Genomic DNA, 216155 nt, shown 5'->3' on the forward strand with positions numbered 1-216155 from the left:
GTGAGGTCGCAGGTGCATCTCACCCTGTCCCACCTGCAGAAGGTGGGATCCCACCTCGGGAGGTGCCAGTGCAGGGTCTGGAGGGGTTTTACCCTCCCTCCTCCCAAAATATTCCAGGTTAGGGGTGCAGAGAGGCAGCGCTGGTCCCAAAGAAAGGTGGTCTCGTCCCTCCCCAGGCTCTGCCCCATTTATCCCTGTGCCCCAAACCTCTCCTCTCCTAATTCCTGCTGTAACCCTATCAAGGTGACGGATTAGAACATCCCGGTGAGTCAGCGATGAGGTCAGGAGCGTGGCAGCCGGATCCTCTGCGCTCCAGCCCTGCTTGTTCCCCCCTGGATTATTTGGAACACTTTGGGAAGGCACAGTGGGGGACACGAGGACACGGGAGGTTTTCTCCTTCGTCACCCAGCAGCGGCCTGGCCCTGCATCCCGGGGGTTTTCCATGGGGAGGTGTGTGCCGGGATGCAGCAGGTGCCAGCACAGCCTCAGTTTCCCCATCCATAGGGACTGGGATGCGTCAGCCCCTCGGAGCAAACGGGGGCTGTAATTCCCGTGGGGAAGAGCTGGGAGAGGCTGAGGAGTGCAACGACTCTCCCTGAGCTCTGGGGAAGCGGGAAAAAACCACAAGTTACAGGATTTTTTTCTGACAGCACTTTATTCCAGCTGAGGGCTCCTCCCCTGCCTCTGGCACCCGGGGTCATGTGCAGGGAGTGGGGCTGGGAGCAGGTCCCGGGGTCAGAGGGGGACGATGCTGGGGGTCAGAGGGGGTTTTGGGGGGTCAGAGGGAGTTTTGGGGTCGGAGGGGGCCGAGCAGCAGATGGGGCCGAGCGGCGAGCATGGCATCGTGCCAGCTGCTGGCACGGAGTGCTGGAGCGACGCTTTCCCAGGGAAAATTAAGATACTTCCCGTCCTCCCCCCCACCTCGGTGTGAACCGGCCTCCCCTGACAGGCGATGGCTCCCAGCTGTGTGTCCGTCCCTCCGTCTGTTCCCGTTGGAGAGGCCACGGCGGGGCCGGTGACACTGCTCTGCCCGTGTCCCTGGCCAGTCTGAGGTGACTCGTGGCAGAGCTGGCACCTGGGCCACGCTCTGGTTTGGGGCTTGGGGGGCCCGGGGGTGCTGCTGGTGCCTTTAGGGGGACCCCCGGGGTGCCTCTCGTTGCTGTGGGTGAGAACAGGGGGGATCTGCTCCCTCGGGCAGAGCGAGGCTCCGTTCCACGCTCCCTGGAGCACATCCCTTGTCCCTCTCCCTCTGCTGTGCCCCTCATCCTCATCCTCATCCTCCTCCCTCCCCGCTGGCAGCAGCGGCTCGGCCGCTTTCCCCGAGCTGCTCATTCCAAGGTTCATCATTTCCTCTGGGCTTCCACGGCCCCGGTTGTTTGCTCCTCTTGCCGTGGTCACTTCAGCTGCAGCTCCCAGCCCCTGGCTCTGGGGCGGGATATTTTCTTCCCGGGAATGTTGCCCGTGCTGTGCCGAGCTCTCTCTCGTGAGTCACCTCTGGCTCTGCCCAGCCCGGTATCCCGTGGGATTCCCTGCACCTTCTCCAGCTGCTCAGCATCCCCCGCTGGCTGCGCCCGGGGTTTTCCAGGCTGGATTTATGTTGCTGCTTTGTGCCCAGACTGCTCAGGGGCTCACATCCCCACGGAGCAATCCAGGTGATCCCACTGTGTCTCCTCTGCAGGAGGACAACCACAGCTACTACGTGTCGCGGGTGTTCGGCCCCGGGGAGGCCCAGAGGAAGGGGCTGTGGGTGGACATGGCAGCGGCCAACGGGAGCCAAGTGAAGATCCACGGGATCCTCTCCAACACTCACCGCCAGGCCTCGGTGAGCGGCCCTGTCCCCGTGTCCCCTCTCCCAGCAGGGGGGTCCTGGTGGCAGCAGAATCCCTTCCACATGCCAGGACGTGGGAAGTGTTTGGGTCCCCCCGCCCGCTGCGGGGGTGAAGGGGATGAGCACCCACAGGACCCCACTCCCGCCCCTCTCCCACCCTCCAAGCACCGTCCAGGGCACGGATCAGTCCCCCCCACATTCCCTTGGGCGTTTTCCTGAGGGCTGAGCGTGGTTCTCACCTCACCTCCCCTCCCTCCTGCAGAGGATCATCCTCTCCTTTGACTTCCCCTTCTACGGCCACCTCCTGCGGCAGGTCACGATAGCGACGGGCGGTGAGTCGGGATGGGATGGATGGGATTCCTGCAGGGAGGGGATGGACATGGCTCTGGTGCTGTCTCTGACCTCCCCCCACAGCCCCAGGGAGCTCGGAGAAGGGGATACAGCCCTTCTGACCTTCTCCCTGCACCCCCAAATCTCCCCCTGCTCCGCTGCTGCTGTCTGGGGACTCGGGTGCTGCCGGAGCCTCTGGTCCTCCAGCAGTTTGGGGGGGGGGTCACACAAGCTTGGAGGAAATCCAGAAGGGGACTCTGGGGGTAAAAATGGGGCAGGGTGGTGGGAGGGAGGGTCCTGGGGGTGGTTTGTGCTGCTTCACCCTCTGCCCGCTTCAGGTTTTATCTTCGTGGGGGACGTGATCCACCGCATGCTCACGGCCACCCAGTACATCGCCCCCCTCATGGCCAACTTCAACCCCAGCTACTCCCGCAACTCCACCGTCCAGTACCTGGACAACGGTGAGTCCTGCCCTGGGCACCCCCTGCCCCGGGCACCCCCTGCCCCGGGCACCCCCTGCCCTGGGCACCCCCTGCCCTGGGCACCCCCTGCCCCGGCTGCCCCCGCTCTGGCCTCATCCAGCCGGGCACAGCTCGGCTCTCTGGGCCAAGGTGGGGGTGTGGGCAGGGCACATCAGGGGCTGTTCGGCCCCCAGGGGGGTTTGGGAGGGGTGTTTGGCCCCCCAGGGGGGTTTGGGAGGGGTGTTTGGCCCCCCAGGGGGGTTTGGGATGGGTGGCAGGGGGGTCTGCTCGGAGCAAAGTGCTGGAGGTTGAGGGATGAGATGCCTTGGAGGGCAGAAGAGGACGGGTCAGGCTGGTGGGATGAGGAGAGGCCTGACCCGCTCTGGTCACAACCCCCCCCTCCAGGGACGGTTTTCGTGGTGCAGTGGGACAAGGTGTACCTGCAGGGGAAGGAGGACATGGGCAGCTTCACCTTCCAGGCAGCCCTGCACAGCACCGGGAGGATCGTCTTTGGGTACAAGGAGGTGAGAGATCCTCCCCCTCCTGGCACACCTGGGGGCATCAGGTGCCTCCTCCTGCAGGGGAAGGCAGGGCAGGAGGGTCCCCATGGGGGTCCCTGTGGGTTTAGGAGGGGGGGGTTGGGGTTGTAGTTCACACCCTGGGGATGGGCATTCCTGGAGGCCTCTGCAGCAGCACCAGGAGCTGGGGCGGGGCTGGGATCCATCCTGTGCTGTCTCCCTGGCTGCAGATCCCGGTGCCAGTCCTGCAGATCAGTGCCACCCAGCACCCCGTGAAGGCCGGGCTCTCCGACGCCTTCATGGTCCTCAACCCTTCTCCTGACGTGCCTGGTGAGTCGCTGCCCTCGGGGGGCTGCTGGGGCAGGGAGGGAGCTGATCCCACAGGGATCCCACAGGGATCCCACAGGGCTGCCTTGGCAGCTGGGAGAGGGGAGGGATCCTCACCTTTGGGCACTTCAGGACGTGAGGATGAGCTGCTTGGAATCCCAAGGAGCAGGGGAGTGTGAGGAGGTGTGTGGGGCTTGGCTGTCCCTCATGTCCCGTGTTCCCTGGGCATCCCTCTTGGAGTGCATCCCCCTGGTGCATCTCCCCGTGGCCAGGACCATCTCTCAGCCTCGTGCTCTGGGTGGGCCTTGGTGTGTTCAGACTCTCCATGAGCAGCCAAGCTCTTCCCCAGCTGATGAGGACGAGGGGAAGAATTCAATTCTTCTCCGATTCCAAGCAGGGCTGCAGATGGACAAGAGGCTTGGGGAGTGCAGGATGCCCCATTCCCATTGGGGGGTTTGGAGGGTCTGCAGCCACCCCGCTGCTGCTCTGGGTGTCCTTCCACGTGTTTCCACGACTGGGATCTGCACCTCTGTCAGCAGCACACGGGAACACCCCCATCCATGTCCACACGCTCGTTCCACGCGTGCCGGGAGCTGCAGGCCTGGGCTGAGCTCCCCAGAAAGGCTCTTCCAGCCTCTCCAGTCACGAGCAGCCCAGCCCTGCTCCTCCCTCCCGGTGTGGTGGCTTTCCCCTGTTGTTCCTGGAGCCATCTGGCCCCGGTTTATGACCCGTTCACAGCAGTTTGTGCAGGAACCGGGGCCAGCCTGGGTGGTTCCTCCCCTCCCGCCCCACAGCTGCTCCTCCACGGGCTGCTCCCTCCACCCCACGGCCTTCCCAAGCCCTGCCCTGGGCTGTGAGGGGAGAAGAAGTGCAAGAACTGGGCATGAAAGAGCCTCACGAGGTGGAGAAACGAGGGTTGGAGGGTGGAGAAGGAGGGGCAGGAGGGGAGGGTGCTCGTCCTGCTCATCTCCTGGGCTCCAAGTGCGGAGCACGTGCCCGTGCTGGGAGGAGAGGTTGGATTGTCCACGGAGATTGATGCCAGAGGAGCACCTTGGCTGGTGCCACCATCTGGGAGAAGCCTGAATCCAAGGATAGACCCCAGGATGAAGGGGAAAGAGAGGGAAGGGGACGGGGCAGGGGGGAAGGGGGAGCTTTGGGGGGAGCCCCGGGAGGCTCCAGCCTGTGAGTCAGTGAGGAACAATGTGTTTGTTTGGAGCAAGGCAGGGCTGGAGCGCGTCCACCAGCGCAGCCTCTGGTCAGGGAGAGGGGACAGCGAGCCCTGAGCTCCTCCTGGCAGAACAGGGGGGCAGGATCTGTGCCCTGCCACCCCTCCTGGCAGAACAGGGGGGCAGGATCTGTGCCCTACCACCCCTCCTGCCCCCCCAGCCCCTCCCCGTCCCTTCTCCTGCAGCCCCCGGCCTGGGGCCACCTTTACCTTTCCCCAGCAGCCCCCCCGGCCTCCCCCACGTAAATCCCTTCACTGGGGGGGGGGTTTAGGCCTGGCTTAACCCCAAGGCTCGGCCTTGCAGAGTCCCGGCGCCGGACCATCTACGAGTACCACCGTGTGGAGCTGGACACGAGCAGGATCAGCAGCCTGTCTGCCGTGGAGTTCACCCCCCTGCCCAGTGAGTGCGGCCCCGGCCCCTTCCCTGCAGGATCTCACCCGGGGAGCACCGACTTCCAGCCGGGTTTGGGGGTGCTGGGAGGGGGATGCCATCCCTGGCCTGGCAGGTGGGATCCTTGGAGCTGTGCAGGGAGCCAGGTGGGATCCTTGGAGCTGTGCAGGGAGCCAGCAGGGCACAGTTTGCCCCTGCCCTGGGGTGCCCACCGTGCCCGGCTGTCGCTGAACCTCTCGTACATCCAGCCCTGTGTGGGTCAACCCCCTCAGAGCCAACCTGAGCCAGCAGAAACCCCACCTTGGCACACTCCATGGCCGAGATGGGAGCCTGGGATGGCAGCAGAGCTCAGAGCTGGCACAGGAATTGCTGATGAAGGAGGGATCTGCAGGGATAATCCACCTTCCCTCTGCTCAGTGGTCCAGCGGTGCCAGCCAGGATGGAGCTGCTGTGCTCTGACCTGCTCCACCAGCACCTTTCCCCCTGCTCTCCTTGCTCACCAACCTCTCATCACCCTTTAATCCCTCACTCCCTGCACTGCCAGCGATTCCCACCCGAAATTCCTCCTCTTTGCTCCGGGAGCTGCAGCTCATCCTGCCGGGCCCCGGCGGGTTCGCGCCGGGTCCGCACACGAGACATTTTCAACGCCTCCACACGGAGCCGAAATTTCTGAGAGCTGCTGCGAAACAGGCCCCATTTTTAGTGGCTGGATCCAAGGACACTCGGGCACGAGGGAGAGTCGTCAGCAGCCGGTAAATACGGGCTGGGAGGTAAATCTGCCATGGAGACACGGAGGGGCTGCACCGAACGCTCTCCCCGGGGTATTTTATGACAATTTTAACAGCAGGCAGGTTATTGCAGGCAGAACATAAATAACCATTCTGCAGTGACTCTGTTGGTTTGTTTTTTGTGTGTTTTTTTTTTTTTTTTTTCTCCTGAAGATTTGCTGGTTTGTTTTTTGCCTGGGTTTTTTTCCCCCCCGGCAGCTCGGGGAGCTGAGAGCAATGTCTGCACGGGAGCCACGGAGCTACAGAGAGCCCCACTCTGCTGCTGCTTCTGGGGGTTCAGTTTTTGGCCTTGTTTGGGGCAGAAGGGATGGACTGGCTTGCTTTAGAGGTCTGAGTTTGCTCCCTGCCTCCACATGGCTTGGGAAAAGCTCAGGATGTGAGAGGGGATGAGGAGTGGAGGCCTTCATCCCTGGGAATGTCACAGCACTGGAGCCACTCTCGGCTCTGCCTTTGAGGGGCTTGTTAAAACTGCTGATTTCCTTCTCTTTCTCTGCAGCCAAGCCCCTCCTGACCATCTTTCCTAGACAGGGGGACACCAAATGTTGGTGTTCTTGCAGAACCACTTCGTGTGGGCGCAGCACGAGGGGGGGTTCAGCTGTTTGTGCTGGACCTTCCTCCTGAGGAACACCCTCTGTGCAATGAGAAAGGGCAAAAAGCCTCACAGGTGTTTGAATTCCCAGCTAAACAGAGCAGGAGGAGGTTTATGGATGGACTGGGAGCCCATCCTGCAGGTCCATGGCAGAGAGGTTGGGTTGGACCCTCAGTGGCTGCTCCTCCGGTCCTGCCCGAGCCACCAGCTCTTGGATCTGCTCCCCTGTGCCCTCACAGATGTTGGCACCGGGCTGGAACGTCTCTCCTCTCTCTTTCCCAGCTTGTCTCCAGCACCAGAGCTGTGAAACGTGTGTGACCTCGGAGCTGACCTTCAACTGCAGCTGGTGTCACGTCCTGCAGAGGTACCTGGGCTGGGATTCCTCCCCACCTCTTCCCTTGCCCATGTTCCCAGAGCTGGGACAGGGAGCACAGGGCCAGGGTTGGTGGCTGGGTCAGTGGTGCTGGGGGTTTTTTTTAGTATTTTCCCCTCTTTTTGCCGTTTTTTGGGTTGGTTGGGTGCTGCTCCTGGTCTCCCAGTCACGGTTAAGCCCTGAGCTGATCTCCGGTTACAAGCCACAGAAAGGAGACATTTCCTGGGGTTTTTGGTCCAGGAACAGGCTGAGACCTGGAGCAGGACTCACATTTTTGTCAGTCAGCTTTAAACACGGGGAAAACTTGTCCTGACTTGGGCTGGGATCAGACAGAGGTGCAGGGAAGGGAGGCTGGGACAGGCTCCAGGCAGGTCCTGGAGCTGGGAATGCTCATCACCCCCCAGCTGGGAGGGACAAGGCATAGCCAGGGTGGGGGGCACTTGCTGCCTTGTTTTTGGGGTGACTGGAGGCTCTGGTCCTGCCCCCTGCTCTCCTCCAGCTCCAGCAGCTCCACACAGAGCACGGGAGCTTAATGAGATTGTGCTGAACTCTTTATTTGGAGCTGGTGGCAGGGGAGGGGACCCAATAACACAGATCCTCACGTGGAAATCCTGCTCTCCCAGGAAGGCACAGGCTCCTGCCCCCCTCCTTCCAGCAGGGTGTGAGCAGGGGACAGGAAAAGATCCTGAACCATCAGCAAGGCCACCCATAAATCAGCATCGATTCCCTGCCTGCTGTGGGCCTGAGCCACAGGAATGTCATTTGTCAGTGGCAGTGGTGGCTTCAGAGCAGAGGATGGGATGTTCTCACACCTGCTTTGGTGGCAAAACTGAGCCTGGGGTACAGTGGCTTCCTCTGGGTCTGGTTTGGGCTGAACCCCAGGGGTTCAAACACTTGGTTATTCCGATTGTTCCAAATTTACGGTGTTTGCAAATCTGATTTTATCATGTCAGGGAATGGTTTGGGTGGGAAGGGACCTTAAAGCCCATCCAGTCCCACCCCCTGCCATGGCCAGGGACACCTTCCTCTATCCCAGGTTGCTCCAACCTGTCTTTGGACAATTCCAGGGATGGGGCAGCCACAGCTGCCACAGCTTCTCTGGGCAACCTGTGCCAGGGCCTCCCTGCCCTCACAGCCAGGAATTCCTTCCCAGTATCCCATCTAACCCTGCCCTCTGGCAGTGTAAGGGTTCAAGCCACCCTTTTTCATCTTCCCAAATCCCAGTGGTTGGTGGTGTTTGCTCCTGTCCCCCCTGCCCTGGTGACTCCGGGCGCGTCCTGTCGCCGTCACCGCGGCTCAGCCCGAGGAGTTCAGGTTACAAATGGGAATCACACGTGGAAAAAAACACAGTGGGATTGGCAAGCTGGAGCAAACAGACCCCTATCTTTGTTGGCTTTCAGCCAGCTTGGTCTTGCAAAGCCAACTTGATCCGTCCCAAGGAAGCTGGGGGGGTGGTTCCAGGGCTGGAGCTCCATCCCGGCTCCAGCTCCGTGATTCCACCCCAGAGTCCTCTCAGCTCTCTGCTCGGGCAGTGCAATCTGTATTTTTGCCTCTCCTGAGCCCACAGTTGTGACAGGAACTGTGCTTGAAGCAAAGATCTCAGCAGGATCTGAAGCTTTCTGTGGTTGTTGGGTAAATTGGTGTTTGTGTGACCTGAGCCCCTGGTTCAGATTTTGCTCCCCCCCGAGACTTTCCAAAGGTCAGGGAGCTGTTCCATTCCCTGTTCCTGCGGGGATTTCTCTCGCTGCTGGTTTGCCTGATGTCATCTATAATTTCTTTAGTGTGTTTTTCCTGTGCAGATGTTGCTGGATAAAACCCAGCGAGCCTCGTGGAGCTCGTGGCCTTGCCCTGGCACAGAGTCCGGGGGATGGAAACTCAAACTCAGGCCATATATTTTTCCTATTTTTCTGCCTCTCCTTTTCCCTTGGACAAGTGGTGTTGACCCTTCTCCTCCTCTGGGAAAGGGGAATGTTTGGGTTCTTCCAACACAGCTGTGCTGGAAACCCCTATGTCCTTGGGTGTCACCTTGGATATCATCCTTCCCATCCTTGTTTGTCCCTGGGTCCCTACACGGGGCCCACCGGGGCAGGATTTGGGACTCTTGGGCAGCTTAGAAACCACGAGCAGTGCCACCAGCATTTCCTGCCACCTTCAATCCCACTTTTCCTCCCCAGGTGCTCCAGTGGCTTTGACCGGTACCGGGAGGAGTGGTTGTCCTATGGCTGTGGCCAGGTGAGCCCGGGGGGAATCCCTGCTCAGCCCCTGGGCTGGGAATGATCCTGCTCTGCAGGGAAATCCATGGCCATGTCCCAGCTCAAAGAGGGAATGCTCAGCTCTGCCTGACCCGTGGTGTTCTGGGTCAGACTGAGCATCCCTTTAGATATCTCTTTATTCCCTTTAAATATCCCTTTATTCCCTTTAGATATCCCTTGAGATATCCCTTTGGACATGCCTTTATTCCCTGAAGATAGCCCTTTAAATATCCCTTTATTCCCTTTAGGTATCCTTTTAGATATCCCTTTATTGCCTTTAGATATCCCTTTACATCCCTTTATCCCCTTTAGGTGTTCTTTTATTCCCTTTGGATACCCCTTTATAACCCTTTATTCCCTTTGGATAATACCCCTTTATCTACCCCTTTCCCATTCCAGCAGGACCCCTTAGCAGAGGATGCCTGGATTGGGATAGTTAAAGGATGTTCCATCCAATCCAGGGTTTTCCTTGCTGGTGCCTTTCCTGGGTGCTGGATATTCCCTGAAGGTGCTGAGAAGCTCCAGGAGTCACCAGACAGTGCAGTTTGAGCACTCTGGGGTGTTTTTCCTCCTCCTCCTCCCGGAGCATGACTCTTACTCACTCCGAGCAGGAAGGAACGAGCCCTGTTTTCGTCCTTGTGAGCACAATTATCTCCTCGTTGGATGAACTCCTTCCTTTGTCTCACAGAGATCAGCTGGAGAGAAACATCTGGTTCTGCTTTGGGCTTTTTTTTTGTGTGTGTGTGTATGTGTGGTGTTGGTTTGATTTTATTTTTTTTTTTTTCCTTGCTGAAAACTCAGCTTTGTTCCCCGTCACCCAGAGGGTTGAGTGAGGGAAACTGGACCTGCAGGAGGTCACCCAGTGATGCACAAAGTCCAGGCTGTAGGACCTTGCCAAGTCGTTGTCCTTTGTCCTGCCTAAGTGCTTCCCAAACTTTTCCTCTTCTTCTCCAACCCCTTCTCTGGACCTGTTTCCCCTGCAGTGTTTGAACCTCAGGGGGCTCAGCGGCCCCAAGCCTTGGAAGCACAGCCCTCCCCTGGCGTTCCTGGGGAAAAACAGCTGTTCTCCCTTTTTCCTTCCAGTCAGATGAAAAGACCTGTGAGGATCTGGCAGAAGGCAGCCACTACTCAGCCCCTCCTGACAGCTCCTTGTCCCCTCTGAGCGAGGGTGTCCCCTCCTCCACGGCCTCGCTCTTCATCGACAGCCTCACCACCGAAGGTAGGGGGGACATCCCGTGCCTGGGGCACGTCCCTGCCAAGGTCCTTCACTCCAGGGCCTCACAAAGCCAATTCCTGTCCAAAGGGATCCAGGAACAACGTGGGTTCTGAAGGAGACTCATGGAGTGGTTTGGGTGGGAAGGGACATTAAAGCCCATCCAGTGCCACCCCCTGCCATGGGCAGGGACACCTTCCACTAGCCCAGGTTGCTCCAAGCCCTGTCCAGCCTGGCCTTGAGCACTTCCAGGGATGGGGCATCCTCTGGGAAATCCATTCCAGGGCCTCACCACCCTCACAGGGAGGAATCTCTTCCCAGTGTCCCTTTCCAAGTCCCTTTCTCCCTCTGTAAAAGAGGAGCGACATTCCCGGGATCTGCAAAGTTAGATCATGGAATCATGGAATGGTTTGGGTTGGAAGGGACCTTAAATCTCATCCAGTCCCACCCTCTGCCATGGTCCCACTGGACCAGGTTGCTCCAAGCCCTGTCCAACCTGGCCTTGGGCAGGGGTGAGTGCAGGGGGTGGTGGAAAAGGGAAGGAAGGGCAGCCGAGGGGTGAGACCTGGGGGGATGTGGCACAGGGAGGGATGAAACCCTCCAGTGGGAAGAGTTTTAGAGTCGTTCCAGCTTTTTTTACCCATTTGTGAAGGTCAGCAGCAACCAATCCGTGGTGGGCAGTGCCCACAGCCTCCTCCAGGGGGGTTAATCCTGCAGAGTGGGGCTCAGGCTTTTCATGGGCTTGGGTTTAGCTCAGGGGCTGCCAGGACTCCCAGCCTGGAATTAATCCAGGTGATTGCCCTCTCCTTGGGAATGCTGCTCGTTCCAGCCTCGGAAAGCTCCACATAAAGCCCCGGGTTTCCCTGGAGACCCCCGTGCTCTAATCCCATTAACACGGGGCTGGCTCCTCGGCTCCTCCCGGCAGGTATCACTCCAATTTCCCTGCTTAATAGTCCCTAACGCCGCCTGCTAATTAGGATAAATAGAAAGGAACATTAGTGATTGTCCTTCAGCCGCGGGAAGGAGCTGGGTGGGGGAATGGAGCTGCCAAGGGCTGACTTTGGAAGGAGCAATTAAAGGGAGGGGAGGGGAGGGGGGGTGGAACACCACCAGGGAGAGCGTTTGCCAGCTCACCGCCAGTTCTTGGAAAAAAAAAAAAAAAAAGGAAAAGAGGCTTTTTTTCTGTGACACAGTCGAGCGTGAAGTTAATTTGGGATCTTGGAAGGAAACGAACAGGGAGGAGGGCTGGGGCTGAGGAGAGAGCAAAGGAACCAGCAACACCGGGGGGACCCAGCCCTCGGCGTCCTCCCTCGATCTGTGTCCTCCCCAGCCAGCCCTTTTCCTTGGATCCACGTCCTCCACTGCCAGCCCTTTTCCTTGGATCCACATCCTCCCCTGCCAGCCCTTTTCCTTGGATCCACGTCCTCCCCAGCCAGCCCTGTTCCCTTGATCTGTGTCCCTCCCAGCCAGCTCTTTTCCTTGGATCCACATCCTCCCCAGCAAGCCCTGTTCCCTGGATCTTTGTCCCTCGCAGCCAGCTCTTTTCCTTGGATCCACGTCCTCCCCTGCCAGCCCTGTTCCCTGGATCTGTGTCCCTCCCAGCCAGCCCTTTTCCTTGGATCCATGTCCTCCCCAGCCAGCCCAGCTCCCTGAATCTGTGTCCTCCACAACCAGCCCAGTTCCTTGAATCCATGTGCTCCCCAGCCAGCCCAGCTCCCTGGATCTGTGTCCCTCCCAGCCAGCCCTGTTCCCTGGACCCACATCCTCCCCAGCCAACCCTTTTCCCTGGATCTGCTCCTGGAGATGCTGGTGGCTGTGTCTGACTCACCAGCTGTGTGTCAGCGCTGCCTCCAGCACATGTGGAAGCCAAGCAGCGGGAATTCTGGGTCAGGATTTCACCCTGGTGAGGGTGGGGATGTGGAGACCATCAAGAGACAAAGCCTTGTACAAAATATCCTGGTTCTTCCACAGCGAGGCCAAGAATGGAAGTGGATTTTGGGCCCCCATGGAAAACACCCCCAGTGTAACATCCCACTGATTTATTTGGGATGTATTAGCCCCAAATGCTGGGGCCTGAACATGGGCACCCACATCCAGCATCCACTTATGGTTCAGACCTTGCACTCTGAGCATGTTGAGTGACCCCTTTTCCCGGGTATTTGTGCTCCAGGTGCCACCTCAGTGAAGGAAAATGATCCCTATCCCACCTGCTTTCACTGTTGTTTCCTGTGTTCCTCCCTCTTCCACGAGCAGAGATTTGAAACTATCCAGAGATCCCGTCACAGGGGGATGGAAGCAGGTGGGAAACGTGCAGGATATCGGAGAAAGGCCCTGATTTTACTTTTTTTTCTGCCCTGTTTTCTCCTTTCAGACGACACGAAGCTCAATCAGTTCGCAGGAGCAGAGGGTAAGCCCTTCACCCCCTCCCTGCCTGCTCCGAGGGAACACGGGTTTCCCTGGATTCCAGTGGTCAGCAGGGGGGACAGGGGAACCTGGGACATCATCAAGATAACATTCCTGTTGTCCTCACCCTGGTTAATGCAATTCCAGAGGGTGAAAAGTGAGAGTCTGCAATGATCTGTTTTACCCTGGTGCCGTTTGTCCTGCTGTGCAAACTCAGACAGGGAGTTTTCTCCTTCCGTGTAATTCCCTTTATTTGCCATATTTTCATAGACACAAAGCCCTTTTCCCTCTGAGTTTCCCCAACTGGGCCAAAGGGCAGCATAAAATCCAAATATCAAGTGTTCTCTCTGCTCCCTGAATCCTTGGTCAGCCCCAGTCTGTCCACCAGGGAACTGAACCGCTGCCATAATGCTCTTCCTAATTCCAGAGGCTGGGAAGGATCCAAGCCCTGTTCACTGATGTCAGGCCCTGTGTGTCCCCTTTCTCTGGGAGGAGCTCAGGGAAGTCCAACTGCCTGAACTGGGCTCGGGATTGGGCCACGGAGCCTTTGGAATCCACGTTATTCCCAGTTTGCTCCCAAATGCCTGGTGATGTCCCAGTTAACAGATGCCACCTCCACCCTCTGCAGCTCTGTGCAGTTGCTGAGGCGCCAGCACTGCTCCAGCCCCAGCTGGATCCTGTTTTCCAGGCATGGGGAGCAGCCTTCCTTCCAAGACGGCCCCGATTCCCACCGGCACCATCGTGGGGATCGTCCTGGCCGTGCTGCTCGTGGCCGGGATCATCCTGGCTGGGATCTACATCAGCAGCCACCCCACCTCCAACGCCGCCCTCTTCTTCATCGAGGTGAGTGCAGCACCTCACCCCTGCGGGCTTTGCCCTCCCTTTGCCATCCACACAAATCCCAGCCTTCCATACCCACACAAATCCCAGCCTTCCAGACCCATCCAAATCCCAGCCTTCCAGATCCACACAAACCCCAGCCTTCCAGATCCACCCAAATCCCAGCCTTCCAGATCCACCCAAATCCCAGCCTTCCAGACCCACCCAAATCCCAGCCTTCCCGAGCGGGGAGCAGGGAGCTTCACATCCAAGCTCCTTTCCGTGCTCCTCCAGTCACGGCTGATCTCCCAACCTCCGGCTGCTGGGTGTTTAAACTCAGCCTCTCTCCCTCCCACACGGTTTTATTTCTCTCCCCTTTTCACACGCTGCCTGTTTTCCCCCGTGGAATGTCGGGCTCTTCCACCTGCTCCTCGAGCTCAGCCCGGCCTGGGGAGGGGGGGAGGCTCCGCTGAATCGCCCCCCTGGATTTTTGTTGCCTAAAATTGCCAGCCTGCCCCTGATGGATGGATGCCATCAGCTGCCGTGGGAGGGCTGTGGGAATGCTCTGGAGGCAGGAATTTAATTCTGGGGGTGACGGGGGGCCCAACCATCCCCATCTGCTGCCGGAGCCGGGCCCGAGGCAGCCGGGAGTGGGCTGGATCCTGGCACGGGAGCTGCTGCCAAGGGATGAGCAACACTCAGCCCTCAGCCTTCCCTTATCCCTCCCCAGCTTGTTCCTGGAGCGCTTCTCCCCCATCTGTCCTGTTTGCAGGGAGAGGCTGCAGGGAATGGATCCGTGGGGCCCCTGCCAGCCCGGCACCGGGCACTGGGAATGTTTGAGGGATCCATCCACACCCAGCTGGGAAGGGGCAGTGCTTGGCCCTGTCTGGGGCAAGGAGGGGTCACAGTTGCAGGGAACACTCATGGGCATCCTCAGCTGCTGCTCCAGGCACAGACCATCCTGGATTTCCAGGCTGATGGGAGCCTTCACTTCCATTCCCTCCCCATTCCCCATTTTAGTAGCTCAGCGACTTCAGCGCGTTACAACAAACCCAAGCACTAAGAGACCTTTGAAAGCTCTTTCTTTCTTCCCACAAAACCCTCAGACTCTCCCCAGGACAGCACTGTCCGTGTCCCAGGGCCTGTTTTCCCCCTCGGGGTCGGGGTGGGAGGCTCTGTCCCAGCCCCTGACGTGCCCTCCTTTCTCTGTCCCCAGCGGAGGCCGCACCGCTGGCCCGCCATGAAATTCCGGAATCACACCCACCACGCCACCTACGCCGAGGTGGAAGCAGCCAGCCAGGAAAAGGAGGGATTCGTGGAAGCAGAGCAGTGCTGAGCGATTCCTCCCTTCCCTCCCTCCCCTCCTGCATCCCGAACCTGCATCCTGCATCCCGAACCTCCCGTTATCCCACTGCAAAGTCTGTCCCCTTCCTGGAGGAGGAACGGCAAGGAGAGAGAGGAAAAAAAAAAAAAGGACCCAAGAAATGGAGATTTCTTTTTTTTTTTTTTTTTTCAAGGAGGAGGCTGGATGTGCCTGGATCCTCCTGGGCACCTCCTGGGTGTGGTGGGGGGGGGGAAAGTGCAGCCAACTTTTGACCTTGGTGAGGGGTTTTTTGGGCTTTTTGTTTGTTTGGGTTTTTTTTACCTCTTCCCTCCTCCACCAGAGCAGCAGAAATGGGGGGGGGGAAATCTCGTTCTGGGGGTGCCTCGAGCAGCAGGTTCTTGGGGAGCAAAGAGAAGCTTTTGGGGGCACATTGGCTCTGGAATGCTCAGGAATGTCGTGTTGGTGCCTCTCCCCTCTCGTGGGAAGCGGGATCAGATGTTGTGGTGGCCCAGGAGGGGTCAGATTGGCTCTGCAGGGCTCCTCTCCCATCCCCTCACCCCCCAGCTCTGTCCCTTTCTCCCCTTTGCCTTCTTTAATTGACATTTAATTTTGCCTTCACGGCTCTGAAGCCTCAAGTCCTGGTCTCCTCCACCACCTTGGATCCAGCTCTGCCTTCAAAGCAACACCTTCCAGCCCCTCCCCTGGAGAAAGGGGAACCTGAACTATTTTAAGGACTAAAAACCCTGCAGAGGATTCACCTCCAGGATTCTCGCGAGCCCACGGCTTTGATGCGCTTTTTGGCATCTAATTAGTTTGCTAAATTGCTAATTATGACCCTTCCCCTAAAGGAGACGGAGAGTAGGGGAAAAAAAATCTGAGATTCCTTCAAAATACGTCCCCATGGGCACCGATCCAGTGGGAACAAGGTGGATCTGATGGAAGAGAGGGTGGGGAGAGAGCACTGGAAAACACAGGCTAAATCCTGGGGCAAATCCAAGCTCATCCATGGGCGTTTCAGATAAATAAGGAGTGCCTGGACAGCCCAGGAAATGCAGAAATCACCTGGTCGCCGTCGTAGTTTTGAGTCAGTGGGATTATTTTCCCTGATTTTTGTTTTATTTTACCTCACCTGTGACGAGCCCCAGGTGTGGATCTGGGGCTTCCAGGACCTGACCCCAAGGAAGGGCTTCCCCACCAGGACCTCTTGGGGTTTTTCTCCTCCCTCTGAGCCCTGGGAATTTGAGATTAAACCTGCAAAAAAAAAAAACCCTCTGCCCAACTCCACAGACGGGGTGTAAAGAAAGGGAGAACCCACATTTTGGGCCCAGTTAAAATTTTATTTCCCCTCCCCTAAAAAGGTGTTGGTTGATGAATCTTTCCCACTCCTCTTTTTGGGGGGCTTTTCCCTCCCCCCCCTTTTTTTTTTTTAATTTTCTCCTGCTCCTCTTTATTCTGATAATCATGTCTGGTGCAGATCTGACCCAGGGGCTGGTTCAGTCAGGTTATTATGGCCCAGAAAGTCTCTTTTTAGATATTTTCAAGATAAATTTAATTCCCAGATAAAGCTTTTAACTAAAAATTTGTTGGGGTTTTTTTTTGGTTTGGTTTTTTTTTTTTTTTTTTTTTTTTTTTTTTTTTGTTTGTTTTTTGTTTGGTTTGTTTGTTTGTGTTGTTTTTTTTTATTTTATTTTTTTATTTTATTTTTTATTATTATTTTTATTTTTATTTTTTCTCCTTCTTTCCCCAAAGTGGAAAGAATTCAGAGGGATTCTGTCACCCAGTTTTTGCCCCAAATCTGATCTCCTTTCAAAAGAGAATTTTCTCTGGATTTAACTTTTTTTGTTTGTTTTTCCAAATAGTTACATTTGAACTGTTAATTGGAGTAGTTTTAGGCCTTGGTTTTGCTGTTTTTCTGAACAGGAACGCTTGGTAACAGCAAGATTTTGATTCTTCCTCTTCCCCTGCAAGCCCTAGAAATGCTGGGAGGGATCCAAGAATTCTGAAATGCTGCGAATTTAGAGGAAAACAGGCTTTCTAAGTAGTGTGCATTTGTATAAATCACTACAGAAAAGGATCCTGGGAGGATTCAGGAGAAAATACGGGGATTAAGGAAGGATTCAGGTGGAAAAATAACACCATCCAAGTGCCATAACCCAGGAGAGGCTGAACTGGGATCTGTGGAACACCTGAACTTCGGGGAGATGCCAAGTCCTGAGTGCCTGGGGTGAAAAAAGGCTCTTGATTTTTAAATTATTTTGATTTTTTTTTTTTTTTCCCCTTTAAGGAAAGAACCAAACCATAGCTGTGCTCCAGGTGTTTGCTTTTCCTTCTCCAGAGGAATTGCTCAGGTTTTGGGGCTTTAACAGCTCCAATCCATCAGCTCTCCGAGAGCTCGTAAATGGAAAATTTATTGCCCGCGGTCGGCTCCGAGCTGAAGGTTTGGCTCCCAACTGGCATCTCCTGGGGATGCTGCATCCAGAGGAGGGAAACAAGGAATGCTCTGCCCTGCCTTTTTCCCTGTGGGTGCTGGAATTCCACCTCCAGGGCAGCGGGATGTCCTGAATATTCCCCGGAGCAGCGGAAGAGAAGCCCGTAAAAAAAACTCTGGAAAAACCCCGAGGGGGACGTTGCCAGTGCCTGGAAGGAAGAGAAAAATGGCTTTTCCATCCCCAAGTGCTGCCAAGAGGAGAGTTTGGATGCCCCAGGTCTGACCCATCGGGGCCAACCCTCCTTCCCGGTCCCCGAACTCCGGCTCCGAGTTGACCTTGGAGTCTCTTCCTGGAGGGAAGAACGTGGGGATGACATAAAAAATCAGCTTGATTTGGCTTTTCTCGCCCCCATCCCGAGGTTTTTCCCTCTGGATTCCGGTGGAACCAGCTTGATTTGGCTTTTCTCGCCCCCATCCCGAGGTTTTTCCCTCTGGATCCCGGTGGAACCAGCTTGATTTGGCTTTTCTTGCCCCCATCCCGAGGTTTTTCCCTCTGGATCCCGGTGGATTCCGGGCTCCTTTCGGTGTCCGTGGGTGTCGTGACCTTCTGTTGTGTCACCACAGAGGGGTCGGGGCCCCCCCAGCCGGGCTCAGAGGGGTGAAAAAAAGGGATGCAACCCCCAAATCTCCTCGTTTTTGGCCCCTGCTGAGCGTGTCCTCGGGGCAGGTCCCTCTCCCAGGGGGACAATTCCATCCCTTCCCGCTCCCTGGGCCCTGCTCAGCAGCTGGGAGGACACCAGACCTGGGATTTGGTTCTGCTCCCACGAAAATTTGGGGGCTCGACCCCCCCCCCCCTCCACCATTTCCAACATTTAAAAAAAAAAAAAATAATAAAAAATATTCTCCTAATAACTAAAGGCCTATTTTCCACGTACTTGAATTTCCAGCACAGTTTGGACTCTTTTGAGGGACTTTAAAGGCACTTTAACTGTCTTTTACTGCAATGTATTTGCTATGGATTTACCTGCATGGAATAAGAAGTCTGGATATGAAATAAAAACCTTCTTCCTTTTGGACTGCTTGGTTGGCAGGATTAGTGCTCGTGAGCCCTGGAGCAGGATGGGAATTCTTTTCATCTCGGAGTCTTTTAATTGATGCTACAAAAAAAAAAAAACACGGGGATTTCTTCTTTTTTTTTTTTCTTCCATTTTTTTAAATTTTTTTTTATTTTAAGGCACTTTTCCCCAGTCTCAGCACAGACACATCAATAGCAGGAGGAGTTCCCAGGGCTCACAGCTCCTGTAATTGAGCTCTGAATTAAGACTATCATTTGCTTCTCCTTTATTCTGCTTGGCTTGTTGGGAGGGTTTCTTTTTTTTTTCCTCTCATCTTGCCCAGTGGAGTTTCCTCGGAGCATTTGACTTCCTCCCAGTGTTCAGGTTTGGTGTTTTTTGATCTCTGCACCAGCCCCCAATTATTTCAAATACAGAAAGCACTTTAAAAGTCATTATCTGAGACCCCTCCACACCCAGGCTTCCTTTGCTGGTTTAGGTATCCATTTATTTCCATCAGGAAAATATAAAATATATCCACTTCTTCCCACTTTTTCCCTTTCACCTTCCCAAGCCCATCACAGCCTGTTCATCCCCCTCTTCCTCAGGAGCCTTTTCCAGGCTGGGAAAAACTGTGTTAACACAATACAAACAGGAGTTAATTTAATCATGATAAAAGAATTCTCCTGTCCTGGTGCCTTGTTCCATTTCTCTGAGTGGAGTATTAGCAGATATATAATTAAACTAAATATATTTTTTTCATTTATATATATATATATATATTCATTTTTATATATATTCCATTTTTATATATATTCCATTTTTATATATATTCCATTTTTTTATATATATATTCCATTTATACCTATTCAATTTTATTTTCCAGTTTATTATATATGTTCCATTTTTTAATGTCCATTTCATATATATTCCATTTTCCACATTTATATATATTCCATTTCTACATATACTCAATTTATACACATATGTATATTCCACATATATATTTATATATTCCATTTATATATGTATTCCATTATATATATATTCATTTATATATATATATTCCATTATATTATATATATTATATATTATATATATAAAAATGGGATCATTTTTATATGTATATTCCATTTATATATTCCATTATATATATATTCCATTATATATTCCATTATATATATATTCCATTATATATATATATTCCATTATATATATATATTCCATTATATATATATTCCATTATATATATATTCCATTATATATATATATTCCATTATATATATTCCATTATATATATATTCAATTTTTATATAAATTCCATTTTTTAATATATATATTCCATTTTTTAATATATATATATAGATGTATGTTCCATTTATACCCACACACACATATATAAGGCAATACTTTATAATACACACATAAGGAAAAAAAATTAAATAGCTCCCAACAAACAGCTCTCAAAGCAAACAACAGCCCACAAACAGGGGGAAAAATACCTCAGCCATGCAAATAAACAAGGATTTGTGCTCTGCAAATGCAACCTCGGGTCCAAAGCAGCGTTTTGAGCCATAATTAATGGCAGTGACAGCAAAGAAGGGAGCAGATTGTTCCAGCAGGGCCCGTGGGTGGAGGAATTAAAAAAAACCCCTCAAATAGATGCTCTGGATCTGCGTTTTTCCAAGTGCTGGGAAACGAAGCTCTGGGTACAAAGTGGGAGCAGGGAATTTGGGCTCCTGGTTCCTCCCCTGGTCGGGTGTTAAATGGATTTATTGCCTCGCTTAGAAAGGAGAAGCTGAGGGGTTTTGTTTTTTTTTTGTTTGTTTCTCGTGGAGAAATCAGGAATTTTTGGGAGATGCTGGCAGGGAAAGGGGTGGAATTCCCTGCGTGTTGACCCCCCTCACCCACCCAAAAAGATGTGGGGTTTTTTTTTTTCCCCCTCCCCAAAGGCAGAGGTGAGAGATGAGAGGGCGGGGGATAATTACCAGCACAATCCCAAAAAAAAAAAAAAGGCTGGATCCAAGGGAGCAGGAACCACCTGCACACTTCCATTCAGCTGCCACGGGAGGATCCTGCACCAGCCTCCATCTCCTCCCACAATTTTCCCCTCACAAAAGGGCTGAGGAAGAACCTGAGAAGCCAATTGTGAACGTTTTCCACTTGTTTTTCTTACCTTTTATTTTTTTTTTTTTCCTTTTTAACAAGTAGGTCAGGGCAGGCAGCAATTTTCCCGAGCCCAATTCCATTGGTCCCCCCCTTCCTCGACTGGAACAAAAATTGATTTTGTCACCTTTTTTAAACCCTGACAAAACCTCCAGCAGAACACACAGAAAACCCCTTTTCCCCTGCAAAAAAAAAAAAAAAAAAAAAAAAAAGAAAACACATCCCTGATAAAATTCCAGGATAAAAAGGTGGGGAGGGGGAAAAAAAGGGAAAAAAAAAAAAAAAAAGCCTTTTATATTTGCTTTTTTTGAGGACTTGAAAAGAGCAGGTTTGCTGTTCTTTTAAGGATAATGGTGGGTTTCATGCTGCAAGAAAGCACCTCCCTGGTGCCATCCTGGAGGGTTATTTCCATGATTCCTGAGGGATTTTTTAACTCCTCCACTTTACAGACCCATGGAATAATAACAGACCCCCGAGGTGAGAGTTTCTTAACTCCTTCCTTCCCTGTTTTCCAGCTGGTGGAGGTGGGGATAATCCAAAAAAAAATAAAAATGAGGCTCTGGGATTGGGATGCCTGGAGGGGTCTGACAGCTCTAACAGATGCACCAGTTGGGGTTTTGATCCTCAAAAACCAGCCTATTCCGTGAGATTTGGCATTGGGAACACGGGATTGCCTTCCTGGGAAGGGTTGGGAGGAGCCCCCGTCCCTGGAAGGGCCCAAAAAACCTGTGGATGTGGCACTTTGGGACACTTTGGGGGTGCTCAGCTGATGATCACAAAGGTCTTTTCCAGCTTTACCAGTTCCCTGATCCTGTGATTCCCAACCAGAAGCCCGAAGCAATCGTCACTCAGGTTAATTAAGATTTAATTGAATCCCTTGCTGTCGCATTTCCAGGGGATTTCCAGGCTGGATCATTCTCCCTCCCTGCACAGGACAAGTGGCTTTGGAGAGGATTTGCAGCCCCCACCAAGCCAAGCTTTTCCTTGGGGTTCCTCCAAAGGGATACCAGGCCCCCCCCAGGGCTCTCAGCCCCCGAGAACTGCTCAGATGACAAAGCAGAGCAGCTCCCGAGCTGTTCCCAAGCTTCCCATGGCTCTTTGGTGATTATCCCTGTGTTGTGCTGACAGGTTCCCATCTGTTTGGGGCTGAACGTTGCATCTTAAAAAGCAGGAGAAGGGAAAAGCACCGGCTCCAGGCTCCCTCCGGCTCCTCCTCCGACCACGGGAGCTCACGGGATGCTCAGGAATTCTCAGCAATCAGCTGCTTTTTTTTTTGGGGGGGGGGGGGTGGGGTGGGTTGGTCTCTTGTTTTTCTGCAGGATGGGAAGATGGAGAAAAGCTGGGGATAAGGGAAAATATATGGGATATTTAGATGGGAGGAGCAGGCCGGGAAAATACCCAGGCCGGATCCTCAGGAAGGGTTTGGCAACGGCAGAGGAACAAGTTTGATGTGAAGGTAAAGGATGAAGGATGAACAAGAAACCCAGGACACACCTTCCTCCACCTCTGCATCCACCCCATCCCTGCCTTCCCTCCTTCACTCTCGCATTCCCTCCATCCCAGTGTTTAGGAGCGTCCCCTGAAGGCAGGAAGCAAGAGCTGGGACTCGGGATTCTGCCTCTGGAATCTTCCAAACGACCTTGAAGGAGTCCCTCAGCTCCTCCTGCCTCGGCGTTCCGGGGAAGCCTCACACCCCCTCCACGGGGCACCTTCCCTCAGCTCCGGGATTTAATGCACTTCCAAGCATTTTAATGCACTTCCAAGCATTTTAAAACCCTTGGAAGCGGGGCAGGGCGGAAGGACAGAGCGCTGCTGGTTTGCCTCAGCCACCACCACCGTCCAAAACGAGGTGGGAGAGGCAAGAAAACAACATTAAACCCACTCCTGCCCCCACAGAGCCAGCGATGATCCCGAGAGGAATGAGGCCATCTGGAAATTCTGCCTTTTTTTCCCCTTTTTTCCCCACTTTTTTTTTTAATTCCTCTGGCTGCATCTCATCCCTGTCCCTGCACGATTCCATGAGCAGAACACCAATAAAATGATGGGACTTTGAGTCAAATTCTCATCAGCTCCTCAGAGGATCAAACCCCTGTGGGCTGGGATTCTGGGAATACACACATCCCTGCCCCTTCTCATCCCTCTGCCACCCACCAGCCCTGCTCTGGCAGAAATCCTTACAAATGCCAGCCAAGGAGGACGTGGTGATTTTTATCCAGAGAATTCATTAGGCAGGACGAGAGGAAGCAGTGCCTTAATTCCCTGTGTATCCTCACACAGGCACAGCAGAGCCTGTGCTGGATGAGTCAACAATCCCATTAATCATATATTTTTATCATTTTCTAACAAGCCTTAAACTGCTTTTTTCAAGAGGAAAAAAAATGAAAGGCTGCAGCTCAGCTCCTTAATAACACTTGAGAGAGGGGAAACATTTGGCAAACGGGGGGAAATTTGATTTAAAGAGGTAAGAAGAAGAAATTTTGCTGCCCAAGACAGCAGGTGAAGGGACACAAAACTCGAGGAATTATGTCTTTCTTCTGCAGATTATTATTATTATTATTATCATTATTATTTCCATTTTCCCATGCTTATAGCACGCTAGGTGCTGTTCTTTGGTCCTAGTGGGGCAATTTTTCCTTCATTTTCTTTTGACTCCCAGCACATTTGGTGCTTTTCTTCACGGAATCACAGGGTGGTTTGGGCTGGAAGGGACCTTAAAACTCATCCAAGTCCCACCCCACTCCTTCCACCCTCCCGGGCTGCTCCATGCAGGGAATGAGCCGTTAACACTCCAGCAGAAACGCCGGGAATTTGGGACGGAATTTGGGACGACTCAATTTTCCCCTTATTACCCCTCATCCCGTCACCTCAAACCAGTTTGCAAACACTGACTGGATTACAGGTGAAAAAATAAACCCCGTCAGTGACTCCCTCAGCCAACTGAAAGCAAACACAGGGTGATACTTTTACCTGGACTCAATTAAATCCCCGAGCCCGGTGTCACCCTCGTTACCATTAATTATCCCAATCACTCCAGTGTTTCTGCAGGTCCAGCTCTGCCTGTTAAACACAGGATGCAGCCTCAGCCTCAGGAAGTCCTTAAACCACTCTCAGGCTCCAAAAAGGTGCCCCAGGATACTCCAGATACACCCCCAAATTATATATATATATATATATTTTTTTTTCCCCAGTGGGATCTGGTTGTTTCTCGTTATTTCTGGTCTGAGAGTCTCTGTTTTCTGTTCGTGGTGCAACACAGAGGTGCAAACAGCAAAATGATGGGGGGGGGTGAACAGAATGATCCCTGATTCCACCCAGCAGCGTTTGGGAAGGATTTAGGGAGGCAGGATGCTCTTTCTTGGAGAGATATCCAGCCAGGTCCTGCTATCCCAGGTGGAAATAGAAACAGGGACAAGGCATCTGCAGGCTCTGCTTGGCTTATTCTGCTCAACTCCAAAGCACATGATTTTTGCACACTTGCCTGATTTACCTTTTCAGCCAAAATATTGCAGTCACAGTTACATCATCATGGCAGCCCAGCTCTTGTTGATTAATCAGACCATGCCACATCCTTACATATGAGGGTGATTTTTTGAATTTTTTTTCTGCTTCGGTTTTGCCGAGGAAAGTTCTTCTTTTGATGGAGTTCCTGAGAAAAAAAAAAAAAAAAAAAAAAAAAAAAAAAAAAAAAAAAATCAGAACAGGAACAAAACCAAAACAAACAAGTGTCTTCTGGGGGAAAAAAAAAAATAAAAATACCGGGTAAAAATTCCCTTAAAGCAGCTGCGGGTCTCTGCTGCCATCGTATGGGAGCTGCCTTTGGAGCAGCGAGGAAACCTCTCCCGGGAGGTTCGGTCGCTGTCCCGAGAGAAATAGTTACTCAGGGCCAGCGACTTCGGGGAGGGGGGCAGAATTTATGGCGAGAAACAGTTATTTTTAAAACCGGCCTGTAGCGAGCTGGGGATTTGCAGCTCTCACAAAGGGGGTTGACACCATTCCACGGGGAACGACGCCGTTCCACGGGGCGAAACGCGCGAGAGGCCGCGACCTGGCGTTGTAACAGCTCCGCAGGCCGAGCCGCGGGACCGCGGAAGGCTTTGGAAGGGATCCCAAAGCTCATCCCAAAATCCCGCCGGCCCCCAAGCCGCGCTCCCAGCGCCTCATTAATTATTCATTAGGTGGGCGTGACCACGCGGCTCCTGGTAACGAGGGGACGCGCTTTCCGCTACGGGAGGGGGCGTGGTTATATTTGAATATTCATGATGTGGGCGGAGACATAGGGGGCGGGAAAACCCGTGGGCTCCGCCCCCTCCCCCCTCGCGCTGAAACGCGCCGCGGGCGAAAGCGCGGGAAAGTCGTTCTGGCCCAAAATTCGCCTAAATTCGAGTAAAAGCGGGGCGGAGTTATTAATAATAACACCGACGAAACGCCGCTGGAGTAAAACACTGCCGGAGTGACACGCTGCTGTTGTTGGTGGTGATTCCACCCCTCCAACGTGCCTGCGGCCCAACCGACAACTAACGTCCTGAAATTTAAACGCTGGGTTTTTTTAATGTTTGCCAACATTTCTGCTCCCGAGTGAGGTACCCAAACACAGCTGTGCTGCCTGTGCGCACCTGCCGCTGCTGCTGCGCCCAGACCCCCTTTTAAACCCCAGCAGATCCTGAAATGACGCTTTAAAAATTTGATTTTCACTGACGATAGTAATTAAGAAATGGGGGCTCTGGGTTCTTTTTTCCCCCCACGGGGACACGGGGTTCGGTGCTCCCCACACACCCCCTCGTCCCCCCCCCCGTTCCCCTCAGAGCTCCCCGCGCCCGCCCGGCTGAGGGGCTTTGTGGAGAGCGGGTTTCCCTGAGGTGAAAAACGGCCCATAAAGTGTTTTTGCGTGAGTACCACCGACTGCGAGACCCCCTCCAGGGTCTCCACGGAGGTTTTGGGGTGCAGGTCCCCGATTTCAGCCCTCTGGCCCCAAATTTTGGCCGGCTGTGGGCAGAGGGGCCGTGGCCGGAGGGCACAGCCTGGCCCATCCTTTGGCCTAAAGGTCTGTCACAGCCCCGGCTCAATCTGACCCAAAAACACAGCTAAAAGGCCAAATATTACCCATTCCACAAAATATTGAGGCCTGGGGAGCAAATCCGGCCTGGAACGAGGGAAAAAGAAGCAGATTCTGGTGTTTCTCCTCACACCACAACCCAGCCACCACCAGCAGCAGGGCCAGAATCCCCTCAGCTCTGCTTTATATTCACATCATTCACCAATTTAGGTGCTTTGGGGAACAGATTTTCACCACCAATCTGACACAGAGACTTTATCCTAAACAAAACCATGTGTTTTTTGTAAATTTTCAGTGTAGCTTGGGGGGTAACAAGTACTGAGGTAATTCCATGGGTGCGCTCGGTGCTCTGAGGTCTGTCATCCCTCCCTTAAACTTGCACTTTTAAAGTCATTATTTTACTTTATTTTATTTTATTTTATTTTATTTTATTTTATTTTATTTTATTTTATTTTATTTTAATTTTATTTTAATTTTATTTTATTCTATTTTATTTTATTCTATTCTATTTTATTCTACATTATTTTTACACGGCAAAGAGAAAACCGTGGAAAAACAAATCAAAACTGAGCTAATATTGGAGGCGGCTGAGCTCATGCTCATAGTGATGAGGAAGGGAAGCAGAAACATCCCAAAGCAATCTCCAAAGTAAACACCCCTTTCTGCAATAAATGTTTGCCAAATGCTAACACAGGGCTCCGAGAAATATCAGCACTAAAGTGCATCCATTAGCAGGAGTTTAGCGACTGCTTAAGGGGAGCAGGGGTGGAAGTTGATGCTTTCTGCCCTGTAAACAAATTAGTTTATAGCAGCAAATGGGATGACCCTTCTTAGCTAATGTTATGAGTTGAGCTTGTTAAATATTTAACATTTACCTCTCCATTTCCAGCGTGGATTAAGCAGTTCTCCAAACACCGGTGTCCCAGCAGCAGATGGAGATGCACAGCCCATTGCCCAGCCCTGGCTGAACTCCCTAAGAAATAAAAAAACCCACGTTAAGTCAAAGAGAGGAAGCGAGTGGGAGCTTTCAGGAAAGGCTTTAAAACTGGCTGTTTGCACTCGTTTTGATTTACATTAATTTTATCTCGCTCTGCTCTACGTTAAAACAGTGATAATCAGTTTAACTTCCATCAGATTGAACAGACACAGACTGGAACTGGACAAACACTTCCGAAAAACCTCGCTGGTGGCAAAGTATTTTTTCCTTCCACATAACACAGTCACAGACCCAAGGTAAGAGTTTTTTTTAAAAAAAAAAAAAAAACAAAACACTTGAAAGATCCCATAAATCCCCACAGCACAGAAAGGAGAGTGGGGGATGAAAAGAAAGTATCATAGGATTGCAACTTTATTTCTAAAAGCATGGATGAGAAATGTGCACCAGATTTAGCCAAGTTTAGTGGTGCCTTGTTATAAACATGAGCTGCTTTGTATGTTGTACTCAAGGAATTTAAATTATCCTGAGTCCACCGTTCTGTGTACAAAATTCCTCACTTTTTCTTTGCTTTCAGAAGATAAACGTTTTTTCATATAACTTTACCCACAAGCGGTTTCTCAATCGTTCTTAAAGGTGTTAAATCGATTTTTCTCTCGTAAAATCCTAAAGAAACACTCATTTTAGCAGCAGCTCCATTTGCTCCCCGAGCCCTTGTGAAAGTTCCAGCTGCCTCAGCGAGCTGGAAACATCCCCTCAGCCAAATTCAAAAAACCAGCTTCCAGCGAAGTAAAACTTCCTTAAATGTACAATTCCAGCTCCCTCCGGAGCCAGCCGGACCCACTTTTAACAAAAATGCCCCGATTCCTTCCCCATCCCCAGCACAAACAGAGCTCCTATTGTGGATGTAGCAATTTTTCCTGCCTGGAATATTGTGAGTTCTGTTGTATAAACAGGAGGGGTGTTTGGAGCTCGTCGCCTGTAATTTTGTAAATTTTTAATCTCTCCAACAATGAGGTCTATTCTGCCCCAGAATTTCCCACTCAGGGGGACTGGGATGTCGCCCTGCAGCTTTGGGCTGGTTCCAGGGATGTTCCAGCCCCTGCTGCCAGCTCTTGTGTAATTATGCTGCAGCACTCCTTGGCAATTCCCCCAAAAGCCTCAGCTGCTGGAATCAAGGAACAGTGTGAAAAATCTCGGTTATAAAATAAAATTTCAGAGGCAGAGAGTCCCTCGCTCCCAGTGTTGCCCGACAGTGGGAAGTGTAGCTGTTCCAGAGACCCAAAACCCAGGAGGGAAATCAAATAATCCGATTTATCGATCCTTTAAAGCTCATTTTCATTTCCCCTCGTGGTTTTGGGAAAGGCTGAGTCACTGCATTTTTATTTTTTTTTTTTCCACGTAGCAATGCTGTGTAATTCAGTTTTATTATCACATATTTAGTCATTACATTAAATTAGGCCCTGTATCAACTTGGTGCTGCAGGACAAAAAGGTTTGAAGCACCACTTTGCTGCTTTCAATCTTTTTTTTTTTGTGGTCACACACAAGCACACATATAAGTAATTATCCCTTAAAGGAATCAAGTAACATGATATTTCAATAGCAGCCTTATAAATTGAGCATCCTGTCGAGTAATTAGTGTAACAAATTAAAACAATGTTGTTAATTACTGTGGCTTGTACCATCACGTGTAATTCCTCTGGAATTCCCTTTTTAGGACCATTTTCCTCATTTTCCATGTCCCACTCCACGATGTCCCCCCGTGCTTTTATCTTCTCCTCCTCCCTGAATACTCCATTCTCCCAGACCTTAAAATTATTTATACCTTTCAACGCACCAAATGATCACTTAGAACACATTTTATCATCTACACACTAAGAAACTCATTTATGAAGTCGCTTCCCTTGCACTAAATCCAAACAATTTATCCTCCACACCCACAAGATTTTCACTCCAACCGAGTCATTTCCTCTCAGCCTGATTTTTGGGTAGTTTTCTCCTCTGAAAAATAAGACTTTAATCTTTTTTTTTTTTTTCTCTCCAGGTTAACTTTATGGGCCCAGCAGGACCATGAGCTGCAGTGCAGGGAGCAGCTGCCCCTCCTTTCCCAGCCACAAACCCCGGCGGAGCCGCCGCTCCCGAGGCTGCTGGGACACCCTGGACACGGATTCCCAGTCCCTGTCAGCACTGGGACACTTCCAAACCCTGCCCTTAGAGATCTTCCACATGGTGTTGAAATATCTCTCAGGTGAGAACCTGATCAGAAGGGTGTTACCCCAATATCTGAAAATTTCCATGGCTTTTTTTTTTTTTTTCACTTATAAAGCCATTATTATTTTAAATGTTTTGGCTTTTAGCTGGTTAAAGTCATTTTTTTGTGGCTTACCCTTTAGCTTTCAGCTGGTTAAAGTCATTTTATGTGGCTCATTCTCTGAGTTTTCAGCTTTTACCTATGAAAAAACCTATGAAAAAGCTGTAGTTGTTTAGACCCAACATCTCCCACTCTAAGCAAGCCATGGAGGTTCTGAGGTGTCTTAAAATACCTTTTAAAACAATCTCGGTGTTTTGTGTTCAAAACGAAGGCTGAAACCTTATTTAAAAAAAAAAAAAAGAATTATAAGGTTTCAGCCTTCATTTTGAACACAAAACACTGTCATGTCATTCTTTCTTTAAAAAAAAAAATAATCAAAATTTAAATTACGATTACGAAGCATTTTAAGCGACTTTTGCCCACGAGGTGTAGAAAAAAACATTCCTCGGGTGTCTCCATTTCTAATTACAACAGCTTGCTGGCAGAGGAGACCCACAGTGATTAATTTGTGGTTTATTTATCCATCTCACTCCTCGGTTTGTTTTTGAAGGGGAGGGGGGGGGGGCAGTTTTTGACCCGTGATTGGAATTTGAGGATTTAGGAGCGTCCCGGGCTTTGCTTTTGCAGTGAAGGACATCAGCACGCTGAGCATGGTGTCCAAAAGCCTCGGCCAGCAGCTGATCCATTACATCTCCACCTCGGCAGGGACCCGCCGGCTCCTCCTGCAGGACTTCCACAACCTGGAGCTCCCCGGCAGGAGGGAGGGAGCCTCCATCCTGGAGCACTACAAATCCCTAGGTGAGGGCAGAGCCCGCTGAAAAGCCTCCCTCTGCTTTAGGCAGCGATAAAACGTGGCCCCCAAACCTCCTTTTGTGCAGCTCCCTCTGAACTCGGAGCCGAATAACCCACTGCAACGCCACGAGCTGGAGGGAGGGATTGCTGAAATCATTCCAGAGCCTCTTAGCTGTGGGAAAAAACCGATGTCTGCTCTGCCTGCCGTGTGTTTGTGGCTCCCTGCGAGGCGGCAGAGGGGCAGTTCCCAGCTGGAGGTGTTTCCAGATTTAGTTTGTTTGGACACCACCGCTGGAAGAGACTCCCAGGCCCGGCCAGCCGAAGGAATTTGGCTGCTCAGCCCCCCCCTCCGGGCATCCCTTTGGAGCAGCTCACATTCCTCAGGCTGGGAAATGCAGCCACAGGTCTCAGGCCCAGCCTAATTCGGGAGGGACCAGCACCAGCTGCCCTTTGTGACACTGTTGCTGGTTTTTAGAACACTTAATTCATTCGGTCCTAATTCATTCCACACTGTCCTGTCAGAGGAGCAAATGAAATTAAAACAGCATTTGATCCATATTTACTGGTCCCTGTCTGATACAAAATTGTGTTGGACAGAGAAATCAAGTGATGCCATGGTTAGATGGAGAATTATAAACAGGGTTTGAACTCAAGACATTAAATAAAGGCATTAAAGATGTTAAATTATACCTGGTAAAGAAAAGCTGTTAAACTCATTTAGACCTGAAGTCTCCTCCAAGCAAACCATGGAGATTTCGGGGGGATCTTAAAATGCCTTTTTAAAACAATCTTAGGGCTTTCTTTTTAAAAGGAAGCCTGAAAACCCATAATCCTTTTTAAAAAAAAACCAAAACAAACAACCAAAAATTAGTTTGGGCTTTGTAGTGACCTCACACAAAATGGCAACTCCTTCTTTAAAAGTAGGTGTGAACCCACCCCTGCAGCAGCTCTGGCAGTGAAACTCGACATATTAAAAATATAAAATCCTTGGCCATACCTGGGGCCCAGCAGGAACGGCTTTGTTAAGGTCAGGTGCAAAAATCAATATTTGCTTTGCAGCAGGAAAAACTGGAGTGGAAAGAAAAAGTGCCTTTTGCTCAGCCCTGTTTTTTCCTCACACCCTGACGTGCAGCTGTGTCATCCCAGCGGCTGCTCCTCGGGGAATTCCCCTCCAAAGTCTGGCCTTGGAGGGGAAAAAAATCGACTTGACTGAGCTTTGGGTCACGTCTGAGGCCGATGAATAAATTCTGGCTGTGCTGCAGGAGCTGCTTCTAAAGAAGGGAAAGGGGTCAGCTCAGAACCACGGGAAATTCATGAAGCACTTTCCAACCTTGGAAAAATGATGTATTTTCAGGAGGCGAAATTCAGGAGAAAAGTATCCTTCCCCCCCAAAAAAAACCTACATGCTTTTCCGTGGATTCCTTGACTAATTAACAACCAATATATATATTTTTTACCCTGGTGAAAGCTGTTCACCCAGTTTCCATCAGGAGTGCGGAAAAAATTCCGCTCCACAACCAGCTGTTCCCCACAACAACTCACTCCAGGCTCCGCCATCCCAAACATACCCTGGGCAGGAAAACAGATTTCCCTCCTAGCAACGTTCTACACCAACACAGCTCAGAATATTTGCTTTTTCATGTGGCTCTCCTGAAAAAAAAAACACCTTTAGAAGCTCAGCTTCCCGAGCTGTGAGGGGAAATCCAGCGTTCCACAGGGTCCTGGGGGCTGAGGGGCAACAACTCAACGCTGCTTCCCAACACTTTGAGCAGCTGTAACTCCCAACCCAGTGCAGTGATTTTAATACTGGGAGTAGCAGGGGCTTTAAGCAACACCACAAACAAGTTGCTGTGACAGTTTACCCCCAGCTGTACCTGTTTCCCCCCCCTGTCCCAGGGCTGCTGTTGAAGAGGTGCACGTTGCTGCTGCCCACCAGGGACAGGCTGAAGTTCGTACACAAGGTACTCTCAGAAGTAAGTCCTTCCACCTTCCCTCCACTGCTGTTTCTCACTCTCCTTTGCACTTACAACACCACCCCTGCAAGATAATTCCTTGCTGGATTTTGCAGTCCCTTGGCTGGAGTTTATCACCCCTGCAAAAATCAGTGTGTTGGTTTGAAATCAGCCTCTTCACACTAACAACAGCAAAAGCCAGGGAATTTTACTCCCTGAAAACAAAGGTTTCTCCTCCCAGAGGCCTTTTGCACACCCATGTGACCACAGTTTTGACTTGTTGCTAAACCATAACTCATTTCCTTCCACCACAAGGAATCTCCTGGACCTCTCTGGTCAGTATTAATGTAAAAACCAGTGTATTGGTTTGAAATCAGTCTCTTCACACCAACAACAGCAAAAGCCAGTGTGCTGCACACGAGGCTGTTCTGCCCACACCTCACATTCCAACATCGGTGGTTCTCACCTTTCCATCAGTCTGTGGACCACTGGGAATTCTCTTCACAAAAATTTTACTCCCTGAAAACAGAGGTTTCTCCTCCCAGAGACCTTTTGCACACCCCTGTGAGCACAGTTTTGGCTTGTTGCTAAACCATAACTCGTTTCCTTCTGCCACAAGGAATCTCCTGAACCTCCCTGGTCAGTGCTGAGGCACAGGAGGAGCACAGAGGATTTTCAGTCCCCACGATTATGGCCAGTTAAGATAAATAAATCCCTGGTGTTTGCACTTGCAGGTTTCCTGTTTTAAGCTCAGTGGTTGTGCCAGCCCTTTGCACTGCCTGGGGTTAAAGTGCTACGGGGTGTTTTTACAGGTACAGTATCCTTATGGAGACAAGGCAAGTACCACAAATATAGAAGAAAATTAAGGTAGTTTTCTAAATCAATCTGTGCTTTGCAAGATTTTTTAGAGCATAAGCTGGTCTGGGGGTGTAGGGGGATGGTATTTATTCACACAGTTCTCTGAATTTCCCTTCTGGTGGTGAAAGCTGCTGATTTGACTCTTGAGAATTCCTTGGCCTGGATTTCAGTCCCAACCAGTCAGGATTTTGATTAGCAGTTTATTGTCTAAGGAGACATGGGAGAAGGGCAGCATTTCATTGCACAGCTTCGAATTCCCAATCCAGGAGCAGAGATGCTTTAGTTTTGAAGGAAATGGCTCAACACACCACAGGCCAGAACAGTTCTGTTCACCTGTGCTGGCTTAAAATGAATTTTAAAAAAATATATATTAAAATTTAAAATTTGAAGAAGAACAGATGATTATTTGAGGGGGGTCATTTGTCTTTGGAGCAAATACCTGTGTGTACATTCCCACACAAGGTTCAAAACTCTTGGAGCAGCTTTTGATTCCGGGAGTCACTGGGCTGAAGCACAACCTGGGCAGCACCTGAGGAGGGGGAGCTGCAGCACAGATTGTGTTTCTCTGCTCTGAGGACTGGCACTGGGATCTAAATCTCTGCTCAATCCACTCCTTTTCACCCCATTCCTTCTGTCCCCTCCAGATCCTGACAGCAGGCTGGGATGAACTCGAGTGCCACCGGGTCTTTAACTTCCTCTGGGAGCTGAGCAGTTTGGCCAGGAAAGTGCAGACAGTTGTCAGCAGCAGAGCAGGTAAATCAGAGCAGCCAAGAGGCCTGAAGGACCAAAATGTGCCAGCACAGGGAAAGCAGGAAATGGGTCTTGATTCCTGGAATTGAGAGGGGTTTAGCTCAGCTCAGCCTTGTGGCACCAATCGGTTCCTGACCCTCACGTTCTGTTGGCTCTCTGGGCATCCTGAAGTGGGTTCTTGGCCTTCACATCAACGAGCACAGCTAGTTTTTTCTTCACCAAAAGCAAAGCTAAGTGCTCCTGTAGTGAGGAGAGTTGTCTTGAGAGGCCTTTGGGGTTTCCTGAATCATTCCATCACCAGTCCAAAGCCCAGGTTGTGTGTCTGTACGTCGACAGCAAAAGCAGGGATTTGAATCTTTCCCGCTCTCCACCAGTGAAACCAACGGGAAAGGAACCAGTTTGGGAATAAAATGCTGCAGTAAAAAGTGAGGTTTAGTATTTCTGAACCCCAACACTGAGGTGGCACAGGCCTCTCCAGAAACCCTCCTGTTGCCCAGCATGGAACAGGGACTTTCTGTGGAACACTTCACCCACAGCCATGCCAAGCTTCCTCCTGCTGCTCCTATTTATTGCCCTCTTTGATTTCCTATAAAAAAGTGATTATTTGCATTGATCAAGGCTTCACAGGTTTGCCACATCTCCCCCCCTTCTGCCCCAGGCAGTGCCAGGAAGCTGGAGCTGAGGATCAGGCTGTACTGCAGGAGGGTCCTGCTCAACCACTGGATCCACAGGAGCGACTCTGCCTTTTGGCTCACCCGCATTTTGAAGCCCTGGCCCATCGTGAACCAGGCCCGGCTGCTCTACATCATCTTTGGGCCCGTGTCCTCTCTGGATGGTGAGGAGCTGGGGGGCTCAGTGTTCAGAGTTTGGGGCCCTGAGAAGGAGATTCCCTTGCAGGATGCAGCAGAGACCCAATTTTTTATGCGAATAAAATGTAAGTGTGTTAGAATCAAAGAATAGTTTGTGTTGGAAGGGGCCTCAAAGCTCATCCAGTGCCACCCCCTGCCATGGGCAGGGACACCTTCCATTAGCCCAGGTTGCTCCAGCCTGGCCTTAGACACTCCCAGGGCTGGGGCAGCCACAGCTTCTCTGGGCAACCTGTGTCAGGGCCTCCCCACCCTCACAGGGAAGGAATTTCTTCCCAATATCCCATCTAACCCTGCCCTCTGGCAGTGGGAAGCCATTGAAACAATTGTGTTGCCAAGGAAAAAGGTTCTGCTCAACCAGACATCACTGTCATACATAAAATATATTCATTTTATATATATACATATATATACACACACACACACACACACACACACATACATATATTTCTGAGTTAAAATTCAAGTGAAGGAATTAAATGACACCTCTGTCCCCCTCTTCTCCCCTGCTTGGGGCAGAGGCAGCCCAAACCCACCTCAAACCATCATCCCTTTCCCTGAGGGAAAACGTGTTCCCTCCCTCAATTGTTAACCCTGGGTCCCTTTACACCTGATTCACACTGCAACTCCCACTGTCCCTGCTAAAAAGTGACAGAGGGACAACAACGTGGCTGTCACAGAGCCTGAGCTGTGCTGCCTGGATTCCCCTGCTCAGTTCAGCAACTCCCTTTGTTGGAAAAAAAATGTCACTTAGGGGCAGTTGTGGTTAATGTCTCACTCAGGACACGTGGTGTGGCAGAAAATGATAGAAGGACCAACAGATGAGAGCAGTCTGAAGGGTTTAGCTGAAGCAATTAAGCTGCTGTATGACACAGAAGCCAGGGAATGGACAGCAGATGATGTTATCAGCCTCGTGGATGAGCTGTCAGGTGTGGTTTTTGCCTCTGTCATTAATCCACAGGATTATGTATCCTCCAAATCCAGCTCGGGGGGTGTTTCAGACACCTGGGTGCAAACAGGCTGCGAAATTCCTCCCAGTGGTAGCTCTGGCCTGGCTGGAAAAGCCCTCACCCCGGGAATGCAGGCAGGAGGTGGGATGAGGGAACCCCAGGGTCACACTCAGGCTGCCTGTTCCCTGTAGAGAAATCATTTAAGAATCCTTACAGACCTTTAAAACTCCAGCCTTGCCTCGAATCATTCGGGAAAAATTGTCCAAGCTGAAAACCCAGGGTTTGTCCAAGCCACAATCAACAGCTCCACTGACAGCTGGGGGGGAGTTTGTCACCAGTTAGAGTGAGGAGCTGGTAGGAACTGCCTGTGGGATTTTGCTGCTCCTCTTTTGGGTCAAAGATGACTAAAATCTCCCCTCTCTCTCTCTCTCCCACCACCAAGTTGTTCCCCAGGAATGGCTCATGGAGAACAACGCTCGGCTCCTCCTCCTCAGTGGGAACAACATCTGCTTCACCTTCCTGGCCAGCAAGGCTGTGAATGGCAGGGCTGTGGAGCTGGCCAGGCTCATGGTCTTCATGGCTTTGGTGAGTACAGCTGAGCAGAGCTGAGCAGAGCCTCTCTACCCCCCAGATTTGCTCCCTCGGACTTTCCTCCTCTGCTCCCACGCAGCAGGAGCAAGCCCAGCAAAAATCTGGGTGCTCTCCCACCTTCTGATCCTTGTCCAGCACATCCCTGGAAGCTGGCAAGCCTGTCCTTGAGGGGAAATACCACCAACAAAAGGCTGAGGGGCCCCTTCATGCCCACAAGAACAACCTCTGTGCCCTCCTGACACCCCCCCCTAATTTTCCAGGCCGCGGCACAACCGCTGCAGAATCAACATTTAATGCTCAGATTTGACCTTTCCCGTGTCCCTCAGGTGTGTGAGAAGGACCTTTACTGCATGGACTGGGTGGTGAAAATGATGCAGAAGGTCTGCAGGGTTTTCAGCACTCCCTGGGAGAGAAACAACTTCCTGCAGTGCCTGGAGAACACCTTTGCCCACATGCTCATGGACATGCTGCAGGCAGTGCTGGCTGGTAAGACTCGCCCTCTGGGCCTGGAGCAGCTCTTGGATCAGGAGCTGGGGCTGAGCATGGCATGGAGGAACTCTCTGCCCTTCCCTCCCTCACCAGGCAGAGCAATCCTGGAGAGCCTGAAGGGTTTTGGTGACATAAAACCACAGAAGCATTGAATCCCCAACCGGTTTGGGTTGGAAGGGCCTTAAAGGTCCTCCAGTGCCACCCCCTGCCATGGGAAGGGACACCTTCCACTAGCCCAGGTTGCTCCAAGCTGGCCTGGAACACTTCCAGGGCTGGGGCAGCCACAGCTTCTCTGGGCAACACAAATAATCAATCGAGTGCCATAATTGGGCAGAAACCTTCATTTTAACGGGTTTCTCCTGCTGAGGGATTCCTGGTGCCAGGGGTGGTGCCACCAACAGTGTTTTAAACCCCATCCTGGGCCCGAGGTCCCTTTGGGCTGTGCCCAAACCTCCTGCTCAGCTCTGACAGGCTTTTGTCCCAACACACAGTTGTTCTTGTTGCCTTTGGGCAGGCTGGGGAAGGAATTTTGGGGAGAGTCTCCTGTGTCCCTTCCCAGCTGTCCTGGCATCAGGATCATGAATCACAGCACAGAGCTGAGGTGAAGCTGCTGCCTCACTCTGCTAAGGGACATCCACCCTGAGGGATTAACTGGCTGGTTTGGTTCCACTGACCATGTTCCATGGTTTCCTTTACCCTGCCAGGGGGGCACGACGAGGAGGACAACACCTTCCTGAATTTATTCCACCTGGTGAACGCCCAGGCAAACTTCCACAAGGAAATCCTGTTCCTGGCCATGAGGAGCAGCCCCAACACCACCTGAGCTCTGCAGACTCTGGCTCCTGGGTTTGGTTTTGAACATTTGCAAAGAACTGCCCAGTTATTTCTTCGATTCCCGTTCCAGCTGGAGTGGCAGAAGTTGGGACCATCCATGTCAGTCCAGCTGAAGGAGCTCCAGGAGCTTTTGGGGACTCCACCGTGGGGTTCCTTGAGCTCTGCTTCTCCAGGGAAGCAGCCTGAGGCCTCTCCCTTGGGAACACGAACTTCATTCTTTTCCCACTGTGCATGTTTGCACACAGAATAAAAATGACATGGTTTCCATACTCAGACACCAACTGAGGAATGTTATCTTAGTTCAGAACCCAAAACATGTTGGTCTTTAAAATGTGTTTTCTCTCGGGAATCCGAGGAGAAAGAGATGGATGGGGTCAGAGGAGCACAGCTACATTTCTCCAGCTTGCCAGGGCCTCTCTCACTGACCCAGAGGTTCTGTGGCAGAAATATTCCTGACCTTGGATGCTCAGCCACAGCCAGACATGATTCCTGGAAGCAGTTCAAGTGCTTTGACCAAGCAAGGCATTTTTTTTCCCCCTCAACCTCCAGGTTTTCATAAAGCAGAAGGAACTCCCAAATCCCTCCCCCTTGCCCCAGGTAACAACTGTTGCAGTGTTTTGGCCTCCACAGGACTTTGCCAAGTTGAAGACACCCGTTAAATGCACATTAAATTAAGTCACTGGTTCATTAAATGTATAAATGTTTCCTGCTTTAGAAAGGGGTTGGATTTTCTGCTCTGTTGCCTTCAAAACAAAAGCACGTGATGGGAATAAAAAGCACTTACTGTCCGGGGGCTGTTTCCGACGGGGCTGTTTCCTTCAGGTCATTAAAGAGCCTCTTTCTCCGCCCCGATAATCCCTTCCCGAAGGTTTCAGTCTTCCTTCGGGACCAGGGTTTGGCTGGAAGGGGAGCCACGTTCAGCTCTGGAAGCGTCAGAGCAGCTGAAGAGGGAGCGATTTATCTCAGCTGCCCCCACCTGATTCCGCCGGGAACTGAGCCGGAATGATTCGCTTGGAAGTTTTGTTTGTTTGTTAGGAATTCTCCCGCGTTTGTTGAGTGCACGATTCCAGGCGGGATCCTCGCAGGTGCCGGCAGATGGCAGAGGTGAAACCTTCCCTGCCGGAAAACCCTGGGAACGCCCCTTTTCCCTCGCTCTTTGAAGGTGATTTTTTGGGAACGCGCTGCAGCTCCGCGTGATTTCTGAGGGAAAAGAAAAACTCCGGCCTCTCGTTTCTGCTCAGAGGAACCGACCGTGTCCGGACTGATCCCCACGAAACGCGAGGAGAAAACAGACCCGGAGTGAGAACAGCGACGGGAAAACGCAGCCAAGAAGCCGCCGGGGCTCAATTCTGCGGGTCCTTGGCTCTGCCTCCCTTTATCCTCGGGAATCGCTCCCCATAAATAACCCCGGCAGATGGAAGGCAGCGGGATGGAGCAGAGCCCGGGCCCATTGTGAGCCGCGTCCCCCCGCCAGCCCCCGGGTCGTCTCCCTGGGTCGGGGACAAGGGGCCGTGAATTCCAGCCCGGCACAAGGGCCGGCATTGTGCGAGTGCAGCCACACGGGAAAAGGGAGCTCTTTGATTCCCTGGCAGCCGAGGGATCGTCGGAGGGATGAAATGCCAGCGCTGCCGGCACGAGCAGCGGATCCTCCGGGCGTGCCAGCTGGATGCGGCTGCCCGCCGGGAATTGTTGATGGCATTATTAATTGGTAGGGGCTGCACAAGAGCCCAGAGAGTGTCTGGCGTTGGTTTTTGCAACATTCCCGTCAAACAGCGGCTCTCCCTCCCAAAGGCACCATCCGGGCAGGGAAGAGCCTGGCTGGGACCACCCCTCACCTGGATCAGGGGCCCCTCCCCAGGGGCTGCCGCTCGTGCTGGGGGACACGGAGGTGTCTCATCCCGGTTTTCCAATCTCTCACCATTCCCAGGGCTCGTGGATCTCTCCACAGAGGCTGGATTTGCCCCAGGTTAATTCCACTTCCCACCCATATCCCCTGGGATGGCAGTTTGTGGTTCAATTCCCCTCATTCAACAAGCCACATCCCCTCGTCCTGCCTAACAAAAAAAAATGTGAAATCTAAGCGTCAACTCCATCCCGGCTGCTGAGTTTTTTGACCTGCAGGGTCAAGAGCAGGACTTGGATGATCCTGGTGGGTCCCTTCCCACTCAGCCTGTCCTGGGGTTCTGTTTTACTTCCCCAAGTTTCCCAGTTTGGAATAGGACACACCCCCCCTTGCAGCCTCCTTTTCCAGCATCCCCCTGGATCAGCTCTCCCAGTTAAACACCGAGTGGGGCCCGGGGGGGAACCTCGGCAGCACCAGAGGGGCTGGGACGGGGATCCCTGAGAGAACTGAGAGAACGCTGCTCTTCCTTCTGCTGCCAAATTTTACCTGCTGCCGGGGGGGTGGATAAAAGCCGGACCTCGCTGCATCCCGAGCCCCGGAGCAGCACCTCCCTCTGCCCCAGAGCTGGGGCCGTTTGTCCCTCCGCAAACCCCGCCTCGGCCCCGGCCCCTTTCCCAACCCCGCAGCTGCCGGGCCGGGTCCCTGCACCTTCCAGCCGGGAGCTGGCGGGTGTGGGGCGGGAGGAGGGCCCGTTCCGCCTTGCTGGAGGGTTTGTAAGGGCAGAGGAGCCCTCGGAGTCAGAGACAAGGGTTGTTCCTGCCTTCACACTCAGCTGAGCTCCCATTCCGCGCATTCCTCCTCTGCTCGCTGCAGATGTTGGCAGCAGGCGCAGCCCCGGGAGGGGGGGGAGGTTATTGAGAACATGACTTAACGCCTGAAGAAATTCCTCCCGGAATATTCCAGGCTCCCGATTTCCGGCTGTATTTGGGGCTGGGGGGGAGGGAGCGCCCTGGGCGGCCCCCGCGCAACGACGGGGGATTTTTCGGGAGCAAAACCACCCGGCTTTGGGTTCCTCTCCGGAGTTTCACTGACAGGAAATTGCAGTGTCAAGTACTCATCCAGCATTCCCAGGCTCTGAAATCCCTCTTTTTTTTTTTCTGGGAACACAGTCTCCTTAAAGTCACACCAGATTCCAGCCCCCTGCTCTCCCTGGGTCCTGTTCTCTCCCACCCACTTGGGGGTTCCATGATCCATGGTCCCCTAAAGGGACACAAGTAGCTTTTCCCATTGTGGATATTTCAGGTGTTTGTGGCTTAAAAAAAATATATCTCCCTGGGAGACAGCGGGCATAAGAAAACTTTGCCTTCTGGGAGGGTGAAACTTTGATTCATTGCACGTGTGTGGCTGTGTGAGGGCAGGGATTGAGGCAGGGTTTCATCAAAGGACAGGAAAAATCCTCCAAATACCTCCCCAGGCCTCTCAAAAAAAAAAAAAAAGGGGGAAATGAGGCCCTGAAATGTTCTTTCCATCCCACAGAAATTTCCATCGTGTTAAAAACGTTCCTTTTTCTACACTGAGATTAACCAGGACCTCCAGGAGCTCCCCCAAAACCACAGAGGGACCTGGGGGAGGGTGGGCACAGACACCTGGGCACCATCCAGGCAGGGAAGAGCCTGGCTGGGACCCCCCCAGCTGGATCAGAGACCCCTCCCCAGGGGCTGCCGCTCATGCTGGGGGACACAGAGGTGTCTCATCCCGGTTTTCCAATCTCTCACCATTCCCAGGGCTCGTGGATCTCTCCACAGAGGCTGGATTTGCCCCAGGGAGCCACGTGCCCCCCATCCCCGGGGATGCAGGGGGTGCCTTCCAGCATTCAACACCAGCAGCCACATCCCCTCTCCCGTGCCATTCCTCTTTATTCCATTTCATCCCACTTTATTTTTCATTAAAAATAGAAGTGCTCTCCTGAAATGAAACCCAGATGACCAGCTTCGGACGGGCTCATCCCAAGGGGGGGGCAGGACCCTCCCCGTCCCCCCGGGACAACCCAGGTCCCGGCAGAGGGGTATCCCCTCGCAGCCTCCTCCCCATTCCCCCCCCCGGCCCCTCCGTGCTCCGCGCTGGGCTCGCAGGGGTTAACGCCCTTCCAGAAGGCTCCGAGGGACACGGACCAGGCAGAGGCTGCGGAAGAGAAAGGACAGGCTGGTCTGAGCTGGGCCTGGAGCTGTGGGAGACGCCGGGATGGTGGAGGCAGCGGGATGTGGGAGCACAGGGAGCAGCCCCAGCCCCCCCTTGGCGCCGGGGAACCCCCCCTTTGCCTCCCCGGCGATGACGCAGCCGGGATCCCTCCTCGCTGCTTCGTTCCTCTCCCTCTCGGGAACAAAACCCGCGAGCTCGTGCTGCTCCCAGCGGCTTTTCCAGGTGGGAAGGGGCCGGTGAATCCCGCAGGGAGAAACCAGCGGCCGCACAATGGCCGGGGACGAGTGGCCTGGTTTATAAAATCGCCCCCTCCCCGTGCCCTCCTTCCAGCCCGGGCAGCCGAAGACAACGGAATTAACCCCAACCCGAGCCCTCTCCCCCTTCCCCGAGCACGTTCCTCCCCAGGAACTGGGACAAGGAGCTCACCTGGATGGCGCTCGGGCTGCCAGGCTGGTGCTGAGCCGCATCCCCACCCCGGCGCCTCCCTAGAGCATGTAAATGATGTAGGAGAGGATCACGAGGCCGATGATGGCGAAAAACATCAGGATGAAAATGTCCAGCATGGTGAGGGAGGAGGCGCCGGGAAGGGGCTGCCGGGCTCCCTGCGGTGGCTCAGACAGGGATTCTGGGATCCAGCTGCGCCCTCCCCTCCCAGCCCAGCACGGCTCGCTCAGGATGGAGAGATGATGCCGGAGCTGATGGAGCCGCTTTCCAGCAGGGAAATAAAGGGATAAACGCCGGCGGGCAGCCCCAGCTCAGCCCTGGGGGCCCGATGCCAGCCCTGCCTGGGAGTTGTTGCTCAGTCCCCGCTCCTTCCTTCCCGAACTTCCCAGTTCACGGGGGTGCTCGCTGTGAGGTGACCCCCGTTTGCAGCTGGGAACGGGCCCATCCTATGGAGAAAGGAGGAAAATTGGCCATGGCAAAGGCACACCAGGACTGCTCCAAACTCACCTTCCAGCCTGGTGCTCCTGGAGTGCCTCCCCATCCTCTGCCTTCGGTGCCACACACGAGGAGCTGCTTTATTTCCCTTGGTTTTTTTGGCTGCTGCTGTTCCCAAATAACACCCTCCTCCTCCTCCACACACCTTCCCGATTTTTTTTTCCCTCACTGCTAAACACTGTAGCTGCTGAAAACCCCCCCTGGAGAGGCTGAATTCCCTGGGCTCCGGGGAACCAGGCGGCAGCAGGGATGAGCCAAGGAGCTGCATCCCAGGTGGATCCCCAGGGATGCCAGTGCTTCCCACCCCCAGGGCAGCCAGGCCAGACGATGACCCAGCTCTGGCAGCCTCCCCTAAGTCCCCAAAATCCCCACCTTGTGCCCCAGGGAAGCAGGAAAAGCGACCGCAGCCAAAAGGCAGCACAATCAGCAGGTAAAAATTATACTTTTATTTTTTTTTTTTTCATCCGAGTAAACCGGGAAGAGGACGGGGTTGGATTGTTCCACTCGATGGTTTGGGACAAAAAAAAAAAAAAAGGCCAAATCACATGTTTTACTGGTGGGTGCTCAAGCCCACGGGGAAGGAGGACACGAGGACAAACCCCAATCAAGCGACGGATCCCGAAGAAAACACGTTCTAAGCTCAGCACTGAGACGCAACCGGGGAAGCTGGGGATGGACAAGGGCTATTTTACACGTGATGAGAAGCAACTCAGCTTTTCTCATTTTTTCCTTTCTTTTCTTTCTTTCCTTTTTTTTTTTTTTTTTTTTTTTTTTTTTTTTTTTTTTTTTTTTTTTTTTTTTTTTTTTTATTTTTTTTTTTTTTAAATACAGGTTTAGGTGCTTTTCGGCTATGAAAAAAAGGCAAAAAAGTGCATAAGTTGAGAGAAAAAGGCAGAAATGAAGCAGTAAGAGGTTTGTTTTCCCACGGAGGCGGGGAGAGAAGGGGCCAGGGAAGGGCAGGGGGGAGGATTAGGGACAATGGTCTCAAGGTAGCATTAAAAAAAGGTCTGTATCCCAAAACGGAATTGCCTGTGTTATTTGGTCCATTAAAAAACGGTTTATTCACATTGATACTCCCCCCCCCCCCATTCCCAGACAAGAACGTGATTAAGAAGAGGATTGGCAGGGGGATGTGGGTCCCCCCTGCCCAGCCACCCCCTCCCTGCTCTTGTGCTCACTTGTTTTAGCACCAAAATCCCGGACAGCCCCTCCCGGGGGCCCAAAAATCCCTGGCACTCTCCCCCATCCCATCGCAACCATCCCAATCCCAGCACCATCCACGCTCCAGCCCTGCAGCCCCTGTGCTCTGAGGGAGGGGACTGCAAGCAGGAGGCAGGGACAGGCCCCAAACAGGGCCAGGGAATGTCTCAACTCGGCCGCTTTGGTCCCTGTATTCCCTCTTTTCCTTTGGGAATAGCAAAGGCAGCGCTGTCCCCCTGGAATGTCCTGGTGCAGCCCGGCAAGGGGACACCACTGTCCCCTCGTCCTGCTCCTGTGACCCAGGAGAGGAGTGTCCCACTCCTCCCTCCTCACACAGGCTTCCAGTTATCCTGACCCCGACCTGCTCCGGCACCTTGGGAGCCCAGAGGAGAAGGGGACAGGGATGTGCCCGGAGATTTTGGTCCATGACATGATTCCAAGTCAGGGGTGGTCCCAAAAGCTGCCCCCGTGGCTGGGAACGAGGCGCAGGGTGGCTCAGGGTGCCCAGTCACTCCAGAGCAGGGTGCTGGAGGGGGACACTCACCCAGGTCAGTCCCAGTGTGGTGCCAGAGGGGGAGGATCCCTCACACCCGGCTCAGAGGAGGCACAGGGATAGGGGCTGATCCTGCTGGCTCCCCACACCGTCCTCCCAGCAGGTGGGGGGCTCAGGAGGGTCCCAAAAACCCGGCGGCAGCAGCAAGAGAAAAGCAGGAAGGTTCGGGGTGAATTTGGGGAGCGGCCAGTGCTGCGAGGAAGAGGCTTCCAGGGGACACCCAGACCCCGGTCAGGGGGAGCTGGAGCTGCAGGGGGGCTCAGTCCAACTCCAACCCTGGAGCCAGAGCAACCCCAAAGCTGCTCCTTCGCCCAGGGGAAATCAAGGAGGTGGAATGGGTCAGCTGGAGCCCAAGGCAGGAGCACCCAGAGCCACCCCAGGGCTGCCTGGAGCGGCCTCTGGGCATCCCGAGGACAAAGGCTTTGTTTGAGATTCTAACTGCGAATGTTTTCCTGTTTTGAGGACTGAAGGGAGCAAAGATTGAACGGGAACTGCGCAGAGGGGCCGGGAGGAGCAGTGGGATGGGCCAGAGCCGGGGCAGGTGGAGGCTTCCAGCCCATCCCTGCAGCCCAGGGTACCCTGGGGATGAGCATCCCTCAGCTCACCCGCACGGGCAGCTCTGCCCAGCCCTGCCAGGGCGGGGGGAATTTGGTCCTAACATGGTCTCTCCCTCTCTTTTCTGGGATCGCGGCAACTCCGGCTGCTCCCCCCGGCCAGGAAAGGCCGGAGCGCCCGGGGGGGCTGGAGAGGAGGGAGCCCCAGAGAGCAGGGGAGCTGCGGCCCCTCGTGCCCCCCCTGCACACAGTCCCTCCGTCCCCACGGGGCCACGACGGAGCTGCACGGGCGGGAGAACCCGGAGGCGGCTGCGGACACACGGACACGGGAGCCGGGACGTCCGGAGGCACCGGAGCACACGGAGCAGGGACGCTGGGGCAGAGGGGCTCACGCACACACACCGGGGGGGGACGGCCCCGGGCTGGGGGCTGGGCTGGACCCCCTTTCCTCCCCCCCCAGGGCTCAGATGGCCTCCACGTAGTTGGCGGGCAGCATGCCCGTGTCCCCCGTGCGCTCCACGGTGCCGTACATCCACCCGTCGTCGATCTGCTGCACGTTGATGATGGTGTCGCCGTCCTGGAAGGAAACCTCGTCCTCGTCCGCCGCGTTGTAGTCGTAGACGGCGCGGAAACGCTTCTGTGGGGACACGGGGGGCGGTGGCAGACCCTGCTCTGGTGCCCTGCCCTGCCCCGGGGCGAGGGGTGTGCCCCATCCCGATCCCAATCCCGGGGGTTATCCGGGAACGCTGGCGCAGACCCAAGTGCTCCGCCCCCTCCCAAGGGCTCCCCCCGGCGCAGGGGTGGGCAGCAGGCAGAGCTCTGGGGGGTTCTACAAGGCCAAGTGCCGGGGGCTGCGCTTTGGCCACAACAACCCCCCTGCAGGGGGGAGAGAAGGGGAGCTGGGGGTGCTGGTGACAGCAGCTGGACACGAGCCAGGGGTGCCCGGGTGGCCAAGGAGGCCAATGGATCCTGGCCTGGATCGGGAATAGCGTGGCCCAGCGGGAGCAGGGAGGGGATTCTGCCCCTGTGCTGGGCACTGGTGAGGCCACACCTCGAGTGCTGTGCCCAGCTCTGAGCCCTCAGTTCGGGAAGGACATGGAGGGGCTGGAGCACAAATCCTGTGAGGAGCAGCTGAGGGAGCTGCGGGGGCTCAGCCTGGAGAAAAGGAGGCTCAGGGGGGACCTTCTCACTCTCTACAACTCCCTGACAGGAGCAGGGACCCAGGGGGGATCAGGCTCTGCTCCCAGGGCACCAGCACTAGGACAAGAGGATCTTAAGCTGCGCCAGGGGAGGTTTAGGGTGGACACTGGGAAGAAGTTCTTCACAGAGAGAGTGACTGGGCACTGGAATGGGACACTGGGCATTGGGATGGGCTGCCCAGGGAGGTAGTGGGGTCACCAGTCCCTGGAGGTGTTTAAGCAGAGCCTGGATGTGGCATCAGTGCCACGGTCTGGGTGACAGGGTGCTGTTGGCTCACGGGCTGGACTGGATGATCTCAGAGGTCTTTTCCAACCCGGCCGACTCTGTGATTCTGTGACTCAGAACGAACCCCCCCAGGGGTGGGAAGCAGGGGGCTGGTGCTGGGGGGCTGCTCTGGGCTGTACTCACCCCCCCTGCAGACGGGGCACTGCGCTGTGTCGAGGCCGGAGCCGCCGGCTCCTTGTATCCATAGGATTGGGACGGCGGCTGCTGCTGGTACACTGCGGGGGGAAGGGCGTGAAGTGGGATATGGGGGGCACAGCAAAGCCCCTCACAAAGCCCTGGCTGCCCCCCCGCCCCGGGCCTCACCTGGGTTGGTGGGCTGGACGTGGTGGGACGGCTGGTGCTGCTGCTCGGCGGGTCTCCGGTAACCGGAGCTCTCCTGGGAATTCCTGCGCTCCGGCTCCGAGCCCTCGCTGGGGCTGGGGCCCATCCTGCTCCGCTCGAACTCCTCGTGGTATTTGATCTGCAGGGGTGGCAGAGGAGGGAGAGGTCAGGCCTCACCCAGCCTGGCCCTGGCAGCAGCTCCTCCCAATGAACAGGCAATGGGGTGAGAGGAAACGGCCTCAAATTGGGCCACGGGAGGTTTAGATCAGATATCAGGGGAAATTTCTTCATGGGAAGGGTGGGCAGGCACTGGAACAGGAGTCACCAGCCCTGGAAGGGCTAAAAACATGTGGATGTGGCGCTTGGGGACAGGGTTTAGTGGTGACATGGCAGTGCTGGTTAATGGCTGGACTCCATGAGCTTTGAGGGTTTTTCCAGCCTGAATGATTCCATTATTCTTTGAGCCTTCATTTCATCCCAGCTCATTCCTTTTTGAGACCAAGGATTCAGCATCAGCCACTCACACACACCCTCCCTGGCAGTCCCAGGGGGGCTTCTTCCCCCCCACAGAGCACAGGGACACTTGTTCAGGTTTGTGGCACGTCCTACCGGTGGGATATATGGAAATTTTTCAGGATGAGGTGCAAGACCAGGCTCCCAATCCACAGGAACACGGAGCAAAAGCCCCTTTGGGAATCCCCAACTGCAACCCCCTCATCCCACAGCCAGGGACACAGGAGGGAAGGGTTAACCCAGCCACGGGGGCACCAGTGTAAAAATTACCCCCCCCCTGGTGTTAATGAATGCATTCCCACCGGGAAGCACCTGGAGCCTGCTCATCTCCTGGTTAAACTGTGATTTCCTGAAGGGCACCACAGCAGGAGCCTGGAGCAGAGCCACCCTTCTGGGGGGGGGGAAAAAGGCCTGGAGGGGAGCACCCCACTCCTCTGGATGGTGTGGAGACCCCGGGGAAGCTGGGGACAGCCTCAGGAACAGCCTCAGGAACAGCCTCAGGAACAGGGAGAGCCTCCAGGACGGGCACAGCTCCGTTCCCAGGGGGGTTTCCCCACCTCCACTGAGGGCAGTTTGGGGCATGGCCGTGCTGGGACCCCCTTTCCTGCCCCTGTTGCTGCCCTGGCAGGGCAATGCTGAGGCTCAGACAGGCTCCTGCAGGGACAGGGTTTGTCTCTGTGTCTTCAGTAAGTGGGTCACGGCCACCCCAGGCTGGCAGGGACGCCGGGGAAGCTGCTGCCAACTGTGCCCGTGGCTGGCAGAGGGTGAGAGGGCTGAGCAGAAGGACCAGGGCCGGGCCCAGCTCTCTGCTGGGTGGTTTAGTGCCCCCAGACCTCCACACCTTCTGCCCAAACACAGCCCCTTCCACGGCAGGGAAGCTGAGCTCGGCTCCTGCCAGCTTGGAGCCCACGGAGAAGCTGCCCCAGGGAAAACCTTCCAGCCAGGTCCCTTTCCCAAGCCTTGCCCAGCCTCTCTGTCCTGGGGTTTGGTGGGTCAACAACAGCCCACAACTCCCTGAGGAGAGAGCAGCCAAGGAACTGGGAAAAGGGAGCAGAAGGAGAGGGAATAAACATCCCCCTCCTGCCCTGCTGGGGCTTCTTGGGGGGGTGTGTGAGGGGGCATTAAAGGACCCCCCGGGGCACAGGCACCCTCCTCCCTCTCCCTGCATTCCAGCGAGCCCAGACCCCTTCCCTGGCCATCCCAGCAGCTCCCACAGAGGGATTCTGTCCCCAGGGCAGGGATTCTCATGGCTGGAAAAGCCAGAGCAGCACAGGGTGCAGAGCCAGGGGCAGGAGAGGAGCTCACAGACACCACGAGCTCATGGAGCCCCCAGAGAGGTTTCTCATGGAAAGGGTTGAGTGGGCAGGGAGAATCCAGCCCTTTCCCTTCCCAGGGTTTGCCAACAGCTTTGGTGAGGAACAGGCATGACTTTCACCAGCAGCCAAAGGTTAATGGTCTCCCTGTACTCTGCTGGGGGGAGGACAGAGGGAGCCCAGGGGGATTTGGGGCAGGGACAGCCACACCCCGCTCCTGGTGCCGCAGCTGGACGTGTGTCCTCCTGTGCATCCCCCTGTGCATCCTCCTGTGCATCCCCCTGTGCATCCCCCTGTGCATCCCCCTGTACATCCTCCTGTACATCCCCCTGTGCATCCTCCTGTGCATCCCCCTGTGCATCCCCCTGTGCATCCCCCTGTGCACCCTCCTGTGCATCCCCCTGTGCATCCCCCTGTGCATCCATCCCCCTGTGCATCCCCCTGTGCATCCATCCCCCTGTGCATCCCCCTGTACATCCTCCTGTACATCCCCCTGTGCATCCTCCTGTGCATCCCCCTGTGCATCCCCCTGTGCATCCTCCTGTACATCCCCCTGTGCATCCCCCTGTGCATCCTCCTGTGCATCCCCCTGTGCATCCCCCTGTGCATCCCCCTGTGCACCCTCCTGTGCATCCCCCTGTGCATCCCCCTGTGCATCCATCCCCCTGTGCATCCCCCTGTGCATCCATCCCCCTGTGCATCCCCCTGTACATCCTCCTGTACATCCCCCTGTGCATCCTCCTGTGCATCCCCCTGTGCATCCCCCTGTGCATCCTCCTGTACATCCCCCTGTGCATCCCCCTGTGCATCCTCCTGTGCATCCTCCTGTTTACTGCGCCTGTGCATCCTCCCCCATCACCATGGCAACGCCCCGGCATCCCCAGCCATCCCCCCCCCCCACAAGCCAGAGGGAGCAGGAGAGGGACAGAGCCCCCCTCGGGGCCCTGTGCAGGGCCAGGAGTTGGAAGGGATGATCCCTGTGGGTCCCTCCCAGCTCAGGGTGTTCCAGGATCCCACGTGCTGCCCACGCTGAGGGTCCCGGTGACAACTAGGGGGGGATGGAACTGCCCCTGGCCCACATCTGCCCCCCCCCCCAAAACACCACGTTCTGCTGCTCCCTTCCCACTTTTCACAGTCAATGTGGAGCACCTTGGACACCCCTCTGGATGCAGCTGCAGGATCCAGCAGCTCGGAGGAGCAGGGAGAGGCGCAGGAGGGTCACAGGATGCCCGGGAAAACGGGCTGGAGAACTAAAGCTGCCAGGCTTCCAGGCTGCCAGGCTGTCCCTCAGCAGCTGTCACAGCCAGTGGTCCCCTCCTGGCTGCACAGCAGAGCCCCCCCAGCCCCCCCCAGCCCCGGGAATGTCACGCCAAGGGCACAGCAGGGATCGGGAGCCACTCACGTTGCTGATCTGATCCTGAGTCTTTTTGATCCTCTGCAGCTCCGGGGTGTCGGCCACCACACTGAAGCCTTTGCCCTTGTTCTTCTCAAACTCCTCCTTGTAGCGAATCTGGGGACAAAGAATGAAAAACCGGGTTCAAACGGAGGGGAAGGGCGGAGAGCACGGCTGGATCCAGCAGCTGGATCCACCCACAGCCCCTCACCGTGACCCACGGGCTTCAGGGGAGGCAGCAGCACCTAACAGGGGCTTTGCCTCGCCCAGGAGATCCCCCCCAGGGCACCCAGGAATGGCAAAACAGGGATTTTCCAAGAGCTGGAACACAAAACCAACTCCCCCTGAGCCCCCAGGGCTTGTTTCCCTTTCAGCAGGGGTTGGGGTCACTCGGGTTTGCTCCCAGTTCCCTGTGGGTTGCCAGGAGCAGCTGGACCTTGGGATCCAGTGACCCACAGCCCCAAAAAGGCACTTCCAGCCAGGGGATGTTCAGCCACCTCTGGGAAGGAAAACGCCTGGAACGAAACCAGAGCGTGGAGGGTGGAGGCTGGTGAAGCACAGGCTGTCCTTCTGTCTGTCTGCCAGCCCCTGACACCAGCACTGCCTCCCAGCACAGCCAGGAGCCCAAAAGTCATGGCTTTACTTTGCTTTTTTTTTTTTTTCCTTTTTAATACAGTTTTAAGGCTGGAGCTCCCAGCTCTACCCAGAGAGCCCCAGCCCAGATGTGCTGCCCAGCCCAGATGTGCTGCCCAGCCCTCAGCTCTGGGGGCTGCTGGCCCTGCTCCTCGCAGGACTCTGCTCCCACCAGGTCACCCAGAAGCAGAAGCAGCTTCTGCAGAGGCTGAAACCCAACCAGGGACGTGACAGCTCCAAGGGGGAAGGAAACGGGGCCCGGCAGCCACAAACCCCCCCCATTTCCATAGCAGGGGGGAGCAGACGTGCAGAGAGACACCCTGAGCCCCCCTCCATCCCCCGTGGGGACCTGGCCCCATGGCAGGGGCCCTTCTAGGGAGGAAAGAGCCGTAAGGGGCTGGATGCAGAGCCCTGTTTCCCAGGGATTCACCTCCCTGGAGCTCCCCCTGAGCTCTGCAGGTCTCACGTCGTCACTGCAGTGAAAAGGTCACCGGGGGCTCTCACGCCACCAGCACGGACACACAGCCATGCTCAGCCCTCCTGGAGCTCTCTTGGAGCTGGGCTGGCTCCACAAGGAAGGACTCTGCAGACCCCACACTGCTCCCACACGCCGGGATAAATCTGGGAAACAGAGCTGGAAGTGTGGCAGGAACGAGCCCGTGAACCCGGCACAGGCACCCCCACGGACAAGGACCTCACGTGCTCCTGCCCCTCCAGACCTCCCAGCTCTGCCTCCCAGTCCAGCTGGGCCCGGAAACACCTTTCAGGAAAGGCTGCCAAGGATTTTATAACGTTTGGAGGAGCCAAGACACACCCCCATGGCCGGCCGGGCTCTGCCGGGCTCTCCCATCTCCAGCAGAATCCAAGCCCTGCTGGAGCGCCCAGGGCAGACCATGGAGCAGGTCCTGCCCCCTCTCTGCTCCAGAATGACACAGGAAACACGAGATTGCCAGGGAAAAAATGAGACACTGTGGGTTTTGTGTCGCAGAGAAGCTGCAGGCTCAGACCAGCTCCGTGTGTCCCACACCCCATCCAGCCCTGCCAGGACCTTGGGGGGGTTTGGGGGGCACAGCACCCACCGTTTGGATTTTGCCTGGAGCAGGGGGGATGCCAGACTCCATGGGCAGACTGGATTAGTGGTACAGACACCCCAGAACTTTCCAACACACAACATTCCCTCTTCCCACCCTGTAAAGTGGGAGGAATCAAGCCGTGGGAGCATCTCCCAGCCCCTCCACCTTCCCCACCAAGGGCCACAGAACCCCTGGAAAGATGGGATGAGCTGAGTCATGCCCCATTTCTCTCTGATTTGTCATTAGAAAGCAAAAGCTTAATGACCCACAGCTCGATGGCCCTGCAGAGCCCACCCCGGGGCACTGCCACCACCCCCGGGATGCCAAAGCACAAACACAGGGCACAAACCTCCCTCTGCTTGAAGCAGCAGGAGGGAAAGAACAAAACCTCTGACCTGTCTGGGGTAAAGGACAACTCGAATTTCCCCGGGGGGAGGGAAAGAGCAGCTCGGGAGGTTTGAACAACCAGGAACTAAAGGTTAACTGAGCTGTGACACAAAACCTGTGACACAAAACCTGTGACACAAAACCTGTGACACACCGGGACAGGGTCAGGAGGGGGTGACTCAGCCCTGCAGCTGCTCTGGAACCACCAGCCCCAGTTTGCCCAGGGACAGGGGCTGTGTTTTGTCTCTGTTTCCCAAAAAGGAGAGGGTTTATCCCACAGCCACCCCCTGCACACGCACACAGAGCTGATGAGCCGTAAGAAATCCAGGCTGGAAAGATAAGGAATCACCAAGCAAGGAGCCAATCCCACTGCCAGGCAGTTCCTCTGATCAGTTCTGCGTTTTCACCCTCCTAAATCCCACTCCCCCCTGTTTTTGGGATACAGGAATTCAGCCCTAAACCCCTGCAGGATGGGGATGCCTGGCTGCATCCCCGTGACGATAATCACGTAACAGGAATAAAATGGCATCCACAACGAATCTTCCCAGAGGAACTGTTCCCTCTCCACGCTCCTGACGACGTGTGCATCCATGTGTTATCCAGAGGGAGCCGGAGAACAGCCCTTCACACATCACAGCCCTTCAGCTCGGGCACATCCAACCCCCCTCCCCGCGCCACGTCGGCGCTGTCACCGACACCGAGGTGACAACGGAGCTCCCGGAGGTGCCAGCACGGCAGGAACGGGATCCAGGCACCTGCTTCCCACCCACGGGCCCCTCCACCCTGGGGCAGGAAGGGCTGTGCCCCAAACCCACCCACGGAGGGGCTCGGAAAAGGAGCCACGGGGGCCGGGAACCTGCAATTTGCCCGCCGCGCGTGGGCTGCGGGAGCGGCCCCGCGGGCACCGGAGCTGTCACTTCGGGGACACGTTTATCCACACAGGACAAATCAGCCGGCAGCTCCCAGTGACCGGAACGGGAGACGCCTCCCCGGCGGGACACAAATAGCGGAGAGACGTGACACTGCTGGGGCACTGCTGGGACACTGCTGGGACACTGCTGGGGCACTGCTGGGACACCGCTGTGGGGATTGGCACGGGGGGGCCTGGCAGCCCGCCCTGCACCCCACCCTGGGCACCTTGGCCCTGCCATCCTGCCCCTGCACGTGTCCAGCACCCCATCCTTGCCACCCCATCCCTGCAGGTGCCCAGGATCCCATCCCTGTCACCCCGTCCCTGCAGCTGCCCAGCACCCCATCCCTGTCACCCCATTCCCGTCACCCCCTCCCTGCACGTGCCCAACACCCCATCCCTGTCACCTCATCCCTGATATCCCGTCCCTGCAGTGCCCAGCACCCCACCCTGGGCACCTCATCCCTGTCACCCCATCCCTGTCACCCCATCCCTGATATCCTGTCCCTGCAGCTGCCCAGCACCCTGTCCCTGTCCCCCTGTCCCCATCCCCCCATCCCTGTGCATCCACAGCCCCTTTCCCAGCGATGCTCCCGTGATCCAGCCCCTTTCCCAACCACCCCAGGGCAGAGCAGGGGGGTGTTTCTGGTGGAGGGAATGTAGGATCAGCCCCCTCGGGATCATCCATGAGGAGCCCGACTCTCCAACCCCACAGGAGCCTGGCTCCATAGGAATGGGAAAAGCTTCTGGGGAGCATCCCTCTCACTGCCCTCCCCCAGCTGGAAACCCCTGGCAGAGGACACAGACCCAGCAAACCCCCTTTTCCCCCTGCAGGGAAGCCCAGCCAAGGATTCTCCAGAGGGACACAGGACCAACAGCTCGGCCACGGCTGGCTTTGGCTGACAAACACAAGCAAGATGTGACAGTTCACACAGCCCTGATCTTACTCCATGGGGAATTTTACCCCTGGATGCACGTGCAGACCCTGCCTGTCCCGGGCAGAGCTGGGATGTGCTTTTTGGATGGCACTGGAACTGGCAAACTGGCGCAGGAGGCTCCTGCCAGGCTGCCAGCAGAGCCAGCCAGCCTTTTCCACTAGCCTTTCCCTGTCTCAGCCAACAGCCCCAGTTCATCCAGTTCATTTGCAGGACTCTGAAGGCTCCTGCCTGCCCTGGCAGGGCTGGAGTGACCGAGTCCATGCCCAGGCCTCTGCTCAGCTCCTGCAATTAGTGAAGGGACTGTCAATAACCCAGAGCAGCTGCAGGGGTTCCAGCTGGAACGCTCCAAGAAACACAAATGTTTGGAGCTTGGAAAATGGGAGACTCCCTTTGTAGGCAGAACAAAGGCAGAGAGGAATTAAGATCTTATCTGGAGTGTGTTTAGGATCCCTCCTCCCCCGGGCTCCGGGTGATCCAGCCTGGCAGCTTCCACCTGGTTCAGCTTTGCCATCGACCTGCCTCCTGCATCCCCCCTTTCCTGCATCCCTCCCCTCCTACATCCCTCCCCAGCCCTTCTGCAGGGGCTCTGCCAACACCCAAAGCTCCAGCACCCCCCTCCACTCGTGGAAATCACACTTTGCAGCTCACCCTGGGGTGAATCCAGCTCTGAGGAGGTGAGTGCTGGTGCCTGGCAGACCCTGCCTGCACCTCAGCCCCTCTCCTGCCGTGCAGCCAAGGCTGCAGAGGGCTCTTACAGCCCTGTGCTATCCCAGCTCCATCCCCCAAAGCCCAGGAGACCCCCGGGGGCTGGGCATGGCTGCTCCTGTCCCGGGGACGGGGGTGCCGTGGGGGTTTGGGCTGTGCTGACCAACTGGAGGTGCAGGGTGGAAAAAAGACACCCCCTCCCCCTGCCAGGCTGGTCCCAGCCACCCCCCGAGGAGCTGCAAGTCCCACCCAGGCTCAGGAGAGCCCAGGCACAGCACAGTCCCTCCCCTGGGTGCCCTTTAACAACCAACAGCTAAGGAAGAGCCCGGAGCCCCCGGCGCTGGAGCCTCCTCGGCGCAGCAGCATCTCGCTGGTTACCATGGAAATTGTGTCCCCTTGTCCCTGTCACCGCTCCACGGACACAAACCCAGCCCCAGGCTGGGCTCCAGCTCTCAGCCTGAGCTGGGCTGCACTCGGGCAAGGCAGGGAGAGCTGTTGGGCAACTCCCTGAGAGGAAGAGCCCTCACAGAAGCCGAGGTTTCACAACCCCAGGGGCACGACCAGCCCTGGCTGCTGCGGGTGAGGTCTGAGCTCCCCCCTCCTCCTGGATGCATTCCCAGGGAATCTGCTTCTCAGCTCCTGACACTCTCAGGCTGATGGGAAGAGAATGAGGAAGGTCATGGCATCCTTCAGTGTGCTGATCCCAAAAAAATGACCGTTCACCCCAAAACCACCGCGGAAAACACTGGGCTGTGCTCCCTCCACCCAGGACAGCACCGAGCCACCAGGCCTTGCTGACAGCACCCCAGGCTGCCTTAGTGCCCCTTTTCAAGGGGAAAAAAAGGAGTTAAAGAGACTCCCAGAGCAGTTGCCACATCCTGTGTTCTCCTGAGTCGCTGACTCAAGCCCAAATTGCCTCTGGATGCGTTTTCTCCTGGCACAGCTTCCCTGGGAGCACAGGGCTGCACTTCTGTCACAGCCCAGCTCAGGACAAGGGCTCAGGGCATCACTTCAGATTCTCCAACATGGCCCCTCAGCAGAGCAAAGTCCCACCAGAGAATCCTGGGATCACTAAGGTGGGAAAATCCCTCTGAGATCAAGTCCAACCATTAACCCAGTGCTGCTGTGTCACCACTGAGCCCTGTCCCAAAGTGCCACAGCCACAGGCTTTTTTGGACACCTGCAGGGATGGTGATTCCATCCTGGGCAGCCTCTTCCAGTGCTTGACCATTCCTTCAGTGAAGGAATTTCCCCAGTATCCAACCTGACCCTCCCCTGGCACAGCTGGAGGCCGTTCCCTCTCCTCCTGTCCCTTGTTCCCTGGGAGCAGAGCCCGACCCCCCCCCGGCTCCCCCCTCCTGTCAGGGGGTTGCAGAGCCAGAAGGTCCCCCCTGAGCCTCCTTTTCTCCAGGCTGAGCCCCCCCAGCTCCCTCAGCTGCTCCTGCTGCTCCAGCCCCTTCCCCAGCTCTGCTGCCCTGACCCCCAGGCAGGGTCACCCACCCAAAGGCCCATTCCAGCCCTAACCCTGCCCTTCCAGCAGCTTTCCCGCAAAACTGACGCCCACATTCCCACTCTCAGTGTTCTGGAGCAAAAGGAGAGCTGGGATCACTCCGTGGCCCACCCAAGGACAGTCCCCAGCAGTCACTGGGAGTTCCCAGCCCACACCCTGCTCAGGGCTGGGGACTCTGCTGATCCAGGGACACCTCCAGGGGATAAAACGGGACACGTCTGGACAACACCCTCTCCAGCAGGCTCTGCTCTTCCCACCAGAGAGAGAAATCCTTATCTGTGCCAGTCCTTATCCCTCCATCTGTTTATTCCTGCCTGCCAGAGCTTTCAAGCCCTACGAGATTTCGGGTTTACCTGAAATACCCCCCCCGGGAGAGTCAACGCCTGTCCAGGTGGAGGATCTGCCACCTCACCTGGATGGCACCTGGGGAAAGGCAAGGGCTGGGAGAGGGACATTCCCACCTCTGGGAGGTCCCAGCAGCCGGGAATGAAGGGAGCAGCAAACACAGGTGGGGTGGGTGAGACCTGAGAGGAGGGACCTGCACCCCAAACCAGAGTTATCCCGGAGTTGTCAGGGTTGGAAGGGACCTCTGGAGACCACCCAGTCCAACCCCCCTGCCCAGGCAGGGCAGGTGACACAGGAGTGTGTCCGGGTGGGTTTGGGATGTCTCCAGAGAGGGACATCCATGACATTCCTCTGCCACCTCCGTGGGAAGAAGTTCTTCCCCAGGTTGAGGTGAACAGTTCTGCACGTTGCTGTTAAATATCCAATCCCTCTCTCAAGCTCAGGTCAAAATCCCAAGGTCTGGCTTAAGGCCCCTGGAGAACAGAGTCAACCTCGTTGTCCTCCTGTGCTGGTGAATTATCCTGGAAGGGAAAAGGATGCAGCTCCAGCAGGAGGGAGTAGGAGATCAGCACTCCAAAGGTACAAAGAGAAGTGACAAACACAGCGTTGCCACTGGGTGAGTGACTGGGGACATTAATTCAGGAGCCTCCCAAAGCCAGACACAGACAGAACTTCCAAAACATGGAACTACCAGACAAAAACATAATGGAAGAAGACCGTTGGGTTTTTTTTTTCCATACAGTATGAAAGTCTGGAGCTCTGAAGGGCCCATCTGGCTGTGAAATGCTCACCTGGCTCTGGAGCTCACTCTGCTGCTTTAGGCGCAGGTTCTCGGGGGTGTCTGCCACCATGGTGAAGGATTGCTTCGGGTAGTGTCTGGGGAGGGAAGGAGATCATTAATCCCACTGCTCCCCTGCTCCCTTCCCTCTCCCTCCCACCCCAGGACCACCAGCCCCGTCACCTCAGGTGCTCCGACACGGCCCAAGGTCCCACAGCATGGAATTATGGAATCATTGAGGTTGGAAAAGCCCTCCAAGGCCGTCGGGTCCAACCATCCCCCAGCACTGCTGTGTCACCACTAAAACGTGTCCCCAGGTGCCACATCCATAACACTTCCAGTGCTTTGGTCCCAATGTGGAGGAGCCAGAGCTGGGGACACATCCCCTCGTGGCTTTGGCAGCTGCCATTTGGGATGGTGGGGAATTCTCAGCTGGGATTTCGGACAGTGGGATCTCTCCCTGTGCCCGACACCTCCCCAGCCTTCCCACTCGGTTCTCTCCCAGTCTCGACATATTAACTTCAGGTTTATCAAAGAAAAAAAGGGCAAGAGGAGCCCTTTTTTCCCCCCAGGGACAAATCCATTCCACGTCTGTTCCTGCCTGGTTTCTGGAGAGGCCTTAACACACCATCAGCATCCCTCAACCAGCCCTCAGGGCGCCATCAGCCTTGGAAAGCTGCTGACTCTGGTCCACAGGGACTTGGCCCATCACAGTTTCAGCTGGGAAGGGTCACAGGGGGAGGTGGGAGGGTTTAGTTGCTGCCCTGACTGAAGTTTCAGCCACACCACCCTCACGCTGTGGTTTCCTGGTGCTGCAGAGGATCCTGATCCCGAACCATGTCAGCAAAACCTGCCTGGGAAAACAGGCAGGAACAGGGAGAGGAGCCCAGGGAGAAACCCAGGGAGAGCCCTGGGAGAGAGCAAATATCCAGTGCTCGAGCTGGAGGCTGCTCCCAGCCCTTTCCAAGCAGGTGGATGAACCTCTCGTGGCCATTCCCACCCCCAGGAGACGTGGAAAAGAGCACGAGGCAAATCCCTGGATAACAGTGGGACAACACTCAGCTGGGCCCAACCAGACCCCCCAGGGGCTGTTATTTGTGGGGTCTCTCAGCTGCCAAGAAGTGGTTGAGTCAGTCCCAACACTGTGGAGCTTCACCACCCGGGCCCTGGTCCTTCCCTGGGATCAGCCCTGTCCTGCATCCCGGGGGATGCTCCTGCCCACGGCCGTGTCTGGAGCTCTGCCCCTGGGACAGAGGGGACAGCCTGCAAGAGCAACACTCCCAGCCTGGCTGTGGAGGCAGAACCCTCCCTTTGAGCACAACACTTCCCAGGAAAAGCCCAGGGAGGGAACCTGACCTGGAGCAGACAGTCGCTGTGCCCCTGGGCTGGCAGAGAAACCCAACACACCCCACGGAGAGCACGGAGGGGGGAACTGCTTTGGGAAGGGGCAGAGATTTCTCTTCCACACGTGTTAAAGCAGGATTCACCATCGGGGCTCCCTCCAAACCCCTCCACAGAGACTTTCAGGAAGTTCCTGCTGAGAGCAGGAGGCTCAGGGACGGCACCAGCCCAGCCCCGGGTCACACTGAGCACACGTGGCTTTGGGGCAGCACAGGGAGCTGTTCCACTTTCAAATCCATGCAGGGACTTGGATGAATTCCCTTGCCAAGCCAGGCCACCCCCTTGTCCCCTTCCTGCAGCAGCTCTCAGAGGTGACCAGGGCTGAGTGCCCCAGGGCAGAACTGCAGCTCCTTGCAGAGGACAGCGAGCCCTCACTTGCTTTTGGGGATCTGAAGGCTCTGACACAACCCTGATCCCTGTCCCAGGGCTGTAACTCCAACTGTGCAGCTCCCACATCTCCATCAGGGAATCCCAGAATGGTTTGGGTTGGAAGGGACCTTAAAGATGAGGAAGGTTCCACCCCCTGCCATGGGGACACCCTCCATAGCCCAGGTTGCTCCAACCCCGTCCAACCTGGCCTCGGACACTTCCAGGGATGGGGCAGCCACAGCTTCTCTGGGAATTGCATTCCAGTCCCTCCCCACCCTCACAGGGAAGAATTCCTTCCCAACCTCCCAATCTAACCCTGCCCTCTGTCCCTTTACATCCATCCCCCCTCGTTCCTGCCCCCGCAGCCCAAACCACGTTGTCCCCTGAGGGCTGTGCAGCAAAGCCCGGGACACCTGCAGCTCCCAGCCCTCCCCAGCCCACATGAAATGGGGCTCTGTGGCTCTTGGAAGCCCTGGGGCTCTGCTCTGGGAGCTGTGTGCTCCGGCAGGAGGAGGGAGCTGGGGGATGAGGGAGCTGAGGCAGCGCTGGCGGGGCAGGACAGCGGCAGATCCCCGACCACAGCCCTGCCAGAGCAGCACATACCTCGGCCAGGCAGCAGTGCAGGAAACTCGAGATTAAAAATAGCTGCCTCAGCCTCGCTGGAGACAGAAGGAGAACCCACCTCACACACAGAAACCACCCAGTGCAGCTGTGGTTTGCACAAAGGGGAAAAGACAGCTCAGCTCCTCACTGCAGGTCCCTCCCGCTCCCAGCCTTGCAGGGGAGCCCAAAAATACACCCCCACCTCCTCATCCCACACCTTGTCCCGCTGGGCACTCCCAGTGTCCCACTGTCACCATCCCAGGGTGCCAAAGGGATGGGGAGTGTTCTGCCCATCTGGGGACAGCCCACGAGCAGCTGACGGGGCTTGGCTGTGAGACCCCAACCAGCTCCCCAAAAACACACCTCCATGCTCCACAGCTTGTCCTGCTGGACTCTCCCACTGCTTTGGGCATCTGGGAGTCAATACCAGGGTGCCAGAAGGGTGGGAAACGTTCTGCTGACAGATCTTGACCCCCCAGCCCTCCTCTGTCCCCAGCACGTGGGGACACGCAGGATGCAGCCACAACCACAGCAAAGAAGCCCAAATGAACCCTCCCCGCCCCTCAAACGCCCAGCAGCAAGGCTGAGAAGGACAAGAATCAGTTTTACCCAAACAACAGATCACCAACTGCTTGAAGGGTTCAGCCTAATCTCTGTTTAATCTGATTAGAGGGGGTATAATACTGTGTGCTCGGGCTCCTTCCCAGTGCCTCCAGCACTGGCGTGTCAAGGATTCACACTGGGATCCAGTGTCAAGGCAGGTACTTCCCTGAGCCACTGCCTGTGGCTGCTGCAGAGAAATTCCTGCATTAAAACTCCAACAGTGTGATTTTCTGGGAGGGTCCTGAGCTCACCAGGAGCCACAGGACACCGGGAGGACACCACAGCGCAGGGGACGAGGGGAAACGGTCGGACACTGCACCAGGGGAGGTTTAGGTTGGATATCAGGGAAAAGTTCCTCTTGGAAGGGGTGGTCAGGCACTGGAACAGGGAAGTGGTGGAGTCACCACCCCTGGAGGTGTTCGAAAAACCTGTGGATGTGGCACCTGGGGACAGGGTTTAGTGGTGACAGGGCAGTGCTGGTTAATGGTTGGACTGGGTGAGCTCGGAGGGCTTTTCCAGCCTTAACGATTCCGTAGGATCAGGCTATGGGATGGTGGTACCTGCTGGGCAGAGTCAGGAGCAAACCCCACCAGGATTCCGTGTCCAGGTGCCCTGAGGGAGCTGCTGGCAGAGCCAGGGCTTAATTAACAGCAGCACTAATCCACTGAGAGCAGCACCTTGGCTGGGGGGGCACGAGGGGACAGACCAGGCTCCCCTCCTGCCCCTGGCACTGCTCCCAGCCTGGAGCCCTTCCCTGAGTGGCTGGGAAGTCCCAGCCTGACTCAGACCAAGGTCAGAGCAAACAAAGCCACGTTCTGAGCACCAGCAGCTCAATCCCTGAGTACCCTGGACCATGGAAGGTGTCCCTGGATTGTGGAAGGTGTCCCTGGACCATGGCAGGGCGTGGAACTGGGTCCCTTTGAGGTCCCTTCCAACCCCAACCATTCTGGGCCTCTGTGAGATACCAAACACCCTCCCAGATCACTAATTAATTCTCCAAACACCCTCCCAGATCCCTAATTCTCCATGTGCAGAGCAGGTTGGGAAGGCACGGGATAATGGACCATTCCCAGCCCAGCCATGGGAAGCGGGACAGAGCTCTGTCCCAGCACTGTGAGGACACCCCATCACCTCTCCCCGGGGTCTTTAGAAAAGGCAGCAGCCTTTCCAGACATTCCCCATTTTAACAGCTCCCGGGAAATCCAAGGAGCGACACACGGCCCCCAGTCCCGGCCCGGAGCTCCTGTCGGATCAGGATCACCGCTGCTGCCAGCAGAAATCATCCCATTGCCATGGCAACAGCATCCCATGCCCCGGGCATGCTAATAACGCTTGGGAGGAGACGAGCCCCCCTCCGGCAGCAACCTCTGGCTGCGGGGAGGAGGGAAACCCCGGTCCCTGCGAGGGCTGGGGAACGCAGGAATCCAGCCCCGTGGAGCTCAGGGAAACCGGGAAGCCACGGGAGGAGGGGGAAAAATAAAAATAACCCGGCAAACAAGAGCCTGATTCGGACTGACAGCAAGGCTGTGCCGCGTCCTGCTCCGGCCCAGCCCGGGGAGGGAGGGCAGATGGACACCGCGGATGAAGCTGGAATTAGGCTCCCGTTGGATTCTGAGGAAATCTCCCAAGGATTGGAGGCAGCTTTGACTCCAATCCTTGAGCCCCCCGTGGGGAAGAGGCAGGAGGAATCTGTCTGTCTGCGCCAGGCGGGGGAGGAACCGCACAAACTCAGCATCTTCCCCCAGGATCGGGCACCGCTTTTCCCGCGGCTTTTCTCCCCGGCTCCCGGGAGGAGAAGGCATTCGAGTCCTCAGGGAATTTAAGGCCAAGGGAGAAGGGGAGGGGGGTTCCCCTGCCCAGCCAGTCCAAACAGACACCCCCCCTCGATCCCTGCCACGCACCAGGGAGGGGTAAACCAGCTCCTCTGCATGAGAAGCAGCCACAGGAGAGTCAGCAATAAATTAAACCCTAATGAGGAGGCAGGGAGGGAACTGCCTGGGGAGGGGAGGGGGAGGCTGCGTGGGAACGGGGGGAGCTTTGGGGGGAGCACGACCCGGTTCCCCCCCTTCTCCCAACCCAAACCCAGGCAGGGGCAGAGCCGGGGGGGTCCTCAGAGCCCTCCCAGCATCACCAGAAATAGGTCCTGGCAGCGGAAGCAGGAGGGGGAGGGCAGTTTGTTGCTCAACCACCTCGAAGCAGCACAAGCAGCACACACCAAAACCACCCTAAAACCACCACAACAGCATCCCCACCAGCCAGAGGCTTCCCAAAGCGGGAGCAGCGGGAATTTAGGTGCCTGTCCCAGCGCTGAGCCCAAAGTCCACGGAGGAAGGGGGTTAGGGTTGGTGTGCTCCCCTATAACACCCCTGCCCTGACGTCCTTCACTCCCTTTCCTGCAGAAACACTCACTTATTCCCAATTTACTGCAACAGGTCGGGAAGCTGCAGGGAACAAAAGGCACCTGAAGGGAAGATGGAGCCCTGAAGAGCCTTAGGAAAACTCCACAGGCTCCACAGCCCAGGAAGATAAGGGGGGGGGGAAGTTGCTTCAACCCACCCCCCTCCTGACAAACTGCGAGGAAATAATTAGTCCCACGCAGCCTGGGCTGTGACATTTGTGTAAAGTCTGCTGCTGGGGAAGAGCTCTCCAGGCAAAACCAGGAAACTTCCAAGAATAAACGGGATTCAGGGGGGGAAAAAAAGCCACCCGTGGGTGCTGCCTGAGGGAGGGGCCCCCCCGGTTCCTGCCTGGGGGGTGATGCTCCAGCAGGACCCGAGCTGGCAGGAGCACCGGGGTGTTTTCCCTGCCCGAGGGGACGGGGAGGCAGGAGGGGGAAGCGGGATGGGATCCAGGTTTCGGTGGGTTTTGGGGAACGCCGGGTTTGGTGACGCTGTGGCAGCTGAGCTGTGGGTGTGAAGGGATGGAGCTGAGGGGCTGCAGAGCCCCAGGGTGGGTGTCGTGGAGCCCCAGCATCCCACAGCTGCTCCAGACAGGGATTATTTTAAGGAGAGATGGAGAATAGCTCGGTGTCTTGGGAGGCAGAGCCGCCAGACAGCCGGGGGGGGATTGGCCAGGGCACCTCGGGGTGTCTGCTCACAGACACCACATCCAGCCATCCCCTGCCTGATTAGAGCCAGAGAACACATGGAGCCCTCCCCCCACTGTCACATTAATCCCAGTGACCCGGGGGGATGTGGGGCAGTGGGACATGTGATGGAGCGAGGGCTCTGTGTGCCCCCGGCATGTCCCTGCTTGGGGAGGGGGGGCAGGAAAACACCCCCTGAATCTGCAGCTCTGCAGGACCTCGGGTGGCTGCACCCACCGGGAGAGACAGCCTGGGAATAGCATCTCCAGATCCAGCCTGGAGAGGGGGAGAGTGAGAGGAGACCTCACAGGTCTGGAGCTTTCTCAGGGGGAGGTGGAAGGGCAGGCGTTGATCACCTCTGTGAGCAGGGACAGGAGCCAGGGAAGGGCTGGAGCTGTGTCAGGGAGGGTTAGGGTGGATTTCAGGGAAAGGTTCTTCCCCCAGAGGGTGGTTGGCACTGAACAGGCTCCCCAGGGCAGTGGGCACGGCCCCAAGGCTGCCAGAGCTCCAGGAGGGTTTGGACAACGCTCTCAGGGACAGGGTGGGATTGTTGGGGTGCCTGTGCAGGGCCAGAGGTTGGGCTGGATGGTCCTTGGGGGTCCCTCCCAGCTCAGGCTATCCCATGATTCTACGATTTCCCACAGAACAGCCCCTGAAGGAGCACAGTGACAGCAGGGACCCCCCGCTCTCCTGAGCTTCCCCCTCCCCAGCTCAGCACAGACCACCAGCCCCCCGAACACCCCCAGCCCAGATCCCTCCAGCCTGCAACCCCCTCCCAGCAAAACAGCCCCTTTCCACCCTCAACCCCCCAGATCCTGCCCCAGAAAGAGGAGCTGTGTGGCCCTGAGGCCCCAGGAGGCCGCGCCGGAGGCGCCGCAGCCGCCGAGGCGGTTTTTTTGTGGCGCTGCTAAATCAGGTCAGCGGAGCCTCCTCCGGCCAGAGATCCCGTCTGGCTCCCGCATTAGGGGCCGTGTGAGCTCGGCAATTCCGAGGCAGATGAAAGTTTATCCGGCTGTGAACGGCTCGGGCCTCCCGGGAGGAGAAGGGCCCCGTCTGCTCCGCGGATCCTGCAGCCACGGAGCAGAGAGATCCATCTGGGGAGCCACGAGAGATTCCTGCCCCCCTCCCAGGGCGAGGATCGGGGGGAAACTCTCCCAAACACAACCCCTCCTCCCCACACACCGACTGGGAACAGCCCCTTCCCTGTGATCCATAAGCCGCCACACCTGGGAAGCATTCCCATCATTCCCATCTCCCACCTTCCCAGCCCCACAGCAACAGTGGGAAGGGTTTGCCAGCGATCCCACTTCCAGATCACCGTGAACCTCCGAGCACTTGCACCCCACCACATCCCAGTCCTGCCCCAAAAGCAGCGTTTCCCCCTAAGAATTCCCATCTCCAGGAGCCAAGTGGCAGCACTTGAGCTTCTTCTGCCTTTAGAGCTTCTCCCAAGCTGGAAAGGAGGTTAAATTCTCCTGGAACACCGGCAAAAACTCCTTTAGGTGCAGCGTGGCATCGTCCAGCTGCTCTACAGAGACAACTAATGGGGTCTGGGAGCTACAGGACCAGACTCTGCTGCTTCAGCACAACTCAAACCCCCTCTGATCCTCCAGCAAGGCCAGTTTACTGCATGGACCACGTGTGGGATGACTGAGTGTTTAGAAGGGCCTCTCGAGCTCCAAGTGTTGCTTATATCCAGCACAGGCTGCTCTAAACCAAGGGCTCTTGGCGGGTTTATCCCTCAGCCCTGGATGCAAACACTCCATCCCGAGGGGTGACAGTCACCCACCCATGCAGCTGGGCCAGGGATTTGGGACAGGGGAGCTAAACAAAGGAAGCAATTGGCTGTGCTCTGCCAGGAGGCTCCGGAGTTCACATCCTGCCTTTCAAAGAGTCGCTGGTTCTCGGGGACTGAGCTTAAAAAATAAACTGTCCTTCTGTCAGCAAGGAAAGCAGCCCCACGCCGGGCCTGCAGACACCCCACCACGGGCTGCAGGGAAGGGCTCCAGTTCCTCCCAGTGTTTTCAGGGAAAAGACTCCGGTTCCTCCCAGCATTTTCAGGGGGAAAAGCTGCCAAAATGGCTGGTCCAGCCCTCCACGTGTGCAGCTGCTGCCTGCTCCCAGCATCTGCTCCCAGCCCGCCTCAAAACCTGACTCAGAGCACAGCACAACTTTGTGGGATGGAATTTCTCAAAGACCCCTCCTGCTGCCCACCCAGTGTCCTGGTGCCAGGGCTGGAGGAGGCAGGAGAAGCCAATCCCATCCCCACAGGCTCCCACGTGGCTGTTTTGGCACAGGACACGGTGGGAACAGGGTTTTGCTCTCCGTGGGTGCAGCAGGATCCATCCCATTCCATCCCCGTCTCCAAAGCCTCTTCCAGCAGCTGCCTGAGTAAAAAACCAGCCTATTTCCACAAACCTGCTTCAAGCCATAATGGAAATGTTTCGAGGGAATGTGGGAGGAAGGAATTGCCAGGGTGGGAATTCAGGACTCACATCTCCAAAGGGCTGCTCCCCCTCCCATCCCTGAGCCCCCAAAGCAGAGCAGTCCCTGTCCTGCCCTCCCAGCACTGGGAACAGAGCAGGCAGAGCTTGGGATTTTCCACAAGGTTTTTTTGGCTCCAGGCATGGATAAGCAAGTTTAGGAAAGTCAACATCCATCTGGAGCCGAGGTCAGAGCGGGCAGCTCCTGGCTCTGAGGGCACGGGGAGAGGGAAACCCACCTCAGCTTTGCACATATTCCCCTCTTCCTCACCCCAGGAGCAGCTGGAAAACTTCTTCCAGGTGTGTGGAAAACACCCGGGGCTGTTGGAAAGGAGCAACACAGCGCAGGGTGAGCCCGGGAGGGAGGGGAGGGCCCTGCACGAATCCCGGCTGGATTTCCCCCCCTCCCACCTCACCAGAGGCTTCATCCACAAAGGCTTTGGTTTGGGCTCACTGGGGCAATCCCTGGTTTCATCTCATTCCAGCAGCTGGCAGGAGAAGCCAGCCAGGGAGAGGTGACAGCCAGGGATGGGGTGGAGAGAGCCCTGTGGAACGTTGGGATTTCCAGGGGGAACGGTGTCAGCTGGGAGAGGTCAGCAGCACTGACAGCCCCAGGACTAAGCCCTTCCCAAGCCCTCCAGAAACAGATGCTCCACCCCAAAGAGGATTCACCAACATTCCCAGCCTTCCAGCCATCAAATCCCAGCATTACTCAGGCGCTTTCCCACACACCACATCCTCTCTCCTCCTCAGCGAGCCCTTCCCCAAGCACAGCAGAGCAGTGGGATCAGCCCACCACAACACCATAGCCCCAAACTCCAGGAATTCTGGGGTTCCAGCAACTTCCCTGCACCCCAAGCGCAGAAGAAGCAGAGTCAGCACAGCGGCAGCTCCTCCCATCCAGGAACTGGGCACAAATAAAGCCTGGGATAAACACCTGGACTCCATCCCAGCAGCACAGTTGCTCCTCTTTCCCTTCCTGCCCCCCCTCCCCTTTGGAGGATCACTTTATTAGCGAGGAAAGCTGCTCCCAGATGGAGCAGGGAACGATGCCAAGAGCCGATCACTTGGCTCCTTGGAGAGCTGCTCACTAACTTTTTCCAAGCCGGGAATTAGCCCGGAGGCATCGGATCCCTCGCTCAGGATTTTTAACGGCGAGGAATCCGCCAGGGAGGGTTTTTTTGGGTCATGCCCGGGGATTTTCAAGGTTTCCCAGCTCCCGCCGTGCCCGGGGAACACCAGGTGAGCTGGGCGGGATCTGCTCTCCTTGACTCAGAGGGGAGGAATTCCAGCCCCGCATCCCGATCCCCCGCCCCCCCCTCCCCCGGGACGTTTTGGGGCCATGCCGGGTGTGGTTTCTCCACCAGGAAAAAGCAGCTCCGGGAGGGAAAGCCGAAGTCACGGCAGATGGAGAGCGGGGACCTGCCGGCACACCCCCCCCCGGGGGATATTTCTGGCAGCCTCACACAACCTTTAGCCCCTTTTCGAGGAGGAAAAAAAAAAAAATGCAGTTTTTAGTGAGGGGTTTTTAGGGGTGGAGCAGCACCGAGACGTCCTGGGGGGCTCTGGGTTGGTGGGATGGGACAGCCCGGGATGGTGGAGCCGAGCAGGGGGTCTGGGTGGGCAGCACCATCCCACCACAGGAGGATGTGCCAGGCCAGGCTGGGTCTCCTCGGAATGCTGCAAGTCAGGCAGGAGGAACTTCCTGCAGCTCCTCTGCAGCAGCAGCAGGGAAAGAAACCCGAGCCCAGCCCCGGGAGCAGCAGCAGAGCCTCTGATCCACCACACCGATGTGTGTGCCCAGCCAGGGCTTTGGACAGGGATGCATCCAACTGGGAACTGCTTGTTCAGCAGCAGGAATTCAGGCAAACCCACAGAGATAAAGCCTGGCCTTGGCTCTTGTCTTGATGGCTTCAAGGGAGAGCAGCAGATGATCCCCTGTAGCCAAGAGAGGCAGAGAAGGAGCCTCTTGCCCAGGATTCTGCTCCTTCCCCCCATCCCAGCGTTCCCTCAGCATTCCAAGCAGCATCACTGCCCAGGGATGGCTCTGAAGCCTCCCCAGACTGAATATTCAGCTTTGAACTCCCAGACAGGATTTTCCAGGCGGGATCTGTGCTGCACACTGAGCCACAGGTACCACCTCCACCGGGACCTCCCCGCTCCCTCAGCCTCAGCACAGCTCTGCCATCCCCCCAGCACAGCCAGTTAAATATTAAAACCTACATATAATGTATATTTGGGAGCAGCTGGGCCTTCAAACACGGGTCTTGCCTATCCCTTGTATGCAGGTTCTCCCCACACCTTTCATTTAAACCAGTCTCGGACTTCAGCTGGATTTTCCCTTCCTGTTCCAGTTCAAAGTGCTCACAGAGTCCAGCCCAGCCCTGGATGCTGCTCCCAGTGAGCAACCAGTCCCCCCAGTGCCCAGCTGGAGCCCAGGGAGGAGGGTGGAGACAGTCACAGCTGCCACCAGGCAATTCCCACACCCTGGCACGGGGAGGGCAGAGGGAACCAGCCACTGTCCCCAAAGGCTTCTCACGGATTTATTGCTGGGGCAATGTCAGAGCTGGAGGAAGCCCAGCCCTCTTCCTCCTGCTCTCTTGAAGAAAGAAACTCAGGAATTTGGCAGGAGGCCACGGCTCAAACAGAGGAGACCCTGTGCTGAGGCATGTTCAGAAAAGCAGCCTCTCTCCCTGCCAGGATAAACGTTGCTTTTCCACCCCCTCCTCCGGGGACAGAAGATTTTGTCCCTCGACTCCATTTGGGAAGGGTGGGCTCCTCCTGGGCTGCCCTTTGCCAGGCACTCTCACCTTGCCTGGAGTTTCTCACTCCCCAGGACACTCTCCAGAGGGAACCAGCCCTACATCCCTTCACTTCACTCCCCCCCCAGCCCCTGGAACTGCAACCCAGGGCTGGCAGAGCCTCCTGTGCCAGCAGCTTCCAGCTGCTCCTCACTTCCCTTTGCTCCAAGACAGGCACAGTGGGAAGAACAAAGGATCCAACTCAAGTTTCTGTGCACAATTCCAAACATCCAGAGCTGCCCTGGGGGGGGCAGGGGCAGGACAGGCAGAGGCTGTGAAGGGGTTAAAGTAGCAGCAGCATCAAAGGGAGCCCTGAGAGAGGGGGCTGAGAAACTGAGATGGGTCGAGGTTGCGCAGACTCCTCGGAATGTCAGGAATTTCCCATTATTATCCCACTTCCCTTCCAGCAGCCTGCAGGGAGAGCACAAGCACAGGACCCCAGGCCCCGGGATGGGCATGTCCTGGGGGCAGGGTTCCCGTGGTCCAGGGAAGGAAGATTTGGATCAGGACACTCCGGACAGCTCGGGGGTCTCATCCCTGCCAGTCTCCATCTCCCCCATGGTGGGCTGAGATCCCTGCCCAGCCCAAAGATCCCCTAAAACCAACAGCTCCTCCTGCCTCAGGACACACATTTCCCCCCCTCGTGGGACTCCAGAAGTTCCCAGTTTCACCCCAAAAGCTGTTCCCCCTAAACAACCAATTAAAACAGTCATTTGCTGCTTCCCCACGCCATCACCACCCTGTGCTTCAGGGGGGAGAGATCCCAGGAAACAGCCATTCCCAGGCACAGCTGGAATGCTCCAAGTCTCCTCTCAGTCCAGGAGGAGTGGTGGACTTTGGACAAGCCACAGTCACCATCAGCAACATCAGCAACAACCACCCATAAAAGCCACGGGACCAGGAGGGTTTGGTCTGGTCTCACCACTTCTCTTTCCTACACAACTCACACAGGGAGAGTAAGTTTAGCTGGGATAATTAGGGATAAATCCTTCCCTGTGAGGGTGGTGAGGCCCTGGCACAGACTATTCCATGGATACCCCATCCCTGGAATTGTTCAAGGCCAGGTTGGAGCAGCCTGGTCTGGTGGAAGGTGTCCCTGGGGGTGGAACTGGGTGATCATTAAGGCCCCCTCTCAACCCAAACCAGCCTGGAATTCCATGGCTCCAACACCCATCCTGCAGGGATGTTGTCAGGATTAGTGTTTTTAAGCACTCTGTGAACAGACCAGTGCTAATTCCAGGATGAGATTATCTAATTTTCCTTCTAAGAACTGTCAATGGATAAGAAGCAGCTACAAAAGATGACATTCCAAAGCTGCTTCATAGATATTAAGAGACACATCAGGCCCAGCCCTGAAAGGGGTGAGGAATTAAAGGGTCCTCCTTGGTAAGAAAACAAAAATGTGGGGGGGCACTGCTCAGAAACTGATAGAAAGGACCAAAAAAGGGACCAAAAAAGGGACCAAAAAAGGGACCAAAAAAGGGACCAAAAAAGGGACCAAAAAAGGGACCAGGCAGCTGCTCTCGTTCTACCCTGCCCCGCCTCCATTCCCTGCTCAGGAGAGAAGGATTTTGCCTTCAAGCTTTGTTGCCTTCCAGATTCATTTCCCTCCCAGGTGAGGAGCAGTAAATCCAGGTGACTGCCCTGGCCCCCAGCCCAGCAGAGCACAGGCCGTGGTGACCCCCTGGCCCTTGTCCCCTCCTCCCAGATACCTGGGGGGGAAGAAAACACCTTTTGATTCCCCCTTTTTTAAGGGGGCACAGGTTGGGATCCAGGGAAATGCCTGCCTGGATTGGAATTTTATTCCCCTCTTGCCCACCCACACTGGGCCTGGAGAGCAGCCACCAGCTGGCATTTAGGCCTGGAAAAACCTGGGTTAGCACCAGTATTAACTGGTGTGTGACCTCGATTTAAAACCAGTATTAATTGGTGTGAGGCCCCCGATTTAAAACCAGTATCAACTGGTGTGTGACCCTGGTTTAAACCCAGTATTAACTGGTGTGTGACCCTGATTTAAAACCAGTATTAACTGGTGTGCGACCCTGATTTAAAACCAGTATTAACTGGTGTGTGACCCTGATTTAAAAATCAGTATTAACTGATGTAAGACCTCTGATTTAAAACCAGTATTAACTGGTGTGTGACCCTGGTTTAAACCCAGTATTAACTGGTGTGTGACCCTGATTTAAACCCAGTATTAACTGCTGTGTGATCCCTTCATCCAGCGCTTTCCCTGCGTTCCCAGCAAACACCAAAAGAGTTTCAGGACAGGTCAGGGTGCCCCCCACCCCTCATTTCGGGGTGGGGGCTGATGGTTAAGAGGGAGGAGGGTCCAGCAAAGCCCACATCAGCCCCCCCAGGACAGGGACTCACGCGTTGCAATACGGCTTCTTCTCGTAGCCCTTGTAGTTCTTCATGTTTAGGGTCATCTTGCAGGTCTCGCAGTGGAAACATGCTTTGTGCCAGAACTGAAACACAGACAGGACAACCATTAACGCCAGTGACCCCCCCATTAACACCAGTGACCCCCCCAGGCAGGCCCAGGTCCCGCTGGAATCACAAAATCCCAACCCAGCAGCTCCCAGGGTATCAGCAGTGCCACCCCTGACTCCCGAAAAACCTGGGGGATAGGAGATATCCTGACTGACTGAGGGCAAAATGAACCTCCCTGAGCATCCTATCCGAGCTTCCACAGCTCCAGGAATCCATGGGCTCGGCCAAACACGGGATGGAGGAAGCTCCAACTCCACCAGAGGCAACGGCCCCGGTTTGGAGGCTTCAGAGTTGCTGCTTTAGGGTTTTTCTGCTGAGCTTTGCCAGGTGCCAGCCAGAAGAGCAGGTCAGGTGAGGCTGCACCAGCCAGGGAGACACGGGCAGGGAGGAGAAGGTTCTCATGGGAAGCAGGCACAGGGAGCTCACACAGATCCAAGGCTGAAGGCAGAATTCAGACCACGGCCCAACAGCACGGGCTGAGACCCCCAGGAAACCCTAAAGGGCTGTTTGAAGGTGGTCAAACCCTTTTAGGGCTGCTCCTAAATAAATGATTTCCACTCGGCGCTGAGTTGGCCCCAGTGGGTTTCCAGGCTGGAAGGAACCCGATCAGAACAGCTCAGAGCTGCTCCCAAGGAATTAAAGGTCGACCTTAGAGGTCCTTCCAACCAAAACGGTTCTGATTTTGTCATTCTGAGGCTGCTCAGCCCCACACAGACCAAGGTCAGTGTCCTGCCAGTCACCCAGTGCCCAGACTCTGCGTTTCCATCAGGATTTGAGGGGTCTGGAGTCAAAAATTCCCAGGGCCCAGCCCAGGAAGGGAAGCTCCTGCACAGGCAGGGGCTGAGCTGGAGCAGGGAAAGGGGGAATGCACAGCCCAAAGCAACACCTTTACTCACACAGGGAAAAAAATCAGTCCTGCCCTAGAGCTGCCCTCCCTGCTCCAGCACCCAAACCCTGCAAAATCAGGGGAAAAAAAAAAAACAAAACCTCAGCCAAAAAACCCCCCAAATTAGGAGCTCAAACCACCAATTAGATGACAGGGAGACCTGGGAGCCAGGCCCACGCTGAGCACTCAAAAAGCAAACCCAGGGCACCCAGCTGGGGGTTCTGGCTGTGATTTCCACCCTCAGACGTTTGAGAAGTCATTTCCCCACCCCAAAGCCCTGTTCCTGCAGGGAGCCAAGCCCTGGTGTCACCACACCCCGAGCACAAACACTGCCAGGCTCTGGAGACGTGACTCAGCCCAGGAGGACAATTTTCCTCCTTTCAGTTGCTCTGAGCAACATATTTGTTCCTTCCCTCTGGTTACACGAGTTCCTCCAGCACCCACAGCCAGAGGGGCTTTGCTCCACGCCCCCCCTTCCCAAACAGCCTGGCCAGGGGGACTTTCCCTCCCCATCCCAGCTTTGGAACTCTTTAGGGACAGACAGAGCAGCCGAATCCCGAGTTCTTTGGGGTTGTTGGGGGTCAAAGCCTTTCTGCTGGGGGTAATTAACCCTTCCCAGCAATAGCTGTGCACAAAACACTGTCAATCCACAGGGATGAGCTGACAGCCAACGTGATCCCAGAGCCTTTTCCTTCAGGAATCCCCCAGCTCCCACGAGCCAAGGAGGGTCTGGCACAGCCAGCTGCCCCCTGACTGTGGCTGAATGATTCTCCCAGGCAGGGTCTACCCCCAGCCAAGCAATTCCAGGATATTCCTGCCTCAGTTCCCACTAGGAATTGCTCAGCAGTGGCATTCCTGCCCTGGGGCTCTTCCCAAGCTGCCCATCTGCCCTACCCTTAAACCTTTGCTGCCCTCAAAGTCTGCCTCACACTGATGGATTTGATGGCAGACCCACAGACTCTAAGGCAGCACTGAAAGGAGGGCTGGAACACAGGTGGACACAGGGGAACAGGAGTTATTTAGGCTTCCAGGAACACTCCAGCATGGCTGCAGAGAAAGAGGACAGGCTTCAAGTGGGTTTTCAGAGGAGCATTAACGCCTGTGCTTTCCAATTCCTTTCCAATTCCCAGCCTGAAGTGCTCTGAAGGCCTGGAGGCAATTCCAGGTACATGTCTGGAGGTGATCCCGGGTCCACCAGGCTGGGCTGGATGGGAAGCACACCCTGGACACCCTGGAAGGCTGCTCTGGGAGTGGCAACTTCCCCCCTCCCAGCAGAGCAGGTCTGGGGACAGAGCTCAGGGCCACGGTGTTGGGATCTATTTATAGAACCAGGGGATGGTTTGGGTGGGAAGGGACCTTGGAGACAATCCAGTTCCACTCCCAGAGACACCTCCCACTAGCCCAGGATGCTCCAAGCCCCATCCAACCTGGCCTTGGACACTCCCAGGGATGGGGCAGCCACAGCTCCCCCGGGTCAGAGCAAGCCAAGGCATCACTGCACGCCCAGAACAGGCACCACTGGAGGCTCCAGGGCTTGGGGACAACACAAGGAGGGACCCCCTGGGCTGCAGATCAACCTGGCTGAGGGTTTAAGGCCCTGCAGAGCTCAGGGTGACTCCTCTGCCCTCCGTGGGCTCAGCAGCCACAGCTCTGGGGTGTCACTTCCCCTGCGGAAGCAGAGACATCACCCAGCACCTTCCCCAGCACCTTCCCGTGGGGGCAGGGACAGCAGCACGGCCCCAAACCCTCCCAGGACGGGCTGAGAGCCGAGGGGCAGCACCAGGGCTGTGGGCAGGTGGGGTTTGCTTCCCTGGCAGCCCCACAGAGCAGCGAGTTTTCCACGGATCCCGGGAGGGAAATGGGCTTCCCGGGTTGCAGAGCAAGCCCAGCAGCACAGCAGAGGCACCACAGACGCGTTTCCCCTCCCAGCAGCCCCTCGTCGTCGGCACAACTTCTGCAAACACGCCCTGGCTGCCCTTTGGACTTTGCTCCAGGTGCAGGAAAAGCGGGGAGGGAGGGAGGCACTGCAGCACCCGGCCAATCCCAGGGTTTTCTGGGAAGTGGGTCAGCTCTCCCAGCCAGGAGCCCCAGGAGAGGTGAAGCCCTGGGCAGCAGTTTGGGTGGGGTGTGTTGGCCCACGAGTGCCACGATTTTTAGGAAGAGGAAGCAGATAAAGAGCCCGAGAAGCACAAGATGGTGACTGCAGGCTCCTGCCTGCTTCCCAACAGCTGGAATACACCATCTCCGGGTGTTCCTGGACACACAATCACCAGCCCAGACAGAGCACAGACCCCAGACAGTGTCTGAGCAGGAGGAAGTGACGGATCATCCCCCTTCCCTTCCGAATGTCCACAATCCCAATAACCCCCTTCCCTTTCCAGTGATCCACAACCCCACCCCCCTTCCAATTATCCCCAATCCCAACATCCTGCAGCTACTGGAGGCCAGCCCAGGCTCCAGGAGACTGAGCCACTCACTGCCCCCAAAACCCAGGACACAGGGGTGACAGTTCAGCTCCAAGCCATTCCCAGCCCCAGGAGGAAACATCATCCCTTAAAAATGTCAGCACCAGGGTCTGCAAAGCTCAGGAATGTCACTGGAGAGCCCAGCATTCTTCCAGTTACTTTTTTTAGTCCCTAAACTGGTCGTCCCAGAAGCCTGGGAGAGGAGGGGGAGGAGGAGAACAGCTCAGCTCTCCAGGATGGGTTAGTTGGGAAGTAAATCCCCTGGGAACAGCACAGGGAATGGAGACCCACCACCACCTTCCTCACCTCCAGCCCAGAGCTTTGGTTTTTGATGGGAAAATACCCAGAAAAAGGGATAGTCCATGTTAAAGGAGGCAGCCCAGGGATTGGAACAGGGAAGTATCAATTGGGATGGAAGATTTGGGGAAAAAAAAAAATAAAAGGGGAAAAAGCTGGATAATGGAAACCAGATGATGTTCCCAGCTCCAGGGAAGCATTAACTGTTGCTTTCCTTCAGCCTCCGCAGGCACAGGGACGTGCTGCCTTTTAATTAGAGATATTACAGTAAATATATCAATTTGATATACAAGGGAAAGTCCTGGATGCCTCTGGAGAACCCTGGGAAAAGGGCTCCATCCACGTCACCCAGCGTGGCACAAGAAGTGCCACCTCCAGCAGCCCCCCAGGGCTGGGAGGAGTGTGGGGGACCCACGGGATAATGGGGTCCCACAGGGATTGATCCCACAGGGATTCGGGTGGGCAGCGTGGAAACGCCGCCGGGAACGGGGGTCCCGTGGGGATATCACCGGGAAAAGGATGGGGGGGGGGGAAGAACCACATTCCCTGGTGCTCCCCAGGGCTGGAAAGAGCGTGGGGGACCCCCCCGGACAATGGGGTCCCACAATGATGTGACCTCCAAGACTCGGTGGAAATACCCCCGGAAAAGGGGGCCCTGAAGGGGCAGCGTGGAAATATTCCCTGGAAAAGGGGGGCCTGAGGGGGCACTGTGGAAATATTCCCGGAGAAGGGGGTCCTGAAGGGGCACTGCGGAAATATTCCCGGAAAAGGGGGTCCTGAAGGAGCAGCGTGGAAATATCCCTGGAAAAGGGAGTCCAGAGGGGGCAGCGTTGAATTCCCCCCGGGAATGTGGGATGGCGGAGAACCACGTCCCCTGGAGCAGCACAGGGAATTGCCACCCCCCGGAACCCCCCCAGAGCTGGAAGGAGCGCGGGGACCCCCGGGACAACGAGATTCCACAGCGACGCGACCCTGTGGAAACACCCCCCGGGAATGGGGGTTGGGGCGGAGGGAACCATCCCACCCAGTGGCAACTCCATAGGAAAAACCCTCCCGAATCCATCCACGTGCGACCCCCTCTCCCCTCCCAAAACTCACCTTATCCAAGCAGTTCACCTTCTCCGTGGGATACACGATCTTCCCGCAGCGCGCACAATTGGGATTCATGGCTGAAAACTCGCGTGGAGGGGGAGGGAAAAAACTCGCTCCCACCCTCCTCCGCTGCTCCTTCTTCCTCCTCTTCTTCTTTCTGAGCCGCCGCCCGCGATGTCGCGACTTTAAATAGTCGGGAAGGGGTGGGGGGTGTGGAGGGAGGAAAAAAAAAAAGGAGGGGGAAGTGGGAGGGACCGGGAGCGGGGGAGGGGCGCCCGCGCGTCAGGCCCGTCCTCTTACGCGGACCGTCCCTCCTCTTACGCGCCGGGCGCCGCCGAGCTTAAATATTCACGGGGAAAAAAAAAAAAAAAGGCTAAAAAGGGGTTGAAAAACGCGAAATAACGATGTTTGGGCCGAGGCGGGATTCGAACCCGGGGACTTCCCACCTTCCCTGGGCAGAGGGACCCCCTAGCGGACGGGAGGAGCACGGGGGGGGTATAGCTCAGTGGTAGAGCATTTGACTGCAGATCAAGAGGTCCCCGGTTCAAATCCGGGTGCCCCCTGGAGAGGCGCGAGTTTTAATTTTTCCACCCGATTTTTTTTTTTGCGGATTTCCCGGGGGTTGGGGGGGACGGCGGGAGGATCCCGAGCCCGCACGCCCCGCGCGGCCTCCCCCCGTTCCAGGATCCCGAGCCCGCACGCCCCGCGCGGCCTCCCCCCGTTCCACGCGCGGGCGGAGCGCCCGCGCGTGGAACGGGGGGAGACCGCGCGGGGCGTGGAACGTGAGGGGAAAGCAGCGCCCGGCGGCCATTTTGTGCAGGCGGGGGTATAGCTCAGTGGCAGAGCATTTGACTGCAGATCAAGAGGTCCCCGGTTCAAATCCGGGTGCCCCCTTGTTTTCCTTTTCAAATTATTTTTTCCCCTTTTTCAGGCTGTTCTCGCCCCGAATGATTGCGCCCCGAGCGCTGCGTGCAGTTCTGGGCTCTTTAATTTAAGGTGCTGGTGCAAAGAAGGGTCGGGAGCACAAGTCCGTGAGGGAGCTGGGGGGGGCTCAGCCTGGAGAAAAGGAGGCTTAGGGGGGACCTTCTCACTCTCTACAACTCCCTGACAGGAGCAGGGAGCCATGGGGGCATCAGGCTCTGCTCCCGGGCAATAGGACACGAGGACGCAGGCTTAAGCTGCACCAGGGGAGGTTTAGGTTGGATTTTAGGAAGAATTTCTTTACAGAGAGAGCAATCAGGCTTTGGAATGGGACACCGGGCGTTGGAATGGGCTGCCCAGGGAGGTGGTGGGGTCACCAATCCCTTGAGGTCACAGAATCACGGAATCAGCCAGGTTGGAAAAGACCTCTGAGATCACCCAGTCCAACCCGTGACCCCACCTTGTCACCCAGACCGTGGCACCAAGTGACACATCCAGGCTCTTCCTAAACGCCTCCAGGGACTGATGACCCCACCACCTCCCTGGGCAGCCCATCCCAATGCCCAGTGTCCCATTCCAGTGCCCAGTCACTCTCTCTGTGAAGAACTTCTTTTCCAGTGTCCACCCTAAACCTCTCCTGGCGCAGCTTAAGATCTTCTTGTCCTAGTGCTGGTGCCCTGGGAGCAGAGCCTGATCCTTCCCTGGCTCCCTGCTCCTGTCAGGGAGTTGTAGAGAGCGAGATGGTCCCCCCTGAGCCTCCTTTTCTCCAGGTTGAGCCCCCGCAGCTCCCTCAGCTGCTCCTCACAGGATTTGTGCTCCAGCCCCTCCATGTCCTTCCCGAACTGAGGGCTCAGAGCTGGGCACAGCACTCGAGGTGTGGCCTCACCAGTGCCCAGCACAGGGGCAGAATCCCCTCCCTGCTCCCGCTGGGCCACGCTATTCCCGATCCAGGCCAGGATCCATTGGCCTCCTTGGCCACCCGGGCACCCCTGGCTCGTGTTCAGTCAATGCCAAGTCCTCAGTGCCACGGCCTGGGTGACAGGGCGGATTGGATCATCTCAGAGGTCTTTTCTACTCTGGTTGACTGTGATTCTGTGGCGCTGCGCTCGCCCCCCGCGGTTGTTTTATCCCGGTTTTATCCCGGTTTTCCCGGTGCCGGGGTTGTGTGAGGGCGCGGCGTTCCCCGCCGCCTGCAGGGGGCGCTGTTCCCCCCTCCCTCAGCCCCGGGGCGGGGCGGGCGCGTCACGTGACCGGCGCCGCCTCTTCCGGCGCCAAGATGTCGAAGCGAGGTGAGGCCCGGGCCGGCTCCGGCACCATCCGGCTCCATCCGCCGCCATCCCGGCACGGCCAGCGCCCTCCCGCGTCCCGACGGCCCGCTCCGGGGTCCCCATGGCCGCTGCGGCGGAGAGGGGACGCGGGCAAGAGGCGCTGGGTTCGGATGGCGCGGGCGGTGTGGCCGCCCCCGCTGCCCGGGGCCCTGATCGGGCCCTGCCCGCGGGTTAACGCTCTTCTCGACCCGCAGGACGCGGAGGTTCGTCCGGGGCCAAGTTCCGCATCTCCCTGGGTCTCCCGGTGGGGGCTGTGATCAACTGCGCCGACAACACGGGTGAGCGGCGGGCTGGGGCTGGGACCGAGGGGGCGGCAGCGGGAAAGGGATCCCTGGGAGCCGGGGAGACCCCCTGGAATCGGGGGAGCCAGTTCCAGCAGGAAAGAACCCCCCTCCAGCCGGGGGAGCCCCACTGGAACGGTGGGGGCCAGTGGGAAGGAGCCCGTCTAGAACCGGGACATACTCCCTGGAACCGGGGGGACCCTGAAGGAAGGAGCCCCTCTGGAACCGGTGGAGACCCTCGGGAATGAGCCTCGTGGAGACGGGGGAGGCCCACTGGGGACCCAGCGGGAAAAGGAGCCCTCTGGAACGGGGGAGCCCTGCAGGAAGGAGACCCCTGGAATCAGGAGAGTCTGGTGGGAAGGAGACCCCCTGGAATCGAGGGACCACCCCTGGAACTGGGGGAGCCCCGCGGGAAGGAGTCGCCCTGGAATCGGGGAGGAAGGAGCCCCCCGGGGTAACGCAGAGGGTGACCAGGTGTTGAGTGATTTCCCAAAGCCCGGTTTTCCTGCAAAAAGCCCTTGCTGTGCCTGTGGCTCGGCGGGAGGAGACAGCAGTGGGTGTCCCTTCAGTGAAGCTGAAGGTGTTATCCTGGGATAACACCTTTCTGGAATAATGGGAGTGCTGCTCTCCACAGGGGCCAAGAACCTGTACATCATCTCCGTGAAGGGCATCAAGGGCCGGCTGAACCGGCTGCCGGCGGCCGGCGTGGGAGACATGGTGATGGCCACGGTGAAGAAGGGCAAGCCTGAGCTGAGGAAGAAGGGTGAGTCCCACCGTTCCTGTCATGGAAAGCGGGGGACAAAGGCCCTGGAGTGTCTCCTCCTCCCCCCCCTTCTGAAAAGCACTCGTTGGGTCTGTGCCGTGGCTCAGGGAGTTGTCGTGGAAGGGCAGAGCAAAGGCGCCGCTTTTGGGTGAAGTGGCAGCTCGTGCTGCTGATTTCAATCAGTGGTGGGACAGCGGGGCTTGGGGTCACAGAATGGGGTGGGTGGGAAGGGGCCTTGGAGATGATCCAGTTCATTCCCTTCCCCTGCCATGGGCAGGGACACCTTCCACTAGCCCAGGTTGCTCCAACCTGGCCTTGGACACTTCCAGGGATGGGGCAGCCACAGCTGCTCTGAGAGTTCCATTCCAGTCCCTCACCACCCTCACAGGGAGGGATTCCTTCCCAAAACCCTCTGCTGGGTCCATTTCTCCATGTATAAAAGAGGAGCAATGTTGCATGGATCTGTGAAGTTGGATCATGGAATCCTGGAATGGTTTGGGTGGGAAGGAACCTCAAAGCCCATCCAGTCCCACCCCCTGCCATGGGCAGGGAACAGGTTTGCTCCCGCTCCAGAGGAGTTTTTGCCAAATATTGTTTGTGAATTAATGGCTTATTTAGAAATAAAGGTGGGAAAGTGGGAAAACAGTGGATCATCCAGGTGTAGACACAGCTCTGAGCGTTACACGCTCAGTTTTAAGGGGACTGTTGACCACAAACCGAACCTCTTCTTAGTGGAACACCACAAATATGAGATGTAAAGTTAAAAAACACCCCCAAGTTTGTGCCTTGGGTTTGATGCTGCAGCAGAGCAGCTCCTGAGGGACATCCCCCTGCAGTGAGTGTTTATCCCAAGGTCTGTGACCCCGAGCTGCTCCTTTCCCTTCCCAGTGCACCCGGCCGTGGTGATCCGGCAGCGGAAATCCTACAGGAGGAAAGACGGGGTGTTCCTCTACTTCGAAGACAATGCAGGAGTGATTGTAAATAACAAAGGAGAAATGAAAGGTGAGGGTTGGATTCCCACTGGGAATGTGGGGAGGGGGGCATTGCCACCAAGGCTGAGCTTTCCTGAGGGAGAGGACCCAGGTTCCACTCAGAGAGTGGGAAATGCTGCCCTGGACCATCTGTGTTCTTTAATTGTGGAATTCCAGAATGGTTTGGGTTGGAAGGGACCTTAAAGCTCATCCATCCACCCCCAGGGACACCTTCCACCAGCCCGGGTTGCTCCAAGCCCCGTCCAACCTCGACCACTTCAGGGATGGGGCAGCCACGGCTTCTCTGGGAATTCCATTCCCCCCTCCCAGGGCAGAACTGATGCTCCGTTATCCCTGTTTTCCAGGCTCAGCAATCACAGGCCCCGTGGCCAAGGAATGTGCGGATCTGTGGCCCAGGATCGCCTCCAACGCCGGGAGCATCGCCTGAGCCTCCCCCTGAGCCTCTGCAGAGGCAGCAAATAAAAGGCCTTGTACCCAACTCCGTGCTCTGTTTCTTGCCAAAGGTGCTGGAAGAAGGGAGGTGGTGCTGGGAAGGATTTTTATGGAGCTCCTTGTGTGTGTTTCAGCAGGAAAACGGGATTTGGGGCTTTTCATATCTTAAGTCTGTTTTTCAGGCAGGTTCTTGCACTGCTGGAAAAACACCTGGAATGGCTTAAATTTTAGCAGCAGTGAATTGATCCAGTGGGTGTGCACAGACAGGAACAGGGAGGGGTCTGTGGGAGCCCTGCCTTTGTGCAGGAGCTCTCAAAACCGTAGAGTTTCTGGAATTTTCTTCCAGAATTGGCAATTTTAACTGCTTAGGGATAATTTTAACCACTCAGAGATACTGTGGGGGAGAAATAGTGCCCGAAAGAGCTGACCCATGAGCTGCAGGTCCTGGTGGACAGTGGGATCTGAGGAATGTCCCTCAGGACACGTGGAGGCCACTGCTGTCACCCAAGGGAGCAGCTGAAGCAGGAGCTGCTGAACCCTCGATGCCAATTCCACGTGGAAGGTCTGAGCTGAGCTTCCAGGATCAGCTCCAGAGGCTTCAGGAGCAGTGGGGAGGTACGTCCACGGACAGGCTGTGGTTTTCCTGGTGTTTCTGGAGCAGAGGGAGGAGTGGTTTGGGTGTTCCTTGCCCACCCGACCAAGGAAGATGTCTCATCCCTGGGCTCACCAGTGACTCTGTCCTGGTTTTGGGCCCCTGTGCCCTGGAACATCCACCCTGAAACAGGGGCTGCTCCCAGGCCTGGCTGCAATTCCTGCCTCCATCTGCCCTGGCACTAAGGGCATTTTCCCTCAGCACAGTGCATTTCTTTCCCTCTGCTTGGAGATTCCTGATGTTTTTGTGCAATTCCTGGTGCCATTCCCGGGGTTTCAGTGCAGGGAGGGTGGGGAAAATGGAGCGAAGCCTCACAGATTTGGAAGCACAAACCCAGGGGAATGATGGGACAAACCACCAGGGCCTTGCACTGACTGGTTTGGGAAATTTTTAACTGATTTTTTGATTTTTTTTTTTCATTTTGTTTTTAACCATCTCTCTGGCCTAACCACGAACCTGCAAAATCCCATGGCTCAAAAAGTGTTCCTTGCCACTCCCCCTGGAGATGCAGGGACCTGCTCAAGCCTAAGGAACAAACCTCTTCCCCCCTGATGCTTTAACAGCCACGTTTCTGATTTTTGAAGACTCTTCTTTCCATGGCCTTGGATTCTTGGATTTAAACATTTTGGGTTTAAATTTTTTGGGAGGGGGTGTTTTTATGGCTGAACACCTGCCTGCCCGTGGGAAGCAGTGAATTAATTCCTTGTTTTGCTTTCTCTGCTTTACCTAAAGCTATCTTTATTTCAACCCATGAGTTTTCCAGCTTTTTACCCTTCCAATTCTGTCCTGGATCCTGCTGGTTGGGGGAGTGAGTGAGCAGCTGCATGGGGCTTGACTGCTGGCTGGGTTTAAACCAGGACAAGTTAAAGGAAACTGATATAAAAAAAGTATGCAGTTTCCAAGGATAATATAAAAAAAAAATCTCTGAATTAGGAAGATCTTGGGCAATATATTGGGGGTTGCCCTGTCATTCTTAATGTCACCACGTATTATGGGGAATGACATTATTTTTCCTTGTGTTTTAGAGGAAATTAAGTGGGAATTCATTGGCTTGACCCTCAAGGGCTGGCTGGGAGGGTGGTGAGAGCCCCAGGCTGGGGTTTGGGGTGGAAGGAGGAGCAGGGCTGAGGGGTGGGAGCAGCCCTGGGATGTGGCAGGGCTGAGGTGTGGGAGCAACCCTGGGATGTGGCAGGGCTGAGGGGTGGGAGCAGCCGTGGGATGTGGCAGGGCTGAGGGGTGGGAGCAGCCCTGGGATGTGGCAGGGCTGAGGTGTGGGAGCAGCCCTGGGACGTGGCAGGGATGAGGGGTGGGAGCAGCCCTGGAACGTGGCAGGGCTGAGGTGTGGGAGCAACCCTGGGATGTGGCAGGGCTGAGGTGTGGGAGCAGCCCTGGGACGTGGCAGGGATGAGGGGTGGGAGCAACCCTGGGATGTGGCAGGGCTGAGGTGTGGGATTAGCCCTGGGATGTGGCAGGGCTGAGGTGTGGGATTAGCCCTGGGATGTGGCAGGGCTGAGGTGTGGGAGCAGCCCTGGAATTGTGGCCGTGTCACTGCCCACAAGGAGCCTCCCTGGCCCTGCCTCCCTCATGGGGGTATAGCTCAGGGGCAGAGCATTTGACTGCAGATCAAGAGGTCCCCGGTTCAAATCCGGGTGCCCCCTCCCCTTTTATTTTTTCCCCCCTTCTTTTCGTCCCCCAGGATTTGGTTTGGAGCTCTCCATCCCCACGTTCTCCCCCCCCGAGCTCTCGTGCTGGTTGCTGGCTGCAGGTGACCCCCAGCAGAGCAGAGGAGCCTCTGCCCAGTGTTCCCAAGGAGAGGGATGAGTATTTCTCTGAGAACCTGCTTTTCTGCCCTGGGATTAATTAGCAGTTTTGCTGGGGTGGCAATTAGCAGGGAGATTCCTGCTGGGAATGCTGGCTGGAAGCAGGGGGTATAGCTCAGTGGTAGAGCATTTGACTGCAGATCAAGAGGTCCCTGGTTCAACTCCAGGTGCCCCCTCTCTTTTTTATTTTTTTCCCCCCTCTTAATTTTCTTCTTCCTTCAGCCTTCCTTTGGCCAAAATCTTTCCCAGGAGGAAGCTGGGGAGCTCTTGGTGGATCTGGGAGTTTGTTCTGTGCACTCAACGTTGGTTCTGAGCTTCACCTTCAAAGGTACCGTGGCTCTGACTATGGGGAAACTCCAGAGGTTGTGCCCTGTGTGAGCAACTTCTCACTGTCTGGGCCTTTCTCTGCTCTTCATTTTCTGCAGTGATCACATTTATCACAATTTATGGTATTTAACTCCCTTTGGCAGGCACACAAAGGGAGCTTGCAAGAAAAAGAATCCGACCCACAGACAGAAAAAACTTGTTTCTTTCCAAATAAATGGTTTTTTATATCTACCTGTGCACATCCTGCACCAAGGGGGGTATAGCTCAGTGGTAGAGCATTTGACTGCAGATCAAGAGGTCCCTGGTTCAACTCCAGGTGCCCCCTTGTCTTTTGCCTTCATTTTTTCTCTTCCTTTGGCCAAAATGTTTCCCAGGGAGAAGGTGGGGAGCTCTTGTTGGATGTGGGAGTTTGTGCTGTGCACTGAATGTTGGTTGGGAGCCTTGGGACTGAAGGAAGTGAGGCCCTGTTGGGAAGGGGCAGGGGTTGTGCACTGAGGAACTGCTGAGTTTGTTTGTCTGTTGTTAATTCTCTCCAGTACTCACATTTCTCATAATTGATGATATTTGCCATCATTTCTGCTGTTTAACTGGCTGTCCAGGCTGTGGCAGGTCCTTTAGGGTGCACAGGGGGCTGTCAAGTAAAGAAATGCAAACCATAGATATCAAAACTTGTCTGTCTCCATAAACATTTTAAAATATCCCTGTGCAGGTGCAGTGCCAGGGGGGTATAGCTCAGTGGTAGAGCATTTGACTGCAGATCAAGAGGTCCCTGGTTCAACTCCAGGTGCCCCCTCTTTTCCTCTCCTTCAGCCTTAATTTTGCCAAAATCTTTCCCAGAAAGAAGCTGGAGAGCCCCTTCCTGAATCTGGCAGCTTGTGCTGTTCTCTCCATGTGGTTCTGAGCTCCACCTTTGAAGGTTCCAAGGCCCTGGCTCCTGGGAAGCTCCAGGAGCTGTGCCCTGTGTGAGTAACTACTCACTGTTTGTGTGTGCCTTTCTCTGTTCCTAACTCTATATTTACCAAAACTGACAATATTTCCCAGAACTGACCTTATTTCCCATCATTTCTCCTGTTTAACTCCCTGTACAGCCTTTGACAGGCAGGGTGCAGGGGGCTGTTGAGTAAAAGAGCCCAAGCAGTGGACACAGAAATGTGTTTCTCTTGGTAAATGTTTTTAAATCCCTTTGTTTAGGTGCAGGAGCAGGGGGGTATAGCTCAGTGGTAGAGCATTTGACTGCAGATCAAGAGGTCCCTGGTTCAACTCCAGGTGCCCCCTTGTCTTTTGCCTTCATTTTTTCTCTTCCTTTGGCCAAAATGTTTCCCGGGGAGAAGGTGGGGAGCTCTTGCTGGATGTGGGAGTTTGTGCTGTGCACTGAATGTTGGTTGGGAGCCTTGGGACTGAAGGAAGTGAGGCCCTGTTGGGAAGGGGCAGGGGTTGTGCACTGAGGAACTGCTGAGTTTGTTTGTCTGTTGTTGTTAATTCTCTGCAGTACTCCCATTTAGCAGAATTGATGATCTTTGGCATCATTTCTTCTGTTTAACTGGCTGTCCAGGCTGTGGCAGGTCCTTTAAGGTGCACAGGGGGCTGCTGAGTAAAGGAATGCAAACCATGGCCATCCAAACTTGTCTGTCTCCATAAAGATTTTAAAATCCCCCTGTGCAGGTGCAGTGCCAGGGGGGTATAGCTCAGTGGTAGAGCATTTGACTGCAGATCAAGAGGTCCCTGGTTCAACTCCAGGTGCCCCCTTTTTGGTCCTTTCTCACCCTTTTTTTTCTCCCACAACCTCCTCACACACAGCCCACAGAGAGACCCCCTTACCCCTCTGAGGCCTTGGGAATCACTTGATGATGTTTTGCCAAGCGTGAGAGCAGGTTTTGACATTTCCTCTCTGCTCTCCACGTCCACACCAGCAGGCTCAACCCCACAGCTGCTGCTCCAGTTCTTCCTGTCGGAGTAATGACCCCTGATTTAACCAGTAAATTACCCCCGGTTTAACCAGTGAATTACCCCTGATTTGGCCAGTGGATTACACGTTTCCAGCAGTGCCGGGACGTTCCCCGGGGGCAGCCGAGGCTGGGATGACACAGGTCGGTGTGTGGGTGCCCCCGGGGCTCGAACCCGCGGCCCCGGGTCCCGCGGGCGGTGGCGCTACCCCTGAGCCGCCCCCGGGGCGGGGCCGGGGGGGGGCGGGAGGGGGCGAGGCGGGAAAAGGTGGCGCAGGGGCAGCGCGGGGGGTTGGGGACAGCGGGGACACCGGTTCGAGCCCGCGCTGGGCCGGGAAGGCACCGGTTCCACACAGATGGGGGGGGTCACTGGTTCTAAGTGGGGCTGGGGGGGTCCCCAGTTCTAACCTGGGCTGGGCTGGGGGTCCCCAGTTCAACGCAGACTGGGAGGTTACTGGTTCCAAGCCGGGCTGGTTGTGACTCTAATTGGGGACAGGGGACTGCAGCTCTAACCCAGACTGGGGGGGTCACTGGGCTGGGAGTGGGGGTCCCCAGTTCTAATCTGTGCTGGGATGGGCATCCCCGATTCTAACGCACAGTGGGAGAGTCAATGGTTCTAACTCTAACTGGGGAGAGGGGTCCCCAGCTCTAACCCAGACTGGGGGCCACTGGTTCTAACCTGGGAAGGGACAGGGCGGTCCCAGTTCTAACCCACCCTGGGATGGGAATTCACAGGTTCTAACTCGGGAGGTCACAGGCTCTGACTCGGGAGATTCCAAGCCCTGCCGAACCCGGAGGCACAAACCTTCCCGTCTGCACATTAATGCAATTACAGCTCCCTGCCAGACCTGTCCCGTGGCTTCTGTGCAGCTGGAATTACTCACTTTAATCCCCAGGCGTTTCTCTGGGATTGCTCCTACCAGCCTCACTTAAACGGATCTTGCCTTAATCCCCTGGAAGTGCCCAAGGCCGGGTTGGACGGGGCCTGGAGCAACCTGGGCTAGTGGAAGGTGTCCCTGGGAGTGGGGCTGGATGGGCTTTAAGGTCTTTCCAACCCAAACCATTCTTCCCCTCCCTCCTCCTCTCGCACTGCCCATCCTAGCGCCGCCATCTTGCCGACTGCCGGAAGTGACGTTGGCGACGCCGGCGCGATGTGATAACGTAGTTCCGGTCCCGGTAGCGGCGGGGGACGCACTCGCCCGGAGGCCGCGATGGGGGGGGGAGACCTGGTGAGGGTCCGGGGGGGAGAGCGGGCTGAGAGGGGACGGGAGGGGCTTACGGGGGATGGGGGGGGGGGTCTGAGAGGGACGGGGGGAACGGGCGGGGCTGAGGGGGGTCGCGGGTTGGGGGTGAGAGCGGTCGGAGGGGATTGAGGGAGAACGGAGGGGGCTGAGGGAAGGGGGAAGGCGCTTAGAGGGGCCGGGGTGGGTTGAGGGGGGCTGAGAGGAGATCGGGGAGAGGCTGAGGAGGTTGGGAGGGGGAGCTGATGGGAGTTGGGGGGGGTTGAGAGGGGCCGGGGGAGGGTGAGGGGGCTCAGAGGGGCTGAGGGGCGGGATGAGGGGCTGGGGGAGGACGAGGGGTGTAAGGGGGATCGGGGGGGGCTGAGAGGAGTCTGAGGGAGAGGGGGGGCTGAGAAGGGTCTGATGGGGGGCTAAGATGGGAGTTGAGAGGGGTCGTGGAGGAACAGAGAGGGGCTCCAAGGCAGCCCTGGCGCTCTCTGGGCTCAGCCTCCCTGCCCATCCCCGTGGGCCCTCGGTGCCAATCCCAACCCCGTCCCCGCGTGTCCCCAGAACTTGAAGAAGAGCTGGCACCCCCAGACCCTGCGCAATGTGGAGAAGGTGTGGAAGGCGGAGCAGAAGCATGAGGCCGAGAGGAGGAAGATCGAGGAGCTGCAGCGGGAGCTGCAGGAGGAGCGGGCGCGCGAGGAGATGCAGCGCTACGCCGAGGACATGGGCACGCTGCGGTCAGGGGGCTGGGGAGCAGGGGAGCAGGGAATTGGGGAGTGGGAGGGGCTGGGAGGGACCTGGGAGCACATCCAGTCCCACCCCACGGGCAGGGACACCTTCCCCTAGCCCAGGTTGCTCCAAGCCCTGTCCAGCCTGGCCTTGGGCGCTCCCAGGGATGGGATGGGGCGGCCACAGCTGCTCTGGGGAGTCCACTCCACCACCTCCCCACCCTCTCAGGGAGGAATTCCTTCCCGATATCCCATCCAAACCTAACTTTGCTTCGCTTTGAATCCCTTCCCCCTTGTCCTGCCACTCCAAGTCCTTGTAAATAATCCCTCTCCATCTTTCCTGAAGCTCCTCCAGGCACTGAAAGGCCACAGTTAAGTCATCCCTAAACCTTCTCCTCTCCAGGCTGAACAATCCCATTTCTCCCAGCCTTTCCTCATAGGAGCTGCTCCCTCCCTCTGATCATCTTGGTGCCTCCTCTGGACTCATTCCAGCAGCTCCATGTCCATTCTGTGCTGAGGAAATAACAATAATAATAATAATAATAAAGCATTTCTATTCACCTTAAACCTTACGTTTTAAGCTTTAAACTCTACCTTCAGAACTGCAAGGAGGAAAATAAATTGGTGGGTTTTTGTTTTTTTTTCCCCAACAGGAAAAGGGAAGAGAAGCTGGAGTGGATGTACCAGGGCCCCGGGGGGATGGTGAACAGGGAGGAATATCTCATGGGGCGCCCTGTGGACAAGTTCATCTTCGAGAAGGCCGAGGACAAGGAGGCAGGGTGTTCCAGTGAGACTGGGCTGCTGCCAGGATCCATCTTTGCCAAGTCTGGGGCCAACTCCGTGCTGGACATGGCCAACAAAATCCGGGAGGACCCTCTGTTCATGATCAGGTGCTGGGAGGGAGCTCCAGGGAGGGGGGTCCTGGCTGGGAGCTGGGCTGTGGGGCTTAGAAACACTGCAGGGACACGTTTATATGGGTGTTTGAATTTATACACGTCGGGAATGCCTTTAAATTCAAAAATTTTGGACGTGTCTGTCAATTTTTATAAGTGCCTTTACATTTTTATGAAGGTATTTACCTTATAAACATTTATCTTAAAAGACATATTTATCTTAAAAACATATTTATCTTAAAAACATATTTATCTTAAAAACATATTTATCTTAAAAACATATTTATCTTAATATTTATCTTAAAAGACATTTTCATGCGTGTCTTTAAATTTAGGGATTTTATAAATGTCTTTCAAGTTTATAAATGTCCGTAGATTTTTTATAAATGCCTTTACAATTTTATAAATATATTTATCTTCTAAACACTGGAAAGACATTTTTATACATCTTTAAATTGATTCGGTTTGTAAATGTCTTTATAAATGCCTTTAACTTTATAAATGCCTTTAACTTTATAAATGCCTTTAACTTTATAAATGCCTTTAACTTTATAAATGCCTTTAACTTTATAAATGCCTTTAACTTTATAAATGCCTTTAACTTTATAAATGCCTTTAACTTTATAAATGCCTTTAACTTTATAAATGCCTTTAACTTTATAAATGCCTTTAACTTTATAAATGCCTTTAACTTTATAAATGCCTTTAACTTTATAAATGCCTTTAAAACTTTGTGTCTTTCTTTAATTTTGTGTCTTTGACTTTGTAAATATCTTTATGTTTTTAAAGAGGTCTTTACCCTATAAACAGTGTAAAGACATTTTCACATTTATTGAAATATATAAATACAAATGTATTAAAAGTAAGCACCAGGCATTTATTGGCATTTTGGGCAGGTTGATGGTAACAAATCTTTGTTTGTCCTGCTTTTTGCACCTTAAATGGAGGAGAAAAGGGCAGATTCATCCTTTATGTGTTCTTAGAGCTTGCACTTGATTGATCTCTCTCATGAAAACGTGATATTTTGTGTTTGAAAACACTGATATTTTTATTTTTCCTGCTTTAGAAAGAGGGAGGAGGAAAAGAAGAGGGAAGTTCTGAACAACCCCGTGAAAATGAAGAAAATCAAAGCTTTGGTAGGTGCCTCTCAGGGTTCCTTTGCACAGAACACACTGGCCCAGGGGGAGGCTCAGAAATCAGAAGTTTTGCTGAGCTCTTTCCTGACCCAAACTCTTTAATTTTGAGAGAGGACCCTGCTGGGTGGCTCCTGGGTTTTGTTCCAGGAGCTTTTCCACAGAGAACTCCTGATTTTCCCTTATGATTCTGAGCCCCCAGGGGTGGGGATGGTGATAATGACTGACAAGGAGAGGGGGTTTTGCTCTGCAGCTGCAGAACAGTTTGGATAAAAAGGAGAAGAAGAAGAAGAAGGAGAAGAAGAAGAAGCACAAGAAGCACCGACGGCGCAGCTCCAGCAGCGACAGCTCCAGCAGTGAGGAGGAGAGAAGCAAAAATAAGTAAGTTTTGAGGTTTTGTGGCAAGAATACCTCGTTTCCTCGTTAAATTATTTGGTTTTCAAGTCCTCTCTTTGAGTCTTTAATTGGCTTAAATGTTCCTGTGTTGTTACTTCATTGGTTTTGCATCGTTAAGGTGCCATAATAATAATTTAATGTTAAAAAAAGTACCATATTCTTGCAGTTCATCTTCACCAAAAGGACTGTTCTGTTTTCTCTGTAGGTCTCAGAAGAGGATGGACAATTCCTCCTGGAAACCTGCTCCTTACAAAGTCCCAGGATATGGTTTGCAGGTATGTGTGTGTCCCAATCCCAGTGCCCTGAGTGAGGGAAAACCAAAGAGTTTTGGGAGTTTGCTGCAAATCTGCTGCACCAAGTGGAAGAGGATTATGAGGGGAACACGATTTAATAAATTTTGGATTCAATTTGCAGCCATCTAAGCCTTGAAATTAAAACTATTCAAATCCTGGTGGGACTTTTGTCTGCTGAGAATTCAAGTTAAGGTTTGTTTAGTTTCTCAGAGTTTTACCCATGGAATCGTGGAATGGTTTGGGTTGGAAGGGACCTTAAAGATCATTTAATTCCAACCCCCTGCCAAGGGCAGGGGCACCTTCCACTATCCCAGGTTGCTCCAAGCCCTGTCCAACCTGGCCTTGGACACTTCCAGGGCTGGGGCAGCCACAGCTTCTCTGGGAAATCCATTCCAACACCTCCCCACCCTCACAGGGAGGAGTTTCTTCCCTCGTCTCTCCCAACACTCAGCTCGGCTGCCTTGTTTAGTTTTCTGAACATCAGGCAGAAATAACATTTTTAGACACATTTTTTTTAGGCGAGGGGTGAACAGGAACCTGGGGAGGGACATAAATAAACCCCAACCACACGTACACCCCTCCCTGAGGTCTCCTCTGGGGCCTTCCACTGTTCTCCTCCAAGATCCTTCTGAATTGCAGGTGAGAGACTCAGAGCAGAGCCACAGGTCCCGGAGCTCCCCAGGGCCTGGCCAGGACAGGGCTCCCCACAGGCCCCGGGATCGCTCCCGCAGCTCCTCCCGCTCCCCCCAGAGACATTCCAGCAGGAGGAACTCGGAGCAATCCGGCTCCAGGGGCTCGGGATCTCCTTCCAAACACAGCAAACAGTGAGTGTGGGTGACCTGGGTCGGGGGGGAAATTCCCTGGGATCAGAATCCCTCCTGTTCCATCTCCTGCCACCTTTGTGTCCTGACTTTATTGCTCAGTGCTGGGTGGAAAGGTGGGAAGGGCAGGAGCTGCCCAGGAGCACCCAGGGAGCTGCTGGAGGGGACAATCCCACTCTTCATTTGGGACACCCTCTCTAATCACACCCTTTGGGTACTGCTTGTGACTCTGCTTTATTTGGGCTACCAGTTCTCTTCAGACTCATAATTGATAATTAGAATTCATAATTTATAAATTAGAATAGATACAACAGAAAAGATGTAGAATTATCTTTTTTTAAATGCATATAAAATCATGTAGCAGGTTTGCTGATGAAATAATTAGGACTGAGTAAAAAAGTATATCAAGATTCATTAGAATTCGTTTGCAGGGTGGACAGGTAACAGCCCTGCAGCTGTGGGGGATGTCTTGGCTTCAGAATGTGCTAATAAAGCCAGGGAACGTTCAGAAATGTGATGATCTGTGCTAACAAGGGCGTTTTTTGGGTTGCAGGCACAGCAGTCGGGAGGAGAAGGGGAGAGCCAGGAGCCCTTCCCCCAAAAAGAGCTACCGGCGCCAGCACCCCCCGGGTTACACCAGGTGAGGGAGGCTGAGAACCAGCTGGGTGCAGCCTGTGAACCAGGTTTGAACCGCAGCAGAGCAGATCAGGTGTCCAGAAAGTCAGACACAGAGTCCTCGAGGGCTCAGCGGGTGCTCCTGGGCTTGGCTGTTACGTGACACCTTGGACACCTTCCCAAAAACCCATCCGGGTGGTCGCCGGTTCCTCCTGCCAGGCAGGGAGGAATGTGGGGTGTCTTTGTCCCGTGGGCTGTTAATTGGGAGGTTCTGTTTCACTGCCATCAGGCAAAAAGGACCTCGGCAGCATCATCTTACAGGTCAGTTAAACACAGGGAGGCTGAAAAGGGGGAGGAAAGAGGCTCTTGCTGGGCCGTGGTGAAGCTGAATATTTAGATGTATGAAGCTGAATATTTAAAAGCTTTGTTGGTTGGCCACCAGAGAGAAAACCATGCTAAATACCCCTAATTTGGGGCATTGTAAGTCATCTTTGGTGGTTGGACTTGATGACCTTAAAGGTCTTTTCCAGCCTTAACAATCCCATGGTCTTAAGGAATGGAAAACGAGGGGAACGGGGCCCGGTGTGCTGTTGGTTGGCAGCAGTGGTGGTTTCTACCCAAACAGAAAACTCTCTCCAGAGGAACTGGAGCGTAAACGGCAGGAAATGATGGAAAATGCCAAGTGGAGGGAAGAGGAGAGAGCAAACAACCTCAGGAAACACAGGAAGGAGGAGGAGCTGGAGCGGGAGCTGGAGAAACTCGATGCCAGGGATGGAAAGTTCTTCCAGTGAGTCTTTTCCCTCCTTCTCATTCGGGGGAAATCCAGGCCACAGCTTCTGAGTGAGGGCCTCAAGCTTTGGGATGTTGCAGATCATGGTGTAGGATCCATCTCCACTGTGTTTTACGGTAGAACTGGTGACATCTGCTGTTCCCAAATTCTCCTCTTAGCCCAAAAGGTGCTTATTTCTGGGATGGCCTTGACAGTCAGACACAGGAAACAGCAACCAGCTGTGTTTTGCCAACCTGTAGAAATAAAAAACCACCCATCTCCAGGTGGTGTTTCACATGCAGATATTTAGAAATTTTCTGGTTTTAAGTGCTTGAAACACTCTTAGGCCTGCAAGTGCCTAAACACACTTAGTGGTAACTTAGCCCTTGTAGCCATGGCAGGCAAAAGGATTTGGAGTGACACCTTCCAGAGGGTGCAAGAAAGATCCCGTGGCAGTTTTATTCTGCAGGCTCTAGAGATTAATCAGAGGAGAACATGTTCTTAAGTGCAGACCACAGAACCACGAGATGGTTTGGGTTGGGTTGGGAGGGACCTTAAAGCCCATCCAGTGCCACTGGCAGGGACACCTTCCACTAGCCCAGGTTGCTCCAACCTGGCCTTGGACACTTCCAGGGATCCAGGGGCAGCCACAGCTTCTCTGGGAATTCCATTCCAGCCCCTCACCACCCTCAGAGGGAGGAATTTTTCCCCAGTATCCAATCTCTAATCTAAACCTCCTCTCTTCCAGTTTAAAAAGTCTGATTTCTTTCTCTGTTCCAATTCCCTGCAGCCGTTTGAAGCTGGAGAGTGCCTCCACCTCCACCCTGGAGGAGCGTGTGAAGAGGAACATCCACTCCCTGCAGAGAACTCCTGCTGCCTTGGAAAAGAACTTTATGCAGAGATGAGGCTTGTTCTCCCTCTGCTCCTGTGCAGCAGTTAAATGGACTCTTGTTCCCAGAGGTGAGAGCCCTCCAGCACAGCCTCACTGCTCTCTCCAGGAACACTTCCCAACTCCCAGAGGTGCTGGATCTCTGTGCTGAGCCCAGGGCGTGCTCAGGACTGGGGGCACTGGGAATACTTTTGTAGTGGGTGGGACCTTGGCTGGGGAACTCGTGAGCCTCTGTGGTCCATTTTTAGCTTTTCCTTCCCTCTCCCCACCTTGGCTGGTGTCACTTTTGTATATTGTTACCAAATTTTGCCAGGTGGTCACTGCTTCCTACTACCGAGCTCTTTATAGGCCAGAGCTAAACAGCTATTTTTATTAATCCTTAAAAGTCAGAGCAGAACCAATTGACATGTGAGTTAATTTCGTGGAATTTGATAAAACCACACGAGCCCTGTCCATCCTGTCACCATTTCAGGTGTGCAGGGTGTGATGTTAGGCCGGTCTCAGAGTATCTGTGGCCATTATTTGGTTACTCACAGATTTTACTGATATTTGACCCAAAAGAAGCTGCTTCCAGGGGAAGGGAAATGAGCAGAGCGTAGCTGGGTACAGCAGACATTTCTCTGGGATTTTGTACTGTAAGTAATGTGTATATGTACAGCGGTGTAGATTTATTTTGTCTTTTTAATTAAGAAACTCCACTGTCGTTTGTTAAAGCTTCTTTGTGGCTCTCGGGTGGGGCGGGAGGGGCGGGGGGGTGAATTCGCTGTGGGGGGAAGGTTTGGTGAAGGTGTAGGAGGCTGTGGGAGCCCCTTCTCGGGTGTATCCATCCCTGAGGACCGTCCCGGTGCCGGAGGGGTCGCGGGTGGGCCCCACGAGGGGTCTGTCCCGGGGGGTCCCAGGGCGGCCCCGGCCGCGCTCTGGCCCTTTAAACGGCGGCGCGTGACGTGGGAAACAGCCCATTCATAATTCCAGCCGCCTCGCCGCTGATTGGCCCGCTGGCAGCGGGGGCGTGGCCTGGGCGGGCGCCTCACACCGGCTGGGCGAGACCATCTCCGCGAAGAGGAGGAGGGAAGGATGCTTTTCCCCCCCCCAGCTCCGTCCCTTTCCCTCCGTTGTCGCTCTCCGTTATCCCGCGTCTCAGCCCAACGCGTGCCGCGGTTCTCCGCGTTCCACCCGCGGGCCGATCCGCAGCCACCTCGCCGCCATTACCCGCGGCTTTGTCCCCCCTCCCGCCCGCGGGGGCGGCCATGGCACCTCCCGCCGCCCGCCCCCTCCGCGCGCCGCCATCTTGGCGCCTCCTCAGCGCGGGGCCGGAGCGGGCTCTGCCGCCGCGGCGGAGCGAACCAACCGCGGGGGCGGGCGGGGGGGGGGAGGGAGGACACACAAGGACCGCACCACCGCGGCAGCGGGGGGGGAGGGCGGGGGGACGGCGCAGGGGGAGCTCAGCGGGCCGGGGCTGCCGCGGCCGGGCGGTACCACTGCGGGCCGGGGCGCGGGGGGGGTGTGCGCCGGGCCGGGCGGAACCATGCGGAGGCGCTGGTAGGGGGGCGCGGGGAGGGGGTCGGTCGGGTCCGCCATGGCCGCGAACTGCGCGGGGGCCGCGGGGACGGCGGGGGGCGGCGGGGCCGCGCTGGGCTCGGCCCTCAGCGCCAGCAAGACCAAGACCAAGAAGAAGCACTTCGTGTGCCAGAAGGTGAAGCTGTTCCGGGCCTCGGAGCCGCTGCTCAGCGTCCTCATGTGGGGGGCGAACCACACGGTGAGAGCGGGCGGCGCGGGCACCCCCCCCCTCCACACACAGACACTCCCCTCATTCCCCCCTCAGAGCCGGGAACGGCCCGGCACTGACCCCCGGGAACGGGGCCTCGCCCCCTCACACCCGGCCTTGCCCCTTATCCCCTTCGTCCCCCCCATCTCCCCGATCCCCCTTGTCCCCCTCACACCCGGCCCTGCCCCTCAGCAGGTGCCCAAGCCCCCCCAGCTCAGACCCTTCCCCTCTCCCCCTCAGCCTGGGCCTTTTCCCACCCCTCCCTCCCTCCCACAGCAGCTTTTGCCCCCCACACCCTCTCTCCCCCTAAATCGCAGCCTTTCCCCCCCTTTCCATGCCATCCCTGATCCAGCCCCTCCCTGGGGTCTGTTCCCGGTGGTGCCCTTTCTCCTGGGGCTCCTTGCCCGGAGCATCCCCGTCCCCAGGCACTTTGGGGTCAGGGGTCCCTCCCAGACACGTCCCTTTGCCCCCACACACCCACCCCTGGCACCTTTCCCAGCACCTCTTCCCTGGCCCCTTTTCCCAGGGCTGGGGAGGGGGAGCGATGCTGTTTCGGGTGCTGTTCCCCTGTCCCACCCCCCTCTGTGGCACTGGGGGGACCCTGAGGACAATAATTTGTCACCCACAGCCCTGTCCCCTGTCCCAGCCCCTGCCTTCCCACCCTGTGGCTGTCACAGTGAGGGACCCCCTCGTGTCACAGCCCGGAGGGGACACCCCTGCTCCTCACTTGGGTAATTATGTGTGTTATCTCCATCCCCAAAAAAGGGCCTTTTGGCTCCATCTGTCCAGCCTTGTGTCCTTTTGATTCCAGGCTTCAGCTTCCAGGACTCAGGCCGTGCCTGTGCTCTTGGCCTCCGTTCCTGTGGGAGCTGGTTTCAGGAGGGAGGTGGGAGAGGGTCCCTTGGGAATGTCTGTGCTGGCTCAGCTCTAATCCACCTCCTTTGGCAATTCCTAAGACCATCTTTATGTTTTCTCTGGAATATTCTGTGATGTCAGGCACAAATTCGTGCTGGAGAGGAGGATTGATTCCTGGATGTGGGTGCTGGATGCTGTTCTAGGTGGTCAGAGAATCCAGAAGCCTCATCCCTTCCTGAATTAATCCACTTTTAGGGCTCAGACACACCTATTTCTCCAGTGGATTAGTGGATGTTTCCTAGAGAGTGAAAGGGATTTGGGCTTAATTTTTTTTTTTTTCAGAAACAAATAACACACCAAAAAAAGATCAGACTTGCATTCCTGGCTTGCCTGGCTGGAGTGAAAGCTTCCAAATGTAGTTCAGCACGGAGTCAAAGGATGTTCCAAGTGCTCAAAGCCTTGCCCAGGAAGCAGGATAATGAGTTTAATCAGGCTTTGATCTGTGGTGCCATTAGAAGCCCTGAAGAAATGGAAATTGGTGGGATTCTTTGGAGTTCCATCCCTGGCCTCTTAGGGACAGTTGTTGCTCTGTGGAAATTAGCCTTTTTTGAGGGGGGGGGGTTGTGTTTTGGGTGGGTTTTTTTGTTGTAGCTGTCTGGGTAGTCAGAGCCTGGCAGGGATTTGAGGCCCTGGATCAGGACAGTGGAACTTTGGGAGCACTTGGCTGTGAAATATTTGGGCAAAGGGAGGAACCAAGGCGACACTAAGCTGGTAATGAGATTATATGGGATGTGTATTAGGAAGAAATTGCTGCCAGAAGGAGCCACGGTATCCTGAGGGGCTGGGAAGGGGGTGAGAAAAGTTCAGCTGTGACCTCCTCACCCTTGGATAGGCATCCAGGATTTCCCAGTAAATCCCTCCACCTCTCTGCCACGGTTCTCTGGGCTTGGGTGAGTCTTTGAGTGCCCAAAAAGGGCTGCTGTGACAGAGCTCTGAGCTGAGGTGGCTCCACTGACTCACCACGAGCAGCTGCTCATCCTGGGCTGTGTCTGGGAGATGATCCTGGTGCCCTGGTTATGTGGGAATTGGAACTCAGATGGGTTTGGACCGCGTGGAAATGATTTCAGGGATGCCTTTAAACTTTGTTAGGAGTCTTCTGGGGGGTTGTTTGACGTTTGGCTCCTGGAGCAGAGCCGGACAAGGAGGGGTGGGTGAGTCTCTTGGCTGTGTCCCGGGAGTTCTGCCTTGGGATCCTTGGAGTGGGAGGAGGAGAAAACAGCTCTCAGCACAACCCCGGGGCTGTGCCAGCAAAAGTCTGTCAAAATGACTTGCCTCTGAGATGAACTTTTTCACAGACAAATCAAACAAACAACCATTTTGTGCAATCCACTGGAGAAATTCCCGTGGGTCCATTATCCGAGTCTGGCAACGGCTCGGCCTTGCCTTTAAACAGGCTCGTGAGCAGCTGGTGTGAGCACAGGCAGGGGATGGGTCTGGAGAGGATCAGGAGCACCCCAAGAACAGCAACTGGTCTCTGGGACAGCAGTTTGGAGTGTTGGAATGAGGAGCTGGGTCTTGGCTGTCCTGGTGCTCCCCAGCCAGTGTTTGGATCGGGATCAGGGTGGGGCCGTGGCCCGTGTTAGTGGGGCCAAACGTGGGTGGTATTAGTCAAACAAGTACATTTTGGGCTAGAAAAATTCAGGGAGGGGAGGGGAGAGAGGGAAGTGGAGCCACAGAGGCTCACCCTTGACTTCTGAGTTTTCTGTAGCACACTAAACCCAGCAGACGTGGAGATGGTTCCCTTGCTGTCGTCATGGCACTGGGAGAGGAGCTGCAGCTCCCCTGGGTTGGATGTGTGTGTGCTGCTCCATCCGTGCCCTGGATGGGTCTGTGTGCACGGGATGGGAGGGCTGGGATGGTTCTGGAAGGGAGCAGCCATCTCCCACCCAGCAGGGTGAACCCAGTGTTGGGTGGTGCTCTGGAAACCATGGAAACGCTTGTGAGGTGCTGGTTATGGGAGGCACTGGGATCCCAGGGAGTTTGGGGAGTGGCTCCGGGATCTGTTGGATAAATGAACAGTCGAGTTGGCCGGGCTGTGATGATGCTCCTCAAGGTGCCAGTTCAGCTGGAAAGGCTCCCTGTGGCTCTGGATGCTGGCAGGGACAGGGGGTGGCATAAACATCCCATTTTTGTGGAAAGGGGGAGATCTGTTGGCCGTGTGGACCTTGCCTGAGGCAGCCTCCTGTGCTCCAGAGGCTCCAGATTCCTGGCTGGAGCAGCAGCCCATCTCCCAGGACCTTTAGGAGTGGTGCCAGAGCACAGCTCGTTAGTATTCCAGGGAAACAGCAGAACTGGGATTTGCAGCTCGCTCCTCCCTGCTCCGCGGCGTTGGGCTTGGTGTTGCCATGTTAATTGTAGCCAGAGCAGCATCTGCCACATATCAAATGCTCAAATCCCATAAATTGGTCCTGGCACAGTGGGAACAGCCTGGATCTGTCCTTCCCAGCCCCACTGTCTGCCCTGGCTCTAATTGACCTCTGGAGAGAGCAGCATATGGCCATGACAGCCCTGGTAATGACCGAGGCCGTGGCTCTGAATGTGATCCCAGTTAAATCAGGATTCCAGGAGCCCTTTTCCTTGCTGGCCACGGAGGGAAAAGGAAGGTTTTCCTGGGTAGTTCAGCCAGGAAAATGGGGCTCGTTTCCCTGCTCTGCCACTGGCTGGTGTGGCCATGGGTGGGTCACTGAACCTTCCCATTCCTCAGGTTTTTTTAGGCCCAAGGGAAGCAATGGCTCTGCCCCCCTGGACTGGGAGATGGTTCCCATGGTCCTGGATGGGTGACAGGAGGGTGGCACTGACTCCTCTGCCTGTGACACAGCCAGGGCCCCTTTCCACAGGCTTCCAAGCACTTTCTTTGGGAAGGGGTGGGTTTGCTGTCACCAGGGGCTGGATTTTTTTTGCCCTCTCTTAGAGCATTCCCGTGTCCCCAGAGCACTGGCAGGAATTATTGACTACAAGATTCATGCTTTCCCTAGCGTTGCAGGGGGGGTTGTTAGCATGGATACTGATTAATCATGCTCTAATTCATGGAAAACAGGCTTTTTTCCCTCAAACCATCACCCAGTTCCTTTACTGTGTTAAGCAGCAGCAAAGTTCTGCTGCAGATGTGGGTTTGTCTCCGTGCTGAAGTGATTTTTGCCATGTGTCTTTTACCTCCTTCCCCAGAGGGATAATAAAGTTTAACTAATGCTCACAAAGTACTTGGAGATGCTTTTGAAAGGCTTGGAGGGGGGAACAAAGTATCTTTATTTTCCCCAGCAAATTCCTGCCCTAAAGAATCCTGGAGAGTAGGCTCTGCACACTCCATCAGCTGGATCTTGTTAGTAAACAAATTGCATTTTCCCATCAATTTACTAATGGTAATTGCCACTTTGAGGCTACAGTCAGGTTTTGAAACAAAATTACGCCTGGCCCGTTCGTCCCAACAGCTGTCCCTGAATGACATGGAATATTGATGTGCCTCTCGTTGGAAAAGGGGGTTGGCTTCTGGTGGCAAACACAAATTGTCAACCCTGAACTCCTGACTGGTGTGGCTCAGGAATTCCAGTGACCAGGAAATAAAAGCTGAAGAGAGAGAGAGAGAGAGGGAGGAGGTGTTTGAGGAGGTGTTTGAGAGACCAGGGGTGGCTTAGGCACAGCTGAATTGTGCTGGTTGAGGGTGAAGGGAGTTGGGGGGAGCTGGAGGAGCTGCAGGGCTGAGCTTGCTGCTCTCGGGCTGCTGAAGAGGAGGGTGGGATGAAGGTTTCCCCTCCTTGATGGCATCTGCCTGCCTTTCCCTGGGATTATGTCCCTTTGATCTGCACCTTTCCTTGCTGGAGTGACTCTGGGCACACGAGGCTGCCTGAATTCCTTGGGAATTGCTCCTTTGTTCTCAGGATCTGGTGGGACCAGCGGAGAAATGGGAAAGCATCCCTGTCTTAGTGCTCCATGGTGGCAGTTGGTCTGGCTAAAATGGGTCTTGGTTTTAAATCCTGAGAGCCCCCGAGCCCGGGGTGTGTCTGAGCCCTTTGTGAGGCTCTGGGAATGTGCCATTCCCGCTGGGAAAGCTGACCTGGGAGGGGCAGGGCTGGGGCCTCAGGTCTTTCTGCAAAGTGCAGGTGGCAAAATGCACTTGTAATGGTGCTTTCAGCCTGGGCTGGTCCCTCTCAGGGGTCTGTGCTTCTAGAAATGGCAAACTCGGGGCATGACAGGACTGGGCAAAACCAGGCACTCGTTTTTCAGGCGGATCCAAGGGCAGATCAGGGCTAAAACTCTGGAATCCTCACAGAAACCCAGCGTTGTGCTGGGTGTGGGGGCAGATCCCTGGGCTGAAGAGCTTTGTGCTCCAAACTGCCCGTTCTTTTTGCACTTTGGGGACCTCTGAAGCCTTTGTAGGGGCGTGGGAACCCCCCGGGCACAGCTGTGCCTGCAGAGGTGACACTCCAAACAGCCCGGGGGGGTGATGTGATCCCTGCACCTGCCTCCTCCACAACCAAGAACCGAGACCTCACTGCCCACCCTGTACCCGCCCCAAACATCCCGGTGCAGCCAAACTTCCTCCAGCCAGGAGACTTGTCTCTTTTTTTGGGAACGGACTTCCCAGGAGCCGAGGTTGCCCGGAGCCCCTCCCTGCTGTGCTCCTTGCCGTGACCTTGCCTCCTGTAGCATAAATACCCCGAGCCACACACTCTGCTATATATAATCTGCTCTCCACGCCCCTCCCCGGGGAGAAGGCGAGAGAGCAAACATGTGCCAGGCGTTAGTCACGTTGCTCCCGGAGGCTGCTCTCAGATTCCACCGGGATAAGCCCGAGCAGAGGGATCCCTCCGGAGAGGTGATGGGTGCTGGCCCTCCTTTAGGCTCCTCGCGGTTCACTCTGCTGCTGGATAATCCTTAGGGAGGGGAACTGGATGCTGAGGGTTGTGCTGTGGGAAAGGAGGGTTTGGGATATCCCCGTTCCGAGGGGGTGTGTGGGGGGGCTTCTCATTCCTCTCCCTTTGGGAAGTGTCAAGCATGGGTGTTACTGTGGCAGCACACAGTGTTTAAAAAACAAACAAATTAAAAAAAAAAAAAAACCTAACACGACAGCAAAAATAAACTAAACAAACCCATGTTTGCTTCCAGGTTGGTGTCAGGAGCAAAGGGCCAGTGACCACCGGGTGGGCAGTGCTGGCACCAGAAATGGCCAGTCCAGCTCTTCATCCAGGTTTCGGTGCCCAGCACAAACCCTGTCCTTCTCCCTGTCTGCTCTGGAGCCGAAATTCCGAAGCCCCCAGAAATCCCTACGCAGCTGGAAGGGAGGAAAAGCTTCTGCGGTTGGTGGGGGGGGGGAATTTTTGTGGCTGTCGTATCCCGGGAGGAGCGGGAGCACCTCTGAAGGGAAACAAGGTATCCCTGTGCACCATTTCTGCCAGTCAGCAGCGCGGCAACAGGTGCCAGGCTCGCTTTGAGGTTTGTGCCGTGGCAGAAACCAGGGCACCCGGAGCCGCCGGGAAGCGTTTGTGTCGGAATCTCTGCCGGGGAGGAGACAGTCGCTGTTCCCTCTCAGCCGTCAGCACCCTTCCTCCGCTCGGGAAGGAGCTGATAACGGCTTGTTTGTGCCTTCCCCAGCCGGGAAGAGGGCTGGGAGCAGGCGTGTGGCAGGAGCTGCTCCCGTCGGGCTTCCCCTTCTGGGAGACAGCACTAATTAGTGGCTGGAGGCAGCGCCTCTGCCTTGGTACAGAATGAGTTGTTTTCTCCTCACCCCGAGGGGAAGTCGCTGCGTGGGACTGGGATGCAGCTCCCTGCAGGGACTGGGAGCTGGGAGATCCCTTCCTCACCTGGAGGAACCTCCCGTTCCTCGCCTCTGGCTCCGGGAGCAGCTCAGTGCAGGACTGAGCCTTGGCATTGCCCTCCCTGCTCCGGGGGGATTGCTGATGCTGGGAGGGGGTGACATTGCTTATTCATTCCCCTGTGCAGTGTTTTCCATACATCCCAGAGCGTTTTATGGGAGTGCTTAGTGCTGCCCTAAGGAAAAGCAGGGCAGGGCTGTGCAGAGCCCCTTTTCTGCTCCCAACGGAGCCATGGCCGGTTTGCTTCCCGCTGATATCTGGTGTGTGGGATGGCTGGCTCTGAAAATAGCCATCTTCTTTTTGTGGATGTGTCTTTCTCTCCAGTCTGACGTGTGTTAAATCTGGTCTGGTTATTCGTGATGGGGGAGAAAAGGGGGTGATAAACAGGGACCTCATGGAAATGGCTCACGGCACGTCTCCGGATCCCGTGGTCCTCGCGGGGTCGGGCAGGGATGTGGCAGCAGTTTGGGCAGTGCTGTGTGTCCTGTTGCACGGGGAATCCCAGAGCTGGAGTCCCTTCCCTCTCAGCCTGATGACTTGGCCCCTGTTCCCAGACAGCAGGGAAGTTTTCCAGCAGCTTTCCAAGCGGGCTGGAAGTCACTTGACCTGCGGAAGATTTTGGTGTTGGGAACAGACCCCAGGCCTGACTCGTAGCCAAACCCTGCTGTTGCCAGTGTTGTCTGCCTCTCTCTCCAGCATTACCTGCTTGGCACAGTAGTTATGGGAACGGAGTTGGAATGAAGTCGCTTCCTAAATCCAGGCTGTTTATAGCAGCTCAGTGAGATGGGAGTGCTGTGGAGTCCCTGGAGTGGATGACACCAGGGCCCTCAGAAACACGGTGCCTCTTGACCTGCTCTTGATTCTGGCACAGCCTTGTCAGTGCACGGGCTTGTGTGGGGCAGGGCAGCCAGACACAGCCCAGAGGTGGATTTCTGTTGTTCTTTAATTATTATTATTAGTGCTGTCACTGCTGGGTGCTGCAGCACAAGCCTGTCTGTACAATAGTAGCTGAACGTTCATTCTGCTTCCCTGTGTTCCTGTGGCTGCCACACATGACTAAGGAGCAAAAACAATCTAGTGGAGTGACTCATCCCTCCAGAGAAGGTGGGATAAGAGCAACAGGAGACAGCAAGCATGGAAACAGCATCCGTGGGGAGCTGTGCTGGGCTGCACCAAAGCTCCCAGAGTCCATCCACAGCCAAGACTTGGGTCATCAGTGATCTGTAACAGGGAGAACTAGTTAAGAAACTGGCTGATGCAACATTTCCTAAATAAAGGCAAAGGGGGCTTAGTGAAAACATAAAATCTGCTGTTTCTCAGTCTGTAGGTTTGTCTGGGTTCTCAGCTGTGTCTTGGATGGGCAGTGGAAGGTGAAAGGATGGAAGGAGGTGAGGACTCGGCACGTGATGGAATGAGAGGGCGCTGTGGCTTTTAACCACAGTTGCTCCAGTCTGATGGGTTCCAGTGCTCCCAAACCAGGCTCTGGGGTGTTTGGCATCCCTGTAAGTCCACTGGCAGTCCCTGCAGGGCAGTGGAACAGAGGTTTGAGTCTCCTTTTCCCTTCTCTTTCAGATCAACGAGCTCAGCAATGTCCCCGTCCCTGTCATGTTAATGCCCGATGACTTTAAAGCCTACAGTAAGATTAAGGTGGACAATCATCTATTCAACAAGTAAGTGGGTGCTTCCCAACCTCTTGGTCCCTAATGAGAGCTCTTTGCTTTGGGGCAGCTGGGGTGGTGAAGGCCTTCTGGGGGTTGTTCCCAGCCAAAATTCCAGAAGGATCTGGCATGGCTGGACACAAGCCCTGAGCCTGTGGCCTCTTCAGACCCCTCACCAGGACGTGGCAGGGGTCAGCCTGTCACTGAGATGCTCTTTTGTGGCTTGGTTTCTATCCTTTGAGGGATAAGACTGTTGACAGCCCTCAGGCTGTGCTGTGCCCCTGGGCCCATGGGCTGTCTGTGGAGTTACTCCCATCTCCTTTTCCCAGAAGATCAGTTTTTGGAAGCCTTTCTGGAGCCCTGGTGGTGGCTGGTGCTCAGAGCCGTGTTCCCCACCCTTGCTCCGTGTGAGTGCAGGGCTGCAGCACTCCCTGATTAATCCTTTGTTTTCACTGAGTTTCCCAGGGATCAGCTTTGGAGAGTGGGAGTGTGATTGGAAAGTTTGTCTTCCCTGGCACGTACAACGTGCAGGATCTGCTCTTCCCTCTTCTCCTGCATAGATTTTAGTTTCCCACGTTTTGGTGCAGAGGATTCTCACCGACAGTGAGCTGCCAAAATATCTCCCACCGTGTCCAAGCAGGACCATCCTCTCTGGGCAGGATCAGGGCAGGGCAGGGAGCAGATGCAGCTCTCAGGGACAGGGAATGCTGTGTGTTCCTGCTGTCCTGTGCTCGGGGGCAGCCTGGCAGCAAAGCTGAGTCTGGAACATGCCAGGCTGGAGCTGATTCCCCCCCCTCTCCCCCGTGCTCCGGGTTTGTGGCGCGTTGGCCTTTCCTTTGACACACGAGTGATCTGATGGGATCTGAAATCAGAGCCCACCCCCCCCCTTCTCCTGCAGCTCTTCATCCTCCCCAGTAACAGAGCGTGCAGGGGGCAGCTGTGGGACTGCACAGCACGAGGAAACAAAGGAGGGGCAGAGAGAGAAATGATCCTGAGCTTGTGACAGAGGAGATTGTTCTGCAGGACAGGCATCCTCGCCCAGGCAGCCTGTCAGTCAGGATCCTGCAACCATCCCCGTGGAGAGATGGCTTTTGCAGGCATCCAAACATCCCTAGTGAGGGGAAATACCTGCAGAGTGGGACCCTTGGAGGTGGGAGGGGGTGGGATATCCCTGGGGGGTTGGCAGAGAAGCGGGAGAAAAATCGAGTTTGATTTCATCAAGCTGATGGTTTGGTTGTTACACACAAATCTCTTTTCTGCCCCAGGGAGAACTTGCCAAGTCGCTTTAAATTCAAGGAGTATTGTCCACTGGTGTTCCGGAACCTCCGGGAGAGATTTGGGATCGATGATCAGGACTACCAGGTACCAGCTCTTCCCTCCCTGCCCTCCTGACACCCTTCCCTAGGACAGAATAACCAAACTGCTGGAGAAACCAGGGTACAAACATTGTTATCATCAGCTTTTCTGGGTTTGTTATCGTGGTTTGAGTGGTTTTACCATAACCCAGCAGTGCAGGAGAGCTTACTGTGCCAAGCACTGGGCAAGAGGAGAAGGAGAAGATGGTCCCTGCTCTGGGGAGTTTGAACCTAGGCGTGAAATAGGAGCCACAGTGGAAAGGCAGGAGCTGGAGGATAACAAAGATCCAGTGAGGAACATCTGCAAGGAAAATGAGTCTGGTGTTGCTTTACAGATTCAGGTGAATCTGTAAAACAACACACAAGTGTGTGTGTTGTTGAGTTGGGTGTATCAGGGTGTCTTCTGCTCTGGGACACGTCCCCTAAGGCCTTGGAGGGGACAGACTTTTTGGGGGCTTAAATCCAGGGGGAGGGAGAGAGAGAGAGAGAGAGAGAGAGAGAGAGAGAGAGAGATGTCACAGCTGCTGCTGCTGCAGCAGGGCCACCCTTCCACCCAGAGCAGGAGATGAGCAGGAGGCTGCCTGGGGATCTCAGGAACGAGGGGACAGCCCGTGCAGGGGGAGGGAGGCTTTGATGGCAGCGTGGCCTTTGGCAGGCCGGGAATCCAAGCGGTGTCCTCGGCTCCCGCTGCCGCTGATGGATCGGGCACGGCGCCAGGCCCGGGGCACCCGCTGGAATATCCCCGGGATCCGCCAGCCAGGGAGGCACGTGGGGGACTGCTCTGAGCCTCCTGCTCTTCACTGCACTGCCTGCTGGGGAGAGGAGATGGGAGCAGGGCTGTTCCTGCTGATCCCACCAAACTCCTTCCCTCTGGTCCCGTGTGTGTGCCCCCGTCACACCCGTCTCTGTCACACCCTCCCCGAGTGTGCCCAATGCTCTTGTTGCTTCTCAGTGCCTGCTTCATGGTTCACACTTCCCCTGCTGTCCTGAAGGATTGTTCCTCCCACCTCTGGGGGTAGTTTGGCTTCTTAAAAAGAAAATATTAATCGACCTAAATTCAAGGTGGGTAAAATGTGATGGCTTGAGTGGGAATGGAGCCAGAACACTAAATATTAAACACCCCAAGCGTGGAAGAGGTGGGAGGGACAGGAAGGGAACCGAAGGGCCCTGAGTTTGGTAAAGCTCTGTGTGGTCACAATTTCTGCTTCCCAGCTCCAGAAGAAAAGCTCTGTGGTTTTGAGGTGAGGGCCTGATTAAACTGTGCAGCACAGGCTCCCTTGCAAATGTCAGCAAGAAACAAGGGGATTTTTCCCTCTGCCTTTATTTTCCTGACGCTTTCTAAAGCCGTTGGCAGCGGTGGAGTTTTTTCCCCCCCTGCTTCATTAAAGTTTTAGAAGCTTTAAATGCTTCATTCTGAAAGGAAACCTCTCGGCTCACTTGCAGCGTGACACGGTAAATCCCTTTTTCACAGCAGGCTCTGTCTGTGCTTGCAGCTGAGCAGGCTCCCTCTGCTGCCAGCTCTCCAGAGCTCAGGGGAGAGGAGAGAGCAGTGTGACTGTCACCTAAAAAAATAATCCATCCTGAAACACGTTGTCCGGCCCTGAGGTGCTGGATCTACATCTGGCTAAATTATCCAGGTGTTTGCACTGCTGTGCTTCAGAGCACTCTCTCCTTGGACCTGTGGCAGGGAAATGCTGGTGGGAGGCTGTTGGTTGATAAAATGGCTCCTGAGCAAACGCTGGTGACTGGGCAGGGTGGAGATGGAAGGTGGAGCTTGGAAGTGATGGAGGGGACCAGCAGGAGACAGGTGACCTGCTGGGCTTGGCAGGTGTGAAGAGCAGTGGCTCCGACTGAGGGATGAGGCTCCCACTGCCTGGGGAGAGGCAGCAGAGCAAAGAGCTCGTGTCGTGGCTCGGGGAGCGTGGCAGATCCTTGCTGTGCAGTTTTCCTGGGATTTTCCAGTCGTGCTGCAAGTCTGAAGGGGAGCTGCAATGTCTCGTTGCTAAGGGTGGAGACAGGGATATAAAGACAGATGCTGCTGGTTGTCGGAAGAACAACCAGGCTATTTATACTCCCATCTTTTACGTCCCATGGCAAGAATAGCAGGGGCTGAGGGTGGCTTTTGGCTGCAGGATGGCCTGCAAAGAATTCCCACTTTGGCCAGCTTAAGCTGCTTTGCCATAGGAAAGGCAACAGGCCATTTCAGTCGTTTTGTTCTGGCTTTCCTTAAACCCCAGAGATACCCTGACTGTTGTTCCATTTCCACGAGGACATGCCAAGAGCTCTGTGTATTCTGTGTCTTTACTAAAAAAAGTGCCCTCAAAAACACCTGCCAGGTGTTGGAGTAAAACATGTCAGCAGGTAGAAGGCCCAGATGGAAGCCCTAAAACCGTCCAGGTTTTTAAAAAGCGTGCCCAGCACACGGTTACGGGGCCGGAACACACCCGGCGCGTCTGTTCCAGGAGTTGGCCCTGCTCACCCGTGTCCCACCTGGCTTCCCAAGGCTGCCCTTCCTTCCCCAGGGAGGTGGCAGAGCCCCTGCCAGTCCCTGCCCCTGTGCTTGCCCCCCCAGAACTCGGTGACCCGCAGTGCCCCCGTGAACAGCGACAGCCAGGGCCGCTGCGGCGCCCGCTTCCTCACCACCTACGACAGGAGGTTTGTCATCAAGGCCGTGTCCAGCGAGGACGTGGCAGAGATGCACAACATCCTCAAGAAGTACCACCAGGTACGGTGAGTCTGGAACCCTGGGAGATGGGCTGCAAACACCCCGGGATCTGCCGGGGAGCCGGAGCTCGGGTTCGCAGCTGGCGGAGCTCCCGCAGAGGTTTTGTGGGAGAAAATGGAGTTCCTTGGGACCTGAGAGCCAGATGTGGCCCAGCTGCCTGTTTCCTCGTGCTGCTGAGCCCCTTCACAGCTCACCCAGCTCCTGACATCAATGAATTATGGATTGCTGGTACCTGAGACCTGTAAACATGCTCCCAATCCAGTCCTTTGCATTAGACTTTCCAGAGGGACTGGAGAGGAGCAGGGAAGGGGGGGCAAAGGGGGACAGCTGGAAATGTTCTGCCCTGGTCCACATTATGTGCCAGCCCATCTGCTCTTTACTGTCAGGTACACTGAGATAACCACGAGGAGGGAAGCTGGGCAGTGCCAGGGCACACCTGGCTGTCACAGCAGGCTGGGCACACACACAGTCAGAGAGTGCCAGAATGGGTTTGTTTGGAAGGGACCCGAAAGATCATCCAGTTCCAACCCCCTGCCACGGGCAGGGATGCCACTCCTTGGATCAGGTTGCTCAGGGAATGGGATGCCCTGTCTCAGCTGAGGGCTGGAAGGTTCTTACCATGCCTTGACTCCTTTTCTTGGGACCCCGGGGGACGTTTCAGGTCTCCTTTCCCATCGGTGTCAGGGGGCTGGAACTGGAGGGTCACTCTCAGCATCCTGCTGAGCTTGTGTGGTGTCAGAGGTGGGGTCTGTGTGACTGAACTGTCCTTCTCTGCCCCTTCCCTCCCCTGCTGTCCTGCAGTTCATCGTGGAGTGCCACGGGAACACCCTCCTGCCCCAGTTCCTGGGCATGTACCGGCTCACGGTGGACGGCGTGGAGACCTACATGGTGGTCACCAGGAACGTGTTCAGCCACAGGCTGACTGTGCACAGGAAATACGACCTGAAGGTGAGGCTTTGGAGGGCTCCAATGGGGCTGGGAGCTCCTGCAGAGGGCTGGGAGCTCCTGCAGAGGGCTGGGAGCTCCTCCAGAGGGCTGGGAGCTCCTCCAGAGGGCTGGGAGCTGGGCTTTGTAACACCCACTCGACAGGGTTGTGGGCTTTGGGTTTTGTTCCAGGGATCAGGTTTTGGGGGCTTTGGGTGGAGCATCACCTGGGGCTCAAATGTTGGTGCATTCCCCCATCCCAAGTGACCTACACTAAACCAGGGAGATCGTGGGAAGGGGGTTGAGCACTCATTTTAAAAATACTTCCATGATTTTTTCTGCATGGAGAAATTAAATGTTGTCAGTGAATTGGTTGGGAATATGACACACAGTGTGGTAATGATATTTTCTTCATCTTTTTTTTTTTTACCAGGGCTCAACAGTATCCAGGGAAGCAAGTGATAAAGAGAAGGTATGGAGCAACCCTGGCCAGCCTTTCCTTCCTCCTGGTGGTTGGAAGCAGATGGGATCCAACTGATTTCCCTTTTCCAAAGGGCTGTTGAGCAGGGGATATAAAACAGGCCCTGAGTTCTAACCTGTTTCTGTCCCACCTTTCGGGCTGTGCCCAGTAACTGCTCAGGGGGAGAAGGTGCTGGTGCTTCCCTGGCACTGCCAGGAGTGGGGGGAACTTTCTGGGGGACAATCCCACCAGTTCCAAACCCCACATTAGAGCAGCCATGGGCTGGGAACCACAGCGGGGTTGGATCAAGGGTTGGACTTGATGATCTCTGAGGTCCCTTCCAACCCAGCTGATTCTATGATTCTATGATTTCTGAGGGATCCATGGTCCATCCCTCCCCCAGGGCTGGAGAATTTGACACAGGCTTTTCGTTGCAGGCCAAGGATCTCCCAACGTTCAAGGACAACGACTTCTTGAATGAGGGTCAGAAGCTGCATGTTGGAGAAGAGAGTAAAAAGAACTTCCTTGAGAAGCTGAAGCGGGACGTGGAGGTAGTTTCCTGGGGGACAGCTCTTCCTCTGCCTCCCATGGCTGGATCCTCACTGGGGCCTCTGGCTCCAGGGGTGCAGCAGTGCCTGGAGAGCAGGTCACTCCTGGATCAGTCAGGCTCCTGCTGAGGGCAGTGGGCCTGGGAGCTCGTGTGTAGATTCTCTGGAGTCTGAAAAGGGTTTAGCTCTCACGCTACAGCCCTTGCTTAGGGGGGCACTGGCAGGGCAGGACTGAGGATTTCTGCTCCCACGTGGCTGCCGTTCTCACTCCTCTCTCTCCCCCAGTTTCTAGCTCAGCTGAAGATCATGGATTACAGTTTGCTGGTTGGGATCCACGACGTCGACCGGGCAGAGCAGGAGGAGATGGAAGTGGAGGATCGGGCAGAGGACGAGGAGTGTGAGAACGATGGGCTGGGGGGAAACCCCATCTCCTCCTACGGGACCCCCCCGGACAGCCCCGGAAACCTCCTCAACTACCCCCGGTTCTTCGGGCCCGGCGAGTTCGACCCCTCCGTCGACGTCTACGCCATGAAAAGCCACGAAAGTGAGTGTTGTGGGGCTGTGGGGGAGCTGTGGTGGGCACAGGAGGTGCCCTGGGCTCGGTGCAGTGGCAGGACTGTCCCTCCCCTTCGCTGTGCTGAGCTGGAACGGGTGGAAGTGATGCTTCTGGTGGGCTGGTGTTCCCTGCCCTCCTGCAGCCTCCAGCTGCTCTGCTCTCCCTGCCAGCTCTGCTGGGTGTCTGTGGAGGAGGGGAGCGGAGCTGGGCTTTGCTCAGGGGGTGCCAGCGACTCTCTTGCCTTGCCAGGTGCCCCCAAGAAGGAAGTTTACTTCATGGCCATCATAGACATCCTCACGCCCTACGACGCGAAGAAGAAAGCTGCACACGCTGCCAAAACAGTGAAACACGGGGTAAGCCTGGCAGGGGCAGGGGCATGGCCTTGGGGGGCTTCTGCTCTGCCTGCATGGCCCTCTGTGTGTGTGTGGGGGGGTCTCCTGGCACTGATTTTCCTCCCAGTGTGGAAATTCTGCACAGGAAGGAGCAGCTCTCCCCTCGTCACTGTCCCACAAAGGTTTTCCCTCTGGCTGGCTGGGGATGATTTGTATTTACATCCCAGTTTGGGAGGTGCAGGAATTCACTGGCTGCAGGGGGGCTGCTCCTGTTCCCTGGCAGCAATCCTGAGCTGCCCAAAAGGGCTTGAAAAAAGCCCAGGTTATAGCAGGACATGGAATCGTGGAATTGTTAAGATTGGAAAAGACCTTTAAGATCAGCGAGTCCAACCATCAACCCACCACCACCACCATGTGGAGTTTATATAGAAGGAGTTGGAAGAGACCCATCAGGATCATGACCCTGCCCAGGACACCCCAGCAATCCCACCCTGTCCCTGAGGACGTTGTCCAAACCCTCCTGGAGCTCTGGCAGCCTTGGGGCCGTGCCCACTGCCCTGGGGAGCCTGGTCAGTGCCAACCACCCTCTGGGGGAAAGAAGATATTTTCCTAATATCCAGCCTAACCCTCCCCTGGCCCAGCTTCAGCCATTATGATTTCTTTATGCTCCTTTTAAATCTCCTGTAAACCACGAGGAAACAAAGGTAGTGCTTTGTCTCCGTGGTCTGAAGACGCAGTTGGAGCTAAAAGCAGTTTCCATGGGGGTCTCTCTAGACCTGTTGGTCTTTCTCCTAGAACTTGCACACTGTTCTGGGTCTTTCCCAGCAGAGCTGCCATGATCCCTCCCTGCCATCCCTCCTGGCCCTCAGAGGAGGGTGTTTGACTGCTCTGTCTCTGCCTTGCAGGCCGGGGCAGAGATCTCCACCGTGAACCCCGAGCAGTACTCGAAACGCTTCAACGAGTTTATCTCCAATATCCTGGCATAGTTGTCTTCAGCCTTCAGCGAGGAAGGAAGAGCAGAGGGGCTCCTTCACCCAGAGAACGCAGCCTGTGACACTCGAACAGACACTGTAGCAGCATGTGGGGTGTGTGTGGGATGTGTGTGTGTGGGGGTGTGTGTGGGTGTGCAAGGTGAGTGTGTGGCACTGCGTGACTTCAGAGAAAACTCATTCTAGGTGCACCCTCCAACAGTCCACTTGACCCAGGAGGAAAAGTGGGATTTTATGTTACAGAAGTGCCCAGACATTAAGATTTGAGGGCTTTTTAAACCAAGCAAAGTGCATTGTTTCAGCACTGCTCTTTCTAGTGACATTTTCTCCTCTCTGATCAAGAGGATCCCAGAGGGATGTGACGTGGCACTGTATAAAGGGGTGGCTCTAGATCATGTTCAGTGGGAGTGAAGCAGTGCCTGATTCCACAAACTACTCCTTTTTTTTTTTTTTTTCCTTTTATTTTATTGGACTGTCTTTACCAGAAAGACATACAATCCCTTTTATTTCCCTCTTGGTAGGAATTGGAAGGAAAATAGCTCACCATTTCAAGGACGGAAACTATAACTCTGATAAGGAGGAGTCGCTGAACTTTAGGTAAATTCAGACTGGGACACTTTATATTTTTTGGTTAATTTAAGTAACAAAAAAAAAAAAAACTTTTTTGTAACTGCACTTGATTTACAAGAAGGACGAGGGAAATGGAACATCCACCAAAGATGATCTCTTAAAAAAAAGGTGTAACTCCTAGAACCTAAAACAAAACCCACCAAGTGTGAGAAGTAGTAGTGGCATTGACCAACCTCAGCTAATGATGTGCTCGGACCCCTTGTGCTTTCAATTGGCCAGCTCTGAAGATTTCCTAAAAGAAAACCAGAAAAAAAAAAAAAAAAAAAAGGCATTTTGTACCTGTAGATAATGGGATAACATTTGACTCTTGGGACGTTTCCCTGTCGCGCCTCGGTCAGGAATTGCCGTGTCTCTTAGGCCACAGCTGACCATCACAGTCCTGCCAGTGTTAATCTAGCTAATGTTCAGTCTTCCTTACTCACCCCATCTGCAACAGGTACTTGAATTTGTTTCCTGACAGAGGTTCTTGGCTTAGTTGGTTTCTTTTTTTTTCCAATGGCAATGTGACTTGCACACGAAGGAATTGGACTCGCTGCCAGTGGGGAGTGCTGGGAGCTGTGACTGTGGAGCAAATTCCACTGCTCAAGAGGACTCAGGACTTGAGCTGTGGTTGGTTTTACTCTTCCTCTGCTCCAAAAACCCCTCTCTAGAGCGACAGTCGAGGAGTGGAAACGTTTGAACACTTTGCGCCAGATTATTTTTCCATCCCCCCCCAAGGATTTGGAACTGATTGGAGTGACTGAATAACGTCCTGTTTTGTCTCCAGAATGCTTGTAATACTTTTCACAGCCAAGCTTGTCGGGCTCGCTTTGGGTTTTGTTAGCTCTGCTGCACAAGTTACAGAGACCCCCCCTTTTGGTTCTTTTTTGGTTTTTCATTTTCCTTTTTTTTTCCGAGCAGGATTTGAGCGTTTTCGAACAAAAAAAAAAAAAAAACCTCTTGCAGTTTGAAACATTTGTCGCTTTTCTCTGCCTTGGAACTGTTTTTCACATATGCCTTTTGTTCCGGGAATAAGCTTGTTTGGAATGTCTGTCCTGTGCTGTAACACGTGCTACAGTTTTGCTGTGTGGAATTTTGGTCCTTTCGAGAGGTAACTGGTGCTCATCACACCCTGGTAATTCCCCCTGACTTTTAACGCTGGATTCTCAATGTGGGCTTGGGGTTTTGGGGTTTTTTGGGGGTTTTTTTTGGAGTTTCGTGTTCCATCCCCACATTTCTTGACGTGAATCCCGCAGGTCTCAGCTTGGAAATGGGACAAAGAAAAGAGGGGGGGCTGAAAATTTATAAGCCCAACAAGAGTGCACTGTAAATAGAGTCCTTTAAGAAATCAAAAATTAGGGCTTGTAACAGGGGGGGTATGAATATTTTTTTTTCAGTCATTCCCTTTGAGGTGGGGACAAATTCCTGGTGCCCCCCCTGGAGTCCTTTCCCTGCCCTGGGGGTGTGAACCCACCCTTGTCTGGGAGGCTGAAAAGGGTCTCGTGTCTTAAGGTGTGTAGCTGGAAAAGCCACAACCCAAATTGTGCAGCTGTTGAGAATCCTTTTAAAAAAAAAAAAATTAAAAAAAAAGGGAGGGCTTCAGGGCACCATCAGCTTCCTTTTGTGGGCATTAGATTGGTTGCTTTCTCTCTTAAACAATAAGCACTTAAGTTTACTACCAGTTAGAAATTAAAACGCCGATCAACTTTTTATTCCTGACAGTTTTAAAAAGTCTGCATTGAATATCTGCAACTTTGGCCTGGTAAGTTTGCCCTTCTCCTTTTGGGGAAACCAGCTTTGGAACTGTTTATCTTTAAATCACCTATTTAAATATATATATATATATAAAAGAGGAAAAAAAAAAAAGGGGGGGGGGGGGAAGAGAGAAGGGAGTGGGTGAACTGCAGACCCCCACAAAACAAACAACCCAAAGAAAATCGAGTGGAACTGGGAGGAAAAATCTCCTTCACCCGATTTCCTAAACAGGAATAAAATTAAAATACAGTTAATTCCTGCAGCAGTCTTTACAGAAATGATAAAAAGGGCTGGAGAGCAGTTAACTGTATTTTCTTATTCCACTCCAAACTCCTGCAAGGATTAAATTGGCTGTTTCTGGCTCAAGTGATCAGAGAAGCCCCACAAACTCTATTCACTTTAGCACTTCCCCAATTCTGCCACTTCTGTCAAGTTGCCATATTGTGTGTATTAAAGTAATTAAATGCAATTTTCTCACTTAATGATGTATTACCCAGGTATGTAACTTTGTTTAACATAAGCATTTTGTATATTGTTTACATTTTGAGAGGTAGCATTACGTTAAAAATGCTAATTTTTTTGTTTCTAGACAGTATTTTTATTACCAGAATAAGAAGTGAAGCTGCAAATATTTGATTTGTTTTTAAAAGGGACTTTTTTCTTTCATTTGTTTTTGTTTTTTTTTTTTTGTTGCTGTTGTTGTTTTGGTTTTGTTTTGGTTTTTTTTTTTGTTTTGTTTTTATCTTGTTTTAGGTCACTTTTTTTAACTCGAGTATTTAAAAAAAAAAAAAAAAAAAAAAAAAAAAAAGGACAACCCAGCCCTTTCAATTCTGGTTTTACAACTGCTTGTGCTAGTTTGTTGTCTGTTCCTGGTGTGGATTTAGTTCTAGTTTGCTGAATGTAGATATTTCTGTCTGTAGCATGTACCCTGCAGAACACTTTACACTGAAGTGCATTTGACTGACCCCCCCCTCGGCTGCCAGACTTGCAGTAGGTGGGCAGGTTGCTCAGATTTGGATCAGAATGCAGGATTTTCCAACAAAAAAAACCCACAAAAAAGCAGTGCAGTTTGGTCAGCTGGAGTTCAAACTAATCAGTGTGTGCAGCACCTCTGCAGTGCCTGAAGGGTGAGCTGGGCAGGGAGCTGCGGGATCCACACTCCACAGGGTCTCCCTCTCTCTCTGAGCTGTCAGAATTTAGCAACTAAAACCTGCTTTGAAGTTTGAATTTCCACCTTCCCTGTCGATTCAGCTCCTCCAGTGTAACCAAGAGTGGGAGAGGGAAGGGCAGAGCCACAGCTTTGCTCCAATAGTGCAATAAAACCCAGTCGGGAGCGTGTTGGGTCACCCTTCAACGGGATCCAGGGCTCCCAGGGCTCCCAGGAGCTCCCACCCTTGGTGCCAGAGCTGGGAAGGGGGTTTGGAATTTGCTGTGGGAATACCAGCAGGAGTTCACTCCTCGTGGCAGAGTGGGATCCTTCCCTCTGCTCTCTCTGCCTGACCCGGGTTTAATTCTAAAAAGCCACAAATCACGAAATTCATCCCCGGGGAGAACTCCCAGGGGAGGGGGGCAGGAGGTGACTCGGGATGCCTGAAAAAAGGAGGCTGTGCTCCTGCATCCTGGTTTGGAATCAGATTAGCATGATCAGCGAGGAAACTAAACCACTTGAGTCTTACTTCCTTTTTTTTTTTTGGGGGGGGGGAGAAATCCCTGCTTTGCAGAGCGCTGCCTTCCCCGGGGGCAGCGGGTGGGGAGTGGATCTGAGCCCCCCGAGGGGGAAGTGAGGGTGTGTGGTACTTGGGGGCCGTGGTGGTGGATGCTCCCAGTCCTGTGACTACTATGCAGTCTTTTCCAAGCCTCCCTGAGCTGCAGGAAGTTTTCCATCCCGGGGTGTTCCCACCCTTGCCGAGGTCAGAGCGCGGGTCGTGCCCCGACACCCCTGGGCTCCCCCTCCACCTCTGCAGAGCCACTCTCACTGTCCCCATCAGCCACTGCCCCTTTTCCTTGCTCTTTTGGATTTGGAAAAGCTCAGAGCCAACTGCTGGTTGTCATTTTGGGGTGGTTTCAGTGTTTACCACTCCAAAAGTTGTGCTGCTCTCTGGCTGCACAACCCCCCCCCCCCCCCCAAAAAAAAAAACCAGCTGGATGGAGTCGTGTTGAGTGGATTACACACAGGTCACAAGGGTTGGGCAGGGCTAATCAGTGCAACTGAAAAGAAAACAAATGTGAATAAATTAAGTTTAAAAACTAAAAAAAAAAAAAAAATAAAAATAAAAAAATAAACATTCTAGGTTTTTTCACTGCTGTTTTTTAAATAGGAATTTTAAGTCCTCTGTGCTTGTCTGTTTGCTAGGAGCAGTTTGAGACACTGTTACTGTTTTGAAATGCATGCATGTTACAAGATGAGTCTCCAACCAGAGAAAAATAAAATTAAAACTTTGTGTACATCTGTGCCTTCCTGCTGTGCTCTTTGCCAGGGTCCTGCTCAGCTGCCATCAGCCAGGGAGGTGTCCCAGACGGGGCAGCATGAGGGGGATGCTTTAAACTGCCAGAGGGAAGGAATTCCTCCTTGGGAGGGTGGGAAGGCCCTGGCACAGGTTGCCCAGAGAAGCTGGGGCTGCCCCTGGATCCCTGGAAGTGTCCAAGGCCAGGCTGGACGGGGCTTGGAGCAACCTGGGCTGGTGGAAGGTGTCCCTGCCCGTGGCAGGGGGTGGCACTGGGTGGGCTTTAAGGTCCCTTCCAACCCAATCCATCCCATTATTCTTTGGACCACAACTGGAGAAGCCTTTTTACAGTGCCTGTAAAATGGGGGGGCTTAAGTAAGAACTGATTTTACCAAGTCCTGGCTCCCAGAACAAATGGATTTGTCCCACTCCACGAGCTGCAGCTCAGCCCTTCACATCCAGGTGCTCTGAGGGGATCAGTGCAGGTGGCTCAGAGGGAAAGGTAAACTCTGCTCCCACCTAAAACCTGAGCTGCTCCTCACGGCTTTATAGGGAGGAGAACTCGATCCTCGTGTTCAGACCAAGCAAAGGCAAGTTCACTCCAAGCCAGAGGTTTATTTTAAAAAAGTCCTGGGACGGGTGTGACACAGGAGCAGCGGTGCTGGGCTAGTCCATGCGAGCCTTCAGGGTCCTCGTGGTGATCTTGTCTTTCTCTCTAGAGGGGGAAAGAGAGAAGATTGTTAATAAATCCACGTTTAGTCCCCACATACAGCCTGTCCCTCCCTTAGGAAGCTGCAGGTGCACAGGCAGGCTGGGTCACCTGAACTCAAGGTGGCTGTGACAACTGAGCAAACCCCCTCCTCCTCCCCCCCAGGGGAGCTCCCGGGTTTGGAATGCTGCAGGGAAGTAAACTAAGCTGCTTCAGGAGCCACTTTAGTTGCAGAGCTGGGAGTTAACACTGCACCCAGCTGAGGCAAAGAGCATCCTCTTGGCCACTGCTACCCGTGTGTGAGGGACCATGCTCCCACATCCCAGTGGGAATGCAGCCAGGGAATCCCTGTGCAGCAAGAATCTGACTCCAGGCTTCACTTCTCCTGCAGTTCAAGCAACAGGCACTCAAATGAACACACTGAGAATGAACAAAGCATTTCTAAAGACACCGGTGGAAGGGAGCAGGGTTAGGGATACCCTGGAAACCAATCCCTGCAGTGAACTGAGTGCAGAGCCTGTTCAGGGAGCAGCACTCACATGATGTGAACCACCACCCCCATCCCAGATATGGCATCTCTGTCCACGGCGTTCAGCATGGCCTGGGAGATCGTCTCGAAGAGGTGGTCGGGCTCCTGGGGAACAGAAGCAGCAGAAGTTGGGCTAAAAGCTGCATGGGATTTGGTCCAAGCCCCCAGTTATCATCCAAGACCCTGCAAGACTTTTCCCTCAGGCCGTTTAACCCACGGCCTCCCCTCCCGAGCTCCTTCGGGAAGCGCCGCAGGACGGAGCTTCCCACGCAGCCCACGTATCCCGGCTGCCCAGTGAACCCGGGAGGGTGAACCCACGAATCCCAGCTGATCCCAGCCCTGGCTCACCATGTCTGGCTCCCAGAGGGACTCGCACATCCCGTACATCTGCTCGGAGCAGGTGCCGCTGACCACGAAGTCGTCGGTGACCATGGGGCAGCCGATGAGGTCCAGGGAGCAGATGAAGGGCTCGTGTGTCACGGGGTCCAGCCCAGCAATCACGGGCTCTGTGTAATAGGGGCCAAACCTGGGGGGAACAGACGGCTCAGAGCCGGCAGGGACCCCCCAAGGACCATCCATCCAGCTCCTGGCCCTGCCCAGGACACCCCAACAATCCCACCCTGTCCCTCAGAGTGTTGTCCAAACGCTCCTGGAGCTCTGGCAGCCCAACCACCCTCTGGGGGAAGAACCTTTCCCTGAGATCCACCCTAACCCTCCCTGACACAGCTCCAGCCCTTCCCTGGGTGCTGTCACTGCTCACAGAGCAGAGGTCAGGGCTGCCCCTCGGGAGGAAGCCGTGGCAGCCCTGAGGTCTCCCCATCAATGCAATCCCACCTCCCACGTAAATGTCCAGACAAGGAAAACATCCCACAGCTGCTTTTAGGTGGAAGAACCTTCCAGGGCAAACTGGAAGCACCCTGCAATGGTTTTGGCAAGGCAAACAGGACAAACATCACTAAATTATCCAGCCTCCATTTGGCCACACCACGAGCAGCTGTCACAGGAACTCCAAAACCAGCTCCAGGGACCTCACCCTTCCCTGACAGGGGACAGAGGATCTGCCTGGGAGTTACCGTCTCTCGTAGAGCAGGTTGGAAACCATGCTCATAAAAGTCTGGGGCTTGATCTGCCTTCCCTCCTTCAGCTCGTAGAGATTCAGCCTGAACTTCAGCCTCTGGGCGCTGCAAGAGATGAGAAGTGGGATTAAAGCAAGGCAGGTTGGTTTTCCTTTCCCCTTCACCCAGGCCTGAGCTGTTCTGCTGCTGACAGACACCAGCACCCGAGGCAGGTGGTGCACAAACAGCTCTTCTTATGTCTGAACTTCAGTTTTCGTAGTGATGTGACCTTAAATCACACGCAGGATTTATTTAAAAAGCTCTCACAGAAGGGAGACCAAAACCAGGAGTGCTGGCACATATTACATTACATTACATTATATTAATCATGCATGTTATCCCCTCCTTACGAACACACACAGATACTTACACCCAGCACAAGCTGCCCCTCGGTATTTATTGTAAATAAACGGGAACACGGGGCCGGGAGGGCCTCACTTACACCGTCTGCACGTCGGTGGCCAGCCCTGCCAGCCCGATGTAGAGCCTTTCTCCCATGGGGAAGATCTTCTGGAAGTCGGTGGTGACGGTCTGCGCCTGGATCCCGAAGCGCCGGTCGGCGGCGATGGCCACGCAGCCCTTGCCCTTCATGGCCATGACGGCCCCGCCGTTATAGGACATAATCGACTGCAAGGGAGAGCTCAGCGGTACCGCCGGGGCCGCCCCGGCCCGGGGCCCGGCCCCGCTCGGCCTCGTGGGCTCGGCTTTGGCTACGGAACGACCCGGGGGAGACCCGCGGGGAGCGGCCTCCCGCCCTCCTGCCTCCCCCGGGCACCCGCGGGCACCCCCCGGATCTCACCATGGTTGCGGCAGCTCGGATCCCGCTCAGAGCTCGCTCAGACCCCGTTCAGACCCCGCTCAGACCCGGCTCAGGCCCGGCTCAGACTCCCCTCAGGCCCGGCTCAGACTCCTCGGGTACTGCCGCGCCGTTGGTCCCGCCCCCCGCCGCTCCCCATTGGCCGTCGCCGCGGCCTCGCGCCGAAGCGCCGCTCGCGATTGGCGGGAGGGGAGGACAAGCGAGGAGCTGATTGGCTGAGGGGGAACGGGAGGGAGGGGCGGGGAAAAGTGAAGAGTCACAGCGAGAGGGGAATGATGGGAAGGGGGAATGGAGGGACCGGGAATGGAGGGATCGGGAACGGAGGGATCGGGAACGGGGGGAGCGGGAACGGAGTGGGGATGGGGGAATCGGGAACGGGGGTGGGATCGGGAACGGAGGGACCGGGAACACTGGGATGGGGAACGGAGGGATCGGGAACACTGGGATGGGGAAGGGAGGGACCGGGAACGGAGGGACCGGGAACACTGGGATGGGGAACGGAGGGACAGGGAACGGAGGGATCGGGAACACTGAGATGGGGAACGGAGGGACAGGGAACGGAGGGATCGGGAACACTGGGATGGGGAACGGAGGGACAGGGAACGGAGGGATCGGGAACACTGAGATGGGGAACGGAGGGACAGGGAATACCGGGATCGGGAACAGGGGAATAGGAAACAGAGGGACCGGGAACACCGGGATAGGGGGACAGATGGATCGGGAACAGCGGAATCGGGAACAGCTGGATCAGGGGGAACAGCTGGATGGGGGAACAGCTGGAGCGATGGGGGAACAGCTGGATGGGGGAACAGCTGGATCAGGGGAACAGCTGGATCCATGGTGGCACAGCTGGAGCAGGGGGGCACAGCTGGAGCAGGGGGGCACAGCTCCGGGTTCACAGGGCCATGGCACAGCTGGATAAGCCGGTAGGGACGTGACACGGTCAGAACATGGCACAGCTGGATATATCGGGATATCGGCTGGATTTCAGGCCTCGCACTCCCACCGTTTGGGATCCAGGGACAAACCCTAAACTCTTCCTCTGGGGCAGGGCCAGCGGGGCTGCCCAGAGGGAAGACACCTCTTTGGAAAGTGCCAGCAGCACCGAGTCTCTCTGTAAAGTCTCTCTGTGGAGTCAGGGATCACCCAGGGGAGGGGAAGGACACGAGGCTGGGAGGATGTTTTTTATTCCGGGGGGAATTCGCTCTGCAGAGCATTGGATTCCCTTCCTCACCCACCGGCTCTGTCCCGGAGGAAACAGGATTAAATGTTTCATTTTGGGGAGTGAAGTTGTGCCAAAGGGAAAGAGATCCATGTGTTTGGAAACAGCCCCGGTTCCAATGGAAACCTCTGTCCCGGGCTGGGGCTGTTCATCCGTCCCGGGACCAAGTCCTGGAAGCACAGCCCGGCCTGTGGCTGTTTTAAAGTGCATTTTAAAGTGTATTTTTAAAATGTTTTCCGCTGTAAAATGTTTCTGGCAGAAGTCAGAGCCCACATTCTGCCTGGTGGGAACATCCCAGGCACTGAGGAGAGATGGAGCAGCGGAGCCAGATGGGAATAACAGGGATCTTCCCAGCATGGCTTTGTGCCCTGAATTAAACCAGAAACATCGTTATTTCTGTTATGAAAATAAAACCAGGGCAAGCAGGGAACGTAAATAGATTTTACGAGAGTTTTTAAGGGGGGGGAGCTCAGCAAATGCAGATTTTTGACCCACTTCAGCTTATTTTTAAGGCGAAACATGGAAAATCTGGATAGAAACAGCCTTTTAAGTCTCTGCTCCGATTTAATGTCCCTGCATGTTACGGGACACTGAGGTGCAGAGGGGCCGATTTTGTGCACGGCAGGGGCTGCTTTACTCTCATCCAGCGCCTCGGAGGGAGCCGGGAACCCACGGGCAGCACCGGGGCCGCATCCTGCCCCTGGCGCCTTCTCCCGGTCCGGCTCAGTCCATCCCGGGAAAAGAAGAGAGGGGGAAAAAATAATAAGGAGCGGCGGAGGTAAAAGGGCGGCCGCGTCCCTGGGTGGGCTCGAACCACCAACCTTTCGGTTAACAGCCGAACGCGCTAACCGATTGCGCCACAGAGACCGCGCTGCGAGCGCCGCCGCGCCCGCCGCACTCGGGGGGAGACGAGAGAGCGGGGCCGGGACACCGGGAACCGGGATAACGGGGGTACCGGGGCCGGGACACCGGGAACCGGGATAACGGGGGTACCGGGGCCGGGACACCGGGAACCGGGATAACGGGGGTGGGGGAGCCGGGAACAGGGGTACCGGGGCCGGGACACCGGGAACCGGGATAACGGGGGTGGGGGAGCCGGGAATAGGGGGAGAGGGGATGGGGAAACCGGGAACGGGGATAACGGGGCTGGGGGAGCCGGGAATAGGGGCAGTGGGGATGGAGACACCGGGAACCGGGATAACGGGGGTACCGGGGCCGGGACACCAGGAACGGGGATAACGGGGATGGGGGAACCGGGAATAGGGGTATCGGGGCTGGGGGAACTGGGAACAGGGGTACCGGGGCCGGAACACCGGGAACGGGGATAACGGGGCTGGGGAAACCGGGAACAGGGATAATGGGGCTGGGGAAACTGGGAACAGGGGTACTGGGGCTGGGGAAACTGGGAACAGGGATAATGGGGCTGGGGAAACTGGGAATAGGGGTACTGGGGCTGGGGAAACTGGGAACAGGGGTACCAGGCAGGGCTGGGGAAACTGAAAATAGGGGTACCGGGGCTGGGATACCGAGGCTTCAGGCACCGGGATACTGAGATTGGGTGTACCGGGAATGGGGATACCCGCACCAGGAACCGGGGCACCGGGGCTGGGGGGACCGGGAACCGGGATACCGGGACTGCGGGCACCGGGAACTGGGATACCGGGAAAGGGGGCACCGAGACCCTGGGACCTTGGTGTGGGTACTGGCGTTGGGAACGGGCGCATTGGGCACAGGGACACCGGCACCAGGCACCGGGATACCGGGCACCGGGAATAGGACACCGGGACACCGGCACCGGCACCGGGCGGGGCCGCAGCCGTGGCCGGGGGGACGCGCGTGGGCGCTGCGTGACACCGGTACCACCGGTACCACCGGTACCACCGGTACCGCCGGTACCACCACGTGGGCGGCAGCGCCCGCCCGCTCCTCTCCCTGCCCCTTTCCCCCTCTTTTAGTTCTTACCCGCTTTTCCCTTTTTTTTTTCTTTTATTCTCTCTCCTTTACTTTTACCCCCTTTTTTCTTTCCTTTTCTCATATTCTTTTTTTTTCTTCTTTCCCTTCCTTTTCCATTTTCCCTCTCTTTCTCTAATTCCTCTGTTTTTCTTCCATTCCTTCCCCCTCCGTTTTCACTTTTTCCTTCTCTTTCTCTAATTTTCCCCAATATTTTTTCCCTTCCTTTCCCCTTTCCTTTTCCCCCCACCTTTTCCATTTTCCTCTTTCTCTAATTTACCTTTATTTTTCTTCCTTTCTTTTTCCCTCCTTCCTTTTCCATTTTCCCATTCTCTAATTCCCCTCTATTTTTCTTCCGTTTCCCCCTTTTTTCCTTCTCCTTTTCCATTTCCCCCTTCCTTTCTCTAATTTCCCTCTATATTATTTCCTTTTTTTTTTTCCCGCCCCATTTTCCATTTCCCAAAATTCCCTCTATTTTTCTTCCCTTCCTTTTTCCCCCCTTTCCCTTTGCTTTCCCTTCCCTGCCGAGCACCGACAGTCCCGGGGAAGATCCCGCATGTCCCGCGTCGCCTCCCGAGCGGGAATTGCCCCATTTGGGACCCCGAATTCCCCGGGGTTGGGGGGTCCCGGGGCACCACCCGAGCGGAGAAGGGGGGACACAGGGACCCCTTAACGGGGAGCGGAGCTGTCGCCGGGCACCACTCGCATTTTGGGGCCATTCCAGCGGTTTTTGGGGCGCTCTCATTTCCCCCCCGAGCACAACGTGGAGGGAGCGGCGGGACCCTCCGCGACCACCGGGCCGGGGTGGGGATGCGGGGTTTTGGGGAGGGGGGGTCCCCCCAATCTCGGCCCCTCATTCCCCTCCTCCGCAACCCCCCAAAGGAATGAGGTCACGTGAGGCGGGCGGGGCCTGGCGGCGGCTGGAGGAGGGAAAAAAATAAAAAAAAAAAAAAGAAAAAAGAGAGGAGGAAAAAAAATAGAAAAAAAAAAAAAGAGGAGGAAGAGGGAAAAAAAAAAAAGGAGAAAAAAAAAAAAAAGGAGCGAGAGAGGGAAAAAAAAAAAAAAAAAAAAAATAAAAAGAGGGCCGCGGCGGCCGCAGCGCGGAACCGAGCGGAGCCGCGACGAGCGGCGGGAGCGGAGGGGCGGCCGCGGGGCCGCCGCCACCAGGTACGGACCGGGCCCGGTGCCCCCCCCCGCCCCCGGCCCCGCCGCGGGGCCCCCCCGCGCCCGCCTCGCCCCGCGCTCAAAGATGGCCGATACCGGGCCGCCTCCCCCGCTTTGTGCCCGGGGCACCGGGACCCCCCCTCCGCCGGGGCACCGGCAGCGGCGGCGGAGCCCCGGCAGCCCCGGGGGGAGGCCGCGGGGGGAGGCTCCTTCCCCGGGCCCCGCGCGGGGCGATGCGGGGAATGGGGGGGGGCGCGGCGGGAGCCCCCCCGGGGCGGGCGGAGGGGCCGGGCCGGGCTGTCACAGCCGGCCCCGAGCACAAAGGGGCTGCGGGGCACCGGGAACGCCCCGGGGACACCGGGGCTGCCCCGAGCCCGGATGGGGGGGGGGGTTTGGTGTCCCCGAAACGCAGCGGGAGCTGCCGGCGGTGAACGCCCCCCCCACCGGGCACAGCGCGGGGTCACGCGTGTCCGTGTCCACCCCGTGTCCACCCCGTGTCCATCCCGTGTCGGTGCCCACCCCCTGCCCGTGCCCCTGGCGGGTCTCTGCCCGTCGCGGGTCTCTGCCCTCCGGGTGTCACGCACCGCGGACACGTCCCGCCGCCGGGACCTGGGGGGGGGGGTGTGTGTGTCCCTGTGTGTGTCCCTGTGTGTGGACACGCGTGTCCGTGCCCTCCCCGCGGGGCTTTCCATCCCCGCATCCCGGTGTTTGGCTCCCCGGTGCGCGGGTCCCGCATCCCGCCGGCAGCGGGCGGGGGGTCCCGGCGGGCGCTGTCGGTGGGCGCGGGGGCCGCGCTCCGGGGCCGTCTCGTCGTGTCCGCGGTGCGTGGGGGGCCCCGTGGGGGGTCGTGCGGGGGGTCGGGCCGTGCCGGGGGGGAGCCGTCCCGGTGTATTTCCCGACCCCCGCGCTCGCCGCCGCCGGAGGGTCCCGCGGGGAGGGGGGGCGGCCGCTCGGGTCTAAGTTACCGGTGACTTTGAAACGTCCTTCCCCACGCGTGCCGTGGCCGGGGGGGGTTTTGGGGAAGGGGAGGGGAGGCACCGTGCCGCGCCACCGCCCACGGAGACAAAAGACCCCGAAGGTCGGGGCCGGGGGCGCGGGAGCCGCTCGGGAGCGGGGCAGGGGGTGCGGGCGCTGCCGGCGGGACGGGGCGGCCCCGGGGGCTGCGGCGGGTCCCGGTGCGCGGGGGGGCCCGGGGCTTTGTTCGCCCCCGCGGCAGGAAATCGCCGTGGTTATCACCGGGTTTATTAGAACCGGTTTGCGCCGGTGGCTCGGGCTCCCCCCTCCCGCCAAGCCCCGGGGCCGCCATTGGCGCCTGCGAGCGCCGAAAGCTGCAAAATCCCCCCCAAAATGCAGCCGCGGGTCCCGCGGCCCCGCGTGGGCAGCCCGGTCCCGTGGCAGGGGGGGCTGGGGACAGGGGATTGAGGCACCCCCAGACATGGGGAGGGGGCTGGCAGTGGTCCCCCACATCACTGGCAGGGTGTGGAGGACTTGGGGGCACCTGCCCGGGGGCAACAAGGGACACACCCGGGGGCTGTCCGAGGGGAGAGCTGAGCCTGAGGGGGTGGAGAGTGGGGCTTTCCAAACCCACCAGCGCCCCTGGCCCTCCCCTGCCTCTGGAAGGGGATCCCAGAGCTCGGCTTGGTCACAGGGGTGTCTCGAGGGCCCCATCCCGATGGTGTCCCATCCCTGCAGCATCTCCATCCCAGTCCCAATGGTGTCCCCATCCCTGCAGCATCTCCATCCCAGTCCCAATGGTGTCCCATCCCTGCAGCATCCCAGTGGTGTCCCCATCCCTGCAGCATCTCCATTCCAGTCCCAGTGGTTATCCCCATCCCTGCAGCATCCCAGTCCCAATGGTGTCCCCATCCCTGCAGCATCTCCATCCCAGTCCCAGTGGTTATCCCCATCCCTGCAGCATCCCAGTCCCAATGGTGTCCCCATCCCTGCAGCATCTCCATCCCAGTCCCAGTGGTGTCCCATCCCTGGTGCAGGTGTACCTGTGTACCTGTCGGAGGGGGGGATACATGTGTGTAAGTGTAGCCTGTGTGTACATGTGTGTACATGTGTGTACAGATGTGTACAGGTGTGTACAGGTGTGTAGGTGTGTGTGCATGTGTGTGCATGTGTGTACATGTGTGTACATGTGTGTACAGGTGTGTACAGGTGTGTACAGGTGTTACACACGTGTGCCTCCTCTTGGTGGGGGGTGGGTGCCCACGGGGGTGGCTGTGGGTGCGCCCACGCTCATTTACACAATCCCAGGGATCCTTCTCCCCTCTCCCCCTCTCCTCGGATGGTTGTAATAATATTCTGGCTCCTCTCCAAGTATCGGGGTTGCCATGGAAACAATAAAACTGCAGCGATTTCGGGCTCCGCCGTCTCCCATTGTAAACGTGGAAGCGCTGGAGCGGGAAGGCGGCGATTCCCGGTGTCCTCAGCCCCTGCTGGGGGACGCTGCCCGTGCCCCCTGGGCTCACCTGGCCTGGCACACCCTCAGGGGTTCTGGGTGGCCAACCCAGGGCTGGGGGGTTTCTATGGAAACCGTGGGATGGTGGCTGGAAGCACCTTTTCCATGGACCAAACCCAAAATACACTTTGTGTGTGTGCGTGTCTGTGTGTCTGTGTGTCTGTGTGTCTGTCTGTGTGCCTGTGTGTCTGTGTGCCTGTGTGTGCACACACGGGAGCTCCGGGCGAGGGACTGGCTGACAGGGGGGATTTGTCCCCACTCAGAGGTGTCTCAGCACCTTGGGGACCCACTTGGGGACCCCAGGGAGACACAAGCATGAGGCAGAGGGAGCTGGGCAGCACCCGGAGGGAGGGGCTGCACGGGGGGAGATGTGTGGGTGCTGCTCGTGCACCCCCAGGGCTGGAGGGGTGCAGGGCTGAGGGTGCCCCGGTGCTCCCAGGGCTGAGGGTGACACTGGATTTGCTCCCTGAAGGGCGAAGTGAGCCCTGCAGGTCCCAGCCTTGCACAGAGCTGCCGTTAAGGGGGTGTTTCCCTGCAGGGAGGACCCGCCGTGGTGCTGCTCCAAAATGCACAGGACCACCAGGATAAAGATCACCGAGCTGAACCCCCACCTGATGTGCGCCCTGTGCGGCGGCTACTTCATCGACGCCACCACCATCGTGGAGTGTCTGCACTCCTGTGAGTGTCCCGGGCCCCCACGCTGCGCCCAGGGGTGCCCCGAGCCCCCCAAAGGCTGGTTGTGCCACACCAACTCCCTCCCGTGCTGCCCAGACCCGCCCTGCGTCCGTGTGGAGCTGTGGGGTGATGGAGGGGGCTGCAGCGGGCAGGGGTCCTGTCCCCCAGCCGGTGTGGGGGCCCAGGGGTGCCACTCTGGGCTGGCACAGAGGCTCTGCCCCCTCGTCCCTCTGCTCACACCGAGTCTCTCCCCACAGTCTGCAAAACCTGCATCGTTCGCTACCTGGAGACCAACAAGTATTGCCCCATGTGTGATGTCCAAGTGCACAAAACCAGGCCCCTCCTCAGCATCAGGTGAGCTCGGGGGGGCTCGGGGGGCTCCCCATGTCTCTGCAGCCTGTGCCCGCTCCGGGGTGCAGCCCTGAGCACCTGGAGTGGGGAATGGGGCTCTGGCCCCAGCCCCCCCTCACAGCACAGAACCCCTGCCCCGATCCCACCCCCTGTGCCAGCGGGGATTTGGGGGCTGTCGGGGTGGGAAGGGAATGGGGACAGTGGGAAACACCAGCGTGGGGGGGACAGGACTTGGGGACATCTCTGTGGCAGCAGGAAGAGGCTGGGACAGGTGCCCTGACCCAGACCCATCCCAGACCCATCCATCCATCCACCAATCCATCCACCCATCCATCCACCATCCATCCACCCATCCATCCATCCACCATCCCTCCATCCATCCATCCATCCACCAATCCATCCATCCATCCATCCACCAATCCATCCATCCATCCATCCATCCATCCACCAATCCATCCCTCCATCCATCCATCCATCCACCAATCCATCCATCCACCACCCATCCATCCATCCACCATCCATCCATCCATCCATCCACCAATCCACCAATCCACCCATCCATCCATCCATCCATCCACCAATCCATCCACCATCCATCCATCCACCCATCCATCCATCCATCCATCCATCCATCCATCCATCCATCCATCCACCCATCCACCCATCCATCCATCCACCCATCCATCCATCCACCAATCCATCCACCATCCATCCATCCATCCATCCATCCATCCATCCATCCACCATCCATCCATCCACCATCCATCCATCCACCACCCATCCATCCATCCACCATCCATCCATCCACCCATCCATCCATCCACCCATCCATCCATCCACCCATCCATCCATCTCTCCCTCCATCCATCCATCCATCCCCACAGCCCCCTGTGCTCTCCAGCTCCCTGCCCTGTCCCCTGTGGGGTTGGTGCCCCGGGGGGGTGCCGGGGTGGCAGTGCCAGGGTGGGCACAGGTGACAGTGACTGTGTGAGGTGACAGTGCCAGGGTGGGCACAGGTGACAGTGGCCCTGTGAGGTGCCGGTGGCTCTGTCACAGCCCCGGCCGGGGAGATCCAGGCCCTGTTGTGGAATTGCAGGTGGTTGGCATAGAAACCAGGGAAGGCTGTGATGCATCACCCGGGGCCGTTCTTTCCCCTGGGTTTGTTTTTTTTTAGCCTCTTCCCTGTAAATCCATTTCTGTAGTAACACTTTTTTTGCCTCTTTTTTTTTCATTTTTTTCATTTTTTTTGGTTTTTTCCCTTTCTGGTTCACTATGAAATATTTACACTCGGGCTCCCACGGCTCCTCCAACACATCCCTGGCTGCCCGTGCAGACGGATCCACCGGCGCCGTGCCCACGTGCCCAGGCCCTGGGTGCCCTGGGGACACTTTGTTTGGTCCCAGAGTAGGGAAAAACACGGGGGGGGTGGTCCCGTGGGGGCCTGATCCACAGGAAAATCCCTGCCCTGTTGCTTCCCAAACCAGGTGCCAACACCGGGGTGTGTTGCCACATCCCCCGTGCCCACCCCAGTGCCCCCCAGTTGCCACCACACTGGGCTTGTTGGGGCTGGCTGGTGGCAGAGCTGGGAATTCAGCAGGCTGAGGGCTGATGTTACCTCGGCTTGCTGCGAATTATGAAGTGAATTCTCTGGGTATTTATTGTAAATAAAGTCCCAGCGGGGGCCTTGTGAGCCGGAGTGACGTCACCGAGGAATTCGGGATGAAAGACGGTGGCTGGGCTAAAAATAACTCGGGGCACAGTCGTTTGTTTGCCTTGCAAATAAAGGCCTTATTATGAAATGGAAATAATTGCGGGGATAATTGACTTTTCACCGGGCCCACTGCTCCTGCTTTGCTTTTGAGGTGTTAAAATCGTGCCACGTTCCCCCGCCTGCAGGTCCCAGCCTTCCAGCAAAATCCCGCCTGAGGATGGGGCTGGAGCTTCCCTGGTTCCTCGAGTGCTTTGGGAGATCCTGCCTTGGGATATTCACATTTTAGGGACTCCACTTTCCCATAAAACAGCCCTGGCAGTGGGCACTGCCCTGCCCTCCTTCCCACGGAGGGAAATCAAAGCCTGAGCCCTGGCACTGCAGCTCCAAAATAAATCTTTGGAGTCCAAAAATAAAATTGGATGCGAATATAAACTTGCAGAAACATTTGCTGATCTTAGATTTGATTTTTTTTTTTTTTTTAAATTCTCGGTGTGTGTTTTTTGTGATTGTTTTGACTGCTGAAACGGCTCCTGGCCCCGACTCCTGCTGTCATCATTCCCAGCAATTACGGGGATTTTTGAGATGGTTTTCTTCCTTTTCCCAGCGTTAACCCTTTGTGGTCAGGGTGGGGGTTGTGGGTATCGCTGTGGGATGGGGATTTGGGGCTTTGGGATGTGGAACTGGGGATTTGGGGCTTTGGGATGGGCTTTTTTCAGGAGGGAGACGGGGGAAGGAGGGAGCACGTGGTGCAGCTTCCAGTAACCCTGGGAATAAACTGCTCCCTAATCCCGCTGATTTCTCTCTCCTTTCCTATTTCCCCCCTCCCAGGTCGGACAAAACCCTTCAGGACATTGTGTACAAACTGGTCCCGGGGCTTTTCAAAGGTACAGCCACGGGCAGGGGGAACTGGGGGGGTTTTTTGGGGACAGGAACAGGGACAGCAGGACAATGTGTGTGTGCACAGCCAGGGATGGGCTCATCCCACGCTCCGGGGGCTGCTCTGAGGGGACCCACGGGATGCAAAGCTGGGAGCAGGAGCCTGGATTTGCTCTCCAAGTGCCCCCCCCCGTCCTTGTGGGGGGGAAAATTGTGGGGTCTGCGGGTGTGGGAGGGCTGAGGAGCAGCTGAGCTGCCGGAAAGGCTTTGTCAGAGCAGCGGCTCTGAGGGTTTATGGGTTGATTGCTCCTGCTAAAGCCGCTGCTCCCCGGGGGGGGGGCACTGGGCAGTCTGGGGGCTCCTCTCACACCCCACTCTTTGCCCCCATCTCTCCTCGGAGAGGTGTTTTCCCCCCTCACCCTCCTCCTCCTCCTCCCTCAGATGAGATGAAGAGGCGCCGCGATTTCTACGCCGCGTATCCCATGGCCGAGGGTGAGTGTCCCCCCCCCGACCCCGCCGTGTCCCTCCCCAGCAGCGGCTCAGCCCCTCCCTCCCTCTGCTCCCGCAGTTCCCAACGGCTCCAACGAGGATCGAGGGGAGGTGTCCGAGCAGGACAAGGGGAACCTGACGGACGACGAGATCGTCAGCCTGTCCATCGAGTTCTACGAGGGCTCCAGGTACCACTTTTGGGCTCCTCCCAAACCTCTGCCTGGGTTTGGGGTTTGGGAAGAAACTCCCACCTTCTCTCCCCCCTCTGGCACTGAGATCGTGGAGTCACAGAATGGTTTGGGGTGGAGGGGACCTTAAAGATCACCTCATTCCACCCCCCTGCCATGGGTAGGGACACCTTCCATGCCAAGCAGGCAGGGAAGCTCTTTCCTAAGAGCTGCTGTGTCCCTGATGCTGGTGGTGGCCTCTGAGGATGCCACTGGCACCCGGAGCAGCGTTTTGGGAGGAGTCAGTGGTTGCAAGGGCCTGGATTGGAAATGGGCATGCAAGTGGCTGGGGGGGTGAAGCCACAGCCTGGCTGAAGGTCACTGGATGCCTCCTCCATGGACAACCCTTCTGGGGGGTTCTTCTTCCTCTCCACCTCTTCATTCCTCCATAAACTTTGTCCTGTGTTTCCTTTCCTCCCCCCCCAGAGAGGAAAAGAAAGGCACCATGGAGAACGGGGACCTGGAGAAGGAGAAGGTGAGTGTGGTGGGACTGCGACACGGGGAGCTCCGTGCCCGGCTGCCCCCGGGGCTTTTGGGGTGCGGGGGAGCACAGGAGGGCACCCCAAAAGGGTCGAGGGCACCTCCTCGACCTGCCCGGTGGCCTCAGCGACGTCTCCCCCCGGCCCCAGAGCAACGGGCTGCGGTTCCTGCGCTGTCCCGCTGCCATGACCGTCATGCACCTCGCCAAGTTCCTCCGCAACAAGATGGATGTTCCCAGCAAGTACAAGGTGAGGGGACCCCCGGGGGTGCCTGGGGGTGTCTGGGGGTGCCTGGGGGTGCCCGGGGTCTGCTCATTGCCCGGATTTCGCTGTGCCCTGGTGGGCTCGGAGGGGCCGGGGCCGGTTTGGCCTCCCCGTGTTGCAGCCCCGGCTGCAGGCGCCGGGTTCTGCTGCCCCCAGACAGCTTTGCTCTGCCAGCCTTTCCCTGGGGCTGCATCCAACCTTTCCCTGGGGCTGGATCCATCCTTTCCCTGGGGCTGGATCCATCCTTTCCCTGGGGCAGGATCCATCCTTTCCCTGTGGTTGGATCCATCCTTTCCCTGTGGCAGGATCCAGCCTTTCCCTGGGGCAGGATCCATCCTTTCCCTGGGGCAGGATCCATCCCTTTCCCTGGGGTTGGATCCATCCTTTCCCTGGGGCAGGATCCATCCTTTCCCTGGGGCAGGATCCATCCCTTTCCCTGGGGTTGGATCCATCCCTTTCCCTGGGGTTGGATCCATCCTTTCCCCAGGGCTGGATCCATCCTTTCCCCGGGGCAGGATCCATCCTTTCAGGCCTGTTCCACGTAACCAGGAGCCCCGGGAGCCCCCCGCTCTGTGGGAGTCACTCGGGGACAGCGACCCCCTGACCCCCCACGGGTGGCTCTGGGGGGTTGGCAGTGCCTCTGTCCCCCCCCCCGGGGCCCTGACGGTGTCCCCGTGTCCCCTGGGCCAGGTGGAAGTGCTGTATGAGGATGAGCCCCTGAAGGAATATTACACCCTGATGGACATCGCCTACATCTACCCCTGGAGGAGGGTGAGCGGGGCTGCTGCCGTGGGCACACTGGTGCCATGGGGTGCCATGGGATGCTGTGGGGTGCCATGGAGTGCCTGGGAGTGCTGTGGGGTGCTGTGAGGTGCTGTGGGTCCAATGGGGTACTGTGGGTGCTGTGGGGTACCATGGGGTGCCGTGGGATGCTGAGTGGTGCTGTGGGTGCTGTGGGGTGCCATGGGGTGCCCTGGGGTGCTGTGGGGTGCTGTGGGGTGCTGTGGGTGCTGTGTGGTACCATGGGGTGCCGTGGGATGCTGTGTGGTGCCATGGGGTGCTGTGGAGTGCTGTGGGGTGCTGTGAGGTGCTGTGGGTCCAATGGGGTACTGTGGGTGCTGTGGGGTACCATGGGGTGCTGTGGGATACTGTGTGGTGCCATGAGGTGCTGTGGGGTGCCATGGGATGCTGTGGGGTGCCATGGGGTGCCCTGGGTCCAATGGGGTACTGTGGGTGCTGTGGGGTACCATGGGGTGCCATGGGATGCTTTGGGTTGCCGTTTGGTACTTTGGGGTGCCATGGGGTGCTATAGGGTACTGTGGGGTGCTGTGGGGTACTGTAGGGTACCATGGGTTATGGTGGGGTGCTGTAGGGTGGTGTAGGATGCCATGGGGTGCCATGGGATGCTATAGGGTGCTGTGGGGTGCTGTGGGGTGCCATGGGGTGCTATAGGGTGCTGTCAGGCGCTGTGGGGTACTGTAGGGTACCATGGGTTATGGTGGGGTGCTGTAGGGTGCTGTAGGATGCCATGGGGTGCCATGGGATGCTATAGGGTACCGTGGGGTGCTGTGGAGTGCTGTAGGGTACCATGGGTTACGGTGGAGTGCTGCAGGGTGCTATAGGATGCCATAGGGTGCTATAGGATGCCATGGGGTGCTATAGGGTGCTGTGGGGTGCCGTGGGGTACCGTGGGCACCACAGGGTGCCAGCCGTGCCCCTCTGCCCCCCCTCCTTCCCCGCAGAACGGCCCCTTGCCTCTGAAATACCGCGTCCAACCCGCCTGCAAGCGGCTCAAGCTGTCCCACCCTGCCCCTTCCGAGGGCACCAACACCAGCGGCGCCTCCGAGTGCGAGTCGGGCAGCGACAAAGCTCACAGCCCCGCCACGCTCCCCGCCACCTCCTCCTCCCTGCCCAGCCCTGGCACCCCGTCCCACGGCTCGCCCAGCTCCGGCACCGGCACCACCCTGAACGGCACCTCGAACTGCCACCCCCTGGCACCCACCGGCGCCCGGTGCCGCAAAACGACTGTGAACGGCAGCGCGGGCTCGGCCTTGACCTAAAACCCCGCCCGGCAGGGACTGCCCCGCCCCGGCTTTTCTTATGTAGATTGTTCTATACAGACCTTATATAAATATATATGTTGTACATAGGGAGAGGAAAAAAAAAAAAAAAAAAAAAGAAATAATTATACATACTTATTTTCTATCGACCGAGCAGATTAATTTAAAAAAAAAAACAAAAAACAAAACAAAACAAAACGCAGAACAAGACACAGGAACGTGGGTGGGTATTTTTTAAATGTTCTCTTTTTTTTTTTTTTCTGTTCGTCGGTTCGTTCGTTTGCGGTTGGTTGGTTGGTTGGTTTGTTGGTTGTTTTTTGGTTTGGTTTTTTTTGTCGTTTCTCGGTTTGTGGACTTTGGTTTCCCCTTCTGGGAGCTGCATGCCGGAGCTGGGAGCCACGCAGGTGCTGCCACAATTCCCTGTTTCCTCTCTAACGCTTTTCCCTCTCCTCCTCATCCCTCTCTCCTCGCTCGTGTCCCGCCCGGAGCGAGACGGGGACTCAGTGGGGACTCCTGGCTGCACAGGTAAGGGCCAAGCACAGGTAAGGGGCCAAGCACAGAAGCCAAAAACTGCCCCTCAGCCTCGCTGTGCTGTGGGGTTTTTTGTTTTTTGGGGTTTTTTTTTTGCATTTTTGTGTTTATTTGGGGGTTTTCAGGCGTACCTGGTGCCCGCAGCTGCCCCCTGGTCCAGGTGTCCCACCACCCCCAGCTTTGCCACGCGTGAGTTTGGGTCTTTCTTTGCTTTCCCTGTGTTCTCTGGACACACAGTCCCCTGTGTTTCAGGCTCTGGGCAGGCAAAGCCTCGCACAGACACTTCCCCTCCTTGCACAGTAAGTTCTCTCTTTGGGGTTTTATTTCCCAGCTTAAAAATTATCTCTGCTTGCAGCTTGCTGGCACTGGGGGTCGGAGGACAACCCTTTGGGGATATTTTCTCCTCCCTGGGGGTGCCAACAGCTCCGGGAAATTTGGGGGCATCCAAATGGTTGGGGGTTTCAAATCCAGGAGGGTGTGGGGACCCCCCCAGGGCGCCCATTTCCAAGCGTTTATTTTTTGGTCTCCCCCCTCCCCACCGTCCTTCCCACCCTCTCCTCCTGCCCTCGCATTGGGTTTTTAATAAAATAAAATACAAAAAAGCAGACTACAGTGCCTTTAGCCAGGAGGCTTCGGTGAGGGGCGAGTGTGGGAAGGTCCTGCCGTGCTTAGGGCAGGAGTGGAGCGGCCCCGAGGGAAGGGACCAACTTCCCACACGGACAGAAAAAAAGCACACGAGCCCCGGGGGATGCAGATCCCGAGGGTTCCTCTCCTGTCCTTGCTGGGGAGGGGGATGAAGGACACAAAACAATTATAGCAAGTGCCTGCAGCGCCCGGCGGCCCCCACGGCACGGTGAGAACCAAAGGAAGGTGGAATTGTAGGGACAGCCCCGACTCCCAGGGTCGGGAAAACACGGGATGTTGTTACTGTAGCTTCTGATTTGGAACTATTGTTTTTGGGAAGTGCTGCACCCCCAGCACGGACTCGGCTATAGCACAGCCCCAGGCGCTGGGGAGGCCCCGGGAAGGGTCCCCGCGGGGCCACTTTTGTCTCTTGTCCCCACCCCCTGGGCTGGGGCTGGGCCGGGGGGCTCCAGGTTTTGGGGGGGGCTCCGTTTGTCTCGACTTTGACACCCCTTTTCTCCTTGTAAATAGGCCAGGCTGGACTGTGGGAGGCGGCTGCCTCGGGCTGGGGTTCGTGTGGGGCTCGGGAGGGGGTGGTCTGGTCTTGGTTTTCCCTCTGTGGTACAAACCCGATGGCTCTGTGTGTTTGCATCCTGTACGGCGTTTTAATGTCCTGTAAGATAGCCCGGTGTCCAGGTATTGTTCTTGGTTACACATTTGTATGGATACAGCTTTGTAAATGTAATAAATGCTGCAGACTGTCCTTCCCGCCTGCACAGGGGCAGCTCCTGGTGCCTCCGTCCCAAATCCCACCGGTCCTTCCGTCCCAAACCCTGTGGGTCCCTCTGTCCCAAATCCCACAGGTCCTTCTGCCCTGCATCCTGCAGGTCCCTCTGTCCCAAATCACACAGGTTTCTTTGTCCTGCATGCCACAAGCCATTCCATCCCAAATTCCACAGGTCCCTCCATCCCCAATCCCAAAAGTCCCTCTGGCCTGCATCCCATGCGTCCCTCCATCCCAAATCCCGTGGGTCCTTCCATCCCAAACCCCACGGGTCTGACCATCCCAAATCACACAGGTCCCTCCATAAGAAATCCCATGGGTCCCTCTATCCCAAACCCCACGGGTCTGACCATCCCAAATCACACAGGTCCCTCCATAAGAAATCCCATGGGTCCCTCCATCCCAAACCCCACAGGTCTGACCATCCCAAATCACACAGGTCCCTCCATAAGAGATCCCTCCTCCCCAGATCCCACAGGCCCCTCCATCCCAAATCCCACAGGCCCCTCCATCCCGCATCCTGACGGGCACCCACAGCTCTGGCAGCGCAAAACCGCTCCTGAAAAACCCCACTGTCCACAGGATTCCTTCTTTCCCAGCTGCTGCTGGTTCGCTGCAGCTCCTCAGTAATTCAGATTTAATCGGGGTGGGGGCTCAGCATCTCCCCCCTCCCTCCGTGCCCTCCAGTGGGATGCACATCCCGGTGGTCCCGAGTGCATCCCGGTGGTCCCGAGCTCCCGTGGGCTCCACGTCAGGGCTGGGGGGGCAGGGGGGCCCCCTGCACCTCCTCCCCGTTGTGGGTGCCGTCGCAGTACGGGGGGTTTTGGGTGCGTTTGCAGCCGCAGAGCCAGGCGGGCCCGTCCTCCTGGGGGGTGAAGCGCAGCGGGGACATCCCCGGGGCCGCCTTCATGTGGGAGCCGTCACAGAAGGGCTGCGGGCAGACGGGCAGGGGGTAAAGGGGGGGGTCTGGGGGTGCCCGGCTGCTTCCCCGCGGGGTGTGTGAGACACAGGGGGGGCCGCGACCCCCCTCATCCCACCCACGGGCAGTGCATCCCTCGGGAACTGGGGGGGCGGCGGGAGAAGCCGGGGAGGGAACAGCGCCTCGTGCCCCCTAAAAACCTCCAGTCCGGGACCGGGGAGGGGGGTCCCTGTGGGGTTAGTCCTGCCCTGGCCCCATCGGCATCCCCGCACATCCCAAGTGGAGGGAGCAGAGCCCCTGGACCCCCCCGGAGTCCCTGGACCACCCCCAGCTGGCGGAGCCCCCCCGGAGCCCCCCATAGCCCGGAGCCCCCCGGACCTCCCCGGCCCCTCCAGACTCCCCCGCTCACGGAGCCCGCCGTCATCCCGGAGCCCCCCGGACCCTCCGGAGCCCCCCATGACCCGGACCCTCCGGAGCCCCCCATGACCCGGACCCTCCGGATTTCCCCGAGCCCCCCCGGTCCCCCCGGCCCGACCTGGCGCTTGCTGTGCCCGCACGAGCACCACGCGTACTTCTTGCCCGCCTTCAGCTCCACCGGGAAGGGCTCCTTGGCGGCGATCGCGGGCTGCGGGGGGGTGGCGGAGCGGAAGAAGAAGGGGGCCCGGCCCCGGAGCGCTCCCAGCAGAGCCCCGAGCGTGGCCGAGCCGAGCCGGAGCATGGTGCCGGTCACCTTGCCGGGCTCACCGCACCCCTGTCCCGGTCACCTTGCCGGGCTCACCGCACCCCTGTCCCGGTCGCCTTTCCGGGCTCACCGCACCCCTGCCCCGGTCGCCTTTCCGGGCTCACCGCACCCCTGCCCCGGTCGCCTTTCCGGGCTCACCGCACCCCTGTCCCGGTCGCCTTTCCGGGCTCACCGCACCCCTGCCCCGGTCACCTTGCCGGGCTCACCGCACCCCTGTCCCGGTCACCTTGCCGGGCTCACCGCACCCCTGCCCCGGTCGCCTTTCCGGGCTCACCCCACTCCGGTCCCGGTCACCTCCCCCGGCGGCTCCTCCTCCCGCGTCGCCGGAAGGTTCGGGCCGGGCGGGCTCGGCGGGAGCGCCGGGCTCGGTGCGGGAACGTTCCACCGGGCGCGGATCCGCGGCTGCTGCCGGTGATGCTGCCGGTGATGCTGCCGGTGATGGTCCCGGTGATGGTCCCGGTGATGCTCCTGGTGCTGCTGCCGGTGATGGTCCCGGTGATGCTCCCGGTGATGGTCCCGGTGATGCTCCTGGTGCTGCTGCCGGTGATGGTCCCGGTGATGCTCCCGGTGATGCTCCCGGTGCCCAATCCCGCTGTCCCTCCCGGTACGCGGTCCCGGTACCCGATCCCGGCTCCTGTCCCGGTGCCCCGATCCCGGTACCAGTGTCTGATCCCACTCCCTGATCCCGGTGCCCCGATCCTGGTTCCGCTGTTGATCCCGGTTCCCGCTCCCGGTTCCCGCTCCCGGTCCCAGTCACGATGCCCGATCCCACTGCGCGGTCCCGGTGCCCGCTCCCGGTGCCCGATCCTTTTACGCGGTGTCGGTGCCCAAACCCAGTCCCCGATCCCGATCCCCGGGCCTGATCCCGGTCCCTTTCCCGGGCAAGAAGGATCAGGATCCCCGGCTCCCGAGCCCTCCCCGTGCCTCAGCTTCCCCCGGGAGAACGGGGGGCGTGGAGCCCTTGGCTTTGGTGCTTCCAAGCAACAAACCCTCGGGAGAGGGGAGGACTGGGGAGCTGCTGGATGCTCGTGAGGTCAGCGAGTGGTTTTGGGCCCTCAGTGTGGGTTATCCCTGTTTTTGGGGGGAGGAAACCTTTCCACCAATTGCTCCTCCCTCGCCCTGGTCTCCTCTCATTCCCAAAGTGAACCCTCCCGGGGATCCCACTCCTGCATCCCGAGAGCATCCCTTGCTCCCGATGCTGCCACACATTCCCTGTGGAAAACAGGACCCGGCACCTTTCAGGGAATTCATCCCACAGCCCCTATTTTCTTTAAATTTGCCCCTTTCTGCATTAAAAAACTCTTTGATATTAATATTAATATTATTTATTATAATAAAGAACAGTCAAGCAGCGTGAAAAAAATATATCTTAGCTACATTACCTTAAATTGCCAAAAATATACACATTTTTCTCTTTTATTTAATTAAAAAAACCCCCAAAACAAATCCAAAAAAAAGACACATGCAACATACTAAATGAGACATCAGCATCAAAACGGGTAAAGAAACGTACCCCAGTGCAACTGAAACACAGATAATCTTTAGCTTTTTTTTTTCCTTTCTCCTTCTCTCCCTCTTTTTTTTTTTTCCACAGGGATACAACTGGCGACCTTCCAGCAGTGCCCCCCTTCTCCCCTCCCCTCTCCCCTCAAGCTGCCAAAGGGACTTTTGGCTCTGGGACAGGTTGAGGTGACAATTCCCAGGGACTGGGAGCCTTTGGAAGGTGTTGGAGAGATGTGTGTAAGTGCTTTATGTCTCTTATCCCCCTCGCCTTCTCCGGCCTCATCCCACCCTGTCCCAGGAACCCCCGGAGATCCAGGGGGGGGGATCATATTCCAATTGCTGCCACCACCGAGCAGGGGGCCAGAGATGCTGCACAGCTCAGCCCTCCCTGATTTAACAGTGAGCCTGCCTAAAAAAAAAACAAACACCCAATTCCTTGTTTTCCAACCTCTTCCAAAGCCTGGGTTCCCAAATCTCCTCCCAGGAGTGGTGCAGAGCCCCAGCCAGCACCTCTCAGCCCCCTCACTCAATAAGTGCCTCTCACTGACCCCCTGTGTGTCTCCTGCTGTCGCCCAGTGGGATAAATCCCAAATTTGGGGGGATTCCAGCACGGATTCTGGGTGTTTTGGGAGATCAGTGCATTGTCCCACAACTGGCTGCACAAGGGACTGATCCCAACAGCCTTCCCTCCTTCCCATCCCTCTCTCCCTGGTCCTGGCACGTTTCTGATTCCAGGGGGTGGAACGTGGCTGAATTTTGGAAGAATCTGACCAAGTCTGGGCACGACCTCAGGGCCTTGGGGTTTTATCTTGGGCTGGGGGTGACGGGCACCACGTGGGCAACAACATGGCAACGGGAATTTGGGATCTCGGAGTAACAAAAAGTGAGAAATAAAATAAAGATCCCCCCTCCTTGGACAAAGGGAGGTGGCAGAGCCCAGGCTGACACTCCTGCTCACCCAAACCAGTGCTGAGGAACGTCTGCTCCCAAATCCCAAGGATCTGAGGGATGGCAGGTCCAGCTCTGTGTGTGTGTGCAGTCACCACACAAAAACAGGCACTTCAGGGCTGAGGGGGCAGCCCCGAAATTTAGCATTTTAGCCCTAATTTGCTGAATACATTTGCTCTCTGTAGCAGCTGCTTTCAAGCCTGAGATTCCTCACGTGGGAGGGGGCAGCAGGGTGAGACCTGAGGTTTTTACAGCTCACCTGAGCCAGGGGAGCTTTAAAAACCAGCTCCTGCACTGAGCAGGGGGTCCCCGTGCCAGGGATTTTGGGTGGCACCTCTGGGGGTTGCCAAGGAGGGGGAACGACACAGCTGAGGGGAGGAGGGGGAAACAAGAGAAAAAAAAAATCAAAAGGAGTTTAAAAAGTGCAAGGACACAATTGTGCCGGAGCGATGGTGGGGGGGGGGGGGGGGGGGGCAGGGAGCCAAAATGCTTGGGTTGGACTGAAAGATCTCAGTCCCAGTTTGGAGGTGGCAGTTTGGTGGGGGGAGGTGGCACAGCTCACCTTGGCCCTCCAGAGGTGTCTGGGGACAGGGATGTGCCAGCGAGAGCCCCCAGGTCTGTGCTGTAGGGCCTGCCAGGAAGGGAGGCTTTTTTTTTTTCCTGCTTTTTTTTTCCACTTTTAGCTGCCATCTCCACCTTCCCAATAGCTTCTTAACCTTGTTAAAACATTAGCTTTTCTTTATATATATATATAAAAAAATTATATATATATATATATATAATATATATATATTTCTGGGCAGACAGCAGCATTCTGCCCAGTTCACAGAACTGCAGGCTGAGAGCAGAAAGGTTTTCTCTCTCCTTTTTTTAGCCTTAATTCGACCATCATGGTGACAATCTTCCAAACAACCAAATAAAATAACATAAAATAAAATAAAAATAAAATAAAATAAAAATGGAAGAAAGATATTTAGCAGATGAGTTTTGCCTAGGACAAGCTTTTCTAGTACATCAGCACAGCCCCACTGCTGACAGATTTGAATAGTGCAAACTAGTTTTAAAGGCAGTGGGAATGTGCTGAAAAATGTCATTAAGGTCCAACAACTTGGTTTTTAAGACCCTCAGATTTTTTTTTGCCAGCTGGAGCCTTCCCTGCCTGCCCCCAGGAGCTCTGGAGTTACCCAGGGCACGAGGAAAAGAAGGGGCATTGGTACGTTTGACGTAGGGGTTCCCCTTCCCCAGAGCTGCCCCACCTGTCCATCCACCCATCCATCCATCCATCCCTCCATCCATCCATCCATCCATCCATCCATCCATCCATCCATCCATCCATCCATCCATCCATCCATCCACCCATCCATCCATCCATCCACCCATCCATCCATCCATCCACCCATCCATCCATCCATCCATCCATCCATCCATCCATCCATCCACCCATCCATCCATCCATCCACCCATCCATCCACCCATCCATCCATCCATCCACCCATCCATCCATCCATCCATCCATCCATCCACCCATCCATCCATCCATCCATCCATCCATCCCTCCATCCATCCATCCATCCATCCACCCATCCATCCATCCATCCATCCATCCCTCCATCCATCCATCCACCCATCCATCCATCCATCCTTCCATCCATCCATCCATCCCTCCATCCACCCATCCATCCATCCATCCTTCCATCCATCCCTCCATCCATCCCTCCATCCATCCATCCATCCATCCATCCATCCATCCATCCATCCATCCATCCATCCATCCATCCATCCATCCTTCCATCCCTCCATCCCTCCATCCTTCCATCCATCCTTCCATCCATCCATCCATCCATCCCTCCATCCATCCACCCCTCCATCCTTCCATCCATCCACCCATCCATCCATCCATCCTTCCATCCATCCTTCCATCCATCCCTCCATCCATCCACCCATCCCTCCATCCCTCCTTCCATCCCTCCTTCCATCCCTCCTTCCATCCCTCCTTCCATCCATCCCTCCATCCCTCCATCCCTCCTTCCATCCCTCCCTCCATCCATCCCTCCATCCCTCCATCCATCCAAGCTCAGAGGAAGCCGATTCCTGGCTGAGGTTCCGGGCTGCAAGATGGAATTAAGGTCAAAAGGTGGAGGATGACGAAGGGTCCGATGTCCCGGCTCAGGATCCTGGTCACTGTCCCATTCCTTGGAGATCCCCTTTTCCCAAGAGCCCAGGACCAGCGGAAGAACACGGTTTTTGCCAGACTGGAGTGATCTGTGGTGGGTAGGAAAGAACAGGGATGGGATTTGGGACTCTCTTCCCCAAACACATTTTGATCTCCGAGCTCAGGTCCAGGAATCCACCTCCAGGCTCAAATGCACCTTCTGGCGTTGGATAAATCCCGGCTCCAGCCCCTTTTGCACACTGAACTGTTATCCTCTGGGAATCCTGGAAGGGAAGAGGCGGCCCAGAGCAGGAATGTGCTTTTCAGGTGAGGGCAGCACCGACCCCACAGCAGCTGGCAGGGCAGGAGTGGCAATGTCCTTCCAAGGAGCAGGTGGCCTTCCCCCTGTCCCCAGCTCCACTCCTCATCCGTTACTCCCACTTGTGTCTTTCCAGGCTGGATTTGGCTCCAGCTGAGCTGTTGGGGCTACACAGGGAAGAGCCCAGCGGGTGAGAAATCTCAGCTCCAGGAATTCTTCCCAACGTCCCCACCTGGGCACGGCCACCACGCCCCTTCCCGGCGCTGTCCCACCCAGTGCTGCCTCCGTGGGCACTGCCAGGTTCTGTCCCATCCAGTGCTGCCTCCGTGGGCACTGCCAGGTTCCTCAGGCTCGGCACAGGGGGGGCTCCCACCCCCAGGAATGCCCGGGAAGCTCATCCTGGGGGTTACACACAGGTGGAGGAGGTCGGGCAGGATCTGGTGGAATTCCTGGAATTCCCTCCTCCACACGGAGCGGGTTGGCAGGGAAACCCCCCCACACCTTCACTCCTCACGACACCAGGGCTCGGCCACAGACGTCCTGTCTTCCCAAAAGCACCTCTTGGCGTGGCCCAGCGCAGGGAACGCTCCTCGGAAGCCTTGTGCTCATTGCTCTAACAGTGTCAAGGTTGGCTGTGGAAAAGCCACGTTCCCCTGGGCAGAGGAGTTGGCTGCTGGTTTTTTCGGGGTCAGGGGGGGAGCTTAGCCCTTGTCCTGGGTAAGAGGAGCTCCCTTTTCATTCATGTTCTTTAAAAAAAAAACAAAAACAAACAAACAGAAAGAGACGCAGAGGAGACAGGTATGAGAGGAGACAGGAATCAGAGGGCCCTGATGTGCTGCACGCCCGGCCCTGCTCGCTGGCACCTCTCAGGCTCCTCCAAAACCAAGAGACACGGCAGCCCCAGGGTTCCCTCTGCCTGGTTCAGGCCCAACTGGCCCCTCAGCCCTGGCCTGTGGCTCCTAAATGTCTCCAGCCAGGGCTGGACCTCCTGGGTACAGGCACAGGTAGAGGGGAGGGATGGAGGAGGTGGAAGTGTCGCCCCACCAGCCCCTGGGCACGGGTGTCCTGGCACAGGGCCGTTCCCAGAGAGGTTGGAAGCCTCTCCACCTCTCCTCCGGGGTGCAAGACTCCTCCTAACCCCTGGGTGTCAACATGGAGCCACCTTCGTGTTCCCTCACCAGGCTCTGCGGGGCCAGCCCTGCCCGGGGCACCTCATCCCATCCAAATCCTGGGGAGAAGGGAGCCAAACCCACAGCCTGTCCCTGCCTGGGGCACCTCATCCCATCCAAATCCTGGGGAGAAGGGAGCCAAACCCACGGCCTGTCCCTGCCTGGGGCACCTCATCCCATCCAAATCCTGGGGAGAAGGGAGCCAAACCCACGGCCTGTCCCTGCCTGGGGCACCTCATCCCATCCAAATCCTGGGGAGAAGGGAGCCAAACCCACGGCCTGTCCCTGCCTGGGGCACCTCATCCCATCCAAATCCTGGGGAGAAGGGAGCCAAACCCACGGCCTGTCCCTGCCTGGGGCACCTCATCCCATCCAAATCCTGGGGAGAAGGGAGCCAAACCCACGGCCTGTCCCTGCCTGGGGCAGCCGTGTGTCTGCACACACAGGTAAGGACCCCTCGGGAGCCCCTGGGCCTGCCAGGGACAGGGATCCCTGGGATCAGGGATGCAGCAAAGCCAAGGAGTATCCCGGCCCTGCTCCCCCAAATAACCTGGAGCACAGGTGTGCCTGCCCAGGGCTCTGGGGGTCAGGGGAGTGCCAGCAGCATACGCACCGTTCCTTTGGGGGTGTTGCCATCAGCCTGCAGGTTGAGGAAGGGGTTGGGCTGTGCTGTCAGGACGGGTGGGAGGCCCGTTCCCGAGGCCAGGAGGCTGTTCCCAGGAGTGCTGAGCGGTGGGGTGGCCTGGGGGGCCAGGAGGGCATTGCCAGGGTTGAGCTGCTGCGGGGACAGGGAGGCCAGGAGGGAGCTGGTGCTGGGGGGCGGTTGGGGGGCCGAGGTCATCAGGGCGGGGGCCGAGGTGGCGGCCAGGAGGGAGCTTATGGACAGCTGGGACGAGCTGCTCATCTGCAGCCGCTGCAGCTCCCGCTTCTGCTGGATCTGCTGCATCATCTGGAACACCAGGGCCTGCTGCTCCTGCGGGCAAAGGGGGAGGGAGACGAGTCACGGCGGGGACAGAGCGCTCGGGAGGAGGTGGCACCTCGAGCTGTGCCAGGGGAGGTTCAGGGGGGGGATTAGGGAAAATTTCTTCGCTGGAAGAGGGGTTAAGCACTGGAACAGGGCTGCCCAGGGAAGTGGTGGAGTCACCATCCCTGGAAGTGTCCAAAAAGCAAGCAGAGGTGTCACTAGGATATGGTTAAGTGGGATTCGGTTGGGATTTGGTTGACGTTTGGACTCGATCTTGGAGGCCTTTTCCAACCTCAATGATTCCATGACACACTCTATCCCAGGCAATGCTACTGGAGACAGGGAGAAAGTCCCCTTGATCCCATCTCTGCAGGGAGAGAGAGGATCAGTCTGCCTTGTGTTCATTAACAGCCTGTGCCTATGACCTTTCCAACCCCGCTGTTTCCCGACACACAGGATTAGTGAACCCTCACCCAGACACCTGCAGGCACACAAATCCACTCAGCAATTCCCAATCCATCAACCCAAGGATTTTAAGTCTGTGGCCTTCACAATCCTGAATTTCCAGACTGGCTCCTAATTTCCTCCCCCGGCTCATCCCAATTCCCAGCTCAGCCCTGACCCACAGGGGGGGTGCAGGTGAGCAGGACCTGAGTGGGGGACGAGGGTCACACCTCACCTGCATCCAGAGGGACGCCCTCAAATCCAGCAAACTGCAGGAATCGCTATGGCAACCATCGACCAGTGCAGCAGGCTGAGAGCTGACACTGTTGTGCCCCCACGGGGATGCAGCTGATGACACAGTGACATCAGCTGCTCCACAGAGAGGCCCTCTGAAACTTGCTTTTCCTGGGATATAAATAACCTGACCCAGAAACCCATCCAGAGCGACGGGCCAGGCTCCAGGGAGACAGAAAGGAGCAGAGCACAGCTCCATTGATGGCAGCTGGTGGCATTCCTGGGTGGCTCCACCCAGGGCAGGGACAGCGCCGAGGGCTCCGCAGGGCACTGACTGTGGTTTTACACCCAGTCTGCCCCCTCTCCACGCAGCCTTTCCCACCACAGGGCTGCTGTTTGACCCCCCAAGAGCCTCAGAGCAGCTGCCTGGTCCTTTTCCTGACCCCAAAATCCTCAGCCACCTGCAGAGTCCTGCTGGCATTTCCAGTTCTCCGGGTAAATGTGCCCAGACACGGATCACCTGCCTCAGGACTAGAGTAATTTGGTGTTTACCTCCTTCTAACCTCAAACAGTGTCCTCAAGAGTGCTCCTCACCTCCCGTGGGCCTCAGCACACCTGGGAGCCCAGAGCCCAGCCCCCCCAGCAGCAGGATCAGACATGATTTGCATCCAAGGATGGCTGGAGGAGGAAAGAGCTCAACGCATTTTACTCCCCCCCTCCCCGATTCTAGGGTGGCTCAGAAGTTCCCACCTTCTCACCCCCCTCAGGACGTGGGAAACCCAGATTAAATTTTTTCCCTTCGTACAAAGAAAACGGTTCAAATCCCAGCTCCCCTCCTCGGGAGGTGCTGCACCTTCCTGCCTAAAGCTTCGCTCCTCATTCCACCCACAGCATCCGGGAGCCGGGAAAAGGCGCCCGGCTCGGCGTCCCCGTGGGCAGGGGACTCGGGGCAAGGAGGCAGCCCTAAGTTTTGCCCTCTGCTGCGAGGTTTTCCCGCTGGACAGCTCAGCACTCACCGGATTAAGCGGCTGGGAAGTCAGGAGCTGCTGGAGCTGCTGGAGCTGCTGCTCGTGCTGGTGCAGGACGTGCCGCTGCTGCTCCGTCAGGGGACTCAGGCTGGGAATGCTGCGAGGGAACAGGGCAGGGAACGTCAGCGCGGCCCCTCTCGGTTCCTGCACGCACAGGGCTCGTCCCTCCCTCCCTCCCGGAGCTAAACTGCTGCTGGAGAGGGCAGGGCCGTGCCCCCGAGCCCCCCGTCCTCACCTGCTCAGGCTGGTGGAGAGCTGCAGGGCCGGGGGCCCGCCCGGCCCCTGCGTCGGCGCGCTGGCGGGCTGGGCGGCCTGGGCTCCGTTCAGGTTCCCCAGGATCCCGTTGATGGGCATCTGCTGGCCTCCTGCCAGGGTCCCCATCAGGCCGTCCACCATGGGCACCGTGGAGAGGCTGTGGCTGGCACTGGTGCCTCCCCCCAGCCCGCCGCCGGCCACCCGGGCCAGGCCGTTCACCTGCTGCACCCCGGGCAGGGGTAGCGAGGCAGGACTCTGCTGCAGCATGGGCAGGGGCGGAGGGGTGCTGTGGAAGGACAGGGAGGAGCTGCTCCTGCTGGGACACCCTGAGTGAGGGTCCTGGGGGAGAAACGGACACAAGAGCATCGGACTGGGGCGGCTGCCAGAGGTCGGCTCAGCTCCGAGGGCGCCGAGGGCGGGAGCTGGAGGTGGGAAGGGGGGGGACTGTGAGTGCAAGTGCAGGTCAGAGGGGTCCCAGAACTCAGACATGCTTTGGCTGGATCTCCAGGATAACTCACGCTCCCGGTCTCAGCTACTCTACTCAGACCTCAGCACTGAGATGAAGAACGGGCACGCCGGGGAAAGAATTCCTGATTCTGAGCCTGGGCTACGAGGCTTTAGGAGCTGGCTACCGAGTCAGAGTCCTGGGACTGCACTGCTCCCTCCCTGAGCCCCTTCCCGGCCGGCTGGCGGGCGCAGGGGCCGTGTTACCTCAGAGGAAGTGGAGAGGGAGTTCTCAATCCCAAAGCTGTTCTTGCACGGGGGGCTCTTGCTGATGCTCAGGGAATCGTTGTTGCAGACTGGAGGGGGGAAAGAAGTGAGGATGCAGAGTCAGGGCTGGAGCCTGACAGCCAGGGACAGTGTGTAAACGGGTCAGACCCCCCCGCGTGACCCCCCTGCCCACCCCGGGGCACAGGGGGGGTGTCCCCCTGTCCCCTCACCGTTGGGAGGCAGGATGTACTGGGCCTGGCTGCCGGGGCCGTTGCTGCTGGTCACCACGGGGAAGGGGACGGAGAGCTGGACGTTGAGGAGCTGCAAACGCTCCTTCTTGGCCGTCAGAGTCATGATCTGCTCCTGCAGCCGCTGGTTCTCCTTCTGCAGCGAGTGCAGGGCCTTGAGCATTTCTACAACTGCAGGGGAAGGAAGGGGGCAGGGGACGGGGGCAGGGGAGAGAAGGAGGATGGAGGAAAGAGGAGAAGGGGATCACGGGATCCACAGTTAGACCCCACTCTGGGAGGAGACTGGCCCCAACCCCCAGTCCCACTGGCAGCTACTCCCCCATGGCACACACTGGTGCTTTGTCCCCCACCCGGCTCCGCTGCCTGTGGGCAAAATCCCAGCTGGCTCCCACACAAACACACACAAGGACCTCTCCTCTCTCAGTGACTCACTGTTCACTCCGGCTTCCCCGTTGCCCTGCTTCTCCAGGAGCTGCTCGATGTTGGGGGTGGCCTGGGGAACATTCTCCAGCTGCCCACTGCTGCTGCAGGACACGGTCTGGTCGAACAGGGTCGGCAGGCTGCTGATGGGGGACCTGGGCGAGGGTTGGGGGGTGTCAGAGAGGCTTCCCTGCTCCATCCTCCTCCGCTCCCTGCTCCCACAGCTCCTGTGCCTCATGCTGGGAGTGGCTGCATCCCCCCCCCCCCCACCTCAGCCTCCTCTGCTCCACTCCAGGTGAGCCTCTCGTTCCTGTTAGTCCTGGCTTGTGTTAGGAAAGCAAAGCAGCCCCATCCCTTTCTATCCCATCCGATCCCATCCCAGTGCATCGCATCCCATCCGATCATATCCCATCCCATCCCATCCTTCCCAGCCCCGAGGAGCAGGGAAGGAGCCGCCTCCTCCTCCTCCCCAGCCTCTTTCCCTTTCCTTGCTGTGTCATCCCACGGCTTCCCGGGGTTCCCGCGCGGTGCCCGCGGGCGGGGAGGACTCCTGAAGGACACTCACATGGAAGAGAGACTCTCCTGCGGCGACGTCCCTCGGCAGCCGAAGCTGCAATCCTCCAGGTCCGGCTCTGCGCGGGGAGAGGGACAGAAGGGGCCGGTGTTGAGCGGCGGGCGGTGCCCGGGGTGTCCCCGCTAGATGGGAGCACCGAGCAGCACCGACACACCGACAGACACCGGGAGGCACCGACAGACACCGAGCAGCACCGACACACCGACAGACACCGGGAGGCACCGACAGACACCGGGAGGCACCGGGAAACCGGGCAGGACCGAGACACACCGAGAGACACCGAGACACCGACAGATACCGAGCGGCACCGAGAGACACCGACAGACATCGGGTAGCACCGAGAGACACCGAGAGACACCGGGAGACACCGAGCAGCACGGGGAGACACCGGGAGACACCGGGCAGGACCGAGAGACACCGGGAGACACCGGGCAGCACCGAAACACTGGGCACGACCGAAAGACACTGAACGGCACCGACAGACACCGGGCAGCACCGAGACACCGGACACGACGGAGAGACACCGAACGGCACCAAGAGACACTGGCAGGACCGAGAGACACCGAGAGACACCGAGAGGCACCGAGAGACACCGGGCAGCACCGCACCGGGCAGCACCGAGAAGCACCGAGCAGGACCAGGTAGCACCGGGCAGAACCGCACCGATCAGTCCCGAACAAGCCCGGACAGAACCGCACCGAGCGGCCCCGATCGATCAACCCCGATCAGCCCCGGGCAGCGCCAGCCCCGCGCTGCGCAACGCGGGGCCGGACCCGCCTCCCCCGGGGAGGGGCCGCTGGCACCGCCTGGCACCCCCGGCACGGGGGGGTCACCCCGGGGAGGTCACCCGGGCCCGCTCTGCCCCCGCGATGGGCGAGGAGGAGGTTTTCCTTGAGCTGGAAAACCGTTCCTTGAGCTGGTTTTCCCGGAGCTGCCGGGGGGGGTGTGGGGGGATGGATAAATCCTGTGCCCAGCCCTGCGCGGCTTTGCCCTTCGCCACTGCAGATCCACCCCCCTCCCCCGCCTCCAGGATCGACCCTGGAATCCTGGAGGATCAGTCTGTGATTCTTCGTAGAACGACAGAGTCGTTTATGTCGGAAAAGACCTCCGAGATCAGCCAGGATCCAGGATCCTTTCCCGAAACCCAGCGGGGGTTCTCCAAAGTTTCCAGGTGCTCAGCTCCTTTCTAAGGAGCTTAAACGGAACGGAATCGTTCCAGTTGGAAAAGCCCTCCAAGGTCATCGAGCCCAAACATTAACCCAGCACTGCCACGTTCACCACCAAACCCTGTCCCCAAGTGCCACATCCACACGTTTTTTGAGCACTTCCAGGGCTGGTGACTCCACCACTGCCCTGGGCAACCTGGGCCAGTGCCTGACCACCTTTCCGTGATGAAATTTTCCTCTGATGTCCAACCTGACCCTCCCTGTCCAACCTGACCTCCCCTGGCACAGCCTGAGGCCGTTCCCTCTCCTCCTGTCCCTTGTTCCCTGGGAGCAGAGCCCGACCCCCCCCGGCTCCCCCCTCCTGTCAGGGGGTTGCAGAGCCAGAAGGTCCCCCCTGAGCCTCCTTTTCTCCAGGCTGAGCCCCCCCAGCTGCTCCTGCTGCTCCAGCCCCTTCCCCAGCTCCACTGCCATTCCCTGGCCACGCTCCAGCATCTTGATGTCCTTCTTGTCATGAGGGGCCCAGAAGTGACCCCAGGATTCGAGCTGTGACCTCGGCAGTGCTCAGTTAAGAGGGGGGGAAATGCTTTAGTATCCAGAATCCTCCCCCCCCAGCCATCCCTCCATCCCAGGAAGCTGAGAACGGAGCCACATGCAGGATCTCTCCCATCCAAGGAGTAATCCAGGAGTGAACTGTATTTATCTGCCATTTGCTTCCCATCCCCGGGGCCTGCCAGCCCATAAACACACGCTCCCCTCGCTCTGGGACGTGTCAGATGTTGTGACTACAGCCCACACCAGCTGGCTCAGGGCCCCTCCTCTTCTTCACACAACACGAGACAGTTTCTCATGTGCAAGAATCCCGGAAATCTCCTGCAGGGAACGCTGTGATTTACAGTGGGATGCCCGGAGAGGGGGATTTGCTGTGGCTGGGAACAAGCAAACGCAGCTGTTGCTCAGCAGCTCTCACAGACAGGTAGGAGTGGGATCCTCGCTCCTTCATCCCCACGGGAATGTCCCTCTGGACACTGATTACAGCTGGGCCATCCTTCTGGGCAGGAGCTGTGGCTTTCTGGAGGTGACCAGCAGTTGCCACTCGACACTGGTCTCCCAGTATAAGAGCTGAGAGCACCTTCCAGTGCCTAAAGGGGCTCCAAGAGAGCTGGAGAGGGACTTTGGACCCAGGTCTGGAGTGACAGGACAAGGGCAATGGCCTTAAGCTGAAGGAGGGGGGATTTAGATGGGATATTGGGAGGAAATTCTTTAATATAAGGGTGGGGAGGCCCTGGCACAGGTTGCCCAGAGAAGCTGTGGCTGTCCCATCCCTGGAAGTGCCCAAGGCCGGGTTGGATGGGGTTTGGAGCAACGTGGGCCAGTGGAAGGTGTCCCTGCCCGTGGCAGGGGGTGGCACTGGATGACCTTTAAGGTCCCTTCCAACCCAAACCACTCCATGATTCCACACAAACATCCCCAGCCCACCCTGTGCAGCTTCCCCCAAACCATTTTAACTTGCAACTAAATAAAAATTCGGGGAAGGTTTGACTCCCTGCTCGTCCCTGTAACGTCGTTTGCTGCAGCCCAGGGAGGCTGCACACACATGATTCTGGTTTCTGAGGCAGCACCAGGCTCCACATTCAATTATCTCCTGGCCAACACCACCCTGATGTGTCCAGAACAGGAGATGACTGAGTTATCACCCAGAGACAGCCCTTCCCGAGGCAGCCAGCATGGAAAAGAGGCTTGAAGACAACCAGAAGAGATAAAAACGTTTGGTCTGTCATCATAACACGGCAGGATCCAGGACAAACCGTGGGAGGAAGGACTAGACAGTAGCTCAGATAAGAATCAGACTCTCTGTACTGCCAAAGGCAGCGTGGTTTGAACCTGCAGCAGTGAAAACAACTCCTCTGTTCCCCCAGTTCCCTCCAGCACATGGAAATGGGGAAAAGCTGAACTATTGCTGCAGTGAAAGCTCTGTCTCCACGGGATCTGTCTGCACAGACACTCTCAGGAACAGGAATCTGAATTAAAGACAAGGTGGGATTACTGAGAACTTCACGACCATCCTGTTAAACGATTTGGGATTAAAGGCATCACCACACTTTTAAGTGAAAAGGGCCCCCACACAGGAGGTTTAATGCATGTTAATTAATCCCCCTGGAGAAAAAAAAAAAAAAAACAAGTGAATTTGGCTTAATGCCCTCTGGGCCACTAATTCCAGCAGGAGATAGTGATGGACAGAGCTTAAACGTGACAAAACCCAGGAGCTGTTCTTTAAGGCTGCCTGGAATTGGGGAAAAAAAAAAGTATCCTGAAGCTTCTGAGATCCCTGTCAAACAAACAACAACAAAAAAAAAGCAATCTTGGAAAAGGAAATTAAGGATCAGGGGGGTTTTTTTTGAGCACTCTGTATGTTGGATTTTGCCTCCGTGATTCACTCTTCAGTAGCCCTGGGGCTGGAACAGGACCCGGACTCCAGGATTATCCCTGACAGGTGATTCCTTCCCTCTCCTGTCAGCACCTTGCCAAAACAACAGCATGGGGTCGAGGGAAAGGTAATTCCTTTCACCCCCTTCTTTCCATCCCTTAATTCCAGGTGGGTGAATCACTCCCGACTCCCACGGGCTGAGCTGTGCTGTCCCCTCCCAGCTCAGGGACAGACAGACAAAATACTGCCAGGGACACACAGAGGGACCTTCCAGGGGCTTGCACAGGTCAGGAGGAAAAAACACACGTGTCCATTCATGCTTCACATGCCCCCTTGTTAAGGCAAATGAGGGAACAGTGGTGTGGGATTATCTGGAGCACTCTGAGCCACCCCTAATGAGGGCTGTGTTTTCAAGTGCTTGTCACTCAGCGTGACACCAGACAGGCTTTTACCTCCCAGGATTCAGCATCCAGCACAGCTGAGCTCCCAGATTTCTGGGTTAGGGGAGCAGGAGGCTGTGGCACCAGTAACTAAACAGCTGAAAATCAGGAGGGTGCTTTTGTTTAACCACTGGTGCGAACCAAAAAAAAAAAAAAAAATCAGCCCTGCTCTGTCTGAGGGGGAAGAAAAGTAGGGAAATCTTATGATGCTTCAAGTTTTCCTGCTTGTTAACCAGGCAGTTCTCCAAGGAAAATGAATTTGCCTCGGTGGGAAAAAAAAAAAAAAAAGAGCAGTTGTAAGTGATTCAGGGCTGGCACGTTGGTGTTTGGGAGTGGAAAACCAGTGGGTTTTGTGGCATTCAGGACAAAGCCAAAGGGGAAGGGAAGAAAGTAACTCAGAACAGAAGAGGAAGATGAAAATTCGGAGCGTGAGAGAGAGAGAAACCCAAGGAAACAAAGCCCAAGGAAACAAAGCCCAAGGAAAAGCTTTCGAGGCATTTTGAGCAAGCAAAGCTCATCGTGGCTTTCACTGCGTGAAAAAAAAGACAACAAATTCTCCAGGGAAGGACTTGACACTCCTGCACTTTTCCAGGGAGACACACACCAGCCAGGGACACACCAGATGTGTTTTAGGGGAACACAAGCACCCCCTGCTCAGGGAGAGCCCCTCTCTCAGCCCTGGCTCTCACACAGAGGGGGGGAGCAGGCAGGGAGGGCAGCTGGAGACGACCAGAGTTGCCTCCACTCTTCCAGGGAGCCCCCCCTGGGAATTCCAGGCTCACATACCTTGGGATTCACGTACCTGCCCGGCTGCTTTCCGACTGGTTCAGGAGGGGGTTGATCGACAGCCCTGATGTGAGGGGGCTTCCAAAGATATGTGAGGAAGGGAGGCTGAATGTTGAACCTGCCAGTGAGAACACCTGCAGGGACAGCAAGCAGGGAGGGGGGAGATGTGGCTCAGAGAAGTGACTTCTCGAAAGCACAAGAGGAAAATAACTTCATTATTCCATCTCTTCCCGACTCCAACCCTGAGAGGGTGTTATAAAAATATCTCCCTGGCAGTCTCGCTAGACAGCTGAGATCTTCCCAGCCCTGCCTCAGAGCCAGGAGCCTGAAGGAGCCGTGTTAACACTGCAAAACTCTGTAAAACACCTCTCAGAGAGCTCCTGACGAGGCTCCGTGTCCTGGCACAGCCCACCCAGCCGGGACCTGCCAGCCCTCCCTCGGGGGGCCTGTGCTGCTGGGCAGGCAGGGCTGGCACTGCTGGCAGGACCCAGCACAGGACCCACCTACCAGAGCAGTGGGAAGTTCCCAGTCAGTGGGAAGCCACCTGTCCTTTTTAGGCTCCAATTCCTCCCAAACCCACACAGGTCGTGCGGGCTGTGACACCCCCACACCTCCAAAGTGCAGGAAGAGCAGCTGTTCCCACGGGGGAAAGCAGCTCCCCCCGTGCCCACAGGTGGCCCTGGCTCTGCCCAACCCTCTCCCAGAGCAACCCCTGGGCAGGTCCTGCTGTCCTTACCTGCGTGGTGGACACGGAGGAGGAGGAGGAGGCTGGGATGGTGCTGGCGAAGGGGGAGCGGTTGAGCTGCGGGAGGGACGAGGTGCCCTGGTGTGCCAGGAGGCTGGAGGAGAGGGGGGTGCTGCACACAGCCCTGAGCACCCCACCCCCGTGGGAAATGGGGTCCTTGTTACTGGTGTAGATCCCTGCAAGGGGGAGGGGGGAGATGGGTTAGAGAGACAGGATTCCCTCCTCTCCCTTCCAGGGCCTGGTTTTCAGCAGGGCTGGAGCTCAGTGGCACCAGTGCAATTCCAGGGTGGTCTCAGCCCACAACCCCTCTATCCAAAGGTGTATCTCCGAGTTTTCCAGCCTTGCCCCTTCCCCAGTGCATCCAGATGCAATCCAACAGGCAAATCACAGCGCTGGGAGACTCACCCAAGGCACGAATCGTGGCAGAAGTGGGATGGACTCAAAGAGTTCACACACCTGCCCCCTTCTGCGGTGCCCACAGAGACAAAAACGGGGAAGAGGGAGAGAGGAGAGAGCTGCTGCCGAGGGAGGGGACCCGTCTGCCTTCCCTTGGCTCAGGAATGCAGTGCCCAGAGCAGGGGGAGCCCTGCCAAGAGCTCTGCACGAGAGAAGAATGGGAGAGAACGAGCAGAACAGGGCAACGAGCAAGAACAGGGGGAACACGGAGGCCTGGCAGCCTCCTCCTCTTTGAAACATCCCTTTGTTTGTTCCAGGGAGAGGCAAAAAAAAAGAAAAAATTGGCCCAAGGTTAGGGCTGGGGAAGCTGCCTGGATTCCTGCAGCTCCTTCCCTCCAGACAAACGGCCCCGGGCTCCTGGAACACAACAAAACTACCTCCCCCCCTGCAATCTGACCTAAATTGGAGCATCTGCAAACAACCCACAATAGACCGACGACAAGTTCTGCTGCCAGAACAGTGTCAAACCTCAGCCCCTCCTCTGCTGCTGCCTTAACCCCTTCCTGCCCCGTGTCCTGCCTGTCCTCACCCTGGCCTGGCTGGGGAAGGCAGCTCAGGCTGGGAACAGCTGTAAGGACGTGGATGTGGTAAGAGCAGGACGAGAGGTTTTGCTTTTAAAAGAGGGGTTAAACTTGAACCGCTGAGGAGAGTCTCTAATTTGGGGTCAGACTGTGGTTGTTCTGGTTTGGCCTGTGAATATCCCTCTCTATCGAGCTGGAAATTCAGCTCTGGCTGGCTGAGGCTTTGCAGCCCTTGAGCAAAAAGGGTTTGGAACGTCCCCCCTCCCCAGCTCAGACCTGCACCCCAGCCCCAGCCCCAGCAGACCCGGAGGAGATTCCAGGATGAAGGGCCAGGACGGAACAGGGGGAGCCCAGAGGTGGATGTTTATGGGGACGGAATTCAGGGGACTGGACTCTGCAGGCAGGTCCAGACAGCAGCTAAACGTGAGGAGAAAAGGCTGGGAAAAGCAGCTGTGCACACCTGGAGCCCCAGGGGGAACATACCTGAGCCCAGCAGCGGGGACTCCATGCTGAGGCTGGGCAGGTTCCCGGTGTGGCTGAAGGAGCGGGAGGAGTTGCCGACGCTGGAGCTCACGAGGGAGCCCCCGGAGAAGGGTGACGAGGACGTGGAGGTGGACCCAGCCAGCTGGGCCCCCAAAATCTCTTTGCTTTTCCCCCCCTTTGGCCTGCCGGGCCCGTGCTTGTTCTTCTTGCTCCCCTTGTGCTTCTTTTCCTTCAGCACCTCTCCCTCCTCCAGGCTCAGCGACGGCATCCGCTTGTGGCTGCTGCTGCTGCTGCTCCCACTGGTCCCACTGGTCCCCACCGAGGGGCCACTGGGGGGATTTGAGGCTTTGTAGTCCACGGGGGAGGCGTCCCGGGCTCTCTGCTGGCTCACAGCCGAGGTGGAGAAGCGCATGATGGACCCAAAGCCGGAGAAAATTACCTTCTGCTCGAAGACGTCGCCCTTCTGGCCCTCGTACAGCGGGGAGCAGTGGGAGGAGGACGAGGAAGACACAGGTTTCCGGTACTTCTCGTCGTCCTGCTCGAGCTTGGGGAAGGTCACAAAGTCCTGGGAGCACTGCAAGCTGCTGCAGGAGGTACCTGGGGGGGCACAGGGGAGGCAGGGGGTGGCAGAACTCAGCCCACGAGGCGACAGCAGCACAGGGGCACAGCACAGGTCCTTCCTCCCAGTAAAGTGCCCGAGCTGAGCCATCCCTGTGACCTCCCCCCCCAGCCCTTGGATGCTCCCTGGGAAGCACCAGCAGCAGGTTCATCCCCACCTGTAGTGTCTGTTCCCCCCCATCCCTGCATCCCCCTCCCATCCCTGCATCCCCCAGGAGCACCCCAGGGGATGGGACGTGACAACAGCTCGAGAAGAACCGAGCGAGGTCGGAGCAGATGGGAGCCCTGCAGGGCTCTGCCTCAAGGCTCGGGGGAGCCTGGCTGTCAGGTGTGGGCTCAGGGCTCTCCTCTCGTGCTCCTCAACCACAACTGCAGCCTGAACCACCTACGGAGCAGAGGGCAGGTGCTGCCCAGATTGTCTGAGCACAGAATCCCTTCCCTCCTCCCTCCACTCCGACATCTGGAGCTGATTTTCCTCAGGAGCCCGTGCAGGAGGGGAGCTGGAGCACTCCTCTGCCTCCCTTCTTCCCTCTGTGCACGGAGCTGGGAGCAACCAGACTTTTCCCTTTCCCTTCAAGGGGTTAAAGAGGTCGCCATTGGCAAGGGTTGAACAGGTGAACAGGTCTCTTTGTACACAAAACATCACCACCATTCTCCCCTTCCTTCTCCTTCATCCCCACCCTCTTTCTTCTCCTCTCCCTCCTCCTTCCCCCCTTACCTGCAGGCTGGAAGGTCCCGCTGGACGAAGCCGAGCTGAAGCCAACGGAGCTTTTCCCGCTTCCCGTCTTCTTCCCCTTGTGGCTGCTGCCATGGCTCGAGGACTTCCTGCCTTTCACCTCCGACCTGCCGACCTCTGAGGTCTCCTTGCTCCCCTCATGGTGGCTGGTGGAGCCCTGGGCAAGGCACAGACACGGGGGGGACTCACTCGAGCCAGATGTGGCCCCAGCGGGGGCTCGTTTTCCCAATTTCCCCCCAGAGCAGTAATTGCCCCCTCTGCCCACACAGGGCTGGCCAGGTCAGGTTACTCAGGAGGGAAAGGCAACATTTCCCTCTCTTGCTGCCTGGTGGCACCAGGCTTTATACTCCCCAGGGATTACCCTCATCCCGTGGAAGTGCAGGAAATTAAAGAGGGCACTGCAATCAGGGCACAGGCAGCGGAGACTCCCCGCGCCGACCAGCCCGAGTAAACTCTGAATTTGGCCAGGATTCAAACACATATTTCAGCTTCCTCTCTCAGGTGTGCTGCTCTCAGCACAGTCATCCCACCTGGGGGAACTTGCTCATCCTTGTGCTGTCACAGGAGTTTCCCAGAGCCAGCCCAGGCCTTCCCAAACCTCCGGCAGTAAATTATTCCCCCGGTGACGCCCTCAGAGCAGCGTCTGACCACGCAGCAACAGATGCTCCCCAAACCCCAGATAAGCCTGCAGGAGACAGGGAAGCAAGGGGGATGAAGGGGCTGGCCAGATGCTGGGAAATCCAGGAGCTTGGGATGAGAGAGAGAAGTGTGGGAGTTCAGCAGGGGGAGAGGGGGACGGACGGAAAACCAGCTTCCCTGGGGTGCTCACTGTGGGATATGAAACCTTCCCCTTCAAATCAGTTCCAAGCCAAGCCTAAGTGTTCAAAGATCACTTCTTTTAGGTGTCACTGCAACCAATCAGTATTATAAATATGGCTCTACTGTGGTGGCTGCAGCCCAAAACACCTGGGCATCAGTGAAAACACCTTCCCGTTCCTTACGGGGAAGGCAATGGAGAAGCACAAATCCCTTCCTGCCATCCCTGGCTCCAGCTGACCTCTTCCCGGGGAGAGCTGGAGGAAAAAGGGGCTTGTAAATGCAGACTCATGAATGCCCAGATAAAAATCTATCCCTCTGGTTCCTCCCACATGGTTTAATCACTCTGCACAATGCAACAGCTGGCAGGATAACACACACCAGATGTGCCGGGAATATGAAAGACAGGAGGAAGGGAGTGGTGGAAATTGGGGGGTGGGAGGGGGGGGAGGAGGAGGGGGGGGGGGGGAATCTGTATTTTCTCATCACAGACTCCTGGATGTAGGAGATTAAACCTCCTTGATTTATGAGCTCAGAGGGAGCATGAAAATCTTTCCGCCTTTCCACATGTGCCTGGGGAAGGGAAAGGGGAGCGGGGTCTGGGGGCTGTGGGAAGGCCTGAGGCTGCTCTTGGAGTCACGGGAATGGGATGGTTCTCCTTCCCAAAATTCACTGGTTTGGAGCTCAGCACAAGGTGCAGGAGGGGGAAACCACACGAGGAGACTTGTTCCAAATCCGGAGGGTCAGGAAGGGAGCGCAGGGAGGGCGAGGGAAGGATGAGTGCAAGGGGGGAAGGGGGAAAGCTGAGCTGGGAAATAAATCTTAATTGCAAAATTAAGGGAAAGAAAAAAGAGGGTAAAGAGGGGCTGAGCTGAAGGTGGGGTGTGGACACACGTGTGGGGCTGACCTGACCCCAAAGACCTCCCTGAGAGATCCCAGACACTTCGGGGCAGGATTTTCCCACCTCCTGCCAAGCTCCATCCCAGAGATTGTTTGCCAAGCAGGTCACAGCAGATGGGTCTGCAGGGTCCTACCACAAACCCTCCTCCCCACAAAGGGCCCTTCCCAGCAGAGCCTGAATTTGGGGAAGAGCCCAACCACTGCGGGACAAAGTGCAACCACACCAAACCCTTCCCCTCCCCGTGCCTCGAGCTCCGTGGAGCTGCAGAACCTTCCAGAAGACACACGTGGGCTGCCAAGCACAACACAGCCTGGGCTGCAGGGGAGGGGGCTGCTGCCATCACCCCAGTATTAATTACAGTAACGAGGGCTGCAGTCCTGCCCCCTAACGAAGGGGATTCTGCAGCTCAAGGCTGGGGGGACCTGCATCCCTTGTGCACAAACAGAGCCTTCAATCCCTGGATCAGCTTTTCTCCAGGGGGTGGGAATCTGTGATCTGCGTGTGTGCAGAACCACCAGCATTCCATGTGCTGCACAGGGGTGTGGGGGCAGGAAAAAATGCAGGGAACCACCGAGGAAGTGAGAGGAGGAGGCAGGAGCCACGTTTAGAAAGGTCTGTTTAAAGCAACCACGTGAAAAATGTCACCCCAAAAACCTGCTGCCCCGGCTGGGGGGTGACAGACTGATGGGGAAACTCCTGGCTCTGACTGGGAGAGGTGGGATGGGGGCACCTGGAGGGCCCAGCAGAGGTGGGCACACACCTCCTGCTCCATCCCTGCTGTCCCCCAGGGGCTGTCCCATCCCTGCTGTCCCCCAAGGGCTGTCCCATCCCTGCTGTCCCCATCCCTGCCGTCCCCATCCCTGCCATCCCCCAGGGACTGTCCCCATCCCTGCTGTCCCCCAGGGCTGTCCCTGCTCCCTCATCCCCCCCCTGTGCCACCGAGCAGCTCCCGAGCTCCTCCCTGGGTAATCTATTTATGGGGAATCAGAGCATCCCTGTGCCTCTGGATTGGCAGGAGGAGCTCCTTGGGGAGGCACTGATGGAACACAGAAGGGCTGGGGGAGGCTGGGGATGTGTGGGAAACACGGAGAGGCTTTGCCCTGGATTAAAGTGCTGGCGAGGGGAAGGAGGGAGGGTGTGGATGAGGAACTGCAGCAGCCCCTCAGCTGGGAGGATCAGCCTTTCCAGGCTGGATCACAGGGTCAGGGGCAGGAATTCCTGTCACCACCTGCACCATCTCTGTGTCTGAGCCACTCACAACCTTCTTCCACAACACCACAGAATCGTGGAGTGGGTTGGGTTGGAAGGGACATTAGAGCCCATCCAGTTCCACCCCCTGGGCAGGGACACCTTCCACCATCCCAGGTTGCTCCAAGCCCTGTCCTTGGACACTTCCAGGGCTGGGGCAGCCACAGCTTCTCTGGGCAACCTGTGCCAGGGCCTCCCCACCCTCACAGGCGGGAATTTCTTCCCAATATCCCACCTAACCCTGCTCTCTGTCAGTCTGGACAAGCCACCTTGCTGTGCCTCAAGGTTTTCTATTCTCCTGTGCAACGTTGCACTGGTGGAACAATCCAGAAAGCCTCACACAACCCCCCTCCCCTCCAAGGGGGCTGTTCAGGGTGGTAACAGGCTCTTAAATTTAGGATCAAATTTGATCTGGAGTGATTGGCAACAGAGTGAGCAAAAGTTTGGGATCTAGGCACAAAAAAAAAATGCACAAAAGAGTAAAATACACTCCCCATTCCGAGGGTTAATAACAAATCCCTGGGGAAACACTAAACCCTTGTCAGCTCCAGCACAGCCACAGCAATCAGGATCTCCCCAATTTCAGCTTGCAGGGAGTTGAAAGCTGCCTGTAAAACTGAATTACACCCTTCCCTCCGTGTTTATAAAGGGCTGGCAGGACTTTGGAGGAGACAGTGGGTGATTGTCTGACAACTGCTCTCCCTGGCCAAGAGGCAGGTTTTGGGTTTCAGCTCAGCTTGAAAATAATCTTCTCAGGCCATCAGGTCCTGTCAGCTCCGTTAACCGGGTGAATCCACTGCTCCCAACAGCCAGAGCTGAGCTGCCTTCCCACCCCCCCGGGGAAATCAGGGGCTCTTTGGAGCAGGGAAAGCAGGAGCAGAGCTCAGAGGTTGTTCTGCTGGAACTTTCTGCTGCTCCCAGCCTTGCCAGGGCAGCTCTGACCTACATCCCCCCCTCGGCCTCACACAAATCCTCTCCAGTCCTAACCCCAAGCCCCTGTGCTTTCACCTCCCAGCCTGTCCCTGCAGTGCTTCCCACACAGCCAGACACTGCCAGCCTGGGAATTCTCCTTCCCACCAGCCAGTCCTGCCACGGAAAGGACACCCAAGCCTTTCCAAGCAGCATTTCTGTGCACAAAGGGACGTTCCTTTGTGTCCCTTTTCCCAAAAGCACAGGTTTATTTGTTCCAGCAGGAGCCTGGCCCTTGCCCTCCTCATTTACACCAAAGAGCCCTGCTAAGGAGCTGCATGAATTCCCATTCCCACTCCCGAGTTCAGCTCCAAAGGTCCAAGGACTGGAGTGACCCCACTTGTTCTCTGACCCTTCACCTTGCTGTGTGCAAGCTCAGCTGTGCCTGGGCTGCTCCCCAGGATTTGGGGCTGTCAGGAGTGACAGAAATCCCAGGGCTGTCCCGATTTACAGCCGGGGGGGAGCCCATGTCAGCAGCAGGGAATCCCAGGGATACCCTGACACCCTGACTGTGCCCCCCCTGGGCATGGAGAGGACAAACTCACTCAGGTGACACCTTCCCAGCAGGGAACTGGACTCTCTCTACACCTCAGGAGCAGAACAGGCCCCCACACTGTGCCCCTCTGCCTGAGTCTTCCCGAAATGGAGGAGCTGAGAACCCAAGCTCCCACTGCTCCCACGGAAAAGCTGCCTCTTGGAAGCACTTGGAAGAGCTTGTGTGCTCCTGAGGTTGTCTCCTTTTTTCCCTAATAAGGGAAATTAGGAGAATAAACCAGGACAAATATAAAATGTAAGTCTAATAAAGGGTAACACCCCTCCCCAGGCCCTGCCTTGCTGCCTCACCTGCCTGGGCTGTTCACAACGTGAGCAGCAGAAAAGGCCAAACCTTGGCTATTCATCTATTCTGTGAGAGCTTCAGGTCTGCACATCTGCTGCAAACCAGGCTGGCACTTCCAGCCCAACCCCTGGGGGGGTTCACTCCGTGATTGTGTCGTCAGTGCTGACAGAAACCAGGAGAGCTGCCTGGAAAATTCCCAAGGTGGGCGTCGAGGAGGGGAGAGGAACCAACCTCAATGGACAAAAGCCCTTCCTGAGCTCCCCTGCCCTGCCCTGCCCCTGCCAGGGTGGTTCTCCCCATCCTCCCCCCCCAAACACTCCCATCCCAGGGGTGCCAGGGGTGGTACCTTGTCGGTGGTGACGGGCACCGGGGCCGGGGGGAGGCTGCTGGGAGGAGACTCCGGCCGCTTTTTGTGCTTCTGTTTAGGTCTCTCTTTGTCCTTCCGACTCTGGAAAAGAAATCAGAGAGCACTGGAAGGGTAACTTTCCCTCTGCTGAGAGTAACAGTTGTAAGGGAAAAGAAAGGAGGGTGTGTAGGGGTGGATTTACAACCATACATTCGTATCCCTCTTTTCTTCTCCACCCATCCACACGAGCCCAGGATCCCTTCCCCCCACAATCCCAGCTTCTGGCTGGAAGCATCCCCACTATCTCTGCCCCAGCTGCAGCCAACATCTGGAGAGCAGAATACCAACAGAAGCCCCAAATCACTTCATGGTAAGATGATAGGGAAGGACTTAACAAGCTCTGGCTGATTTCTGGAAACCTGAGCTTTGCTCTTGCCATTTCCCCAAAGGGACCCTGTGCCCCTTTGCCCTCCCTCTCTTGCCTCTTTTCCAGGGTTTCCCAGATCCACCCCGCCCAGAAAACGGGAGGACCTCGATCCCAGCACGTGCTGCACGTGCACAGGTAGAGAGAGCAGGTGGTGGAGAGCTCAGAGCCCACCCCAGAGACCCCCACATGCCCCCTCCCCTCCCTCCCAGCAGCTGCTCTGGGTCTGGCCCCGCTGACACGACACAGACTGTTGGGTTTGGTTTGTTCATCCTCTTTTTATCCTCTCCCTGGAACGCCAGAAATGTGGGATTCTTCAAACTGCAAACCAGGGAAAAAGCCCTGGCTGGAGAAACAGAGTCCTGCCTGCCCCTGGTTTTCTATCCATGCCCCTGGGGAGTGGTGGAGAAGGGTGGATGGGCAGGACTTGCTCCATCACACATTCCTGCTTCTGCCCTGCCTTCCTCATCTTCACACTCCACACTGAGCTGACACAGGAGCTTTTCCACGCCACAAATACCAGCTGAAAATAGTGACTTTCTTCACTGGAGCTGCAGGAACTCCTGTGCCCAGTTCCAAACTTCCCAGTGGGGTCACTGGTGTGGGGACCAGGAGAGCTGCTGTTGGATAAACACCTGCATGAGATGCAGGGCTTGGAAAAATCCATCCTCCCACCTCCCAGACTTTTTCTGGGGGGAAAAAAATGCTATTTTTGTACACACTACCCTGGCATGGGTGGTTCATCCTAGAGGCTGAAGTGCCCAGCCTGGGCTGAAGGTGTGTTCAGAACAGCCACATCAGAATTCCCTGGCTCTCCAGGAAGATTCCTGATTGCTCCCTCATGCAGGAAAAGCCTGGTTGCAGCTGCCAGCACATGCCAAAGTTGGGATGCTGGCAGGGAGAAGAGGCAATTCCAGCAAACATCTGAGCTGCACTGTGTGTTTTGGGGGAGGAGAGGAGAGAGGGGAATAATTAGCTGAGGAATCAATAGAATAAACCAGAAAAAAGGGGGGCAGGAGGAGGGACAGGGCAGGAGGAAAATGCTGGAGAAGGCAGGTGTGAAGTGAAGCAAAAGTGCTCCAGAAATCAGCACCTCCCAGGGTGGGTCTGGCTGAATTTCTGAGCAGGAGGGAGGCCCATGATCCTGCCACGATGCCAAGGAAGATTTCACTGGGATGAACTGGTGAAAAAAAGGAGGCAAACCCAGCCTAGAATTTCACAGTCCTCGCTGAGTGCCCAACCAGCACTGCCAATATCCATCATTTTATCACAAAACTCCTGGCATTTGGAATATCTGTTAAAACTTCTGTTCCTGGAGCTACAATATTTCATAAGAATCCCTATTTTCTCCCCCCCCCCTCCCTTTTTTAAATACACATTTCCAGCCTTGGCAGTGAAGAAGGAAAGCTTGGAAATGTGATTTCTGCCAACTAAACTTACTGAAAGACAAATTCAAATTAAATCTTTACTAAAACTCATAATGTTTTAAATACTTGGGGGCTTCTTGTGCTATAAATTCCCGGTCTCCTGGGTTTTCTGGGACAGGAAGATGGGAAAACTGTGGCCCAGCTCATTAAGCAGCTCCTCACAGACCACGTGCACACCAGTGTTCACTGCTCCTGTCGCAGTAACAGTTTTTAATATCTCCATCTCGTTTTACAAATGGGGAAAACAGGGCGTGCAGGATGAGAGGATTTCACAGAAAGCCATCCATAAATTCAGAGGGGAAAGTCAGGGATCACGTGGACACACATTTCCCACCTTTCCCAGGTGCTGCCAGTGCCACTCGGGGAAGCCAGGAATGGAAACCAGGGGCCAGACACCTCATCATGGCACCTCTTGCCAAGCAACTTGCACAGACCTTAAAACTTTCTGAATACCACAGAGCTCATCCTCTCGTTTGCAGCCCCCTGAATCCCAAATGGATTCCCACGAGGAAGCTGCAACAGGAGGGAGCAGGAGGCACTGAGTGATTTAATGCCACATGTTGTGGGCAGGATGAGCCAAGGCAGAGCCAAACCACTCTGGGGGAGGACAGTGAACCCACACACGGGTGGGGGAAGGCAGGAATGTCCTGACTGTCACGACAGTGATGCATAAACCCCTTTCCCCCCCCGATTTCACCACCAAACTCACACCCTCCAGCTTCAAAATCCTGGCCTGGAAAAGCTCCCTTTGCTGCCAGCACAGAGCTGGCTCTATATGGGGGTGGGTACATCTGCCTGTGTCCTGCAGGAACCCTGCCTGCACAGCAGGGACCAGATTTCTGGGATGCCTCAGCTCCCAGATTTCTGGAATGCCTCAGCTCCCAGATTTCTGGGACGCCTCAGCTCCCGTTCAGACCCTTCGATAAATGATCAGGTTTTAAAAAAAAAAAAAAAGAAAAAAAGAAAAAAGATCTAAACGTTGGGGATTGAGCCCTTTCGAAGCTCTGGCCTCGACTGCACGTGCTGAGCAACTGCACTCAAACTGTTTGGGAAAATCTGTCCCCCAGAGCCCAAGCTCTGCTCTGCTCCAGGGGCTGCTCCGAACCAGAAGCACCACCCACACCTTGCTCCTCCACGGGCTTCCCAAGCACCTCTCCCCTTCCACACCACGTCCTCTCCAGGCCCTCCCTGCCATTTCTGCTCAGAACCCACAGGACTGGGCACCCAGGAGCTCTCTGGGCTCGAGCTTTGCCCAGCCTGGGTGCCCCACTGCCTTTGCACGCTCGTGTCCCCCCCTCCAGTTCATCTCTGACACCTTTGGGTGCTCAAAAGGCAACAGGATCCGGTGAATTCTTCAGTATTCCTGGAGCAATGCAGTGGCCTGTGTTCAAACAGGCAGGACAGCCAATTCTGTCACCCCGTGGGTGGGGTTGGGCTGCCCCCAGACCACGGCGCTGGTGGGAAGGTGACGGTGCCTGTCATGGCCATGGCACTGAGAGCTGGGCTGTCAGTCCCTCCTGGACACCTGACAGACCCTCACCCAGCCCAGGCTCGCCCCAGGGGCTTTGAAACCTGTGGGTTCTCCCTCCAGGAACCAGAAAGCTCCAAAAGCTTCCTGCAGGAGCCGCCGAGAGGGGAGGGCAGGGCGAGAGGGGGAACCGGCACTTTGGTCCCCTTTTGGTCCCCACCTTGTCTCCCGGGCACAGAGGTGCCAGGAAACCTCCAGGAGACTTTATGGACAACATAAACCACAGGCAAGAGCCAGGCCTGCCTGAAGGAGGAATCAGGGGAGGAGGAGGAGGAAGGAGAGAAGAGGAAACCTCTCACCACCCCCATCCCACCTTTGCCAGCCCAGCCCTACCTTGCAGCCGCCCGGCGTTCCCCGCGGAAGAGCTGCGGGCTGCAGGGAACGGGAACCTGCCCCCAGCACCAAACCTCACGGAAAACAACCTCTCCCCGAGCAGGATTGAGCAGCTGGGGCTTGGCATGTGGGCACGGAGCGGGGCAGCCCCGCGGCGGGGGGAGCGCGGCCGCATCGGGGGCGGGACGGCGACACAAAACCCCCCTTTGGAGCTCCCCGGAGCAGGAGGGACCAAACGGGAGCTCCCGCTGCCAAAAAGGGGCCGGGAGCAGCTCCTCCACCTCCGGCTCCCCTTCCCAGAGCCCCCTTCTCTTCTCATCTGCTGGACACCAGCAATTGGATCGTTAAAAGGAGATTGGGCAGAGGGAAGGAGAGAGGGAAGAGCCGGGAGCTGGGAAGAGCCAAGTGGGCTCTGCTCCCTCCCTCCCTCTTTCCCAGGCTCTCTGAACTCCCGCACCCGGAGGAGGAGGAGGAGGAGGAGGAGGAGGAGGAGGAGGAGGAGGAGGAGGCCTGGCTCCACGGCAACAGCAGTGAGGAGGAAGGCAGCACGGGACGGAGGGACACGAGGGATCTCCCTGCGACCTCACTGTACCCGGGGCCGTGCCAAGGGCTTTGTGGCTTTGCCTTAAAACACCCTCCAAGTGTGTGAGAGTTTTCCAGCAGGACACACAGCCAGCCCTCTCCAGGCTTTGTGTGCTCCCAACAGACCCATGCAAGCAGCTACAGGAAAAAAGCATCCCTTTGCCCTCTGTGCCTGTGTGGACACAGAATTCCAGGGCAGACCTCTGTCACCAGCCCCTCGGAGACCCACTGGGATTAGATTTCAGCACAGGTTGCCCAGAGAAGCTGTGGCTGCCCCTGGATCCCTGGAAGTGTCCAAGGCCAGGTTGGACAGGGTTTGGAGCAACCTGGGCTGGTGGGAGGTGTCCCTGCCCATGGCAGGGGGTGGCACTGGGTGGGCTTTAAGGTCCTTTCCAACCCAAACCATTCCATGATTCCATGATTCTATAAGCACTCCCTCTTTCCTGTGTTCCTGGACAGAGACTTTTCATCTCCCTGCAGTGTTCCATTATCCCAATTACAAGCTGATTGATTTTACTTAGGGATTCCAGGTGTTCCCTAAGAACAACACCGGACAAGTGTCTCCCTCCAAAAACACATTGGGATTGGGACATGCCCAAAAAACACAGCAGTGCCTGTGCTCCTGCCTGCTCCTGGAGGGGCAAATTTCATTTCCAAGGCCTGTGGCAACTTTTTCAAGCAGACAAAATAGGTGACAGAACATCTGTGCTCCATTCGTGCCCCGAGTGCGTCATCCCTGGTATTTAGCTATTGTTTCTCTTCTTTTTTTCAAGTCTTTCTTTTTTTAAAACAAACCAACCCTGCAAAGGCTCCCACAGGGCACAGAGCACACACACACACAAACACACACACAGCAATACCAGCCCCAAAGAAATAAAGAAAATAAGGCCTGAGGAAAACCCAGAGGCTGCAGCTTTCCCATTTTTAAGGCCGGCACAGAAGGAAACGCTTGGGAAATGCTGCAAGAGGCGGGGGGTGTGAGGCTGACGTGCAGTCCCATGTCACAATTGTCCCTTGTTCTGCTGAGAACAAGACTCTTCACAAACCCTGGAATTACAGCGGGGCTTAGGAGCCCAAATCCCAACTGCTGAGCCCCTCCTCAGTCGTTAACTCCGAGTTTTCCTCGGTAAAGTTTGAGCCAACGGAGCACCTGCAGCCCAGGTGAGGCTGCACCCACCGTGCTCTGCTCACCCAGGAGTGACCAGCTCCTGGCATCGCCTCCAGCCCCAGCAGGACGTGCCCAGGCAGCTGCACAGCTGGACAGGCTCAAGGAAAAGCTGCTGTGCTCCAGGAGCACTCCCAGTTCCAGGGGAACACGTGCAATTAGATCACGCACGGCTGGTCACGTACTCCCAGCCCGGCTGGGAAGGGCTGGCTCTGCTCTGGGTACCCTCCCAAAGGTCTGTCCCCACACTGCCACACTCCCAGACCTTCCTCCTGCACACTCCCAGACCTTCCTCCTGCACTCCAAAAACTGCTCCCAGACCTGCAAACCCCCCGGGCACCCCTGGAAGCTGCGAGCGCCTTCCTCACCCTGCCCACCCCCTCGGCCCCTGCCCGTGCCCACTCCCCCTCCCCGAGTGGAAGGAGCTGGTTTTGCACTCGTGCCAAGCAATCCCAGCCCTGGAAGGGGCCTCCACGGGATCTGCTGCCTCCAAAGCCTCGGGAGGGGGAGCGGGGAGGCAGCAGCGAGACCAGACGGAGTCCCCGCACGTTTTGGGAGGAACCCAGAGCTAACAATAGTGGCAGGAGCCTCTGGGAGCCTATAAATAACCCCCTATTCCTCCTGTTTTCGCTCTCCCCCTGGTGCTGACCTGCTTTTCCAAGCAAATCTGGGAGCAGCCCCCGCTCTACCTGCCAGGCACGTGACTGTGCAAACACAGCAACCCCGGAGCAGCCCCAGCCCTGGCTCTGTCAGTGATAATTCCAGCTGAGCCTTCCAAACCCCCATCAATCACCCTGATCCTGCCCTTTCCCTCCTCCCTCGGCCTGCTGGATAAAAATAGCACGTTCCAGTACAACCCAGCACCTTGTGCCAAGCGTTCCCTGACCCTGGCACAGATGCTCTTCCTCCCTCCCTCCCTCCCTCCTCCTCCTCTGCCAGCAGCTGAACACACAAGAGGAGCAAACACTCCCCGTGCCCTCGTGGGCAGGATATTTCCTGACTCTTTGGGATTGAGGTTTCCTTGTTTGCCCAAGCATCAGGTAGGGCTTGGGCAGCTCTCCCAGCTCCTCCTGGCCGGGGTGGGCAGCGTTTCAAGCTGGATGTTGTGGGATAACCTCTGTAAATAAAGGCAGAGCTGTCTTTCCTGCCCAGAGGATTTATGGGCTCTCAGCTGGGCAGTGTCAGTCACATTAAGTGATGGCCACACTGCCTTTGGAAAGCCTGGATGCCCTCGGCCTCTGGAGATTGGGCTGAGATCCATCAGGCCTAGACCACAGAACCCACCAGAGAGCTGGGGAGCTGCTTTTGGGATGTGGGTCACTGTCACTCCCACTCCAGATGATTTACATGCTGTGGATGCCCAGTGCAACAGGACAAAAACAAACCAAAGGGAGCAAACAGGCAGAATGAAAAGATTCCTGCTGGGACTCACAGGGACGTCACCAGCTGTGTTTGTGCAAGGGAAATGTGGCTTTTGACTGGAGTAGAACATAACCAGAGGTTGTCTGGTAAAAGAGAAAGCTCTGGGGAGAGCTTATAGCACCTTCCAGCAGCTAAAGGAACTCTGGACAACAGCATGGAGTGACAGGACAAGAGGGAATGGCCTCGAGCTGAAGGAAGGGAGGGTTAGATCCACGGTGTGGTGGGGTTTTCACATTGCAAAATTCGTGCCCATCAAGGGGCAGGAAAGATTCTTTATTCTGCTGCCACCTGCCTTAGAACCCAAACCCTCAAAAAAACATCCCACATGTCCTGCCTTTTGGGGCTATTTGTTGTTATAAATAACAACCACACAGGAGCCTCTGGCCTCCTCATCTCTTCTGGCACAGCCCCTTGTCAGAACCTGCCGGGGCTCTGCCTTACACATTCCCTGCTGCTTTTCCTTGAAATATGAGCGTTTGTCACGTGAGCCAGTTGGTTAATCATGAACCTTGGTGTGCTGTTAACGTGCCCTGTAACCCTGCAGCAGTTTTGAGGAGCACACCTTAACCAGCAGAGTTAAACAGCTCTCGCCCCAGTCAGACCTGGCACTCGGTGTTCCTCCGAATAATTGTTTAATGGAGATTAACTTAATTTTCACAGGTAGACCAGAACCCTGTGGCTGGTTAATCTGACTAACAAAACACTCCCTAGTTTACACTAATTATTGTTCTTGCCTGCAGTTAACCTGCTGGGCACTAATCAGCATTTTTTTGTCCTTTAAAACTTAAGACTGGGGGATCTGAGGACAACGACCTCCGGTTCTCGAGCTGCTGTGTTTCAAACCACTCTTCCCCTTGTTCCCCTCGTGGCTGTGGCTCCCTGGACCAGCAGATCCCACGTGGATCTTACCTTCTTTGGCCTGTCGTGGTGGGACACGTGTTTCTCCTGGGTGGGGGACGTGGAGCGACTCCTCCTCCCGGCGATGAAGGAGCTGCTCCCAGAGTGCCGTGAGGTCTTCTGAGGGAAGTGGGCGAGGACAGCAGGTGGAGGGGGTAAAAAAGAGAGAGGAAAGAGTGTTATCAAGCCCAGGTTTCACTGTTTCAATCAGCAAAGTTACAGTAAATGGTCTGTCTCCCACATGCCGGGGGCAAACCCAGCCGGGTTCCTGACTCCGGGATTCCACGGATATAAACAGCACAGAGATCCAGCTCTCCCAATCCTCAGTTCCTGGTGGCCCAAGGACACTTGTCCAAGGAAGGCCCAGCTTCCAAGAACCCCCCCTGTTATCCAGGGAAGTGGTAGCAGCAGTGTTGTTATTCCTGAACTCTCAGTCCTGAGCTGGAATCCCTGGGGAAGGAAGGACTGACTCCCTGTTTGCCAACCCCAGGAATCCCTGGGGAAGGAAGGACTCACTCCCTGTTTGCCAACCCCAGGAATCCCTGGGGAAGGAAGGACTCACTCCCTGTTTGCCAACCCCAGGAATCCCTGGGGAAGGAAGGACTCACTCCCTGTTTGCCAACCCCAGGAACCCCCCCCAGGTCCTGCTGGCTGTGTGACCACCAGGAAACCCGACACAGAGCCACACTGGGGCCAGACACGGGTACCCAGGGGCAGGAGAGGTGCCCTCCAGGTGGATTTGAGGGACATCCCTCACTGGATGTGACAGTGCTGACAAGCAGGAAGGGAAGTGGGAAAGGCCAGTGGCAAAGGAGCCCCTGGGATGGAGCTGCAGGGAGAGGATGAAGGTTCCTTTCAGCTGGAGGGGGGACAGAAGGTGTCTGCTCATCATGCAGAACAGGAGAAGGGTTCCTCTCTTCCCTCTCACGCTGTAATTACCAGGAGAAATCCTCTGCCCTAAATATCCCTCAAAATCCGAGTGACTCTGGGCTGGCTGTGTCCTGAGGGAGAAGCTCTGGCTGTTCTGTGTTGCCCTCGTGCTGAGGGTGCCTGAGCCATAGCCCTGATTCCCTGGAGCATCAAAGCCCTGGAGCATCAAACCTCCCGGCTGCTCTGCTTCCCCGGGACCCAGAGCAGGTCAGGAAAGCCAAAACTGAGGGGAGAAATTCAAATAATTCAACCCCTAGTTTGGAAAACGCCTTTAAAGATGCTACAGAAACGCAAAACTGCTAATTAATCTCAATTATGGAGTAACTCAGAGTGAATGGCTGAAAGGGGAAGCTGGCTGCAGCCTTGCTTGTGTTTTCTTGGCATGTCTCACTGCTCTGAGCACAGACCCAACCTAAAAGATGGAGCCAATGCCTTTTATGTGACAAAAAAAAAATGAAATTCCATCGCGGAGAGGAAGAAAAACTCACCATTTTATTGAAGTGGTACTTGCAGTAGCCACAATATTTGACATTGTCGACTTCTAGGACTTCCTCTTCACACAGGAGCCCAGCCATCTGTGCACTGAAACACAGGCAGTCAGCAGGAGGATAAAGAGAACTGGGACAGCCAACACCACCAAAAAGGGCAAAGAATAATTCAGGATACCCAGGGCAGGGGCTGGAAGTTCCCTGTTCTGCTTGGCCCTGTTTTAATTCATGTCGAGATCTTTGAAACTGTCAATATTTTTCTACCAGTTTCTCTTGCAGGTTTTGGTTTTTTCTGAGGAGAGGCCTGGGAGATGGGTAATAATTCCAACAAAGGCATCTCAGGAGCCAAGAGTCCATGTAAAGCAGGGAATCCCCCCGTTCTGCTGATGGGGAATGTTGTTTTCAGGCTCTGAGGGTACTTGAGGGTATCAACCTGCACACGACAGGATCCTCCTGCATGTGCTCTGCTGGGGAAGGAACATTCCTGGCTTGTGACTCATCCCTTCCCTTCTTGGATTCCACAGAGCCTGAGGGAAATCCCCAACCTTGCTCTGAGCAGGGAAAGCTCCCTGGAGAAACCTCAGAACTTCCCCTCCCCAGCTGAGCAAGGAGGAGAAACCTCTGGCCCAAAGTGACCCCAGGGGAGGAACCTGAGTCCCCACAGCACCCAGGGAGGGTGGTCTCAGACCTGAGCAGCCAAAGCAGGAGGTGTTCCCAGGGGGACTCACCAGGTGACATGGAATGTGGGCTGGGAACTCACCAGGTGACATGGAATGTTTGGGGACTCACCAGGTGACATGGAATGTTTGGGGACTCACCAGGTGACATGGAATGTTTGAGGGGACTCACCAGGTGACATGGAATGTTTGAGGGGACTCACCAGGTGACATGGAATGTTTGGGGACTCACCAGGTGACATGGAATGCCTGAGGACTCACCAGGTGACATGGAATGTCACCAGGTGACATGGAATGTTTCACCAGGTGACATGGAATGTTTGGGGACTCACCAGGTGACATGGAATGTTTGGGGACTCACCAGGTGACATGGAATGCTCACCAGGTGACATGGAATGTTTGAGGGGACTCACCAGGTGACATGGAATGTTTGGGGACTCACCAGGTGACATGGAATGCCTGAGGACTCACCAGGTGACATGGAATGTTTGGGGACTCACCAGGTGACATGGAATGTTTGGGGACTCACCAGGTGACATGGAATGTTTGGGGACTCACCAGGTGACATGGAATGCCTGAGGACTCACCAGGTGACATGGAATGCCTGCCGGCAGCCGTGCCGGTTGCAGGCCATGCAGGCTCCAGAGGCAGCTTTGCTCTCCCTGCCCTGCTCCTCACAGATGTAGCAGGTCTGGGGGAAAAAAAAAGAAAAAAATAGGAAAAGTGCTGTTTAACAGGCGACAAAGCCTCCAGGAACCCATAACTCTGCATCCAGACATCTCGTGGCATCGTGGTTTGGGTCAGGAGGGACCTTCAAGGTCACCTCTGTCCTCTGCCATGGGCAGGGACACCTCCACTAGGGCAGGTTGTCTCCCTGCTGTGAGAGCTCTGCGTTATTTCTCAGTAAAACACACAAAATCTCTTCCTTTTTCCCCCAAGAAAACCCAACTGTGTCCAATCAAAACGTGGAAGAACCACCACACGACCCCCCAGCTCCACCAAGAGACTCCTCGGGCCGCAGGGATTCGGGGAAGAGAGACACAGAGGACCAACAGGTCGCTTGCAAACACAGGGATTCCCTTTGCCAGGTGTTTCTAAAAGGGCTCTGAGCTCCTGGGAGCTAAACCAACCCAGCCAGGAGCCGTGGGGGGACGAGCTGAGCCCCCCAAAAAGCCGGGTCTCACCTTGTTGAAGCGGTCGTGGGGGACGTACTGCAGGACGATGGGCTCCATGGTGAGCACGTTGGCAAACTGCACCTCCGGGATGTACAGGGCACACACCACGTGGGCCCAGCCTGGGGGGGCAAAGGGGACACCAGAGGGTCACACAGGGCACCCCAAAAAGAGCCTCCAACCCAAACAGGAGAGGAGGAAAGGGAGTGTAGGATTGCAGCCAGCCTAAGGGAGATGTTGGATTTGAAACGTGCTTGTTGGAACTTGGTTAGGAAGCAAATCCTAACAGACAGATACCACCTGCAGATTAACTGAGCAAGCAGAGATTTCTTGGGGAAAAGACAAGTGCAGCACTGGTGGTTCTTAAAAGCACCCCCTCAGGACTCGAGGGCCAAAACCCAGCCCAGGGAAAGCATCCAGGCAGTAAATGATGCTGAAGGGACAGGTTGGACAGACAAAACCCAGCCCAGGGAAAGCATCCAGGCAGTAAATGATGCTGAAGGGACAGGTTGGACAGACAAAACCCAGCCCAGGGAAAGCATCCAGGCAGTAAATGATGCTGAAGGGACAGGCTGGAGGTGCCCCTGGGAACAAAGCTCCCTTTATGGGCTCTTATCAACGGGGAGAGGAGGCAGCTTTTCAGCAAGCCCGGTTAGATTAGAATCTAAATCCACCAAAAATCACACTTGGAAGTTGAAATTCCATCTGGCCAGGGCAGGAACGAGAGGGTTGGAAGGGCAGGAGTGTTTGGGGGGCTGATCCAAACCAGTGTGGGTTCTGCACCAGGAGGATTTAGTGAGAATTAGGATGGATTCACCTGGGCAGGGGGAAGCAAACTCCAGGATGATGGGATCATCCAGCACTGCCAGTCCTTGGGCTGCACAACTCTGTACAGTGGCATGGCTGTAACAGCCCTAGGGCCTGTCTGTAACAGACCTGGCCACACCATGTCATAACACAGCAGGAAGAAGATGTTATATTATTATAAATATTATAAAACAATCCCCCAACACAATGTTTGTGTTGCATTAAAGGCTCTTGGCATTTGTAACCAGCTCCAGAAGATGCTTCCACAAAATATTGTGGACTCAGCACTCTCCAAATATGGGATTTATCAGGACAAAGACCTCCTTGCCTAATTTCACTCTTTAAGTGGCAGGCAGGTGCAGAGGCCTTCCCGAAAAATAAGGTTTTGGGAACAATGAGGTTTGATTCCCAGTCAGGAGCACCGAGAGCTACAGGCTCTGACCATTGGAACAGGACTTCCCAGCACCTGAGGATGAGAAGCTCCAACCATGAGCAGGGAAATCCTGCATGGAAAAACATCTTTCCTGCACCCTGGGATGGGGACTCGGTGCTGAGGCTCTGAGAACTCGGGGATCACTGTGCAAAGAACTCAGCAACTTCCACAGCACCCCTTGTGAAACGACTCCTGGGAGGTCAAACCCCCAAAATCACACATTTCAGGGCTGTGCTTCAGAGCCAGCCCGAGGTCAGGCAGGTCCCCCCCTCCAGGGAAAGGTCTTCTCCCCAGGGAGAAGCTTCAGGAAGCAAAGTTTACAAGGAAAAGGCAGAGTTTCATCCCTCTGGAGCCTCCAGCCTTCCCTCCCCTGCTTTTCCACCCGGGGCCATCCCAGCTACTCACCCCCGTTGTCCGTGCGTTTCAGGGCTCCATCTTTGTGGGGACACAGCTCACACCTCTTGAAACGAAGCAGAAACAACAGATTAACCCAAGCTCTGAGGGGCAGAGGGGGGCACAAAAGAGATGATTCGTTCCCAGCCCGCTCGGGAACACCGAGGCCGCTTTCCAAGAGGGGAAGGGGGAGAAGGGCTGAGCGTGGTTTGGGTGCAAAGAGGTGCCCTGACACAGCTCAACATCGCCCTGACTGAGGTATTTAAAGCCTCAGCCCAGGCCCAAAGTGAACCTTGACTCCACGGGGGCTTTTTCAGAACGAGTTTGAGGCTCTGCGGTCGGGGAGCAAAACTGAAAGTCGTGACTCAGAGAGCAGAAGGCAAATAAAAAGAAGCCACCATCTATCTTTGCCTCTTTCCTTCCTTCCTCCTCTCCTTTTCTCTGGTGGTGGTTTTTTTCCAGTCCCATGACCGGTGGGTGAGGCCATCATGGCATTTTTGCAGGACTGGGGGGAGGGTACCCTGTGACACCACCCCCCCCCCAAAAACCCCAAAAGGCTGAGGTGTGGAGGGGAGGGCGTGAGGGTAATTTTGGGGTGTTTTTTCACACTTGGGTGAACACACTGCCAGCCCTGAGAGCTCCTCCCAGGCTGAGCTGCCTCCAAAAACAGACACTGTCTTCTCACAGCATCACTCAGGGAAAATCTCCACGTGCTTTCTGCCTTCTTTGACTTTAAGAAAGGCCCAAAAACCTGGGGGTTTGAACCCCTCCCTTCCCCGACAGAAAGGTCTGACTTGCTGAAACACCAAAGCAAAACAGAAACTGCTTTTCTGTGAAAAATGTGCTTCCTCAGAAAGTTTTGAAATGAGGTGTCTGGTGTCAAGAGTGAGATGTTGGACCTGGTGCTCTCTGCTGTCGTTGCTTTGGTGCAGTGAGTGTGACAGGGCAGGGGATCCTTGTGCCAAAACCCACCAGTTTACTGAGCAACAACTGGTCATGGAATCGTGGGGTGGTTTGGGCTGGAAGGGACCTTAAAGCCCATCCAGTGCCACCCCCTGCCATGGGCAGGGACACCTTCCACTAGCCCAGGATGCTCCAAGCCCTGTCCAACCTGGCCTTGGACACTTCCAGGGATGTGCAAGCGTTAAATAAGTGAGGAGGGGACAAAATCCATCTCCCTTTCCCTGCAACTCAGCAAGTTTAGGACGGAGAGGCACGGCCACAGGAGATGTTTCTCGCTGGTTAGGTCCGGGCTCCCACAATTACTATGGAAAGCCCGGCAGAGCCGAGAGAGAGAACAAGAAGGGAGTTAACCGAGACACTGTAATAAGAAATTTGCACTTGAAAAGGCCCCTCCGCTCTCCCTCCGCCCTCAGATCAAAGCCGCTCTCCCACCACGCGATTAGCGCAGCTCTGATTGTAACAAGAGGGGTTAACAGCTCCATCGGCCCCACACAGGACTTTTAATAGCCCTGCCTCGAAATGACAGCTAAAGCCTTCACATGATCCTCACACGAGAGCCCTCCGGCCATCCCGGCTCCCGGGGCTTCCCAGCCCATTGGATTACAAAGTGGATGGGCTGGGCTTTCCAGCCCTTCCCAGCAGCCGCAGCATCCTTTAGGGACCCGGAGCAGGGATTAGGGCACCTCTGCCTCTTATCCCACCTGCACGGGCACGGGGGTTTTACTGCAGCTCTCTAGGGGGGGGGGGGGTTGGTTGATTTAAAGCAGGTTGAGACGGGGAAGGTTTTAAAGCTCCTGATCCCCCCGGGGCTTGTCTGGGATCTACCAAGTGAAAGCCCTGCCTGGAAGTTCAGGGCTCCTGAGGTCTCTTCCCACGGCTAAAAAGGGGATGGAGCCCATCTTTTGAAGGGAATATGAATGAGACACGGAAATGAACGGTGCAGAAATCAAAACTGTGTTTTAAAGCACACACCAAGCACTGCAACACCCTCCCTGCCTCCATATCTCATTCTGAAAGCAAAACTATCAATATTTAGCCAAGGAAATTAGCATTTGTTATGGCCAGAGCTGCCTTAAGAACCTTCTATGAAGGCAGATGTGCGAAGAAAAACACTGTTGTTTTTCACAGGAGTCGGCCACACAGTCATTATGAAAGAAATACAAACATCAGCTCATCCTGCTGCTGGTTTTGTGTGGTTTGTGCTCAAAGAGCAGCGTCTCTGCCTCAGAGTCCTCAGGGCAGTGTCTGCAGGCCCAGAGTGCCTTTGGAGAGCTGGAGGAAACCGGGCAGGGAGGAGCAGGGAAACCCCAGGGCAGGGGAAGGGTCACCCCCTGCACAGAGCACAACCCAGACGTGTTTTAGAATCACAGAGAGAGACATTAAAGCCCACCCAGGGCCACCCCCTGCCATGGGCAGGGACACCTTCCACTCTCCCAGGTTGCTCCAAGCCCCATCCAACCTGGCCTTGGACACTTCCAGGGATCCAGGGGCAGCCCCAGCTTCTCTGGGCAACCTGTGCCAGGGCCTCCCCACCCTCCCAGGGAAGAATTTCTTCCATATATCTCACCTAAATTTCCCCTCTTTCAGTTTGATCCCACTCCCCCTTGTCCTGTCACTCCAGTTCCCGACGAAAGTCCCTCTCTGGTTTCCTTCTCCAGGTGCTTCCTCAGACACTTTGCTGTTCAGATTCCCTTTGGATCCTTTGGAAGGTGCTGGGAGGTCTCCACACAACCTCCTCTTCCCAGGGCTGGACAGCCCCAACTTCCCCAGCCCCAGAGCTCCTGTTTCCAGCAGCAGAGCCACTCACAGATCTCACACAACCCGAGTCACTCCCCTCACTCTGCTCACGCTGCTCCTACATCAAAGAGCCCGGTTCTTTTTAAGTGTTTCCCCATCTGCGTGTCTGTTGCTATGACTGCTGGTGCTGAGCTGAAAAGGTGAGGGATTTAGATAGGAAACCACCCCCCCAGCCCTGCCCGGGGAGGAAGATTATCCCTGCTCAGTTATTAGGGCTGAACACCACGGGGCTGAAGGGCAGCTCTGACACCCACCACGGGCTGCCCAACAGATTTAACCCACCCAGGGGGGGTTAAAATCAGGAGCCACCCGCAGGGATGTTGTTTTCCTGACGCCTTGGAGGCAGTTTGAGGTGCATGAAGTTATGGGGAGAGAAAAAAAGAAGTCACAAGGAGCACAGGTGAGGAGGACTCGTGTGTCCAAGGACTTTACACCGAGCTGGAAAGCTGAAGATCTTCCCCGTGCACGGGGCAAGGAGGCCCATGAGACCCAAATTCCTGCCATGGAAGTACCTGCAGGATGTAAAAGCACTCACAGACACATTTAATCTTTACTGCAGAGCACATAAAAGCAGCAGCTCCCGGCGGGCAAAGGGCCGAGGGCCCGGCCCTGCCTGCAGCCAGGAAGGGGTTAATGCCGTGTGGGAAGCGTGGCTGTGGATCCCTAATTCCCCCATCCACTCATCCCTGCCAAGTTCTTCGCCCATCTGTGAACCAGATTAAAGTTTTGGAGTGCAGCAGGCAGAGCCCAGCTGGGCTGGAGCGGGCTGGGAGCTCCGGCCCGGGCGGATCCAGGGATCCGGAGAGGGATCCCGAGGTCACCCCCGTCCCCTTCCCGGGTGTGCACCCCAAACTCAGCTCAACCAGCTCAGCACTGCCATCAGCAAACCCTGCTTGTGCTGACTGTGCTGAAGGGAAGCCAAAGTTTAACTCAAACCCACCTTCCGGGAAGCGAAGGGGAGAAGCTCTCCCGGATTTATCCCACATTTTGGTGGCTGTGGCTGCCCCATCCCTGGAAGTGTTCAAGGCCGGCTTGGACGGGGCTCGGAGCAACCTGGGGCAGTGAGTGGCATCCCTGCCTCTGGGTGAGCTTGAAGGTCCCCTCCAAGCCAACCCCTCCCCTGATTTAGGGCAGGAAAAGCAGCATCCCTGGCACGAGTGCCCCGTTCCAGAGCCTCAGCAGCTGGTTGGTGCCGCTGAATCTGATAAGGGCTCACGTGGGGAGCTCTTGGCAGAGAAGCTGCTGTGCCATAAACCCCCCAGCCTTGTTTACTGCACAAATAACTTGGCCACACAGCCCAGGCCTGGCCTGATTGCTCCCACCCTCCTGCCTCACCGGGAAATGCCGGAATTAATGAGGAACATTTGGAAAGGGCTCTTTGCTCTTAAACTGCCACCGAGACAGAAACAGCCCCTCTTCCTGTCGTCTCTCTCTCTGCTGTTTTACAGCTCAGGAGACTTTCTGTGCTGCAGGGGGATGATCATCACCTGCTGATGATCCCAAAGAGCACTGGAGGGGCTTTAAGGTGCCCTCCAACCCAAACCACCCCACGGTTCTGTGAGTGAGGTGTGAAAGCCGACCCAGCACATGATCTCAGGTGATGCCAACTTCCCTCCTCCCCAAAACTTCCCGAGGAGCTGAGCAGAAAAAAAAAAAAAACAACCCTTTGAGAAGAATGCCATGAGTTTGTTTTTTTTTTGGAAGATTGAGGTCTCCAGGCTCGACTGAACTCACCACCCGGGCGGCTCTTTCTTGGGATTCACATTTCCGACAGAACCAGGGGCCGGTGGGGACCTGGACAATTCCATAACAAGCTGGGGGAAAAAAAGCAAGAAAAAAAGACTTCATTAGACCATCTTTACATCGACTGTTTCATTTCTTGGGTGTGTATAAAAGTTTTGCAGGGCTTGGAGCAACCTCCTCCAGTGGAAGGTGGCCTGTTCATGGTGGAACTGGGCGAGCTTTAAGGTCCCTTCCAACCCAAACCATTCCATGATTCCGTGTCTGTGGGAGCTGTTACTGCTCAGAGACAGGTGACAAAATCAAAAATTACGTGTGCAACACATATTTTACTCCCATTTCCAGTTTCCAACCCCATTCAGCTGTTTCCAAGAGGTCCAGTGTGATACATTCATTCAAGTTTTCAGATAAGCCCATGGTCCAGCACGAAAAGCTCCCATGAAAATCTGGCCTAGATGGGAATGGAGCGAATCAGAAGCTGTGCTTGATTCTGGCCCAGTGAACACAAATGTCATTTTTTTACTTTTTAACTTTTCAAGTGCCATTTCCAGTGATCCAAGCATTAAACTGGTGACACGGATGACAGGAAGCACCTAAAGCACAATCAGGACTAAGATAAAAATCTCAGCGTCACGAGGGGAATCATCCCCGTGGGAATTCAGAGGGACACCAACCGGAATTCCCATTCACCCTGCTCACCCTCCACCTGCACATCACCTCCAGCAGCTTCCAGGACCAGGGAATTCACAGAATCATGGAATAACCTGAGCTGGGAAGGACCCACAAGGAGCATCAAGTCCAGCTTCAGGTTTCCTACAACTCCTGCTGGGAACAGGTTCTGTGTGAACACAACTCTCCAGCTGATATCCCAACAGAACTGCTGGGTTTATCCAGCCTTATCCAGCCCCTCTGGCTTCCTACATCACTCCTGGTGCTCTCAGGGTCCCTCTCTGCAGCTTTAAAACCAGCTCCCATCTCTGCTGCTTGAAGGCTTTCCACCTTCTTCGGTGATATTCCCCCTCTAAGCATCCAAGAATGGTCGTTGTGAGTCCCAAAAGAAGCGTTTCTGACCCTAAAAGGGCTTTTGGCCACCACACAGGTGGGTTTAAAGCCACAGAGGCAGCGTAAGGATCGAAGCTGTGCCTCTCAGGGGAGGGTCTGGGAGCCTCCCAGGGAGGGAGGAACAAATTATCCCTCCTTTATTCCACCTCCAAGCAAAGAACAAATCGCCCCTTCCTTATTCCTTCAAGCACAAGCTGGTGGTTGGAAGGGAATCCCAGTCCTTCCAGACACTTGAAACTGGGTTGGGCAAAGCATCTGCTGGAGGCAGTGCCGGGATGATCCCCCGGGGGCAGCCCCAGCCCCGACCCCCAGCAGGTTCCCTCCACCTCCCTAAAGTCCATTATCCCACATCAGCCCCGGGGGGGAAAAACAAATGGAATCGTGGAGTTCAATGGAAGGAGCTGCCAAGGCCCAGGGAAATGGAAAGGACCTGAAAGCCCTGCCAGAGGAGCCTGCTTGGGTCCATCTTTAGCAGTGGCTCAGGGCCAAAAAACAAGCACTCAGCTGGAGCCAGCACGAGCTTCTGTGCCCGCTGCTTCAAAGGGGGAAGAAAACAAGGAAGAAAACAAGGGGGAAAAAATGCAGAACATGAGCTGAAAAATGAGATTTGTAAGTGTTCTTAACCGTCCTGTTAGAGTCTCCATTTCCCATCAGATGGTTTTGTTCATGTTCTGCATGTTCTGCCTTTTTTATATATATATATATTTTTTTTTTTTTTTAAACTGGAAAGATTCTGCTTCGAAGAGGAAGAAAACAAGGAGGGGGGAAAAAAATGCAGAACACGAGTCGAAAATGCAATTTAAAAATGTTTCTCACTACCTTATCCAAGCCTCCATTTCCCATCTTCACATCTTGATTTTTTTCCCTGGAAAGATCTTTAAGCACCAGCACAGAAACGGGGCTGATATCTTTAAGAACCTAAGCCCTAATATGTAGCTACAGGCTTTTTTTTTTAAAAAAAACTACAGGGCTCTTTCTTGAGCTGCACAATCATTTCAAAAGGCAACTCTGGTTTTTGTGGATATTCAGGCAGCACAAAGAGACACCCAACCCGTGTGTGATGGCACGGAGTGACACCACACGAGCCAGAGGATTCCTTGCAGTGGTTTGTTTCTATTTAAGAAATAAAAACCTACCAAAAAAACACCACACCACTGCCAGGGGCTGAGCAGGCTCAGAAAGAGGGTTGAGAACATCCATCACACACTGCTCCACTCTTATGAATTATTACATCCTGAAAGACTCTTACCAGACCTAAATAGACTGTTGTGCTTCCTACACGCACAAACTCAGCACAAACTGTGCACTGGCTACACAAAACAGTCTCTCTGAGACTATTCCTGCCCCTCTGAAACTCTTCCTGGATATTTCCAACTCTTCCCGTTCCCCTAAAACTGTTCTTGGATATTCCCAATTCTTCCTGCTCCCCTGAAACTCTTCTTGGATATTTAAAACTCTTCCTGCTCCCCTGAAACTGTTCTGGATATTTAAAACTGTTCCTGCCCCTCTGAAACTGTTCTTGCATCTTTGAAACTGTTCCTGACCCTTGGGAACTCTTCTTGGATATTTCCAACTCTTCCCGTTCCCCTAAAACTGGTCTGAATATTTAAAACTCTTCCTGCCCCTCTGAAACTCTTCTTGGATATTTCCAACTCTTCCCGCTCCCCTGAAACTCTTCTGAATATTTAAAACTCTTCCTGCCCCTCTGAAACTGTTCCTGCATCTTTGAAACTGTTCCTGACCCTCGGGAACTGTTCCTGCCAGCACACACAGGTGTTCATGTTTTTGGGAATGGGCATAAGGATGCCAAAGCCCTTCATCTCCCTCTCCAAAAAAAATTAAAAGAGAGGGGTGGAGAAACCCGTTCTCTAGCATAGGGTTTGATGAGTTAGGGGAAGAAGGGAAGAATTACATCAGCAAAATGAAAATAAATGTCCTTTTGGAGAGCCCCTTGTCCTGCCGGGTCACTCGGAGGCACCCCCAGGACTTTAAATGGAAAGAGGGGAGATTTTGAGCAGATATTGGGAAGGAATTCACGGGTGGGGAGGCCCTGGCACAGGTTGCCCAGAGAAGCTGGGGCTGCCCCTGGATCCCTGGAAGTGTCCAAGGCCGGGTTGGACGGGGCTTGGATCAACCTGGGCTGGTGGGAGGTGTCCCTGCCCGGGGCACTGGATGAGCTTTAAGGTCCCTCCCAGCCCAAACCATCCTGGGATTCCATGACAACAGACACCCAAGAGTCACCTCTGGGTGAAGAGAAACCCCTGTGAGATCACTGCCTCATTTACCTCCCCTTCAGTCACCTGGTTGTGACTCCTGACTGCAGCCCTGAGCAGGGACACACCAAAAACGGGGAGCAGAAGGAAACCCAAGGTCCTGCTCCAGCCCCTGCACTGACAGTGGGAAGGGAAGAGCAGGACCCAGGGACAGGGACAGAGAAGGATCCAGGGACAGGGACAGAGAAGGACCCAGGGACAGGGACAGAGAAGGATCCAGGAAAGGGACAGAGAAGGATCCAGGGATAGGGACAGAGAAGGATCCAGGGACAGGGACAGAGCAGGACCCAGGGACAGGGACAGAGAAGGATCCAGGAAAGGGACAGAGAAGGATCCAGGGATAGGGACAGAGAAGGATCCAGGGACAGGGACAGAGAAGGATCCAGGGACAGGGACAGAGAAGGATCCAGGGAGAGGGACAGAAAAGGACCCAGGGACAGGGACAGAGAAGGATCCAGGGACAGGGATAGAGAAGGATCCAGGGATAGGGACAGAGAAGGATCCAGGGACAGGGACAGAGAAGGATCCAGGGAAGGGACAGAGAAGGATCCAGGGACAGGGACAGAGAAGGATCCAGGGAAGGGGCAGAGAAGGATCCAGGGACAGAGAAGGATCCAGGGACAGGGACAGAGAAGGATCCAGGGACAGGGACAGAGCAGGACCCAGGGATAGGGACAGAGAAGGATCCAGGGAAGGGGCAGAGCAGGACCCACGAAAGGGACAGAGAAGGACCCAGGGAGAGGGACAGAGACGGAGAAGGATCCAGGGACAGAGAAGGATCCAGGGAAGGGGCAGAGCAGAACCCACGGACAGGGACAGAGCAGGATCCAAGGAAGGGGCAGAGCAGGACCCGGGGACAGAGCAGGACACAGGGACAGGGACAGAGCAGGACCCGGGGACAGAGCAGGACACAGGGACAGGGACAGAGCAGGACCCGGGGACAGGGACAGAGCAGGACCCAGGGACAGGCACAGAGCAGGACCCGGGGACAGGGACAGAGCAGGACCCGGGGACAGGGACAGAGCAGGACCCACGGGCAGCCGGAAGAACCAGGAGCGAGCATCGGGAATGGCTGGAGAGTGTGCAGGAAGAGGCTGGAGATGTGCTGGTAGATGGATGGGATAATAATAGATGGGAAAACAGACAGGCCAGATGAGCCCAGAAACCTTCGTGTTATTCCAAACAAACCAAGCAGGATAATCACCGCGCCTTTCTGCCGGCTTGGAACGGAACGCAAATACCTATTTTAATTCGTATTTTTTTTGTTCAGACACCCGAGGACAAACTTTCCGGCCCGATACCGTGTGTTAGGGGCGTGCTGGAGTCATTTAAAATGCAAAATAGCCCGTGTCGCGCTGCGAGGAGGAGGAGGAGGACGGCTGCCTTCCTCTCTCCCTCCCTCCCTGCCCTTGCAGGAGCAGCTCCGGGCCCCGCCGCCACCCCCGGGGGTTACCCGGGGCCATCCCCCGACGGCCCCGGACCCGAGGGGGGACATCTGCGGCGCTGCCCACCCCCCCCCCCCCCAAAAAAAAAACCTCCGCGGGGGCACCGGGGGGGGGGGTCGGGCAGGGGGAAAGAGCCCCGGGGAAACTCCCCCCGCCCGGTAACGACCCCCCAAACCCCGGAGATGCGCGTGTCCCCCCTCGGGGGCTCCCCCGCTGCCCCCGAGCCCCCCGCGCTGCCCCCGCGGCTCCCGCGCGGCTCCGGCCCCGCGGCGACACCGTTATTCGGAACAATGGGGCTTAAAACAAAGCCCCCCCCCACCCCCCCGCGCAGCCCCCCCCTCCATCCCCGGCCTCCCCGGGGTGCCCGGTGTTTTGGGGGGAAGGGGGAGGGGGGTGTCGGTGCCCGGTGGGTTTTGGGGGGCGCGGGGCCGGGGGGGTGCGGGTGCCCGGCGCTTACCTTGGTGCACCGCCACATTGCAGCCGTGCCCGTCGCAGTACACCAGCGGGTTCTCCGCCCAGCCCCGCTCATCAGAACAGACACAGCAGCCTCCCACCATCTCCTTCATACTTCCATGAGGGTTTCCTTCCCCCCCCGCCTCCCTCTACGCGCACACTCCTCCTCCTCCTGCTCTCCCTCCTCCTCCTCCTCCTCTTCTCCTCCTCCTCCTCCGCGCTGCCCCCTCCCTGCTTCCACCGAGCCCGGGGGGGGGGATTCGGGGGGTGCGACCCCCGGGCCGGGGGGTCCCGGGGATGGGGGGGGTGCAGGCGAGGGGGGTCCCGGGGATGGGGGGGGTGTCGCGGGGGCGGCGGGCGCGCCGCGGCCCCACCACAGACATTTACGGGCCCCCCCCCGCCTTCAATCATGGCCGCGCCGCCCGCGCGCCCCGGTAAAATTTGCGGTTCACGGATCACACTCCGGCTGGGGCGGGCGCGTTTGCTCTCCGGCCGTCGCTTCGCGGGGGGGGAGCCGCGCGACATTAATTGTTTTGTTGGTTTGTTTGGGTTTTTTTCCACCCCCTTTCCGCCGGCGGGTTTTGTGTTTTTATTCACCACCACCCCCCCCTCCGCTTTGCACACCCGCGTGTGCAAAACCGCTGGATGCGCGCCCGAGCCGAGCGAACGTGGATCGCTCCGCAGGGATGAGCTGGGACCGCTCCGCAAAATCCCATTATCTCGCCAATTCCGCGCTGACGGATCGGGGCTCCGCGAGCGCCACCGGCTGTCCTGCTCCCCCAGCTCCTTCGGGAAGAGCTTTTAACCCGTTGGCACCTGTTTTGTTATCTTGGAATGTCCCCCCCCTTGGAGGGGGTTTGTCCCCAGCAGGACGAGTGTCAGAAATCAGCTGGAAACCGGTAAAAAGAAATCATCCTAAAATATAGGGAATAACTCTGTGTGGGATTGCTCCTGCACCTCCCAAGTCCACACAGCATCACCCTTGTCTTGGACACGTCATCCAGAACACTCATGGAGAAATGAGGAAAACCCAAAAAAAGGAGCACAAAAACGACAAATCTTTGAAAAGAGGCCTCAAAAGTCCGTGTATCATGTTCCTACAGCTCAGGCTCTCCCTGAAATCATCTACCTGAGAACACACAGAGCAGCTCCCAGGGGTCTCATCATCTCTCCTGTGCGTCCTCCCCCCGCCAGCACACCGTGCTCATGAAAAAAAAGGAAGTGCCCGATGCCAGACTGGGCAAAGAAACGGTGGGAAATGTAGCAGGGAACAATTGTTTGCTGGTTTGTGCACACCAGTGTCCTCCTCCTGTACACACCTTGTGTCTTTCTCTTCCTGGCAGAGGAAGACCCGGCAGGGAGGGAATTTTGCTGGTGCTGCCATCCTCATGATGATGAGGATGAGCCCTTGGCAGCTCCGGTGCTGAGGAGGGATGGACGTGTCTCACAGGGACGGATTCCCTGGAGCCACCCTGCTCCCTCTGCCCTCCATCCCACGTGCCTGAGAGCGCTCAGATTCCAAAGCAGGAACAGTTCCCGTGGGTTCTTGGGAATCCTAACCCTCTGCAGGCCCAGGAGCTGGACTCTGATGGCTCTCTCCAACTCGGGATGCTCCGTGATTTTATGATTTACAACAGTTTAAACAAGACCAGACCCAGTGTCAGCCCTTTTAGCCTGGCCAGCCCCTCCTGCCCCAGCCTCCCCTGCCACAGGTGGACTTTGGAAGGTCAGCCTGCCCCATAATACAGTTTCTTTTCAAACAAACCCCTCTCCTCGGAGAGGAAACCCATCGCTCAGCCCCACAATCACCGGTTTAAGCATCCTTTAGATGGCACCTGTTCAAGCGTCACATCCAGGGGCTGGAAGGCAGACGGCTCCCCGAGCAGCCTCCTGCTGGGACGCTGTTCTTCCTTTTATCCCCCTCCTTTGAGAGCCACAGGGGCGGACAATACGGTCACCACATTGCTGGGAATTCACTCAGCCTTAGCTCACTTTTTTTCTGGGAGGGTTTCCCCTCCTCTCCCCCCTCTTTCCCCCCCCCCCCCTTGCCTTTTATCTATTGTGTTACCAGCTTGTTTAAAAGCAAAAAAAAAGGGGTGTGGGGAGGGGGAAGAGATCTGGCTGGTTGCCTTTGTAACCTGGAGGAGATCCTTGTGGTTTAGGAATTGTCTTAGACTCCAGGACAAAGTGCTGAACATCCACCCAGCCCTGACGGTCTCGGTTCCAGTTGGCCACGGAGACACTTGGACTTGAACTGCAAATTTGCCTTTAGGGGATTAAATCCCGATTTACATAACTAATCCCCGCGGTGAGGGGAGGCTGGGCCGGGGAGGAAAGGGCACAGAGGTTTCCTGAGAAAAATTTTGGGGAGGGGGGGGAAGTGAAAGCCGTGAAAGCTGAGACCTGGAGGTATTTAATTTATGGTGGTTGTTGTTTCATCAGTCGGTGCTTTTAATATGGGGAGGCAAAATTAAAAGTACTGACTCGTGGGAACTGCTTCCCTTGAGCATCTCAGTTGTAACTACAGACAGAAGCTACAGAAGTTGTTACTAAACTTAGTCCTTTACTGCTCCATCCTGAAAATCGTGGATGAGGGAACTGGCTCCTCCACAGGCTCCTTCACCAGAACTCTGAGCCTTGTCTGAGTCTTGGTTACAAATGATCTCTCATTTTCAGGGGGATCCTTTGCATTTACTTTAATTGTTATTTAAAAATGACATAAACTTAGTGAACATCGAGTGCCTGACATGGAAATTCTTGAGACACAATAAATAAAAGGCTCCTATAGACTGTAGGGCCACAACGTTGTGTTTTACAGATTATTCATATTTCAGGTATTTTATCTGTAAAATACACACGTCCTGTGTTAAGGGCAAGAATGAGAATTAAGGAAGTTTATGTTTCTTGTGATAATTCCACCTGCTCTCAGGGAATTTAAGCACTGAGCAGTGTCAGAGTGGTGTTTCTGGCCTGGCTTACACAAAGGGGAACACTGGGATGCAAATACTTGATAAGCTGCCTCTCTGCACAGTATTCCAACAGGTTTTCCTGGGAATGAAGGCTCTCCCTTCCCTTCTTTCTGGGGAAACCATCCCTTGGGTTTATCAGGAACGAGGACTGTGATTTATCTGGAGCCAAGCAGGGCTAAAACTCACTATTTGCACCCACACAAATCAGTGTCTCTGCTCCACGAACCCCTTTGCTCCTTCAGGTTTTACCTCATTCCTCCCAGGCAGGTTGGAGAAAGAGGGAATGGTGAGGATGAGAGCAGCAATCCTTCCCAGGCAGCCAAATTCCTTGGAGTCACCAGCAGGAACTGCTGCCTTAGAGTCTAAATCCCTCAGCTGGAACAGCAGGGTGGGCTCCACAGGGCACAGCAGCGATGGCTCATCCTCTGCCAGCTGCAGCCACCGGGGAGAACGTGCCAGAATCCAGGAGTTTTCCAAACCACATCCCTTCCAGGAGGCTGTTTTCCCACTTCAGGCCCAGCTTTCATCCCTCTCACCCCCGTGGATACATCGAGCTCCTTCACCTCCCTGCAAAACCAGCACAGAGAGGAGTCTCCACACATTATTTATGCACATTATTTAAGGCTAAATAATTTAGTTTGTCTTCCTTTAAAGCTTTGCTTTTGAGCCTTTTCTCTCTGCATCCCTTGTTTTGGATACTGTGGGGGCTCAAAACATCGGGAAAGTTTATGGTGGTCACAATTTCAAAGTGATTCCAAAGTCCTTCCTTGAAGAGGTAAATAATCCACAGCAGGGAATCCTGAAAATCTGGGAATTCGGGCTCCAGGGGCTTCCACTGCCCTCCTGCAAAGGCCTCAGGTGAATTATTTTGCTTTCCCCCTTCTTCTCTGTTTGGATTGTTGGTTGTTCAAGCAGGGAATGACATTTTATCCCACCTTCTGCCCCATTCCAGGATCAAGGGGGTTTGATCAGATCTCTGCGTGTTCCACCATCACAGCTGATAGGAATTGTAATAGAGATTAAATTGTAATAGGAATTAAATTGTAATAGGGATTAAATTGTAATAGGGATTAAAACCAGAATGATGGTGGTGTTAGAAACAAGTCATCACCTGTGATTCACTGCCCTACACAAAACTTCACCCAAATTCATTTTTGGCCTATCCCACATATAATTCTGCTGAAGAGACTTCTGGGTTTGGTTTTTTTTCCTCTCTAGTGGGTTTTTAAAGGACAGAAACTCTTTCCTTTTGTCTCCACCAAAACCTGATTTCGTTCCCTGGCAACTAAAGGTCCGTTTTCACAGGTGGGGGGGGGGGTGAAAGGGGTGAAAATCCTGGTTACTTCTTTCAATTTTCAGAGTGGACCGTTGAGCAGGCACTTAGCAGTTTATCAGATGGGTTATTTTGGCCTTTGTCGTGGGCTAAAAGCTGCATTTCTGGCATACAAACACCCACAGGAACATTCAGAGAGTGAAGAAAGCCAAGAGCCCGACACACACACACACTCCCACACTCCCAGCTTTGCTTTGTCAGGAATTTTCTGCCCTTGGACAAGTCACTTCCTCCCTTTGTGCCTCATTTTCCCCCCTTTGCTGGAGCAACTCCCCACTGCAGAGCACTTTTGGGGTTGTTTGTCCCGAAAAAAGCAGCAAGAAGAGACAGAAGAGCAAGTTATTATTCATTAAACAATGTCATTAAGGGCCTGGAAAGGAAACAGTGATGTCATCAACGACTTTGAAGGGAAATCGTGCCATTAATGACTTAGGAAGGGAAAAAAAGCAGTGATTGAAAGAGCTCCTTTCCCCCCCTTGCAGCAGCTTAAATCAAACAAGACAGTGGATCATGTTTGTCTCCGTGGCTTTGAGGCCTTCAAAACACTAAAACTGATTCATGTGGTAGGTCAGGAAGATGACAAATTCGCTTTTTGGTGCTGGATTAAATTTATGAGTGGAAATATTTTAAGGGATTGTTAGAATTGCTCCCTCTCCTTTCGCCCTAAAAGCCCCAAACTCCCACGTTTTCGTGCCCCACCCGTGTTTGTGACACTTCCCAGCCCACTTTCCTCACTGTCCTCTCCCTCTGGGATCCCTGTGGGTCACGTATTTCGGGGGGTTTAGCTGTTTATTCCCTTCTTCCTGCAAAAGAGAGGCTGGGCTTCAGCCCAGGGAGCTGAGGAACATCCCTAAAACACGTCCAGCTTAACAAACCTAACGGGAGAGTCCCAAAATCCCATAAACACGGCTTTGGAAGCAACTTCAAGAGACTAATTAGGCTAATTCCCCACGGGGAGGCAGAGCCAAGGGCTGATTAGTGTCATATTATGGGGTTTATTATTATTATTTACATTAGGCAGTGAATGTACATAACAATTAGTGCAGAGCCAAGTGATGTGGTCTGTGTCCAGAAACCAAGAGGATTTTTAAGGAGGCTGGAATTAGGCTTCCTCAAGTTCAGTTTTCACATCCAAATCAGATGCCCTGGGTTTAAAAACCAAACCAGGTTTGGAGCTGCTCCCACCTCTTGGTGCTCCCAAACTGATGACACGGAGCAGGACCAAGGATTTGGGAGAGCATTTCCACCCTCCGGGGGGGTTCTTCACAGCCCCAGGTCCTGGATCCTGATGTCAAAGTGGGGATTAATAACCAGAAACAGATTTTTATTTTCTCTTTAGTGGGATTTAGGCACCTGTTCCCCTTTGTGCCTTGGGACTTTTCCCTCGCATTCCTGCGTTTTTAACGCCCTGAAAGAATCCTCGGCAGTAATTGAAGCTTTGCCCCCGTGCCCACCAGTTGCTCTCACTTAATTGCTTCCCAAAGCAGTTTAATTAAACCCTCTGCTCTGACGTCCTCGGGTGAGTTCAGAGCGTTGCATCAGCTCGGCTCGCAGTCGGGTGCTCAGCTCTTGGCTTGGCTCTTGGAAACTGCCTCTAAGACAGGAAACCCGAGGTAAAAAACATGAAGTGTCAGCCCTGCAGCCACGGCACAAACCCAAGGCCTCCTTCCAGGCTGGGATTTTCTTCCCAGGGCTGAAAATCCGCCGAGCTGGGCAGGTCCCTCAGCACGGGGAGGTGAAGGGATGGGGGTGAAGGCCACGATCCCTCCCTGCCACTGCCACTGCCACGCCAAGGGGCCGGTGCTAAACCTGCCCTGGGCCAGGCTGCCTCCTCCCTTCCTCCCAAAGCACCTCTTCATCCGTTCTGGATGTGCAGATAATGATTTCTCAAGCTGTTTCCCAGCCTGCCAAGTGGAATCCATCACGGGAAGTGATTCGTGGGGCTGCACAAGCTCTGCACCCAGGGCTGGCAGCTCCCACCCCAACCCCTCCTGCTTCCCAAAAATTGTGCCCTGGCATCCCCCGGGGGCGGTGCTGAAGCTCCGGTGGGGCTGCTGGATTTGGGGTGGAGCTGCCCAGGTGAGCCAGCCCGGGGGGCTGCGGGGCTGGGAACCTGCGGGGCTCGCAAAGCCCCGTCGGCAGCGACAGGAAACCCTCGGCGGCTTTTCGGGTTGCGAACGGCAGCGCTGAGGTTCAGGCAACGACATCCTGCCCCCGGCGGCACCGGGAGCCGGGCAGGAAGCGGGGGCAGCGCGGGGAGAGGGGAAGGGGGGGCCCGGACCGCCCCTCGCCCACCCTACAGGCGGCACAGGGGAGGCACATCCCGGGAGCGCGTCTGGCTCTCCATCATTCCCTGCACCTTTCCCTCCCTTCACATTTCCCTGCGTCCTTCCCTTCATCTCTCCCTGCACCTTTCCCTCCCTTCACATTTCCCTGTGTCCTTCCCTTCATCTCTCCCTGCACCCATCCATCCATCCATCCATCCATCCATCCCTCCCCACGTCCCTCCCCCGAGGCTGAGGGAGATGGGATTGTCCAGCCTGGAGAAGAGGCTCTGGGGAGACCTTGGAGCCCCTTCCAGTGCCCAAAAGGGCTCCAAGAGAGCTGGAGAGGGACTTGGGACACGGACCTGAAGGGACGGGACAGGGGGCAATGGTTTTGAATTAAAAGAGGGGAGATTCAGGCTGGGTGTTGGGAAGAAACGTTTTCCTGGGAGGGTGGGGAGGCCCTGGCACAGGTTGCCCAGAGAAGCTGTGGCTGCCCCTGGATCCCTGGAAGTGCCCAAGGTTGGGATGGACGGGGCTTGGAGCAACCTGGGCTGGTGGAAGGAGTCCCTGCCCCTGGCAGGGGGTGGCACTGGACATTACAGACAACTTTAAAGGTCACTTCCAAGCCAAATCATTCTGTGATTCTACAATTACCCAAAACTACAACCCCTCCAAAGGCCTTTGAGCCCCAAAAGCCTCCCAGGAGTGGTGGGGTGGGGGACAGAGGGGGCCTGGTGTGGGACAGGGGGGCTGCAGGCCCGTGGGGGCTGAGGCAGCTGCACTTCTCATCTTCCTCAAGCAGCTCTGGGCTTAGTAAGGGCTGCAGGGACGGAAAAGAAAACGTAATCAACCCTTTGGCCCTTCACCACTGCTCTTGAGAGATTTGCATGGACTGCTCTGAGATGCCTATGAACTATAAATGCCCTAATTATGTCCCAGAGGAAGAAACTGTGTCCTTTACTGATAATTTCGGTGATTTATCACCGACTCTGCTTTTAGTCATGTGTCTGTGTGGTGACTTACAGGATGAGTTAGATCTTCTCACACCCCCTCTTACTCATCAGGAACTTTGAGGCTGTAACCTGTTCCTTAGTCGCTGGTGAGTCACAGCTTGGCCCTTGGAAAAGAAAAGATGACCAAATTCTGACATCCTCGAGGTTTACCCCCAAAATAGTGTGTAAGTCACCGGCAGCACTTCTGTGTGATGCTTCCCACTGCGAGCTGGGGGATCAAAAGTGATCCATGAGTAATAACTGCAATAAATCACTCGAGCCGTGACTCACGTTTGTCTCGATGCCGAAATATTTTTGCCCTTAACTTGATATTTTTGCCCTTAACTTCCCGCAGGAATGGGAATAATCGATAAAACTGCCCAAAAATCGGTGTCTGAGGGCGAGGCCCCCACGGGGTGGGTTTGAGCAGGACTGTGGGGGGATGGTTTGTGCTGGACTGTTCTGAGGGAATTCACAGGTGTGAAACCTATTCAGGGGCACTAAAACCAGCCTTAACGAAGCCTTACAATAATCTAATTCATGGCTGAACTAAAATAATCTGTCAGCAGCAGAGTACAGAGCAGTGGTGGGTCTGTGTAAGAGCTCTGCACAGGCACAGCAGCGTATTTAGAGTAATTTCCTAATATAGACAACCCACTCTGTTCTCTTTCTTCCTCTCGCTCTGCTTTGGCTCAGTGACAGCGGGACTACAAAAATAGTGAGAAGACCTGAAATCGAGAGCGAGGCTCGTTGTGCAGCTCTTTGTCACTTGGAGAGACGCAAAGAGTCGGGTCCGTGTGGTTTGTGAAGTCTCGGCTCCGACGGGACACGTTTGAGCGGCGTTTTCCCCCTCCCTGCAGCGGGATCGTGGTGTCGCGGTGGGCGCCTTTTCCCCTGCGTGGGTTTACTCACCCGACCCGCCGGGTGTATTCCCACTCCTCTGCCCCGTGTTTTGCTGCCCAATTCAAGGGAATAATCTCCCAGAGACGTGTGTAAAGTCATCCCGCAGCTCTGTGCCCTGGCACGGAGCGGGTGGCAGCACATCCCTGCAGCGGCGGGCGGGGAAAAGGGATTTTCCCTCCGCTGCTCCTCTCTCCCGACCGAGTTTCTGTTTCTGCTGGGAAATAGGAGGAGAACCCCCCAGGGGGAATCTGGACCAGCCCCCCCGGGGTCCCAAGGGCCGGAGGCTGCCGGGACAGGGGGCTGAGCAGATGCCCCGGGGGTCCGGGGATGGGGGATCGCGGCGCTGCCGGGGGGTGCAGGAGGCGGCCCGGGGTGCCGGGGAGCGCCGGTGGGAAGGCAGCCGGGGACCTCTGCTGGGCGAAGCCTTAAAATGCCCTTTTTTCCCCCAAAATCGTGCCCTGCGGCCAGGCCGGCGCTGGGAGCCCTCCGGAGGGCGCCAGCACCTTGTCTTTCCCCGCCGGGCCGGGCCCCCCCTTCCCCGCTGCCCCTGGGGGAACCTGGAGAGCATCCCCCACATCCCCCCGCATCCCCCCGCATCCCCCCGCATCCTCCGGGCAGGCACCGGGACCAGCCCCGGGCAGGCTCTGAACCGGGAGGGCGAGGAGAGGGAGGGACAACGCCTGGATCCCTGCGGGGCAGAGGGGAAACCTTCCAGGACTGGGAATAACCGCACGAGACTGAGCTATTCCTCGATTATTTCTCCCACCGCCCCGTCCGTCCGTCCTCTGCTCGGGTCCCCTGTCTGTCCTGTCCAGCCCCCGCTCCTCCCGTCGCATCCCGACCCTCTCCATCCCGGCTCCCGGAGCGGAGCTTCCCTGGGGTGGGGCGTTCCGATTTAGCGGAGAAAACCCTCCCTGGGACTTCGCTCTTCCTCGGAAGAGGCCGAGGCTCCCTGGGGTACCAGATCTCCGGGGAAAGAGGGTGCAAAGGGGTGCCCGGGCTCCGGTGCGGGCACAGCGGCTCCCGGAGCCCGGTAACGGCGGGGAAACGAACCCGCGGCACCGCAACCTCCCTCTCGGAATCCAGCGGGGAACCGGGACGGCCGTGGGGCTCCTCTGACGGTTTTGTTGCTGTTGGGAGAGTTAAAAAGCATCGCCGGGGGCAGCGGCGAAAGTTGCCGTCGAGGCTGAGCTCGGGAGCCGGTGCCGGGAGCGGGACGGGGCTGGGATGAGGGGCTGGGATGAGGGGATGGGATGAGGGAAGGGGATGAGGGGATGGGATGAGGGAAGGGGATGGGGCCGAGGGAAGGGATCCGCCGCTTCTTCATGCCCAGCTTTGGCAGCGGGGTGGGCAGGAAGGGGCTGCGGCCCCCAGAGCCCCGCGCCCGACCCCTCCTGCCCGGGCGTGCAGAGCAACCGGGGGGGGGGACACGTGTTTTTGGGGGTCCCTTCGAACAAGCATCGAAGGGCAAATGCGGGGCGAGCAGAGCCGGATCCTGGGGTGCCCCGGCTGCAGCAGCACCCCCACCTGAAACCGGGCAGCCCCCCCGACCTCGGAACCCACCGCCCCAGCCGCGCCCCGCTCGTCCCGCACAGCTCGGGAGCGATCGCTGCCCACCCCCGTGCCCGGTGTCCCCCCCCGCCCCCGGTGCCCGGTGCCACCCCCGTCTCGGTGTCCGCTCGCTCGGGCACCTCGATTTTTGGGTGATAACTTGCGAGCAGCCCGGGAGCCGCTTCCCAAAGGCATCTCTTTGTCTCATCTCCCTTTGGGGACCAGCGAACCCCCCTCCGCCCCCGGGGAGCTCCCGGGGAGGGGGCACAGCCCCAGGCTCTCCCTTCCCTGCCCCACGAAGCCGGATATTTCTGCCAGGAGCTTCCTCGAAAGCGGACCTGAAGCCGGAATGTCCATTTTGGAGCGAAGCACAAACATTTCCCATTTTCCTGTGTCCCGGCTCGGTGTCCCCCCACCTCCCTCCGGATCTCAGCGTCTCCGAAACCGAGCACCGTTTGGAAGCTGGGAGGTCCCCCCGCGCTAAAAAATAATGCTAAATTCAAATAAAGACCAAGAGATGCAACCCCCGCCCCTCCCCGCGGAGTAAAGCACTTCAGAACGAGCCTCAGCCTTTCCACGACTTCTTTTTCCACCACGAATTCCAGGCTTTAACCCAGCTCAGCTGCAGGTAGAGCAGCTCCTGCCCGGGTGGTGCCGAGCGTGGAGACCCCACACCTCCATCCGCGTGTCCGTGTGTCCGTGCGTGCTCAGATCCGCTCGTGCGAGGACACACGGACACTTCGGGCCGGGGGAGCGTTTGACGTGACCCTGCGGTCCCGTATCCTGGATTTGGTGCAAATCTCTCCCGTAAATCAATATTTAAATCAAAATTCCGGCTATTTAAACCCGCACGGAGAGAAGACCCCCCAGCTCTGCCCTTCCCTGCCCGCACGTTTCGTGGGCCCCGCGGTTTAGAAATTCCCAAAGCTTTGCTTTCTGGATGCTCAGAGCCCGGGAAGCGCTTGGGACGAGCACACAAATACCCATTTCCAGCAAAAAAAAAAAACCCTCGGCCGGGTCGAGCCTAAACCTTTGGCGGAACCCGGCGCAGGGAGAGATTTTATGATTATCGTCGCTGTTGCCAGAAACCAGCGAACTTTACGGTCCAGATGTTTGGAGAGTGTCAGAACAACTTGCTGCTGCTGCTGTTGTTGTTTTTTATGGCGAAATCAAAAGGTTTATAATCTGAGAGATCGCCCAGCCCCGCAAAGAATGCAGGTTGCTCCTCGCTTTCTGCCTCCCTAACCCAGATGCTCCGGTATCTCCCGCCGCTGGCAGCCGCCCGCTTCAAAGGCTCGTCCTCGGCCATCCATCAGCTGGGACAAAAAATGAGCTCTCCGTCCTCCCGCGTTTGTTTTGGGAAGAGGGAAATCATTTGAACAACTGTATCTCCATTAAACGAGGGAGCGAGGGCGGGGGGCGGATCCTCTTTCCTTCTGAAACGGAGCGAGATGCTGCTTCACAAAACAGACTTTTTTTTTTTTTTGGTGCCCCCCACAAGCCCCGGGCGGTGACGAAGCTGCAGGTCAGGGGCAGGAAAAGAGGTTTTTCCCCTTCGTTTCGTCGCTCAGTGGGTAAAAAGGCAAAGGGTGAACGTTAATGCTGAGATCTCATCTTTTTGTTGTTGTTGTTTATGATCCTTACCTTTTTTTTTTATTTTATTTACAACTCTTCTTTTTTTATTCACAGTTCTAATCTTTTTATTTCACGTACCCGAGAAGGCCCTGAGTCCTCCAGCACCAGCTCCCGCTGTTTTCCTCCCCATCTCTCGCAGGGAAGGGGAAACAACTGAGGGGCGAGCGGGCCTTTCCACAGGACTCCTCTTTTCCCCTCAAAAAAAGGGGAAATTTGAGCAAACTGGGGCCGGAGCGACACTCACTGAGCGCGCCCAGGCAGCGAGGGGGGCTCGGCAGGGCCAGTGGCGGCCGTTCTTCCTTTTATTGTCGCCAATTAGGCGGGTGTTGGTCTAAAAAGGACTCCCATCCTCGCCCATCCCGAAGGGAACCCTTTAAACAGCCCCCGTTGCCTTTTTTTTTATTTACAATAAACACGTTTTTTGTTAATGAAACCTCTCCGTCCTTCCCTCCCGGCTTTCCCTCCCCTTCCCGAAGTGCAGAAAGCTCCGGTTTTTGCAGCTCTGAGCCCCCGGTGGGTGGGGTTGGGTCCTTCGGGGGTGCCGGGGTCAGGCCGGGGGCAGCGGGGTCATTGTATTGCCATCATGGGTCAATAAGCAACTGGTCAGGCTCTCAATCCACATCAGGCCTTGAAGAGGACTGGGAAATGGGAGAATCCATTCATAATAATAATAAACTTGTCAATCAATACCGGGGGGGGGGGAGCAGGAAATACTTTGTAAAAGGTAAAAAAAAAAAAAAAAAAAAGTGTGGTTTTTTTTTTTTTCCACCCTCCCTCCCCCTTTTTAAAGTTCCACGACGCGGTTTCAAAACGCCCCGAGGATGTTTGTGCGAGGGATTTTAAATCGCAATTTCGCTATGTAGCACTTAAAAGTTAAGGGATGAGCGTCGTAGCCAAGAGGGAAATTTAAATAAGAATCGATGATGTCGCCCAAAGAATATAAAACGCTTTTTGAGGGGAAAAAGCAGCATCCGAGACCATTCCCTGTCTTATAAAAAACCTGAAGGATTGTGGCTTTCTTGCCTCTCCTTTAATTCCCGCTGATACCAGCACCTACCAAAGGGCGAGGAAGAGTTTGGGTTTAAGCTTAATTTAGCAACAGAAATATTTTCCGGCGTTATTTTTTAATTTTCAAGCGAATTAGTGAACAAAACCCCCGCGTTAGGAGCGAATCACGCTGAGAATTTCCCCCGGTTTAGCCGAATTTAAAGGGAAATACAATAAAACCCCCACGAAACGAGATTACTCGGGCTGAAATTCGCCCGAAAATCCGGGTTTATCACTCGGCTAATCTCCAAATTATTTTATTGGGAGCTGCTGCCGCATAAAAGGGGTAAGAGCCTGGATTAAGCGAGAAGGGGGAAACAACCAAATCACGACAGAATATGGGAAACATCAAAAGGCGACGGGAGAATAATGGGAATTCTCTGCTGGCTTTAAGATCCAGGCATGAAATCTCCCATCTACAAACTCGTTTTTCCTCTTTATTACGAGTCCGGGGGGGTTGTGTTTTTTTTGGAGGAGGGTTTGATTTGAAGACGCGCGCTCCTCCGGGCCGCCACAAATTAAATAATTAAAATTATTTTAAATAATCGGAGAGGAAAATAACCTCGGAAAGTGGAATTTCTCCCCTTCCAGCCTCTCCTCGTGAGTCGCCGGCTTTACCAGGACCCTCCTCCGAGGCTTTTCGCCGGGATTTCTCCCGGGAGAAGGATCCCTCTTGGCGCTATTTAGCTTTATTTGCTTAGGAAAACAAACAAACAGCTTATTCCCCCCCTCCCCATCGGCGGTGTTTATTAGGGTCTAATTCCCTTCAGCTGCTCCGCAGAAAAAAAATGTGGTTTTTCTTTGTTAGGCGACGCTGAAAGGCTGTTTATTAGGAAAGAGGGAAATAAAGCCCGAATTTCGGAGGGATGTTGGAAGGCAGGGAAGGGCGGGAGCGTCGAATTCCCGAACCGGGACCCTCCAGAAAACCCACGCGGAGGAGCAAAACCCGCTCAGAAGATTAAAAACCGCCTCCTTCCTCCATCCTTTCGGGCTCTGCGGCCCGGATTTGTCCGAAATCTCCGGTTTTAACCCAAATCTCTTTGGTTTTACCCGAAATCTCTTTTGTTTTTTACCCGAAATCCCTCTATTTTACCCCAAAGCTCACTCTTTTACCCCAAATCTCTCCGTTTTACGCCAGAGCAAGGGCTTAAAAGGTTTTAAGCGCGGTCTAAGCAGCCCCGTTTGGTCTGACCCATCCCATCGCTCTTCCTAGGCCTCTCCCGTGGTTTAAACCCCACAATTTTCATTAAATTCCCCATTTTCCATTATTTTTGGGGGTGGTTTCGTGCGGTTTGTTGTCGGTTGGTTGGTTCCAGGGGCTTGTTTTTGGGGTCGATGTTCGGGATTTGGTTTTATTTTTATTTTTATGGGGTTTTTTTTCCCCCCCAAAAAAAACCCCGCGTTATTTTAAACGGATTAAAAAAGGGCACGAGAGCAGCGGGGCCGCCCCAACCTGAGCCGTCCCCAAACCGGAATCCACTTTTTTTGTGTTTAGAAACAAAAGAGGAGGAAAAAGGGATTTACGTCTTTATAAATTGCCCCTAAATGCGCCTTTTGTTCGCACCTGAAGGGGGAAAAAAAATAATCCAAAAATAATGGAATATTGTTTGCATCCCGGCACGGATTCACTGGGAATTATCCCAGTTTGGTGCTGGGATAATTGCAGCTCCACACTCGGCCACTCTGCTCAGCCACTTCAGAAACCTCTTATGAATATGAAAATTAATAAATACACACGCTCAAACATTATTTTAGGATTTATTAAAATATTATTAATTAATGGTGAAAAGTGCCCCAAGTTTGGACTGAGGACGGGGAGACGGTTTTGGGTGGTTTCTTCGAATATTATTCACAAACTGGTCACGGAGAAGAAAGGAGGGAAATCCTGCAAAAAATTCCAGAGAAATCATAGAACCATTAAAATAAAAATCATAAAATTATGGAACCGTTTAGGTTGGAAAAGACCTTTACGATCGAGTCCAACTGTTAAGCTGGAAAAATAAGAAAGAAATCCTGAAAAATAACCTTATCCCACGGGAAGGAGAAGGAATATCTCTGATTTTGAGTGCATCTGGGAGCATTTTCGCAACCCCTGGCTGCTGGCAGCCTAAAGATGGATCAGTTATAAAACTTCTCATCACCCCAAGGAGAAGGAGGATTTTTTTTTTTCCCCATCTGTCCCTCAGGATGGGGTTGGATCTGCTCCTCCAGCAGCCTGGAAAATGCACCAGAGACCTTTAAAAATCAGGGCGCCGACGGTTTGTAGAGGTATTTTCAGGAGCAGCGGCCTCTCCCAAAATATTGGGGGTTTTCCCAGTGCCGGGTGCTGGGCTGAGCTCAGCTCATCAACCCCCCTGAGCCGAGCTTAAATCCTCTCACCCTCCAGGCTGAGCTCAACTCCTCCGCCCCGGGCCTGTCACGAACTATTTGAAATTAAAGGGGGGGGGAGAGAAAAAATAAATAAAATCAGAATTCCGATATTTCCCTGGAAAACACCCCTCGGGCCTGAGCCAAAGGGCTTTTCCAGCCCTTTTCCCCCCGGGAGCACCAGGCCCATCCTGCTCCAGGAAACAGCGTTTAGTGTCTCCCGGGAACATTTTTCCAAGGGGTCTCGGCCAGGTGGTCCCTTCTTTAGGATTCTCTGCCCGGAGGGATCGTTTTGGGCCGCCTCGTTTTTCTGGGATTTGTTTCTCGCAGGACACGGGAGTAAAGAAAACTAATCCCTCGCCACGGAGATAATTGAGTTGGGCCAAAATCCATTTCTAATCACGTTTATTTTTCCTTCTCCCGGTGAATCTGATGGATCCTCCCAAACTGCTGCTGCCCCCCGGCCCATTCCTGCTGGGAATCTTGGCTTGTTTTCCTGCTGGCACCCACTTTTCGCTCGGGTCTCCCCTGCCCTGCTCTCTGCTGGAGGTGTGGAATTTGGGAGAGCCCCCACCCCACCCAACCCCCCCCGGGCACGATCCCAACCCCCGCGGAGCAGCCCCGACCCCCAGAGCGGCTCCCCCAACGTCCCCCCCCCTACCCCAAAAAAACCCCTTTTGGGATTTATTTCGGCTTTTCTTTCCATTTCTGGGGGCCTGGCACCGGATCCAACAGAAAACCAGGCACCGGGGAGGCAACGTGGAATTCCCACGGGGAAAACCCCGGCTGGAGCTTGTGGGATCCACGAGGAAATCCCACGGGAAGCGCGGGTGGGATCCACGCGGAAATCCCACGGGAAGCGCGGGTGGGATCGGCGGGAGGGAGGAGCGGGGACGACCCTCACCCCTCCCCGGAGCTCCCGCAGCCCGCGGACACGCGTGAATCCCCTTCCTCCACCTCTTCTTCCTCCTCCTCTTCTTCCTCCTCCTCCTCCTCCTCCCGCGCAGCGCTCCGCGGGCGCGTCCGCGTTCCGTGCCAGGCAAACCCGTGCCAGGCAAACCCGCACCTTTCCCGCAAGCCCAACCCACGCGGGGAGGCGCGTGGGGATGAGTTTTACGGGAATAACCTCACCTGAGAAGTCCTCCCCTTCTTTTATCTCGCTCCCAACTTCCCCCCCCCCCCCCCCCCGCCCCCGCCCGCGGGGAGCTGGGAGCGAGATTCCAGGACCTCTGGAATTGGGATATCGCCATATCCCGGGAACTTTTATCTCTTCCCGAGGGAACGACCAGCCCTGACAGGTACGAGGGTTGTCTCCGGGGTGGGGATTGTGGCGGGGACCCCCCGGGTTATTCTGCTCTGGCCCGGGAGGGTTGGAAACCCCCCTGGACCCTCGGGAGCTGAGGCGCAAAAAGACGAGTATATATAAATATACAAACACATAAACGCACAGACGCGCAGATATAAAGACATAAAATCGCACGAAAATACAGAGACAAAAATATTCAGTTACACAGACACGCGGGTGTTCAGGTAAAAGCACAAACACCCGAATAAACACCCGGATACATCCAGATCCACATCCAGGCACCGCCAGGTCTTCTGGCTGCGCCCAATTCCCAAAGCTGCATCCCTTGGGATCGGGGCAGCCCCGCCACAGCCCCCCCGGCCCCCAAGCGTCGCGTGGGACCCACGGAACATCCCAAGCCGTGGATATTTCCCCCTCGGGCCTGCAGCCCCCATAAAAATAAACGCAAAGGGGTGCGAAACCCACCGTCCACCTAATGGTGACCCTATAAACTGATAAGCGGGAGGTGAAGGTGACATGAAGGGGACAGCGAGGGCGGCGGGGGACCCGCAGCGAGGTCACCTGGAGCGGGAACAGGGAGAATTTATGGCGCGACCAAAACGCTTTTGCTGGCGAACCCCCCCCCGCCCGCATCCTGCCCCCCATTCTGTACACGTGGGGGGGGATGTAAATTATCTGTACGTCCGTGTCCCCGCAGAGACGTCCCCGCACACGCGTTGAACTTTCTCCCCTGCCGAAATATCGCCTGTTTGTGCTCCCACGGACAGAGATTTCCTGGGAAATGACGTCTCCATACATTCGCCTTCGGAGCCCTGTTTCCTCCTGACCAGCGCTCGGGGGGCTCCGGCTCCTCTCTAAACCCCCCCCCCGCCAAACGATCGGGAAGAGTTTATTGCTCGGCTCCAACTTGTGTTTTGTCTCCCAGACCCCCTCCCAAACCCCGCGGCTGCCTCGGGGGGGGGGATATTCCCTGCCGGCTCCTTCCTCCCCCCCACGCTCCCCTCCTCCAGTCTGGCACGGAGCAAAGCTCAGCCTATAGGTAAAATGGCTCTGGCTTTATGTGGAAAAGAAAAAAAAAAAGAAAGCAAAGCCCCAGGATCTCCATTCTATTCGCGAAGGGAAGCTCCGGGCTGGGCTGAAATCGGGATTTTTTTGTGGTCCCTCCGCCGGGACGAGCTGCGGTGTCCCCCTAAAAGCGGCCGCTTTCCGTCCCTGGCGATGCGAACTCTCCCCCCTCCCCTCTGCCCAAACAAAGAGGAATTTGGTGTTTGTGTTGGCCGGCGGACCTTTACTCACAGGAAACTCTTGCCTGTGGAAAACGAGGGTGAAATGTGGTGGATTTAATGCAGCGAGATCTGGAAAACTGGGGAGGAAGGGGGGGGGTTTCTGCCCGCAGCGAGGCCGAGGGTGTGCGGGGGGCGAGCGCCCAAGGGTGCCGGGAAGGGGGGAAACCCCCGCGGGGATCCCCCTCCCAGCAGAACCCGTCTGGGCATCGGGGGGGTTCCCCTCCCCTCCGCCGGTAAAAGCAAATCAGGTGATCTCCGCTCCCAAATTAAAGGCGATGTTGGAGTTATTTTAAATTTTTTTACACGCACACTCAGGAATGCGCTTCCTCCTCCTCCTCCTCCTCCTCCTCCTCCTCCTCCTCCTCCTCCTCCTCCTCCTCTGGGAGTGTTGCTAAATCGGGATCGTTTGCGGTTGATCGTACACAGAGTTTAACAAAATATTATTATCAAATTAACTACTCGCCCGAGTGTGCCCTTTGAAACCGCCACCAAAAAAAAAAAAAAAAAAAAAAAAAAAAAAGAAAAAAAAAAGAAAAAAAAGGCAGAGGAAGAACTAAAAGCAACTTTTCATGTGGGAGACAGACGGGGTTTGAAAGGGAGCAGCGTGCGCTGCAGAGCTGCAGCTTCCCTTCCCCCAGAAAGGTTTCCGAGGTAACTGTTTCCCCAAAATTAGCCTCCTGAGCAGAGAGTTAAAATCCCCCGGTCCAGCCTCCGCGGCTCCACTCGCTCCGCTCAAGTAGCTTCAGGTTTATAAAGAAATCGAGGGGACGGGACAATGGAGCTGCGGGCTGGGTGAGGGCTCGGGGAGCTTTTTTTTTTCCTCCCCCTTTTCCCCCTTTTGGAAAGAGGAATCTGCAGCCCAGGGTATTTTTTTTTTTTTTTTTTTTTGGGGAAAACATCGCCTGGTTTGTAAGTCAGGAGAGAGTTACCAAATACCGAAGAAATCTTGGGATTTAAAGTTTGAAATAAAGTTTAGCAGCGCAAAGGCGTGCCAGAGAATTTCCTTTTTTCCCCCCCTTTTTTTTTCTTTTGCCCCTTATTTTTTTTTCCACATTATTTTCTCCTTTTTTTAACCTTTTTTTTTTCTTTCCCATTTTTCCTTTTTTTTTTTTCCTTTTAAGAAAGAGTTTGGAAGAAAAAGACACGAAGTGAATAAAGACCGTGTGTGAGTAAAAAAAGAAAAAAAAAGAATGTATAACTATCTTTACATTGCTTTTCTTTGCCGATGTTATTGTCGATGCCGCGCTCCAGCCCGCGCTCCTTCCAGCTAATAAATACAGTAATTGGCAATTAATAAGCATTCCAGCCCGGGCTGAAGGATGAATTGTCGCGGAGTCAATCGTTTTGAACAAGTCGCTTAGAGGAATATCTTTCACGCTTTATTAAATATATACGTACACACACCCATCCCAGAGGAATCCAGATTTGGGAAGGCGCAGCGACCTCTTAAAACAACCCTACGTGGAGCAAAAAAAAAAAAAAAAAGAAAAGAAATATATATATATATATATAAAAATATATAGAGAGAGAGTTAAACCGCGGAAACAAAGCGGAGGCACCCGCGCTGCCATCGCCTCGAAAAAACGGCGTAATTTTGAATATCTTCTTTTTCTCTCTTTTCGCAGGGAAGGAGCAGCGCGGGGAGGGCTCCATTGTGTGCGCGCACGGGCGGGGGCGGCGGGGCCGCGCTGCGCGGGGGCTGCGCGGGGCTTGCGCGGGGGCTGCGCGGGGCGGCCCCCCCGGGGCTCTGGGGTGGGGGGGGGCGGTGGGGCTGAGGAAGGGGGGGGGTGTGCGTGTGAAATGTTGGGGTTTAATGACATCAGAGGCCCCGAGCGCCCAATCAGGGGGCGGGCGGCGGGCCCGGCGGGGTGTTCCCGAGAATATCCCGGCCGCGGGGCCGCGAGTGCGGAGCCCGGGGAAGGTGGGAGCCGCACGGAGAGCCCCGCGGCTCCCCCCCCGCCGCCCCGACCTTCCCCCCGAGCCCCCCTTCCCCACCTCCGCCACCATTTTTCCGTGCCCCCCCCTCGCCGGGAGCTTTGTTTGTTTAAGCATCTCAGTGGCTTTTTCGCGCGGCTGAGCCGGGGGGGGGCCCGCGCTTGTTGATTCTCCGCTCCCCCCCCCCCCTCCATCCCTCTCCCGGCCCCCCCCCCCAAAAAAGAGAGATTATTTTGGAGGCGGAAGGTGGGTGCGCGGCCGCGGGTGGGGGCCGGCCGGGGGGAGCCCGGAGGATGCGAGATGTTTGACTTCTTTATTTTTCTTTCCTTTTTTTTTTGGCCGGGGAGGGGGAAGACGAGGAGTCAAGCCCCGGTGCAGGCGGAGGAACTGGGTGTTCGGAAGATGTTGCAAACCATTGACTGGAGCGTTTGAAAGGGAGATCGACTGCTTTGGCTTTTTTTTTTTTTTTTTCTCCCTCTTTTCTCCTCTTTTTCTCCTCTTTTCCTTTTTTTTTTTTCCCTCCCCTCCCCCTTTCCCCCCTCTCCGGAGGGGTAGGGATGTGTGTGATCAGGGAGTGGAAACAAATATGTCCTTATTTTCAATGCCCCCTTTGAAAGAGACAAAGTAAACGCTCCTTGCAAAATGTTCCTGACCTGCGAAGGGACCTTCGGAATTGTTCCAGCCACCATGGATTACAATGGGGAAGCCAGGCCGGGGGATTTTCATGCCGGCTATCAAGAAATCGAAGGGATAAACTTGGGATACTTACAGATCAATGGCACCCAGATGTTTGCTTTGGCCCAGGTCCTCAGCGACCTGTTTAAGGATATCCCCAGGACCACCATCAGCAAGAAGATGGAAACCTTAAAGATCAAGAGCCGGCGCTGCGATCTTAAAGAGCTCCGGACCCTCAAGGCCATCAACTCGGTGCCCACCCGCGCGGTGAAATGTTCGCTCATCTCCAAGGCGGACCTGGAGGCTCTCTGCACCTCCTGCAAGAGCCTCAGCCCCCGCCGGAGGAAGAGGAAGAGGAAGAGCAAGAGGAGGGAGCAGCTGCTGCTGCCGGACCCGGGGGAGCTGTTCCCCTGCCCCCGGCCCCAGCTGCTGCCGCCCTGCAGAGCCGGCGGCTGCTGCGGCCCCGCCGCCCCCGCCCGCCCCCGGCCGCCCCCCGCCTTCCCCGGCCCGCAGCCCTTCCACAGGGCCTTCCCGCCCCGGGGGGGCCGCGGGCTGGCGGGCCGGGGGGGCCTCTTCGCCGGGGTGCTGGCCGGGTACCCCCGCGACCTGGCCCTCCTGCACCCCGCGGCCGCGCATCCCGCCGCGCTCCCGGCCGCGCTCGCCCCCGCGGGCCGGCGCAAGCGGGGGCCCTGCTGCGCCAAGGGGCTCTTCCCGCAGGAGAAGGGGCCCGCGGCCGCCAGGAAGGGCCGCTCCTCCGGCTTCCCCGGCTCCAAGCGCCAGGGCACCTCCGCCGGCTACTCCAGCGACTCGGACTCCAGCCTGGACTTCGCCGGGTCCAGCCCCGCCACCTCCAGCGACTCGTCGGAGGAGGAGGAGGAGGAAGAGGAGGAGGAGGAAGGGGACAGCTCGTGCAGCAGCGAGGAAGGCAGCTCCTCGGAGTCGGAGAGCAGCTCGCTGTGCAGCGGGGACTCGGTGCAGAGCACCCGGTACAGGCAGGCGGCTCTGCCGCGCTTCCCGCCGCAGCCCCCCCGGGAGCCCCTCGGGGAGGAGCGCCCGGCCGAGCCCCCCCCGAGCGTGGGCAAAGCCCTGCGCCCCGACCCCGACCTCCTCTTCCTCTCGCAGCAGCTCTGGGCCAGGACTTTGCGAGCGTCAACTTTGGAAAGTTTGAGCCCGGCTCCAGCCCCGGCCTCGGGGGCTCAGCCGCAGCCGGGGCTGTACGCGAAGCAGGAGGCCTCCCCTTCCTCCTCCTCTTCCTCCTCCTCCTCCTCCTCCCCCCCTCCCTCCCCGAGCAGCACCCCCGAGGGGGACCCGCAACAAAAGGAGGGAGGCTTTGGGGACGCGGAGCCCTGCGCCAAAGGGAAGGATTTGCACAAAGATGCCTCGAACAATAGAGCCTCGTTAGAACGGGCCGAGCGGCAAAGCGGAGCCTTAACCGGGCCGGCGCCTTCCCCGGAGGCGGCCCCGGGCTCGGCCCCGCAGCCCCCGGAGCTGGGGGGGAGCCCCGGCCCCGCGGCCCCCGGGGAGGAGGGGGAGCCCCGGCGGGAGCACTTTGACCGGCTCATCCGGCAATCCAAGCTGTGGTGTTACGCCAAAGGGTTCAACCTGGACGGGAAAAGTTTGCGGCACGGAGGGAGGCCGGAGCCCTGGAAAGGCGCGGAGCTCAAATCCCCCGGCTCCAAAAGAGCAGAGAGCCCCAGCACCTTGTCATCCAAAGCTTTGAGAGGCAATGGCTCGGAAAGGAATGCCAAGCGCCGACGCCTCGCCAGAGGCGCTGAGGCAGAAAGGCAACAGAGCTCCTCCAAAGGGAGGCCACAAAAGACTCCGAGGAGGAATGCCAAAAAGGGAAACACTCCCTGCAAACGCCTCGGCAGCGCCGGGCCAACCCCGCCTCGGAATTCCTTCAGCCTCATGGGCAACTTCCCCTGTATTCCCTCCCTGGTCGTGGGGGAAGATGGGGACCTGTGTCCTGCCTCCTCCCTCGGGGGCAAAAACTCCTGGGCTCTCTCCAAAACTCACCCGCTGTGGAGCTGGCACCTGGGGGGCAACGCCATCCCGGTGCCCCCCAGCCTCAAATTCCGGGGCTATAGCTTGGAGGATCTCTAAGGACAGCGGACAGCCCGGAGGAAAGGTTGACGTGCAACAGATGAGAGCGGGAGGGGCCCCGGGGCGGGGGGGCGGCCGGGCCGGGGGGTCCCGGGGGTGTCCCGGGGGTGTCCCGGGGTGTCCCGGGGGTGGGGAGCGGGTCCCTCCGTCCCACCGGGGCTGCCCGGGTGGGGAAGGGGCTGCCCGGAGGAGCCGTGTGAGCTCCGGGGGGTGCGGGAGCGTCCCGGGGGGGGGTGCGAGCGAGTGTGTGCGCGGCTCCGGCTTCGGGGGGGGGGACACACGGGGGGTCCCCGCTCTGTTTGGGGGGGGACCGGATTTATTTTCGTCCCTGTGCGCGCCAGGGGCCGGGTTTGGGGTGAGTTTAAGGACGGAACTAAAACGCGCGATCGGACCCAGGGGGCGGCGATCGACGACCCCAAACCTCCCAAAATCACCCCCCCCCCCCCCGCCCGCCCCGCTGCCAAAGGCGGGGGGTTATTCCCGGCAGAGGGATCTGGGACGAACGGGCTCCTCGTGGCGCAGGGAAAGGGCCGGGAGCGCAGGGAATTCGCCGGGAGCGCAGGGAAGGGGCCGCCACCACCCCTGACCCCCCTCCAGCCACACGCCAAAAAAAAACCCGAGGAAAGAATAGATCTAATTTCTCCCTTTTTCCTCCTTAAACGCGTCGGATTAAATTAAAAATAATCACACGCAGAGAGAAATAATATCGGGCGGCAGAAACCTTCCTTTTTTTTCGGCGAGAGCGGGAGCGGCTCTTCCCAAATCCCGGCGTTAACGGCGGTGTCACGTTTTTCCGTCTTAGTTAAAGCGACGGGAAGAAAACGCCGACTTTTTTTTAAAAAAAAAAAAATCAGGAAATTCGGTTTGTTAAAAGAAACCAGGAGGGTTTTTTTTGTTTTTTTTTTTTTTTTTGAGAGGAAGTCGCTTGAAACCGTTCCACGTATATTAAATAAATAAAAAAAAAAAATAGAAAGGAGAGGGGGAGGAGGGAGGAAGGGAAAAAGTGAGGAGTTTGTTGGATAATAACCCCGGCCCGCCTCGCCCAAACGTAGCAGGCCTGTAAAAAAAAAGCTTTACGGGCCCGAGAAATCGGATCCAGGACCATTAGCGAGGGGGTACAGCCGGAGGATTTGATCTCCCCCGGGCTCCGGGGGGGAATGCGGGCAGGAATGCGGAGGGAATGTCTCCCTCTCCCTCCTCCGCCGAGCAAATCAGGGCCCAGTTTCACTTTTCTTCCAAACCAGTGGCTTTGTAACCGGTTCTTCGGGCTGGTTCTGATGTGATTTTCCACCCCGCTTTTGGCATCAAAGCCTGAAGCCCCCTCTGGTTTGGAAACCTGAAGCAAATCAAAGCTGGTTTGGGGGTTTTTTGTTTATTTTTTCCCTTTTTTCTTTTCTTTTCTTTTATTTTATTTTCTTTTTTTTTTTTAATTATTTTTTTTAGCGCGTTTTCGTTTTCCTCCTCCTCCTTCCCAACAGAAAAAACACTCGCGGCCCGCTCGGGGAGTTCTAGTTCGTTTTGTTTTTTTGGTTTTTTTTTTTCCCCTCCAAAAATCCGCTCCCAGAAAACAAACAAATAAAAAAAAAACCCTGAAAAAAAAAATATAAAATCCCTTCTCGGCGCCTTTTGCTGGAAAAGGGAGAGGGAGGCCGAGGAGAACGAGCGCAGGGTTTTAAAGAAAACCTTCGCACACGCGGCACGTTCGGATTTATTTATTTCTTTCTTTACTTATTTTTTTTTTTTAATTCCATCAGCGCGTTAACAAAAAAGCAAAAATTAGATAAAAAAAAAGAGGGATATTTGATATTTCGAAGGCCGAGTGTTTTATATCTACGAGGCGCTGTTTTTCTTGGAGATGGCGAATTGTTGCTAAAAGCGATGTTTGTTTTACTTGGGTTTTTAGCGGGTTTTGCTGTTGTTGCTGTTGGGGTTTTTTTTTGGTTAAATGCGCTTTTTTTTGTTGGCTTCGCCCCCTCCCGCGGGTGCAAAAGCGGGGGGGGGCCTCGCCCCTAAAATATTCAGGTTTTAGAGCCGTTCCCCCCCAAATAACCCCCCAAAAAGCTGATTTCAGGGGGATTTGTCCCCCGCAGGATTCCCGCACACGGGGGGGGTTTCCCCGCGTGTCCCCCGAACCCCCCCGGGGCAGAATTCCCGTTTTTCCATGGAATTGCGGAGCCTGGAGCCGCCAGCGTTCTCTCTCCGCCCCCCATTCCCCCAAATCCGGAGCGGGTTAAAAATGTATTTTCTAGGAAAAAAAAAACAACAAATAAATAAAATTTCAAATAATCTGCGGGGGGGGGTCGGAGCGAGAAAAAAACCCCGAGAGCCGCGCTGGGAATTTATGCTAATATATATATATTCATATATATATATATATATAAAATATATATATATATATTCATATATATATATATATATAAAATATATATATATTCATATATATATAAACATACATATAAAAATATATATTCATATATATAAACATATATATATGAATATATAAAAATATATATATATTAATTAAAATATATATATTAATATATATGTATATATATTTATATATATGTTCATATATATGTATATATATATTTTTATATATTCAAATATATGTAAAAATATATATATGAATATATTCATCTATATGTTCATATAGATGAATATATATTTTTATATTTTTATATATAAATATATATATAAAGATATATATTCATATATAAAAATATATATTCATATATATGAACATATATGAATGTATATAAATATATATAAATATATATAAAAATACATGTAAAATATATATATGAATATATATTCATATATATTCACATATATATGAATGTATATAAATATATATAATTATATATATAAAAATATAAATATATATATATATATATACAACCAGCAACCCCCAGACTCCGCAGCTCCCTCCATCTGCCACGGGCAGGAAAAACCCCTCGAAAAAAGAATAAAAACAACTCAGGAATATTTTTTTAAGGGATAAAAATCACCTCGGAAAGTTGCTTTTGCAACCCCCGCGAGTGCAGCTCCCCGGCTATTTATCTCTGTGTATATTTGTACTTTGGGGTGCCTAAAAAACACCCCATTTTTAACCCACGATTTGCGGGCGGGGGGGGGGAGATTTTTTGTTCTTCTTTTCCCCCCCTGGCCCGCGGGCGTGGAGGTGTAAATATCTGTGAATAAAATACGAAATACCTCAAAACTTTTCTACGCAAAAAAAAAAACAAAAACCCACACACCCCCCCCTCGAGCGGCAAAAAAATAATCGTAATTCTAATAATAATAATTCTAATATTAATCCTAATAATCCTCCCGTTTTTTAAGACGTTTAAAGAAATTAAGCAATTAAAAATAAATATATATATATATATATATTCAGATAAGGGACCGGAGAGGGGGGTGGTGCCGCATCCAAAGTAAATGGAATTAAACCGAAAATAAATGAAAATAAAAAAGGAAATCGCCATCTCTCGGCTGAAATAACCTGGTTTGGAGTTTAAAAAGTGGCCAAATCCAAGCGGGAGTTGGTTGGGACACGTTGAGTTGGGAGGAGGGAGCGGGTCAGAGCCACGAACTGCTCCGGTTTGGGGTGAAAAATCAACTCCAGCGCAGCAGAAAGGACGTAAAAGCACCTTTAGAGGGCCTTAATGACGTCGCTCTGTTTCCAAACGGGTGCAAAAGAGGCAAAAAAAAAAAAAAATAAAATCGGATTTTTTTTTTTCATTTTTTTTTCGTTTTTTTTTTTTTTTCCGGGTAGGAGAAAACCGAAAGTGTCTCGGAAAAAAATTAATTTTAAAAAAAAAAACAAAAACAAAAACAAGAAAACTTTTATAAAAGGGCGCTGCTTTTTAAAAACGCAGCCGGCTTTAGACTCAGGAAAAAAAAAACAAAAAAATCTCTCAGCTTGGGTCCGGTGTTTGGTGCTTTGTAAACACGGTTTGAAGGGTTTCTTTCGGGGCTGGAGGGGCCTTTCAGGGAACCTTTTTTTTTTTGCTTTCTCTTTGCGTGGCTGGATTAAAAAAATTCTCATCCCCTTGGACTGAAAAACGAAAAAAAATCTCATCTTTCTAGATTAAAAAAATTCTCATCCCCTCTGGACTACTAAAAAAAAAAAAAATGTAATCCCTCTGGATTAGAAATTCTCATCTCTCTGGACTGAAAAAAGAAAATTCCCATCCCTCCGGACTGCTAAAAAAAAATCTCATCCCTCTGGATTAAAATTTTCCATCCCTTTGGACTTAAAAAAGAAAAATTTCATCCCTCTGGATTAAAAATTCCCATCCCTCTGGACTACTAAAAAAAAATCTATTCCCTCTGGATTAAAAATTCCCATCCCTCTGGACTACCAAAAAAACCCCCCTCATCCCTCTGGATTAGAAATTCCCATCCCTCTGGACTAAAAAAAGAAAAATCTCATCCCTCTGGATTAAAAATTCCCATCCCTCTGGACTACAAAAAAAAATTCCCATCCCTCTGGACTACTAAAAAAAAAAATCTCGATTCCCTCTGGATTAAAATTTCCCATCCCTCTGGACTAAAAAAGGAAAATTCCCATCCCTCCGGATTAAAAATTCCCATCCCTCCGGATTAAAAATTCCCATCCCTCTGGATTAAAAATTCCCATCCCTCCGGATTAAAAATTCCCATCCCTCCGGATTAAAAATTCCCATCCCTCTGCGGGTCTCCAAACGTTCACTCCCTGGGCGCTTCCTTGCCGGAATTCCCGCTCCAGGGCCGCTTCTGGCCCCGGGATAATGAATTCCCGGGGGGGCCGGGGATGGGGAGAGGGAAGATTTTCCCCCAGGGTTGCCTTTCCCTTGGCCTAAAACTCGCGTTTAAAAACAACCCCCCGGGGGGAGAGGGAAAGAGCTTTTTCCCAGCTCTTTTTTTTTTTTTTTTCCAGCTTTTTTTTTTTTTTTTTTGGTTTTGTTTGGGTGTTTTGGGTTATTTTTTTGTTTTGTTTTGTTTTCTCTTGAAATCCCCCCCGTCCCTTTATTTATTTATTATGGGTTCGTTCGTTACCTGCCGACGAAAAGTGTTTCGTTTCCTGCGTGCAATATGGAATTCCGGGCTGAGAAATAAATCCCTTTTTTTTCTTGTTATTCTTATATGTTTTTTTTTTTTTTTTTGGGACAAACCGGCTGATTTTCGACCTTTTTTTTTTGGGTGGGTGGGTGGGGGGGGGAGGCGTGGGGGCTGTTTTTGGGGTGTCTGGGGGGGTTGTGTGTGCACCCAGGACGTGTGTGTGCACCCGGGGGGGTGGATTCTTTCCGGAATTCCCACGATTCCCATGATTCCCATGATTTGGGAAGTGGGTTCCCGCCCTCACACCCCTCCACAAACCTTTAGGTTCCCAAATCCCCCCATATTTTGGGTCTCTGTCCCCCCCGTGTCCAACAGCCCCACGCGTGTCCTTCACATGTGGGAGCGTGTCTGTCCCCTGCGAGGCTTTCCAGGGATGATTTTTCCCAAAAAAAGCAGCATTTTCCCTCTTTTTAATCATTTTAATCAACCCCTCCTTCCCCAAAAAAAGTTGGGAGGCTCCCCAGGGATGCTCCCCAAACACGTGTCCCTATTTCCAGGGCCTCGGGGGCCTGGAAATTCCCTTCTGGAATCAGAGGGGGAAAAAAAAAACCCCTCTGGAATCAGGTTTTTAAACCTCTTCCCAAGGAAAAGGCAGCCAAAGGTTGGAATATCCCGCGGGATCCAAACACAAATCCCAGCGTGGGGCAGGAAAAGGGACCCAAAGTGGGGCTTTTTTTGTGTGATGGGATGAAAAGAGGCCTGAAATCCGGGATTTGGGAGCCGAGCGGGGAAGGTTGGGATTCTGAGCCGGGATTCTGACCCGGGATCCTGACCCGGGATCCTGACCCAGGATTCTGACCCGGGATCCTGACCTGGAATTCTGACCTGGGATTCTGACCTGGAATTCTGCCCCGGGATCCTGACCTGGAATTCTGCCCCGGGATTCTGACCCGGGATTCTGACCCCGGATTCTGACCCAGGATCCTGACCCGGGATTCTGACCTGGGATTCTGACCTGGGATCCTGACCCGGGATTCTGACCCGGAATTCTGACCCAGGATCCTGACCCGGGATTCTGCCCCGGGATTCTGACCCGGGATTCTGACCCGGGATCCTGACCCGGGATTCTGACCTGGGATCCTGACCTGGGATCCTGACCCAGGATTCTGCCCCAGGATTCTGCCCCGGGATTCTGCCCCGGGATTCTGACCTGGAATCCTGACCCAGGATCCTGACCTGGGATTCTGCCCTGGGATTCTGACCCAGGATTCTGCCCCGGGATCCTGACCTGGGATTCTGCCCTGGGATTCTGACCTGGAATTCTGACCCTGGATTCTGACCCAGAATTCTGACCCGGGATCCTGACCCGGGATCCTGACCTGGAATTCTGCCCCGGGATTCTGACCCAGAATTCTGACCTGGGATCCTGACCCCGGATTCTGACCCGGGAAGTGCTTCCCTGGCTCTTTCACGGCCAGAAAGATTCCCCCCCCCTCTCTCTCTCTCTCTCTCTCTCCCCAAACCGGGAAAAAATGGGAAGAGGGAGGAAAGGCAGCCCCGGCGAGGAGCTCGTTAATGGTGATTAATAACTCGGTATCATTTGATTGCCGCAAAATCAGGTGGTGACCCCTCACTTGTGCAGGAGGCCAGGGAAAAAAAAACCAGGAAAAATCCTCCAAAAACCCACAAAAAATCCTGGAAAAATCACTGAACCCCAAAATCCCACCAGAACGCAGGGCTTGGAATCTCTTCGCAGCTTTTATTTTCCCCTCCCTCGTTTTAGCAAGGAGGAAAAAGATCCGAGGCAAAAATGAGCCCTGTTTTAAAAATATTTATAATTTCGAGAGGAAAAGCCCCGGATCACCCTGGGAAGGAATCAGTGACCTCAGTCTATTATTATTATTATTATTATTATTATTATTATTATTATTATTACTATTATTATTATTATTACCAGCAATATTGATGCTGTTATTTTGTTATATTATCATTAATTATCCCGATCTTTTAAAGAAGGTAATTGAATTATTTGCAGGGACCAGCGTGGGACCCCCCCCCCCCAAACCTGTAGATTTGCTGGTTCCTGCCCCAAAATTCCAGCTGGGAAAGGGGGGGAAAAAAAACCCCAAAACTCTGGAGTTTGGCTGGAGGTGCAGGGAAGGGGCTGCATTTATTTAGTTTAGTGTCAGGGTGTTAATGATAAATTAGGGAGCAGGGGAGGAGTCGGGAAAACACCAAGAGGGGAGAAAAAAAAGCAGCGAAACCCCCCGGGAGGGCTGGGGGAGGGAAGGAGCTGGGGGGGATCGGGGAGGGGGATCGGGGAGGGGGATCGGGGAGGGGGATCGGGAGGGGGATCGGGGAGGGGGATCGGGGAGGGGGATCGGGAAGGGGGATGGGAGGGGGAATCGGGGAGGGGGAATGGGGGAGGAGGGATTAAGTGTCACTAAAGGCCTTTCATTTGCCGTGTTTCCGTGTGGGCAGGGGAGGGAAGGGACAAGGGGTTATTGTGAGCTGGTAGGCGCTTCTGACTCCCCTGTTATCGATATCGGCCCTGGGAAAGGGGGGGAAAGGGGGTAAGGGAGAAAAGGGGAAAAAGAGAAGAGGGGGAAAAAGAGAAGAGGGGAAAAAAAGAGAAAAGGGAAAAAAAGAGAAGAGGGAAAAAAAAGAGAAAAGGGAAAAAAAAGAGAAAAGGGAAAAAAAGAGAAAAGGGGGAAAAAGAGAAAAGGGAAAAAAAAGAGAAAAGGGAAAAAAAAGAGAAAAGGGAAAAGAAAGAGAAAAGGGAAAAAAAGAGAAAAGGGAAAAAAAAGAGAAAAGGGGGAAAAAGAGAAAAGGGGAAAAAAGAGAAAAGGGGGAAAAAGAGAAAAGGGGAAAAAAGAGAAAAGGGGGAAAAAAGAGAAAAGGGGGGAAAAAGAGAAAAGGGGGAAAAAGAGGAGAATAAGGAAAAGAAGGAAGAAAAGGGGGAAAAGAGGGAAAAGGGAAAAAAGAAAAGGGGAAAAAAGGAAAAAAGGAAGAAAGGGAAAAAAAGAAAAAGGGGGAAAAGGGAAAAGAAGAAAAAAGGGGAAAAAAGAAAAAGGGGGGAAAGGGGAAAAAGAAAAAAGAAAAAAGGAAGAAAGGGAAAAAGGGAAAAGTGAAAAAGCGAAACAATGAAAAAATTGTGGACCCGATCACAAATGAAAAAAGGTGAAAAAAATGAAAAATGGGTGAAAATGAAAAATGAAAAAAGGGAAAAAATAGAAATGAAAACAGTGTGAAAAAAGAAAAAGGGCAACGGTTAAAATCATGAAAAAAGTAAGATTTAAACCAATCCAGCAGTAGGCACCGGTTCCATGGGTCCAAAAGTAAAACTACAGAAAAAAAAAAAGTCACCATGTAACCTTGGTTGAACCGTTTGAAACTCTATTACCACCCAGTCTATCCGCAGCCTTGCCAATCCCATGGTTTTTGTTTTTTCCAAAAAAAAAAAAAAAGAATTTCTTCTCCGAGCTTCCTGGAAGGTGGGAGCTGCCCCCCAACCCCCTCAGCCATCCCACAGAGCCTTTGGAGGATCCTTCAGCTGTTCCAGAGAAATCTCCGGGCTCAATAGGTGGAGTTTGGGCTTTTAGCAATTGAAAGGAATTCCCCTAAATGAGGCCATATGGGAAACTCGGCTCATCCTCCTCCTCCCTCCCCCCAAAAAAAAACCGGGACGGGGTTGGTTTGTCCGTCCTTTGGCACGGAAAGGAGGGGCCGGGGCTGCGGGAAGGGGGAGAGTTCCCAAAATTCCGGGTGATCCCCGGGGGATTCCTCCCCTCCGGGGGTTTCTCCCCTCCGGGGCTGCTCCACGGGAGGGGTTTGGGGGTCCCAGAAGATGGGGGGGGTCACTCACGGCCTGACCGGGGCAGTGTTTGCTCCCTGACCCCTTTCCCCCCCACTGCCCTCCAGTTGTCCCTTTCCCCCCATTTCATCCCAGTTCTACATTTTTATCCCCCCCATTTGCCCCCAATTTTCCCTTTCCCCCCCATTTCCTTCCAATCGCCCCTTTCCCCCCATTTCATCCCAATTCCATGTTTTCATCCCCCCATTTGCCCCCAGTTGTCCCTTTCTGCCCCATTTCCTTCCAGTTGCCCTTTCCCCCCCCATTTCATCCCAGTTCTACATTTTTATCCTCCCATTTGCCCCGAATTTTCCTTTTTTCCCCTATTTCCCTCCAATTGCCCCTTTTCCTCCCATTTCATCCCGATTCCACGTTTTTATCCCTCCATTTGCCCCCAGTTGTCCCTTTCTTCCCATTTCATCCCAGTTCTACATTTTTATCCCCCCATTTGCCCGAATTTGCCCTTTCTCCCCCATTTCCCTCCAACTGCCCCTTTCCTCCATCTCACCCCATTTTCCCTCTTTCCCACCCATTTCCCTCCAATTGCCCTTTTCCTCCCATTTCATCCCAGTTTTACGTTTTTACCCCCCCATCGCCCTCCAACTGCCCCTTTCCTCCCTTTTCATCCCAATTCCACGTTTTTATCTCTCCATTTACCCCCAGTTGTCCCTTTTCCCCATTTCACCCCAGTTCCATATTTTTATCCCCCCATTTGCCCCCAGTTGCCCCTTTTCCCCCCATTTCATCTCGATTCCACCTTTTTATCCCCCCAGTTGCCCCTTTTCCCCCCATTTCATCTCGATTCCACCTTTTTATCCCCCCAGTTGCCCCTTTTCCCCCCATTTTCCTCCAGTTCTACATTTTTATCCCCCCAATTGTCCCTTTCTCCCCCATTTCCCTCCAACTGCCCCTTTCCCCCCCGTCTCACCCCATTTTCCCTCTTTCCCCAGAAGGATCCAACCCCATTCGCACTCAGGGGCTCTTCACCCTAAATCCCATTTTCCCCTGGAGTTTTCCTGGGTTCCTCCAGCCCTGACTCAGCTGGAAATCACCGCATCCCCCCGGGGCGGCTGCTCCTAATTACCCGCTCGTTACAGAGGTTGAATCCTCCCAAATTACCGAAGGTCTCGGGATCTCGTGTGCCGGGGGCATCCATCGGGATGGGCTCCAAAATCCCTCCTCCCCACGCAGCGCCTGGATCTGGAATGTCCGGACCACGTTTCACCATCGGTGGTTTCTCACACGACGGGAAAAACTCTCATGGAATCGCAGGAAAAGTCGAAATTGGGGGTTATTTTCAAGCTGTTCTTTTAATGTCTCATCAGAGGTGATTTTTTTAGGGGGAGAAACAAGAGGGAAACGACACAAACGCTGCTGTTGGATTTATAATTTCACGTTCTTAGCTCTAATTATTTTTATATCATCCTGTTGGCAGATGTTGGAGATGCTTTCCCTGGTGCTGCATAACAAAAAAACATCAGTTTGGGGAGTGGGGGAGAGAAGGGGAACCCAAAAACCTCTGAGAGCAGGAATTTGGGAGCGGGAATCTCGGATGGAGCATTTGTGGGATCAGCTCGTTCCCTGAGAGGGACTCTGGGAGATGCCGGGGGCACATCCCCCCTCCAGGACACAGGCAGGGATGTGGGACGCTGCCATTCCCCCTTCCCAGAGCTGCTGCCAGGCTGGAAAATCCCAAATCGGGGGGGTTTTCCTGGGAAACGGGGTCCCTGTGAGTTGTGGGTGACAGGGATTTGGGTCCCCCCTGCTGCAGTTTTCCCTGTTTGGGGAATGTCCCATCGGTTCCCAACTGGAGAAACACAGAAATACATGGAATGAATAAAGTCTGAGGGGGCAGGGAGGGCCAGGAGGAAATTTGGGGGATGAGCTGGGGCTGTTCCCGCCCCATTCCATGTCCTTGATGCCTGCAGGACCACTGGATCCTTCCTTCCCCCTCTTCCCCTTTCTCCCTTTTCCTTTCCCTTCCCCTTTTCTGTTTTCCCTTTTTCCTCTTTTCCCTTTCCCCCTCTCTCTTTTCCCTTTCCCACACCCTACACTCGTTTTCCAATCCTGTAATTCCAGGAGAGATCCCCCTCTGCCCGTGTTCTCTGCTTCCCACCGTCTCCATTATTAACCCTGACAGCTCCTACAATTCTAATCAATTATAATGATAATTCCAGCACTTCCTCCTGCAAGAAAAGCCCCGGC

The 216155-nt window shown here is 55.5% G+C and overlaps 12 protein-coding genes, 2 long non-coding RNA genes and 10 other non-coding genes across 41 annotated transcripts; 16 read left to right on the top strand and 8 right to left on the bottom strand.

Annotated features, from left to right (window-relative positions):
• Positions 1-1615: 1615 nt before the first annotated feature.
• PLXDC1 (plexin domain containing 1) lies at positions 1616-15697 on the top strand (the record flags this gene model as incomplete). Its single annotated transcript, XM_039388157.1, has 12 exons — positions 1616-1822; positions 2091-2160; positions 2497-2619; positions 3025-3143; positions 3368-3467; positions 4994-5089; positions 6740-6821; positions 9005-9062; positions 10166-10301; positions 12667-12702; positions 13387-13541; positions 14734-15697. Coding segments are annotated over 12 exons (1302 nt in total), but the record flags the coding sequence as incomplete, so codon positions are not given.
• Positions 15698-16534: 837 nt separating this feature from the next.
• On the bottom strand, positions 16535-24630 carry LOC114001999. Of its 4 annotated transcripts, none has more exons than XM_039388151.1 (5): positions 24244-24630; positions 23975-24118; positions 20498-20589; positions 18294-18426; positions 16535-17619 (listed from the first exon to the last, which is right to left on the bottom strand). In XM_039388151.1, the coding sequence occupies exons 1-5, from the start codon at positions 24285-24287 to the stop codon at positions 17121-17123; spliced, it is 912 nt and encodes a 303-aa protein (XP_039244085.1). In that variant the 5' UTR covers positions 24288-24630; the 3' UTR covers positions 16535-17120. The 4 variants fall into 4 exon arrangements, 2 of the variants coding, with proteins under 2 accessions (XP_039244085.1, XP_039244084.1); XM_039388150.1 differs by having other exon boundaries at positions 23975-24133; XR_005566088.1 differs by having other exon boundaries at positions 17145-17619; positions 20498-20669; positions 23975-24133.
• Positions 24569-37673, top strand: FBXO47 (F-box protein 47). Of its 8 annotated transcripts, none has more exons than XM_027747595.2 (12): positions 24569-24662; positions 26430-26773; positions 28521-28724; positions 29415-29585; positions 31476-31552; positions 32266-32343; positions 33034-33142; positions 33798-33974; positions 34788-34934; positions 35398-35540; positions 35873-36032; positions 36740-37673. In XM_027747595.2, exons 3-12 carry the CDS (start codon positions 28547-28549, stop codon positions 36856-36858), a joined length of 1359 nt encoding a protein of 452 aa, XP_027603396.1. In that variant the 5' UTR covers positions 24569-24662; positions 26430-26773; positions 28521-28546; the 3' UTR covers positions 36859-37673. The 8 variants fall into 8 exon arrangements, with proteins under 8 accessions (XP_027603396.1, XP_039244082.1, XP_027603416.1 ...); XM_039388148.1 differs by having other exon boundaries at positions 24577-24662; positions 26650-26773; XM_027747615.2 differs by lacking the exon at positions 24569-24662 and adding an exon at positions 24827-25067 and having other exon boundaries at positions 31476-31540.
• A 2937-nt stretch (positions 37674-40610) lies between these two features.
• Positions 40611-42045, bottom strand: LOC114002066. Of its 2 annotated transcripts, XR_005566091.1 has the most exons (3): positions 41863-42045; positions 41338-41801; positions 40611-40893 (listed from the first exon to the last, which is right to left on the bottom strand). It is a non-coding gene; the product is annotated as an uncharacterized LOC114002066 (long non-coding RNA). The 2 variants fall into 2 exon arrangements; XR_003545753.2 differs by having other exon boundaries at positions 41338-41989.
• Positions 42046-42646: 601 nt separating this feature from the next.
• Positions 42647-75206, bottom strand: LASP1 (LIM and SH3 protein 1). Its single transcript, XM_027747794.2, has 7 exons — positions 75046-75206; positions 70180-70274; positions 56475-56559; positions 49192-49299; positions 45946-46102; positions 45766-45857; positions 42647-44794 (listed from the first exon to the last, which is right to left on the bottom strand). The coding sequence occupies exons 1-7, from the start codon at positions 75112-75114 to the stop codon at positions 44621-44623; spliced, it is 780 nt and encodes a 259-aa protein (XP_027603595.1). The 5' UTR covers positions 75115-75206; the 3' UTR covers positions 42647-44620.
• A 324-nt stretch (positions 75207-75530) lies between these two features.
• Positions 75531-75602, top strand: TRNAC-GCA. The gene has a single exon. It is a non-coding gene; the product is annotated as a tRNA-Cys (tRNA).
• Positions 75603-75861: 259 nt separating this feature from the next.
• On the top strand, positions 75862-75933 carry TRNAC-GCA. Its single transcript has one exon. It is a non-coding gene; the product is annotated as a tRNA-Cys (tRNA).
• A 1271-nt stretch (positions 75934-77204) lies between these two features.
• Positions 77205-79802, top strand: RPL23 (ribosomal protein L23). Its single transcript, XM_027747535.2, has 5 exons — positions 77205-77249; positions 77483-77566; positions 78204-78332; positions 79221-79334; positions 79669-79802. The coding sequence occupies exons 1-5, from the start codon at positions 77237-77239 to the stop codon at positions 79749-79751; spliced, it is 423 nt and encodes a 140-aa protein (XP_027603336.1). The 5' UTR covers positions 77205-77236; the 3' UTR covers positions 79752-79802.
• LOC114002292 lies at positions 78398-78528 on the top strand. The gene has a single exon (XR_003545825.2). It is a non-coding gene; the product is annotated as a small nucleolar RNA SNORA21 (small nucleolar RNA).
• Positions 79803-81994: 2192 nt separating the features above from the next.
• On the top strand, positions 81995-82066 carry TRNAC-GCA. The gene has a single exon. It is a non-coding gene; the product is annotated as a tRNA-Cys (tRNA).
• Positions 82067-82332: 266 nt separating this feature from the next.
• TRNAC-GCA lies at positions 82333-82404 on the top strand. Its single transcript has one exon. It is a non-coding gene; the product is annotated as a tRNA-Cys (tRNA).
• A 347-nt stretch (positions 82405-82751) lies between these two features.
• Positions 82752-85517, bottom strand: LOC114001947. Of its 3 annotated transcripts, XR_005566093.1 has the most exons (4): positions 85383-85517; positions 84374-84500; positions 83099-83186; positions 82752-83019 (listed from the first exon to the last, which is right to left on the bottom strand). It is a non-coding gene; the product is annotated as an uncharacterized LOC114001947 (long non-coding RNA). The 3 variants fall into 3 exon arrangements; XR_003545715.2 differs by having other exon boundaries at positions 82752-83186; XR_005566092.1 differs by having other exon boundaries at positions 82752-83186; positions 84907-85517.
• On the top strand, positions 82809-82880 carry TRNAC-GCA. Its single transcript has one exon. It is a non-coding gene; the product is annotated as a tRNA-Cys (tRNA).
• TRNAC-GCA lies at positions 83277-83348 on the top strand. The gene has a single exon. It is a non-coding gene; the product is annotated as a tRNA-Cys (tRNA).
• TRNAC-GCA lies at positions 83759-83830 on the top strand. The gene has a single exon. It is a non-coding gene; the product is annotated as a tRNA-Cys (tRNA).
• TRNAC-GCA lies at positions 84230-84301 on the top strand. The gene has a single exon. It is a non-coding gene; the product is annotated as a tRNA-Cys (tRNA).
• A 159-nt stretch (positions 85518-85676) lies between the features above and the next one.
• CWC25 (CWC25 spliceosome associated protein homolog) lies at positions 85677-92974 on the top strand. Its single transcript, XM_027747509.2, has 10 exons — positions 85677-85727; positions 86289-86461; positions 87106-87342; positions 88412-88481; positions 88732-88859; positions 89080-89149; positions 89807-89991; positions 90542-90628; positions 91229-91390; positions 92163-92974. Exons 1-10 carry the CDS (start codon positions 85710-85712, stop codon positions 92275-92277), a joined length of 1245 nt encoding a protein of 414 aa, XP_027603310.1. The 5' UTR covers positions 85677-85709; the 3' UTR covers positions 92278-92974.
• An 857-nt stretch (positions 92975-93831) lies between these two features.
• PIP4K2B (phosphatidylinositol-5-phosphate 4-kinase type 2 beta) lies at positions 93832-113144 on the top strand. The gene is made up of 10 exons (XM_027747127.2): positions 93832-94017; positions 102324-102421; positions 103675-103771; positions 106337-106489; positions 107291-107437; positions 107847-107885; positions 108311-108424; positions 108707-108965; positions 109227-109330; positions 110215-113144. Exons 1-10 carry the CDS (start codon positions 93838-93840, stop codon positions 110293-110295), a joined length of 1272 nt encoding a protein of 423 aa, XP_027602928.1. The 5' UTR covers positions 93832-93837; the 3' UTR covers positions 110296-113144.
• A 2557-nt stretch (positions 113145-115701) lies between these two features.
• PSMB3 (proteasome 20S subunit beta 3) lies at positions 115702-118369 on the bottom strand. Its single transcript, XM_027748122.2, has 6 exons — positions 118259-118369; positions 117902-118086; positions 117418-117525; positions 116693-116870; positions 116355-116449; positions 115702-115821 (listed from the first exon to the last, which is right to left on the bottom strand). Exons 1-6 carry the CDS (start codon positions 118259-118261, stop codon positions 115773-115775), a joined length of 618 nt encoding a protein of 205 aa, XP_027603923.1. The 5' UTR covers positions 118262-118369; the 3' UTR covers positions 115702-115772.
• Positions 118370-120291: 1922 nt separating this feature from the next.
• On the bottom strand, positions 120292-120365 carry TRNAN-GUU. Its single transcript has one exon. It is a non-coding gene; the product is annotated as a tRNA-Asn (tRNA).
• Positions 120366-120566: 201 nt separating this feature from the next.
• Positions 120567-134129, top strand: PCGF2 (polycomb group ring finger 2). 3 transcript variants are annotated; one of them, XM_039388155.1, is made up of 10 exons: positions 120567-120584; positions 125618-125757; positions 126012-126108; positions 128645-128700; positions 129134-129184; positions 129261-129369; positions 129835-129883; positions 130038-130136; positions 130842-130922; positions 131894-134129. In XM_039388155.1, exons 2-10 carry the CDS (start codon positions 125646-125648, stop codon positions 132209-132211), a joined length of 972 nt encoding a protein of 323 aa, XP_039244089.1. In that variant the 5' UTR covers positions 120567-120584; positions 125618-125645; the 3' UTR covers positions 132212-134129. The 3 variants fall into 3 exon arrangements, with proteins under 3 accessions (XP_039244089.1, XP_039244088.1, XP_039244087.1); XM_039388154.1 differs by lacking the exon at positions 120567-120584 and adding an exon at positions 122547-122615; XM_039388153.1 differs by lacking the exon at positions 120567-120584 and adding an exon at positions 122948-123433.
• CISD3 (CDGSH iron sulfur domain 3) lies at positions 134008-136241 on the bottom strand. 2 transcript variants are annotated; one of them, XM_039388156.1, is made up of 3 exons: positions 136004-136241; positions 135605-135799; positions 134008-135081 (listed from the first exon to the last, which is right to left on the bottom strand). In XM_039388156.1, exons 2-3 carry the CDS (start codon positions 135785-135787, stop codon positions 134902-134904), a joined length of 363 nt encoding a protein of 120 aa, XP_039244090.1. In that variant the 5' UTR covers positions 135788-135799; positions 136004-136241; the 3' UTR covers positions 134008-134901. The 2 variants fall into 2 exon arrangements, with proteins under 2 accessions (XP_039244090.1, XP_027578268.1); XM_027722467.2 differs by lacking the exon at positions 136004-136241 and having other exon boundaries at positions 135605-135870.
• Positions 136242-140263: 4022 nt separating this feature from the next.
• MLLT6 (MLLT6, PHD finger containing) lies at positions 140264-182834 on the bottom strand. 2 transcript variants are annotated; one of them, XM_027722463.2, is made up of 20 exons: positions 182690-182834; positions 177447-177526; positions 172965-173019; positions 171332-171441; positions 170735-170838; positions 169471-169564; positions 168065-168169; positions 160275-160376; positions 155139-155313; positions 153803-154399; positions 152334-152518; positions 151614-151731; positions 146772-146838; positions 146219-146361; positions 145769-145957; positions 145539-145627; positions 144808-145166; positions 144561-144669; positions 142516-142875; positions 140264-141479 (listed from the first exon to the last, which is right to left on the bottom strand). In XM_027722463.2, exons 1-20 carry the CDS (start codon positions 182796-182798, stop codon positions 141435-141437), a joined length of 3195 nt encoding a protein of 1064 aa, XP_027578264.2. In that variant the 5' UTR covers positions 182799-182834; the 3' UTR covers positions 140264-141434. The 2 variants fall into 2 exon arrangements, with proteins under 2 accessions (XP_027578264.2, XP_027578263.2); XM_027722462.2 differs by having other exon boundaries at positions 168065-168172; positions 182690-182833.
• A 19969-nt stretch (positions 182835-202803) lies between these two features.
• LOC113988656 (elongin BC and polycomb repressive complex 2 associated protein) lies at positions 202804-205129 on the top strand. The gene has a single exon (XM_027722469.2). It carries the CDS (start codon positions 202919-202921, stop codon positions 205052-205054), a length of 2136 nt encoding a protein of 711 aa, XP_027578270.1. The 5' UTR covers positions 202804-202918; the 3' UTR covers positions 205055-205129.
• The last annotated feature ends 11026 nt before the right edge of the window (positions 205130-216155 follow it).

The sequence above is a fragment of the Pipra filicauda genome, unplaced genomic scaffold (assembly GCF_003945595.2).
Source record: "Pipra filicauda isolate LSUMZ 115617 unplaced genomic scaffold, ASM394559v2 scaffold615_size277210_pilon, whole genome shotgun sequence".
NCBI lineage: Eukaryota > Metazoa > Chordata > Aves > Passeriformes > Pipridae > Pipra > Pipra filicauda.

Bases quoted from the DNA above. Each gene is read 5' to 3' on its own strand.
- LOC114001999 (XM_039388150.1), bottom strand. From the start codon at position 24,287: ATGGCAGCAGAGACCCGCAGCTGCTTTAAGGGAATTTTTACCCG. The intron at 18,427-20,497 runs GTAAGAAAAACA...TTTTTTTTGTAG, and splicing joins GAAAAAAAAAAAAATAAAAG to CATCAATTAAAAGACTCCGA. The intron at 17,620-18,293 runs GTAAATCCATAG...TCTTCCCTCCAG, and splicing joins AGACTTCTTATTCCATGCAG to GAAGAGACTCCAAGGTCAAC.
- FBXO47 (XM_027747595.2), top strand. From the start codon at position 28,547: ATGAGCTGCAGTGCAGGGAGCAGCTGCCCCTCCTTTCCCAGCCACAAA. The intron at 31,553-32,265 runs GTAAGTCCTTCC...TTGCACTTGCAG, and splicing joins TACACAAGGTACTCTCAGAA to GTTTCCTGTTTTAAGCTCAG. The intron at 35,541-35,872 runs GTGAGTACAGCT...CGTGTCCCTCAG, and splicing joins TCATGGTCTTCATGGCTTTG to GTGTGTGAGAAGGACCTTTA.
- LASP1 (XM_027747794.2), bottom strand. From the start codon at position 75,114: ATGAATCCCAATTGTGCGCGCTGCGGGAAGATCGTGTATCCCACGGAG. The intron at 49,300-56,474 runs GTGAGCATTTCA...CTTTGTCCCCAG, and splicing joins AGAGTGAGCTCCAGAGCCAG to ATTCGCTACAAGGAGGAGTT. The intron at 45,858-45,945 runs GTGAGGCCCGGG...TTCCCCCCGCAG, and splicing joins CGTCCAGCCCACCAACCCAG to TGTACCAGCAGCAGCCGCCG.
- RPL23 (XM_027747535.2), top strand. The intron at 77,567-78,203 runs GTGAGCGGCGGG...TGCTCTCCACAG, and splicing joins CAACTGCGCCGACAACACGG to GGGCCAAGAACCTGTACATC. The intron at 79,335-79,668 runs GTGAGGGTTGGA...CCTGTTTTCCAG, and splicing joins TAACAAAGGAGAAATGAAAG to GCTCAGCAATCACAGGCCCC.
- CWC25 (XM_027747509.2), top strand. The intron at 88,482-88,731 runs GTAGGTGCCTCT...TTTGCTCTGCAG, and splicing joins TGAAGAAAATCAAAGCTTTG to CTGCAGAACAGTTTGGATAA. The intron at 89,150-89,806 runs GTATGTGTGTGT...TCTGAATTGCAG, and splicing joins TCCCAGGATATGGTTTGCAG to GTGAGAGACTCAGAGCAGAG.
- PIP4K2B (XM_027747127.2), top strand. From the start codon at position 93,838: ATGGCCGCGAACTGCGCGGGGGCCGCGGGGACGGCGGGGGGCGGCGGG. The intron at 102,422-103,674 runs GTAAGTGGGTGC...TTTCTGCCCCAG, and splicing joins GACAATCATCTATTCAACAA to GGAGAACTTGCCAAGTCGCT. The intron at 106,490-107,290 runs GTACGGTGAGTC...GCTGTCCTGCAG, and splicing joins TCCTCAAGAAGTACCACCAG to TTCATCGTGGAGTGCCACGG.
- PSMB3 (XM_027748122.2), bottom strand. The intron at 116,871-117,417 runs GTAACTCCCAGG...TGTTCCCCCCAG, and splicing joins AACCTGCTCTACGAGAGACG to GTTTGGCCCCTATTACACAG. The intron at 116,450-116,692 runs GTGAGCCAGGGC...TCTGTTCCCCAG, and splicing joins CCCTCTGGGAGCCAGACATG to GAGCCCGACCACCTCTTCGA.
- PCGF2 (XM_039388153.1), top strand. From the start codon at position 122,991: ATGGGGGGGGGGGTTTGGTGTCCCCGAAACGCAGCGGGAGCTGCCGGC. The intron at 129,185-129,260 runs GTGAGTGTCCCC...CTGCTCCCGCAG, and splicing joins CGCGTATCCCATGGCCGAGG to TTCCCAACGGCTCCAACGAG. The intron at 130,137-130,841 runs GTGAGGGGACCC...CCCCTGGGCCAG, and splicing joins ATGTTCCCAGCAAGTACAAG to GTGGAAGTGCTGTATGAGGA.
- CISD3 (XM_039388156.1), bottom strand. From the start codon at position 135,787: ATGCTCCGGCTCGGCTCGGCCACGCTCGGGGCTCTGCTGGGAGCGCTC. The intron at 135,082-135,604 runs GTCGGGCCGGGG...GTCTGCCCGCAG, and splicing joins GCGGGCACAGCAAGCGCCAG to CCCTTCTGTGACGGCTCCCA.
- MLLT6 (XM_027722462.2), bottom strand. From the start codon at position 182,798: ATGAAGGAGATGGTGGGAGGCTGCTGTGTCTGTTCTGATGAGCGGGGC. The intron at 160,377-168,064 runs GTAAGATCCACG...TTTCTTTTCCAG, and splicing joins ACCACGACAGGCCAAAGAAG to AGTCGGAAGGACAAAGAGAG. The intron at 141,480-142,515 runs GTGCGTATGCTG...TTTTTTTTAAAG, and splicing joins GCAACACCCCCAAAGGAACG to AACATGAATGAAAAGGGAGC.
- LOC113988656 (XM_027722469.2), top strand. From the start codon at position 202,919: ATGTTCCTGACCTGCGAAGGGACCTTCGGAATTGTTCCAGCCACCATG.